The sequence below is a fragment of the Stegostoma tigrinum genome, chromosome 41, assembly GCF_030684315.1.
Source record: "Stegostoma tigrinum isolate sSteTig4 chromosome 41, sSteTig4.hap1, whole genome shotgun sequence".
NCBI lineage: Eukaryota > Metazoa > Chordata > Chondrichthyes > Orectolobiformes > Stegostomatidae > Stegostoma > Stegostoma tigrinum.
Window position 1 is genome coordinate 18716747 of NC_081394.1, and position 288358 is coordinate 19005104.

Here is a 288358-nt window from a genome sequence, read left to right on the forward strand (position 1 = left end):
AGTGACTGAGGGAAATAGGATGCAGTGACTGAGGGGAATGGGATGCAGTGACTGAGGGGAATGGGATGCAGTGACTGAGGGGAATGGGATGCAGTGACTGAGGGGAATGGGATGCAGTGACTGAGGACAATGGGATGCAGTGACTGAGGGAAATGGGATGCAGTGACTGAGGGAAATGGGATGCAGTGACTGGGAAATGGGATGCAGTGATTGATGGAAATAGGACGCAGTGACTGAGTGAAATGGGACTCAGTGACTGAGTGAAATGGGATGCAGTGACTGCGTGAAATGGGATTGCCATGACTGTGGAAAGGAGATGCAGTGACTGAGGAAATGGGATGCAGTGACGGAGGGAAATGGGATGCAGTGACTGAGGGAAATGTGATGCAGTGACTGAGGGAAGTGGGATGCAGTGACTGAGGGAAATGAGATGCCGAGACTGAGTGAACTGGGATGCAGTGACTGATGGAAATGGTATGCAGTGACTGACGGAAATGGGATGCAGTGTCTGTTGGAAATGGGATCCTGCGACTGAAGTTAATGGGATGCAGTGACTGCGGATAATGGGATGCAGTGACTGAGGATAATGGGATGCAGTGACTGAGGGAAATGGGATGCAGTGACTGAGGGAAATGGGATGCAGTGACTGAGGGGAATGGGATGCAGTGACTGAGGGGAATGTGATGCAGTGACTGAGGGAAATGGGATGCAGTGACTATGGGAAATAGGACGCAGTGACTGAGTGAAATGGGACGCAGTGACTGATGGAAAGGAGATGCAGTGACTGAGTGAAATGGGATGCAGTGACTGTGGAAAGGAGATGCAGTGTCTGAGGAAATGGGATGCAGTGGCTGTGTGAAATGGGATGCAGTGGCTGTGTGAAATGGGATGCAGTGGCTGTGTGAAATGGGATGCAGTGACTGTGTGAATAGGGATGCAGTGACTGAGGGATGTGGGATGCAGTGACTGAGGGATGTGGGATGCAGTGACTGAGGGATGTGGGATGCAGTGAATGAGGGACGTGGGATGCAGTGACTGAGGGAAATGGGATGCAGTGACTGAGGGAAATGAGATGCCAAGACTGAGTGAACTGGGATGCAGTGACTGATGGAAATGTGATTCAGTGACTGCGTGAAATGGGATGCAGTGAATGAGTGAAATGAGATGCAGTGACTGATGGAAAGGTGATGCAGTAACTGAAGGAAATAGGATGCAGTGACTGAGGGAAATGAGATGCAGTATTGGTAGGAAGTAGGATGCAATCACTGAGTGCAATGCGATGCAGAGACTGAGGGAAAGGAGATGCTGTGACTGTGGGAAATGGGATGCAGTGCGTGTGGGAAATTGAATGCAGCGTCTGTGAGATACGGGAAACAGTGACTGATCGAAATGGATTGCAGTGACTATGGTGAAGGAGATGCAGTGACTGAGGGAAATGGGATGCAGTGACTGCATGAAATGGGATGCCGTCACTGAGTGAAATGTGTTTCAGTCACTGAGTGTAACGTGTTGCAGTCACTGAGTGAAATGGGATGCAGTGACTGAGGGAAATGGGATGCAGTGACTGATGGAAATGGGATGCAGTGTCTGACAGAAATTGAATGCAGCATCAGTGAGGAACGGGATGCAGTGACTGAGAAAAATGGGATCCAGCAACTGAGGGAAATGGAATGCCGTGACTGAGGGAAATGGGATGCAGTGACTGACGGAAATGGGATGCAGTGACTGAGTGAGATGGGATGCAGTGTCTGAGTGAGATGGGATGCAGTGTCTGAGTGAGATGGGATGCAGTGTCTGAGTGAAATGGGATGCAGTTAATGAGTGAAATGAGATGCAGTGACTGATGGAAATTGAATGCAGTGACAGAGTGACATGAGCTGCAGTGCCTGATGGAAATGCGATGCAGTTTCTGTGGGACATGGGATGCAGTGTCTGAGGTCCTGGGAAGGAGTGACTGAGTTAATAGGGAGTCAGTGCCCGAGCGGGCTTGGGGTACAGTGACTGAGGGAAATGGGATACAGTGGCTGAGAGAAATGGGACGCACTGTCTTAGTGAAATGGGATGCAGTGAGTGAGGGACATGGGATGCACTAACTGAGGGAAGTTGGATGCAGTGACTGAGGGAAATCGGATGCAGTGACTGAGGGAAATGGGATGCAGTGACTGAGTGAAATGAGATGCAGTGACTGTTGTAAATGGGTTGCAGTGACCGATTGAAATGAGATGCAGTGACTGATGGAAATGGGATGCAGTATTTGTGGGAAGTAGGATACAATCACTGATTGAAATGAGATGCAGAGACTGAGGGAAAGGAGATGCTGTGTCTATGGGAAATGGGATGCAGTGAGTGTGGGAAATTGAAGGCAGCGTCTGTGAGATACGGGCACCAGTGACTGATGGAAATGGGATACAGTGACTGTGGTGAAGGAGATGCCATGATTGAGTGAAATGTGATGCAGTGACTGCGTGAAATGCGATGCAGTGACTGCGTGAAATGCGATGCAGTGACTGCGTGAAATGGGATGCAGTGACTGCGTGAAATCGGACGCAGTGACTGAGTGAAATGTGATTCAGTCACTGAGTGAAATGTGATTCAGACAGTGAGTGAAATGTGATTCAGACAGTGAGTGAAATGTGATGCAGTGACTGAGTGAAATGTGATGCAGTGACTGAGTGAAATGGGATGCAGTGACTGAGTGAAATGGGATGCAGTGACTGAGGGACATGAGATGCAGTGACTGAGTGAAATGGGACGCTTTGACTGAGGGAAATGGGACGCTTTGACTGAGGGAAATGGGACGCTTTGACTGAGGGAAATGGGACGCTTTGACTGAGGGAAATGGGATTCTTTGACTGAGGGAAATGGGACGCTTTGACTGAGGGAAATGGGATGCAGTGCCTGAGTGAAATGGGATGCAGTGCCTGAGTGAAATGGGATGCAGTGACTGAGTGAAATGGGATGCAGTGACTGAGTGAAATGGGATGCAGTGACTGAGTGAAATGTGTTGCAGTCACTGAGTGAAATGGGATGCAGTCACTGAGTGAAATGGGATGCATTACTGAGTTGAATGGGATGCAGTGACTGAGTGAAAAGGGATTCAGTATTTTTGGGAAGTAGGATGCAGTCACTGAGTGAAATGCGATGCAGAGACTGAGGGAAAGGAGATGCTGTGACTATGGGAAATGGGATGCAGTGAGTGTGGGAAATTGAATGCAGCGTGTGTGAGATACGGGGAACAGTAAGTGATGAAAATGGGATGCAGTGACTATGGTGAACGAGATGCAGTGATTGAGTGAAATGGGATGCAGTGACAGAGTGAAATGGGTTGCAGTGTCTGCGTGAAATGCGGTGCAGTGTCTGCGTGAAATGCGGTGCAGTGACTGCGTGAAATGCGGTGCAGTGACTGCGTGAAATGCGGTGCAGTGACTGCGTGAAATGGGATGCAGTGACTGCTTCAAATGGGATGCAGTGACTGAGTGCAATGGGATGCAGTGACTGAGTGAAATGGGATGCATCACTGAGTGAAATGGGATGCAGTGACTGCGTGAAATGGGATGCAGTGACTGCGTGAAATGGGATGCTGTGACTGAGTGAAATGAGATGTACTGACTGATGGAAATTGGATGCAGTGACAGAGTGACATGAGCTGCAGTGACTGAGTGAAATGAGATGCATTGTTTGATGGAAGCATGATGCAGTAACTGACGGAAATGAGATGCAGTGACTGAGGGAAATGGGATGCAGTGACCGAATGAAATGAGATGCAGTGACTGAGGGAAAGGAGATGCTGTGTCTTTGGGAAATGGGATACAGTGAGTGTCGGAAATTGAATGCAGCGTCTGTGAGATACGGGAACCCGTGACTGATGGAAATGGGATGCTGTGACTGTGGAGAAGGAGATGCAGTGATGGAGTGAATTGGGATGCAGTGACTGAGTGAAATGTGATGCAGTGACTGAGTGAAGTGTGATGCAGTGACTGAGTGAAGTGTGATGCAGTGACTGAGTGAAATGGGATGCAGTGACTGCGTGAAATGGGATGCAGTGACTGCGTGAAATGGGATGCAGTGACTGAGGGAAAGGAGATGCTGTGACTATGGGAAATGGGATGCAGTGCGTGTGGGAAATTGAATGCAGCGTCTGTGAGATACGGGAAACAGTGACTGATCGAAATGCATTGCAGTGACTATGGTGAAGGAGATGCAGTGACTGAGGGAAATGGGATGCAGTGACTGAGGGAAATGGGATGCAGTGACTGAGGGAAATGGGATGCAGTGACTGCATGAAATGGGATGCCGTCACTGAGTGAAATGTGTTTCAGTCACTGAGTGTAACGTGTTGCAGTCACTGAGTGAAATGGGATGCAGTGACTGAGGGAAATGGGATGCAGTGACTGATGGAAATGGGATGCAGTGTCTGACGGAAATTGAATGCAGCATCAGTGAGAAACGGGTTGCAGTGACTGAGGAAAATGGGATCCAGCGACTGAGGGAAATGGAATGCCGTGACTGAGGGAAATGGGATGCAGTGACTTACGGAAATGGGATGCAGTAACTGACGGAAATGGGATGAACTGACTGATGGAAATGGGATGCAGTGACTGAGTGAGATGGGATGCAGTTAATGAGTGAAATGAGATGCAGTGACTGATGGAAATTGAATGCAGTGACAGAGTGACATGAGCTGCAGTGCCTGATGGAAATGCGATGCAGTTACTGTGGGACATGGGATGCAGTGGCTGAGGTCCTGGGAAGGAGTGACTGAGTTAAAAGGGATTCAATGCCCGAGCGGGCTTGGGGTACAGTGACTGAGGGAAATGGGATACAGTGGCTGAGAGAAATGGGACGCACTGTCTTAGTGAAATGGGATGCAGTGAGTGAGGGACATGGGATGCAGTGAGTGAGGGACATGGGATGCACTGACAGCCTCTGACCCGCTCACAGGGACCCTGGCCCCGCCGCCCTGACCCGCTCACAGCGGCCTGGGCCCCGCAGCCCTGTCCCGCTCACAGGGACCCTGGCCCCGCCGCCCTGACCCGCTCGCAGTGGCCTGGGCCCCGAAGCCCTGACCCGCTCACGGCGTATTGCCCCCTCAGTCCTGACCCGCTGGCAGGGACTGGGCCCCGGCGCCCTGACCCGCTTGCTGCGGCCTGGGCCCCGGCGCCCTGACCCGCTCGTAGCCGCCTGCCCCCGCCGCCCTGACAGGCTCGCAGCGGCCTGCCCCCGCCGCCCTGACCCGCTGGCAGGGACTGGGCCCCGCTGCCCTGACCCGCTGGCAGGGACTGGGCCCCGCCGCCCTGACCCGCTCACAGTGGCCTGGGCCCCGCAGCCCTCACCCGCTCACAGCAACTTGCCTCCTGCAGCCCTGACCCGCTCACAGCGACTTGCCCCCTGCAGCCCTGAACCGCTCACAGGGACTGCGCTCCGCAGCCCTGTCCCGCTCACAGCGGCCTGCCCCCGCCGCCCTGACCCGCTCACAGTGACCTGCCCCTGCCGCCCTGACCCGCTCACAGCGGCCTGCCCCCGCCGCCCTGACCCGCTCACAGTGGCCTGCCCCCGCCGCCCTGACCCGCTCACAGCGGCTTGCCCCTGCAGCCCTGTCCCTCTGACAGGGACTGGGTCGCCCAGCCCTATCCCGCTCACAGGGACTGGGCCCCGCTGCCCTGTCCTGCTCACAGCGTATTGCCCCCTGCAGTCCTGTCCTGCTCAAAGCGACTTGCCCCCGCCGCCCTGTCCCGCTCACAGCGTACTGACCCTGCAGCCTTGTCCCGCTCACAGGGACTGGGCCCCGGAGCACTGTCCCGCTCACAGCGACTGGCCCCCGCAGCCCTGACCCACTAACAGGGACTGGCCCCCGCAGCCCTGACCCGCTCACAGCGTACTGCCCCCGACAGCCGAGTCCCGCTCACAGCGGACTGGGCCCTGCAGCGCTGTCCCGCTGACAGTGTTCTGCCCCCGGCAGTCCTGTCCCGCTCACATGGACTAGCCACCGCAGACATTTCCCGCTCACAGGGTCTGGCCCCCGCAGCCCTGACCCGCTCACAGGGACTGGGCCCAACAGCCCTGACCCGCTCACAGGGACTGGGCCCTGCAGCCCTGTCCCACTCACAGCGTACTGCCCCCCGCAGTGTCCCGCTTACAGGTCTGGCTCCCGGAGCCCTGACCCACTCACAGGGCTTTTGCCCCGCAGTCCTGACCCGCTCACAGCGTACTGCCCCCTGCAGTCCTGACCCGCCCACAGGGACTGGCGCGCGCAGCCCTGTCCCGCTCACAGCGGACTGGGCCCCGCAGCCCTGTCCCACTCACAAGGTATTTACCCCTGCAGCCGTATCCCGCTCACAGGGCCTGGCCCCCAGCAGTCCTGACCCGCTCACAGCGACTTGCCACCCGCAGTCCTGTCCCGCTCACAGCGTACTGCCCCCCGCAGCCGTGTCCCGCTTACAGGGTCTGGCCCCCGCAGCCCTGACCCACTCACAGGGACTTGGCCCCGCAGCCCTGTCCCACTGACAGGGATGGGCCCCGCAGCCCTGTCCCGCACACTGGGACTGGCCCCCGCAGCCCTGTCGCGCTGACAGGGACTGGGCCCCGCCTCCTTGTCCCGCTCAAAGTTACTTGCCCCCGCAGCCCTGACCCGCTCACAGCGACTTGCCCCCTCAGTCCTGACCCCCTCACAGGGACTGTCCCCCGCAGCCCTGACCCGCTCACAGGGACTGTGTCCCGCAGCCCTGACCCGCTCACAGCGACTTGCCCCCTGCAGCCCTGAACCGCTCACAGGGACTGCGCTCCGCCGCCCTCACCCGCTCACAGTGGCCTGCCCCCGCCGCCCTGACCTGCTTACAGCGGCCTGCCCCCGCCGCCCTGACCTGCTTACAGCGGCCTGCCCCCGCCGCCCTGACCCGCTCACAGTGGCCTGCCCCTGCCGCCTTGTCCCGCTCACAGCGTATTGCCCGCCGCAGCCCTGTTCCGCTCCCAGCGTATTGCCCCCTGCAGTCCTGTCGTGCTGACAGGGAGCGGGGCCCCGCTGCCCTGACCCGCTCACAGCGGCTTGCCCCTGCAGCCCTGTCCCTCTGACAGGGACTGGGTCCCCCAGCCCTATCCCGCTCACGGGGACTGGGCCCCGCTGCCCTGTCCTGCTCACAGCGTATTGCCCCCTGCAGTCCTGTCCTGCTCAAAGCGACTTGCCCCTGCTGCCCTGTCCCGCTCACAGCGTACTGACCCTGCAGCCTTGTCCCGCTCACAGGGACTGGGCCCCGGAGCACTGTCCCGCTCACAGCGACTGGCCCCCGCAGCCCTGACCCACTAACAGGGACTGGCCCCCGCAGCCCTGACCCACTAACAGGGACTGGCCCCCGCAGCCCTGACCCGCTCACAGCGTACTGCCCCCGACAGCCGTGTCCCGCTCACAGCGGACTGGGCCCTGCAGCGCTGTCCCGCTGACAGTGTACTGCCCCCGGCAGTCCTGTCCCGCTCACATGGACTAGCCCCCGCAGACATTTCCCGCTCACAGGGTCTGGCCCCCGCAGCCCTGACCCGCTCACAGGGACTGGGCCCAACAGCCCTGACCTGCTCACAGGGACTGGGCCCTGCAGCCCTGTCCCGCTCACAGCGTACTGCCCCCGGCAGCCGTGTCCCGCTCAGAGCAGATTGGGCCCCCGCAGCCCGGACCCGCTCACAGCTTACTGCCCCCCGCAGCCGTGTCCCGCCCACAGGGACTGGCCCGCGCAGCCCTGTCCCGCTCACAGGTACTGGGCCCCGCAGCCCTGTCCCACTCACAAGGTATTGCCCCCTGCAGCCGTGTCCCGCTCACAGGGACGGGCCCCTGCAGTCCTGACCCGCTCACAGGGCCTGGCCCCCAGCAGTCCTGATCCGCTCACAGCGTACTGCCCCCCGCAGCCGTGTCCCGCTTACAGGGTCTGGCCCCCGGAGCCCTGACCCACTCACAGGGCCTTTGCCCCGCAGTCCTGACCGGCTCACAGCGACTTGCCCCCTGCAGTCCTGACCCGCTCACAGTGACTGGCCCCCGCAGCCCTGTCCCACTCACAAGGTATTTACCCCTGCAGCCGTGTCCCGCTCACAGGGCCTGGCCCCCAGCAGTCCTGACCCACTCACAGCGACTTGCACCCCGCAGTCCTGTCCCGCTCACAGCGTACTTCCCCCCGCAGCCGTGTCCCGCTTACAGGGTCTGGCCCCCGGAGCCCTGACCCACTCACTGGGACTTGGCCCTGCAGCCCTGTCCCACTGACAGGGATGGGCCCCGCAGCCTTGTCCCGCACACAGGGACGGGCCCCGCAGCCCTGTCCCGCTCCCGGACTGGCCCCCGCAGGCCTGTCGCGCTGACAGGGACTGGGCCCCGCCTCCTTGTCCCGCTCAAAGTTACTTGCCCCCGCAGCCCTGACCCGCTCACAGCGACTTGCCCCCTCAGTCCTGACCCCCTCACAGGGACTGTCCCCCGCAGCCCTGACCCGCTCCCGGACAGGCCCCCGCAGCCCTGTCGCGCTGACAGGGACTGGGCCCCGCCGCCCTGTCCCGCTCACAGGGACCCTGGCCCCGCCGCCCTGACCCGCTCACAGCGGCCTGCCCCCTCAGTCCTGACCCGCTCGCAGTGGCCTGGGCCCCGAAGCCCTGACCCGCTCACAGCGGCCTTCCCCCGCCGCCCTGACCCGCTCCCCGCGGCCTGGGCCCCGCAGACCTGTCCCGCTCACAGCAGCCTGACCCCTGCGCCTTGACCCGCTCACAGCGGCCTGCCCCCGCCGCCCTGACCCGCTGACAGGGACTGGGCCCCGCAGCCGTGAGCCGCTCACAGCGGCCTGGGCCCCGCAGACCTGTCCCGCTCACAGCGGCCTGACCCCTGCGCCTTGAGCCGCTCACAGCGGCCTGCCCCCGCCGCCCTGGCCCGCTGACAGGGACTGGGCCCCGCAGCCGTGAGCCGCTCACAGCGGCCTGGGCCCCGAAGCCCTGACCCGCTCACAGCGGCTTGCCCCTGCAGCCCTGCCCCTCTGACAGGGACTGGGCCCCCCAGCCCTGTCCCGCTCACAGGGACTGCTTCCCGCAACCCTGTCCCGCTCACAGGGACTGGGCCCCGCAGCCCTGACCCGCGCACAGCAACTTTGTCCCTGCAGCCCTGACCCGCTCACAGCGACTTGCCCCCTGCAGCCCTGTACCGGTCACAGATTATTGCCCCCTGCAGTCCAGACCCACTGACAGCGACTTGCCCCCGCAGCCCTGTCCCGCTCACAGGGATTGGCCCCCGCAGCCCTGTCCCGCTCACAGGGACCCTGGCCCCGCCGCCCTGACCCGCTCACAGCGGCCTGGGCCCCGAAGCCGTGACCCGCTCACAGCGTATTGCCCCCTCAGTCCTGACCCGCTCACAGGGACTGGCCCCCGCAGCCCTGTCCCGCTTACAGGGACATGGCCCCGCAGCACTGACCCGCTCACAGGGACTGGCCCCCGCAGCCCTGACCCGCTCACAGCGATTTGCCCCCGCAGTCCTGTCCCGCTGACAGGGCCTCGCCCCTGCAGTCCTGTCCCGCTGACAGGGACTGGCCCCCGCAGCCCTGTCCCGCTGACAGGGACTGGCCCCCGCAGCCCTGTCCCGCTGACAGGGACTGGCCCCCGCAGCCCTGTCCCGCTGACAGGGACTGGCCCCCGCAGCCCTGACCCGCTGACAGGGACTGGCCCCCGCAGCCCTGTCCCGCTGACAGGGACTGGCCCCCGCAGCCCTGTCCCGCTGACAGGGACTGGCCCCCGCAGCCCTGTCCCGCTGACAGGGACTGGCCCCCGCAGCCCTGTCCCGCTGACAGGGACTGGCCCCCGCAGCCCTGTCCCGCTGACAGGGACTGGCCCCCGCAGCCCTGTCCCGCTGACAGGGACTGGCCCCCGCAGCCCTGTCCCGCTGACAGGGACTGGCCCCCGCAGCCCTGTCCCGCTGACAGGGACTGGCCCCCGCAGCCCTGTCCCGCTGACAGGGACTGGCCCCCGCAGCCCTGTCCCGCTGACAGGGACTGGCCCCCGCAGCCCTGTCCCGCTGACAGGGACTGGCCCCCGCAGCCCTGTCCCGCTGACAGGGACTGGCCCCCGCAGCCCTGTCCCGCTGACAGGGACTGGCCCCCGCAGCCCTGTCCCGCTGACAGGGACTGGCCCCCGCAGCCCTGTCCCACTCACAGGGACTGGCACCCGCAGCCCTGACCCGCTCACAGCGATTTGTCCCCTGCAGTCCTGTCCTGCAGACAGGGACTGGCCCCCGCAGTCCTGTCCCGCTGACAGGGACTTGCCCCCGCAGCCCTGTCCTGCTGACAGCGATTTGCCCGCGCAGCCCTGTCCTGCTGACAGCGATTTGCCCCCGCACTCCTGTCCCGCTCACAGTGGTTTGCCCCCGCACTCCTGTCCCGCTCACAGCGGTTTGCCCCATGCAGTCCAGTCACGCTCACAGCGACTTGCTCCCTCAGTCCTGACGCGCTCATCGGGACTGACCCCCGCAGCCCTGACCCGCTCACAGCGACTTGCCCCCCGCAGCCCTGTCCCGCTGACAGCGACTTTCCCCCGCAGCCCTGTCCCACTGACAGCGGCTCGCACCCGCAGCCCTGACCCGCTCACAGGGACTGGCCCCAGCAGCCCTGACCCGCTCGCAGCGACTTGCCCCCTCCAGTCCTGTCGTGCTCGCAGCGACTTGCCCCGCAGCCCTGACCTGCTCACAGGAACTGGCCCCCACAGCCCTGTCGCGCTCACAGCGACTTGCCCCCTGCAGTCCTGTCGCGCTCACAGTGACTTGCCCCGTCATTCCTGTCCCACTGACGGGGGCCGGCCCCCGCAGCCCTGTCGCGCTGACGGCGTCCGGCCCCCGAAGCCCTGTCGCGCGGACAGGGACTGGCCCCCATAGCCCTGTCCCACTCATCGGGACTGGCCCCCGCAGCCCAGTCCCGCTCACAGGGATGGCCCCCGCAGCCCAGACCTGCTCACAGGGACTGGCCCCCGGAGTCTTGACCCGCTCACAGCGGCCTGCCCCCGCCGCCCTGGCCCGCTGACAGGGACTGGGCCCCGCAGCCGTGAGCCGCTCACAGCGGCCTGGGCCCCGAAGCCCTGACCCGCTCACAGCGGCCTGGGCCCTGAAGCCCTGACCCGCTCACAGCGGCTTGCCCCTGCAGCCCTGCCCTGCTGACAGGGACTGGGCCCCCCAGCCCTGTCCCGCTCACAGGGACTGCTTCCCGCAGCCCTGTCCCGCTCACAGGGACTGCTTCCCGCAGCCCTGTCCCGCTCACAGGGACTGGGCCCCGCAGCCCTGACCCGCGCACAGCGACTTGCCCCCTGCAGCCCTGGCCTGCTCACAGCGACTTGCCCTCGCAGCCCTGTACCGCTCACAGATTATTGCCCCCTGCAGTCCAGACCCGCTGACAGCGACTTGCCCCCGCAGCCCTGTCCCGCTCACAGGGATTGGCCCCCGCAGCCCTGTCCCGCTCACAGGGACCCTGTCCCCGCCGCCCTGACCCGCTCACAGCGGCCTGGGCCCCGAAGCCGTGACCCGCTCACAGCGTATTGCCCCCTCAGTCCTGACCCGCTCACAGGGACTGGCCCCCGCAGCCCTGTCCCGCTTACAGGGACATGGCCCCGCAGCACTGACCCGCTCACAGGGACTGGCCCCCGCAGCCCTGACCCGCTCACAGCGATTTGCCCCCGCAGTCCTGTCCCGCTGACAGGGCCTCGCCCCCGCAGCTCTGTCCCGCTGACAGGGACTGGACCCCGCAGCCCTGTCCCACTGACAGGGACTGGCCCCCGCAGCCCTGTCCCGCTGACAGGGACTGGACGCCGCAGCCCTGTCCCGCTGACAGGGACTGGACCCCGCAGCCCTGTCCCGATGACAGGGACAGGCCCCCGCAGCCCTGTCCCACTGACAGGGACTGGCCCCCGCAGCCCTGTCCCGCTGACAGGGACTGGCCCCCGCAGCCCTGTCCCGCTGACTGGGACTGGCCCCCGCAGCCCTGTCCCGCTGACAGGGACTGGCCCCCGCAGCCCTGTCCCGCTGACAGGGACTGGCCCCCGCATCCCTGACCCGCTCACAGGGACTGGCACCCGCAGCCCTGACCCGCTCACAGCGGTTTGTCCCCTGCAGTCCTGTCCTGCAGACAGGGACTGGCCCCCGCTGCCCTGTCCCACTGACAGTGACTGGCCCCCGCAGCCCTGTCCCGCTGACAGGGAATCGCCCCCGCAGCGCTGTCCCGCTGACAGGGACTGGACCCCGCAGCCCTGTCCCGATGACAGGGACTGGCCCCCGCAGCCCTGTCCCGCTGACAGGGACTGGCCCCCGCAGCCCTGTCCCGCTGACAGGGACTGGCCCCCGCAGCCCTGTCCCGCTGACAGGGACTGGCCCCCGCAGCCCTGTCCCGCTGACAGGGAATGGCCCCCGCAGCCCTGTCCCGCTCACAGGGACTGGCACCCGCAGCCCTGACCCGCTCACAGCGATTTGTCCCCTGCAGTCCTGTCCTGCAGACAGGGACAGGCCCCCGCAGTCCTGTCCCGCTGACAGGGACTTGCCCCCGCAGCCCTGTCCCGCTGACAGGGACTTGCCCCCGCAGCCCTGTCCTGCTGACAGAGATTTGCCCGCGCAGCCCTGTCCCGCTGACAGCGATTTGCCCCCGCACTCCTGTCCCGCTCACAGGGGTTTGCCCCCGCACTCCTGTCCCGCTCACAGCGGTTTTCCCCATGCAGTCCAGTCATGCTCACAGCGACTTGCTCCCTCAGTCCTGACCCGCTCATCGGGACTGACCCCCGCAGCCCTGACCCGCTCACAGTGATTTGTCACCCGCAGCCCTGACCCGCTCACAGGGACTGGCAGCCGGAGCTGTGACCCGCGAACAGGTACTGGCCCCCACAGCCCTGACCCGCTCACAGCGGCTGGCCCCCACAGTCCTGACCCGCTCACAGCGACTTGCCCCCAGCAGCCCTGTCCCGCTGACAGCGACTGGCCCCCGCATTGCTGTCGCTGTCACAGCAGCTGGCCCCCGCAGGCCTGACTGGCTCACAGCGATTTGCCCCCTGCAGTCCTGTCGCGCTCTCAGGAACTGCCCCCTGCAGCCCTGTCCAGCTGACAGCAACGGGCCCCCGCAGCCCTGACCCGCTCCCGGCATGTCCCCCGCACCCTGTCGCGCTGACAGGGAGTGGGCCCCGCCTCCCTGACCCGCTCACAGCGGCCTGTGCCCCGCAAATCTGTCCCGCTTGCAGTGGCCTGGGCCCCGCAGCCCTGACCCGCTCACAGCGGCCTGGGCCCCGAAGCCCTGACCCGCTCACAGCGGCTTGCCCCTGCAGCCCTGTCCCACTGACAGGGACTGGGTCCCCCAGCCCTGTCCCGCTCACAGGGACTGGGTCCCGAGGCCCTTTCCGCTCACAGGGACTGGGCCCCGCAGCCCTGACCCGCTCACAGCAACTTGCCCACTGCAGCCCTGACCCGCTCACAGTGACTTGCCCCCTGCAGCCCTGACCCGCTGACAGGGACTGGCCCCCGCAGCCCTGTCCCGCTGACAGGGACTGGCCCCCGCAGCCCTGTCCCGCTGACAGGGACTGGCCCCCGCAGCCCTGTCCCGCTGACAGGGACTGGCCCCCGCAGCCCTGTCCCGCTGACAGGGACTGGCCCCCGCAGCCCTGTCCCGCTGACAGGGACTGGCCCCCGCAGCCCTGTCCCGCTGACAGGGACTGGCCCCCGCAGCCCTGTCCCGCTGACAGGGACTGGCCCCCGCAGCCCTGTCCCGCTGACAGGGACTGGCCCCCGCAGCCCTGTCCCGCTGACAGGGACTGGCCCCCGCAGCCCTGTCCCGCTGACAGGGACTGGCCCCCGCAGCCCTGTCCCGCTGACAGGGACTGGCCCCCGCAGCCCTGTCCCGCTGACAGGGACTGGCCCCCGCACTCCTGTCCCGCTGACAGGGACTGGCCCCCGCAGCCCTGTCCCACTCACAGGGACTGGCACCCGCAGCCCTGACCCGCTCACAGCGATTTGTCCCCTGCAGTCCTGTCCTGCAGACAGGGACTGGCCCCCGCAGTCCTGTCCCGCTGACAGGGACTTGCCCCCGCAGCCCTGTCCTGCTGACAGCGATTTGCCCGCGCAGCCCTGTCCTGCTGACAGCGATTTGCCCCCGCACTCCTGTCCCGCTCACAGTGGTTTGCCCCCGCACTCCTGTCCCGCTCACAGCGTTTGCCCCATGCAGTCCAGTCACGCTCACAGCGACTTGCTCCCTCAGTCCTGACGCGCTCATCGGGACTGACCCCCGCAGCCCTGACCCGCTCACAGCGACTTGCCCCCCGCAGCCCTGTCCCGCTGACAGCGACTTTCCCCCGCAGCCCTGTCCCACTGACAGCGGCTCGCACCCGCAGCCCTGACCCGCTCACAGGGACTGGCCCCAGCAGCCCTGACCCGCTCGCAGCGACTTGCCCCCTCCAGTCCTGTCGTGCTCGCAGCGACTTGCCCCGCAGCCCTGACCTGCTCACAGGAACTGGCCCCCACAGCCCTGTCGCGCTCACAGCGACTTGCCCCCTGCAGTCCTGTCGCGCTCACAGTGACTTGCCCCGTCATTCCTGTCCCACTGACGGGGGCCGGCCCCCGCAGCCCTGTCGCGCTGACGGCGTCCGGCCCCCGAAGCCCTGTCGCGCGGACAGGGACTGGCCCCCATAGCCCTGTCCCACTCATCGGGACTGGCCCCCGCAGCCCAGTCCCGCTCACAGGGACTGGCCCCCGCAGCCCAGACCTGCTCACAGGGACTGGCCCCCGGAGTCTTGACCCGCTCACAGCGGCCTGCCCCCGCCGCCCTGGCCCGCTGACAGGGACTGGGCCCCGCAGCCGTGAGCCGCTCACAGCGGCCTGGGCCCCGAAGCCCTGACCCGCTCACAGCGGCCTGGGCCCTGAAGCCCTGACCCGCTCACAGCGGCTTGCCCCTGCAGCCCTGCCCTGCTGACAGGGACTGGGCCCCCCAGCCCTGTCCCGCTCACAGGGACTGCTTCCCGCAGCCCTGTCCCGCTCACAGGGACTGCTTCCCGCAGCCCTGTCCCGCTCACAGGGACTGGGCCCCGCAGCCCTGACCCGCGCACAGCGACTTGCCCCCTGCAGCCCTGGCCTGCTCACAGCGACTTGCCCTCGCAGCCCTGTACCGCTCACAGATTATTGCCCCCTGCAGTCCAGACCCGCTGACAGCGACTTGCCCCCGCAGCCCTGTCCCGCTCACAGGGATTGGCCCCCGCAGCCCTGTCCCGCTCACAGGGACCCTGTCCCCGCCGCCCTGACCCGCTCACAGCGGCCTGGGCCCCGAAGCCGTGACCCGCTCACAGCGTATTGCCCCCTCAGTCCTGACCCGCTCACAGGGACTGGCCCCCGCAGCCCTGTCCCGCTTACAGGGACATGGCCCCGCAGCACTGACCCGCTCACAGGGACTGGCCCCCGCAGCCCTGACCCGCTCACAGCGATTTGCCCCCGCAGTCCTGTCCCGCTGACAGGGCCTCGCCCCCGCAGCTCTGTCCCGCTGACAGGGACTGGACCCCGCAGCCCTGTCCCACTGACAGGGACTGGCCCCCGCAGCCCTGTCCCGCTGACAGTGACTGGCCCCCGCAGCCCTGTCCCGCTGACAGGGACTGGACCCCGCAGCCCTGTCCCGATGACAGGGACAGGCCCCCGCAGCCCTGTCCCACTGACAGGGACTGGCCCCCGCAGCCCTGTCCCGCTGACAGGGACTGGCCCCCGCAGCCCTGTCCCGCTGACTGGGACTGGCCCCCGCAGCCCTGTCCCGCTGACAGGGACTGGCCCCCGCAGCCCTGTCCCGCTGACAGGGACTGGCCCCCGCATCCCTGACCCGCTCACAGGGACTGGCACCCGCAGCCCTGACCCGCTCACAGCGGTTTGTCCCCTGCAGTCCTGTCCTGCAGACAGGGACTGGCCCCCGCTGCCCTGTCCCACTGACAGTGACTGGCCCCCGCAGCCCTGTCCCGCTGACAGGGAATCGCCCCCGCAGCGCTGTCCCGCTGACAGGGACTGGACCCCGCAGCCCTGTCCCGATGACAGGGACTGGCCCCCGCAGCCCTGTCCCGCTGACAGTGACTGGCCCCCGCAGCCCTGTCCCGCTGACAGGGACTGGCCCCCGCAGCCCTGTCCCGCTGACAGGGACTGGCCCCCGCAGCCCTGTCCCGCTGACAGGGACTGGCCCCCGCAGCCCTGTCCCGCTGACAGGGACTGGCCCCCGCAGCCCTGTCCCGCTGACAGGGACTGGCCCCCGCAGCCCTGTCCCGCTGACAGGGAATGGCCCCCGCAGCCCTGTCCCGCTCACAGGGACTGGCACCCGCAGCCCTGACCCGCTCACAGCGATTTGTCCCCTGCAGTCCTGTCCTGCAGACAGGGACAGGCCCCCGCAGTCCTGTCCCGCTGACAGGGACTGGCCCCCGCAGCCCTGTCCCGCTGACAGGGAATGGCCCCCGCAGCCCTGTCCCGCTCACAGGGACTGGCACCCGCAGCCCTGACCCGCTCACAGCGATTTGTCCCCTGCAGTCCTGTCCTGCAGACAGGGACAGGCCCCCGCAGTCCTGTCCCGCTGACAGGGACTTGCCCCCGCAGCCCTGTCCCGCTGACAGGGACTTGCCCCCGCAGCCCTGTCCTGCTGACAGAGATTTGCCCGCGCAGCCCTGTCCCGCTGACAGCGATTTGCCCCCGCACTCCTGTCCCGCTCACAGGGGTTTGCCCCCGCACTCCTGTCCCGCTCACAGCGGTTTTCCCCATGCAGTCCAGTCATGCTCACAGCGACTTGCTCCCTCAGTCCTGACCCGCTCATCGGGACTGACCCCCGCAGCCCTGACCCGCTCACAGTGATTTGTCACCCGCAGCCCTGACCCGCTCACAGGGACTGGCAGCCGGAGCTGTGACCCGCGAACAGGTACTGGCCCCCACAGCCCTGACCCGCTCACAGCGGCTGGCCCCCACAGTCCTGACCCGCTCACAGCGACTTGCCCCCAGCAGCCCTGTCCCGCTGACAGCGACTGGCCCCCGCATTGCTGTCGCTGTCACAGCAGCTGGCCCCCGCAGGCCTGACTGGCTCACAGCGATTTGCCCCCTGCAGTCCTGTCGCGCTCTCAGGAACTGCCCCCTGCAGCCCTGTCCAGCTGACAGCAACGGGCCCCCGCAGCCCTGACCCGCTCCCGGCATGTCCCCCGCACCCTGTCGCGCTGACAGGGAGTGGGCCCCGCCTCCCTGACCCGCTCACAGCGGCCTGTGCCCCGCAAACCTGTCCCGCTTGCAGTGGCCTGGGCCCCGCAGCCCTGACCCGCTCACAGCGGCCTGGGCCCCGAAGCCCTGACCCGCTCACAGCGGCTTGCCCCTGCAGCCCTGTCCCACTGACAGGGACTGGGTCCCCCAGCCCTGTCCCGCTCACAGGGACTGGGTCCCGAGGCCCTTTCCGCTCACAGGGACTGGGCCCCGCAGCCCTGACCCGCTCACAGCAACTTGCCCACTGCAGCCCTGACCCGCTCACAGTGACTTGCCCCCTGCAGCCCTGACCCGCTGACAGGGACTGGCCCCCGCAGCCCTGTCCCGCTGACAGGGACTGGCCCCCGCAGCCCTGTCCCGCTGACAGGGACTGGCCCCCGCAGCCCTGTCCCGCTGACAGGGACTGGCCCCCGCAGCCCTGTCCCGCTGACAGGGACTGGCCCCCGCAGCCCTGTCCCGCTGACAGGGACTGGCCCCCGCAGCCCTGTCCCGCTGACAGGGACTGGCCCCCGCAGCCCTGTCCCGCTGACAGGGACTGGCCCCCGCAGCCCTGTCCCGCTGACAGGGACTGGCCCCCGCAGCCCTGTCCCGCTGACAGGGACTGGCCCCCGCAGCCCTGTCCCGCTGACAGGGACTGGCCCCCGCACTCCTGTCCCGCTGACAGGGACTGGCCCCCGCAGCCCTGTCCCACTCACAGGGACTGGCACCCGCAGCCCTGACCCGCTCACAGCGATTTGTCCCCTGCAGTCCTGTCCTGCAGACAGGGACTGGCCCCCGCAGTCCTGTCCCGCTGACAGGGACTTGCCCCCGCAGCCCTGTCCTGCTGACAGCGATTTGCCCGCGCAGCCCTGTCCTGCTGACAGCGATTTGCCCCCGCACTCCTGTCCCGCTCACAGTGGTTTGCCCCCGCACTCCTGTCCCGCTCACAGCGGTTTGCCCCATGCAGTCCAGTCACGCTCACAGCGACTTGCTCCCTCAGTCCTGACGCGCTCATCGGGACTGACCCCCGCAGCCCTGACCCGCTCACAGCGACTTGCCCCCCGCAGCCCTGTCCCGCTGACAGCGACTTTCCCCCGCAGCCCTGTCCCACTGACAGCGGCTCGCACCCGCAGCCCTGACCCGCTCACAGGGACTGGCCCCAGCAGCCCTGACCCGCTCGCAGCGACTTGCCCCCTCCAGTCCTGTCGTGCTCGCAGCGACTTGCCCCGCAGCCCTGACCTGCTCACAGGAACTGGCCCCCACAGCCCTGTCGCGCTCACAGCGACTTGCCCCCTGCAGTCCTGTCGCGCTCACAGTGACTTGCCCCGTCATTCCTGTCCCACTGACGGGGGCCGGCCCCCGCAGCCCTGTCGCGCTGACGGCGTCCGGCCCCCGAAGCCCTGTCGCGCGGACAGGGACTGGCCCCCATAGCCCTGTCCCACTCATCGGGACTGGCCCCCGCAGCCCAGTCCCGCTCACAGGGACTGGCCCCCGCAGCCCAGACCTGCTCACAGGGACTGGCCCCCGGAGTCTTGACCCGCTCACAGCGGCCTGCCCCCGCCGCCCTGGCCCGCTGACAGGGACTGGGCCCCGCAGCCGTGAGCCGCTCACAGCGGCCTGGGCCCCGAAGCCCTGACCCGCTCACAGCGGCCTGGGCCCTGAAGCCCTGACCCGCTCACAGCGGCTTGCCCCTGCAGCCCTGCCCTGCTGACAGGGACTGGGCCCCCCAGCCCTGTCCCGCTCACAGGGACTGCTTCCCGCAGCCCTGTCCCGCTCACAGGGACTGCTTCCCGCAGCCCTGTCCCGCTCACAGGGACTGGGCCCCGCAGCCCTGACCCGCGCACAGCGACTTGCCCCCTGCAGCCCTGGCCTGCTCACAGCGACTTGCCCTCGCAGCCCTGTACCGCTCACAGATTATTGCCCCCTGCAGTCCAGACCCGCTGACAGCGACTTGCCCCCGCAGCCCTGTCCCGCTCACAGGGATTGGCCCCCGCAGCCCTGTCCCGCTCACAGGGACCCTGTCCCCGCCGCCCTGACCCGCTCACAGCGGCCTGGGCCCCGAAGCCGTGACCCGCTCACAGCGTATTGCCCCCTCAGTCCTGACCCGCTCACAGGGACTGGCCCCCGCAGCCCTGTCCCGCTTACAGGGACATGGCCCCGCAGCACTGACCCGCTCACAGGGACTGGCCCCCGCAGCCCTGACCCGCTCACAGCGATTTGCCCCCGCAGTCCTGTCCCGCTGACAGGGCCTCGCCCCCGCAGCTCTGTCCCGCTGACAGGGACTGGACCCCGCAGCCCTGTCCCACTGACAGGGACTGGCCCCCGCAGCCCTGTCCCGCTGACAGTGACTGGCCCCCGCAGCCCTGTCCCGCTGACAGGGACTGGACCCCGCAGCCCTGTCCCGATGACAGGGACAGGCCCCCGCAGCCCTGTCCCACTGACAGGGACTGGCCCCCGCAGCCCTGTCCCGCTGACAGGGACTGGCCCCCGCAGCCCTGTCCCGCTGACTGGGACTGGCCCCCGCAGCCCTGTCCCGCTGACAGGGACTGGCCCCCGCAGCCCTGTCCCGCTGACAGGGACTGGCCCCCGCATCCCTGACCCGCTCACAGGGACTGGCACCCGCAGCCCTGACCCGCTCACAGCGGTTTGTCCCCTGCAGTCCTGTCCTGCAGACAGGGACTGGCCCCCGCTGCCCTGTCCCACTGACAGTGACTGGCCCCCGCAGCCCTGTCCCGCTGACAGGGAATCGCCCCCGCAGCGCTGTCCCGCTGACAGGGACTGGACCCCGCAGCCCTGTCCCGATGACAGGGACTGGCCCCCGCAGCCCTGTCCCGCTGACAGTGACTGGCCCCCGCAGCCCTGTCCCGCTGACAGGGACTGGCCCCCGCAGCCCTGTCCCGCTGACAGGGACTGGCCCCCGCAGCCCTGTCCCGCTGACAGGGACTGGCCCCCGCAGCCCTGTCCCGCTGACAGGGACTGGCCCCCGCAGCCCTGTCCCGCTGACAGGGACTGGCCCCCGCAGCCCTGTCCCGCTGACAGGGACTGGCCCCCGCAGCCCTGTCCCGCTGACAGGGAATGGCCCCCGCAGCCCTGTCCCGCTCACAGGGACTGGCACCCGCAGCCCTGACCCGCTCACAGCGATTTGTCCCCTGCAGTCCTGTCCTGCAGACAGGGACAGGCCCCCGCAGTCCTGTCCCGCTGACAGGGACTTGCCCCCGCAGCCCTGTCCCGCTGACAGGGACTTGCCCCCGCAGCCCTGTCCTGCTGACAGAGATTTGCCCGCGCAGCCCTGTCCCGCTGACAGCGATTTGCCCCCGCACTCCTGTCCCGCTCACAGGGGTTTGCCCCCGCACTCCTGTCCCGCTCACAGCGGTTTTCCCCATGCAGTCCAGTCATGCTCACAGCGACTTGCTCCCTCAGTCCTGACCCGCTCATCGGGACTGACCCCCGCAGCCCTGACCCGCTCACAGTGATTTGTCACCCGCAGCCCTGACCCGCTCACAGGGACTGGCAGCCGGAGCTGTGACCCGCGAACAGGTACTGGCCCCCACAGCCCTGACCCGCTCACAGCGGCTGGCCCCCACAGTCCTGACCCGCTCACAGCGACTTGCCCCCAGCAGCCCTGTCCCGCTGACAGCGACTGGCCCCCGCATTGCTGTCGCTGTCACAGCAGCTGGCCCCCGCAGGCCTGACTGGCTCACAGCGATTTGCCCCCTGCAGTCCTGTCGCGCTCTCAGGAACTGCCCCCTGCAGCCCTGTCCAGCTGACAGCAACGGGCCCCCGCAGCCCTGACCCGCTCCCGGCATGTCCCCCGCACCCTGTCGCGCTGACAGGGAGTGGGCCCCGCCTCCCTGACCCGCTCACAGCGGCCTGTGCCCCGCAAACCTGTCCCGCTTGCAGTGGCCTGGGCCCCGCAGCCCTGACCCGCTCACAGCGGCCTGGGCCCCGAAGCCCTGACCCGCTCACAGCGGCTTGCCCCTGCAGCCCTGTCCCACTGACAGGGACTGGGTCCCCCAGCCCTGTCCCGCTCACAGGGACTGGGTCCCGCAGCCCTGACCCGCTCACAGCAACTTGCCCACTGCAGCCCTGACCCGCTCACAGTGACTTGCCCCCTGCAGCCCTGTCCCGCTCACAGGGACTGCGCCCCGCAGCCCTGTCCCACTCACAGCGGCCGGCCCCCACCGCCCTGACCCGCTCACAGCAGCCTGCCCCCACCGCCCTGACCTGCTCACAGTGTATTGCCCCCCGCAGCCCTGTCCTGCTCTCAGCGTGTTGCCCCCGCCGCCCTGACCCGCTCACAGCGGCCGGCCCCCGCCGCCCTGACCCGCTCACAGCGTATTGCCCCCTGCAGTCCTGTCCTGCTCAAAGCGACTTGCCCCTGCTGCCCTGTCCCGCTGACAGGGACTGGACCCCGCAGCCCTGTCCCGCTGACAGGGACTGGCCCCCGCATCCCTGACCCGCTCACAGGGACAGGCACCCGCAGCCCTGACCCGCTCACAGCGATTTTCCCCCGCAGTCCTGTCCCGCTGACAGGGACTTGCCCCCGCAGCCCTGTCCTGCTGACAGCGATTTGCCCGCGCAGCCCTGTCCCGCTGACAGCGATTTGCCCCCGCACTCCTGTCCCGCTCACAGCGGTTTGCCCCCGCACTCCTGTCCCGCTCACAGCGGTTTGCCCCATGCAGTCCAGTCACGCTCACAGCGACTTGCTCCCTCAGTCCTGACCCGCTCATCGGGACTGACCCCCGCAGCCCTGACCCGCTCACAGCGATTTGTCACCCGCAGCCCTGACCCGCTCACAGGGACTGGCAGCCGCAGCTGTGACCCGCTAACAGGTACTGGCCCCCACAGCCCTGACACGCTCACAGCGGCTGGCCCCCACAGCCCTGACCCGCTGACAGCGACTTTCCCCCGCAGCCCTGTCCCGCTGACAGTGGCTCGCTCCCGCAGCCCTGACCCGCTCACAGGGACTGGCCCCGTCAGCCCTGACACGGTCACAGCGGCTTGCCCCCCCGCAGCCCTGTCCCGCTGACAGCGACTTTCCCCCGCAGCCCTGTCCCGCTGACAGCGACTTTCCCCCGCAGCCCTGTCCCGCTGACAGCGGCTCGCTCCCGCAGCCCTGACCCGCTCACAGGGACTGGCCCCAGCAGCCCTGACCCGCTCACAGCGACTTGCCCCCTCCAGTCCTGTCGTGCTCGCAGCGACTTGCCCCGCAGCCCTAACCTGCTCACAGGGACTGGCCCCCACAGCCCTGTCGCGCTCACAGTGACTTGCCCCGTCATTCCTGTCCCACTGACGGGGTCCGGCCCCCGCAGCCCTGTCCCACTCACAGGGACTGGCCCCCGCAGCCCTGACCGGCTCACAGGGACTGGCCCCCGCAGCCCTGTCCCGCAGACAGGGACTGGCCCCCTCAGCCCTGTCCCGCTGACAGGGACTGGACCCCGCAGCCCTGTCCCGCTGACAGGGACTGGACCCCGCAGCCCTGTCCCGCTGACAGGGACTGGACCCCGCAGCCCTGTCCCGCTGACAGGGACTGGACCCCGCAGCCCTGTCCCGCTGACAGGGACTGGACCCCGCAGCCCTGTCCCGCTGACACGGACTGGACCCCGCAGCCCTGTCCCGCTGACACGGACTGGACCCCGCAGCCCTGTCCCGCTGACAGGGACTGGCCCCCGCAGCCCTGTCCCGCTGACAGGGACTGGCCCCCGCAGCCCTGTCCCGCTGACAGGGACTGTCCCCCGCAGCCCTGTCCCGCTGACAGGGACTGTCCCCCGCAGCCCTGTCCCGCTGACAGGGACTGGCACCCGCAACGCTGTCCCGCTGACAGGGACTGGCCCCCGCATCCCTGACCCGCTCACAGGGACTGGCACCAACAGCCCTGACCCGCTCACAGCGATTTGTCCCCTGCAGTCCTGTCCTGCAGACAGGGACTGGCCCCCGCTGCCCTGCCCCACTGACAGTGACTGGCCCCCGCAGCCCTGACCCGCTCACAGCGATTTTCCCCCGCAGTCCTGTCCCGCTGACAGGGACTTGCCCCCGCAGCCCTGTCCCGCTGACAGCGATTTGCCCGCCCAGCCCTGTCCCGCTGACAGCGATTTGCCCCCGCACTCCTGTCCCGCTCACAGCGGTTTGCCCCTGCACTCCTGTCCCGCTCACAGCGGTTTTCCCCATGCAGTCCAGTCATGCTCACAGCGACTTGCTCCCTCAGTCCTGACCCGCTCATCGGGACTGACCCCCGCAGCCCTGACCCGCTCACAGGGACTGGCAGCCGCAGCTGTGACCCGCTAACAGGTACTGGCCCCCACAGCCCTGACCCGCTCACAGCGGCTGGCCCCCACAGCCCTGACCCGCTCACAGCGACTGGCCCCCGCAGCCCAGTCCCGCTCACAGGGACTGGCCCCCGCAGCCCAGACCTGCTCACAGGGACTGGCCCCCGGAGTCTTGACCCGCTCACAGCGGCCTGCCCCCGCCGCCCTGGCCCGCTGACAGGGACTGGGCCCCGCAGCCGTGAGCCGCTCACAGCGGCCTGGGCCCCGAAGCCCTGACCCGCTCACAGCGGCCTGGGCCCTGAAGCCCTGACCCGCTCACAGCGGCTTGCCCCTGCAGCCCTGCCCCTCTGACAGGGACTGGGCCCCCCAGCCCTGTCCCGCTCACAGGGACTGCTTCCCGCAGCCCTGTCCCGCTCACAGGGACTGCTTCCCGCAGCCCTGTCCCGCTCACAGGGACTGGGCCCCGCAGCCCTGACCCGCGCATAGCGACTTGCCCCCTGCAGCCCTGGCCTGCTCACAGCGACTTGCCCTCGCAGCCCTGTACCGCTCACAGATTATTGCCCCCTGCAGTCCAGACCCGCTGACAGCGACTTGCCCCCGCCGCCCTGACCCGCTGACAGGGACTGGGCCCCGCAGCCGTGAGCCGCTCACAGCGGCCTGGGCCCCGAAGCCCTGACCCGCTCACAGCGGCCTGGGCCCCGAAGCCCTGACCCGCTCACAGCGGCCTGGGCCCCGAAGCCCTGACCCGCTCACAGCGGCCTGGGCCCTGAAGCCCTGACCCGCTCACAGCGGCTTGCCCCTGCAGCCCTGCCCCTCTGACAGGGACTGGGCCCCCCAGCCCTGTCCCGCTCACAGGGACTGCTTCCCGCAGCCCTGTCCCGCTCACAGGGACTGCTTCCCGCAGCCCTGTCCCGCTCACAGGGACTGGGCCCCGCAGCCCTGACCCGCGCACAGCGACTTGCCCCCTGCAGCCCTGGCCTGCTCACAGCGACTTGCCCTCGCAGCCCTGTACCGCTCACAGATTATTGCCCCCTGCAGTACAGACCCGCTGACAGCGACTTGCCCCCGCAGCCCTGTCCCGCTCACAGGGATTGGCCCCCGCAGCCCTGTCCCGCTCACAGGGACCCTGGCCCCGCCGCCCTGACCCGCTCACAGCGGCCTGGGCCCCGAAGCCGTGACCCGCTCACAGCGTATTGCCCCCTCAGTCCTGACCCGCTCACAGGGACTGGCCCCCGCAGCCCTGTCCCGCTTACAGGGACATGGCCCCGCAGCACTGACCCGCTCACAGGGACTGGCCCCCACAGCCCTGACCCGCTCACAGCGATTTGCCCCCGCAGTCCTGTCCCGCTGACAGGGCCTCGCCCCCGCAGCTCTGTCCCGCTGACAGGGACTGGACCCCGCAGCCCTGTCCCACTGACAGGGACTGGCCCCCGCAGCCCTGTCCCGCTGACAGTGACTGGCCCCCGCAGCCCTGTCCCGCTGACAGGGACTGGACCCCGCAGCCCTGTCCCGATGACAGGGACAGGCCCCCGCAGCCCTGTCCCACTGACAGGGACTGGCCCCCGCAGCCCTGTCCCGCTGACAGGGACTGGCCCCCACAGCCCTGTCCCGCTGACTGGGACTGGCCCCCGCAGCCCTGTCCCGCTGACAGGGACTGGCCCCCGCAGCCCTGTCCCGCTGACAGGGACTGGCCCCCGCATCCCTGACCCGCTCACAGGGACTGGCACCCGCAGCCCTGACCCGCTCACAGCGGTTTGTCCCCTGCAGTCCTGTCCTGCAGACAGTGACTGGCCCCCGCTGCCCTGTCCCACTGACAGTGACTGGCCCCCGCAGCCCTGTCCCGCTGACAGGGACTCGCCCCCGCAGCGCTGTCCCGCTGACAGGGACTGGACCCCGCAGCCCTGTCCCGATGACAGGGACTGGCCCCCGCAGCCCTGTCCCGCTGACAGTGACTGGGCCCCGCAGCCCTGTCCCGCTGACAGTGACTGGCCCCCGCAGCCCTGTCCCGCTGACAGGGACTGGCCCCCGCAGCCCTGTCCCGCTGACAGGGACTGGCCCCCGCAGCCCAGTCCCGCTGACAGGGACTGGCCCCCGCAGCCCTGTCCCGCTGACAGGGACTGGCCCCCGCAGCCCTGTCCCGCTGACAGGGACTGGCCCCCGCAGCCCTGTCCCGCTGACAGGGACTGGCCCCCGCAGCCCTGTCCCGCTGACAGGGACTGGCCCCCGCAGCCCTGTCCCGCTGACAGGGACTGGCCCCCGCAGCCCTGTCCCGCTGACAGGGACTGGCCCCCGCAGCCCTGTCCCGCTGACAGGGAATGGCCCCCGCAGCCCTGTCCCGCTCACAGGGACTGGCACCCGCAGCCCTGACCCGCTCACAGCGATTTGTCCCCTGCAGTCCTGTCCTGCAGACAGGGACAGGCCCCTGCAGTCCTGTCCCGCTGACAGGGACTTGCCCCCGCAGCCCTGTCCCGCTGACAGGGACTTGCCCCCGCAGCCCTGTCCTGCTGACAGAGATTTGCCCGCGCAGCCCTGTCCCGCTGACAGCGATTTGCCCCCGCACTCCTGTCCCGCTCACAGGGGTTTGCCCCCGCACTCCTGTCCCGCTCACAGCGGTTTTCCCCATGCAGTCCAGTCATGCTCACAGCGACTTGCTCCCTCAGTCCTGACCCGCTCATCGGGACTGACCCCCGCAGCCCTGACCCGCTCACAGTGATTTGTCACCCGCAGCCCTGACCCGCTCACAGGGACTGGCAGCCGGAGCTGTGACCCGCGAACAGGTACTGGCCCCCACAGCCCTGACCCGCTCACAGCGGCTGGCCCCCACAGTCCTGACCCGCTCACAGCGACTTGCCCCCAGCAGCCCTGTCCCGCTGACAGCGACTGGCCCCCGCATTGCTGTCGCTGTCACGGCAGCTGGCCCCCGCAGGCCTGACTGGCTCACAGCGATTTTCCCCCTGCAGTCCTGTCGCGCTCTCAGGAACTGGCCCCTGCAGCCCTGTCCAGCTGACAGCAACGGGCCCCCGCAGCCCTGACCCGCTCCCGGCATGTCCCCCGCACCCTGTCGCGCTGACAGGGAGTGGGCCCCGCCTCCCTGACCCGCTCACAGCGGCCTGTGCCCCGCACCCCTGTCCCGCTTTCAGTGGCCTGGGCCCCGCAGCCCTGACCCGCTCACAGCGGCCTGGGCCCCGAAGCCCTGACCCGCTCACAGCGGCTTGCCCCTGCAGCCCTGCCCCACTGACAGGGACTGGGTCCCCCAGCCCTGTCCCGCTCACAGGGACTGGGTCCCGAGGCCCTTTCCGCTCACAGGGACTGGGCCCCGCAGCCCTGACCCGCTCACAGCAACTTGCCCACTGCAGCCCTGACCCGCTCACAGTGACTTGCCCCCTGCAGCCCTGTCCCGCTCACAGGGACTGCGCCCCGCAGCCCTGTCCCACTCACAGCGGCCGGCCCCCACCGCCCTGACCCGCTCACAGCAGCCTGCCCCCACCGCCCTGACCTGCTCACAGTGTATTGCCCCCCGCAGCCCTGTCCTGCTCTCAGCGTGTTGCCCCCGCCGCCCTGACCCGCTCACAGCGGCCGGCCCCCGCCGCCCTGACCCGCTCACAGCGTATTGCCCCCTGCAGTCCTGTCCTGCTCAAAGCGACTTGCCCCTGCTGCCCTGTCCCGCTGACAGGGACTGGACCCCGCAGCCCTGTCCCGCTGACAGGGACTGGCCCCCGCATCCCTGACCCGCTCACAGGGACTGGCACCCGCAGCCCTGACCCGCTCACAGCGATTTTCCCCCGCAGTCCTGTCCCGCTGACAGGGACTTGCCCCCGCAGCCCTGTCCTGCTGACAGCGATTTGCCCGCGCAGCCCTGTCCCGCTGACAGCGATTTGCCCCCGCACTCCTGTCCCGCTCACAGCGGTTTGCCCCCGCACTCCTGTCCCGCTCACAGCGGTTTGCCCCATGCAGTCCAGTCACGCTCACAGCGACTTGCTCCCTCAGTCCTGACCCGCTCATCGGGACTGACCCCCGCAGCCCTGACCCGCTCACAGCGATTTGTCACCCGCAGCCCTGACCCGCTCACAGGGACTGGCAGCCGCAGCTGTGACCCGCTAACAGGTACTGGCCCCCACAGCCCTGACACGCTCACAGCGGCTGGCCCCCACAGCCCTGACCCGCTGACAGCAACTTTCCCCCGCAGCCCTGTCCCGCTGACAGTGGCTCGCTCCCGCAGCCCTGACCCGCTCACAGGGACTGGCCCCGACAGCCCTGACACGGTCACAGCGACTTGCCCCCCCGCAGCCCTGTCCCGCTGACAGCGACTTTCCCCCGCAGCCCTGTCCCGCTGACAGCGGCTCGCTCCCGCAGCCCTGACCCGCTCACAGGGACTGGCCCCAGCAGCCCTGACCCGCTCACAGCGACTTGCCCCCTCCAGTCCTGTCGTGCTCGCAGCGACTTGCCCCGCAGCCCTAACCTGCTCACAGGGACTGGCCCCCACAGCCCTGTCGCGCTCACAGTGACTTGCCCCGTCATTCCTGTCCCACTGACGGGGGCCGGCCCCCGCAGCCCTGTCCCACTCACAGGGACTGGCCCCCGCAGCCCTGACCGGCTCACAGGGACTGGCCCCCGCAGCCCTGTCCCGCAGACAGGGACTGGCCCCCTCAGCCCTGTCCCGCTGACAGGGACTGGACCCCGCAGCCCTGTCCCGCTGACAGGGACTGGACCCCGCAGCCCTGTCCCGCTGACAGGGACTGGACCCCGCAGCCCTGTCCCGCTGACAGGGACTGGACCCCGCAGCCCTGTCCCGCTGACACGGACTGGACCCCGCAGCCCTGTCCCGCTGACACGGACTGGACCCCGCAGCCCTGTCCCGCTGACAGGGACTGGCCCCCGCAGCCCTGTCCCGCTGACACGGACTGGACCCCGCAGCCCTGTCCCGCTGACACGGACTGGACCCCGCAGCCCTGTCCCGCTGACAGGGACTGGCCCCCGCAGCCCTGTCCCGCTGACAGGGACTGTCCCCCGCAGCCCTGTCCCGCTGACAGGGACTGGCACCCGCAACGCTGTCCCGCTGACAGGGACTGGCCCCCGCATCCCTGACCCGCTCACAGGGACTGGCACCAACAGCCCTGACCCGCTCACAGCGATTTGTCCCCTGCAGTCCTGTCCTGCAGACAGGGACTGGCCCCCGCTGCCCTGCCCCACTGACAGTGACTGGCCCCCGCAGCCCTGACCCGCTCACAGCGATTTTCCCCCGCAGTCCTGTCCCGCTGACAGGGACTTGCCCCCGCAGCCCTGTCCCGCTGACAGCGATTTGCCCGCCCAGCCCTGTCCCGCTGACAGCGATTTGCCCCCGCACTCCTGTCCCGCTCACAGCGGTTTGCCCCTGCACTCCTGTCCCGCTCACAGCGGTTTTCCCCATGCAGTCCAGTCATGCTCACAGCGACTTGCTCCCTCAGTCCTGACCCGCTCATCGGGACTGACCCCCGCAGCCCTGACCCGCTCACAGCGATTTGTCACACGCAGCCCTGACCTGCTCACAGGGACTGGCAGCCGCAGCTGTGACCCGCTAACAGGTACTGGCCCCCACAGCCCTGACCCGCTCACAGCGGCTGGCCCCCACAGCCCTGACCCGCTCACAGCGACTTGCCCCCAGCAGCCCTGTCCCGCTGACAGCGACTTTCCCCCGCAGCCCTGTCCTGCTGACAGCGACTTACCCCTGCAGCCCTGACCCGCTGACAGGGACTGGCCCCCGCATTGCTGTCGCTGTCACAGCAGCTGGCCCCCGCAGGCCTGACCGGCTCACAGCGATTTGCCCCCTGCAGTCCTGTCGCGCTCTCAGGAACTGGCCCCTGCAGCCCTGTCCAGCTGACAGCAACGGGCCCCCGCAGCCCTGACCCGCTCCCGGACTGTCCCCCGCACCCCTGTCCCGCTCGCAGTGGCCTGGGCCCCGAAGCCCTGACCCGCTCACCGCGGCCTGGGCCCCGCCGCCCTGACCCGCTGACAGGGACTGGGCCCCGAAGCCCTGACCCGCTCACAGCGGCTTGCCCCTGCAGCCCTGTCCCTCTGACAGGGACTGGGTCCCCCAGCCCTGTCCCGCTCACAGGGACTGGGTCCCGAGGCCCTTTCCGCTCACAGGGACTGGGCCCCGCAGCCCTGACCCGCTCACAGGGACTGGGTCCCGCAGCCCTGACCCGCTCACAGCAACTTGCCCACTGCAGCCCTGACCCGCTCACAGTGACTTGCCCCCTGCAGCCCTGTCCCGCTCACAGGGACTGCGCCCCGCAGCCCTGTCCCACTCACAGCGGCCGGCTCCCAACGCCCTGACCCGCTGACAGCGGCCAGCCCCCGCCGCCCTGACCCGCTCACAGCGGCCGGCCCCCGCAACCCGGTCCCGCTCACAGCGTATTGCCCCCTGCAGTCCTGTCCCGCTCACAGGGACTGGGCCCCGCTGCCCTGTCCCGCTCACAGCGTATTGCTCCCTGCAGTCCTGTCCTGCTCAAAGCGACTTGCCCCCTGCAGCCCTGTCCCGCTCACAGCGACTTGCCCCCGCAGCTCTGTCCCGCTCACAGCGGCTTGCCCCCGCAGCCCTGTCCTGCTCACAGCGGCAGGCCCCCGCAGCCCTGTCCCGCTCACAGCGGATTGCCCCCGCAAATCTGCCCCGCTGACAGCGCTTTGCCCCCGCAGCCCTGTCCCGCTCACAGCGTATTGCCCCCCACAGCCCTGACCCGCTCACAGCGACTTGCCCCCTGCAGCCCTGTCCCGTTCACAGCGACTTGCCCCCTCAGTCCTGATCCGCTCACGGGGTCTGGACCCGCAGCCCTGACCCGCTCCCGGACTGGCCCCCGCAGCCCTGTCGCGCTGACAGGGACTGGGCCCCGCCTCCCTGACCCGCTCACAGCGGCCTGGGCCCCGCAGCCCTGTCCTGCTCACAGGGACCCTGGCCGCACTGCCCTGACCCGCGCACAGTGGCCTGGGCCCCGAAGCCCTGACCCGCTCACAGCGTATTGCCCCCTGCAGTCCTGACCCGCTCACAGCGGCCTGCCCCCGCTGCCCTGACCCGCTGGCAGGGACTGGGCCCTGCCTCCCTGACCCGCTCACAGCGGCCTGCCCCCGCCGCCCTGACAGGCTCGCAGCGGCCTGCCCCCGCTGCCCTGACCCGCTGGCAGGGACTGGGCCCCGCCTCCCTGACCCGCTCACAGCGGCCTGGGCCCTGCAGCCCTGACCCGGTCACAGCGTATTGCCCCCTGCAGTCCTGACCCACTCAGAGCGGCCTGCCCGCTCAGTCCTGACCCGCTGGCAGGGACAGGGCCCCGGCACCCTGACCCGCTCACAGCAGCCTGCCCCCGCCGCCCTGACCCGCTTGCAGCGGCCTGGGCCCAGCTGCCCTGACCCGCTCACAGCGGCGTGGGCCCCGCAGCCCTGTCCCGCGCACAGCGACTTGCCCCCTCCAGTCCTGTCGTGCTCGCAGCGACTTGCCCCGCAGCCCTGACCTGCTCACAGGGACTGGCCCCCACAGCCCTGTCGCGCTCACCGCGACTTGCCCCCTGCAGTCCTGTCGCGCTCACAGTGACTTGCCCCGTCATTCCTGTCCCACTGACGGGGGCCGGCCCCCGCAGCCCTGTCCCACTCACAGGGACTGGCCCCCGCAGCCCTGACCGGCTCACAGGGACTGGCCCCCGCAGCCCTGTCCCGCAGACAGGGACTGGCCCCCTCAGCCCTGTCCCGTTGACAGGGACTGGCCCCCTCAGCCCTGTCCCGTTGACAGGGACTGACCCCGCAGCCCTGTCCCGCTGACAGGGACTGGACCCCGCAGCCCTGTCCCGCTGACAGGGACTGGACCCCGCAGCCCTGTCCCGCTGACAGGGACTGGACCCCGCAGCCCTGTCCCGCTGACAGGGACTGGACCCCGCAGCCCTGTCCCGCTGACAGGGACTGGACCCCGCAGCCCTGTCCCGCTGACAGGGACTGGACCCCGCAGCCCTGTCCCGCTGACAGGGACTGGACCCCGCAGCCCTGTCCCGCTGACAGGGACTGGACCCCGCAGCCCTGTCCCGCTGACAGGGACTGGACCCCGCAGCCCTGTCCCGCTGACAGGGACTGGACCCCGCAGCCCTGTCCCGCTGACAGGGACTGGACCCCGCAGCCCTGTCCCGCTGACAGGGACTGGCCCCCGCAGCCCTGTCCCGCTGACAGGGACTGGCCCCCGCAGCCCTGTCCCGCTGACAGGGACTGGCCCCCGCAGCCCTGTCCCGCTGACAGGGACTGTCCCCCGCAGCCCTGTCCCGCTGACAGGGACTGGCACCCGCAACGCTGTCCCGCTGACAGGGACTGGCCCCCGCATCCCTGACCCGCTCACAGGGACTGGCACCAACAGCCCTGACCCGCTCACAGCGGTTTGTCCCCTGCAGTCCTGTCCTGCAGACAGGGACTGGCCCCCGCTGCCCTGACCCGCTCACAGCGATTTTCCCCCGCAGTCCTGTCCCGCTGACAGGGACTTGCCCCCGCAGCCCTGTCCCGCTGACAGCGATTTGCGCCCCCAGCCCTGTCCCGCTGACAGCGATTTGCCCCCGCACTCCTGTCCCGCTCACAGCGGTTTGCCCCCGCACTCCTGTCCCGCTCACAGCGGTTTGCCCCATGCAGTCCAGTCACGCTCACAGCGACTTGCTCCCTCAGTCCTGACCTGCTCATCGGGACTGATCCCCGCAGCCCTGACCCGCTCACAGCGATTTGTCACACGCAGCCCTGACCCGCTCACAGGGACTGGCAGCCGCAGCTGTGACCCGCTAACAGGTACTGGCCCCCACAGCCCTGACCCGCTCACAGCGGCTGGCCCCCACAGCCCTGACCCGCTCACAGCGACTTGCCCCCAGCAGCCCTGTCCCGCTGATAGCGACTTTCCCCCGCAGCCCTGTCCCGCTGACAGCGACTTTCCCCCGCAGCCCTGTCCTGCTGACAGCGACTTACCCCTGCAGCCCTGACCCGCTGACAGGGACTGGCCCCCGCATTGCTGTCGCTGTCACAGCAGCTGGCTCCCGCAGGCCTGACCGGCTCACAGCGATTTGCCCCCTGCAGTCCTGTCGCGCTCTCAGGAACTGGCCCCTGCAGCCCTGTCCAGCTGACAGCAACGGGCCCCCGCAGCCCTGACCCGCTCCCGGACTGTCCCCCGCACCCCTGTCCCGCTCGCAGTGGCCTGGGCCCCGAAGCCCTGACCCGCTCACAGCGGCCTGCCCCCTGCGCCCTGACCCGCTCACCGCGGCCTGGGCCCCGCAGCCCTGTCCCGCACACAGCTGCCTGACCCCTGCGCCTTGACCCGCTCACAGCGGCCTGCCCCCGCCGCCCTGACCCGCTGACAGGGACTGGGTCCCGAAGCCCTGACCCGCTCACAGCGGCTTGCCCCTGCAGCCCTGTCCCTCTGACAGGGACTGGGTCCCCCAGCCCTGTCCCGCTCACAGGGACTGGGTCCCGAGGCCCTTTCCGCTCAAAGGGACTGGGCCCCGGAGCCCTGACCCGCTCACAGGGACTGGGTCCCGCAGCCCTGACCCGCTCACAGCAACTTGCCCACTGCAGCCCTTACCCGCTCACAGTGACTTGCCCCCTGCAGCCCTGTCCCGCTCTCAGGGACTGCGCCCCGCAGCCCTGTCCCACTCACAGCGGCCGGCCCCCACCGCCCTGACCCGCTGACAGCGGCCGGCCCCCGCCGCCCTGACCCGCTCACAGCGGCCGGCCCCCGCAACCCGGTCCTGCTCAAAGCGACTTGCCCCCTGCAGCTCTGTTCCGCTCACAGCGACTTGCCCCCGCAGCTCTGTCCTGCTCAAAGCGACTTGCCCCCCGCAGCTCTGTCCCGCTCACAGCGGCAGGCCCCCGCAGCCCTGTCCCGCTCACAGCGGATTGCCCCCCACAGCCCTGTCCCGCTCACAGCGGCAGGCCCCCGCAGCCCTGTCCCGCTCACAGCGTATTGCCCCCCACAGCCCTGACCCGCTCACAGCGACTTGCCCCCTGCAGCCCTGTCCCGTTCACAGCGACTTGCCCCCTCAGTCCTGACCCGCTCACGGGGTCTGGCCCCCGCAGCCCTGACCCGCTCCCGGACTGGCCCCCGCAGCCCTGTCGTGCTGACAGGGACCCTGGCCCCACTGCCCTGACCCGCGCACAGTGGCCTGGGCCCCGAAGCCCTGACCCGCTCACAGCGTATTGCCCCCTGCAGTCCTGACCCGCTCACAGCGGCCTGCCCCCGCCGCCCTGACAGGCTCGCAGCGGCCTGCCCCCGCTGCCCTGACCCGCTGGCAGGGACTGGGCCCCGCCTCCCAGACCCGCTCACAGCGGCCTGCCCCCGCCGCCCTGACAGGCTCGCAGCGGCCTGCCCCCGCTGCCCTGACCCGCTGGCAGGGACTGGGCCCCACCTCCCTGACCCGCTCACAGCGGCCTGCGCCCTGCAGCCCTGACCCGGTCACAGCGTATTGCCCCCTGCAGTCCTGACCCACTCACAGCGGCCTGCCCGCTCAGTCCTGACCCGCTGGCAGGGACAGGGCCCCGGCACCCTGACCCGCTCACAGCAGCCTGCCCCCGCCGCCCTGACACGCTTGCAGCGGCCTGGGCCCAGCCGCCCTGACCCGCTCACAGCGGCCTGGGCCCCGCCGCCCTGTCCCGCGCACAGGGACTGGGCCCCGGCGCCCTGACAGGCTCGCAGCGGCCTGCCCCCGCCGCCCTGACCCGCTGGCAGGGACTGGGCCCCGCCGGCCTGACGCGCTCACAGCGGCCTGGGCCCCGCAGCCCGGACCCGCTCACAGGCACTGGGTCCCGCAGCCCTGACGCGCTCACAGGAACTGCCCCCGCCGCCCTGACCCGCTCACAGCGTTCTGGGCCCCGCAGCCCTGTCCTGCTCACAGGGACCCTGGCCCCGCCGCCCTGACCCGCTCGCAGTGGCCTCAGCCCCGAAGCCCTGACCCGCTCACAGCGTATTGCCCCCTGCAGTCCTGACCCGCTCACAGCGGCCTGCCCCCGCCGCCCTGACAGGCTCGCAGCGGCCTGCCCCCGCCGTCCTGTACCGCTTGCAGCGGTCTGGGCCCCGCCGCCCTGACCCGCTTGCAGCGACTTGCCCCCGCAGCCCTCTCCGCTGACAGCGACTTGCCCCGCAGCCCTGTCCCGCTGAGCAACTTGCCCCTGCAGCCCTGACCCGCTAACAGGGACTGGCCCCCGCAGTCCTGACCCTCTCTCAGGGACTTGACCCGCAGCCCTGTCCCACTCACAGCGTACTGCCCCCCACAGCCGTGTCCCACTTACAGGGTCTGGCCCCCGGAGCGCTGACCCGCTCACAGCGTACTGGCCCCCACAGCCGTGTCCCGCTTACAGGGTCTGGCCCCCGGAGTGCTAACCCGCTCACAGGGACTTGGCCCCGCAGCCCTGTCCCGCTCACAGGGACTGGCCCTCAGCAGTCCTGACCCGCTCACATTGACTTGCCCCCCGCAGTCCTGTCCCGCTCACAGCGGACTCTGCCTCGCAGCCATGTCCTGCTCACAGGGACTGGGCTCCAGAGCTCTGTCCCGCTCACAGCAACTGGCCCCCGCAGCCCTGACCCGCTCACAGTGGACTGGGCCCCGCAGCCCTGTCCCGCTCACAGGGACTGGCCACCGCAGCCCTGTCCCGCTCACAGGGACTGGGCCCCGCAGCCCTGTCCCACTGACAGGGATGGGCCCCGCAGCCCTGTCCTGCTCACAGGGACTTTCCCCCGCAACCCTGTCCCGCTCACAGGGCCTGGCCCCCAGCAGTCCTGACCCGCTCACAGCGACTTGCCCCCCGCAGTCCTCTCCCGCTCACAGCGTACTGCCCCCTGCAGCCGTGTCCCGCTCACAGCGTCTGGCCCCCGGAGCCCTGACCCGCTCACAGGGACACTGGCCCCGCAGCCCTGTCCCGCTCACAGGGACTGGCTCCCGCAGGCCTGACCTGCTCACAGCGGCCTGGGCCCCGCCGCCCTGACCCGCTCACAAGGTATTGCCACCCGCAGCCGTGTCCCGCTCACAGGGACTTGACCCCGCAGTCCAGACCCGCTCACAGCGACTTGCCCCCCGCAGTCCTCTCCCGCTCACAGCGTACTGCCCCCTGCAGCCGTGTCCCGCTCACAGTGTCTGGCCCCCGGAGCCCTGACCCGCTCACAGCGGCCTGGGCCCCGCAGCCCTGTCCTGCTCACAGGGACCCTGGCCCCACCGCCCTGACCTGCTCACAGTGGCCTGGGCCCCGAAGCCCTGACCCGCTCACAGCGGCTTGCCCCCGCCGCCCTGACAGGCTCGCAGCGGCCTGCCCCCGCCGCCCTGAACCGCTTGCAGCGGCCTGGGCCCCGCCGTCCTGACCCGCTTGCAGCGGCCTGGGCCCCGCTGCCCTGACCCGCTCGCAGCGGCCTGCCCCCGCAGTCCTGTCCCTCTGACAGGGAATGGGCCCCGCCGCCCTGACCTGCTCACAGCAGCCTGCCCCCGCTGCACTGACCCGCTCGCAGCGGCCTGGGCCCCGCAGCACTGACCCGCTCGCAACGGCCTGCCCCCGCTGCCCTGACCCGCTGGCAGGGACAGGGCCCCGGCACCCTGACAGGCTCCCAGCGGCCTGGGCCCCGCAGCCCTGACCCGCTCACAGGGACTGGGTCCCGCAGCCCTGACGCGCTCACAGGAACTGCCCCCGAGGCCCTGTCCCGCTCACAGCGACCTGCCTCCGCCGCCCTGACCCGCTGGCAGGGACCGGGCCCGCTGCCCTGACCCGCTCACAGCGTTCTGGGCCCTGCAGCCCTGTCCTGCTCGCAGTAGCCTCGGCCCCGAAGCCCTGACCCGCTCACAGCGTATTGCCCCCTGCAGTCCTGACCCGCTCACAGCGGCCTGCCCCCGCCGCCCTGTACCGCTTGCAGCGACTTGACCCCGCAGCCCTCTCCGTTGACAGCGACTTGCCCCGCAGCCCTGTCCCGCTGACAGCGACTTGCCCCTGCAGCCCTGACCCGCTAACAGGGACTGGCCCCCGCAGTCCTGACCCTCTCTCAGGGACTGGCCCCCGCAGCCCTGACCCGCTCACAGCGTACTGCCCCCCACAGCCGTGTCCCGCTTACAGGGTCTGGCCCCCGGAGCGCTGACCCGCTCACAGGGACTTGGCCCCGCAGCCCTGTCCCGCTCACAGGGACTTGCCCCACTGCAGCCATGTCCCGCTCACAGGGACTGGGCCCCGGAGCTCTGTCCCGCTCACAGCGAGTGGCCCCCGCAGCCCTGACCCACTAACAGGGACTGCCCCCCGCAGCCGTGTCCCGCTCACAGTGGACTGTGCCCCGCAGCCCTGTCCCGCTCACAGGGACTGGGCCCCGCAGCCCTGTCCCGCTCACAAGGTATTGCCCTCCGCAGCCGTGTCCCGCTCACAGGGACTTTCCCCCGCAGCCCTGACCCGCTCACAGGGCCTGGCCCCCAGCAGTCCTCTCCGGCTCACAGCGTACTGCCCCCTGCAGCCGTGTCCCGCTCACAGGGACTTGGCCCCGCAGCCCTGTCCCGCTCACAGGGACCAGGCCACGCAGGCCTGACCCGCTCATCGGGGCCTGGCCCCGCCGCCCTGACCCGCTGACAGGGACCAGGCCCCCCAGCCTTGACCCGCTCACAGCGGCCTGGGCCCCGAAGCCCTGACCCGCTCACAGCGGCTTGCCCCTGCAGCCCTGTCCCTCTGACAGGGACTGGGGCTCCCAGCACTGTCCTGCTCACAGGGACTGGCCCCCGCAGCCGTGACCCACGCACAGCGTACTGCCCCCCGCAGCCCTGTCCCACTGACAGGGACTGGGCCCCGCAGCCGTGTCCCGCTGACAGGGACTTGCCCCCGCTGACAGCGACTTGCCCCCCGCAGTCCTCTCCCGCTCACAGCGTACTGCCCCCTGCAGCCGTGTCCCGCTCACAGCGTCTGGCCCCCGGAGCCCTGTCCCGCTCACAGGGACTGGCTCCCGCAGGCCTGACCTGCTCACAGCGGCCTGGGCCCCGCCGCCCTGACCCGCTCACAGCGTGTTGCCCCCTGCAGCCCTGTCCCGTTCACAGCGAGTTGACCCCTCAGTCCTGACCCGCTCACAGCGGCCTGCCCCCGCTGCCCTGACCCGCTCACAGCGGCCTGCCCCCGCAGCCCTGACCCGCTCACAGGGACTGGCCCCTGCAGCCCTGTCCCGGTGACAGGGACTGGCCCCCGCAGCCCTGTCCCGCTGACAGGGACTGGCCCCCGCAGCCCTGTCCCGCTGACAGGGACTGGCCCCCGCAGCCCTGTCCCGCTGACAGGGACTGGCCCCCGCAGCCCTGTCCCGCTGACAGGGACTGGCCCCCGCAGCCCTGTCCTGCTCACAGGGACTGGCCCCCGCAGCCCTGTCCCGCTGACAGGGACTGGCCCCCGCAGCCCTGTCCCGCTGACAGGGACTGGCCCCCGCAGCCCTGTCCCGCTCACAGGTACTGGCCCCCGCAGCCGTGCCCTGCTCACAGGGACTGGCCCCCGCAGCCCTGTCCCGCTGACAGGGACTGGCCCCCGCAGCCCTGTCCCGCTCACAGGTACTGGCCCCCGCAGCCGTGCCCTGCTCACAGGGACTGGCCCCCGCAGCCCTGACCCGCTCACAGCTTACTGCAGCCCCCAGCCCTGTCCCGCTCACAGCGTACTGCCCCCGCAGCCCTTTCCCGCTCACAGGGACTAGCCACCGCAGCCCTGACCCGCGCACAGTGACTGGCCCCTGCAGCCCTGACCCGCTCACAGGAACTGGGCCCTGCAGCCCTCTCCCACTCACAGGGACTGGCCCCCGCAGCCCTGACCCGCTCACATCGTACTGCCCCCCGCAGCCGTGTCCCGCTCACAGGGACTGGGCCCCGCTGCCCTGTCCCGCTCACAGGGGCTGGGCCCCGCTGCCCTGTCCCGCTCACAGGGACTGGGTCCCCCAGCCCTGTCCCGCTCACAGGGACTGGGCCCCGCAGCCCTGACCCGCTCACAGGGACCCTGGCCCCGCCGCCCTGACCCGCTCACAGCATATTGCCCCCCGCAGCCCTGACCCGCTCACAGCGACTTGCCCCCCGCAGCCCTGTCCCGTTCACAGCGGTCTGTGGCCGCAGCCCTGACCCCCTCACAGGGACGGGCCCCGCAGCCCTGACCCACTCACAGGGACTGGCCCCCTGCAGTCAGACCCGCTCGCAGGGACTGGCCCCCGCAGCCCTGTCCCGCTCGCAGTGATTTGCCCCCTGCAGTCCTTTCGCGCTCACAGGGACTGGCCCCCGCTGCCCTGACCCTCTCACAGGGATTTGCCCTCGCAGCCCTGACCCGCTCCCAGGGACTTGCCCCGCAGCCCTGACCCGCTCACATGGACTGGCCCCCGCAGTCCTGTCCCGCTGACAAGGACTTGCCCCCACAGCCCTGACCCGCTCACAGGTACTGGCCCCCTGCTGTCCTGACCTGCTCACAGGGACTGGCCCCCTGCAGCCCTGACCCGCTCACAGGTACTGGCCACCACAGCCCTGACCCACTCACAGGGACTGGCCCCCTGCAGCCCTGACCCGCTCACACCGATTTGCCCCATGCAGTCCTGTCCCGCTGACAGGGACTTGCCCCGCAGCCCTGAGCCGCTCACAGGAACTGGCCCCCGCAGCCCTGACCCGCGCACGGGGACTGGCGCCCGCAGCCCTGTTCCGCTCACAGCGATTTGCCCCCTACAGTCCTTTTGCGCTCACAGGGACCGGGCCCCGCAGCCCTGTCCCGCTCACAGGGACTGGCCCCACAGCCCTGACCCGCTCACTGGGACTGGGCCCCGCAGCCATGTCCTGCTCACAGCGTACTGCCCCCCGCAGCCCTGTCCTGCTCACAGGGACGAGCCATCGCAGCTCTGACCCGCTCACAGCGTACTGCCCCCCACAGCCCTGTCCCGCTCACAGTGACTGGCCCCCGCAGCCCTGACCCGCTCACAGGAACTGGGCCATGCAGCCCTCTCCCGCTCACAGGGTCTGGGCCCCGCAGCCCTGTCCCGCTCACAGGTACTGGCCCCCGCAGCCGTGTCCCGCTCACAGGGACTGGCCACTGCAGCCCTCACCCGCTGACAGCGACTTGTCCCCCGCGGCCCTGACCCGCTCACACCGTACTGTCCCCCGCAGATGTTTCCCGCTCACAGTGTCTGGCCACCGCAGCCCTGTCCCGCTCACAGCAGACTGGGCCCCGCAGCCCTGTCCCACTGACAGGTATGGGCCCCGCAGCACTGTCCCGCTCACAGGGACTGGCCCCAGCAGCCCTGTCCCGCTCACAGGGACTGGCCCTCAGCAGTCCTGACCCGCTCACAGCGACTTGCCCCCCGCAGTCCTGTCCCGCTCACAGCGGACTGGCCCTCGCAGCCATGTCCCGCTCACAGGGACTGGGCCCCGGGGCACTGTCCCGCTCACACCGACTGGCCCCCGCAGCCCTGACACACGAACAGGGACTGGCCCCTGAAGCCCTCACCCGCTCACAGCATACTGCCCCCCGCAGCCGTGTCCCGCTCACAGGGACTGGGCCCCGCAGCCCTGTCCCGCTCACAGGGACTGGGCCCCGCTGCCCTGTCCCGCTCACAGGGACTGGGTCCCCCAGCCCTGTCCCGCTCACAGGGACTGGGCCCCGCAGCCCTGACCCGCTCACAGGGACCCTGGCCCCGCCGCCCTGACCCGCTCACAGCATATTGCCCCCCGCAGCCCTGACCCGCTCACAGCGACTTGCCCCCCGCAGCCCTGTCCCGTTCACAGCGGCCTGTGGCCGCAGCCCTGACCCCCTCACAGGGACTGGCCCCCGCAGCCCTGACCCACTCACAGGGACTGGCCCCCTGCAGTCAGACCCGCTCGCAGGGACTGGCCCCCGCAGCCCTGTCCCGCTCACAGGGATTTGCCCTCGCAGCCCTGACCCGCTCCCAGGGACTTGCCCCGCAGCCCTGTCCCGCTCACAGGGACTGGCCCCCGCAGCCCTGACCCGCTCACAGGGACTGGCCCCCGCAGCCCTGACCCGCTCACACCGATCTACCCCGCAGTCCTGTCCCGCTGACAGGGATTTGCCCTCGCAGCCCTGACCCGCTCAGAGGGACTGGCCCCCGCAGCCCTGACCCGCTCAGAGGGACTGGCCCCCGCAGCCCTGACCCGCTCGCAGGGACTGGCCCCCGCAGCCCTGTCCCGCTCACAGGGATTTGCCCTCGCAGCCCTGACCCGCTCCCGGGGACTTGCCCCGCAGCCCTGACCCGCTCACAGGTACTGGCCCCCACAACCCTGTCCCGCTCACAGGGACTGGCCCCCTGCAGCCCTGACCCGCTCACACCGATTTGCCCCATGCAGTCCTGTCCCGCTGACAGGGACTTGCCCCGCAGTCCTTTCGCGCTCACAGGGACTGTCCCCCGCAGCCCTGTCCCGCTGACAGCGACTTGACCCCGCAGCCCTCTCCGCTGACAGCGACTTGCCCCGCAGCCCTGTCCCGCTGACAGCGACTTGCCCCTGCAGCCCTGACCCGCTAACAGGGACTGGCCCCCGCATTCCTGACCCTCTCTCAGGGACTGGCCCCCGCAGCCCTGTCCCACTCACAGCGGCTGGCCCCCGCAGCCCTGACCCGCTCACAGCGACTGGCCCCCGCAGTCCTGTCCCGCTCACAGCGTACTGCCCCCCACAGCCGCGTCCCGCTTACAGGGTCTGGCCCCCAGAGCGCTGACCCGCTCACAGGGACTTGGCCCCGCAGCCCTGTCCCGCTCACAGGGACTGGCCCTCAGCAGTCCTGACCCGCTCACATCGACTTGCCCCACTGCAGCCATGTCCCGCTCACAGGGACTGGGCCCCGGAGCTCTGTCCCGCTCACAGCGAGTGGCCCCCGCAGCCCTGACCCACTAACAGGGACTGCCCCCCGCAGCCGTGTCCCGCTCACAGTGGACTGGGCCCCGCAGCCCTGTCCCGCTCACAGGGACTGGGCCCCGCAGCCCTGTCCCGCTCACAGTGGACTGGGCCCCGCAGCCCTGTCCCGCTCACAAGGTATTGCCCTCCGCAGCCGTGTCCCGCTCACAGGGACTTTCCCCCGCAGCCCTGACCCGCTCACAGGGCCTGGCCCCCAGCAGTCCTCTCCGGCTCACAGCGGACTGCCCCCTGCAGCCGTGTCCCGCTCACAGGGACTTGGCCCCGCAGCCCTGTCCCGCTCACAGGGACCAGGCCACGCAGGCCTGACCCGCTCATAGTGGCCTGGCCCCGCCGCCCTGACCCGCTGACAGGGACCAGGCCCCCCAGCCTTGACCCGCTCACAGCGGCCTGGGCCCCGAAGCCCTGACCCGCTCACAGCGGCTTGCCCCTGCAGCCCTGTCCCTCTGACAGGGACTGGGGCTCCCAGCACTGTCCCGCTCACAGGGACTGGCCCCCGCAGCCGTGACCCACGCACAGCGTACTGCCCCCCGCAGCCCTGTCCCACTGACAGGGACTGGGCCCCGCAGCCGTGTCCCGCTGACAGGGACTTGCCCCCGCAGTCCAGACCCGCTCACAGCGACTTGCCCCCCGCAGTCCTCTCCCGCTCACAGCGTACTGCCCCCCGCAGCCGTGTCCCGCTCACAGCGTCTGGCCCCCGGAGCCCTGTCCCGCTCACAGGGACTGGCTCCCGCAGGCCTGACCTGCTCACAGCGGCCTGGGCCCCGCCGCCCTGACCCGCTCACAGCGTATTGCCCTCTGCAGCCCTGTCCCTCTGACAGGGACTGGGGCTCCCAGCACTGTCCCGCTCACAGGGACTGGCCCCCGCAGCCGTGACCCACGCACAGCGTACTGCCCCCCGCAGCCCTGTCCCACTGACAGGGACTGGGCCCCGCAGCCGTGTCCCGCTGACAGGGACTTGCCCCCTCAGTCCTGACCCGCTCACAGCGGCCTGCCCCCGCCGCCCTGTCCCGCTCACAGCGGCCTGCCCCCGCAGCCCTGTCCCGCTGACAGGGACTGGCCCCCGCAGCCCTGTCCCGCTGACAGGGACTGGCCCCCGCAGCCCTGTCCTGCTGACAGGGACTGGCCCCCGCAGCCCTGTCCCGCTCACAGGTACTGGCGCCCGCAGCCGTGCCCTGCGCACAGGGACTGGCCCCCGCAGCCCTGTCCCGCTGACAGGGACTGGCCCCCGCAGCCCTGTCCCGCTGACAGGGACTGGCCCCCGCAGCCCTGTCCCGCTCACAGGTACTGGCCCCCGCAGCCGTGCCCTGCTCACAGGGACTGGCCCCCGCAGCCCTGTCCCGCTCACAGCGTACTGCCCCCGCAGCCCTGTCCCGCTCACAGGGACTAGCCACCGAGCCCTGACCCGCGCACAGTGACTGGCCCCCGCAGCCCTGACCCGCTCACAGGAACTGGGCCCTGCAGCCGTGACCCGCTCACATCGTACTGCCCCCCGCAGCCGTGTCCCGCTCACAGGGACTGGGCCCCGCAGCCCTCTCCCACTCACAGGGACTGGCCCGCGCAGCCCTGACCCGCTCACATCGTACTGCCCCCCGCAGCCGTGTCCCGCTCACAGGGACTGGGTCCCCCAGCCCTGACCCGCTCACAGGGACCCTGGCCCCACCGCCCTGACCCGCTCACAGCATATTGCACCCCGCAGCCCTGACCCGCTTACAGCGACTTGCCCCCCGCAGCCCTGTCCCGTTCACAGCGGCCTGTGGCCGCAGCCCTGACCCCCTCACAGGGACTGGCCCCCGCAGCCCTGACCCACTCACAGGGACTGGCCCCCGCAGCCCTGACCCACTCACAGGGACTGGCCCCCTGCAGTCAGACTCGCTCGCAGGGACTGGCCCCCGCAGCCCTGTCCCGCTCGCAGTGATTTGCCCCCTGCAGTCCTTTCGCCCTCACAGGGACTGGCCCCCGCTGCCCTGACCCTCTCACAGGGATTTGCCCTCGCAGCCCTGACCCGCTCCCAGGGACTTGCCCCGCAGCCCTGACCCGCTCCCAGGGACTGGCTCCCGCAGTCCTGTCCCGCTCACAGGTACTGGCCCCCTGCTGTCCTGACCTGCTCACAGGGACTGGCCCCCTGCAGCCCTGACCCACTCACAGGTACTGGCCCCCACAGCCCTGACCCACTCACTGGGACTGGCCCCCTGCAGCCCTGACCCGCTCACACCGATTTGCCCCATGCAGTCCTGTCCCGCTGACAGGGACTTGCCCCGCAGCCCTGAGCCGCTCACAGGAACTGGCCCCCGCAGTCCTGACCCGCGCACGGGGACTGGCGCCCGCAGCCCTGTTCCGCTCACAGCGATTTGCCCCCTACAGTCCTTTTGCGCTCACAGGGACTGGGCCCCGCAGCCCTGTCCCGATCACAGGGACTGGGCCCCGCAGCCCTGTCCCGCTCACAGGGACTGGCCCCACAGCCCTGACCCGCTCACTGGGACTGGGCCCCGCAGCCAAGTCCTGCTCACAGCGTACTGCCCCCCGCAGCCCTGTCCCGCTCACAGGGACGAGCCACCGCAGCTCTGACCCGCTCACAGCGTACTGCCCCCCACAGCCCTGTCCCGCTCACAGTGACTGGCCCCCGCAGCCCTGACCCGCTCACAGGAACTGGGCCATGCAGCCCTCTCCCGCTCACAGGGACTGGGCCCCGCAGCCCTGTCCCGCTCACAGGTACTGGCCCCCGCAGCCGTGTCCCGCTCACAGGGACTGGCCACTGCAGCCCTCACCCGCTGACAGCGACTTTTCCCCCCGGCCCTGACCCGCTCACACCGTACTGTCCCCCGCAGATGTTTCCCGCTCACAGTGTCTGGCCACCGCAGCCCTGTCCCGCTCACAGCAGACTGGGCCCCGCAGCCCTGTCCCACTGACAGGTATGGGCCCCGCAGCACTGTCCCGCTCACAGGGACTGGCCCCAGCAGCCCTGTCCCGCTCACAGGGACTGGCCCTCAGCAGTCCTGACCCGCTCACAGCGACTTGCCCCCCGCAGTCCTGTCCCGCTCACAGTGGACTGGCCCTCGCAGCCATGTCCCGCTCACAGGGACTGGGCCCCGGGGCACTGTCCCGCTCACACCGACTGGCCCCCGTAGCCCTGACACACTAACAGGGACTGGCCCCCGCAGCCCTGACCCGCTCACAGCATACTGCGCCCCGCAGCCGTGTCCCGCTCACAGGGACTGGGCCCCGCAGCCCTGTCCCCCTCACAGGGACTGGGCCCCGCTGCCCTGTCCCGCTCACAGGGACTGGGTCCCCCAGCCCTGTCCCGCTCACAGGGACTGGGCCCCGCAGCCCTGACCCGCTCACAGGGACCCTGGCCCCGCCGCCCTGACCCGCTCACAGCATATTGCCCCCCGCAGCCCTGACCCGCTCACAGCGACTTGCCCCCCGCAGCCCTGTCCCGTTCACAGCGGCCTGTGGCCGCAGCCCTGACCCCCTCACAGGGACTGGCCCCCGCAGCCCTGACCCACTCACAGGGACTGGCCCCCTGCAGTCAGACCTGCTCGCAGGGACTGGCCCCGGCAGCCCTGTCCCGCTGACAGGGATTTGCCCTCGCAGCCCTGACCCGCTCCCAGGGACTTGCCCCGCAGCCCTGACCCGCTCGCAGGGACTGGCCCCCGCAGCCCTGACCCGCTCGCAGGGACTGGCCCCCGCAGCCCTGTCCCGCTCACAGGGATTTGCCCTCGCAGCCCTGACCCGCTCCCAGGGACTTGCCCCGCAGCCCTGACCCGCTCACAGGTACTGGCCCCCACAACCCTGTCCCGCTCACAGGGACTGGCCCCCTGCAGCCCTGACCCGCTCACACCGATTTGCCCCATGCAGTCCTGTCCCGCTGACAGGGACTTGCCCCGCAGTCCTTTCGCGCTCACAGGGACTGTCCCCCGCAGCCCTGTCCCGCTGACAGCGACTTGACCCCGCAGGCCTGTCCTGCTGACAGGGACTTGCCCCCGCAGCCCTGACCCACTCACAGGGACTGGCCCCCTGCAGTCCTGACCCGCTCACAGTGATTTGCCCCCGCAGCCCTGACCCGCTCACACCGATTTGCCCCCTGCAGACCGGTCCCGCTGACAGTGACTTGCCCCCGCAGCCCTGAACCGCGCACAGGGACTGGCCCCCTGCAGTCCGACCTGCTCACATGAACTGGCCCTTGCAGCCCTGTCCCGCTCACAGCGATTTGCCCCCTGCAGTCCTTTCGCGCTCACAGGGACTGGCCCCCGCAGCCCTGACCCCCTCACAGGGACTTGCCCCCGCAGCCCTGTCCCGCTCACAGGGACTGGCCCCCAGCAGTCCGACCTGCTCACATGAACTGGCCCCCGCAGCCCTGTCCCGCTCGCAGTGATTTGCCCCCTGCAGTCCTTTCGCGCTCGCTGCCCTGACCCTCTCACAGGGACTGGCCCCCGCAGCCCTGACCCGCTCACAGGCTCTGGCCCCCACAGCCCTGACCCGCACACATGGACTGGGCCCTGCAGCCCTGACCCGCTCACAGCGATTTGCCCCCTGCAGTCCTGTCCCGCTGACAAGGACTGACCCCCTGCAGTCCTGACCCGCTCACAGGGACTGGCCCCACAGCCCTGATCCGCTCACAGCAATTTACCCCGCAGTCCTGTCCCGCTGACAGGGACGTGCCCTCGCAGCCCTGACCTGCTCACAGCGACTTGCCCCTCCTTCCTGACCTGCTCACAGGCACTTGTTCCCTCTGTCGTGAGCCGCTCACAACGACTTGTCCCCTCTGTCCTGACCCGCTCACAGCATCTTGCCTCCCATCCCTCTTAGACAGGTCACCCCTTGCTCAGAAACGGTCCCAATTATCCATGAACCGGAAACCCTGCCCCCTGTGCCAGCTCCTTAACCATGCATTCATCTCACCTATCTTTCTATGACTTAGCTCACTAACATGTGGCACTCATGGCAACCCATAAATTATTACCCTCTCGGTCCTGCCTTTCAGCCTCTTTGCTAACTCCTTGTACATAGTCTGCAGGATGTCATCCCTCTTTCTGCCAATGTCATTGGTACCAACGTGCACCGTGGCCTCTGGCTGCTCACCCTCCCCTTTAAGAATTTGTTGCAACCACTCAGAGATGTCCTTGACCTTGCACCAGGGAAGCAACACGTGGCCCTGGTGTCTCAAATGTGGCGACAGAATCTATGCCCCCAACGAATGAGTCTCTAACCACACTCGCTCACTTGGATTTGCCTTACTCTGTCCCACAGCAGGGTGGTTTGCACTATGGACCTGGCTACTGCTGATTATATAACTGACCCAGTTTAGTTTTAGATCAGTGTTAACCTTGGTTTAGTGGATAGCTAAGCACCTCAGTAGTCTACAATACAGGAGAAATACATTGTTAAGCTGACAGATTCTGTGACAGTCAAGAACAAGCACTGAATTGTTCTGACCTCATTTCCAACACCTGGCCCGTAGCCTTGCATGGCTTGGACAGCACTTGCACATTTAAAAAAAAATAAATGTAACGATGATGTGAGGGTAAGGACATGGAAATTTTTTGATATGGTCATATTCTCTCTTGTTGGAGCTGATTGCTGCTTAGCACTTGTCTGGTGCAAATGTAACTTATCCTTTATCAGGCCAAGCCTGATCGTTGTCCAAGTCTCACTGTATTTTCTCATCGTTGACTTAATGTTGGTTCGGCCCAACAGTGTTGTACATACCCTGCCTATTCTGAAACTCTACCACTTAATATTAAGTCTAATAAAGACAAGTATCCAATCTGCCTTCCAAACCACTTCAACGACCTGGTCCATTACATTGTGGGATCAACAGGCATGCACATCAAGATCCTGAGATCCCTCTGATCATTGGTGCTTGTGAGGTCCCTATGATTCATCATGGACTCCAAGATCTGATTGTGCTGTGTCACCTAATCCTTATCCCATTTGTCCTTACATGAAATGATGTTCACAAACGCTTCTCAAAAATTCTTCCCAATCCTACTTTTTGCAATCATGACACAGGTGAGCATAAAACTTGGAACACGACAGCAACAGGAATGTGCCCTTTGGCCCACCATGTTGGGCCAAACATGACAACAAATGAAATAATCCCTTCTGCCTGTCCTTGATCCACAGCCCTCCATTCCTTGCAGATTCGTGCACTGAACTAAAAGTCCCTTTTAAATGCTTTCATCGTATCTGCATCCACTACCACCCCGGGCAATGTATTCCACACTTCTAACATGCTCAGTGTGAAATATTTGCCCCTCACATCTCTTTTGAACTTCCCCCCTCTCAGCTTAAATGCATGCCCCCTAATAGTGGTCACTTCAACTCCGGGGGAGAAATTTTCTGACCGTTAGCTGTATTTATGTATCTCCTAATTTTATAGACTTCTATCAAGCCTGCCCTCAGCTTCTACTGCTCCAGAGAAAACGAAGAGTTTTTCCAGCTTCTCCCTCTCGTTCATACCCTCTATTCCAGTCAGCATGCTGGTAAATCTCTTCTGCACCCTGTCCAAAGCCTGCACGTCCTTAGTGTAATGTGGCGGCCAGAATTGAATGCAATACTCTTGTGTGGTCTCACCAAAGTCTTGTAAAGCTGCAATGTGACATCCTGACTCTTGCACTGAGTTCCCCTATGAATAAAGGCAAGCATGCGATATGCCTTCTTGACCACCCTATCTACTTGTGTGGCTACTGACAGGGAGTTATGGTCTCGGACCCCAAGATCCCTCTGGACATCACTGCTGTTTGGGGTCCTGCCATTAACTGTGTATCCCTTTCCTTAACACTTGGTCTCCTAAAATGCAACACCTCATGCCTGCCCAGATTAAATTCCATCGGCCATTTCTCTGCTCGTGTTTGCAATTGGTCTGTATCTTGCTGTGTCCTTTGACAACCTTCCATGCTGTCCACAAGTCCACTGGTCCTGATATCATCTGCAAACTTACTAATCCCGCGTCTACATTTGCAACCAAGTCATTTACATATATCACAAACAGCAGAAGTCACATCGATGCGGAACACCACTCGTCACTGAGCTGCAGCCAGAAAAACAGCTTTCCACCACTGAGACGGCAAGAACTGTAGATGCTGGAATCAGAGATAACCAAGTGTGGAGCTGGAGGAACGCAGCAGGTCAGGCAGCATCAGAGGAACAGGAAAGCTGACATTGTTGATGCTGCCTGGCCTGCTGTGTTCCTCCAGCCCTATACTGTGTTCTCTTTGTTAGCCTTCCACCGCTACTGTCTGCCTTATATGGGCAGGCCAAGTCACCACGGATCTCATGGATCTTAATCTTCTGGATGAGCATACCATGAGGGACCTTGTTGAAAACCTTCGTAAAATCCATGTATATGTTATCAACTGTTCTACCCAAATTGATCACCCTTGTCACCTCCGTGAAAACTTCAACTGACTTGGTAAGACATAACCTGCCCCGCATAATGCCATGCTGGCTGTCCCTTATTAGCCCATACCTTTGAGACATGAGACACTCATCAGTCTGTAGTTTCCTGGAAAGTCCCCGTTTTCCTGCTTGAACAGAGGAACAACTTTATCCACTCACCAGTCTCCACAACCCCTCCAGTGCCTGGCAAGGATATCAGATCCTGTTGAAAGTTGGGTGTTGATGCATTTGTGTCATGATTGTGTTTTGTTTCAGCCCTAACATTCAAAGCAGTGTAAGAATGTCTTTGTGCAGCAGGCGAGGTGTGATGAGACTGAGCCTTCATACAATTGCAAGATGTTGAAAATTTGCCATTATTTATGAAAACAGTGATAAATTTCCATGATCAACATTTCTGTTACACTGCAACGATTATCCCGTGGCATGTAAAATCAGAAAGATACGATAAAATGAGACTGGGTCAGATGCAGGGAGAATGTTTGCCTTTCATGTCTATAGAAGTAGTGAAATATTTCCGTGAATCTAAAAGTCACTTTTCCGTTCATTGAAGGACACAATCATCGCCTTGGAAGCTTCATCACGATACTACTTTGCATTTCTGAAGAGGGAAGAAGAAATCAATATGCAAATTCAATTCCATGGTTTTGGAAGTCCCATTGAGAACACGATTCATTTGCGCCAGCACAATGCTCTGACCGAGAAAGAATTGAAGGTGAGTTTGTAGTTTAGAAGATCGCAGCAATTTATGCATCAACTTCTTCATCGATAATGTTCCATTGCTTTCAAACTGCATTTTCCACTCTGCAAGATAATAACTGTTAGAACAAGCAACAGTATCGGCAGATGGTCTATGGGGAATGCAATGTTACAAAACCCAATCCATTCAACCACATATTTCAGATATGTCAACAAATTAAATATTCCAGCACAGGATAAAACAAGGAAGATGAGAGTGAGGAGGCAATAGCTCTGATGACAAATGAACAGAAATTTACCTTTCTCCATTCGAGCAAAAAAGCAGGCACACAAATAAATAATCATCTAACAATGCACGTGTGCAACGGAGGCTACAGGGGGACTAAGAATGCCGAATTGTTGTCATGCGTATTGCTGAAAGGATGATTGAAACAGAATCTGTGGTAAATTTGAAGAAATACAGATGATGCATCTCAGGATGTTGGAGGAAGAAGATTTATGGACTGAGGCAAATTGTATTGCCCTTTTCAGGAGTTATTCGGTTCATCATGAATTGAAAGACTTCCTTCCGTGCTGAAAGCTTTAGTTTCGTTGCAGCTGGATCACAATTTCTGTTCCTGGTAGCATTTAGCAAACTGTTAAAAGTGAATGTCACTGCACAGAATTCCAAACATGACTCCAGTCAGTAGAGAAAATATCCAAGGGGTATGATGAGTTGTATCCTCTCATGTTGAACAATGCAGCTACAGATACAATGGAGGCACTGATGATAATGTTCCAAGAATCCTTAGATTGTGGAAAATTCTCAGAGGATTGAAAGATTGTGAACATAACACCATTATTACAAAGATACTTCGACAAAATAGCAAGCCAGTATTGCCAATTTAGGTCAACCTGGGTAGATGTTCATGCCGGCAATGAAAGATGAAATAACAGGGTACTGAGTGTGCCATAACATCCTACAGAGTTAACATCCTTTTATAAAGGGGAAATAATACGTGACAAACTTGCTACAGTGCTTTGAGAAGGAAACAAACATTACTGATGAAGGACCACCAGTTGATGTAGTACATTGAGATTTCAACAAAGCATTTGATAAGGTACAGCTCATAAGGTGTCTCAAATGAAATGAGCCCATGTGTTCAAGGGTAGTATGTTCGGATGGACAGAGGACTGCATTGTAAATAGAAGTAGAGTTGTAGCAGCAGGATGGTAACTGACAAGTCATGTACGGCCACAGAGCGAATGCTGCGGAGGCCATACACCTCATGTTGACTGGGTTGATTTCGGAAATGGCGTAGGGGATTGCTATGCTTATGAATGTTGGGCAGGGTGGGACTACGTTCATTGGCGTTTATAAGATTGAAAAAATCTCATTTTTTCAACATGTAAGATTCTAAAGAGGCTTGATAGTGTATATCCGTAGAGATTACTCCCATTTGTGAAAGATTTTACGACCAGAGGCCATATTTTCAAATTGGTTGCCTATTAATTCAGTGAAGAATTACTTCTTTCAGGTTGTAGCACTCTATTGAACACTTTAGCCAAGAAGATTTTCAAGGTAATGCCATTAATCCTATGCTAGGCTGTAACGGCCAGGTTAATTTTTAAATCAAGAAACAATGATAATGAGAAAAGGGTCTAGGCCTGAAACGTCAGCTTTTGTGCTCCTGAGATGCTGCTTGGTCTGCTGTGTTCATCCAGCTTCACACTTTGTTATCTTGGATTGTCCAGCATCTGAGCTTCCCATTACCAGTGATAATGAGAAAAGGGTAGTCTTTACAGTGGAAGATACTTCAAGGATCCCCTTATTACTAAAGAATACAGGGAGGAATTAAACACATCACTACCACACCATCACTACCATTAGAGAAGTAGCAGTAGACAATCTAATGGAGTGAAAGCAGATTGGACTCTTTGCCGTGATGGTTTACTTTCTAAGATTCTCAACAATGAGCTTCAGAGTCGGTGTATGCGTTGATTGTAATTTCCCAAAAAGGCTTAGATTCTAGAGAAGCATCTGAGGGCTGGATAACTGCCGATGAGAGATACCTATTTAAAAAGGAGAGAGGCAAAAAGAAGGTAACTACAACCGAAACAACGTAACATCTATTGTTGGAAATATGTGGCAATCAACTATGAAGAAAATAATAGCAGGACATTTGGAAAATCAGAATCTAATCAAACAGAATCACCATAGATAATGGGAACTGCAGATGCTGGAGAATCCAAGATGACAAAATGTGAGGCTGGATGAACACAGCAGGCCAAGCAGCATCTCAGGAGCACAAAAGCTGACGTTTTGGGCCTAGACCCTTCATCAGAGAGGGGGATGGGGTGAGGGTTCTGGAATAAATAGGGAGAGAGGGGGAGGCGGACTGAAGATGGAGAGAAAAGAAGATAGGTGGAGAGAGTATCGGTGGGGAGGTAGGGAGGGGATAGGTCAGTCCAGGGAAGACGGACAGGTCAAGGAGGTGGGATGAGGTTAGTAGGTAGATGGGGGTGCGGTTAGGGCTGGGAGGAAGGGATGGGTGAGACGAAGAACAGGTTAGGGAGGCAGAGACAGGTTGGACTGGTTTTGGGATGCAGTGGGTGCAGGGGAAGAGCTGGGCTGGTTGTGTGGTGCAGTGAGGGGAGGGGACGAATTGGGCTGGTTTAGGGATGCGGTGGGAGAGATTTTGAAACTGGTGAAGTCCACGTTGATACCATTATGCTGCAGGGTTCCCAGGCGGAAGATGAGTTGCTGTTCCTGCAACCTTCGGGTGGCATCATTGTGGCACTGCAGGAGGCCCATGATGGACATGTCATCTAAAGAATGGGAGGGGGAGTGGAAATGGTTTGCGACTGGGAGGTGCAGTTGTTTGTTGCGAACTGAGCGGAGGTGTTCTGCAAAGCGGTCCCCAAGCCTCCGCTTGGTTTCCCCAATGTAGAGGAAACCACACCGGGTACAGTGGAAGCAGTATACCACATTGGCAGATGTGCAGATGAACCTCTGCTTAATGTGGAATGTCATCTTGGGGCCTGGAAGAGGGGTGAGGGAGGTGGTGTGGGGGCAAGTGTAGCATTTCCTGCGGTTGCAGGGGAAAGTGTCGGGTGTGGTGGGGTTGGAGGGCAGTGTGGAGCGAACAAGGGAGTCACGGAGAGAGTGGTCTCTCCGGAAAGCAGACAGGGGTGGGGATGGAAAAATGTCTTGGGTGGTGGGGTCGGATTGTAGATGGCGGAAGTGTCAGAGGATGATGCGTTGTGTCTGGAGGTTGGTCGGGTGGTGTGTGAGAACGAGGGGGATCCTCTTGGGGCGGTTGTGGCGGGGGCGGGGTGTGAGGGATGTGTTGCGGGAAATACGGGAGATGCGGTCAAGGGTGTTCTCGATCACTGTGGGGGGCAAGTTGCGGTCCTTGAAGAACTTGGACATCTGGGATGTGCGGGAGTGGAATGTCTTATCGTGGGAGCAGAAGCGGCGGAGGCGGAGGAATTGGGAATAGGGGATGGAATTTTTGCAGGATGGTGGATGGGAGGAGGTGTATTCTAGGTAGCTGTGGGAGTCGGTGGGCTTGAAATGGACATCAGTTACAAGCTGGTTGCCTGAGATGGAGACTGAGAGGTCCAGGAAGGGGAGGGATGTGAACTGAAGGTTGGGGTGGAAGGTGTTGGTGAAGTGGATGAACTGTTTGAACTCCTCTGGGGAGCTAGAGGCGGCGCCGATACAGTCATCAATGTACCGGAGGAAGAGGTGGGGTTTGGGGCCTCCAGTGACAGTGCAGCACTCCCTTAATATTGTGAAAGATTTTATGACCAGAGGCCACATTTTCAAATTGGTTGCCTATTAATTTAGGGGAAGAATTACTTCTTTCAGGTTGTAGCAATCTATTGAACACTTTAGCAGAGAAGGTTTTAGAGGTAATGCCATTAATTATATGCTCGGCTGAGATGGCCAGGTTAATTTTTAAATCAAGGAACAACGACAATGAGAAAAGGGTAGCCTTTACAGTGGAAGATACTTCAAGGATCCTCTTATTACTGAAGAATACAGGGAGGAATTAAACACATCACTACCACACCATCACTACCATGAGAGAAGTAGCTGTAGACAATCTAATGGAGTGAAAGCAGATTAGACTCTTTGCCGTGATGGTTTACTTTTTAAGATTCTAAACAATGAGCTTCAGAGTCGGTATATGCATTGACTGTAATTTCCCAAAAAGGTTCAGATTCTCGAGAAGCATCTGAGGGCTGGAAAACTGCTGATGTGACGTCCCTATTTAAAAAGGAGAGAGGCAAAAAGAAGATAACTACAACCGAACCAGTCTAACATCTATTGTTGGAAATGTGTGGCAATCAACTATGAAGAAAATAATAGCAGGACATTTGGAAAATCATAATTTAATCAAACAGAATCACCATAGCCTGATGAAAGAGAAATTCTGTCTGGCTAATTTGTTTGGGTTTTTGGAGCAACTTTTGGGAGGAGAATTAATGGAGGAAAACCAGTAAATGTGTTGTGTTTGGACTTGGAGAAATCATTGAGAATGTACTCAAAAGTAATAAGCTAAGAGCTGCGGTTTTGAAGGCAGTATATTGCTATGGATCAGTATGCTTTGCACGTTCTGGAAGAAGAGATCACATCTCGAGTGAAATGCACCAAGTGAATGTATATTTTGGGGAACTTGGTGGCAATGCGATAAGTCAGTGCAGAGTGTAAGAGGTGCCATTTGCTTGCTTTTTTTGCCTGATAGTTCATAAGCATTTTTTTTTTGAGACAGGGTGAATTGAAGCCAGAATCAGGGACCGAGAGGGTGAACCAGGTTCATTGGTTGGTGATCGCTACTGGTTTCAGAATCTATTATCGGTAGCTTTCAGATTGAAAGTAAATCGGAGAAATATTTACAGGCTACAAACTAAAAGACCAGAATGTTTTCAAATCAAATTAAGATCCAAGTAATTGAAATGGAGATGCCAGGCCAGATGATGATTTGTACCTACATGACGGTGGAGTGGTCAGGCCCCAGACTCCAGCTTACGGTTGATGAACTGGAATCTCAGTTTTGACCAATCAACAAATCATGTGGGGCAGAGTTACCAGGGAATGCTGTGCTTCAGGAGGCAGTCACACACCTTAGATTAACTAGCTGAAACTCGGTCAGTGGCCAATGACAAAGAACAGGGCAGGTGGAAGGATCCAGGATGTAGTGCAGAAGGAACCTTGGCCTTTGATCTTATCTAACAGGTTTGAGATTCTTTCTTCCTGTGTGGATGAGAGTGCAGGGTATATGGAAGATGAGTAAACTGACTATAGCACGGTGGTACAGGGGGACATTCAAGAGGGGATAAAACGTGAAATGTAGTTATAATCAGAGGTAGTATAGTTAGGGGAATGAACACTGTTCGTTGTGACCAGGATAGAGAGTCTCGAAAGTAATGTTGCCTGCCTGGTGCCCAGGTTCAGGATATTCCATCTCGGCTACAAAGGAACTTGAAGTGGGAGGAGTAGAAATCCAGCTATCGTGGTCCACACAGGTACCATTGATATGGAAGATAGAGGAAAGAGGTTCTGCTGAGGGATGATGAGCACCGAGGTGCTGAGGTGAGAAAGCAGAACCAGAATGGTAATAATCTCTGGATTATTATCTGAGCAATTTGGCACGGTGTGAACATAATTATAGATGTACATTGTTCAAATGGTGGCACGGCAGAAATGTGTTTGAATTCATGGGACATTGGCATCGGTATGGGGAAGGAGGGAGTCGTTCTGGTGTTATAGGCTCGACGAGAATCATATTGGGACAAGTATCCTCGCAAAATACAGAGCTGGGTCTGGGGCTAGGGCGTTAAAATAAAAAGTGTGGAGTGGGTGAGCTCAGTTGCATGGAAAATTGTGGAAAAAGTTAGAAGCTGGTAAGTGCTCAGCAAAGTTTCCAGAGCAAGTAATAGGACAAAAAGTATGGAAATGGTCAGGAGTCTCACTTCAGCTGCAGCAGATAAGAAGGGTGGCTGTAAATGCCAGACTGAAGATCTTGTATTGAATTGCAGGGAGTGTATGAAACAAAGTGAATGAGTTTGTGGAGCAGATTGAAATTGACAGATACATCACTCTGGGTATCACAGAGAGGTGGTTGTTAGGGGATAAGTGTTGGGAACGAAATAGCCAATGATTCATGTCCGATAGAAAGAACAGGCAAATGGACAGAGATAACAAAGTGTGGAGCTGGATGAGCACAGCAGGCCAAGCAGCATCTCAGGAGCGTAAAAGCTGACGTTTTGTGCCGAGACCCTTCTACTTCTGTGTGTTCATCCTGCTGTGTTCATCCAGATCCACACTTTGTTATCTTGGATTCTGAAGCATCTGCAGTTCCCATTATCTCCGATACAAATGGACAGAGATGCCAGGGTTGGCTTGTCAGTAAGAAATGAGGTCGCGCTGAAGGAACCACAGCTCTTGTGCTTGTTTATTAATGACTTGGAGGAAAGAGGTGCATGTGCTGTGGCTAAATTTGTAGATGACTGAAAAAATATTTCGAAAGACAAGGCATGGCCCAGAAACAGAGATTTACCAGGATGTTACTTGGATCGGAATGTATCAGCTATAAGGAGGGTTTGGTGGAAATGCTGTGTCATGATAAATGTAATGAGATCAACCATGAAATCACCGAATGATGGAGGAATATTCAATGGGCCAAATGACTTTTTTTGTGAGTCTTCTTGTTTGACAATGCATTCATGAAGGTGTTTTATTTTCTCTCTTGGATAAGATGTGAAAATGAAATGTATACGAGATAATGGGAACTGCGGATGCTGGAGAATCCAAGACAACAAAATGTGAGGCTGGATGAACACAGCAGGCCAAGCAGCATCTCAGGAGGACAAAAGTGCTCCTGAGATGCTGCTTGGCCTGCTGTGTTCATCCAGCCTCACATTTTGTTGTCATGAAATGTATACACTTCCTTTTCATCTGGGAATAAATAATTGTTCTGAACGATTTCCATTGACTAATAGCAATCTGACAAGCTTCGCAATGTAAAGAGATTTTTAGCTTCTTTTTAATTGTAAAGGTATTCTTTGGAATTAATTTGGCATATATTATTTGCATCTCAGGAAGTATGTTCATCACTGCATCTCAAAAAGTGCTCTGTTGTATGACAGCAGCTTTTTAAAGATCACTTCAATGGTTGTGATTTTGAGTTGCCATAACACACATTAAATTACACTGTTGGCCAATCTGTCCATGATTATTTCATTATGTTATGCTTCAAACAGACAAGGAAATATTGGTGATGCAATGAAGAGTTTGACTCTCAAATATAATTGCTGTTATAGTTTCCACTTGGAAGAAAGATTCACATCAAATTGACTGGTCAAGTAAATGGGACACTGACTGTGAGTACTTTGAATGTTCGAGTTATTCCTAAAATGAAAGTTATGACCTTGATGATTTCTCTTTCATGCAGATATGAAGAGACTCTTTTAAAATACCCTCTAGGTTAGTGGTTCAGGCATAAAAGTGCAAGATGTATATTTATGTATCTACATGTACATGCGTCATCTGAAAAGATAATGAGTATAAATCACTTGTTGCAAGGTGAGAATGAGTTATCCAGATTGTAAGAACTGCCAATGTTGGTGTCTGAGATAACACATTGTGGAGCTGGAGGAACACAGCAGGGCAGGCAGCATCAGAGGCTCAAGAAAGTTGAGGTTTTGGGTCAGGACCCTTCCTGAGAAATGGAGGGTGGAAGGGAGCTCAGAAACAAATAGTGTGGAGGGGGAGGAGGTGGTAGGGAAGGTAGGTGGGATGGTGATAAGTGAGTACTATCCAGATTGGAACAGATTTTCCCCAGGGTGTATTGAGTACGAATTCCAAATCACTCTCAAAATCTTAGTGACTGTTAACATTCATGTTTTTTGTCTGTGTGTTTGAGTAATTGCATGACAGTTGAATGGTTCGTTGAGAGTGAGGAACCTATGGACTCTCACACACCAAGATGGAATTTAGTTCGAAGAGTGACTTCAAAATAGTTGCTTGCTTTTAAAATCTTGACCGTTTTTGCTGTCCAGTTGAATGAATTTGGCTTCATACTGCTTCAATAGGAATTAGTGTTTAATAGGAACATATTTGTGAAACTTACAGTTCCGTAAGTTTTAGCATAAACTGGTCCAGCCTTTAGGTGCTTGCAAAAAGGCTCACCTCTCCATTAATACCGAAGGAAAATTGGAGTTTAAAAGTAAGTTCACCCGTTGTCAGGGAATGAAATGTTAATGTTGACTCGAACATAATTTTTGAAAAAGTCATATATTTGTGTAACACTGAACTCAAATTAAAATTTGGATATGCTAGTTTTACAGATGGTTGGATATTGAATTCATTTTAAATGAGGGTGAAGATCACTTTAAATCCAGCATATTTGTGAAGAAAAGAAATAACATGTCAAATAAAATTAACTGCATGACTCTTCATAGCCCTATATGTAGAATTTCATTCTGAACTATGAGACAGTTGTGACCCCATACTACCTCAGTGCTCATGGCAAGAGTAAGACTCCAGTTTGACGTGCTGTGCACTGCATGGAATGGCGGCAACATCAGATTCATTGATGCTTGAGAATCAAAAGAATATGACGATAAGATTTAAAATCAAAATCTCATTGAACACTTCAAGGAATGTATTACAGGAAGAGGGGGAAAGCATGTATGACTAATAGAAGGTGGTGGCGCAGATCACATAGACCTGTGTGCTCTAACTTATCACAAATTTCACATTGAATGGAACAGTTTAAACAGGCTGGAGGAAGCAGACATGCCAGCCCAAACTTTTTGAATTTGAGCATTCTGTTCGTAAACATCAGCAAATTTGTTGGAAACATGTTTATTCTTTCTCTTTTATTGCACAGAACCATACGATTAGACTGTTTTGATGAGAAATTTAAAGATTACGTGTCCCATCCGTTTGACTCACAGTTTGGTACCATAGGTTGGTACGATCTTCGTTGGAGAAGGAAAAGGGATGTTCCAGACACAGAAAATCGTCAAACCATTTACAACAAAGTCCGTTTCTGGTTAGTATTAATTAATGCAGTTAACATTTTTAGCTCGACATGATTGCACAATGGAGTCAATAAGAAAATTCCATCTGATATTCCACATAAATTTTAAGTGGATATTAAAGCAGCTCATTTCTTTTTCACGCTGTATGCTGCTTTTAAGAATGGTTGTCTTATTGTTGAAATGTTTAGCTTTGACTCCATGGCTTCTTCCATTAGCTCACATTGAAACACATGTTTCTTCAGCCAAAAATGCACGTTTACCCGGTGTAGCTTGACGAACCTTCCCCTGTGGTCGTTCCCCTGAAATCCCCTGCGGTCGCTCCCCTGAAAAACAACTATCCCATTTTGGATACTGTTCCGGGGGATGACTTAGCAGGGGTATGCAGTAGGGTGCAGGTCTCTGGCACAGAGTCTGTCTCTCTTGCACAGAAGGGAAGCGGGGATAGGAAGAGAGTGATAGTCATTGGGGACTCAATAGTTAGAGGGACTGATAGAAGATTTGCCGGGAACGAAAGAGACTCACGATTGGTGTGTTGCCTACCAGGTGCCAGGGTCTGTGATGTCTCGGATCGTGTGTTTAGGGTCCTGAGGGGAGAGGGTGACCAGCCCCAAGCCGTGATCCACATAGGCACCAACGGCAGAGGTAGAAAGAGGGATAGGGATGTCAGGCAGGATTTGAGGGAGCTAGGGTGGAAGCCGAGAGCTAGAACAAGCAGAGTGGTCATCTCTGGTTTGTCACCCGTACCACGTGATAGCGAGGCAAAGAACAGGGAGAGATTTCAGCTGAAGACGTGGCTGCAGGGATGGTGCCCGTGGGAGGGTTTCAGGTACATGGACAATTGGGGCTCATTCTGGGGAAGGTGGGACCTGTACAAACAGGACGGTCTCCACTTGAATGAGAGGGGCACGAATATCCTGGGTGGGAAATTGGCTCGTGCCATTCGGTTGGATTTAAACTAGCTCAGAAGGGGGATGGGAAACTGAGTTGTAGTCCCAGTACACAGGAGGATGAGCGTAGGGAGGACATGGTCAGGACCTCACTGTCACAGGAGTGTGCTGGTAGACAGCAAGCTGGAGTGAAGTGTGACGACTTTAATGCCGGGAGTATCCGGAATAATGTAGGTGAGCTTGCAGCTTGGATAGGTACCTGGGACTTCGATGTTGTGGCCATTTCGGAGGCATGGATAGAGGAGGGTCAGGAATGGATGTTGCAGGTTCTCGTGTTTAGATCTTTCATTAAGTTCTGGGAAGGTGGTAAAAGAGGGGGAGGTGTGGCTTTGTTGGTCAAGGACAGTATAACGGCGGCTGAAAGAACCTTTGAGGACATGTCTACTGTGGTGGTATGGGCTGAGGTTGCCAAGGAAGGTTTGTCGACTGAGCCAGTGTGGGTGGAAGTTCGGAACAGCAAGGCAGCAGTCACTTCACTTGGGGTTTGCTACAGACCCCAAATAGCGGTTGGGAGATGGAAGAACTCATTGGCCGGCAGATTGTTGAAAAGTGCAAACGTATCAGGGTTGTTGTTATGGGTGACTTCAACTTTCCCAATATAGATTGAAACCTCCTTAGTGCAGATGGTTTGGATGGAGCCGTTTTTGTCAGGTGTGTTCAGGAGGGTTTCCTGACTCAGTATGTGGACAGGCCGACGAGGGGGGAGGCCATTTTGGATTTGGTGCTCGGCGATGAGCCAGGACAGGTGTCAGATCTTGTGGTGGGAGAACACTTTGGCGACAGTGACCGCAAGAGCCTCCCATTTACCATAGCCATGGAAAGTGAAAGGAGCAGTTACCAGGGGAAGATATTTCACTGGGGTCAAGGGAACTATGATGCTATCAGACAGGAGTTGGGAAGTACAGATTGGGAGCAATTGTTCCACAGAAAGGGCGCAGCAGACATGTGGAGGCTGTTCAAGGAGCAGTTGTTGCGAGTGATGTATAAATTTGTTCCTCTGAGACAGATAAGAAGGGGTAAGATTAAGGAGCCTTGGATGACGGGTACAGAGGTGCTTCTTGTCAAAAAGAAAAGGCAGCGTACGTAAGGTGGAGGAAGTGAGGGTCTGGCACAGCTTTCGAGTATTACAGGCCCGCTCGGAAGGAGCTCAAAAGATATTGCCTGTACAATTGTTACCTGTTACAACCTTTGCGTCCACGCTTGCTCATTCAATGGTGTCAAGATGCCAGCAGTGCATGTACCTTCTCCATCCCCTAATGCCGTCAGCTCACACAAGACATAGTCCTTACTTGAAATCTTCTGATCAACCAAAGTTCATTGTAATGGACATTTTAGTTATCTGTCATGAAACGAAAACTGATTCTGACTGGCATGACCTGCAGTGCAAATGAATATAATCTGCGAAACGAGATTCCTTATGGGCTTGCAGCCGCAACAAATAATTGCTTTTCAAAGACGTTGCATACATACATACATTTTTTTCTCCTGTCACCTTAGATTATTTTTTTGTTTATGCATGTTGTGTGGGTTTCCAGTCAGGCCCATAAACTCAGGTTGATGCAGTCACTGTTACAACACGGTATTGAAGGAGAATTTGTGATCTTTGGAGTTTCATTCCAGTGTCTGAAGGAGTGCACCATCAAGCCACTTCAGAGCACTACTGGCGACGAATTGTTGCAAGTTTTCAAGTGTTACCGATGGTCACATAAAATATGGCCTTTTTGTTGTTGCGCTATTCATCTTAACTGCACCATATCTAGTATTTAGGCTTGGAAACTATTTCAATTTTTTGGATTTACTTATTCAAAATCATTTATGATTGTTGTCATGATATCTACAATATGTTATTTTGATTGGACATAGAGGATTGGATCTGTCTTAATGGAAATAATGTATGCGCTTATAAAACCCCTTCTGGGCAAGGTAGTTGCTCAGTGGTTAGAGCTGCGCATGCACTGGGGAGCCAATTGAGATTCCAGTCTTGGGTAACTATCTGTGTGGAATTGACACGTCCTCCCCGCGTCTGCGAGGGGCTTCTGCCAGGTGCTGCAGTTTCCTCCCATTGTTCAAAGATGTGCAGGTCCTTATTTGTGTTTTGTGAAGCATTTCTTAAATGTTTCAATCCTGCCAGCATCCAGTGCCTTGGACAAAATAACTGGAGATGAATAAAAGATACTGTGCCTTTTGACACCATTTCCTGCTGGATTTTCATCAATCCTGCTTTATATCGGTGACAACTTCCATGACCTTTTTTGATGCTATGTCTGAATTGACAGTCTAGTTCCAAATATTTGTTGTGCAGTATTTCAAGGTCTCTGTTACAGCATACCCATGAATGTCCACTTCAAAAGATGCTTCCATATCATAGAATCCCTACGGTGTGGAAACAAGCCCCCTTTGACCCAAGAAGTCCACGGCCACCCTCCAAAGAGCATCTCACCCTGACTCATCCCCCGACCCTTTCCTCAGTAACCCTGCATTTCCCATGACTAACACACCTAATCTACACATCCCTAAACACAATGGGCAAGTTTGGCATGGCCCATACACCGAGCCTGCACATCTTTGGACTGTGGGAGGAAACCAGAGCACCCAGCAGGAACCCATGCAGGCATGGGCAGAATGTACAAACTCCGCACAGAAAATCGTCCAACGGTGGGATCGAACCTGGGTCCCTGGCGCTGTGAGTCAGCAGTGCTAACCACTGAGCCACCGTGCTGCCCTTGGAGTTAGACAGAGCTTGCTTGTTCCTGGGTGGCCTCAAACTGCCAACCTCCACTTAGTGGCAAAAGTGCTGACCAACTGCACTCATCTTCAATGGTTTTTGCTTTGTATCATTGAATTCAATCCTTCAAACTCTATGATAAATATTTAAATTTCCATTGATATGTGAGGGTTGTTTTTAGTACGCAGTATTGGTTTATTATGTTTCATTGGTACATCATGAATATTGTCTGTATATGCAAATGGGCAAGTTGGTAACGATGCAGTCCGCAGACCTGGAGGATAATAACACTGTCCTTTAATCGCCCACGATGCCCTCTGCAAATTGGTAGAAAACAAAAATTTCTAAAAAATTCATCTCTCCTCCCGTCAGTCGATCAAAATTAATTCTGGATTTTGTACAGGCCAATAAGCGTAAGATTACACGAGCCTAAACAAAACTACTGGCTCATATTAGTTCAGTGAAGTGAAAGGGCAACAATAGAGGGAGTAGGAACTGCAGATGCTGGAGAATCTGAGATAAGAAGGTGTAAAGCTGGATGAACACAGCAGGCCAAGCAGTATCATCCGGCTCTACACCTTGTTATCTCAGATTCTCCAGCGCCAATTTTCTGAAGTAGGGTCTTGTTCCGAAACATCAGCTTTCTTGCTTCTCTGATGCTGCTTGACCTGCTGTGTTCATCCAGCTCTCCACCTTGGGCAACAATAGAGTATGTTTTAAGTCACTAGATATGTTACGTGGGTTTGTCTTCCTTAGGGTGGAGTTAGTGGAACCGAAAAAGATGTCTCCCTCACAGCGTTTTTGACACAAGAATTGCATCGTTCCTTGGCGGCCTTTCAACAGAAGAATATTCAGAGATTTCCCGAGTGGTAAGAATGTAACTTCTTTTACTTCTCTTTATCTCACTTTTTCCAACAATTGGAAAATAGATTTTCAAAATAACATCGAGCTGATGAAGTGTGAAAAGAAGAATAATTCCAAGCAGTGGTGGGTTTTGGTCAGTGAGGTGGGAGGAGTGGATAGGTGGGAGAGAAGGCGGACAGGTCATTGAGGCGGGGATGAGGGGAGGAACTCGTCTAGGAACTAGGATGAGGCTGGCGGGTGGGGAGATTTTGAGGGTGGCCAAGTCCACATTGAGGCTATTGAGTTGGAAGCTCCCAAGGCGGAATATGAGGTGCTGCTCCTCCAGTTTCTGGGTGGTTTGGTTGTGACACTGGAAGAGGCCCAGGATGGACATGTCATTCAGGGAGTGGGAGGGGGAGTTGAAGTGATGCAATGATTTGGATATGAAAATAGAAGGTGTGGTTAGTAAGTTTCCCAATGATTGAAGGTGTAGGAGCCAGCCAAGAAGGTCACCTCAGAATACAATGGGACATTGACAAGGGCCAATAAACTGAGGAATGGCAGATGGTGTTGAGGTTTGACAAATGTGAGGTGCTACATTTTGCAAAGGCAAATCAGGGCAGCACGTTTACACTGAAGGTTGTGGGGAGTGTTGCTTAATAAAGAGACGCTGGAGTGCAGTTTCGTATTTCCATCAAAGTACAGCCACCGGTAGAAAGGATATGAAGGAGACATTTGGTGTGCTCGCCTTTATCGGTCAGTGCATTGAGGATAGGAGTTGGGAGATCACTTAGCAGCCACGTAGGACGTTGGTTCGGCTGCTTTTGGAATACTGCAATCGATTTTGGTCTCCTTGCGAGAGGAAGGATGTCGGCGCAACATTGAGGGCCGAAGGGCCTGTTCTGCGCTGTATTGTTCTATGTTGTAAACATGAAAGGGTTCAGGAAAGCTCTACAAGGATGTTACCAGCATCGGAGGTTGGAGGTATACCGTGGGCTTGAACAGGCAGCTATTTCTTGGAACTTTGGAGTTCAGGGCTGACCATATAGAAGTTTATACAATTACGAGGGACGTGGATAGAGCGACCAGCCAAGATCTTTTCCCCGGATTGCTGGAAGCCGAAACTGGAGGGAATAGGTTAAAAATGAGAGAGGGAAGATTTAAAATGGACCGGATTTTTTTCATAGTGGTGCATGTATGGAGTGAGCTGCCAGAGGAAGTGGTGGAGGCTTGTACGTTTAAAAGGCATGTGGATGGGTATATGAATAGGATGGGTTGAGAGGAATATGGGCCAAATGCTGGCAAATGGGACTAAATTAATTTAGGATATCTGGTCAACATAGACAAATTGTGCCAAAGGATCTGTTTCCCGACTGTACATCTCTCTGATTCTAAGTGTCTTTTTTCTTAACCACGTGGCCCATAGTTAGAAAAACTTGAATCAGGATTTGGGAATGTGACAATTCTAATTGGATCTGTTTGATGAAATTAACTCTGTAGGTAATGGTGGTTGAATTATGATTCGTCAAATTTGAGTTTATTGCAGCATCTTATAGAATAGAGGAGACACATGTAATCAAAATTGAAAATCAAAACTTGGTAAAATTTTGCATTGGAAATACATGACCAGCCATTGGAGGAGATTCATGACCATTGCATTCAAGTGAGAACAACAAATGTGATTCAGTGACTGCGTGAAGTGGGCTGCAGTGACTGTGCGAAATGGGTTGCGGTGACTGAGTGAAATGGGATGCAGTGACTGAGGAAAGGAGATGAACTGACTGTGGAAAAAGGGGTGCTGTGACTGAGGGAAATGGGATGCAGTGTCTGATGGAAATGGGATCCAGTGACTGAGTGCACTGGGATGCAGTGAATGAGTGAAATGCGCTGCCCTTACTGAGTGAAATGGGATGCAGTAACAGAGGAAAGGAGATGCGGTGACTGTGGGAAATAGCATGCTGTGTCTGAGGGGAATGGGATGCAGTGACTGTGGAAATGGGATGCAGTGACTGTTAAATGGGCCACAGTGACTGAGTGAAATGGGCAGCAGTGACTTCGTGAAATGGGATGCAGTGACTGAGGAAAGGATATGCAGTGACTGTCTGAAATGGGACGCAGTGACTGAGTGACCTGGGATGCAGTGACTGAGTGACATTGGATGCAGTGACTGAGTGAAATGGGATGCAGTGACTGAGCTAAATGGGATGCATGACTGATGGAAATGCGATGCACTGACTGAGGGGAATGCGATGCAGTGACTGAGGGGAATGCGATGCAGTGACTGAGGGGAATGCGATGCAGTGACTGAGGGGAATGCGATACAGTGACTCATGGAAATGGGATGCTGTGACTGATGGAACGGAGATGCAGTGACTGTGGAAATGGGTTGCAGTGACTGAGTGAAATGGGCTGCAGTGACTGAGGGAAATGGATGCACTGTCTCAATTGAATGGGATTTACTGTCTCTGTTTAATGGGATGCAGTGACTGAGTGAAATGGGATGCAGTGACTGAGTGAAATGGGATGCCGTGACTGAGGGAAAGGAGATGCCGTGACTGAGGGAAAGCAGATGCAGTGACTGAGGGAAAGGAGATGCAGTGTCTGTGGGAAATGGGATACTGTGACTCCGGGTAATGGGATGCAGTGACTGAGGGGAATGAGATGCAGTGACTGAGTGAAATGGGATGCAGTGACTCGGTGAAATGGGATGCAGTGACTGTGTGAAATGGGCTGCAGTGTCTGTGTGAACTGTAATGCAGTGACTGTGTGATCTAGGATGCGGTGGCCGAGTGAAATGGGATGCAGTGGCTGAGTGAAATGTGATGCAGTGGCTGAGTGAAATGGGATGCAGTAATTGGTGGAAATGGGATGCAGTGACTGAGGGAAATGGGATACAGTGACTGTGTCAAATGGATGCAGTGACTGAGTGTAATGGGATGCAGTGACTGATCAAAATGGGAGGCAGTGACTGACAGTAATTGGATGGAGTGACGGACGGTAATGGGATGCAGTGACTGAGGGAAACGGGACGCAGCGTCAGAGTGAAATAGGATGCAGTCAATGAGTGAAATGGCCTGCAGTGATTGAGTGAAGTGGGATGCAGTGACTGAGGGAAATGGGTTGCAGTGACTGAGTTAAATGTGATGCAGAGGCTGAATGAAATGGGATGCAGTGACTGCTTGAAATGGGATGCAGTGACTGCTTGAAATGGGATGCAGTGACTGAGGGAAATGGGATGCAGTGACTGAGGGAAATGGGATGCAGTGACTGAGGGAAATGGGATGCAGTGACTGAGGGAAATGAGATGCAGTGTCTGTTTGAAATGGGATCCTGCGACTGAAGTTAATGGGATGCAGTGACTGAGTGAAATGGGATGCAGCGACTGAGTGAAGTGGGATGCAGTGACTGAGGGTAATGGGATGCAGTGACTGAGGGTAATGGGATGCAGTGACTGAGGGTAATGGGATGCAGTGACTGAGGACAATGGGATGCAGTGACTGAGGGAAATGGGATGCAGTGACTGAGTTAAATGTGATGCAGTGACTGAGTGAAATGGGATGCAGTGACTGAGGGAAATGGGATGCAGTGACTGAGGGAAATGGGATGCAGTGACTGAGGAACATGGGATGCAGTGACTGAGGGAGATGGGATGCAGTGATTGAGGGAAATGGGAAACAGTGACTGAGGGACAGAAGATGCAGTGACTGTGGGAAACGGCATACTGTGACTCAGGGTAATGGGATGCAGTGACTGAGGGGAATGCATGCAGTGAGTGTGGGAAATTGAATACAGCGTCTGAGAGATAGGGGAAACAGTGACTGATGGAAATAGGATGCAGTGAATGTGGGACATGGGATGCAGTGATTGAGTGAAATGTGATGCAGTGACTGAGTGAAATGTGATGCAGTGACTGAGTGAAATGCGATGCAGTGACTGAGGGAAATGGGCTGCAGTGACTGAGGGAAATGAGATGCCAAGACTGATGGAAATGGGATGCAGTGACTGATGAAAATGGGATGCAGTGACTGAGGGAAATAGGATGCAGTGACTGACGGAAATGGGATGCAGTGTCTGTTTGAAATGGGATCCTGCGACTGAAGTTAATGGGATGCAGTGACTGAGTGAAATGGGATGCAGTGACTGAGGGTAATGGGTTGCAGTCACTGAGTGAAATGGGATGCTGCGACACTGTGGAATGAGATGCAGTGACTCAGCGGAATGTGAAGCATTGACTGAGGGAAAGGAGATGCAGTGAATGTGGGAAATGGGATGCTCTGGCTGAGGGTAATGTGATGCAGTGACTGAGGGTAACGCAATGCAGTGTCTGAGGGAAATGGGATGCAGTTTCTGAGGGAAATGGGATGCTGTGACTGAGCGTACTGGGATGCAGTGACTGAGCGTACTGGGATGCAGTGACTGAGGGTAATGGGATGTAGTGACTGATGGTAATGGGATGCAGTGACTGAGGTGAAATGGGCTGCAGAGACTGAGTGAAATGACATGCAGTGATTGAGGAACGGAGATGCAGTGACTGTGGGAAATGGGATGCACTGACTGATGGAAATGGGATGCAGTGACTGAGTGAACTGTGATTCAGTCACTGAGTGAACTGTGATGCAGTGGCTGAGTGGAATGGGATGCAGTGACTGAGTGAAATGAGATGCAGTGACTGAGTGAAATGAGATGCAGTGACTGAGGGACATGGGATGCACTGACTGAGGGACATGGGATGCACTGACTGAGGGACATGGGATGCAGTGACAGAGGTACTGGGAAGGAGTGACTGAGTTAATAGGGCATCAGTGCCCGAGCGGGCTTGGGGTGCAGTGACTGAGGGAAATGGGAGACAGTGCCTGACCGAAAAGGGACGCACTGACTGAGTGAAATGGGATGCAGTGATTGAGTGAAATGACATGCAGTGACTGTGGGACATGGGATGCAGTGACTGAGGGACATGGGATGCACTGACTGAGGGACGTGGGATGCAGTGAATGAGGGACATGGGATGCAGAGACTGAGGGACATGGGATGCAGTGACTGAGGGAAATGGGATGCAGTGACTGAGGGAAATGGGATGCAGTGACTGAGGGAAATGAGATGCCGAGACTGAGTGAACTGGGATGCAGTGACTGAAGGAAATGGTATGCAGTGTCTGTTGGAAATGGGATCCTGCGACTGAAGGTAATGGGATGCAGTGACTGAGGGTAATGGGATGCAGTGACTGAGGGTAATGGGATGCAGTGACTGAGTGAAATGCGATGCAGTGACTGAGTGAAATGCGATGCAGTGACTGAGTGAAATGCGATGCAGTGACTGTTGAAAAGGGATGCAGTGACTGAGGGAAATGGGATGCAGTGACTGAGGGAAATGGGATGCAGTCAGTGAGTGAAATGTGTTGAAGTGACTGAGTGAAATGGGATGCAGTGACTAAGTGAAATGGGATGCAGCGACTGAATGAAGTGGGATGCAGTGACTGAGGACCATGGGATGCAGTGACTGAGTGACATGGGATGCAGTGACTGAGGGACATGGGATGCAGTGACTGATTGAAATGGGATGCAGTGAATGAGGGAAATGGGATTCAGTGACTGTGGGAAATGGCATACTGTGACTCGGTAATGGGATGCAGTGACTGAGGGGAATGGGATGCAGTGAGTGTGGGAAATTGCATACAGCGTCTGAGAGATACGGGAAACAGTGACTGATGGAAATGGGGTGCAGTGAATGTGGGACATGGGATGCAGTGATTGAGTGAAATGTGATGCAGTGACTGAGGGAAATGGGATGCAGTGACTGAGGGAAATGGGATGCAGTGACTGAGGGAAATGAGATGCAGTGACTGAGGTACTGGGAAGGAGTGACTGAGTTGATAGGGATGCAGTGCCCGTGCGGGCTTGGGGTGCAGTGACTTAGGGAAATGGGATACAGTGCCTGAGTGAAATGTGACGCACTGACTGAGTGAAATCGGATGCAGTGACTGAGTGGAATGGGATGCAGTGACTGCGTGAAATGGGATGCAGTGAATGAGTGAAATGAGATGCAGTGTCTGATGGAAATGTGATGCAGTGACAGAGTGACATGAGCTGCAGTGACTGATGGAAATGGGATGCAGTGACAGAGTGACATGAGCTGCAATGTCTGATGGAAATGTGACGCAGTAACTGAGGGAAATGCGATGCAGTGACTGAGGTACTGGGTAGGAGTGACTGAGGGACATGGGATGCAGTGACTGAGGGACATGGGATGCAGTGACAGAGGGAAAGGAGGTGCAGTGACTGTGGGAAATGGCATACTGTGACTCAGGGTAATGGGATGCAGTGACTGAGGGGAATGGGACGCAGTGAGTGTGGGACATGGGATGCAGTGATTGAGTGAAATGTGATGCAGTGACTGAGTGAAATGTGATGCAGTGACTGAGTGAAATGAGATGCAGTGACTGAGGGAAATGGGATGCAGTGACTGTTGGAAATGGGATGCAGTGACTGAGGGAAATGGGATGCAGTGACTGACGGAAATGGGATGCAGTCAGTGAGTGAAATGTGTTGCAGTGACTGAGTGAAATGTGTTGCAGTGACTGAGTGAAATGGGATGCAGTGACTGAGTGAAATGGGATGCAGTGACTGAGGACAATGGGATGCAGTGACTGAGGGAGATGGGATGCAGTGATTGAGGGAAATGGGATACAGTGACTGAGGGAAAGAAGATGCAGTGACTGTGGGAAATGGCATACTGTGACTCAGGGTAATGGGATGCAGTGACTGAGGGGAATGCATGCAGTGAGTGTGGGAAATTGAATACAGCGTCTGAGAGATAGGGGAAACAGTGACTGATGGAATTGGGATGCAGTGAATGTGGGACATGGGATGCAGTGATTGAGTGAAATGTGATGCAGTGACTGAGTGAAATGTGATGCAGTGACTGAGTGAAATGCGATGCAGTGACTGAGGGAAATGGGCTGCAGTGACTGAGGGAAATGAGATGCCAAGACTGATGGAAATGGGATGCAGTGACTGATGAAAATGGGATGCAGTGACTGAGGGAAATAGGATGCAGTGACTGACGGAAATGGGATGCAGTGTCTATTTGAAATGGGATCCTGCGACTGAAGTTAATGGGATGCAGTGACTGAGTGAAATGGGATGCAGTGACTGAGGGTAATGGGTTGCAGTCACTGAGTGAAATGGGATGCTGTGACACTGTGGAATGAGATGCAGTGACTCAGCGGAATGTGAAGCATTGACTGAGGGAAAGGAGATGCAGTGAATGTGGGAAATGGGATGCTCTGGCTGAGGGTAATGTGATGCAGTGACTGAGGGTAACGCAATGCAGTGTCTGAGGGAAATGGGATGCAGTTTCTGAGGGAAATGGGATGCAGTTTCTGAGGGAAATGGGATGCAGTGACTGAGTGAAATGGGATGCAGTGACTGAGGACAATGGGATGCAGTGACTGAGGGAGATGGGATGCAGTGATTGAGGGAAATGGGATACAGTGACTGAGGGAAAGAAGATGCAGTGACTGTGGGAAATGGCATACTGTCACTCAGGGTAATGGGATGCAGTGACTGAAGGGAATGCATGCAGTGAGTGTGGGAAATTGAATACAGCGTCTGAGAGATAGGGGAAACAGTGACTGATGGAAATGGGATGCAGTGAATGTGGGACATGGGATGCAGTGATTGAGTGAAATGTGATGCAGTGACTGAGTGAAATGTGATGAGTGACTGAGTGAAATGCGATGCAGTGACTGAGGGAAATGGGCTGCAGTGACTGAGGGAAATGAGATGCCAAGACTGATGGAAATGGGATGCAGTGACTGATGAAAATGGGATGCAGTGACTGAGGGAAATAGGATGCAGTGACTGACGGAAATGGGATGCAGTGTCTGTTTGAAATGGGATCCTGCGACTGAAGTTAATGGGATGCAGTGACTGAGTGAAATGAGATGCAGTGACTGAGAGAAATGGGATGCAGTGACTGAGGGTAATGGGTTGCACTCACTGAGTGAAATGGGATGCTGTGACACTGTGGAATGGGATGCAGTGACTCAGTGGAATGTGAAGCATTGACTGAGGGAAAGGAGATGCAGTGAATGTGGGAAATGGGATGCTCTGGCTGAGGGTAATGTGATGCAGTGACTGAGGGTAACGCGATGCAGTGACTGAGGGTAACGCGATGCAGTGACTGAGGGATATGGGATGCAGTATCTGAGCGTACTGGGATGCAGTGACTGAGCGTACTGGGATGCAGTGACTGAGCGTACTGGGATGCAGTGACTGAGGGTAATGGGATGTAGTGACTGATGGTAATGGGATGCAGTGACTGAGGTGAAATGGGCTGCAGAGACTGAGTGAAATGACATGCAGTGATTGAGGAACGGAGATGCAGTGACTGTGGGAAATGGGATGCACTGACTGATGGAAATGGGATGCAGTGACTGAGGACAATGGGATGCAGTGACTGAGTGAACTATGATTCAGTCACTGAGTGAACTGTGATGCAGTGGCTGAGTGGAATCGGATGCAGTGACTGAGTGAAATGAGATGCAGTGACTGAGGGACATGGGATGCAGTGACTGAGGGACATGGGATGCAGTGACAGAGGTACTGGGAAGGAGTAACTGAGTTAATAGGGAATCAGTGCCCGAGCGGGCTTGGGGTGCAGTGACTGAGGGAAATGGGAGACAGTGCCTGACCGAAAAGGGACGCACTGACTGAGTGAAATGGGATGCAGTGACTGAGTGAAATGACATGCAGTGACTGTGGGACATGGGATGCAGTGACTGAGGGACATGGGATGCAGTGACTGAGGGAAATGGGATGCAGTGACTGAGGGACGTGGGATGCAGTGAATGAGGGACGTGGGATGCAGTGACTGAGGGACACGGGATGCAGTGACTGAGGGAAATGGGATGCAGTGACTGAGGGAAATGAGATGCCGAGACTGAGTGAACTGGGATGCAGTGACTGAAGGAAATGGTATGCAGTGTCTGTTGGAAATGGGATCCTGCGACTGAAGGTAATGGGATACAGTGACTGAGGGTAATGGGATGCAGTGACTGAGGGTAATGGGATGCAGTGACTGAGTGAAATGCAATGCAGTGACTGAGTGAAATGCGATGCAGTGACTGTTGAAAAGGGATGCAGTGACTGAGGGAAATGGGATGCAGTGACTGACGGAAATGGGATGCAGTCAGTGAGTGAAATGTGTTGAAGTGACTGAGTGAAATGGGATGCAGTGACTGAATGAAGTGGGATGCAGTGACTGAGGACAATGGGATGCAGTGACTGAGGGACATGGGATGCAGTGACTGAGGGACTTGGAGTGCAGTGACTGAGGGAGATGGGATGCAGTGACTGATTGAAATGGGATGCAGTGAATGAGGGAAATGGGATTCAGTGACTGTGGGAAATGGCATACTGTGACTCAGGGTAATGGGATGCAGTGACTGAGTGAAATGCGATGCAGTGACTGAGGGAAATGGGATGCAGTGACTGAGGGAAATGGGATGCAGTGACTGAGGGAAATGGGATGCAGTGACTGTGGGAAATGAGATGCCAAGACTGAGTGAACTGGGATGCAGTGACTGATGGAAATGGGATGCGGTGACTGACGGAAATGGGATGCGGTGACTGACGGAAATGGGATGCAGTGACTGAGGGACATGGGATGCACTGACTGAGGGACATGGGATGCACTGACTGAGGGACATGGGATGCTGTGACAGAGGTACTGGGAAGGAGTGACTGAGTTAATAGGGAATCAGTGCCCGAGCGGGCTTGGGGTGCAGTGACTGAGGGAAATGGGAGACAGTGCCTGACCGAAAAGGGACGCACTGACTGAGTGAAATGGGATGCAGTGACTGAGTGAAATGACATGCAGTGACTGTGGGACATGGGATGCAGTGACTGAGGGACATGGGATGCAGTGACTGAGGCACATGGGATGCACTGACTGAGGGAAATGGGATGCAGTGACTGAGTGAAATGGGATGCAGTGACTGAGGGACGTGGGATTCAGTGACTGAGGGAAATGGGATGCAGTGACTGAGGGAAATGAGATGCCGAGACTGAGTGAACTGGGATGCAGTGACTGAAGGAAATGGTATGCAGTGACTGAGGGAAATGGGATGCAGTGACTGAGTGAAATGGGAAGCAGTGAATGAGGACAATGGGATGCAGTGAATGAGGACAATGGGATGCAGTGAAATAGGACAATGGGATGCAGTGACTGAGGACAATGGGATGCAGTGACTGAGGGCAATGGGATGCAGTGACTGAGGACAATGGGATGCAGTGACTGAGGGCAATGGGATGCAGTGACTGAGGGCAATGGGATGCAGTGACTGAGGACAATGGGATGCAGTGACTGAGGACAATGGGATGCAGTGACTGAGGGAAATGGGATGCAGTGACTGAGGGAAATGAGATGCTGAGACTGAGTGAACTGGGATGCAGTGACTGAAGGAAATGGTATGCAGTGACTGAGGGAAATGGGATGCAGTGACTGACGGAAATGGGATGCAGTGACTGACGGAAATGGGATCCTGCGACTGAACGTAATGGGATGCAGTGACTGAGGGTAATGGGATGCAGTGACTGAGGGTAATGGGATGCAGTGACTGAGTGAAATGGGATGCAGTGAATGAGGACAATGGGATGCAGTGACTGAGGGCAATGGGATGCAGTGACTGAGGACAATGGGATGCAGTGACTGAGTGAAATGGGATGCAGTGACTGAGGACAATGGGATGCAGTGACTGAGGGCAATGGGATGCAGTGACTGAGGGCAATGGGATGCAGTGACTGAGGGCAATGGGATGCAGTGACTGAGGACAATGGGATGCAGTGACTGAGGGGAATGGGATGCAGTGACTGAGGGGAATGGGATGCAGTGACTGAGGGAAATGTGATGCAGTGACTGAGGGAAATGGGACGCAGTGACTGAGGGAAATGGGACGCAGTGACTGGGAATTGGGATGCAGTGACTGATGCAAAGGAGATGCAGTGACTGATTGAAATGGGATTGCCGTGACTGTGGAAAGGAGATGCAGTGACTGAGGAAATGGGACGCGGTGATGGATGGAAATGGGATGCTCTGACTGAGTGTAAAGTGAAGCATTGAGCGAAATGGGATGCAGTGGCTGTGTGAAATGGGATGCAGTGGCTATGTGAAATGGGATGCAGTGGCTGTGAGAAATGGGATGCAGTGACTGGTGGAAATGAGATGCACTGACTTAGGGAAAGGAAATGCAGTGTCTGTGGGAAATGGGATGCTGCGACTGAGGGTAATGGGATGCAGTGACTGACGGAAATGGATGCAGTGACTGAGTGAAATGGGATGCAGTGACTGAGTGAAATGTGATGCAGTGACTGAGGTACTGGGAAGGAGTGACGGAGTTAATAGGAATGCAGTGCCCGTGCGGGCTTGGGGTGCAGTGACTTAGGGAAATGGGATACAGTGCCTGAGTGAAATGTGACGCACTGACTGAGTGAAATCGGATGCAGTGACTGAGTGGAATGGGATGCAGTGACTGCGTGAAATGGGATGCAATGTATGAGTGAATTGAGATGCAGTGTCTGATGGAAATGTGATGCAGTGACAGAGTGACATGAGCTGCAGTGACTGATGGAAATGGGATGCAGTGACTGAGTGACATGAGCTGCAGTGTCTGATGGAAATGTGACGCAGTAACTGAGGGAAACGGGATGCAGTGACTGAGGGACATGGGATGCAGTGACTGAGGGACATGGGATGCAGTGACTGAGGGACATGGGATGCAGTGACTGAGGGACATGGGATGCAGTGACTGAGTGACATTGGATGCAGTGACTGAGTGAAATGGGATGCAGTGACTGAGCTAAATGGGATGCATGACTGATGGAAATGCGATGCACTGACTGAGGGGAATGCGATGCAGTGACTGAGGGGAATGCGATGCAGTGACTGAGGGGAATGCGATACAGTGACTCATGGAAATGGGATGCTGTGACTGATGGAACGGAGATGCAGTGACTGTGGAAATGGGTTGCAGTGACTGAGTGAAATGGGCTGCAGTGACTGAGGGAAATGGATGCACTGTCTCAATTGAATGGGATTTACTGTCTCTGTTTAATGGGATGCAGTGACTGAGTGAAATGGGATGCAGTGACTGAGTGAAATGGGATGCCGTGACTGAGGGAAAGGAGATGCCGTGACTGAGGGAAAGCAGATGCAGTGACTGAGGGAAAGGAGATGCAGTGTCTGTGGGAAATGGGATACTGTGACTCCGGGTAATGGGATGCAGTGACTGAGGGGAATGAGATGCAGTGACTGAGTGAAATGGGATGCAGTGACTCGGTGAAATGGGATGCAGTGACAGTGTGAAATGGGCTGCAGTGTCTGTGTGAACTGTAATGCAGTGACTGTGTGATCTAGGATGCGGTGGCCGAGTGAAATGGGATGCAGTGGCTGAGTGAAATGTGATGCAGTGGCTGAGTGAAATGGGATGCAGTAATTGGTGGAAATGGGATGCAGTGACTGAGGGAAATGGGATACAGTGACTGTGTCAAATGGATGCAGTGACTGAGTGTAATAGGATGCAGTGCCTGATCAAAATGGGATGCAGTGACTGACAGTAATTGGATGGAGTGACGGACGGTAATGGGATGCAGTGACTGAGGGAAACGGGACGCGGCGTCAGAGTGAAATAGGATGCAGTCAATGAGTGAAATGGCCTGCAGTGATTGAGTGAAGTGGGATGCAGTGACTGAGGGAAATGGGTTGCAGTGACTGAGTTAAATGTGATGCAGAGGCTGAATGAAATGGGATGCAGTGACTGCTTGAAATGGGATGCAGTGACTGCTTGAAATGGGATGCAGTGACTGAGGGAAATGGGATGCAGTGACTGAGGGAAATGGGATGCAGTGACTGAGGGAAATGGGATGCAGTGACTGAGGGAAATGAGATGCAGTGACTGAGGGTAATGGGATGCAGTGACTGAGGGTAATGGGATGCAGTGACTGAGGACAATGGGATGCAGTGACTGAGGGAAATGGGATGCAGTGACTGAGGGAAATGGGATGCAGTGACTGAGGGAAATGGGATGCAGTGACTGAGGGACATGGGATGCAGTGACTGAGGGAGATGGGATGCAGTGATTGAGGGAAATGGGAAACAGTGACTGAGGGAAAGAAGATGCAGTGACTGTGGGAAATGGCATACTGTGACTCAGGGTAATGGGATGCAGTGACTGAGGGGAATGCATGCAGTGAGTGTGGGAAATTGAATACAGCGTCTGAGAGATAGGGGAAACAGTGACTGATGGAAATGGGATGCAGTGAATGTGGGACATGGGATGCAGTGATTGAGTGAAATGTGATGCAGTGACTGAGTGAAATGTGATGCAGTGACTGAGTGAAATGCGATGCAGTGACTGAGGGAAATGGGCTGCAGTGACTGAGGGAAATGAGATGCCAAGACTGATGGAAATGGGATGCAGTGACTGAGCGTACTGGGATGCAGTGACTGAGGGAAATAGGATGTAGTGACTGATGGTAATGGGATGCAGTGACTGAGGTGAAATGGGCTGCAGAGACTGAGTGAAATGACATGCAGTGATTGAGGAACGGAGATGCAGTGACTGTGGGAAATGGGATGCACTGACTGATGGAAATGGGATGCAGTGACTGAGGACAATGGGATGCAGTGACTGAGTGAACTATGATTCAGTCACTGAGTGAACTGTGATGCAGTGGCTCAGTGGAATGGGATGCAGTGACTGAGTGAAATGAGATGCAGTGACTGAGGGACATGGGATGCAGTGACTGAGGGACATGGGATGCAGTGACTGAGGGACATGGGATGCAGTGACAGAGGTACTGGGAAGGAGTAACTGAGTTAATAGGGAATCAGTGCCCGAGCGGGCTTGGGGTGCAGTGACTGAGGGAAATGGGAGACAGTGCCTGACCGAAAAGGGACGCACTGACTGAGTGAAATGGGATGCAGTGACTGAGTGAAATGACATGCAGTGACTGTGGGACATGGGATGCAGTTACTGAGGGACATGGGATGCAATGACTGAGGGAAATGGGATGCAGTGACTGAGGGACGTGGGATGCAGTGAATGAGGGACGTCGGATGCAGTGACTGAGGGACATGGGATGCAGTGACTGAGGGAAATGGGATGCAGTGACTGAGGGAAATGAGATGCCGAGACTGAGTGAACTGGGATGCAGTGACTGAAGGAAATGGTATGCAGTGTCTGTTGGAAATGGGATCCTGCGACTGAAGGTAATGGGATACAGTGACTGAGGGTAATGGGATGCAGTGACTGAGGGTAATGGGATGCAGTGACTGAGTGAAATGCGATGCAGTGACTGAGTGAAATGCGTTGCAGTGACTGTTGAAAAGGGATGCAGTGACTGAGGGAAATGGGATGCAGTGACTGACGGAAATGGGATGCAGTCAGTGAGTGAAATGTGTTGAAGTGACTGAGTGAAATGGGATGCAGTGACTGAATGACGTGGGATGCAGTGACTGAGGACAATGGGATGCAGTGACTGAGGGACATGGGATGCAGTGACTGAGGGAGATGGGATGCAGTGACTGATTGAAATGGGATGCAGTGAATGAGGGAAATGGGATTCAGTGACTGTGGGAAATGGCATACTGTGACTCAGGGTAATGGGATGCAGTGACTGAGTGAAATGCGATGCAGTGACTGAGGGAAATGGGATGCAGTGACTGAGGGAAATGGGATGCAGTGACTGAGGGAAATGAGATGCCAAGACTGAGTGAATTGGGATGCAGTGACTGATGGAAATGGGATGCGGTGACAGACGGAAATGGGATGCGGTGACTGACGGAAATGGGATGCAGAGACTGAGGGACATGGGATGCACTGACTGAGGGAAATGGGATGCAGTGACTGAGGGAAATGGGATGCAGTGACTGAGGGAAATGGGATGCAGTGACTGAGGGAAATGGGATGCAGTGACTGAGGTGAAATGGGCTGCAGAGACTGAGTGAAATGACATGCAGTGATTGAGGAACGGAGATGCAGTGACTGTGGGAAATGGGATGCACTGACTGATGGAAATGGGATGCTGTGACTGAGTGAACTGTGATTCAGTCACTGAGTGAACTGTGATGCAGTGGCTGAGTGGAATGGGATGCAGTGACTGAGTGAAATGGGATGCAGTGACTGAGGACAATGGGATGCGGTGACTGAAGGAAATGGTATGCAGTGACTGAGGGAAATGGGATGCAGTGACTGAGTGAAATGGGAAGCAGTGAATGAGGACAATGGGATGCAGTGACTGAGGACAATGGGATGCAGTGACTGAGGACAACGGGATGCAGTGACTGAGGACAATGGGATGCAGCGATTGACGGGAATGGGATGCAGTGACTGAGGGAAATGGGATGCAGTGACTGAGGACAATGGGATGCAGTGACTGAGGACAATGGAATGCAGTGATTGAGGGGAATGGGATGCCGAGACTGAGTGAACTGGGATGCAGTGACTGAAGGAAATGGTACGCAGTGACTGAGGGAAATGGGATGCAGTGACTGACGGAAATGGGATGCAGTGTCTTTTGGAAATGGGATCCTGCGACTGAAGGTAATGGGATGCAGTGACTGAGGGTAATGGGATGCAGTGACTGAGTGAAATGGGATGCAGTAACTGAGGGTAATATGATGCAGTGACTGAGTGAAATGGGATGCAGTGACTGAGGACAATGGGATGCAGTGACTGACGGAAATGGGATGCAGTGTCTTTTGGAAATGGGATCCTGCGACTGAAGGTAATGGGATGCAGTGACTGAGGGTAATGGGATGCAGTGACTGAGTGAAATGGGATGCAGTAACTGAGGGTAATGGGATGCAGTGACTGAGTGAAAAGGGATGCAGTGACTGAGGGAAATGGGATGCAGTGACTGACGGAAATGGGATGCAGTCAGTGAGTGAAATGTGTTGAAGTGTCTGAGTGAAATGGGATGCAGTGACTGAGTGAAATGGGATGCAGTGACTGAGTGAAATGGGATGCAGTGACTGAATGAAGTGGGATGCAGTGACTGAGGACAATTGGATGCAGTGACTGAGGGACATGGGATGCAGTGACTGAGGGACATGGGATGCAGTGACTGAGGGACTTGGAGTGCAGTGACTGAGGGAGATGGGATGCAGTGACTGATTGAAATGGGATGCAGTGAATGAGGGAAATGGGATGCAGTGACTGTGGGAAATGGCATACTGTGACTCAGGGTAATGGCATGCAGTGACTGAGGGGAATGGGATGCAGTGAGTGTGGGAAATTGAATACAGCGTCTGAGAGATACGGGAAACAGTGACTGATGGAAATGGGGTGCAGTGAATGTGGGACATGGGATGCAGTGATTGAGTGAAATGTGATGCAGTGACTGAGTGAAATGTGATGCAGTGACTGAGTGAAATGCGTTGCAGTGACTGAGGGAAATGGGATGCAGTGACTGAGGGAAATGGGATGCAGTGACTGAGGGAAATGGGATGCAGTGACTGAGGGAAATGGGCTGCAGTGACTGAGGGAAATGAGATGCCAAGACTGAGTGAACTGGGATGCAGTGACTGATGGAAATGGTATGCAGTGACTGACGGAAATGGGATGCGGTGACTGACGGAAATGGGATGCAGTGACTGAGGGACATGGGATGCAGTGATTGAGGGACATGGGATGCACCGACTGAGGGACATGGGATGCACCGACTGAGGGACATGGGATGCACTGACTGAGGGACATGGGATGCTGTGACAGAGGTACTGGGAAGGAGTGACTGAGTTAATGGGGAATCGGTGCCCGAGCGGGCTTGGGGTGCAGTGACTGAGGGAAATGGGAGACAGTGCCTGACCGAAAAGGGACGCACTGACTGAGTGAAGTGGGATGCAGTGACTGAGTGAAATGACATGCAGTGACTGTGGGACATGGGATGCAGTGACTGAGGGACATGGAATGCACTGACTGAGGGAAATGGGATGCAGTGACTGAGTGAAATGGGATGCAGTGACTGAGGGAAATGGGATGCAGTGACTGAAGGAAATGGTATGCAGTGACTGAGGGAAATGGGATGCAGTGACTGACTGAAATGGGATGCAGTGTCTGTTGGAAATGGGATCCTGCGACTGAAGGTAATGGGATGCAGTGACTGATGGTAATGGGATGCAGTGACTGAGGGTAATGGGATGCAGTGACTGAGTGAAATTGGATGCAGTGACTGAGTGAAATGGGATGCAGGAACTGAGGGTAATGGGATGCAGTGACTGAGTGAAATGGGATGCAGTGAATGAGGACAATGGGATGCAGTGAATGAGGACAATGGGATGCAGTGACTGAGGACAATGGGATGCAGTGACTGAGGGCAATGGGATGCAGTGACTGAGGGCAATGGGATGCCGAGACTGAGTGAACTGGGATGCAGTGACTGAAGGAAATGGTATGCAGTGACTGAGGGAAATGGGATGCAGTGACTGACGGAAATGGGATCCTGCGACTGAAGGTAATGGGATGCAGTGACTGAGGGTAATGGGATGCAGTGACTGAGGGTAATGGGATGCAGTGACTGAGTGAAATGGGATGCAGTGAATGAGGACAATGGGATGCCGAGACTGAGTGAACTGGGATGCAGTGACTGAAGGAAATGGTATGCAGTGACTGAGGGAAATGGGATGCAGTGACTGACGGAAATGGGATCCTGCGACTGAAGGTAATGGGATGCAGTGACTGAGGGCAATGGGATGCAGTGACTGAGGACAATGGGATGCAGTGACTGAGGACAATGGGATGCAGTGACTGAGGACAATGGGATGCAGTGATTGAGGGGAATGGGATGCAGTGACTGAGGGAAATGGGATGCAGTGACTGAGGGAAATGGGATGCAGTGACTGAGGACAATTGGATGCAGTGACTGAGGACAATGGGATGCAGTGATTGAGGGACATGGGATGCACCGACTTAGGGACATGGGATGCACTGACTGAGGGACATGGGATGCAGTGACTGAGTGAAATGGGATGCAGTGACTGAGTGAAATGGGATGCAGTGACTGAGGGCAATGGGATGCAGTGACTGAGGGCAATGGGATGCGGTGACTGAGGACAATGGGATGCAGTGACTGAGGGAAATGAGATGCCGAGACTGAGGGAAATGAGATGCCGAGACTGAGGGAAATGAGATGCCGAGACTGAGTGAACTGCGATGCAGTGACTGAACGAAATGGTATGCAGTGACTGAGGGCAATGGGATGCAGTGACTGACGGAAATGGGATGCAGTGTCTGTTGGAAATGGGATCCTGCGACTGAAGGTAATGGGATACAGTGACTGAGGGTAATGGGATGCAGTGACTGAGTGAAATGGGATGCAGTGACTGAGTGAAATGGGATGTAGTAACTGAGCGTAATGGGATGCAGTGACTGAGCGAAATGGGATGCAGTGAATGAGGACAATGGGATGCAGTGAATGAGGACAACGGGATGCAGTGACTGAGGACAATGGGATGCAGTGACTGAGGACAATGGGATGCAGTGACTGAGGGCAATGGGATGCAGTGACTGAGGGCAATGGGATGCAGTGACTGAGGGCAATGGGATGCAGTGACTGAGGACAATGGGATGCAGTGACTGAGGACAATGGGATGCAGTGACTGAGGGGAATGGGATGCAGTGACTGAGGGGAATGGGATGCATTGACTGAGGGAAATGGGATGCCGAGACTGAGTGAACTGGGATGCAGTGACTGAAGGAAATTGGATGCAGTGTCTGTTGGAAATGGGATCCTGCGACTGAAGGTAATGGGATGCAGTGACTGAGGGTAATGAGATGCAGTGACTGAGTGAAATGGGATGCAGTGACTGAGTGAAATGGGATGCAGTAACTGAGGGTAATATGATGCAGTGACTGAGTGAAATGGGATGCAGTGACTGAGGACAATGGGATGCAGTGACTGAGGGCAATGGGATGCAGTGACTGAGGGCAATGGGATGCAGTGACTGAGGACAATGGGATGCAGTGACTGAGGGCAATGGGATGCAGTGACTGAGGACAATGGGATGCAGTGACTGAGGGCAATGGGATGCAGTGACTGAGGGCAATGGGATGCAGTGACTGAGGACAATGGGATGCAGTGACTGAGGGCAATGGGATGCAGTGACTGAGGACAATGGGATGCAGTGACTGAGGACAATGGGATGCAGTGACTGAGGACAATGGGATGCAGTGACTGAGGGGAATGGGATGCAGTGACTGAGGGAAATGGGATGCAGTGACTGAGGGAAATGAGATGCCGAGACTGAGTGAACTGGGATGCAGTGACTGAAGGAAATGGTATGCAGTGACTGACGGAAATGGGATGCAGTGTCTGTTGGAAATGGGATCCTGCGACTGAAGGTAATGGGATGCAGTGACTGAGGGTAATGGGATGCAGTGACTGACGGACATGGGATGCACTGACTGAGGGACATGGGATGCCGTGACAGAGGTACTGGGAAGGAGTGACTGAGTTAATGGGGAATCAGTGCCCGAGCGGCCTTGAGGTGCAGTGACTGAGGGAAATGGGAGACAGTGCCTGACCGAAAAGGGACGCACTGACTGAGTGAAATGGGATGCAGTGACTGTGGGACATGGGATGCAGTGACTGAGGGACATGGAATGCACTGACTGAGGGAAATGGGATGCAGTGACTGAGTGAAATGGGATGCAGTGACTGAGGGAAATGGGATGCAGTGACTGAAGGAAATGGTATGCAGTGACTGAGGGAAATGGGATGCAGTGACTGACGGAAATGGGATGCAGTGTCTGTTGGAAATGGGATCCTGCGACTGAAGGTAATGGGATGCAGTGACTGATGGTAATGGGATGCAGTGACTGAGTGAAATTGGATGCAGTGACTGAGTGAAATGGGATGCAGGAACTTAGGGTAATGGGATGCAGTGACTGAGTGAAATGGGATGCAGTGAATGAGGACAATGGGATGCAGTGACTGAGGACAATGGGATGCAGTGACTGAGGACAATGGGATGCAGTGACTGAGGGCAATGGGATGCAGTGACTGAGGGCAATGGGATGCAGTGACTGAGAGAAATGGGATGCAGTGACTGAGGGAAATGAGATGCCGAGACTGAGTGAACTGGGATGCAGTGACTGAAGGAAATGGTATGCAGTGACTGAGGGAAATGGGATGCAGTGACTGACGGAAATGGGATCCTGCGACTGAAGGTAATGGGATGTAGTGACTGAGGGTAATGGGATGCAGTGACTGAGTGAAATGGGATGCAGTGACTGAGGGTAATGGGATGCAGTGACTGAGGGTAATGGGATGCAGTGACTGAGTGAAATGGGATGCAGTGACTGAGTGAAATGGGATGCAGTGACTGAGGACAATGGGATGCAGTGACTGAGGACAATGGGATGCAGTGACTGAGGGCAATGCGATGCAGTGAATGAGATGCAGTGAATGAGGACAATGGGATGCAGTGACTGAGGACAATGGGATGCAGTGACTGAGGACAATGGGATGCAGTGACTGAGGGACGTGGGATGCAATGAATGAGGGACGTGGGATGCAGTGACTGAGGGAAATGGGATGCAGTGACTGAGGGAAATGTTATGCAGTGACTGAGGGAAATGGGACGCATTGACTGGGAATTGGGATGCAGTGACTGATGGAAAGGAGATGCAGTGACTGATTGAAATGGGATGCAGTGACTGAGTGAAATGAGATTACCGTGACTGTGGAAAGGAGATGCAGTGACTGAGGAAATGGGACGCGGTGACGGATGGAAATGGGATGCTCTGACTGAGTGTAAAGTGAAGCATTGAGTGAAATGGGATGCAGTGGCTGTGTGAAATGGGATGCAGTGGCTGTGTGAAATGGGATGCAGTGGCTGTGAGAAATGGTATGCAGTGACTGGTGGAAATGAGATGCACTGACTTAGGGAAAGGAAATGCAGTGTCTGTGGGAAATGGGATGCTGCGACTGAGGGTCATGGGATGCAGTGACTGACGGAAATGGATGCAGTGACTGAGTGAAATGGGATGCAGTGACTGAGTGAAATGTGATGCAGTGACTGAGGAACTGGGAAGGAGTGACTGAGTTAATAGGGATGCAGTGCCCGTGCGGGCTTCGGGTGCTGTGACTTAGGGAAATGGGATACAGTGCCTGAGTGAAATGTGACGCACTGACTGAGTGAAATCGGATGCAGTGACTGAGTGGAATGGGATGCAGTGACTGCGTGAAATGGGATGCAGTGAATGAGTGAAATGAGATGCAGTGACTGTGGGACGTTGGATGCAGTGACTGTGGGATGTGGGATGCAGTGACTGATGGAAATGGGATGCAGTGACTGAGGGAAATGGGATGCAGTGACTGAGGGAAATGGGATGCAGTGACTGAGGGAAATGGCATGCAGTGACCGAGTGAAATGAGATGCAGTGACTGAGCGAAATGGGATGCAGTATTTTTGGGAAGTAGGATGCAATCACTGATTGAAATGAGATGCAGAGACTGTGGGAAAGGAGATGCTGAGTCTATGGGAAATGGGATACAGTGAGTGTGGGAAATGGAATGCAGCGTCTGTGTGATACGGGAACCAGTGACTGATGGAAATGGGATGCTGTGACTGTGGTGAAGGAGATGCAGTGATGGAGTGAACTGGGATGCAGTGACTGAGTGAAATGTGATGCAGTGACTGAGTGAAATGTGAGGCAGTGACTGAGTGAAATGTGATGCAGTGACTGAGTGAAATGGGATGCAGTGACTGCGTTAAATGCGATGCAGTGACTGCGTTAAATGTGATGCAGTGACTGCGTGAAATGCGATGCAGTGACTGCGTGAAATGCGATGCAGTGACTACGTGAAATGGGACGCAGTGACCGCGTGAAATGCGATGCAGTGACTACGTGAAATGGGACGCAGTGACTGAGTGTAATGTGATTTAGTCACTGAGTGAAATGTGATTCCGTCACTGAGGGAAATATGATGCACTCACTGAGTGTACTGTGATTCAGTCACTGAGTGAACTGTGATGCAGTTACTGAGTGAAATGGGATGCAGTGACTGAGTGTAATGAGATGCAGTGACTGAGTGAAATGGGACGCAGTGACTGAGTGTAATGTGATTTAGTCAGTGAGTGAAATGTGATTCCGTCACTGAGTGAAATATGATGCATTCACTGAGTGTACTGTGATTCAGTCACTGAGTGAACTGTGATGCAGTTACTGAGTGAAATGGGATGCAGTGACTGAGTGAAATGAGATGGAGTGACTGAGTGAAATGGGCTGCAGTGACTGCGTGAAATGGGCTGCAGTGACTGAGAGAAATGGGCTGCAGTCACTGTGTGAAATCTGTTGCTGTCTCTGAGTGAAATGTGATGCATCACTGAGTTGAATGGGATTCAGGGACTGAGTGAAATGAGATGCAGTGACTGAGGGAAAGGAGATGCTGAGACCATGGGAAATGGTATGCAGTGAGTGTGGGAAATTGAAAGCAGCGTCTGTGAGACACGGGGAACAGTGAGTGATGAAAATGGGATGCAGTGACTGTGGCGAAGGAGATGCAGTGATTGAGTGAAATGGGATGCAGTGACTGAGTGAAATGGGATGCAGTGACTGAGGGACATGGGAAGCACTGACTGAGTGAAATGCGATGCAGAGACTGAGTGAAATGGGATGCAGTGACTGAGTGAAATGGGATGCAGTCTGAGTGAAATGGGATGCAGTCTCTGAGCGAAATGTGTTGCAGTCACTGACTGAAATTGGACGCATCACTGAGTGAAATGAGATGCAGTGACTGAGGGACATGGGATGCAGTGACTGAGGGACATGGGATGCAGTGACTGAGGGACATGGGATGCAGTGACTGAGGGAAATGGGATGCAGTGTCTGAGGGACATGGGATGCAGTGACTGAGGGACATGGGATGCAGTGACTGTGTGAAATGTGATGCAGTGACTGAGAGAAATGTGATGCAGTGACTGAGAGAAATGTGATGCAGTGACTGAGAGAAATGTGATGCAGTGACTGAGTGAAATGGGATGCTGTGACTGAGTGAAATGGGATGCAGTGAATGAGTGAAATGAGTTGCAGCCACTGAGTGAAATTGGACGCATCACTGAGTGAAATGCGACGCAGTGACTGAGGGAAATGGGTTGCAGTGATTGTGTATAATGACATGCAGTGACTAAGTGAAATGGGAAGCACTGACAGAGTGAAATGCGATGCAGTGACTGAGAGAAATGAGATGCCTTGTTTGATGGAAATATGATGCAGTAACTGACGGAAATGAGATGCAGTGACAGAGTGAAAAGCGATGCAGTGACTGAGTGAAATGGGATGCAGTGACTGAGTGAATTGGGACGCAGTGACTGCGTGAATTGGGACGCAGTGACTGCGTGAAATGGGACCCAGTGACTGCGTGAAATGGGACGCAGTGACTGCGTGAAATGGGACGCAGTGACTGCGTGAAATGGGACGCAGTCACTGCGTGAAATGGGACGCAGTCACTGCGTGAAATGGGACGCAGTCACTGCGTGAAATGGGACGCAGTCACTGAGAGAAATGGGCTGCAGTCACTGTGTGAAATCTGTTGCTGTCTCTGAGTGAAATGTGATGCATCACTGAGTTGAATGGGATTCAGGGACTGAGTGAAATGAGATGCAGTGACTGAGGGAAAAGAGATGCTGAGACCATGGGAAATGGTATGCAGTGAGTGTGGGAAATTGAGAGCAGCGTCTGTGAGATACGGGGAACAGTGAGTGATGAAAATGGGATGCAGTGACTGTGGCGAAGGAGATGCAGTGATTGAGTGAAATGGGATGCAGTGACTGAGTGAAATGGGATGCAGTGACTGAGGGACATGGGAAGCACTGACTGAGTGAAATGCGATGCAGAGACTGAGTGAAATGGGATGCAGTGACTGAGTGAAATGGGATGCAGTGACTGAGTGAAATGGGATGCAGTCTGAGTGAAATGGGATGCAGTCTCTGAGCGAAATGTGTTGCAGTCACTGACTGAAATTGGACGCATCACTGAGTGAAATGCGATGCAGTGACTGAGTGAAATGGGATGCAGTGACTGAGTGAAATGGGATGCAGAGACTGAGTGAAATGGGATGCTGTCTCTGAGTGAAATGTGTTGCAGCCACTGAGTGAAATTGGACGCATCACTGAGTGAAATGGGATGCAGTGACTGAGGGAAATGGGTTGCATTGACTGTGTATAATGACATGCAGTGACTCAGTGAAATGGGAAGCATTGTCAGAGTGAAATGCGATGCAGTGACTGAGTGAAATGAGATGCCTTGTTTGATGGAAATATGATGCAGTAACTGACGGAAATGAGATGCAGTGACAGAGTGAAAAGCGATGCAGTGACTGAGTGAAATGGGATGCAGTGACTGAGTGAATTGGGATGCAGTGACTGTGTGAAATGGGACGCAGTGACTGCGTGAAATGGGACGCAGTGACTGCGTGAAATGGGACGCAGTGACTGCGTGAAATGGGACGCAGTGACTGCGTGAAATGGGACGCATTGACTGCGTGAAATGGGACGCAGTGACTGCGTGAAATGGGACGCAGGGACTGCGTTAAATGGGACGCAGTGGCTGAGTGAAATGTGATGCACTGGCTGAGTGAAATGGGATGCAGTGAATGAGTGAAATGGGACGCAGTGACTGCGTGAAATGGGACGCAGTGACTGCGTGAAATGGGACGCAGTGACTGCGTGAAATGGGACGCAGTGACTGCGTGAAATGGGACGCAGTGACTACGTGAAATGGGACGCAGTGACTGCGTTAAATGGGACGCAGTGGCTGAGTGAAATGTGATGCACTGGCTGAGTGAAATGGGATGCAGTGAATGAGTGAAATGGGATGCAGTGACTGAGGGACATGGGATGCAGTGACAGAGGTACTGGGAAGGAGTGACTGAGTTAATAGGCAATCAGTGCCCGAGCGGGCTTGGGGTGCAGTGACTGAGGGAAATGGGATACAGTGCCTGAGTGCAGTGTGATGCAGTAATTGAGGGAAATAGGATGCAGTGACTGAGGTACTGGGAAGGAGTGACTGACGGAAATGGGATGCAGTGACTGAGAGAAATGGGATGCAGAGACTGAGGAAAAGGAGATGCTGTCACGATGGGAAATGTGGATGCAGTGAGTGTGGGAAATTGAATGCAGCGTCTGTGAGATAAGGGAAACAGTGACTGATGGAAATTGGACGCAGTGACTGTGGGGAATGAGATGCAGTCATTGTGTGAAATGGGATGCAGTGACTGAGTAAAATACGATGCAGTGACTGAGTGAAATGTGATGCAGTGACTGCTTGAAATGGGATGCTGTGACTGTGGCGAAGGAGATGCAGTGACTGAGTGAAATGGGATGCAGTGACTGAGTTAAATGGGATGCAGTGACTGAGGGAAATGGGATGCAGTGACGGAGTGACATGCGCTGCAGTATCTGATGGAAATGTGATGCAGAACCTGAGGGAAATGGGATTCAGTGACTGAGGGAACGGGAAGGAGTGACTGAGTTCATCGGGGTGCAAGGCCCGAGCGGACTTGGGGTGCAGTGAGTGAGGGAAATGGGATACAGTGCCTGAGCGAAATGGGACGCACTGACTGAGTGAAATGGGATGCAGTGACTGAGGGACATGGGATGCAGTGACTGAGGGACATGGGATGCAGTGACTGAGGGACATGGGATGCAGTGACTGAGGGAAATGGGATGCAGTGACTGCGGGAAATGGGATGCAGTGACTGAGGGAAAGGAGATGCTGTCACGATGGGAAATGTGGATGCAGTGAGTGTCGGAAATTGAATGCAGCGCCTGTGAGATACGGGAAACAGTGACTGATGGAAATGGAATGCAGTGACTGAGTGAAATGGGATGCAGTGTCTGAGTGAAATGGGATGCAGTGACTGAGTGAAATGGGATGCAGTGACCGAGTGAAATGAGATGCAGTGACTGAGGGAAATGGGATGCAGTGACTTAAGGAAAGGAAATGCAGTGTCTGTGGGAAATGGGATGCTGCGACTGAGGGAAATGGGATGGAGTGACTGACGGAAATGGGATGCAGTGACTGAGCGAAATGGGTTGCAGTGACTGAGTGAAATGGGTTGCAGTGACTGAGTGAAATGGGATGCAGTGACTGAGTGAAATGGGATGCAGTGACTGAGTGAAATGGGATGCACTGACTGAGGGAAATGGGATGCAGTGACTGAGTGAAATGAGATGCATTGTTTGATGGAAATATGATGCAGTAACTGACGGAAATGAGATGCAGTGACTGAGGGAAACGGGATGCAGTGACTGAGGGAAATGGGATGCAGTGACCAAGTGAAATGAGATGCAGTGACTGAGCGAAATCGGATGCAGTATTTGTGGGAAGTAGGATGCAATCACTGATTGAAGTGAGATGCAGAGTCTGAGGGAAGGGAGATGCTGTGTCTATGGGAAATGGGATACAGTGAGTGTCGGAAATTGAATGCAGCGCCTGTGAGATACGGGAACCAGTGACGAATGGAAATGGGATGCAGTGACTGAGCGAAATGGGATGCAGTGTCTGAGTGAGATGGGATGCAGTGTCTGAGTGAGATGGGATGCAGTGTCTGATTGAAATGGCATGCAATTAATGAGTGAAATGAGATGCAGTGACTGATGGAAATTGGATGCAGTTACTGTGGGACATGGGATTCAGTGACTGAGGTCCTGGGAAGGAGTGACTGAGTTAATAGGGATGCAGTGCCCGAGCCGGCTTGGAGTACAGTGACTGAGGGAAATGGGATACAGTGGCTGAGAGAAATGGGATGCACTGTCTTAGTGAAATGGGATGCAGTGGCTGAGTGAAATGGGATGCAGTAACTGGTGGAAATGGGATGCAGTGACTGAGGTGTGGGAGATGCAGTGATGGAGTGAATTGGGATGGAGTGACTGAGTGAAATGTGATGCAGTGACTGAGTGAAATGTGATGCAGTGACTGAGTGAAATGTGATGCAGTGACTGAGCGAAATGGGTGGCAGTGACGAGTGAAATGGGTTGCAGTGACTGAGTGAAATGGGATGCAGTGACTGAGGAAAATGGGATGCAGTGACTGAGGAAAATGGGATGCAGTGACTGAGGGAAATGGGATGCAGTGACTGAGTGAAATGAGATGCAGTGACTGAGGGAAAGGAGATGCTGTGACGATGGGAAATGGGATGCAGTGAGTGTGGGAAATTGAATGCAGCGTCTGTGAGATCAGGGAAACAGTGACTGATGGAAATGGGATGCAGTGACTATGGTGAAGGAGATGCAGTGATTGAGTGAAATGGGATGCAGTGACTGAGTAAAATACAATGCAGTGACTGAGTGAAATGGGATGCAGTGATTGAGTGAAATGGGATGCAGTGACTGAGTGAAATAGGAAGCCGTGACTGAGGGACATGGGAAGCAGTGACTGAGGGACATGAGAAGCAGTGACTGAGGGACATGGGATGCAGTGACTGAGGGAAATGGGATGCCGTGACTGAGGGAAATGGGATGCAGTGACCGAGTGAAAGGAGATGCACTGTCTGATGGAAATGTGATGCAGTGACAGAGTGACATGAGCTGCAGTGACAGAGGTACTGGGAAGGAGTGACTGTGTTAATAGGGAATCAGTGCCCGAGCTGGCTTGGGGTGCAGTGACTGAAGGACATGGGATGCAGTGACTGAGGGACATGAGATGCAGTGACTGAGAGCCATGGGATGCAGTGACACACGGACATGGGTTGCAGTGACTGAGGGACATGGGATGCAGTGACTGAGGGAAATGGGATGCAGTATTTGTAGGAAGGAGGATGCAATCACTGAGTGAAATGCGATGCAGAGACTGAGGGAAAGGAGATGCTGTGAATATGGGAAATGGGATGCAGTGAGTGTGGGAAATTGAATGCATCGTCTGTGAGATACGGGAAATAGTGACTGATGGAAATGTGATGCAGTGACTGTGGTGAAGGAGATGCAGTGATTGAGTGAAATGGGATGCAGTGACTGAGTGAAATGGGATGCAGTGACTGAGGGAAATGGGATGCAGTGACTGAGGGAAATGGGATGCAGTGACTGAGGGAAATGGGATGCAGTGACTGAGTGAAATGGGATGCACTGACCGAGTGAAATGAGCTGCAGTGACTGACGGAAATGGGATGCAGTGACTGAGGGAAATGGGGTGCAGTGACTGATGGAAATTGGATGCAGTGACTGAGGTACGGGGAGGGAGTGACTGAGTGAAATGCGATGCAGTGCCTGATTGAAATGTGATGCAGTGACTGAGGGAAATGGGATGCAGTGACTGAGTGAAATGAGATGCACTGACTGATGGAAATTGGATGCAGTGACAGAGCGACATGAGCTGCAGTGACTGAGTGAAATGAGAAGATTAGAATGCACTGTCTCTGAGATACGAAAACAGTGACTGATGGAAATGGGATGCAGTGACTGTGGTGAAGGGGATTTAGTGACTGAGTGAAATGTGATGCAGCGACTGAGTGAAATGCGATGCAGTGACTGCGTGAAATGCGATGCAGTGACTGCGTGAAATGCGATGCAGTGACTGCGTGAAATTGGAAGCAGTGACTACGTGAAATGGGAGGCAGTGACTGAGTGTAATGTGATTTAGTCACTGAGTGAAATGTGATTCCGTCACTGAGTGAAATATGATGCACTCACTGAGTGGACTGTGATTCAGTCACTGAGTGAACTGTGATGCAGTTACTGAGTGAAATGAGATGCAGTGACTGAGTGAAATGAGATGCAGTGACTGAGTGAAATGGGCTGCAGTGACTGAGAGAAATGGGCTGCAGTCACTGAGTGAAATCTGTTGCTGTCTCTGAGTGAAATGTGATGCATCACTGAGTTGAATGGGATGCAGGGACTGAGTGAAATGAGATGCAGTGACTGAGGGAAAAGGGATTCAGTATTTTTGAGAAGTAGGATGCAATCACTGAGTGAAATGCGATGCAGAGACTGAGGGAAAGGAGATGCTGTGACTATGGGATGCAGTGACTGTGGTGAAGGGGATGCAGCGACTGAGTGAAATGGGATGCAGTGACTGTGTGAAATGGGATGCAGTGACTGATGGAAATGGGATGCAGTGACTGCGTGAAATGTCATGTAGTGGCAGAGTGAAATGGGATGCAGTGACTGAGTGAAAAGGGATGCAGTGACTGCGTGAAATGGGACGCAGTGACTCAGTGAAATGTGATTCCGTCACTGAGTGAAATGTGATTACGTCACTGAGTGAACTGTGATGCAGTGGCTGAGTGAAATGGGACGCAGTGACTGCGTTAAATGGGACGCAGTGGCTGAGTGAAATGTGATGCACTGGCTGAGTGAAATGGGATGCAGTGAATGAGTGAAATGGGATGCAGTGACTGAGGGACATGGGATGCAGTGACAGAGGTACTGGGAAGGAGTGACTGAGTTAATAGGCAATCAGTGCCCGAGCGGGCTTGGGGTGCAGTGACTGAGGGAAATGGGATACAGTGCCTGAGTGCAGTGTGATGCAGTAATTGAGGGAAATAGGATGCAGTGACTGAGGTACTGGGAAGGAGTGACTGACGGAAATGGGATGCAGTGACTGAGGGAAATGGGATGCAGTGACTGAGGGAAATGGGATGCAATCACTGAGTGAAATGCGATGCAGAGACTGAGGGAAAGGAGATGCTGTCACGATGGGAAATGTGGATGCAGTGAGTGTGGGAAATTGAATGCAGCGTCTGTGAGATAAGGGAAACAGTGACTGATGGAAATTGGACGCAGTGACTGTGGGGAATGAGATGCAGTCATTGTGTGAAATGGGATGCAGTGACTGAGTAAAATACGATGCAGTGACTGAGTGAAATGTGATGCAGTGACTGCTTGAAATGGGATGCTGTGACTGTGGCGAAGGAGATGCAGTGACTGAGTGAAATGGGATGCAGTGACTGAGTTAAATGGGATGCAGTGACTGAGGGAAATGGGATGCAGTGACGGAGTGACATGCGCTGCAGTATCTGATGGAAATGTGATGCAGAACCTGAGGGAAGTGGGATTCAGTGACTGAGGGAACGGGAAGGAGTGACTGAGTTCATCGGGGTGCAAGGCCCGAGCGGACTTGGGGTGCAGTGAGTGAGGGAAATGGGATACAGTGCCTGAGCGAAATGGGACGCACTGACTGAGTGAAATGGGATGCAGTGACTGAGGGACATGGGATGCAGTGACTGAGGGAAATGGGATGCAGTGACTGCGGGAAATGGGATGCAGTGACTGAGGGAAAGGAGATGCTGTCACGATGGGAAATGTGGATGCAGTGAGTGTCGGAAATTGAATGCAGCGCCTGTGAGATACGGGAAACAGTGACTGATGGAAATGGAATGCAGTGACTGAGTGAAATGGGATGCAGTGTCTGAGTGAAATGGGATGCAGTGACTGAGTGAAATGGGATGCAGTGACCGAGTGAAATGAGATGCAGTGACTGAGGGAAATGGGATGCAGTGACTTAAGGAAAGGAAATGCAGTGTCTGTGGGAAATGGGATGCTGCGACTGAGGGAAATGGGATGGAGTGACTGACGGAAATGGGATGCAGTGACTGAGCGAAATGGGTTGCAGTGACTGAGTGAAATGGGTTGCAGTGACTGAGTGAAATGGGATGCAGTGACTGAGTGAAATGGGATGCACTGACTGAGGGAAATGGGATGCAGTGACTGAGTGAAATGAGATGCATTGTTTGATGGAAATATGATGCAGTAACTGACGGAAATGAGATGCAGTGACTGAGGGAAATGGGATGCAGTGACTGAGGGAAATGGGATGCAGTGACCAAGTGAAATGAGATGCAGTGACTGAGCGAAATCGGATGCAGTATTTGTGGGAAGTAGGATGCAATCACTGATTGAAGTGAGATGCAGAGTCTGAGGGAAGGGAGATGCTGTGTCTATGGGAAATGGGATACAGTGAGTGTCGGAAATTGAATGCAGCGCCTGTGAGATACGGGAACCAGTGACGAATGGAAATGGGATGCAGTGACTGAGGGAAATGGGATGCAGTGACTGAGTGAGATGGGATGCAGTGTCTGAGTGAGATGGGATGCAGTGTCTGATTGAAATGGCATGCAATTAATGAGTGAAATGAGATGCAGTGACTGATGGAAATTGGATGCAGTTACTGTGGGACATGGGATTCAGTGACTGAGGTCCTGGGAAGGAGTGACTGAGTTAATAGGGATGCAGTGCCCGAGCCGGCTTGGAGTACAGTGACTGAGGGAAATGGGATGCAGTGACTGAGGGAAATGGGATGCAGTGACTGAGGGAAATGAGATGCCAAGACTGAGTGAATTGGGATGCAGTGACTGATGGAAATGGGATGCGGTGACAGACGGAAATGGGATGCGGTGACTGACGGAAATGGGATGCAGAGACTGAGGGACATGGGATGCACTGACTGAGGGAAATGGGATGCAGTGACTGAGGGAAATGGGATGCAGTGACTGAGTGAAATGGGATGCAGTGACTGAGTGAAATGGGATGCAGTGACTGAATGAAGTGGGATGCAGTGACTGAGGACAATTGGATGCAGTGACTGAGGGACATGGGATGCAGTGACTGAGGGACATGGGATGCAGTGACTGAGGGACTTGGAGTGCAGTGACTGAGGGAGATGGGATGCAGTGACTGATTGAAATGGGATGCAGTGAATGAGGGAAATGGGATGCAGTGACTGTGGGAAATGGCATACTGTGACTCAGGGTAATGGCATGCAGTGACTGAGGGGAATGGGATGCAGTGAGTGTGGGAAATTGAATACAGCGTCTGAGAGATACGGGAAACAGTGACTGATGGAAATGGGGTGCAGTGAATGTGGGACATGGGATGCAGTGATTGAGTGAAATGTGATGCAGTGACTGAGTGAAATGTGATGCAGTGACTGAGTGAAATGCGTTGCAGTGACTGAGGGAAATGGGATGCAGTGACTGAGGGAAATGGGATGCAGTGACTGAGGGAAATGGGCTGCAGTGACTGAGGGAAATGAGATGCCAAGACTGAGTGAACTGGGATGCAGTGACTGATGGAAATGGTATGCAGTGACTGACGGAAATGGGATGCGGTGACTGACGGAAATGGGATGCAGTGACTGAGGGACATGGGATGCAGTGATTGAGGGACATGGGATGCACCGACTGAGGGACATGGGATGCACCGACTGAGGGACATGGGATGCACTGACTGAGGGACATGGGATGCTGTGACAGAGGTACTGGGAAGGAGTGACTGAGTTAATGGGGAATCGGTGCCCGAGCGGGCTTGGGGTGCAGTGACTGAGGGAAATGGGAGACAGTGCCTGACCGAAAAGGGACGCACTGACTGGGTGAAGTGGGATGCAGTGACTGAGTGAAATGACATGCAGTGACTGTGGGACATGGGATGCAGTGACTGAGGGACATGGAATGCACTGACTGAGGGAAATGGGATGCAGTGACTGAGTGAAATGGGATGCAGTGACTGAGGGAAATGGGATGCAGTGACTGAAGGAAATGGTATGCAGTGACTGAGGGAAATGGGATGCAGTAACTGACTGAAATGGGATGCAGTGTCTGTTGGAAATGGGATCCTGCGACTGAAGGTAATGGGATGCAGTGACTGATGGTAATGGGATGCAGTGACTGAGGGTAATGGGATGCAGTGACTGAGTGAAATTGGATGCAGTGACTGAGTGAAATGGGATGCAGGAACTGAGGGTAATGGGATGCAGTGACTGAGTGAAATGGGATGCAGTGAATGAGGACAATGGGATGCAGTGAATGAGGACAATGGGATGCAGTGACTGAGGACAATGGGATGCAGTGACTGAGGGCAATGGGATGCAGTGACTGAGGGCAATGGGATGCCGAGACTGAGTGAACTGGGATGCAGTGACTGAAGGAAATGGTATGCAGTGACTGAGGGAAATGGGATGCAGTGACTGACGGAAATGGGATCCTGCGACTGAAGGTAATGGGATGCAGTGACTGAGGGTAATGGGATGCAGTGACTGAGGGTAATGGGATGCAGTGACTGAGTGAAATGGGATGCAGTGAATGAGGACAATGGGATGCCGAGACTGAGTGAACTGGGATGCAGTGACTGAAGGAAATGGTATGCAGTGACTGAGGGAAATGGGATGCAGTGACTGACGGAAATGGGATCCTGCGACTGAAGGTAATGGGATGCAGTGACTGAGGGCAATGGGATGCAGTGACTGAGGACAATGGGATGCAGTGACTGAGGACAATGGGATGCAGTGACTGAGGACAATGGGATGCAGTGATTGAGGGGAATGGGATGCAGTGACTGAGGGAAATGGGATGCAGTGACTGAGGGAAATGGGATGCAGTGACTGAGGACAATTGGATGCAGTGACTGAGGACAATGGGATGCAGTGATTGAGGGACATGGGATGCACCGACTTAGGGACATGGGATGCACTGACTGAGGGACATGGGATGCAGTGACTGAGTGAAATGGGATGCAGTGACTGAGTGAAATGGGATGCAGTGACTGAGGGCAATGGGATGCAGTGACTGAGGGCAATGGGATGCGGTGACTGAGGACAATGGGATGCAGTGACTGAGGGAAATGAGATGCCGAGACTGAGGGAAATGAGATGCCGAGACTGAGGGAAATGAGATGCCGAGACTGAGTGAACTGCGATGCAGTGACTGAACGAAATGGTATGCAGTGACTGAGGGCAATGGGATGCAGTGACTGACGGAAATGGGATGCAGTGTCTGTTGGAAATGGGATCCTGCGACTGAAGGTAATGGGATACAGTGACTGAGGGTAATGGGATGCAGTGACTGAGTGAAATGGGATGCAGTGACTGAGTGAAATGGGATGTAGTAACTGAGCGTAATGGGATGCAGTGACTGAGCGAAATGGGATGCAGTGAATGAGGACAATGGGATGCAGTGAATGAGGACAACGGGATGCAGTGACTGAGGACAATGGGATGCAGTGACTGAGGACAATGGGATGCAGTGACTGAGGGCAATGGGATGCAGTGACTGAGGGCAATGGGATGCAGTGACTGAGGACAATGGGATGCAGTGACTGAGGACAATGGGATGCAGTGACTGAGGGGAATGGGATGCAGTGACTGAGGGGAATGGGATGCATTGACTGAGGGAAATGGGATGCCGAGACTGAGTGAACTGGGATGCAGTGACTGAAGGAAATTGGATGCAGTGTCTGTTGGAAATGGGATCCTGCGACTGAAGGTAATGGGATGCAGTGACTGAGGGTAATGAGATGCAGTGACTGAGTGAAATGGGATGCAGTGACTGAGTGAAATGGGATGCAGTAACTGAGGGTAATATGATGCAGTGACTGAGTGAAATGGGATGCAGTGACTGAGGACAATGGGATGCAGTGACTGAGGGCAATGGGATGCAGTGACTGAGGGCAATGGGATGCAGTGACTGAGGACAATGGGATGCAGTGACTGAGGGCAATGGGATGCAGTGACTGAGGACAATGGGATGCAGTGACTGAGGGCAATGGGATGCAGTGACTGAGGGCAATGGGATGCAGTGACTGAGGACAATGGGATGCAGTGACTGAGGACAATGGGATGCAGTGACTGAGGGCAATGGGATGCAGTGACTGAGGACAATGGGATGCAGTGACTGAGGACAATGGGATGCAGTGACTGAGGACAATGGGATGCAGTGACTGAGGGGAATGGGATGCAGTGACTGAGGGAAATGGGATGCAGTGACTGAGGGAAATGAGATGCCGAGACTGAGTGAACTGGGATGCAGTGACTGAAGGAAATGGTATGCAGTGACTGACGGAAATGGGATGCAGTGTCTGTTGGAAATGGGATCCTGCGACTGAAGGTAATGGGATGCAGTGACTGAGGGTAATGGGATGCAGTGACTGACGGACATGGGATGCACTGACTGAGGGACATGGGATGCCGTGACAGAGGTACTGGGAAGGAGTGACTGAGTTAATGGGGAATCAGTGCCCGAGCGGCCTTGAGGTGCAGTGACTGAGGGAAATGGGAGACAGTGCCTGACCGAAAAGGGACGCACTGACTGAGTGAAATGGGATGCAGTGACTGTGGGACATGGGATGCAGTGACTGAGGGACATGGAATGCACTGACTGAGGGAAATGGGATGCAGTGACTGAGTGAAATGGGATGCAGTGACTGAGGGAAATGGGATGCAGTGACTGAAGGAAATGGTATGCAGTGACTGAGGGAAATGGGATGCAGTGACTGACGGAAATGGGATGCAGTGTCTGTTGGAAATGGGATCCTGCGACTGAAGGTAATGGGATGCAGTGACTGATGGTAATGGGATGCAGTGACTGAGTGAAATTGGATGCAGTGACTGAGTGAAATGGGATGCAGGAACTTAGGGTAATGGGATGCAGTGACTGAGTGAAATGGGATGCAGTGAATGAGGACAATGGGATGCAGTGACTGAGGACAATGGGATGCAGTGACTGAGGACAATGGGATGCAGTGACTGAGGGCAATGGGATGCAGTGACTGAGGGCAATGGGATGCAGTGACTGAGAGAAATGGGATGCAGTGACTGAGGGAAATGAGATGCCGAGACTGAGTGAACTGGGATGCAGTGACTGAAGGAAATGGTATGCAGTGACTGAGGGAAATGGGATGCAGTGACTGACGGAAATGGGATCCTGCGACTGAAGGTAATGGGATGCAGTGACTGAGGGTAATGGGATGCAGTGACTGAGTGAAATGGGATGCAGTGACTGAGGGTAATGGGATGCAGTGACTGAGGGTAATGGGATGCAGTGACTGAGTGAAATGGGATGCAGTGACTGAGTGAAATGGGATGCAGTGACTGAGGACAATGGGATGCAGTGACTGAGGACAATGGGATGCAGTGACTGAGGGCAATGCGATGCAGTGAATGAGATGCAGTGAATGAGGACAATGGGATGCAGTGACTGAGGACAATGGGATGCAGTGACTGAGGACAATGGGATGCAGTGACTGAGGGACGTGGGATGCAATGAATGAGGGACGTGGGATGCAGTGACTGAGGGAAATGGGATGCAGTGACTGAGGGAAATGTTATGCAGTGACTGAGGGAAATGGGACGCATTGACTGGGAATTGGGATGCAGTGACTGATGGAAAGGAGATGCAGTGACTGATTGAAATGGGATGCAGTGACTGAGTGAAATGAGATTACCGTGACTGTGGAAAGGAGATGCAGTGACTGAGGAAATGGGACGCGGTGACGGATGGAAATGGGATGCTCTGACTGAGTGTAAAGTGAAGCATTGAGTGAAATGGGATGCAGTGGCTGTGTGAAATGGGATGCAGTGGCTGTGTGAAATGGGATGCAGTGGCTGTGAGAAATGGTATGCAGTGACTGGTGGAAATGAGATGCACTGACTTAGGGAAAGGAAATGCAGTGTCTGTGGGAAATGGGATGCTGCGACTGAGGGTCATGGGATGCAGTGACTGACGGAAATGGATGCAGTGACTGAGTGAAATGGGATGCAGTGACTGAGTGAAATGTGATGCAGTGACTGAGGAACTGGGAAGGAGTGACTGAGTTAATAGGGATGCAGTGCCCGTGCGGGCTTCGGGTGCTGTGACTTAGGGAAATGGGATACAGTGCCTGAGTGAAATGTGACGCACTGACTGAGTGAAATCGGATGCAGTGACTGAGTGGAATGGGATGCAGTGACTGCGTGAAATGGGATGCAGTGAATGAGTGAAATGAGATGCAGTGACTGTGGGACGTTGGATGCAGTGACTGTGGGATGTGGGATGCAGTGACTGATGGAAATGGGATGCAGTGACTGAGGGAAATGGGATGCAGTGACTGAGGGAAATGGGATGCAGTGACTGAGGGAAATGGCATGCAGTGACCGAGTGAAATGAGATGCAGTGACTGAGCGAAATGGGATGCAGTATTTTTGGGAAGTAGGATGCAATCACTGATTGAAATGAGATGCAGAGACTGTGGGAAAGGAGATGCTGAGTCTATGGGAAATGGGATACAGTGAGTGTCGGAAATTGAATGCAGCGCCTGTGAGATACGGGAACCAGTGACGAATGGAAATGGGATGCAGTGACTGAGGGAAATGGGATGCAGTGACTGAGTGAGATGGGATGCAGTGTCTGAGTGAGATGGGATGCAGTGTCTGATTGAAATGGCATGCAATTAATGAGTGAAATGAGATGCAGTGACTGATGGAAATTGGATGCAGTTACTGTGGGACATGGGATTCAGTGACTGAGGTCCTGGGAAGGAGTGACTGAGTTAATAGGGATGCAGTGCCCGAGCCGGCTTGGAGTACAGTGACTGAGGGAAATGGGATGCAGTGACTGAGGGAAATGGGATGCAGTGACTGAGGGAAATGAGATGCCAAGACTGAGTGAATTGGGATGCAGTGACTGATGGAAATGGGATGCGGTGACAGACGGAAATGGGATGCGGTGACTGACGGAAATGGGATGCAGAGACTGAGGGACATGGGATGCACTGACTGAGGGAAATGGGATGCAGTGACTGAGGGAAATGGGATGCAGTGACTGAGTGAAATGGGATGCAGTGACTGAGTGAAATGGGATGCAGTGACTGAATGAAGTGGGATGCAGTGACTGAGGACAATTGGATGCAGTGACTGAGGGACATGGGATGCAGTGACTGAGGGACATGGGATGCAGTGACTGAGGGACTTGGAGTGCAGTGACTGAGGGAGATGGGATGCAGTGACTGATTGAAATGGGATGCAGTGAATGAGGGAAATGGGATGCAGTGACTGTGGGAAATGGCATACTGTGACTCAGGGTAATGGCATGCAGTGACTGAGGGGAATGGGATGCAGTGAGTGTGGGAAATTGAATACAGCGTCTGAGAGATACGGGAAACAGTGACTGATGGAAATGGGGTGCAGTGAATGTGGGACATGGGATGCAGTGATTGAGTGAAATGTGATGCAGTGACTGAGTGAAATGTGATGCAGTGACTGAGTGAAATGCGTTGCAGTGACTGAGGGAAATGGGATGCAGTGACTGAGGGAAATGGGATGCAGTGACTGAGGGAAATGGGCTGCAGTGACTGAGGGAAATGAGATGCCAAGACTGAGTGAACTGGGATGCAGTGACTGATGGAAATGGTATGCAGTGACTGACGGAAATGGGATGCGGTGACTGACGGAAATGGGATGCAGTGACTGAGGGACATGGGATGCAGTGATTGAGGGACATGGGATGCACCGACTGAGGGACATGGGATGCACCGACTGAGGGACATGGGATGCACTGACTGAGGGACATGGGATGCTGTGACAGAGGTACTGGGAAGGAGTGACTGAGTTAATGGGGAATCGGTGCCCGAGCGGGCTTGGGGTGCAGTGACTGAGGGAAATGGGAGACAGTGCCTGACCGAAAAGGGACGCACTGACTGGGTGAAGTGGGATGCAGTGACTGAGTGAAATGACATGCAGTGACTGTGGGACATGGGATGCAGTGACTGAGGGACATGGAATGCACTGACTGAGGGAAATGGGATGCAGTGACTGAGTGAAATGGGATGCAGTGACTGAGGGAAATGGGATGCAGTGACTGAAGGAAATGGTATGCAGTGACTGAGGGAAATGGGATGCAGTAACTGACTGAAATGGGATGCAGTGTCTGTTGGAAATGGGATCCTGCGACTGAAGGTAATGGGATGCAGTGACTGATGGTAATGGGATGCAGTGACTGAGGGTAATGGGATGCAGTGACTGAGTGAAATTGGATGCAGTGACTGAGTGAAATGGGATGCAGGAACTGAGGGTAATGGGATGCAGTGACTGAGTGAAATGGGATGCAGTGAATGAGGACAATGGGATGCAGTGAATGAGGACAATGGGATGCAGTGACTGAGGACAATGGGATGCAGTGACTGAGGGCAATGGGATGCAGTGACTGAGGGCAATGGGATGCCGAGACTGAGTGAACTGGGATGCAGTGACTGAAGGAAATGGTATGCAGTGACTGAGGGAAATGGGATGCAGTGACTGACGGAAATGGGATCCTGCGACTGAAGGTAATGGGATGCAGTGACTGAGGGTAATGGGATGCAGTGACTGAGGGTAATGGGATGCAGTGACTGAGTGAAATGGGATGCAGTGAATGAGGACAATGGGATGCCGAGACTGAGTGAACTGGGATGCAGTGACTGAAGGAAATGGTATGCAGTGACTGAGGGAAATGGGATGCAGTGACTGACGGAAATGGGATCCTGCGACTGAAGGTAATGGGATGCAGTGACTGAGGGCAATGGGATGCAGTGACTGAGGACAATGGGATGCAGTGACTGAGGACAATGGGATGCAGTGACTGAGGACAATGGGATGCAGTGATTGAGGGGAATGGGATGCAGTGACTGAGGGAAATGGGATGCAGTGACTGAGGGAAATGGGATGCAGTGACTGAGGACAATTGGATGCAGTGACTGAGGACAATGGGATGCAGTGATTGAGGGACATGGGATGCACCGACTTAGGGACATGGGATGCACTGACTGAGGGACATGGGATGCAGTGACTGAGTGAAATGGGATGCAGTGACTGAGTGAAATGGGATGCAGTGACTGAGGGCAATGGGATGCAGTGACTGAGGGCAATGGGATGCGGTGACTGAGGACAATGGGATGCAGTGACTGAGGGAAATGAGATGCCGAGACTGAGGGAAATGAGATGCCGAGACTGAGGGAAATGAGATGCCGAGACTGAGTGAACTGCGATGCAGTGACTGAACGAAATGGTATGCAGTGACTGAGGGCAATGGGATGCAGTGACTGACGGAAATGGGATGCAGTGTCTGTTGGAAATGGGATCCTGCGACTGAAGGTAATGGGATACAGTGACTGAGGGTAATGGGATGCAGTGACTGAGTGAAATGGGATGCAGTGACTGAGTGAAATGGGATGTAGTAACTGAGCGTAATGGGATGCAGTGACTGAGCGAAATGGGATGCAGTGAATGAGGACAATGGGATGCAGTGAATGAGGACAACGGGATGCAGTGACTGAGGACAATGGGATGCAGTGACTGAGGACAATGGGATGCAGTGACTGAGGGCAATGGGATGCAGTGACTGAGGGCAATGGGATGCAGTGACTGAGGACAATGGGATGCAGTGACTGAGGACAATGGGATGCAGTGACTGAGGGGAATGGGATGCAGTGACTGAGGGGAATGGGATGCATTGACTGAGGGAAATGGGATGCCGAGACTGAGTGAACTGGGATGCAGTGACTGAAGGAAATTGGATGCAGTGTCTGTTGGAAATGGGATCCTGCGACTGAAGGTAATGGGATGCAGTGACTGAGGGTAATGAGATGCAGTGACTGAGTGAAATGGGATGCAGTGACTGAGTGAAATGGGATGCAGTAACTGAGGGTAATATGATGCAGTGACTGAGTGAAATGGGATGCAGTGACTGAGGACAATGGGATGCAGTGACTGAGGGCAATGGGATGCAGTGACTGAGGGCAATGGGATGCAGTGACTGAGGACAATGGGATGCAGTGACTGAGGGCAATGGGATGCAGTGACTGAGGACAATGGGATGCAGTGACTGAGGGCAATGGGATGCAGTGACTGAGGGCAATGGGATGCAGTGACTGAGGACAATGGGATGCAGTGACTGAGGACAATGGGATGCAGTGACTGAGGGCAATGGGATGCAGTGACTGAGGACAATGGGATGCAGTGACTGAGGACAATGGGATGCAGTGACTGAGGACAATGGGATGCAGTGACTGAGGGGAATGGGATGCAGTGACTGAGGGAAATGGGATGCAGTGACTGAGGGAAATGAGATGCCGAGACTGAGTGAACTGGGATGCAGTGACTGAAGGAAATGGTATGCAGTGACTGACGGAAATGGGATGCAGTGTCTGTTGGAAATGGGATCCTGCGACTGAAGGTAATGGGATGCAGTGACTGAGGGTAATGGGATGCAGTGACTGACGGACATGGGATGCACTGACTGAGGGACATGGGATGCCGTGACAGAGGTACTGGGAAGGAGTGACTGAGTTAATGGGGAATCAGTGCCCGAGCGGCCTTGAGGTGCAGTGACTGAGGGAAATGGGAGACAGTGCCTGACCGAAAAGGGACGCACTGACTGAGTGAAATGGGATGCAGTGACTGTGGGACATGGGATGCAGTGACTGAGGGACATGGAATGCACTGACTGAGGGAAATGGGATGCAGTGACTGAGTGAAATGGGATGCAGTGACTGAGGGAAATGGGATGCAGTGACTGAAGGAAATGGTATGCAGTGACTGAGGGAAATGGGATGCAGTGACTGACGGAAATGGGATGCAGTGTCTGTTGGAAATGGGATCCTGCGACTGAAGGTAATGGGATGCAGTGACTGATGGTAATGGGATGCAGTGACTGAGTGAAATTGGATGCAGTGACTGAGTGAAATGGGATGCAGGAACTTAGGGTAATGGGATGCAGTGACTGAGTGAAATGGGATGCAGTGAATGAGGACAATGGGATGCAGTGACTGAGGACAATGGGATGCAGTGACTGAGGACAATGGGATGCAGTGACTGAGGGCAATGGGATGCAGTGACTGAGGGCAATGGGATGCAGTGACTGAGAGAAATGGGATGCAGTGACTGAGGGAAATGAGATGCCGAGACTGAGTGAACTGGGATGCAGTGACTGAAGGAAATGGTATGCAGTGACTGAGGGAAATGGGATGCAGTGACTGACGGAAATGGGATCCTGCGACTGAAGGTAATGGGATGCAGTGACTGAGGGTAATGGGATGCAGTGACTGAGTGAAATGGGATGCAGTGACTGAGGGTAATGGGATGCAGTGACTGAGGGTAATGGGATGCAGTGACTGAGTGAAATGGGATGCAGTGACTGAGTGAAATGGGATGCAGTGACTGAGGACAATGGGATGCAGTGACTGAGGACAATGGGATGCAGTGACTGAGGGCAATGCGATGCAGTGAATGAGATGCAGTGAATGAGGACAATGGGATGCAGTGACTGAGGACAATGGGATGCAGTGACTGAGGACAATGGGATGCAGTGACTGAGGGACGTGGGATGCAATGAATGAGGGACGTGGGATGCAGTGACTGAGGGAAATGGGATGCAGTGACTGAGGGAAATGTTATGCAGTGACTGAGGGAAATGGGACGCATTGACTGGGAATTGGGATGCAGTGACTGATGGAAAGGAGATGCAGTGACTGATTGAAATGGGATGCAGTGACTGAGTGAAATGAGATTACCGTGACTGTGGAAAGGAGATGCAGTGACTGAGGAAATGGGACGCGGTGACGGATGGAAATGGGATGCTCTGACTGAGTGTAAAGTGAAGCATTGAGTGAAATGGGATGCAGTGGCTGTGTGAAATGGGATGCAGTGGCTGTGTGAAATGGGATGCAGTGGCTGTGAGAAATGGTATGCAGTGACTGGTGGAAATGAGATGCACTGACTTAGGGAAAGGAAATGCAGTGTCTGTGGGAAATGGGATGCTGCGACTGAGGGTCATGGGATGCAGTGACTGACGGAAATGGATGCAGTGACTGAGTGAAATGGGATGCAGTGACTGAGTGAAATGTGATGCAGTGACTGAGGAACTGGGAAGGAGTGACTGAGTTAATAGGGATGCAGTGCCCGTGCGGGCTTCGGGTGCTGTGACTTAGGGAAATGGGATACAGTGCCTGAGTGAAATGTGACGCACTGACTGAGTGAAATCGGATGCAGTGACTGAGTGGAATGGGATGCAGTGACTGCGTGAAATGGGATGCAGTGAATGAGTGAAATGAGATGCAGTGACTGTGGGACGTTGGATGCAGTGACTGTGGGATGTGGGATGCAGTGACTGATGGAAATGGGATGCAGTGACTGAGGGAAATGGGATGCAGTGACTGAGGGAAATGGGATGCAGTGACTGAGGGAAATGGCATGCAGTGACCGAGTGAAATGAGATGCAGTGACTGAGCGAAATGGGATGCAGTATTTTTGGGAAGTAGGATGCAATCACTGATTGAAATGAGATGCAGAGACTGTGGGAAAGGAGATGCTGAGTCTATGGGAAATGGGATACAGTGAGTGTGGGAAATGGAATGCAGCGTCTGTGTGATACGGGAACCAGTGACTGATGGAAATGGGATGCTGTGACTGTGGTGAAGGAGATGCAGTGATGGAGTGAACTGGGATGCAGTGACTGAGTGAAATGTGATGCAGTGACTGAGTGAAATGTGAGGCAGTGACTGAGTGAAATGTGATGCAGTGACTGAGTGAAATGGGATGCAGTGACTGCGTTAAATGCGATGCAGTGACTGCGTTAAATGTGATGCAGTGACTGCGTGAAATGCGATGCAGTGACCGCGTGAAATGCGATGCAGTGACTACGTGAAATGGGACGCAGTGACCGCGTGAAATGCGATGCAGTGACTACGTGAAATGGGACGCAGTGACTGAGTGTAATGTGATTTAGTCACTGAGTGAAATGTGATTCCGTCACTGAGGGAAATATGATGCACTCACTGAGTGTACTGTGATTCAGTCACTGAGTGAACTGTGATGCAGTTACTGAGTGAAATGGGATGCAGTGACTGAGTGTAATGAGATGCAGTGACTGAGTGAAATGGGACGCAGTGACTGAGTGTAATGTGATTTAGTCAGTGAGTGAAATGTGATTCCGTCACTGAGTGAAATATGATGCATTCACTGAGTGTACTGTGATTCAGTCACTGAGTGAACTGTGATGCAGTTACTGAGTGAAATGGGATGCAGTGACTGAGTGAAATGAGATGGAGTGACTGAGTGAAATGGGCTGCAGTGACTGCGTGAAATGGGCTGCAGTGACTGAGAGAAATGGGCTGCAGTCACTGTGTGAAATCTGTTGCTGTCTCTGAGTGAAATGTGATGCATCACTGAGTTGAATGGGATTCAGGGACTGAGTGAAATGAGATGCAGTGACTGAGGGAAAGGAGATGCTGAGACCATGGGAAATGGTATGCAGTGAGTGTGGGAAATTGAAAGCAGCGTCTGTGAGACACGGGGAACAGTGAGTGATGAAAATGGGATGCAGTGACTGTGGCGAAGGAGATGCAGTGATTGAGTGAAATGGGATGCAGTGACTGAGTGAAATGGGATGCAGTGACTGAGGGACATGGGAAGCACTGACTGAGTGAAATGCGATGCAGAGACTGAGTGAAATGGGATGCAGTGACTGAGTGAAATGGGATGCAGTCTGAGTGAAATGGGATGCAGTCTCTGAGCGAAATGTGTTGCAGTCACTGACTGAAATTGGACGCATCACTGAGTGAAATGAGATGCAGTGACTGAGGGACATGGGATGCAGTGACTGAGGGACATGGGATGCAGTGACTGAGGGACATGGGATGCAGTGACTGAGGGAAATGGGATGCAGTGTCTGAGGGACATGGGATGCAGTGACTGAGGGACATGGGATGCAGTGACTGTGTGAAATGTGATGCAGTGACTGAGAGAAATGTGATGCAGTGACTGAGAGAAATGTGATGCAGTGACTGAGAGAAATGTGATGCAGTGACTGAGTGAAATGGGATGCTGTGACTGAGTGAAATGGGATGCAGTGAATGAGTGAAATGAGTTGCAGCCACTGAGTGAAATTGGACGCATCACTGAGTGAAATGCGACGCAGTGACTGAGGGAAATGGGTTGCAGTGATTGTGTATAATGACATGCAGTGACTAAGTGAAATGGGAAGCACTGACAGAGTGAAATGCGATGCAGTGACTGAGAGAAATGAGATGCCTTGTTTGATGGAAATATGATGCAGTAACTGACGGAAATGAGATGCAGTGACAGAGTGAAAAGCGATGCAGTGACTGAGTGAAATGGGATGCAGTGACTGAGTGAATTGGGACGCAGTGACTGCGTGAATTGGGACGCAGTGACTGCGTGAAATGGGACCCAGTGACTGCGTGAAATGGGACGCAGTGACTGCGTGAAATGGGACGCAGTGACTGCGTGAAATGGGACGCAGTCACTGCGTGAAATGGGACGCAGTCACTGCGTGAAATGGGACGCAGTCACTGCGTGAAATGGGACGCAGTCACTGAGAGAAATGGGCTGCAGTCACTGTGTGAAATCTGTTGCTGTCTCTGAGTGAAATGTGATGCATCACTGAGTTGAATGGGATTCAGGGACTGAGTGAAATGAGATGCAGTGACTGAGGGAAAAGAGATGCTGAGACCATGGGAAATGGTATGCAGTGAGTGTGGGAAATTGAGAGCAGCGTCTGTGAGATACGGGGAACAGTGAGTGATGAAAATGGGATGCAGTGACTGTGGCGAAGGAGATGCAGTGATTGAGTGAAATGGGATGCAGTGACTGAGTGAAATGGGATGCAGTGACTGAGGGACATGGGAAGCACTGACTGAGTGAAATGCGATGCAGAGACTGAGTGAAATGGGATGCAGTGACTGAGTGAAATGGGATGCAGTGACTGAGTGAAATGGGATGCAGTCTGAGTGAAATGGGATGCAGTCTCTGAGCGAAATGTGTTGCAGTCACTGACTGAAATTGGACGCATCACTGAGTGAAATGCGATGCAGTGACTGAGTGAAATGGGATGCAGTGACTGAGTGAAATGGGATGCAGAGACTGAGTGAAATGGGATGCTGTCTCTGAGTGAAATGTGTTGCAGCCACTGAGTGAAATTGGACGCATCACTGAGTGAAATGGGATGCAGTGACTGAGGGAAATGGGTTGCATTGACTGTGTATAATGACATGCAGTGACTCAGTGAAATGGGAAGCATTGTCAGTGAAATGCGATGCAGTGACTGAGTGAAATGAGATGCCTTGTTTGATGGAAATATGATGCAGTAACTGACGGAAATGAGATGCAGTGACAGAGTGAAAAGCGATGCAGTGACTGAGTGAAATGGGATGCAGTGACTGAGTGAATTGGGATGCAGTGACTGTGTGAAATGGGACGCAGTGACTGCGTGAAATGGGACGCAGTGACTGCGTGAAATGGGACGCAGTGACTGCGTGAAATGGGACGCAGTGACTGCGTGAAATGGGACGCATTGACTGCGTGAAATGGGACGCAGTGACTGCGTGAAATGGGACGCAGGGACTGCGTTAAATGGGACGCAGTGGCTGAGTGAAATGTGATGCACTGGCTGAGTGAAATGGGATGCAGTGAATGAGTGAAATGGGACGCAGTGACTGCGTGAAATGGGACGCAGTGACTGCGTGAAATGGGACGCAGTGACTGCGTGAAATGGGACGCAGTGACTGCGTGAAATGGGACGCAGTGACTACGTGAAATGGGACGCAGTGACTGCGTTAAATGGGACGCAGTGGCTGAGTGAAATGTGATGCACTGGCTGAGTGAAATGGGATGCAGTGAATGAGTGAAATGGGATGCAGTGACTGAGGGACATGGGATGCAGTGACAGAGGTACTGGGAAGGAGTGACTGAGTTAATAGGCAATCAGTGCCCGAGCGGGCTTGGGGTGCAGTGACTGAGGGAAATGGGATACAGTGCCTGAGTGCAGTGTGATGCAGTAATTGAGGGAAATAGGATGCAGTGACTGAGGTACTGGGAAGGAGTGACTGACGGAAATGGGATGCAGTGACTGAGAGAAATGGGATGCAGAGACTGAGGAAAAGGAGATGCTGTCACGATGGGAAATGTGGATGCAGTGAGTGTGGGAAATTGAATGCAGCGTCTGTGAGATAAGGGAAACAGTGACTGATGGAAATTGGACGCAGTGACTGTGGGGAATGAGATGCAGTCATTGTGTGAAATGGGATGCAGTGACTGAGTAAAATACGATGCAGTGACTGAGTGAAATGTGATGCAGTGACTGCTTGAAATGGGATGCTGTGACTGTGGCGAAGGAGATGCAGTGACTGAGTGAAATGGGATGCAGTGACTGAGTTAAATGGGATGCAGTGACTGAGGGAAATGGGATGCAGTGACGGAGTGACATGCGCTGCAGTATCTGATGGAAATGTGATGCAGAACCTGAGGGAAATGGGATTCAGTGACTGAGGGAACGGGAAGGAGTGACTGAGTTCATCGGGGTGCAAGGCCCGAGCGGACTTGGGGTGCAGTGAGTGAGGGAAATGGGATACAGTGCCTGAGCGAAATGGGACGCACTGACTGAGTGAAATGGGATGCAGTGACTGAGGGACATGGGATGCAGTGACTGAGGGACATGGGATGCAGTGACTGAGGGACATGGGATGCAGTGACTGAGGGAAATGGGATGCAGTGACTGCGGGAAATGGGATGCAGTGACTGAGGGAAAGGAGATGCTGTCACGATGGGAAATGTGGATGCAGTGAGTGTCGGAAATTGAATGCAGCGCCTGTGAGATACGGGAAACAGTGACTGATGGAAATGGAATGCAGTGACTGAGTGAAATGGGATGCAGTGTCTGAGTGAAATGGGATGCAGTGACTGAGTGAAATGGGATGCAGTGACCGAGTGAAATGAGATGCAGTGACTGAGGGAAATGGGATGCAGTGACTTAAGGAAAGGAAATGCAGTGTCTGTGGGAAATGGGATGCTGCGACTGAGGGAAATGGGATGGAGTGACTGACGGAAATGGGATGCAGTGACTGAGCGAAATGGGTTGCAGTGACTGAGTGAAATGGGTTGCAGTGACTGAGTGAAATGGGATGCAGTGACTGAGTGAAATGGGATGCACTGACTGAGGGAAATGGGATGCACTGACTGAGGGAAATGGGATGCAGTGACTGAGTGAAATGAGATGCATTGTTTGATGGAAATATGATGCAGTAACTGACGGAAATGAGATGCAGTGACTGAGGGAAACGGGATGCAGTGACTGAGGGAAATGGGATGCAGTGACCAAGTGAAATGAGATGCAGTGACTGAGCGAAATCGGATGCAGTATTTGTGGGAAGTAGGATGCAATCACTGATTGAAGTGAGATGCAGAGTCTGAGGGAAGGGAGATGCTGTGTCTATGGGAAATGGGATACAGTGAGTGTCGGAAATTGAATGCAGCGCCTGTGAGATACGGGAACCAGTGACGAATGGAAATGGGATGCAGTGACTGAGCGAAATGGGATGCAGTGTCTGAGTGAGATGGGATGCAGTGTCTGAGTGAGATGGGATGCAGTGTCTGATTGAAATGGCATGCAATTAATGAGTGAAATGAGATGCAGTGACTGATGGAAATTGGATGCAGTTACTGTGGGACATGGGATTCAGTGACTGAGGTCCTGGGAAGGAGTGACTGAGTTAATAGGGATGCAGTGCCCGAGCCGGCTTGGAGTACAGTGACTGAGGGAAATGGGATACAGTGGCTGAGAGAAATGGGATGCACTGTCTTAGTGAAATGGGATGCAGTGGCTGAGTGAAATGGGATGCAGTAACTGGTGGAAATGGGATGCAGTGACTGAGGTGTGGGAGATGCAGTGATGGAGTGAATTGGGATGGAGTGACTGAGTGAAATGTGATGCAGTGACTGAGTGAAATGTGATGCAGTGACTGAGTGAAATGTGATGCAGTGACTGAGCGAAATGGGTGGCAGTGACGAGTGAAATGGGTTGCAGTGACTGAGTGAAATGGGATGCAGTGACTGAGGAAAATGGGATGCAGTGACTGAGGAAAATGGGATGCAGTGACTGAGGGAAATGGGATGCAGTGACTGAGTGAAATGAGATGCAGTGACTGAGGGAAAGGAGATGCTGTGACGATGGGAAATGGGATGCAGTGAGTGTGGGAAATTGAATGCAGCGTCTGTGAGATCAGGGAAACAGTGACTGATGGAAATGGGATGCAGTGACTATGGTGAAGGAGATGCAGTGATTGAGTGAAATGGGATGCAGTGACTGAGTAAAATACAATGCAGTGACTGAGTGAAATGGGATGCAGTGATTGAGTGAAATGGGATGCAGTGACTGAGTGAAATAGGAAGCCGTGACTGAGGGACATGGGAAGCAGTGACTGAGGGACATGAGAAGCAGTGACTGAGGGACATGGGATGCAGTGACTGAGGGAAATGGGATGCCGTGACTGAGGGAAATGGGATGCAGTGACCGAGTGAAAGGAGATGCACTGTCTGATGGAAATGTGATGCAGTGACAGAGTGACATGAGCTGCAGTGACAGAGGTACTGGGAAGGAGTGACTGTGTTAATAGGGAATCAGTGCCCGAGCTGGCTTGGGGTGCAGTGACTGAAGGACATGGGATGCAGTGACTGAGGGACATGAGATGCAGTGACTGAGAGCCATGGGATGCAGTGACACACGGACATGGGTTGCAGTGACTGAGGGACATGGGATGCAGTGACTGAGGGAAATGGGATGCAGTATTTGTAGGAAGGAGGATGCAATCACTGAGTGAAATGCGATGCAGAGACTGAGGGAAAGGAGATGCTGTGAATATGGGAAATGGGATGCAGTGAGTGTGGGAAATTGAATGCATCGTCTGTGAGATACGGGAAATAGTGACTGATGGAAATGTGATGCAGTGACTGTGGTGAAGGAGATGCAGTGATTGAGTGAAATGGGATGCAGTGACTGAGTGAAATGGGATGCAGTGACTGAGGGAAATGGGATGCAGTGACTGAGGGAAATGGGATGCAGTGACTGAGGGAAATGGGATGCAGTGACTGAGTGAAATGGGATGCACTGACCGAGTGAAATGAGCTGCAGTGACTGACGGAAATGGGATGCAGTGACTGAGGGAAATGGGGTGCAGTGACTGATGGAAATTGGATGCAGTGACTGAGGTACGGGGAGGGAGTGACTGAGTGAAATGCGATGCAGTGCCTGATTGAAATGTGATGCAGTGACTGAGGGAAATGGGATGCAGTGACTGAGTGAAATGAGATGCACTGACTGATGGAAATTGGATGCAGTGACAGAGCGACATGAGCTGCAGTGACTGAGTGAAATGAGAAGATTAGAATGCACTGTCTCTGAGATACGAAAACAGTGACTGATGGAAATGGGATGCAGTGACTGTGGTGAAGGGGATTTAGTGACTGAGTGAAATGTGATGCAGCGACTGAGTGAAATGCGATGCAGTGACTGCGTGAAATGCGATGCAGTGACTGCGTGAAATGCGATGCAGTGACTGCGTGAAATTGGAAGCAGTGACTACGTGAAATGGGAGGCAGTGACTGAGTGTAATGTGATTTAGTCACTGAGTGAAATGTGATTCCGTCACTGAGTGAAATATGATGCACTCACTGAGTGGACTGTGATTCAGTCACTGAGTGAACTGTGATGCAGTTACTGAGTGAAATGAGATGCAGTGACTGAGTGAAATGAGATGCAGTGACTGAGTGAAATGGGCTGCAGTGACTGAGAGAAATGGGCTGCAGTCACTGAGTGAAATCTGTTGCTGTCTCTGAGTGAAATGTGATGCATCACTGAGTTGAATGGGATGCAGGGACTGAGTGAAATGAGATGCAGTGACTGAGGGAAAAGGGATTCAGTATTTTTGAGAAGTAGGATGCAATCACTGAGTGAAATGCGATGCAGAGACTGAGGGAAAGGAGATGCTGTGACTATGGGATGCAGTGACTGTGGTGAAGGGGATGCAGCGACTGAGTGAAATGGGATGCAGTGACTGTGTGAAATGGGATGCAGTGACTGATGGAAATGGGATGCAGTGACTGCGTGAAATGTCATGTAGTGGCAGAGTGAAATGGGATGCAGTGACTGAGTGAAAAGGGATGCAGTGACTGCGTGAAATGGGACGCAGTGACTCAGTGAAATGTGATTCCGTCACTGAGTGAAATGTGATTACGTCACTGAGTGAACTGTGATGCAGTGGCTGAGTGAAATGGGACGCAGTGACTGCGTTAAATGGGACGCAGTGGCTGAGTGAAATGTGATGCACTGGCTGAGTGAAATGGGATGCAGTGAATGAGTGAAATGGGATGCAGTGACTGAGGGACATGGGATGCAGTGACAGAGGTACTGGGAAGGAGTGACTGAGTTAATAGGCAATCAGTGCCCGAGCGGGCTTGGGGTGCAGTGACTGAGGGAAATGGGATACAGTGCCTGAGTGCAGTGTGATGCAGTAATTGAGGGAAATAGGATGCAGTGACTGAGGTACTGGGAAGGAGTGACTGACGGAAATGGGATGCAGTGACTGAGGGAAATGGGATGCAGTGACTGAGGGAAATGGGATGCAATCACTGAGTGAAATGCGATGCAGAGACTGAGGGAAAGGAGATGCTGTCACGATGGGAAATGTGGATGCAGTGAGTGTGGGAAATTGAATGCAGCGTCTGTGAGATAAGGGAAACAGTGACTGATGGAAATTGGACGCAGTGACTGTGGGGAATGAGATGCAGTCATTGTGTGAAATGGGATGCAGTGACTGAGTAAAATACGATGCAGTGACTGAGTGAAATGTGATGCAGTGACTGCTTGAAATGGGATGCTGTGACTGTGGCGAAGGAGATGCAGTGACTGAGTGAAATGGGATGCAGTGACTGAGTTAAATGGGATGCAGTGACTGAGGGAAATGGGATGCAGTGACGGAGTGACATGCGCTGCAGTATCTGATGGAAATGTGATGCAGAACCTGAGGGAAGTGGGATTCAGTGACTGAGGGAACGGGAAGGAGTGACTGAGTTCATCGGGGTGCAAGGCCCGAGCGGACTTGGGGTGCAGTGAGTGAGGGAAATGGGATACAGTGCCTGAGCGAAATGGGACGCACTGACTGAGTGAAATGGGATGCAGTGACTGAGGGACATGGGATGCAGTGACTGAGGGAAATGGGATGCAGTGACTGCGGGAAATGGGATGCAGTGACTGAGGGAAAGGAGATGCTGTCACGATGGGAAATGTGGATGCAGTGAGTGTCGGAAATTGAATGCAGCGCCTGTGAGATACGGGAAACAGTGACTGATGGAAATGGAATGCAGTGACTGAGTGAAATGGGATGCAGTGTCTGAGTGAAATGGGATGCAGTGACTGAGTGAAATGGGATGCAGTGACCGAGTGAAATGAGATGCAGTGACTGAGGGAAATGGGATGCAGTGACTTAAGGAAAGGAAATGCAGTGTCTGTGGGAAATGGGATGCTGCGACTGAGGGAAATGGGATGGAGTGACTGACGGAAATGGGATGCAGTGACTGAGCGAAATGGGTTGCAGTGACTGAGTGAAATGGGTTGCAGTGACTGAGTGAAATGGGATGCAGTGACTGAGTGAAATGGGATGCACTGACTGAGGGAAATGGGATGCAGTGACTGAGTGAAATGAGATGCATTGTTTGATGGAAATATGATGCAGTAACTGACGGAAATGAGATGCAGTGACTGAGGGAAATGGGATGCAGTGACTGAGGGAAATGGGATGCAGTGACCAAGTGAAATGAGATGCAGTGACTGAGCGAAATCGGATGCAGTATTTGTGGGAAGTAGGATGCAATCACTGATTGAAGTGAGATGCAGAGTCTGAGGGAAGGGAGATGCTGTGTCTATGGGAAATGGGATACAGTGAGTGTCGGAAATTGAATGCAGCGCCTGTGAGATACGGGAACCAGTGACGAATGGAAATGGGATGCAGTGACTGAGGGAAATGGGATGCAGTGACTGAGTGAGATGGGATGCAGTGTCTGAGTGAGATGGGATGCAGTGTCTGATTGAAATGGCATGCAATTAATGAGTGAAATGAGATGCAGTGACTGATGGAAATTGGATGCAGTTACTGTGGGACATGGGATTCAGTGACTGAGGTCCTGGGAAGGAGTGACTGAGTTAATAGGGATGCAGTGCCCGAGCCGGCTTGGAGTACAGTGACTGAGGGAAATGGGATGCAGTGACTGAGGGAAATGGGATGCAGTGACTGAGGGAAATGAGATGCCAAGACTGAGTGAATTGGGATGCAGTGACTGATGGAAATGGGATGCGGTGACAGACGGAAATGGGATGCGGTGACTGACGGAAATGGGATGCAGAGACTGAGGGACATGGGATGCACTGACTGAGGGAAATGGGATGCAGTGACTGAGGGAAATGGGATGCAGTGACTGAGGGAAATGGGATGCAGTGACTGAGGTGAAATGGGCTGCAGAGACTGAGTGAAATGACATGCAGTGATTGAGGAACGGAGATGCAGTGACTGTGGGAAATGGGATGCACTGACTGATGGAAATGGGATGCTGTGACTGAGTGAACTGTGATTCAGTCACTGAGTGAACTGTGATGCAGTGGCTGAGTGGAATGGGATGCAGTGACTGAGTGAAATGGGATGCAGTGACTGAGGACAATGGGATGCAGTGACTGAAGGAAATGGTATGCAGTGACTGATGGAAATGGGATGCAGTGACTGAGTGAAATGGGAAGCAGTGAATGAGGACAATGGGATGCAGTGACTGAGGACAATGGGATGCAGTGACTGAGGACAACGGGATGCAGTGACTGAGGACAATGGGATGCAGCGATTGACGGGAATGGGATGCAGTGACTGAGGGAAATGGGATGCAGTGACTGAGGACAATGGGATGCAGTGACTGAGGACAATGGAATGCAGTGATTGAGGGGAATGGGATGCCGAGACTGAGTGAACTGGGATGCAGTGACTGAAGGAAATGGTACGCAGTGACTGAGGGAAATGGGATGCAGTGACTGACGGAAATGGGATGCAGTGTCTTTTGGAAATGGGATCCTGCGACTGAAGGTAATGGGATGCAGTGACTGAGGGTAATGGGATGCAGTGACTGAGTGAAATGGGATGCAGTAACTGAGGGTAATATGATGCAGTGACTGAGTGAAATGGGATGCAGTGACTGAGGACAATGGGATGCAGTGACTGACGGAAATGGGATGCAGTGTCTTTTGGAAATGGGATCCTGCGACTGAAGGTAATGGGATGCAGTGACTGAGGGTAATGGGATGCAGTGACTGAGTGAAATGGGATGCAGTAACTGAGGGTAATGGGATGCAGTGACTGAGTGAAAAGGGATGCAGTGACTGAGGGAAATGGGATGCAGTGACTGACGGAAATGGGATGCAGTCAGTGAGTGAAATGTGTTGAAGTGTCTGAGTGAAATGGGATGCAGTGACTGAGTGAAATGGGATGCAGTGACTGAGTGAAATGGGATGCAGTGACTGAATGAAGTGGGATGCAGTGACTGAGGACAATTGGATGCAGTGACTGAGGGACATGGGATGCAGTGACTGAGGGACATGGGATGCAGTGACTGAGGGACTTGGAGTGCAGTGACTGAGGGAGATGGGATGCAGTGACTGATTGAAATGGGATGCAGTGAATGAGGGAAATGGGATGCAGTGACTGTGGGAAATGGCATACTGTGACTCAGGGTAATGGCATGCAGTGACTGAGGGGAATGGGATGCAGTGAGTGTGGGAAATTGAATACAGCGTCTGAGAGATACGGGAAACAGTGACTGATGGAAATGGGGTGCAGTGAATGTGGGACATGGGATGCAGTGATTGAGTGAAATGTGATGCAGTGACTGAGTGAAATGTGATGCAGTGACTGAGTGAAATGCGTTGCAGTGACTGAGGGAAATGGGATGCAGTGACTGAGGGAAATGGGATGCAGTGACTGAGGGAAATGGGCTGCAGTGACTGAGGGAAATGAGATGCCAAGACTGAGTGAACTGGGATGCAGTGACTGATGGAAATGGTATGCAGTGACTGACGGAAATGGGATGCGGTGACTGACGGAAATGGGATGCAGTGACTGAGGGACATGGGATGCAGTGATTGAGGGACATGGGATGCACCGACTGAGGGACATGGGATGCACCGACTGAGGGACATGGGATGCACTGACTGAGGGACATGGGATGCTGTGACAGAGGTACTGGGAAGGAGTGACTGAGTTAATGGGGAATCGGTGCCCGAGCGGGCTTGGGGTGCAGTGACTGAGGGAAATGGGAGACAGTGCCTGACCGAAAAGGGACGCACTGACTGAGTGAAGTGGGATGCAGTGACTGAGTGAAATGACATGCAGTGACTGTGGGACATGGGATGCAGTGACTGAGGGACATGGAATGCACTGACTGAGGGAAATGGGATGCAGTGACTGAGTGAAATGGGATGCAGTGACTGAGGGAAATGGGATGCAGTGACTGAAGGAAATGGTATGCAGTGACTGAGGGAAATGGGATGCAGTAACTGACTGAAATGGGATGCAGTGTCTGTTGGAAATGGGATCCTGCGACTGAAGGTAATGGGATGCAGTGACTGATGGTAATGGGATGCAGTGACTGAGGGTAATGGGATGCAGTGACTGAGTGAAATTGGATGCAGTGACTGAGTGAAATGGGATGCAGGAACTGAGGGTAATGGGATGCAGTGACTGAGTGAAATGGGATGCAGTGAATGAGGACAATGGGATGCAGTGAATGAGGACAATGGGATGCAGTGACTGAGGACAATGGGATGCAGTGACTGAGGGCAATGGGATGCAGTGACTGAGGGCAATGGGATGCCGAGACTGAGTGAACTGGGATGCAGTGACTGAAGGAAATGGTATGCAGTGACTGAGGGAAATGGGATGCAGTGACTGACGGAAATGGGATCCTGCGACTGAAGGTAATGGGATGCAGTGACTGAGGGTAATGGGATGCAGTGACTGAGGGTAATGGGATGCAGTGACTGAGTGAAATGGGATGCAGTGAATGAGGACAATGGGATGCCGAGACTGAGTGAACTGGGATGCAGTGACTGAAGGAAATGGTATGCAGTGACTGAGGGAAATGGGATGCAGTGACTGACGGAAATGGGATCCTGCGACTGAAGGTAATGGGATGCAGTGACTGAGGGCAATGGGATGCAGTGACTGAGGACAATGGGATGCAGTGACTGAGGACAATGGGATGCAGTGACTGAGGACAATGGGATGCAGTGATTGAGGGGAATGGGATGCAGTGACTGAGGGAAATGGGATGCAGTGACTGAGGGAAATGGGATGCAGTGACTGAGGACAATTGGATGCAGTGACTGAGGACAATGGGATGCAGTGATTGAGGGACATGGGATGCACCGACTTAGGGACATGGGATGCACTGACTGAGGGACATGGGATGCAGTGACTGAGTGAAATGGGATGCAGTGACTGAGTGAAATGGGATGCAGTGACTGAGGGCAATGGGATGCAGTGACTGAGGGCAATGGGATGCGGTGACTGAGGACAATGGGATGCAGTGACTGAGGGAAATGAGATGCCGAGACTGAGGGAAATGAGATGCCGAGACTGAGGGAAATGAGATGCCGAGACTGAGTGAACTGCGATGCAGTGACTGAACGAAATGGTATGCAGTGACTGAGGGCAATGGGATGCAGTGACTGACGGAAATGGGATGCAGTGTCTGTTGGAAATGGGATCCTGCGACTGAAGGTAATGGGATACAGTGACTGAGGGTAATGGGATGCAGTGACTGAGTGAAATGGGATGCAGTGACTGAGTGAAATGGGATGTAGTAACTGAGCGTAATGGGATGCAGTGACTGAGCGAAATGGGATGCAGTGAATGAGGACAATGGGATGCAGTGAATGAGGACAACGGGATGCAGTGACTGAGGACAATGGGATGCAGTGACTGAGGACAATGGGATGCAGTGACTGAGGGCAATGGGATGCAGTGACTGAGGGCAATGGGATGCAGTGACTGAGGACAATGGGATGCAGTGACTGAGGACAATGGGATGCAGTGACTGAGGGGAATGGGATGCAGTGACTGAGGGGAATGGGATGCATTGACTGAGGGAAATGGGATGCCGAGACTGAGTGAACTGGGATGCAGTGACTGAAGGAAATTGGATGCAGTGTCTGTTGGAAATGGGATCCTGCGACTGAAGGTAATGGGATGCAGTGACTGAGGGTAATGAGATGCAGTGACTGAGTGAAATGGGATGCAGTGACTGAGTGAAATGGGATGCAGTAACTGAGGGTAATATGATGCAGTGACTGAGTGAAATGGGATGCAGTGACTGAGGACAATGGGATGCAGTGACTGAGGGCAATGGGATGCAGTGACTGAGGGCAATGGGATGCAGTGACTGAGGACAATGGGATGCAGTGACTGAGGGCAATGGGATGCAGTGACTGAGGACAATGGGATGCAGTGACTGAGGGCAATGGGATGCAGTGACTGAGGGCAATGGGATGCAGTGACTGAGGACAATGGGATGCAGTGACTGAGGACAATGGGATGCAGTGACTGAGGGCAATGGGATGCAGTGACTGAGGACAATGGGATGCAGTGACTGAGGACAATGGGATGCAGTGACTGAGGACAATGGGATGCAGTGACTGAGGGGAATGGGATGCAGTGACTGAGGGAAATGGGATGCAGTGACTGAGGGAAATGAGATGCCGAGACTGAGTGAACTGGGATGCAGTGACTGAAGGAAATGGTATGCAGTGACTGACGGAAATGGGATGCAGTGTCTGTTGGAAATGGGATCCTGCGACTGAAGGTAATGGGATGCAGTGACTGAGGGTAATGGGATGCAGTGACTGACGGACATGGGATGCACTGACTGAGGGACATGGGATGCCGTGACAGAGGTACTGGGAAGGAGTGACTGAGTTAATGGGGAATCAGTGCCCGAGCGGCCTTGAGGTGCAGTGACTGAGGGAAATGGGAGACAGTGCCTGACCGAAAAGGGACGCACTGACTGAGTGAAATGGGATGCAGTGACTGTGGGACATGGGATGCAGTGACTGAGGGACATGGAATGCACTGACTGAGGGAAATGGGATGCAGTGACTGAGTGAAATGGGATGCAGTGACTGAGGGAAATGGGATGCAGTGACTGAAGGAAATGGTATGCAGTGACTGAGGGAAATGGGATGCAGTGACTGACGGAAATGGGATGCAGTGTCTGTTGGAAATGGGATCCTGCGACTGAAGGTAATGGGATGCAGTGACTGATGGTAATGGGATGCAGTGACTGAGTGAAATTGGATGCAGTGACTGAGTGAAATGGGATGCAGGAACTTAGGGTAATGGGATGCAGTGACTGAGTGAAATGGGATGCAGTGAATGAGGACAATGGGATGCAGTGACTGAGGACAATGGGATGCAGTGACTGAGGACAATGGGATGCAGTGACTGAGGGCAATGGGATGCAGTGACTGAGGGCAATGGGATGCAGTGACTGAGAGAAATGGGATGCAGTGACTGAGGGAAATGAGATGCCGAGACTGAGTGAACTGGGATGCAGTGACTGAAGGAAATGGTATGCAGTGACTGAGGGAAATGGGATGCAGTGACTGACGGAAATGGGATCCTGCGACTGAAGGTAATGGGATGCAGTGACTGAGGGTAATGGGATGCAGTGACTGAGTGAAATGGGATGCAGTGACTGAGGGTAATGGGATGCAGTGACTGAGGGTAATGGGATGCAGTGACTGAGTGAAATGGGATGCAGTGACTGAGTGAAATGGGATGCAGTGACTGAGGACAATGGGATGCAGTGACTGAGGACAATGGGATGCAGTGACTGAGGGCAATGCGATGCAGTGAATGAGATGCAGTGAATGAGGACAATGGGATGCAGTGACTGAGGACAATGGGATGCAGTGACTGAGGACAATGGGATGCAGTGACTGAGGGACGTGGGATGCAATGAATGAGGGACGTGGGATGCAGTGACTGAGGGAAATGGGATGCAGTGACTGAGGGAAATGTTATGCAGTGACTGAGGGAAATGGGACGCATTGACTGGGAATTGGGATGCAGTGACTGATGGAAAGGAGATGCAGTGACTGATTGAAATGGGATGCAGTGACTGAGTGAAATGAGATTACCGTGACTGTGGAAAGGAGATGCAGTGACTGAGGAAATGGGACGCGGTGACGGATGGAAATGGGATGCTCTGACTGAGTGTAAAGTGAAGCATTGAGTGAAATGGGATGCAGTGGCTGTGTGAAATGGGATGCAGTGGCTGTGTGAAATGGGATGCAGTGGCTGTGAGAAATGGTATGCAGTGACTGGTGGAAATGAGATGCACTGACTTAGGGAAAGGAAATGCAGTGTCTGTGGGAAATGGGATGCTGCGACTGAGGGTCATGGGATGCAGTGACTGACGGAAATGGATGCAGTGACTGAGTGAAATGGGATGCAGTGACTGAGTGAAATGTGATGCAGTGACTGAGGAACTGGGAAGGAGTGACTGAGTTAATAGGGATGCAGTGCCCGTGCGGGCTTCGGGTGCTGTGACTTAGGGAAATGGGATACAGTGCCTGAGTGAAATGTGACGCACTGACTGAGTGAAATCGGATGCAGTGACTGAGTGGAATGGGATGCAGTGACTGCGTGAAATGGGATGCAGTGAATGAGTGAAATGAGATGCAGTGACTGTGGGACGTTGGATGCAGTGACTGTGGGATGTGGGATGCAGTGACTGATGGAAATGGGATGCAGTGACTGAGGGAAATGGGATGCAGTGACTGAGGGAAATGGGATGCAGTGACTGAGGGAAATGGCATGCAGTGACCGAGTGAAATGAGATGCAGTGACTGAGCGAAATGGGATGCAGTATTTTTGGGAAGTAGGATGCAATCACTGATTGAAATGAGATGCAGAGACTGTGGGAAAGGAGATGCTGAGTCTATGGGAAATGGGATACAGTGAGTGTGGGAAATGGAATGCAGCGTCTGTGTGATACGGGAACCAGTGACTGATGGAAATGGGATGCTGTGACTGTGGTGAAGGAGATGCAGTGATGGAGTGAACTGGGATGCAGTGACTGAGTGAAATGTGATGCAGTGACTGAGTGAAATGTGAGGCAGTGACTGAGTGAAATGTGATGCAGTGACTGAGTGAAATGGGATGCAGTGACTGCGTTAAATGCGATGCAGTGACTGCGTTAAATGTGATGCAGTGACTGCGTGAAATGCGATGCAGTGACCGCGTGAAATGCGATGCAGTGACTACGTGAAATGGGACGCAGTGACCGCGTGAAATGCGATGCAGTGACTACGTGAAATGGGACGCAGTGACTGAGTGTAATGTGATTTAGTCACTGAGTGAAATGTGATTCCGTCACTGAGGGAAATATGATGCACTCACTGAGTGTACTGTGATTCAGTCACTGAGTGAACTGTGATGCAGTTACTGAGTGAAATGGGATGCAGTGACTGAGTGTAATGAGATGCAGTGACTGAGTGAAATGGGACGCAGTGACTGAGTGTAATGTGATTTAGTCAGTGAGTGAAATGTGATTCCGTCACTGAGTGAAATATGATGCATTCACTGAGTGTACTGTGATTCAGTCACTGAGTGAACTGTGATGCAGTTACTGAGTGAAATGGGATGCAGTGACTGAGTGAAATGAGATGGAGTGACTGAGTGAAATGGGCTGCAGTGACTGCGTGAAATGGGCTGCAGTGACTGAGAGAAATGGGCTGCAGTCACTGTGTGAAATCTGTTGCTGTCTCTGAGTGAAATGTGATGCATCACTGAGTTGAATGGGATTCAGGGACTGAGTGAAATGAGATGCAGTGACTGAGGGAAAGGAGATGCTGAGACCATGGGAAATGGTATGCAGTGAGTGTGGGAAATTGAAAGCAGCGTCTGTGAGACACGGGGAACAGTGAGTGATGAAAATGGGATGCAGTGACTGTGGCGAAGGAGATGCAGTGATTGAGTGAAATGGGATGCAGTGACTGAGTGAAATGGGATGCAGTGACTGAGGGACATGGGAAGCACTGACTGAGTGAAATGCGATGCAGAGACTGAGTGAAATGGGATGCAGTGACTGAGTGAAATGGGATGCAGTCTGAGTGAAATGGGATGCAGTCTCTGAGCGAAATGTGTTGCAGTCACTGACTGAAATTGGACGCATCACTGAGTGAAATGAGATGCAGTGACTGAGGGACATGGGATGCAGTGACTGAGGGACATGGGATGCAGTGACTGAGGGACATGGGATGCAGTGACTGAGGGAAATGGGATGCAGTGTCTGAGGGACATGGGATGCAGTGACTGAGGGACATGGGATGCAGTGACTGTGTGAAATGTGATGCAGTGACTGAGAGAAATGTGATGCAGTGACTGAGAGAAATGTGATGCAGTGACTGAGAGAAATGTGATGCAGTGACTGAGTGAAATGGGATGCTGTGACTGAGTGAAATGGGATGCAGTGAATGAGTGAAATGAGTTGCAGCCACTGAGTGAAATTGGACGCATCACTGAGTGAAATGCGACGCAGTGACTGAGGGAAATGGGTTGCAGTGATTGTGTATAATGACATGCAGTGACTAAGTGAAATGGGAAGCACTGACAGAGTGAAATGCGATGCAGTGACTGAGAGAAATGAGATGCCTTGTTTGATGGAAATATGATGCAGTAACTGACGGAAATGAGATGCAGTGACAGAGTGAAAAGCGATGCAGTGACTGAGTGAAATGGGATGCAGTGACTGAGTGAATTGGGACGCAGTGACTGCGTGAATTGGGACGCAGTGACTGCGTGAAATGGGACCCAGTGACTGCGTGAAATGGGACGCAGTGACTGCGTGAAATGGGACGCAGTGACTGCGTGAAATGGGACGCAGTCACTGCGTGAAATGGGACGCAGTCACTGCGTGAAATGGGACGCAGTCACTGCGTGAAATGGGACGCAGTCACTGAGAGAAATGGGCTGCAGTCACTGTGTGAAATCTGTTGCTGTCTCTGAGTGAAATGTGATGCATCACTGAGTTGAATGGGATTCAGGGACTGAGTGAAATGAGATGCAGTGACTGAGGGAAAAGAGATGCTGAGACCATGGGAAATGGTATGCAGTGAGTGTGGGAAATTGAGAGCAGCGTCTGTGAGATACGGGGAACAGTGAGTGATGAAAATGGGATGCAGTGACTGTGGCGAAGGAGATGCAGTGATTGAGTGAAATGGGATGCAGTGACTGAGTGAAATGGGATGCAGTGACTGAGGGACATGGGAAGCACTGACTGAGTGAAATGCGATGCAGAGACTGAGTGAAATGGGATGCAGTGACTGAGTGAAATGGGATGCAGTGACTGAGTGAAATGGGATGCAGTCTGAGTGAAATGGGATGCAGTCTCTGAGCGAAATGTGTTGCAGTCACTGACTGAAATTGGACGCATCACTGAGTGAAATGCGATGCAGTGACTGAGTGAAATGGGATGCAGTGACTGAGTGAAATGGGATGCAGAGACTGAGTGAAATGGGATGCTGTCTCTGAGTGAAATGTGTTGCAGCCACTGAGTGAAATTGGACGCATCACTGAGTGAAATGGGATGCAGTGACTGAGGGAAATGGGTTGCATTGACTGTGTATAATGACATGCAGTGACTCAGTGAAATGGGAAGCATTGTCAGAGTGAAATGCGATGCAGTGACTGAGTGAAATGAGATGCCTTGTTTGATGGAAATATGATGCAGTAACTGACGGAAATGAGATGCAGTGACAGAGTGAAAAGCGATGCAGTGACTGAGTGAAATGGGATGCAGTGACTGAGTGAATTGGGATGCAGTGACTGAGTGAATTGGGATGCAGTGACTGTGTGAAATGGGACGCAGTGACTGCGTGAAATGGGACGCAGTGACTGCGTGAAATGGGACGCAGTGACTGCGTGAAATGGGACGCAGTGACTGCGTGAAATGGGACGCAGTGACTGCGTGAAATGGGACGCATTGACTGCGTGAAATGGGACGCAGTGACTGCGTGAAATGGGACGCAGTGACTGCGTGAAATGGGACGCAGGGACTGCGTTAAATGGGACGCAGTGGCTGAGTGAAATGTGATGCACTGGCTGAGTGAAATGGGATGCAGTGAATGAGTGAAATGGGACGCAGTGACTGCGTGAAATGGGACGCAGTGACTGCGTGAAATGGGACGCAGTGACTGCGTGAAATGGGACGCAGTGACTACGTGAAATGGGACGCAGTGACTGCGTTAAATGGGACGCAGTGGCTGAGTGAAATGTGATGCACTGGCTGAGTGAAATGGGATGCAGTGAATGAGTGAAATGGGATGCAGTGACTGAGGGACATGGGATGCAGTGACAGAGGTACTGGGAAGGAGTGACTGAGTTAATAGGCAATCAGTGCCCGAGCGGGCTTGGGGTGCAGTGACTGAGGGAAATGGGATACAGTGCCTGAGTGCAGTGTGATGCAGTAATTGAGGGAAATAGGATGCAGTGACTGAGGTACTGGGAAGGAGTGACTGACGGAAATGGGATGCAGTGACTGAGAGAAATGGGATGCAGAGACTGAGGAAAAGGAGATGCTGTCACGATGGGAAATGTGGATGCAGTGAGTGTGGGAAATTGAATGCAGCGTCTGTGAGATAAGGGAAACAGTGACTGATGGAAATTGGACGCAGTGACTCTGGGGAATGAGATGCAGTCATTGTGTGAAATGGGATGCAGTGACTGAGTAAAATACGATGCAGTGACTGAGTGAAATGTGATGCAGTGACTGCTTGAAATGGGATGCTGTGACTGTGGCGAAGGAGATGCAGTGACTGAGTGAAATGGGATGCAGTGACTGAGTTAAATGGGATGCAGTGACTGAGGGAAATGGGATGCAGTGACGGAGTGACATGCGCTGCAGTATCTGATGGAAATGTGATGCAGAACCTGAGGGAAATGGGATTCAGTGACTGAGGTAACGGGAAGGAGTGACTGAGTTCATCGGGGTGCAAGGCCCGAGCGGACTTGGGGTGCAGTGAGTGAGGGAAATGGGATACAGTGCCTGAGCGAAATGGGACGCACTGACTGAGTGAAATGGGATGCAGTGACTGAGGGACATGGGATGCAGTGACTGAGGGAAATGGGATGCAGTGACTGCGGGAAATGGGATGCAGTGACTGAGGGAAAGGAGATGCTGTCACGATGGGAAATGTGGATGCAGTGAGTGTCGGAAATTGAATGCAGCGCCTGTGAGATACGGGAAACAGTGACTGATGGAAATGGAATGCAGTGACTGAGTGAAATGGGATGCAGTGTCTGAGTGAAATGGGATGCAGTGACTGAGTGAAATGGGATGCAGTGACCGAGTGAAATGAGATGCAGTGACTGAGGGAAATGGGATGCAGTGACTTAAGGAAAGGAAATGCAGTGTCTGTGGGAAATGGGATGCTGCGACTGAGGGAAATGGGATGGAGTGACTGACGGAAATGGGATGCAGTGACTGAGCGAAATGGGTTGCAGTGACTGAGTGAAATGGGTTGCAGTGACTGAGTGAAATGGGATGCAGTGACTGAGTGAAATGGGATGCAGTGACTGAGTGAAATGGGATGCACTGACTGAGGGAAATGGGATGCAGTGACTGAGTGAAATGAGATGCATTGTTTGATGGAAATATGATGCAGTAACTGACGGAAATGAGATGCAGTGACTGAGGGAAACGGGATGCAGTGACTGAGGGAAATGGGATGCAGTGACCAAGTGAAATGAGATGCAGTGACTGAGCGAAATCGGATGCAGTATTTGTGGGAAGTAGGATGCAATCACTGATTGAAGTGAGATGCAGAGTCTGAGGGAAGGGAGATGCTGTGTCTATGGGAAATGGGATACAGTGAGTGTCGGAAATTGAATGCAGCGCCTGTGAGATACGGGAACCAGTGACGAATGGAAATGGGATGCAGTGACTGAGCGAAATGGGATGCAGTGTCTGAGTGAGATGGGATGCAGTGTCTGAGTGAGATGGGATGCAGTGTCTGATTGAAATGGCATGCAATTAATGAGTGAAATGAGATGCAGTGACTGATGGAAATTGGATGCAGTTACTGTGGGACATGGGATTCAGTGACTGAGGTCCTGGGAAGGAGTGACTGAGTTAATAGGGATGCAGTGCCCGAGCCGGCTTGGAGTACAGTGACTGAGGGAAATGGGATACAGTGGCTGAGAGAAATGGGATGCACTGTCTTAGTGAAATGGGATGCAGTGGCTGAGTGAAATGGGATGCAGTAACTGGTGGAAATGGGATGCAGTGACTGAGGTGTGGGAGATGCAGTGATGGAGTGAATTGGGATGGAGTGACTGAGTGAAATGTGATGCAGTGACTGAGTGAAATGTGATGCAGTGACTGAGTGAAATGTGATGCAGTGACTGAGCGAAATGGGTGGCAGTGACGAGTGAAATGGGTTGCAGTGACTGAGTGAAATGGGATGCAGTGACTGAGGAAAATGGGATGCAGTGACTGAGGAAAATGGGATGCAGTGACTGAGGGAAATGGGATGCAGTGACTGAGTGAAATGAGATGCAGTGACTGAGGGAAAGGAGATGCTGTGACGATGGGAAATGGGATGCAGTGAGTGTGGGAAATTGAATGCAGCGTCTGTGAGATCAGGGAAACAGTGACTGATGGAAATGGGATGCAGTGACTATGGTGAAGGAGATGCAGTGATTGAGTGAAATGGGATGCAGTGACTGAGTAAAATACAATGCAGTGACTGAGTGAAATGGGATGCAGTGATTGAGTGAAATGGGATGCAGTGACTGAGTGAAATAGGAAGCCGTGACTGAGGGACATGGGAAGCAGTGACTGAGGGACATGAGAAGCAGTGACTGAGGGACATGGGATGCAGTGACTGAGGGAAATGGGATGCCGTGACTGAGGGAAATGGGATGCAGTGACCGAGTGAAAGGAGATGCACTGTCTGATGGAAATGTGATGCAGTGACAGAGTGACATGAGCTGCAGTGACAGAGGTACTGGGAAGGAGTGACTGTGTTAATAGGGAATCAGTGCCCGAGCTGGCTTGGGGTGCAGTGACTGAAGGACATGGGATGCAGTGACTGAGGGACATGAGATGCAGTGACTGAGAGCCATGGGATGCAGTGACACACGGACATGGGTTGCAGTGACTGAGGGACATGGGATGCAGTGACTGAGGGAAATGGGATGCAGTATTTGTAGGAAGGAGGATGCAATCACTGAGTGAAATGCGATGCAGAGACTGAGGGAAAGGAGATGCTGTGAATATGGGAAATGGGATGCAGTGAGTGTGGGAAATTGAATGCATCGTCTGTGAGATACGGGAAATAGTGACTGATGGAAATGTGATGCAGTGACTGTGGTGAAGGAGATGCAGTGATTGAGTGAAATGGGATGCAGTGACTGAGTGAAATGGGATGCAGTGACTGAGGGAAATGGGATGCAGTGACTGAGGGAAATGGGATGCAGTGACTGAGGGAAATGGGATGCAGTGACTGAGTGAAATGGGATGCAGTGACTGAGTGAAATGGGATGCACTGACCGAGTGAAATGAGCTGCAGTGACTGACGGAAATGGGATGCAGTGACTGAGGGAAATGGGGTGCAGTGACTGATGGAAATTGGATGCAGTGACTGAGGTACGGGGAGGGAGTGACTGAGTGAAATGCGATGCAGTGCCTGATTGAAATGTGATGCAGTGACTGAGGGAAATGGGATGCAGTGACTGAGTGAAATGAGATGCACTGACTGATGGAAATTGGATGCAGTGACAGAGCGACATGAGCTGCAGTGACTGAGTGAAATGAGAAGATTAGAATGCACTGTCTCTGAGATACGAAAACAGTGACTGATGGAAATGGGATGCAGTGACTGTGGTGAAGGGGATTTAGTGACTGAGTGAAATGTGATGCAGCGACTGAGTGAAATGCGATGCAGTGACTGCGTGAAATGCGATGCAGTGACTGCGTGAAATGCGATGCAGTGACTGCGTGAAATTGGAAGCAGTGACTACGTGAAATGGGAGGCAGTGACTGAGTGTAATGTGATTTAGTCACTGAGTGAAATGTGATTCCGTCACTGAGTGAAATATGATGCACTCACTGAGTGGACTGTGATTCAGTCACTGAGTGAACTGTGATGCAGTTACTGAGTGAAATGAGATGCAGTGACTGAGTGAAATGAGATGCAGTGACTGAGTGAAATGGGCTGCAGTGACTGAGAGAAATGGGCTGCAGTCACTGAGTGAAATCTGTTGCTGTCTCTGAGTGAAATGTGATGCATCACTGAGTTGAATGGGATGCAGGGACTGAGTGAAATGAGATGCAGTGACTGAGGGAAAAGGGATTCAGTATTTTTGAGAAGTAGGATGCAATCACTGAGTGAAATGCGATGCAGAGACTGAGGGAAAGGAGATGCTGTGACTATGGGATGCAGTGACTGTGGTGAAGGGGATGCAGCGACTGAGTGAAATGGGATGCAGTGACTGTGTGAAATGGGATGCAGTGACTGATGGAAATGGGATGCAGTGACTGCGTGAAATGTCATGTAGTGGCAGAGTGAAATGGGATGCAGTGACTGAGTGAAAAGGGATGCAGTGACTGCGTGAAATGGGACGCAGTGACTCAGTGAAATGTGATTCCGTCACTGAGTGAAATGTGATTACGTCACTGAGTGAACTGTGATGCAGTGGCTGAGTGAAATGGGACGCAGTGACTGCGTTAAATGGGACGCAGTGGCTGAGTGAAATGTGATGCACTGGCTGAGTGAAATGGGATGCAGTGAATGAGTGAAATGGGATGCAGTGACTGAGGGACATGGGATGCAGTGACAGAGGTACTGGGAAGGAGTGACTGAGTTAATAGGCAATCAGTGCCCGAGCGGGCTTGGGGTGCAGTGACTGAGGGAAATGGGATACAGTGCCTGAGTGCAGTGTGATGCAGTAATTGAGGGAAATAGGATGCAGTGACTGAGGTACTGGGAAGGAGTGACTGACGGAAATGGGATGCAGTGACTGAGGGAAATGGGATGCAGTGACTGAGGGAAATGGGATGCAATCACTGAGTGAAATGCGATGCAGAGACTGAGGGAAAGGAGATGCTGTCACGATGGGAAATGTGGATGCAGTGAGTGTGGGAAATTGAATGCAGCGTCTGTGAGATAAGGGAAACAGTGACTGATGGAAATTGGACGCAGTGACTGTGGGGAATGAGATGCAGTCATTGTGTGAAATGGGATGCAGTGACTGAGTAAAATACGATGCAGTGACTGAGTGAAATGTGATGCAGTGACTGCTTGAAATGGGATGCTGTGACTGTGGCGAAGGAGATGCAGTGACTGAGTGAAATGGGATGCAGTGACTGAGTTAAATGGGATGCAGTGACTGAGGGAAATGGGATGCAGTGACGGAGTGACATGCGCTGCAGTATCTGATGGAAATGTGATGCAGAACCTGAGTGAAATGGGATGCAGTGACTGAGTGAAATGGGATGCAGTGACTGAGTGAAATGGGATGCAGTGACTGAGTGAAATGAGATTCCTTGTTTGATGGAAATATGATGCAGTAACTGAGGGACATGAGATGCAGTGAATGAGTGAAATGAGATGCACTGACTGATGGAAATTGGATGCAGTAACTGACGGAAATGAGATTCAGTTACTGAGGGAAATGGGATGCAGTGACTGAGGGAAATGGGATGCAGTGACCGAGTGAAATGAGATGCAGTGACAGAGCGAAATGGGATGCAGTATTTTTGGGAAGTAGGATGCAATCACTGATTGAAATGAGGTACAGAGACTGTGGGAAAGGAGATGCTGTGTCTTTGGGAAATGGGATACAGTGAGTGTCGGAAATTGAATGCAGTGTCTGTGAGATACGGGAACCAGTGACTGATGGAAATGGGATGCTGTGACTGTGGAGAAGGAGATGCAGTGATGGAGTGAATTGGGATGCAGTGACTGCGTGAAATGTGATGCAGTAACTGAGTGAAATGTGATGCAGTGACTGAGTGAAATGGGATGCAGTGACTGAGCGAAATGGGTGGCAGTGACGAGTGAAATGAGATGCATTGTTTGATGGAAATATGATGCAGTAACTGACGGAAATGAGATGCAGTGACTGAGGGAAATGGGATGCAGTGACTGAGGGAAATGGGATGCAGTGACCAAGTGAAATGAGATGCAGTGACTGAGCGAAATCGGATGCAGTATTTGTGGGAAGTAGGATGCAATCACTGATTGAAGTGAGATGCAGAGTCTGAGGGAAGGGAGATGCTGTGTCTATGGGAAATGGGATACAGTGAGTGTCGGAAATTGAATGCAGCGCCTGTGAGATACGGGAACCAGTGACGAATGGAAATGGGATGCAGTGACTGAGGGAAATGGGATGCAGTGACTGAGTGAGATGGGATGCAGTGTCTGAGTGAGATGGGATGCAGTGTCTGATTGAAATGGCATGCAATTAATGAGTGAAATGAGATGCAGTGACTGATGGAAATTGGATGCAGTTACTGTGGGACATGGGATTCAGTGACTGAGGTCCTGGGAAGGAGTGACTGAGTTAATAGGGATGCAGTGCCCGAGCCGGCTTGGAGTACAGTGACTGAGGGAAATGGGATACAGTGGCTGAGAGAAATGGGATGCACTGTCTTAGTGAAATGGGATGCAGTGGCTGAGTGAAATGGGATGCAGTAACTGGTGGAAATGGGATGCAGTGACTGAGGTGTGGGAGATGCAGTGATGGAGTGAATTGGCATGGAGTGACTGAGTGAAATGTGATGCAGTGACTGAGTGAAATGTGATGCAGTGACTGAGTGAAATGTGATGCAGTGACTGAGCGAAATGGGTGGCAGTGACGAGTGAAATGGGTTGCAGTGACTGAGTGAAATGGGATGCAGTGACTGAGGAAAATGGGATGCAGTGACTGAGGAAAATGGGATGCAGTGACTGAGGGAAATGGGATGCAGTGACTGAGTGAAATGAGATGCAGTGACTGAGGGAAAGGAGATGCTGTGACGATGGGAAATGGGATGCAGTGAGTGTGGGAAATTGAATGCAGCGTCTGTGAGATCAGGGAAACAGTGACTGATGGAAATGGGATGCAGTGACTATGGTGAAGGAGATGCAGTGATTGAGTGAAATGGGATGCAGTGACTGAGTAAAATACAATGCAGTGACTGAGTGAAATGGGATGCAGTGATTGAGTGAAATGGGATGCAGTGACTGAGTGAAATAGGAAGCCGTGACTGAGGGACATGGGAAGCAGTGACTGAGGGACATGAGAAGCAGTGACTGAGGGACATGGGATGCAGTGACTGAGGGAAATGGGATGCCGTGACTGAGGGAAATGGGATGCAGTGACCGAGTGAAAGGAGATGCACTGTCTGATGGAAATGTGATGCAGTGACAGAGTGACATGAGCTGCAGTGACAGAGGTACTGGGAAGGAGTGACTGTGTTAATAGGGAATCAGTGCCCGAGCTGGCTTGGGGTGCAGTGACTGAAGGACATGGGATGCAGTGACTGAGGGACATGAGATGCAGTGACTGAGAGCCATGGGATGCAGTGACACACGGACATGGGTTGCAGTGACTGAGGGACATGGGATGCAGTGACTGAGGGAAATGGGATGCAGTATTTGTAGGAAGGAGGATGCAATCACTGAGTGAAATGCGATGCAGAGACTGAGGGAAAGGAGATGCTGTGAATATGGGAAATGGGATGCAGTGAGTGTGGGAAATTGAATGCATCGTCTGTGAGATACGGGAAATAGTGACTGATGGAAATGTGATGCAGTGACTGTGGTGAAGGAGATGCAGTGATTGAGTGAAATGGGATGCAGTGACTGAGTGAAATGGGATGCAGTGACTGAGGGAAATGGGATGCAGTGACTGAGGGAAATGGGATGCAGTGACTGAGTGAAATGGGATGCAGTGACTGAGTGAAATGGGATGCACTGACCGAGTGAAATGAGCTGCAGTGACTGACGGAAATGGGATGCAGTGACTGAGGGAAATGGGGTGCAGTGACTGATGGAAATTGGATGCAGTGACTGAGGTACGGGGAGGGAGTGACTGAGTGAAATGCGATGCAGTGCCTGATTGAAATGTGATGCAGTGACTGAGGGAAATGGGATGCAGTGACTGAGTGAAATGAGATGCACTGACTGATGGAAATTGGATGCAGTGACAGAGCGACATGAGCTGCAGTGACTGAGTGAAATGAGAAGATTAGAATGCACTGTCTCTGAGATACGAAAACAGTGACTGATGGAAATGGGATGCAGTGACTGTGGTGAAGGGGATTTAGTGACTGAGTGAAATGTGATGCAGCGACTGAGTGAAATGCGATGCAGTGACTGCGTGAAATGCGATGCAGTGACTGCGTGAAATGCGATGCAGTGACTGCGTGAAATTGGAAGCAGTGACTACGTGAAATGGGAGGCAGTGACTGAGTGTAATGTGATTTAGTCACTGAGTGAAATGTGATTCCGTCACTGAGTGAAATATGATGCACTCACTGAGTGGACTGTGATTCAGTCACTGAGTGAACTGTGATGCAGTTACTGAGTGAAATGAGATGCAGTGACTGAGTGAAATGAGATGCAGTGACTGAGTGAAATGGGCTGCAGTGACTGAGAGAAATGGGCTGCAGTCACTGAGTGAAATCTGTTGCTGTCTCTGAGTGAAATGTGATGCATCACTGAGTTGAATGGGATGCAGGGACTGAGTGAAATGAGATGCAGTGACTGAGGGAAAAGGGATTCAGTATTTTTGAGAAGTAGGATGCAATCACTGAGTGAAATGCGATGCAGAGACTGAGGGAAAGGAGATGCTGTGACTATGGGATGCAGTGACTGTGGTGAAGGGGATGCAGCGAATGAGTGAAATGGGATGCAGTGACTGTGTGAAATGGGATGCAGTGACTGATGGAAATGGGATGCAGTGACTGCGTGAAATGTCATGTAGTGGCAGAGTGAAATGGGATGCAGTGACTGAGTGAAAAGGGATGCAGTGACTGCGTGAAATGGGACGCAGTGACTCAGTGAAATGTGATTCCGTCACTGAGTGAAATGTGATTACGTCACTGAGTGAACTGTGATGCAGTGGCTGAGTGAAATGGGACGCAGTGACTGCGTTAAATGGGACGCAGTGGCTGAGTGAAATGTGATGCACTGGCTGAGTGAAATGGGATGCAGTGAATGAGTGAAATGGGATGCAGTGACTGAGGGACATGGGATGCAGTGACAGAGGTACTGGGAAGGAGTGACTGAGTTAATAGGCAATCAGTGCCCGAGCGGGCTTGGGGTGCAGTGACTGAGGGAAATGGGATACAGTGCCTGAGTGCAGTGTGATGCAGTAATTGAGGGAAATAGGATGCAGTGACTGAGGTACTGGGAAGGAGTGACTGACGGAAATGGGATGCAGTGACTGAGGGAAATGGGATGCAGTGACTGAGGGAAATGGGATGCAATCACTGAGTGAAATGCGATGCAGAGACTGAGGGAAAGGAGATGCTGTCACGATGGGAAATGTGGATGCAGTGAGTGTGGGAAATTGAATGCAGCGTCTGTGAGATAAGGGAAACAGTGACTGATGGAAATTGGACGCAGTGACTGTGGGGAATGAGATGCAGTCATTGTGTGAAATGGGATGCAGTGACTGAGTAAAATACGATGCAGTGACTGAGTGAAATGTGATGCAGTGACTGCTTGAAATGGGATGCTGTGACTGTGGCGAAGGAGATGCAGTGACTGAGTGAAATGGGATGCAGTGACTGAGTTAAATGGGATGCAGTGACTGAGGGAAATGGGATGCAGTGACGGAGTGACATGCGCTGCAGTATCTGATGGAAATGTGATGCAGAACCTGAGTGAAATGGGATGCAGTGACTGAGTGAAATGGGATGCAGTGACTGAGTGAAATGGGATGCAGTGACTGAGTGAAATGAGATTCCTTGTTTGATGGAAATATGATGCAGTAACTGAGGGACATGAGATGCAGTGAATGAGTGAAATGAGATGCACTGACTGATGGAAATTGGATGCAGTAACTGACGGAAATGAGATTCAGTTACTGAGGGAAATGGGATGCAGTGACTGAGGGAAATGGGATGCAGTGACCGAGTGAAATGAGATGCAGTGACAGAGCGAAATGGGATGCAGTATTTTTGGGAAGTAGGATGCAATCACTGATTGAAATGAGGTACAGAGACTGTGGGAAAGGAGATGCTGTGTCTTTGGGAAATGGGATACAGTGAGTGTCGGAAATTGAATGCAGTGTCTGTGAGATACGGGAACCAGTGACTGATGGAAATGGGATGCTGTGACTGTGGAGAAGGAGATGCAGTGATGGAGTGAATTGGGATGCAGTGACTGCGTGAAATGTGATGCAGTAACTGAGTGAAATGTGATGCAGTGACTGAGTGAAATGGGATGCAGTGACTGAGCGAAATGGGTGGCAGTGACGAGTGAAATGAGATGCATTGTTTGATGGAAATATGATGCAGTAACTGACGGAAATGAGATGCAGTGACTGAGGGAAATGGGATGCAGTGACTGAGGGAAATGGGATGCAGTGACCAAGTGAAATGAGATGCAGTGACTGAGCGAAATCGGATGCAGTATTTGTGGGAAGTAGGATGCAATCACTGATTGAAGTGAGATGCAGAGTCTGAGGGAAGGGAGATGCTGTGTCTATGGGAAATGGGATACAGTGAGTGTCGGAAATTGAATGCAGCGCCTGTGAGATACGGGAACCAGTGACGAATGGAAATGGGATGCAGTGACTGAGGGAAATGGGATGCAGTGACTGAGTGAGATGGGATGCAGTGTCTGAGTGAGATGGGATGCAGTGTCTGATTGAAATGGCATGCAATTAATGAGTGAAATGAGATGCAGTGACTGATGGAAATTGGATGCAGTTACTGTGGGACATGGGATTCAGTGACTGAGGTCCTGGGAAGGAGTGACTGAGTTAATAGGGATGCAGTGCCCGAGCCGGCTTGGAGTACAGTGACTGAGGGAAATGGGATACAGTGGCTGAGAGAAATGGGATGCACTGTCTTAGTGAAATGGGATGCAGTGGCTGAGTGAAATGGGATGCAGTAACTGGTGGAAATGGGATGCAGTGACTGAGGTGTGGGAGATGCAGTGATGGAGTGAATTGGCATGGAGTGACTGAGTGAAATGTGATGCAGTGACTGAGTGAAATGTGATGCAGTGACTGAGTGAAATGTGATGCAGTGACTGAGCGAAATGGGTGGCAGTGACGAGTGAAATGGGTTGCAGTGACTGAGTGAAATGGGATGCAGTGACTGAGGAAAATGGGATGCAGTGACTGAGGAAAATGGGATGCAGTGACTGAGGGAAATGGGATGCAGTGACTGAGTGAAATGAGATGCAGTGACTGAGGGAAAGGAGATGCTGTGACGATGGGAAATGGGATGCAGTGAGTGTGGGAAATTGAATGCAGCGTCTGTGAGATCAGGGAAACAGTGACTGATGGAAATGGGATGCAGTGACTATGGTGAAGGAGATGCAGTGATTGAGTGAAATGGGATGCAGTGACTGAGTAAAATACAATGCAGTGACTGAGTGAAATGGGATGCAGTGATTGAGTGAAATGGGATGCAGTGACTGAGTGAAATAGGAAGCCGTGACTGAGGGACATGGGAAGCAGTGACTGAGGGACATGAGAAGCAGTGACTGAGGGACATGGGATGCAGTGACTGAGGGAAATGGGATGCCGTGACTGAGGGAAATGGGATGCAGTGACCGAGTGAAAGGAGATGCACTGTCTGATGGAAATGTGATGCAGTGACAGAGTGACATGAGCTGCAGTGACAGAGGTACTGGGAAGGAGTGACTGTGTTAATAGGGAATCAGTGCCCGAGCTGGCTTGGGGTGCAGTGACTGAAGGACATGGGATGCAGTGACTGAGGGACATGAGATGCAGTGACTGAGAGCCATGGGATGCAGTGACACACGGACATGGGTTGCAGTGACTGAGGGACATGGGATGCAGTGACTGAGGGAAATGGGATGCAGTATTTGTAGGAAGGAGGATGCAATCACTGAGTGAAATGCGATGCAGAGACTGAGGGAAAGGAGATGCTGTGAATATGGGAAATGGGATGCAGTGAGTGTGGGAAATTGAATGCATCGTCTGTGAGATACGGGAAATAGTGACTGATGGAAATGTGATGCAGTGACTGTGGTGAAGGAGATGCAGTGATTGAGTGAAATGGGATGCAGTGACTGAGTGAAATGGGATGCAGTGACTGAGGGAAATGGGATGCAGTGACTGAGGGAAATGGGATGCAGTGACTGAGTGAAATGGGATGCAGTGACTGAGTGAAATGGGATGCACTGACCGAGTGAAATGAGCTGCAGTGACTGACGGAAATGGGATGCAGTGACTGAGGGAAATGGGGTGCAGTGACTGATGGAAATTGGATGCAGTGACTGAGGTACGGGGAGGGAGTGACTGAGTGAAATGCGATGCAGTGCCTGATTGAAATGTGATGCAGTGACTGAGGGAAATGGGATGCAGTGACTGAGTGAAATGAGATGCACTGACTGATGGAAATTGGATGCAGTGACAGAGCGACATGAGCTGCAGTGACTGAGTGAAATGAGAAGATTAGAATGCACTGTCTCTGAGATACGAAAACAGTGACTGATGGAAATGGGATGCAGTGACTGTGGTGAAGGGGATTTAGTGACTGAGTGAAATGTGATGCAGCGACTGAGTGAAATGCGATGCAGTGACTGCGTGAAATGCGATGCAGTGACTGCGTGAAATGCGATGCAGTGACTGCGTGAAATTGGAAGCAGTGACTACGTGAAATGGGAGGCAGTGACTGAGTGTAATGTGATTTAGTCACTGAGTGAAATGTGATTCCGTCACTGAGTGAAATATGATGCACTCACTGAGTGGACTGTGATTCAGTCACTGAGTGAACTGTGATGCAGTTACTGAGTGAAATGAGATGCAGTGACTGAGTGAAATGAGATGCAGTGACTGAGTGAAATGGGCTGCAGTGACTGAGAGAAATGGGCTGCAGTCACTGAGTGAAATCTGTTGCTGTCTCTGAGTGAAATGTGATGCATCACTGAGTTGAATGGGATGCAGGGACTGAGTGAAATGAGATGCAGTGACTGAGGGAAAAGGGATTCAGTATTTTTGAGAAGTAGGATGCAATCACTGAGTGAAATGCGATGCAGAGACTGAGGGAAAGGAGATGCTGTGACTATGGGATGCAGTGACTGTGGTGAAGGGGATGCAGCGACTGAGTGAAATGGGATGCAGTGACTGTGTGAAATGGGATGCAGTGACTGATGGAAATGGGATGCAGTGACTGCGTGAAATGTCATGTAGTGGCAGAGTGAAATGGGATGCAGTGACTGAGTGAAAAGGGATGCAGTGACTGCGTGAAATGGGACGCAGTGACTCAGTGAAATGTGATTCCGTCACTGAGTGAAATGTGATTACGTCACTGAGTGAACTGTGATGCAGTGGCTGAGTGAAATGGGACGCAGTGACTGCGTTAAATGGGACGCAGTGGCTCAGTGAAATGTGATTCCGTCACTGAGTGAAATGTGATTACGTCACTGAGTGAACTGTGATGCAGTGGCTGAGTGAAATGGGACGCAGTGACTGCGTTAAATGGGACGCAGTGGCTGAGTGAAATGTGATGCACTGGCTGAGTGAAATGGGATGCAGTGAATGAGTGAAATGGGATGCAGTGACTGAGGGACATGGGATGCAGTGACAGAGGTACTGGGAAGGAGTGACTGAGTTAATAGGCAATCAGTGCCCGAGCGGGCTTGGGGTGCAGTGACTGAGGGAAATGGGATACAGTGCCTGAGTGCAGTGTGATGCAGTAATTGAGGGAAATAGGATGCAGTGACTGAGGTACTGGGAAGGAGTGACTGAGGGAAATGGGATGCAGTGACTGAGGGAAATGGGATGCAATCACTGAGTGAAATGCGATGCAGAGACTGAGGGAAAGGAGATGCTGTCACGATGGGAAATGTGGATGCAGTGAGTGTGGGAAATTGAATGCAGCGTCTGTGAGATAAGGGAAACAGTGACTGATGGAAATTGGACGCAGTGACTGTGGGGAATGAGATGCAGTCATTGTGTGAAATGGGATGCAGTGACTGAGTAAAATACGATGCAGTGACTGAGTGAAATGTGATGCAGTGACTGCTTGAAATGGGATGCTGTGACTGTGGCGAAGGAGATGCAGTGACTGAGTGAAATGGGATGCAGTGACTGAGTTAAATGAGATGCAGTGACTGAGGGAAATGGGATGCAGTGACGGAGTGACATGCGCTGCAGTATCTGATGGAAATGTGATGCAGAACCTGAGTGAAATGGGATGCAGTGACTGAGTGAAATGGGATGCAGTGACTGAGTGAAATGGGATGCAGTGACTGAGTGAAATGAGATTCCTTGTTTGATGGAAATATGATGCAGTAACTGAGGGACATGAGATGCAGTGAATGAGTGAAATGAGATGCACTGACTGATGGAAATTGGATGCAGTAACTGACGGAAATGAGATTCAGTGACTGAGGGAAATGGGATGCAGTGACTGAGGGAAATGGGATGCAGTGACCGAGTGAAATGAGATGCAGTGACAGAGCGAAATGGGATGCAGTATTTTTGGGAAGTAGGATGCAATCACTGATTGAAATGAGGTACAGAGACTGTGGGAAAGGAGATGCTGTGTCTTTGGGAAATGGGATACAGTGAGTGTCGGAAATTGAATGCAGTGTCTGTGAGATACGGGAACCAGTGACTGATGGAAATGGGATGCTGTGACTGTGGAGAAGGAGATGCAGTGATGGAGTGAATTGGGATGCAGTGACTGCGTGAAATGTGATGCAGTAACTGAGTGAAATGTGATGCAGTGACTGAGTGAAATGGGATGCAGTGACTGCGTGAAATGGGATGCAGTGACTGCGTGAAATGGGATGCACTGACTGAGGGAAATGGGATGCAGTGACTGAGTGAAATGAGATGCATTGTTTGATGGAAATATGATGCAGTAACTGACAGAAATGAGATGCAGTGACTGAGGGAAACGGGATGCAGTGACTGAGGGAAATGGGATGCAGTGACCAAGTGAAATGAGATGCAGTGACTGAGCGAAATCGGATGCAGTATTTGTGGGAAGTAGGATGCAATCACTGATTGAAGTGAGATGCAGAGTCTGAGGGAAGGGAGATGCTGTGTCTATGGGAAATGGGATACAGTGAGTGTCGGAAATTGAATGCAGCGCCTGTGAGATACGGGAACCAGTGACGAATGGAAATGGGATGCAGTGACTGAGCGAAATGGGATGCAGTGTCTGAGTGAGATGGGATGCAGTGTCTGAGTGAGATGGGATGCAGTGTCTGATTGAAATGGCATGCAATTAATGAGTGAAATGAGATGCAGTGACTGATGGAAATTGGATGCAGTTACTGTGGGACATGGGATTCAGTGACTGAGGTCCTGGGAAGGAGTGACTGAGTTAATAGGGATGCAGTGCCCGAGCCGGCTTGGAGTACAGTGACTGAGGGAAATGGGATACAGTGGCTGAGAGAAATGGGATGCACTGTCTTAGTGAAATGGGATGCAGTGGCTGAGTGAAATGGGATGCAGTAACTGGTGGAAATGGGATGCAGTGACTGAGGTGTGGGAGATGCAGTGATGGAGTGAATTGGGATGGAGTGACTGAGTGAAATGTGATGCAGTGACTGAGTGAAATGTGATGCAGTGACTGAGTGAAATGTGATGCAGTGACTGAGCGAAATGGGTGGCAGTGACGAGTGAAATGGGTTGCAGTGACTGAGTGAAATGGGATGCAGTGACTGAGGAAAATGGGATGCAGTGACTGAGGAAAATGGGATGCAGTGACTGAGGGAAATGGGATGCAGTGACTGAGTGAAATGAGATGCAGTGACTGAGGGAAAGGAGATGCTGTGACGATGGGAAATGGGATGCAGTGAGTGTGGGAAATTGAATGCAGCGTCTGTGAGATCAGGGAAACAGTGACTGATGGAAATGGGATGCAGTGACTATGGTGAAGGAGATGCAGTGATTGAGTGAAATGGGATGCAGTGACTGAGTAAAATACAATGCAGTGACTGAGTGAAATGGGATGCAGTGATTGAGTGAAATGGGATGCAGTGACTGAGTGAAATAGGAAGCCGTGACTGAGGGACATGGGAAGCAGTGACTGAGGGACATGAGAAGCAGTGACTGAGGGACATGGGATGCAGTGACTGAGGGAAATGGGATGCCGTGACTGAGGGAAATGGGATGCAGTGACCGAGTGAAAGGAGATGCACTGTCTGATGGAAATGTGATGCAGTGACAGAGTGACATGAGCTGCAGTGACAGAGGTACTGGGAAGGAGTGACTGTGTTAATAGGGAATCAGTGCCCGAGCTGGCTTGGGGTGCAGTGACTGAAGGACATGGGATGCAGTGACTGAGGGACATGAGATGCAGTGACTGAGAGGCATTCTGCCTGGAAGTCAGTGGTGAGTGGGGTTCCACAGGGCTCTGTCCTTGGGCCTCTACTGTTTGTAATTTTTATTAATGACTTGGACGAGGGAATTGAAGGATGGGTCAGCAAGTTTGCAGACGACACAAAGGTCGGAGGTGTCGTTGACAGTGTAGAGGGCTGTTGTAGGCTGCAGCGGGACATTGACAGGATGCAGAGATGGGCTGAGAGGTGGCAGATGGAGTTCAACCTGGATAAATGCGAGGTGATGCATTTTGGAAGGTCGAATTTGAAAGCTGAGTACAGGATTAAGGATAGGATTCTTGGCAGCGTGGAGGAACAGAGGGATCTTGGTGTGCAGATACATAGATCCCTTAAAATGGCCACCCAAGTGGACAGGGTTGTTAAGAAAGCATATGGTGTTTTGGCTTTCATTAACAGGGGGATTGAGTTTAAGAGTCGTGAGATCTTGTTGCAGCTCTATAAAACTTTGGTTAGACCGCACTTGGAATACTGCGTCCAGTTCTGGGCGCCCTATTATAGGAAAGATGTGGATGCTTTGGAGAGGGTTCAGAGGAGGTTTACCAGGATGCTGCCTGGACTGGAGGGCTTATCTTATGAAGAGAGGTTGACTGAGCTCGGTCTCTTTTCATTGGAGAAAAGGAGGAGGAGAGGGGACCTAATTGAGGTATACAAGATAATGAGAGGCATAGATAGAGTCGATAGCCAGAGACTATTTCCCAGGGCAGAAATGGCTAGCACGAGGGGTCATAGTTTTAAGCTGGTTGGTGGAAAGTATAGAGGGGATGTCAGAGGCAGGTTCTTTACGCAGAGAGTTGTGAGAGCATGGAATGCGTTGCCGGCAGCAGTTGTGGAAGCAAGGTCATTGGGGTCATTTAAGAGACTGCTGGACATGCATATGGTCACAGAAATTTGAGGGTGCATCCATGAGGATCAATGGTCGGCACAACATTGTGGGCTGAAGGGCCTGTTCTGTGCTGTACTGTTCTATGTTCTATGTTCTATGTTCTATGAGAGCCATGGGATGCAGTGACACACGGACATGGGTTGCAGTGACTGAGGGACATGGGATGCAGTGACTGAGGGAAATGGGATGCAGTATTTGTAGGAAGGAGGATGCAATCACTGAGTGAAATGCGATGCAGAGACTGAGGGAAAGGAGATGCTGTGAATATGGGAAATGGGATGCAGTGAGTGTGGGAAATTGAATGCATCGTCTGTGAGATACGGGAAATAGTGACTGATGGAAATGTGATGCAGTGACTGTGGTGAAGGAGATGCAGTGATTGAGTGAAATGGGATGCAGAGACTGAGTGAAATGGGATGCAGTGACTGAGGGAAATGGGATGCAGTGACTGAGGGAAATGGGATGCAGTGACTGAGTGAAATGGGATGCAGTGACTGAGTGAAATGGGATGCACTGACCGAGTGAAATGAGCTGCAGTGACTGACGGAAATGGGATGCAGTGACTGAGGGAAATGGGGTGCAGTGACTGATGGAAATTGGATGCAGTGACTGAGGTACGGGGAGGGAGTGACTGAGTGAAATGCGATGCAGTGCCTGATTGAAATGTGATGCAGTGACTGAGGGAAATGGGATGCAGTGACTGAGTGAAATGAGATGCACTGACTGATGGAAATTGGATGCAGTGACAGAGCGACATGAGCTGCAGTGACTGAGTGAAATGAGAAGATTAGAATGCACTGTCTCTGAGATACGAAAACAGTGACTGATGGAAATGGGATGCAGTGACTGTGGTGAAGGGGATTTAGTGACTGAGTGAAATGTGATGCAGCGACTGAGTGAAATGCGATGCAGTGACTGCGTGAAATGCGATGCAGTGACTGCGTGAAATGCGATGCAGTGACTGCGTGAAATTGGAAGCAGTGACTACGTGAAATGGGAGGCAGTGACTGAGTGTAATGTGATTTAGTCACTGAGTGAAATGTGATTCCGTCACTGAGTGAAATATGATGCACTCACTGAGTGGACTGTGATTCAGTCACTGAGTGAACTGTGATGCAGTTACTGAGTGAAATGAGATGCAGTGACTGAGTGAAATGAGATGCAGTGACTGAGTGAAATGGGCTGCAGTGACTGAGAGAAATGGGCTGCAGTCACTGAGTGAAATCTGTTGCTGTCTCTGAGTGAAATGTGATGCATCACTGAGTTGAATGGGATGCAGGGACTGAGTGAAATGAGATGCAGTGACTGAGGGAAAAGGGATTCAGTATTTTTGAGAAGTAGGATGCAATCACTGAGTGAAATGCGATGCAGAGACTGAGGGAAAGGAGATGCTGTGACTATGGGATGCAGTGACTGTGGTGAAGGGGATGCAGCGACTGAGTGAAATGGGATGCAGTGACTGTGTGAAATGGGATGCAGTGACTGATGGAAATGGGATGCAGTGACTGCGTGAAATGTCATGTAGTGGCAGAGTGAAATGGGATGCAGTGACTGAGTGAAAAGGGATGCAGTGACTGCGTGAAATGGGACGCAGTGACTCAGTGAAATGTGATTCCGTCACTGAGTGAAATGTGATTACGTCACTGAGTGAACTGTGATGCAGTGGCTGAGTGAAATGGGACGCAGTGACTGCGTTAAATGGGACGCAGTGGCTGAGTGAAATGTGATGCACTGGCTGAGTGAAATGGGATGCAGTGAATGAGTGAAATGGGATGCAGTGACTGAGGGACATGGGATGCAGTGACAGAGGTACTGGGAAGGAGTGACTGAGTTAATAGGCAATCAGTGCCCGAGCGGGCTTGGGGTGCAGTGACTGAGGGAAATGGGATACAGTGCCTGAGTGCAGTGTGATGCAGTAATTGAGGGAAATAGGATGCAGTGACTGAGGTACTGGGAAGGAGTGACTGAGGGAAATGGGATGCAGTGACTGAGGGAAATGGGATGCAATCACTGAGTGAAATGCGATGCAGAGACTGAGGGAAAGGAGATGCTGTCACGATGGGAAATGTGGATGCAGTGAGTGTGGGAAATTGAATGCAGCGTCTGTGAGATAAGGGAAACAGTGACTGATGGAAATTGGACGCAGTGACTCTGGGGAATGAGATGCAGTCATTGTGTGAAATGGGATGCAGTGACTGAGTAAAATACGATGCAGTGACTGAGTGAAATGTGATGCAGTGACTGCTTGAAATGGGATGCTGTGACTGTGGCGAAGGAGATGCAGTGACTGAGTGAAATGGGATGCAGTGACTGAGTTAAATGGGATGCAGTGACTGAGGGAAATGGGATGCAGTGACGGAGTGACATGCGCTGCAGTATCTGATGGAAATGTGATGCAGAACCTGAGTGAAATGGGATGCAGTGACTGAGTGAAATGGGATGCAGTGACTGAGTGAAATGGGATGCAGTGACTGAGTGAAATGAGATTCCTTGTTTGATGGAAATATGATGCAGTAACTGAGGGACATGAGATGCAGTGAATGAGTGAAATGAGATGCACTGACTGATGGAAATTGGATGCAGTAACTGACGGAAATGAGATTCAGTGACTGAGGGAAATGGGATGCAGTGACTGAGGGAAATGGGATGCAGTGACCGAGTGAAATGAGATGCAGTGACAGAGCGAAATGGGATGCAGTATTTTTGGGAAGTAGGATGCAATCACTGATTGAAATGAGGTACAGAGACTGTGGGAAAGGAGATGCTGTGTCTTTGGGAAATGGGATACAGTGAGTGTCGGAAATTGAATGCAGTGTCTGTGAGATACGGGAACCAGTGACTGATGGAAATGGGATGCTGTGACTGTGGAGAAGGAGATGCAGTGATGGAGTGAATTGGGATGCAGTGACTGCGTGAAATGTGATGCAGTAACTGAGTGAAATGTGATGCAGTGACTGAGTGAAATGTGATTCAGTGACTGCGTGAAATGGGATGCAGTGACTGCGTGAAATGGGATGCAGTGACTGCGTGAAATGGGATGCACTGACTGAGGGAAATGGGATGCAGTGACTGAGTGAAATGAGATGCATTGTTTGATGGAAATATGATGCAGTTACTGACAGAAATGAGATGCAGTGACTGAGGGAAACGGGATGCAGTGACTGAGGGAAATGGGATGCAGTGACCAAGTGAAATGAGATGCAGTGACTGAGCGAAATCGGATGCAGTATTTGTGGGAAGTAGGATGCAATCACTGATTGAAGTGAGATGCAGAGTCTGAGGGAAGGGAGATGCTGTGTCTATGGGAAATGGGATACAGTGAGTGTCGGAAATTGAATGCAGCGCCTGTGAGATACGGGAACCAGTGACGAATGGAAATGGGATGCAGTGACTGAGCGAAATGGGATGCAGTGTCTGAGTGAGATGGGATGCAGTGTCTGAGTGAGATGGGATGCAGTGTCTGATTGAAATGGCATGCAATTAATGAGTGAAATGAGATGCAGTGACTGATGGAAATTGGATGCAGTTACTGTGGGACATGGGATTCAGTGACTGAGGTCCTGGGAAGGAGTGACTGAGTTAATAGGGATGCAGTGCCCGAGCCGGCTTGGAGTACAGTGACTGAGGGAAATGGGATACAGTGGCTGAGAGAAATGGGATGCACTGTCTTAGTGAAATGGGATGCAGTGGCTGAGTGAAATGGGATGCAGTAACTGGTGGAAATGGGATGCAGTGACTGAGGTGTGGGAGATGCAGTGATGGAGTGAATTGGGATGGAGTGACTGAGTGAAATGTGATGCAGTGACTGAGTGAAATGTGATGCAGTGACTGAGTGAAATGTGATGCAGTGACTGAGCGAAATGGGTGGCAGTGACGAGTGAAATGGGTTGCAGTGACTGAGTGAAATGGGATGCAGTGACTGAGGAAAATGGGATGCAGTGACTGAGGAAAATGGGATGCAGTGACTGAGGGAAATGGGATGCAGTGACTGAGTGAAATGAGATGCAGTGACTGAGGGAAAGGAGATGCTGTGACGATGGGAAATGGGATGCAGTGAGTGTGGGAAATTGAATGCAGCGTCTGTGAGATCAGGGAAACAGTGACTGATGGAAATGGGATGCAGTGACTATGGTGAAGGAGATGCAGTGATTGAGTGAAATGGGATGCAGTGACTGAGTAAAATACAATGCAGTGACTGAGTGAAATGGGATGCAGTGATTGAGTGAAATGGGATGCAGTGACTGAGTGAAATAGGAAGCCGTGACTGAGGGACATGGGAAGCAGTGACTGAGGGACATGAGAAGCAGTGACTGAGGGACATGGGATGCAGTGACTGAGGGAAATGGGATGCCGTGACTGAGGGAAATGGGATGCAGTGACCGAGTGAAAGGAGATGCACTGTCTGATGGAAATGTGATGCAGTGACAGAGTGACATGAGCTGCAGTGACAGAGGTACTGGGAAGGAGTGACTGTGTTAATAGGGAATCAGTGCCCGAGCTGGCTTGGGGTGCAGTGACTGAAGGACATGGGATGCAGTGACTGAGGGACATGAGATGCAGTGACTGAGAGCCATGGGATGCAGTGACACACGGACATGGGTTGCAGTGACTGAGGGACATGGGATGCAGTGACTGAGGGAAATGGGATGCAGTATTTGTAGGAAGGAGGATGCAATCACTGAGTGAAATGCGATGCAGAGACTGAGGGAAAGGAGATGCTGTGAATATGGGAAATGGGATGCAGTGAGTGTGGGAAATTGAATGCATCGTCTGTGAGATACGGGAAATAGTGACTGATGGAAATGTGATGCAGTGACTGTGGTGAAGGAGATGCAGTGATTGAGTGAAATGGGATGCAGTGACTGAGTGAAATGGGATGCAGTGACTGAGGGAAATGGGATGCAGTGACTGAGGGAAATGGGATGCAGTGACTGAGTGAAATGGGATGCAGTGACTGAGTGAAATGGGATGCACTGACCGAGTGAAATGAGCTGCAGTGACTGACGGAAATGGGATGCAGTGACTGAGGGAAATGGGGTGCAGTGACTGATGGAAATTGGATGCAGTGACTGAGGTACGGGGAGGGAGTGACTGAGTGAAATGCGATGCAGTGCCTGATTGAAATGTGATGCAGTGACTGAGGGAAATGGGATGCAGTGACTGAGTGAAATGAGATGCACTGACTGATGGAAATTGGATGCAGTGACAGAGCGACATGAGCTGCAGTGACTGAGTGAAATGAGAAGATTAGAATGCACTGTCTCTGAGATACGAAAACAGTGACTGATGGAAATGGGATGCAGTGACTGTGGTGAAGGGGATTTAGTGACTGAGTGAAATGTGATGCAGCGACTGAGTGAAATGCGATGCAGTGACTGCGTGAAATGCGATGCAGTGACTGCGTGAAATGCGATGCAGTGACTGCGTGAAATTGGAAGCAGTGACTACGTGAAATGGGAGGCAGTGACTGAGTGTAATGTGATTTAGTCACTGAGTGAAATGTGATTCCGTCACTGAGTGAAATATGATGCACTCACTGAGTGGACTGTGATTCAGTCACTGAGTGAACTGTGATGCAGTTACTGAGTGAAATGAGATGCAGTGACTGAGTGAAATGAGATGCAGTGACTGAGTGAAATGGGCTGCAGTGACTGAGAGAAATGGGCTGCAGTGACTGAGTGAAATCTGTTGCTGTCTCTGAGTGAAATGTGATGCATCACTGAGTTGAATGGGATGCAGGGACTGAGTGAAATGAGATGCAGTGACTGAGGGAAAAGGGATTCAGTATTTTTGAGAAGTAGGATGCAATCACTGAGTGAAATGCGATGCAGAGACTGAGGGAAAGGAGATGCTGTGACTATGGGATGCAGTGACTGTGGTGAAGGGGATGCAGCGACTGAGTGAAATGGGATGCAGTGACTGTGTGAAATGGGATGCAGTGACTGATGGAAATGGGATGCAGTGACTGCGTGAAATGTCATGTAGTGGCAGAGTGAAATGGGATGCAGTGACTGAGTGAAAAGGGATGCAGTGACTGCGTGAAATGGGACGCAGTGACTCAGTGAAATGTGATTCCGTCACTGAGTGAAATGTGATTACGTCACTGAGTGAACTGTGATGCAGTGGCTGAGTGAAATGGGACGCAGTGACTGCGTTAAATGGGACGCAGTGGCTGAGTGAAATGTGATGCACTGGCTGAGTGAAATGGGATGCAGTGAATGAGTGAAATGGGATGCAGTGAATGAGTGAAATGGGATGCAGTGACTGAGGGACATGGGATGCAGTGACAGAGGTACTGGGAAGGAGTGACTGAGTTAATAGGCAATCAGTGCCCGAGCGGGCTTGGGGTGCAGTGACTGAGGGAAATGGGATACAGTGCCTGAGTGCAGTGTGATGCAGTAATTGAGGGAAATAGGATGCAGTGACTGAGGTACTGGGAAGGAGTGACTGACGGAAATGGGATGCAGTGACTGAGGGAAATGGGATGCAGTGACTGAGGGAAATGGGATGCAATCACTGAGTGAAATGCGATGCAGAGACTGAGGGAAAGGAGATGCTGTCACGATGGGAAATGTGGATGCAGTGAGTGTGGGAAATTGAATGCAGCGTCTGTGAGATAAGGGAAACAGTGACTGATGGAAATTGGACGCAGTGACTGTGGGGAATGAGATGCAGTCATTGTGTGAAATGGGATGCAGTGACTGAGTAAAATACGATGCAGTGACTGAGTGAAATGTGATGCAGTGACTGCTTGAAATGGGATGCTGTGACTGTGGCGAAGGAGATGCAGTGACTGAGTGAAATGGGATGCAGTGACTGAGTTAAATGGGATGCAGTGACTGAGGGAAATGGGATGCAGTGACGGAGTGACATGCGCTGCAGTATCTGATGGAAATGTGATGCAGAACCTGAGTGAAATGGGATGCAGTGACTGAGTGAAATGGGATGCAGTGACTGAGTGAAATGGGATGCAGTGACTGAGTGAAATGAGATTCCTTGTTTGATGGAAATATGATGCAGTAACTGAGGGACATGAGATGCAGTGAATGAGTGAAATGAGATGCACTGACTGATGGAAATTGGATGCAGTAACTGACGGAAATGAGATTCAGTGACTGAGGGAAATGGGATGCAGTGACTGAGGGAAATGGGATGCAGTGACCGAGTGAAATGAGATGCAGTGACAGAGCGAAATGGGATGCAGTATTTTTGGGAAGTAGGATGCAATCACTGATTGAAATGAGGTACAGAGACTGTGGGAAAGGAGATGCTGTGTCTTTGGGAAATGGGATACAGTGAGTGTCGGAAATTGAATGCAGTGTCTGTGAGATACGGGAACCAGTGACTGATGGAAATGGGATGCTGTGACTGTGGAGAAGGAGATGCAGTGATGGAGTGAATTGGGATGCAGTGACTGCGTGAAATGTGATGCAGTAACTGAGTGAAATGTGATGCAGTGACTGAGTGAAATGGGATGCAGTGACTGCGTGAAATGGGATGCAGTGACTGCGTGAAATGGGATGCAGTGACTGCGTGAAATGTGATTCAGTCACTGAGTGAAATGTGATTCAGTCACTGAGTGAAATGTGATTCCGTCACTGAGTGAAATATGATGCACTCACTGAGTGTACTGTGATTCAGTCACTGAGTGAACTGTGATTCAGTCACTGAGTGAACTGTGATTCAGTCACTGAGTGAACTGTGATGCAGTCACTGAGTGAAATAGGATGCAATGACTGAGTGAAATGAGATGCAGTGACTGAGTGAAATGGGATGCAGTGAATGAGGGACATGGGATGCAGTGACACATGGACATGGGATGCAGTGACCTGAGGGAATTGGGATGCAGTGACTGAGTGAAATGAGATGCATTGTTTGATGGAAATATGATGCAGTAACTGACGGAAATGAGATGCAGTGACTGAGGGAAATGGGATGCAGCGATGAAGGGAAATGGGATGCAGTGACCGAGTGAAATGAGATGCAGTGACGGAGCAAAATGGGATGCACTATTTTTGGGAAGTAGGATGCAATCACTGATTGAAATGAGATGCAGAGACTGTGGGAAAGAAGATGCTGTGACGGTGGGAAATGGGATGCAGTGACTGTGTGAAATGGGATGCAGTGACTCAGTGAAATGTGATTCAGTCACTGAGTGAAATGTGATTCCGTCACTGAGTGAAATATGATGCACTCACTGAGTGAACTGTGATGCAGTCACTGAGTGAACTGTGATGCAGTCACTGAGTGAACTGTGATGCAGTCACTGAGTGAAATGGGATGCAGTCACTGAGTGAAATGGGATGCAGTGGCTGAGGGAAATGTGATGCATTGACTGAGTGAAATGGGATGCAGTGACTGAGGGAAATGGGATGCAGTGACTGAGGTAGTGGGAATGAGTGACTGAGTTCATGGGGATGCAGTGCCCGAGCGGACTTGCGGTGCAGTGAGTGAGGGAGATGGGATACAGTGCCTTAGTGAAATGAGATGCAGTGACTGAGGGAAATGGGATGCAGTGACTGAGTGATATGGGATGCAGTGACTGAGTGAAATGGGATGCAGTCTCTGAGTGAAATGGGATGCAGTCTCTGAGCGAAATGTGTTGCAGTCACTGAGTGAAATTGGACGCATCACTGAGTGAATTGGGACGCAGTGACTGAGGGAAATGGGAGGCAGTGACTGAGTGAAATGAGATGCCTTGTTTGATGGAAATATGATGCAGTAATTGAGGGAAATGAGATGCAGTGACAGAGTGAAATGGGATGCAGTGACTGAGGGACATGGGATGCAGTGACTGAGGGACATGGGATGCAGTGACTGAGTGAAATGGGATGCAGTGACTGCGGGAAATGGGATGCAGTGACTGAGTGAAATGAGATGCAGTGTCTGAGGGACATGTGATGCAGTGACTGAGGGACATGGGATGCAGTGACACACGGACATGGGATGCACTGTCACACGGACATGGGATGCAGTGACTGAGAGAATTGGGATGCAATGACTGAGGGAAATGGGATGCAGTGACCGAGTGAAATCAGATGCTGTGACTGATGGAAATGGGATGCAGTGACTGAGTGAAATGGGATGCAGTGAATGAGTGAAATGGGATGCAGTGAATGAGTGAAATGAGATGTAGTGACTGATGGAAATGGGATGCAGTGACTGCGTGAAATGGGATGCAGTGAATTAGTGAAATGAGATGTCGTGACTGATGGAAATGTGATGCAGTTACTGTGGGACATTAGATGCAGTGACTGAGTTAATAGTGATGCAGTGCCCGAGCGGGCTTGGGGAGCAGTGACTGAGGGAAATGGGATACAGTGCGTGAGTGCAATGTGATGCAGTAATTGAGGGAAATAGGTTGCAGTGACTGAGGTACTGGGAAGGAGTGACTGAGGGAAATAGGATGCAGTGACTGACGGAAATGGGATGCAGTGATTGAGGGAAATGGGATGCAATCACGGTGTGAAATGCGATGCAGAGACTGAGGGAAAGGAGATGCTGTCATGATGGGAAATGGGATGCAGTGAGTGTGGGAAATTGAATGCAGCGTCTGTGAGATACGGGGAACAGTGAGAGATGAAAATGGGATGCAGTGACTATGGTGAAGGAGATGCAGTGACTGAGTGAAATGGGATGCAGTGACTGTGTGAAATGTGATGCAGTGACAGAGAGAAATGTGATGCAGTGACTGAGTGAAATAGGATGCAGTGACTGAGTGAAATGGGATGCAGTGACTAAGTGAAATGGGAAGCACTGACAGAGTGAAATGCGATGCAGTGACTGAGTGAAATGAGATGCCTTGTTTGATGGAAATATGATGTAGTAACTGATGGAAATGAGATGCAGTGACAGAGTGAAAAGCGATGCAGTGACTGAGTGAAATGGGATGCAGTGACTGAGTTAATAGGGATACAGTGCCCGAGCCGGCTTGGAGTACAGTGACTGAGGGAAATGGGATACAGTGGCTGAGAGAAATGGGATGCACTGTCTTAGTGAAATGGGATGCAGTGGCTGAGTGAAATGGGATGCAGTAACTGGTGGAAATGGGATGCAGTGACTGATCGAAATGGGATGCGGTGACTGAGGTGAGGGAGATGCAGTGATGGAGTGAATTGGGATGCTGTGACTGAGTGAAATGTGATGCAGTGACTGAGTGAAATGGGATGCAGTGACTGAGTGAAATGGGATGCAGTGACTGAGTGAAATGGGATGCAGTGACTGAGTGAAATGAGAAGCTTAGAATGCACTGTCTGTGAGATACGAAAACAGTGACTGATGGAAATGGGATGCAGTGACTGTGGTGAAGGGGATGCAGTGACTGTGGTGAAGGGGATGCAGCGACTGAGTGAAATGGGATGCAGTGACTGAGTGAAATGGGATGCAGTGACTGTGTGAAATGGGATGCAGTGACTGAGTGAAATGGGATGCAGTGACTGAGTGAAATGCGATGCAGTGACTGAGTGAAATGGGATGCAGTGACTGAGTGAAAAGGGATGCAGTGACTGCGTGAAATGGGACGCAGTGACTCAGTGAAATGTGATTCCGTCACTGAGTGAAATGTGATTACGTCACTGAGTGAACTGTGATGCAGTGGCTGAGTGAAATGGGACGCAGTGACTGCGTTAAATGGGACGCAGTGGCTGAGTGAAATGTGATGCACTGGCTGAGTGAAATGGGATGCAGTGAATGAGTGAAATGGGATGCAGTGACTGAGGGACATGGGATGCAGTGACAGAGGTACTGGGAAGGAGTGACTGAGTTAATAGGCAATCAGTGCCCGAGCGGGCTTGGGGTGCAGTGACTGAGGGAAATGGGATACAGTGCCTGAGTGCAGTGTGATGCAGTAATTGAGGGAAATAGGATGCAGTGACTGAGGTACTGGGAAGGAGTGACTGACGGAAATGGGATGCAGTGACTGAGGGAAATGGGATGCAGTGACTGAGGGAAATGGGATGCAATCACTGAGTGAAATGCGATGCAGAGACTGAGGGAAAGGAGATGCTGTCACGATGGGAAATGTGGATGCAGTGAGTGTGGGAAATTGAATGCAGCGTCTGTGAGATAAGGGAAACAGTGACTGATGGAAATTGGACGCAGTGACTGTGGGGAATGAGATGCAGTCATTGTGTGAAATGGGATGCAGTGACTGAGTAAAATACGATGCAGTGACTGAGTGAAATGTGATGCAGTGACTGCTTGAAATGGGATGCTGTGACTGTGGCGAAGGAGATGCAGTGACTGAGTGAAATGGGATGCAGTGACTGAGTTAAATGGGATGCAGTGACTGAGGGAAATGGGATGCAGTGACGGAGTGACATGCGCTGCAGTATCTGATGGAAATGTGATGCAGAACCTGAGGGAAGTGGGATTCAGTGACTGAGGGAACGGGAAGGAGTGACTGAGTTCATCGGGGTGCAAGGCCCGAGCGGACTTGGGGTGCAGTGAGTGAGGGAAATGGGATACAGTGCCTGAGCGAAATGGGACGCACTGACTGAGTGAAATGGGATGCAGTGACTGAGGGACATGGGATGCAGTGACTGAGGGAAATGGGATGCAGTGACTGCGGGAAATGGGATGCAGTGACTGAGGGAAAGGAGATGCTGTCACGATGGGAAATGTGGATGCAGTGAGTGTCGGAAATTGAATGCAGCGCCTGTGAGATACGGGAAACAGTGACTGATGGAAATGGAATGCAGTGACTGAGTGAAATGGGATGCAGTGTCTGAGTGAAATGGGATGCAGTGACTGAGTGAAATGGGATGCAGTGACCGAGTGAAATGAGATGCAGTGACTGAGGGAAATGGGATGCAGTGACTTAAGGAAAGGAAATGCAGTGTCTGTGGGAAATGGGATGCTGCGACTGAGGGAAATGGGATGGAGTGACTGACGGAAATGGGATGCAGTGACTGAGCGAAATGGGTTGCAGTGACTGAGTGAAATGGGTTGCAGTGACTGAGTGAAATGGGATGCAGTGACTGAGTGAAATGGGATGCACTGACTGAGGGAAATGGGATGCAGTGACTGAGTGAAATGAGATGCATTGTTTGATGGAAATATGATGCAGTAACTGACGGAAATGAGATGCAGTGACTGAGGGAAATGGGATGCAGTGACTGAGGGAAATGGGATGCAGTGACCAAGTGAAATGAGATGCAGTGACTGAGCGAAATCGGATGCAGTATTTGTGGGAAGTAGGATGCAATCACTGATTGAAGTGAGATGCAGAGTCTGAGGGAAGGGAGATGCTGTGTCTATGGGAAATGGGATACAGTGAGTGTCGGAAATTGAATGCAGCGCCTGTGAGATACGGGAACCAGTGACGAATGGAAATGGGATGCAGTGACTGAGGGAAATGGGATGCAGTGACTGAGTGAGATGGGATGCAGTGTCTGAGTGAGATGGGATGCAGTGTCTGATTGAAATGGCATGCAATTAATGAGTGAAATGAGATGCAGTGACTGATGGAAATTGGATGCAGTTACTGTGGGACATGGGATTCAGTGACTGAGGTCCTGGGAAGGAGTGACTGAGTTAATAGGGATGCAGTGCCCGAGCCGGCTTGGAGTACAGTGACTGAGGGAAATGGGATACAGTGGCTGAGAGAAATGGGATGCACTGTCTTAGTGAAATGGGATGCAGTGGCTGAGTGAAATGGGATGCAGTAACTGGTGGAAATGGGATGCAGTGACTGAGGTGTGGGAGATGCAGTGATGGAGTGAATTGGCATGGAGTGACTGAGTGAAATGTGATGCAGTGACTGAGTGAAATGTGATGCAGTGACTGAGTGAAATGTGATGCAGTGACTGAGCGAAATGGGTGGCAGTGACGAGTGAAATGGGTTGCAGTGACTGAGTGAAATGGGATGCAGTGACTGAGGAAAATGGGATGCAGTGACTGAGGAAAATGGGATGCAGTGACTGAGGGAAATGGGATGCAGTGACTGAGTGAAATGAGATGCAGTGACTGAGGGAAAGGAGATGCTGTGACGATGGGAAATGGGATGCAGTGAGTGTGGGAAATTGAATGCAGCGTCTGTGAGATCAGGGAAACAGTGACTGATGGAAATGGGATGCAGTGACTATGGTGAAGGAGATGCAGTGATTGAGTGAAATGGGATGCAGTGACTGAGTAAAATACAATGCAGTGACTGAGTGAAATGGGATGCAGTGATTGAGTGAAATGGGATGCAGTGACTGAGTGAAATAGGAAGCCGTGACTGAGGGACATGGGAAGCAGTGACTGAGGGACATGAGAAGCAGTGACTGAGGGACATGGGATGCAGTGACTGAGGGAAATGGGATGCCGTGACTGAGGGAAATGGGATGCAGTGACCGAGTGAAAGGAGATGCACTGTCTGATGGAAATGTGATGCAGTGACAGAGTGACATGAGCTGCAATGACAGAGGTACTGGGAAGGAGTGACTGTGTTAATAGGGAATCAGTGCCCGTGCTGGCTTGGGGTGCAGTGACTGAAGGACATGGGATGCAGTGACTGAGGGACATGAGATGCAGTGACTGAGAGCCATGGGATGCAGTGACACACGGACATGGGTTGCAGTGACTGAGGGACATGGGATGCAGTGACTGAGGGAAATGGGATGCAGTATTTGTAGGAAGGAGGATGCAATCACTGAGTGAAATGCGATGCAGAGACTGAGGGAAAGGAGATGCTGTGAATATGGGAAATGGGATGCAGTGAGTGTGGGAAATTGAATGCATCGTCTGTGAGATACGGGAAATAGTGACTGATGGAAATGTGATGCAGTGACTGTGGTGAAGGAGATGCAGTGATTGAGTGAAATGGGATGCAGTGACTGAGTGAAATGGGATGCAGTGACTGAGGGAAATGGGATGCAGTGACTGAGGGAAATGGGATGCAGTGACTGAGTGAAATGGGATGCAGTGACTGAGTGAAATGGGATGCACTGACCGAGTGAAATGAGCTGCAGTGACTGACGGAAATGGGATGCAGTGACTGAGGGAAATGGGGTGCAGTGACTGATGGAAATTGGATGCAGTGACTGAGGTACGGGGAGGGAGTGACTGAGTGAAATGCGATGCAGTGCCTGATTGAAATGTGATGCAGTGACTGACGGAAATGGGATGCAGTGACTGCGTGAAATGCGATGCAGTGACTGCGTGAAATGCGATGCAGTGACTGCGTGAAATGCGATGCAGTGACTGCGTGAAATTGGATGCAGTGACTACGTGAAATGGGAGGCAGTGACTGAGTGTAATGTGATTTAGTCACTCAGTGAAATGTGATTCCGTCACTGAGTGAAATATGATGCACTCACTGAGTGGACTGTGATTCAGTCACTGAGTGAAATGAGATGCAGTGACTGAGTGAAATGAGATGCAGTGACTGAGTGAAATGAGATGCAGTGACTGAGTGAAATGGGCTGCAGTGACTGAGAGAAATGGGCTGCAGTCACTGAGTGAAATCTGTTGCTGTCTCTGAGTGAAATGTGATGCATCACTGAGTTGAATGGGATGCAGGGACTGAGTGAAATGAGATGCATTGTTTGATGGAAATATGATGCAGTAACTGACGGAAATGAGATGCAGTGACTGAGGGAAATGGGATGCAGTGACTGAGGGAAATGGGATGCAGTGACCGAGTGAAATGAGATGCAGTGACTGAGCGAAATGGGATTCAGTATTTTTGGGAAGTAGGATGCAATCACTGATTGAAATGAGATACAGAGACTGTGGGAAAGGAGATGCTGTGTCTTTGGGAAATGGGATACAGTGAGTGTCGGAAATTGAATGCAGTGTCTGTGAGATACGGGAACCAGTGACTGATGGAAATGGGTTGCTGTGACTGTGGAGAAGGAGATGCAGTGATGGAGTGAATTGGGATGCAGTGACTGAGTGAAATGTGATGCAGTAACTGAGTGAAATGTGATGCAGTGACTGAGTGAAATGTGATTCAGTGACTGCGTGAAATGGGATGCAGTGACTGCGTGAAATGGGATGCAGTGACTGCGTGAAATGGGATGCAGTGACTGCGTGAAATGGGACGCAGTGACTAAGTGAAATGTGACTCAGTCACTGAGTGAAATGTGACTCAGTCACTGAGTGAAATGTGATTCCGTCACTGAGTGAAATGTGATTCCGTCACTGAGTGAAATGTGATTCCGTCACTGAGTGAAATATGATGCACTCACTGAGTGTACTGTGATTCAGTCACTGAGTGAACTTTAATGCAGTCACTGAGTGAAATAGGATGCAATGGCTGAGTGAAATGAGATGCAGTGACTGAGTGAAATGGGATGCAGTGACTGAGTGAAATGGGATGCAGTGACTGAGGGACATGGGATGCAGTGACTGAGGGACATGGGATGCCGTGACTGAGGGACATGGGATGCCGTGACTGAGGGACATGGGATGCCGTGACTGAGGGAAATGGGATGCAGTGAATGAGGGACATGGGATGCAGTGACACATGGACATGGGATGCAGTGACCTGAGGGAATTGGGATGCAGTGACTGAGTGAAATGAGATGCATTGTTTGATGGAAATATGATGCAGTAACTGACGGAAATGAGATGCAGTGACTGAGGGAAATGGGATGCAGTGATGAAGGGAAATGGGATGCAGTGACCGAGTGAAATGAGATGCAGTGACGGAGCAAAATGGGATGCACTATTTTTGGGAAGTAGGATGCAATCACTGATTGAAATGAGATGCAGAGACTGTGGGAAAGAAGATGCTGTGACGGTGGGAAATGGGATGCAGTGACTGTGTGAAATGGGATGCAGTGACTCAGTGAAATGTGATTCAGTCACTGAGTGAAATGTGATTCCGTCACTGAGTGAAATATGATGCACTCACTGAGTGTACTGTGATTCCGTCACTGAGTGAACTGTGATGCAGTCACTGAGTGAACTGTGATGCAGTGGCTGAGGGAAATGTGATGCATTGACTGAGTAAAATGGGATGCAGTGACTGAGGTAGTGGGAATGAGTGACTGAGTTCATGGGGATGCAGTGCCCGAGCGGACTTGCGGTGCAGTGAGTGAGGGAGATGGGATACAGTGCCTTAGTGAAATGAGATGCAGTGACTGAGGGAAATGGGATGCAGTGACTGAGTGAAATGAGATGCAGTGACGAAGGGAAATGGGATGCAGTGACTGAGTGATTTGGGATGCAGTCTCTGAGCGAAATGTGTTGCAGTCACTGAGTGAAATTGGACGCATCACTGAGTGAACTGGGACGCAGTGACTGAGGGAAATGGGATGCAGTGACTGAGTGAAATGGGAAGCACTGACTGAGTGAAATGCGATGCAGTGACTGAGTGAAATGAGATTCCTTGTTTGATGGAAATATGATGCAGTAACTGAGGGACATGAGATGCAGTGACAGAGTGAAATGGGATGCAGTGACTGAGGGACATGGGATGCAGTGACTGAGGGACATGGGATGCAGTGACTGAGGGACATGGGATGCAGTGACTGAGTGAAATGGGATGCAGTGACTGAGTGAAATGCGATACAGTGACTGAGTGAAATGCGATGCAGTCAATGAGTGAAATGAGATGCACTGACTGATGGAAATTGGATGCAGTGACAGAGTGACATGAGCTGCAGTGACTGAGTGAAATGAGATGCATTGTTTGATGGAAATATGATGCAGTAACTGACGGAAATGAGATTCAGTGACTGAGGGAAATGGGATGCAGTGACTGAGGGAAATGGGATGCAGTGACCGAGTGAAATGAGATGCAGTGACTGAGCGAAATGGGATGCAGTATTTTTGGGAAGTAGGATGCAATCACTGATTGAAATGAGATACAGAGACTGTGGGGAAGGAGATGCTGTGTCTTTGGGAAATGGGATACAGTGAGTGTCGGAAATTGAATGCAGTGTCTGTGAGATACGGGAACCAGTGACTGATGGAAATGGGATGCTGTGACTGTGGAGAAGGAGATGCAGTGATGGAGTGAATTGGGATGCAGTGACTGCGTGAAATGTGATGCAGTAACTGAGTGAAATGTGATGCAGTGACTGAGTGAAATGGGATGCAGTGACTGCGTGAAATGTGATTCAGTCACTGAGTGAAATGTGATTCAGTCACTGAGTGAAATGTGATTCCGTCACTGAGTGAAATATGATGCACTCACTGAGTGTACTGTGATTCAGTCACTGAGTGAACTGTGATTCAGTCACTGAGTGAACTGTGATGCAGTCACTGAGTGAAATAGGATGCAATGGCTGAGTGAAATGAGATGCAGTGACTGAGTGAAATGGGATGCAGTGAATGAGGGACATGGGATGCAGTGACACATGGACATGGGATGCAGTGACCTGAGGGAATTGGGATGCAGTGACTGAGTGAAATGGGAAGCACTGACTGAGTGAAATGCGATGCAGTGACTGAGTGAAATGAGATTCCTTGTTTGATGGAAATATGATGCAGTAACTGAGGGACATGAGATGCAGTGACAGAGTGAAATGGGATGCAGTGACTGAGGGACATGGGATGCAGTGACTGAGGGACATGGGATGCAGTGACTGAGGGACATGGGATGCAGTGACTGAGTGAAATGGGATGCAGTGACTGAGTGAAATGCGATGCAGTGACTGAGTGAAATGCGATGCAGTGAATGAGTGAAATGAGATGCACTGACTGATGGAAATTGGATGCAGTGACAGAGTGACATGAGCTGCAGTGACTGAGTGAAATGAGATGCATTGTTTGATGGAAATATGATGCAGTAACTGACGGAAATGAGATTCAGTGACTGAGGGAAATGGGATGCAGTGACTGAGGGAAATGGGATGCAGTGACCGAGTGAAATGAGATGCAGTGACTGAGCGAAATGGGATGCAGTATTTTTGGGAAGTAGTATGCAATCACTGATTGAAATGAGATACAGAGACTGTGGGGAAGGAGATGCTGTGTCTTTGGGAAATGGGATACAGTGAGTGTCGGAAATTGAATGCAGTGTCTGTGAGATACGGGAACCAGTGACTGATGGAAATGGGATGCTGTGACTGTGGAGAAGGAGATGCAGTGATGGAGTGAATTGGGATGCAGTGACTGCGTGAAATGTGATGCAGTAACTGAGTGAAATGTGATGCAGTGACTGAGTGAAATGGGATGCAGTGACTGCGTGAAATGTGATTCAGTCACTGAGTGAAATGTGATTCAGTCACTGAGTGAAATGTGATTCCGTCACTGAGTGAAATATGATGCACTCACTGAGTGTACTGTGATTCAGTCACTGAGTGAACTGTGATTCAGTCACTGAGTGAACTGTGATGCAGTCACTGAGTGAAATAGGATGCAATGGCTGAGTGAAATGAGATGCAGTGACTGAGTGAAATGGGATGCAGTGAATGAGGGACATGGGATGCAGTGACACATGGACATGGGATGCAGTGACCTGAGGGAATTGGGATGCAGTGACTGAGTGAAATGAGATGCATTGTTTGATGGAAATATGATGCAGTAACTGACGGAAATGAGATGCAGTGACTGAGGGAAATGGGATGCAGTGATGAAGGGAAATGGGATGCAGTGACCGAGTGAAATGAGATGCAGTGACGGAGCAAAACGGGATGCACTATTTTTGGGAAGTAGGATGCAATCACTGAATGAAATGAGATGCAGAGACTGTGGGAAAGAAGATGCTGTGACGGTGGGAAATGGGATGCAGTGACTGTGTGAAATGGGATGCAGTGACTCAGTGAAATGTGATTCAGTCACTGAGTGAAATGTGATTCCGTCACTGAGTGAAATATGATGCACTCACTGAGTGAACTGTGATGCAGTCACTGAGTGAACTGTGATGCAGTCACTGAGTGAAATGGGATGCAGTCACTGAGTGAAATGGGATGCAGTGGCTGAGGGAAATGTGATGCATTGACTGAGTGAAATGGGATGCAGTGACTGAGGGAAATGGGATGCAGTGACTGAGGTAGTGGGAATGAGTGACTGAGTTCATGGGGATGCAGTGCCCGAGCGGACTTGCGGTGCAGTGAGTGAGGGAGATGGGATACAGTGCCTTAGTGAAATGAGATGCAGTGACTGAGGGAAATGGGATGCAGTGACTGAGTGAAATGAGATGCAGTGACTAAGGGAAATGGGATGCAGTGACTGAGTGAAATGGGATGCAGTGACTGAGTGAAATGTGATGCAGTGACTGAGTGAAATGGGATGCAGTCTCTGAGTGAAATGGGATGCAGTCTCTGAGTGAAATGGGATGCAGTCTCTGAGTGAAATGGGATGCAGTCTCTGAGCGAAATGTGTTGCAGTCACTGAGTGAAATTGGACGCATCACTGAGTGAATTGGGACGCAGTGACTGAGGGAAATGGGAGGCAGTGACTGAGTGAAATGAGATGCCTTGTTTGATGGAAATATGATGCAGTAACTGAGGGAAATGAGATGCAGTGACAGAGTGAAATGGGATGCAGTGACTGAGGGACATGGGATGCAGTGACTGAGGGACATGGGATGCAGTGACTGAGTGAAATGGGATGCAGTGACTGAGGGAAATGGGATGCAGTGACTGAGTGAAATGAGATGCAGTGTCTGAGGGACATGTGATGCAGTGACTGAGGGACATGGGATGCAGTGACACACGGACATGGGATGCACTGTCACACGGACATGGGATGCAGTGACTGAGAGAATTGGGATGCAATGACTGAGGGAAATGGGATGCAGTGACCGAGTGAAATCAGATGCTGTGACTGATGGAAATGGGATGCAGTGACTGCGTGAAATGGGATGCAGTGAATGAGTGAAATGAGATGTAGTGACTGATGGAAATGGGATGCAGTGACTGCGTGAAATGGGATGCAGTGAATTAGTGAAATGAGATTTAGTGACTGATGGAAATGTGATGCAGTTACTGTGGGACATGGGATGCAGTGACTGAGTTAATAGTGATGCAGTGCCCGAGCGGGCTTGGGGAGCAGTGACTGAGGGAAATGGGATACAGTGCGTGAGTGCAATGTGATGCAGTAATTGAGGGAAATAGGTTGCAGTGACTGAGGTACTGGGAAGGAGTGACTGAGGGAAATAGGATGCAGTGACTGACGGAAATGGGATGCAGTGATTGAGGGAAATGGGATGCAATCACGGTGTGAAATGCGATGCAGAGACTGAGGGAAAGGAGATGCTGTCATGATGGGAAATGGGATGCAGTGAGTGTGGGAAATTGAATGCAGCGTCTGTGAGATACGGGGAACAGTGAGAGATGAAAATGGGATGCAGTGACTATGGTGAAGGAGATGCAGTGACTGAGTGAAATGGGATGCAGTGACTGTGTGAAATGTGATGCAGTGACAGAGAGAAATGTGATGCAGTGACTGAGTGAAATAGGATGCAGTGACTGAGTGAAATGGGATGCAGTGACTAAGTGAAATGGGAAGCACTGACAGAGTGAAATGCGATGCAGTGACTGAGTGAAATGAGATGCCTTGTTTGATGGAAATATGATGTAGTAACTGATGGAAATGAGATGCAGTGACAGAGTGAAAAGCGATGCAGTGACTGAGTGAAATGGGATGCAGTGACTGAGTTAATAGGGATACAGTGCCCGAGCCGGCTTGGAGTACAGTGACTGAGGGAAATGGGATACAGTGGCTGAGAGAAATGGGATGCACTGTCTTAGTGAAATGGGATGCAGTGGCTGAGTGAAATGGGATGCAGTAACTGGTGGAAATGGGATGCAGTGACTGATCGAAATGGGATGCGGTGACTGAGGTGAGGGAGATGCAGTGATGGAGTGAATTGGGATGCTGTGACTGAGTGAAATGTGATGCAGTGACTGAGTGCAATGTGATGCAGTGACTGAGTGAAATGGGATGCAGTGACTGAGTGAAATGGGATGCAGTGACTGAGTGAAATGAGAAGCTTAGAATGCACTGTCTGTGAGATACGAAAACAGTGACTGATGGAAATGGGATGCAGTGACTGTGGTGAAGGGGATGCAGCGACTGAGTGAAATGGGATGCAGTGACTGTGTGAAATGGGATGCAGTGACTGATGGAAATGGGATGCAGTGACTGCGTGAAATGTCATGTAGTGGCAGAGTGAAATGGGATGCAGTGACTGAGTGAAAAGGGATGCAGTGACTGCGTGAAATGGGACGCAGTGACTCAGTGAAATGTGATTCCGTCACTGAGTGAAATGTGATTACGTCACTGAGTGAACTGTGATGCAGTGGCTGAGTGAAATGGGACGCAGTGACTGCGTTAAATGGGACGCAGTGGCTGAGTGAAATGTGATGCACTGGCTGAGTGAAATGGGATGCAGTGAATGAGTGAAATGGGATGCAGTGACTGAGGGACATGGGATGCAGTGACAGAGGTACTGGGAAGGAATGACTGAGTTAATAGGCAATCAGTGCCCGAGCGGGCTTGGGGTGCAGTGACTGAGGGAAATGGGATACAGTGCCTGAGTGCAGTGTGATGCAGTAATTGAGGGAAATAGGATGCAGTGACTGAGGTACTGGGAAGGAGTGACTGACGGAAATGGGATGCAGTGACTGAGGGAAATGGGATGCAGTGACTGAGGGAAATGGGATGCAATCACTGAGTGAAATGCGATGCAGAGACTGAGGGAAAGGAGATGCTGTCACGATGGGAAATGTGGATGCAGTGAGTGTGGGAAATTGAATGCAGCGTCTGTGAGATAAGGGAAACAGTGACTGATGGAAATTGGACGCAGTGACTGTGGGGAATGAGATGCAGTCATTGTGTGAAATGGGATGCAGTGACTGAGTAAAATACGATGCAGTGACTGAGTGAAATGTGATGCAGTGACTGCTTGAAATGGGATGCTGTGACTGTGGCGAAGGAGATGCAGTGACTGAGTGAAATGGGATGCAGTGACTGAGTTAAATGGGATGCAGTGACTGAGTGAAATGCGATGCAGTGACTGAGTGAAATGAGATTCCTTGTTTGATGGAAATATGATGCAGTAACTGAGGGACATGAGATGCAGTGACAGAGTGAAATGGGATGCAGTGACTGAGGGAAATGGGATGCAGTGACTGAGGGAAATGGGATGCAGTGACTGAGGGACATGGGATGCAGTGACTGAGTGAAATGGGATGCAGTGACTGAGTGAAATGCGATGCAGTGACTGAGTGAAATGCGATACAGTGACTGAGTGAAATGCGATGCAGTCAATGAGTGAAATGAGATGCACTGACTGATGGAAATTGGATGCAGTGACAGAGTGACATGAGCTGCAGTGACTGAGTGAAATGAGATGCATTGTTTGATGGAAATATGATGCAGTAACTGACGGAAATGAGATTCAGTGACTGAGGGAAATGGGATGCAGTGACTGAGGGAAATGGGATGCAGTGACCGAGTGAAATGAGATGCAGTGACTGAGCGAAATGGGATGCAGTATTTTTGGGAAGTAGGATGCAATCACTGATTGAAATGAGATACAGAGACTGTGGGAAAGGAGATGCTGTGTCTTTGGGAAATGGGATACAGTGAGTGTCGGAAATTGAATGCAGTGTCTGTGAGATACGGGAACCAGTGACTGATGGAAATGGGATGCTGTGACTGTGGAGAAGGAGATGCAGTGATGGAGTGAATTGGGATGCAGTGACTGCGTGAAATGTGATGCAGTAACTGAGTGAAATGTGATGCAGTGACTGAGTGAAATGTGATGCAGTGACTGCGTGAAATGGGATGCAGTGACTGCGTGAAATGGGATGCAGTGACTGCGTGAAATGTGATTCAGTCACTGAGTGAAATGTGATTCAGTCACTGAGTGAAATGTGATTCAGTCACTGAGTGAAATGTGATTCCGTCACTGAGTGAAATATGATGCACTCACTGAGTGTACTGTGATTCAGTCACTGAGTGAACTGTGATTCAGTCACTGAGTGAACTGTGATGCAGTCACTGAGTGAAATAGGATGCAATGGCTGAGTGAAATGAGATGCAGTGACTGAGTGAAATGGGATGCAGTGAATGAGGGACATGGGATGCAGTGACACATGGACATGGGATGCAGTGACCTGAGGGAATTGGGATGCAGTGACTGAGTGAAATGAGATGCATTGTTTGATGGAAATATGATGCAGTAACTGACGGAAATGAGATGCAGTGACTGAGGGAAATGGGATGCAGTGATGAAGGGAAATGGGATGCAGTGACCGAGTGAAATGAGATGCAGTGACGGAGCAAAACGGGATGCACTATTTTTGGGAAGTAGGATGCAATCACTGATTGAAATGAGATGCAGAGACTGTGGGAAAGAAGATGCTGTGACGGTGGGAAATGGGATGCAGTGACTGTGTGAAATGGGATGCAGTGACTCAGTGAAATGTGATTCAGTCACTGAGTGAAATGTGATTCCGTCACTGAGTGAAATATGATGCACTCACTGAGTGAACTGTGATGCAGTCACTGAGTGAACTGTGATGCAGTCACTGAGTGAAATGGGATGCAGTCACTGAGTGAAATGGGATGCAGTCACTGAGTGAAATGGGATGCAGTGGCTGAGGGAAATGTGATGCATTGACTGAGTGAAATGGGATGCAGTGACTGAGGGAAATGGGATGCAGTGACTGAGGTAGTGGGAATGAGTGACTGAGTTCATGGGGATGCAGTGCCCGAGCGGACTTGCGGTGCAGTGAGTGAGGGAGATGGGATACAGTGCCTTAGTGAAATGAGATGCAGTGACTGAGGGAAATGGGATGCAGTGACTGAGTGAAATGAGATGCAGTGACTAAGGGAAATGGGATGCAGTGACTGAGTGAAATGGGATGCAGTGACTGAGTGAAATGGGATGCAGTCTCTGAGTGAAATGGGATGCAGTCTCTGAGCGAAATGTGTTGCAGTCACTGAGTGAAATTGGACGCATCACTGAGTGAATTGGGACGCAGTGACTGAGGGAAATGGGATGCAGTGACTGAGGGAAATGGGATGCAGTGACTGAGTGAAATGAGATGCAGTGACTAAGGGAAATGGGATGCAGTGACTGAGTGAAATGGGATGCAGTGACTGAGTGAAATGTGATGCAGTGACTGAGTGAAATGGGATGCAGTCTCTGAGTGAAATGGGATGCAGTCTCTGAGTGAAATGGGATGCAGTCTCTGAGCGAAATGTGTTGCAGTCACTGAGTGAAATTGGACGCATCACTGAGTGAATTGGGACGCAGTGACTGAGGGAAATGGGAGGCAGTGACTGAGTGAAATGAGATGCCTTGTTTGATGGAAATATGATGCAGTAACTGAGGGAAATGAGATGCAGTGACAGAGTGAAATGGGATGCAGTGACTGAGGGACATGGGATGCAGTGACTGAGGGACATGGGATGCAGTGACTGAGTGAAATGGGATGCAGTGACTGAGGGAAATGGGATGCAGTGACTGAGTGAAATGAGATGCAGTGTCTGAGGGACATGTGATGCAGTGACTGAGGGACATGGGATGCAGTGACACACGGACATGGGATGCACTGTCACACGGACATGGGATGCAGTGACTGAGAGAATTGGGATGCAATGACTGAGGGAAATGGGATGCAGTGACCGAGTGAAATCAGATGCTGTGACTGATGGAAATGGGATGCAGTGACTGCGTGAAATGGGATGCAGTGAATGAGTGAAATGAGATGTAGTGACTGATGGAAATGGGATGCAGTGACTGCGTGAAATGGGATGCAGTGAATTAGTGAAATGAGATTTAGTGACTGATGGAAATGTGATGCAGTTACTGTGGGACATGGGATGCAGTGACTGAGTTAATAGTGATGCAGTGCCCGAGCGGGCTTGGGGAGCAGTGACTGAGGGAAATGGGATACAGTGCGTGAGTGCAATGTGATGCAGTAATTGAGGGAAATAGGTTGCAGTGACTGAGGTACTGGGAAGGAGTGACTGAGGGAAATAGGATGCAGTGACTGACGGAAATGGGATGCAGTGATTGAGGGAAATGGGATGCAATCACGGTGTGAAATGCGATGCAGAGACTGAGGGAAAGGAGATGCTGTCATGATGGGAAATGGGATGCAGTGAGTGTGGGAAATTGAATGCAGCGTCTGTGAGATACGGGGAACAGTGAGAGATGAAAATGGGATGCAGTGACTATGGTGAAGGAGATGCAGTGACTGAGTGAAATGGGATGCAGTGACTGTGTGAAATGTGATGCAGTGACAGAGAGAAATGTGATGCAGTGACTGAGTGAAATAGGATGCAGTGACTGAGTGAAATGGGATGCAGTGACTAAGTGAAATGGGAAGCACTGACAGAGTGAAATGCGATGCAGTGACTGAGTGAAATGAGATGCCTTGTTTGATGGAAATATGATGTAGTAACTGATGGAAATGAGATGCAGTGACAGAGTGAAAAGCGATGCAGTGACTGAGTGAAATGGGATGCAGTGACTGAGTTAATAGGGATACAGTGCCCGAGCCGGCTTGGAGTACAGTGACTGAGGGAAATGGGATACAGTGGCTGAGAGAAATGGGATGCACTGTCTTAGTGAAATGGGATGCAGTGGCTGAGTGAAATGGGATGCAGTAACTGGTGGAAATGGGATGCAGTGACTGATCGAAATGGGATGCGGTGACTGAGGTGAGGGAGATGCAGTGATGGAGTGAATTGGGATGCTGTGACTGAGTGAAATGTGATGCAGTGACTGAGTGCAATGTGATGCAGTGACTGAGTGAAATGGGATGCAGTGACTGAGTGAAATGGGATGCAGTGACTGAGTGAAATGAGAAGCTTAGAATGCACTGTCTGTGAGATACGAAAACAGTGACTGATGGAAATGGGATGCAGTGACTGTGGTGAAGGGGATGCAGCGACTGAGTGAAATGGGATGCAGTGACTGTGTGAAATGGGATGCAGTGACTGATGGAAATGGGATGCAGTGACTGCGTGAAATGTCATGTAGTGGCAGAGTGAAATGGGATGCAGTGACTGAGTGAAAAGGGATGCAGTGACTGCGTGAAATGGGACGCAGTGACTCAGTGAAATGTGATTCCGTCACTGAGTGAAATGTGATTACGTCACTGAGTGAACTGTGATGCAGTGGCTGAGTGAAATGGGACGCAGTGACTGCGTTAAATGGGACGCAGTGGCTGAGTGAAATGTGATGCACTGGCTGAGTGAAATGGGATGCAGTGAATGAGTGAAATGGGATGCAGTGACTGAGGGACATGGGATGCAGTGACAGAGGTACTGGGAAGGAATGACTGAGTTAATAGGCAATCAGTGCCCGAGCGGGCTTGGGGTGCAGTGACTGAGGGAAATGGGATACAGTGCCTGAGTGCAGTGTGATGCAGTAATTGAGGGAAATAGGATGCAGTGACTGAGGTACTGGGAAGGAGTGACTGACGGAAATGGGATGCAGTGACTGAGGGAAATGGGATGCAGTGACTGAGGGAAATGGGATGCAATCACTGAGTGAAATGCGATGCAGAGACTGAGGGAAAGGAGATGCTGTCACGATGGGAAATGTGGATGCAGTGAGTGTGGGAAATTGAATGCAGCGTCTGTGAGATAAGGGAAACAGTGACTGATGGAAATTGGACGCAGTGACTGTGGGGAATGAGATGCAGTCATTGTGTGAAATGGGATGCAGTGACTGAGTAAAATACGATGCAGTGACTGAGTGAAATGTGATGCAGTGACTGCTTGAAATGGGATGCTGTGACTGTGGCGAAGGAGATGCAGTGACTGAGTGAAATGGGATGCAGTGACTGAGTTAAATGGGATGCAGTGACTGAGTGAAATGCGATGCAGTGACTGAGTGAAATGAGATTCCTTGTTTGATGGAAATATGATGCAGTAACTGAGGGACATGAGATGCAGTGACAGAGTGAAATGGGATGCAGTGACTGAGGGAAATGGGATGCAGTGACTGAGGGACATGGGATGCAGTGACTGAGTGAAATGGGATGCAGTGACTGAGTGAAATGCGATGCAGTGACTGAGTGAAATGCGATGCAGTGACTGAGTGAAATGCGATACAGTGACTGAGTGAAATGCGATGCAGTCAATGAGTGAAATGAGATGCACTGACTGATGGAAATTGGATGCAGTGACAGAGTGACATGAGCTGCAGTGACTGAGTGAAATGAGATGCATTGTTTGATGGAAATATGATGCAGTAACTGACGGAAATGAGATTCAGTGACTGAGGGAAATGGGATGCAGTGACTGAGGGAAATGGGATGCAGTGACCGAGTGAAATGAGATGCAGTGACTGAGCGAAATGGGATGCAGTATTTTTGGGAAGTAGGATGCAATCACTGATTGAAATGAGATACAGAGACTGTGGGAAAGGAGATGCTGTGTCTTTGGGAAATGGGATACAGTGAGTGTCGGAAATTGAATGCAGTGTCTGTGAGATACGGGAACCAGTGACTGATGGAAATGGGATGCTGTGACTGTGGAGAAGGAGATGCAGTGATGGAGTGAATTGGGATGCAGTGACTGCGTGAAATGTGATGCAGTAACTGAGTGAAATGTGATGCAGTGACTGAGTGAAATGTGATGCAGTGACTGCGTGAAATGGGATGCAGTGACTGCGTGAAATGGGATGCAGTGACTGCGTGAAATGTGATTCAGTCACTGAGTGAAATGTGATTCAGTCACTGAGTGAAATGTGATTCCGTCACTGAGTGAAATATGATGCACTCACTGAGTGTACTGTGATTCAGTCACTGAGTGAACTGTGATTCAGTCACTGAGTGAACTGTGATGCAGTCACTGAGTGAAATAGGATGCAATGGCTGAGTGAAATGAGATGCAGTGACTGAGTGAAATGGGATGCAGTGAATGAGGGACATGGGATGCAGTGACACATGGACATGGGATGCAGTGACCTGAGGGAATTGGGATGCAGTGACTGAGTGAAATGAGATGCATTGTTTGATGGAAATATGATGCAGTAACTGACGGAAATGAGATGCAGTGACTGAGGGAAATGGGATGCAGTGATGAAGGGAAATGGGATGCAGTGACCGAGTGAAATGAGATGCAGTGACGGAGCAAAACGGGATGCACTATTTTTGGGAAGTAGGATGCAATCACTGATTGAAATGAGATGCAGAGACTGTGGGAAAGAAGATGCTGTGACGGTGGGAAATGGGATGCAGTGACTGTGTGAAATGGGATGCAGTGACTCAGTGAAATGTGATTCAGTCACTGAGTGAAATGTGATTCCGTCACTGAGTGAAATATGATGCACTCACTGAGTGAACTGTGATGCAGTCACTGAGTGAACTGTGATGCAGTCACTGAGTGAAATGGGATGCAGTCACTGAGTGAAATGGGATGCAGTCACTGAGTGAAATGGGATGCAGTGGCTGAGGGAAATGTGATGCATTGACTGAGTGAAATGGGATGCAGTGACTGAGGGAAATGGGATGCAGTGACTGAGGTAGTGGGAATGAGTGACTGAGTTCATGGGGAAGCAGTGCCCGAGCGGACTTGCGGTGCAGTGAGTGAGGGAGATGGGATACAGTGCCTTAGTGAAATGAGATGCAGTGACTGAGGGAAATGGGATGCAGTGACTGAGTGAAATGAGATGCAGTGACTAAGGGAAATGGGATGCAGTGACTGAGTGAAATGGGATGCAGTGACTGAGTGAAATGGGATGCAGTCTCTGAGTGAAATGGGATGCAGTCTCTGAGCGAAATGTGTTGCAGTCACTGAGTGAAATTGGACGCATCACTGAGTGAATTGGGACGCAGTGACTGAGGGAAATGGGATGCAGTGACTGAGTGAAATGAGATGCCTTGTTTGATGGAAATATGATGCAGTAACTGAGGGAAATGAGATGCAGTGACAGAGTGAAATGGGATGCAGTGACTGAGGGACATGGGATGCAGTGACTGAGGGACATGGGATGCAGTGACTGAGTGAAATGGGATGCAGTGACTGAGGGAAATGGGATGCAGTGACTGAGTGAAATGAGATGCAGTGTCTGAGGGACATGTGATGCAGTGACTGAGGGACATGGGATGCAGTGACACACGGACATGGGATGCACTGTCACACGGACATGGGATGCAGTGACTGAGAGAATTGGGATGCAATGACTGAGGGAAATGGGATGCAGTGACCGAGTGAAATCAGATGCTGTGACTGATGGAAATGGGATGCAGTGACTGAGTGAAATGAGATGCAGTGACTGAGTGAAATGAGATGCAGTGACTGACTGAAATGAGATGCAGTGACTGACTGAAATGCGATGCAGTGACTGAGGTACTGGGAAGGAGTGACTGAGTGAATAGGGATGCAGTGCCCGAGCGGGCTTGGGGTGCAGTGACTGAGTGAAATGGGATGCAGTGACTTAAGGAAAGGAAATGCAGTGTCTGTGGGAAATGGAATGCTGCGACTGAGGGAAATGGGATGGAGTGACTGACGGAAATGGGATGCAGTGACTGAGCGAAATGGGTGGCAGTGACGAGTGAAATGGGTTGCAGTGACTGAGCGAAATGGGATGCACTATTTTTGGGAAGCAGGATGCAATCACTGATTGAAATGAGATGCAGAGACTGAGGGAAAGGAGATGCTGTGACGATGGGAAATGGGATGCAGTGAGTGTGGGAAATTGAATGTAGCGTCTGTGAGATAAGGGAAACAGTGACTGATGGAAATGGGATGCAGTGACTATGGTGAAGGAGATGCAGTGATTGAGTGAAATGGGATGCAGTGACTGCTTGAAATGGGATGCACTGAGTGTGGGAAATTGAATGCATCGTGTGTGAGATACGGGAAACAGTGACTGAGTGAAATGGGATGCAGTGACTGAGTGAAATGCGATGCAGTGACTGAGTGAAATGGGATGCAGTGACTGCGTGAAATGCGATGCAGTGACTGAGTGAAATGTGATTCAGTCACTGAGTGAATTGGGATGCAGTGCCTGATTGAAATGTGATGCAGTGACTGAGGGAAATGTGATGCAGTGACTGAGGGAAATGGGATGCAGTGACTGAGTGAAATGCGATGCAGTGACTGAGTGAAATGCGATGCACTGACTGAGTGAAATGCGATGCACTGACTGAGTGAAATGGGATGCACTGACTGATGGAAATTGGATGCAGTGACAGAGCGACATGAGCTGCAGTGACTGAGTGAAATGAGAAGCTTAGAATGCACTGTCTGTGAGATACGGGAAACAGTGACTGATGGAAATGGGATGCAGTGACTGTGGTGAAGGGGATGCAGCGACTGAGTGAAATGGGATGCAGTGACTGAGTGAAATGGGATGCAGTGACTGTGTGAAATGGGATGCAGTGACTGAGGGACATGGGATGCAGTGACTGTGGGACATGGGATGCAGTGACACACGGACATGGGATGCAGTGACACACGGACATGGGATGCAGTGACTGAGGGAATTATTATGCAGTGACTGCGTGAAATGGGATGCAGTCACTGAGTGCAATGCGATGCAGTGACTGAGTGAAATGTGATGCAGTGAATGATGGAAATTGGATGCAGTGACAGAGTGACATGAGCTGCAGTGTCTGAGGGAAATGGGATGCAGTGACTGAGGGAAATGGGATGCAGTGACTGAGGGAAATGGGATGCAGTGAGTGTGGGAAATTGAATTCATCGTCTGTGAGATACGGGAAACAGTGACTGAAAGAAATGTGATGCAGTGACTGTGGTGAAGGAGATGCAGTGATTAAGTAAATGGGATGCAGTGACTCAGGGAAATGGGATGCAGTGACCGAGTGAAATGAGATGCAGTGACTGAGCGAAATGGGATGCACTATTTTTGGGAAGTAGGATGCAATCACTGATTGAAATGAGATGCAGAGACTGTGGGAAAGGAGATGCTGTGTCTATGGGATATGGGATACAGTGAGTGTCGGAAATTCAATGCAGCGTCTGTGAGATACGGGAACCAGTGACTGATGGAAATGGGATGCTGTGACTGTGGTGAAGGAGATGCAGTGATGGAGTGAATTGGGATACAGTGACTGAGTGAAATGTGATGCAGTGACTGAGTGAAATGTGATGCAGTGACTGAGTGAAATGTGATGCTGTGACTGAGTGAAATGGGATGCAGTGACTGCGTGAAATGGGATGCAGTGACTGTGTGAAATGGGACGCAGTGACTCAGTGAAATGTGATTCAGTCACTGAGTGACAGGTGATTCCGTCACTGAGTGAAATATGATGCACTCACTGAGTGAACTGTGATTCAGTCACTGAGTGAACTGTGATTCAGTCACTGAGTGAACTGTGATGCAGTCACTGAGTGAAATAGGATGCAGTGGCTGAGTGAAATGGGATGCAGTGACTGAGTGAAATGGGATGCAGTGACTGAGTGAAATGAGATGCAGTGACTGAGTGAAATGAGATGCAGTAACTGAGTGAAATGCGATGCAGTGACTGAGGTACTGGGAAGGAGTGACTGAGTTAATAGGGAAGCAGTGCCCGAGCGGGCTTGGGGTGCAGTGACTGAGTGAAATGGGATGCAGTGGTTTAAGGAAAGGAAATGCAGTGTCTGTGGGAAATGGGATGCTGCGACTGAGGGAAATGGGATGGAGTGACTGACGGAAATTGGATGCAGTGACTGAGCGAAATGGGATGCAGTGACTGAGTGAAATGGGTTGCAGTGACTGAGTGAAATGGGTTGCAGTGACTGAGTGAAATGGGATGCAGTGACTGAGGAAAGTGGGATGCAGTGACTGAGTGAAATGGGATGCAGTGACTGAGTGAAATGGGATGCAGTGACTGAGTGAATTGGGATGCAGTGCCTGATTGAAATGTGATGCAGTGACTGAGGGAAATGTGATGCAGTGACTGAGGGAAATGGGATGCACTGACTGAGGGAAATGGGATGCACTGACTGAGTGAAATGAGATGCACTGACTGATGGAAATTGGATGCAGTGACAGAGCGACATGAGCTGCAGTGACTGAGTGAAATGAGAAGCTTAGAATGCACTGTCTGTGAGATACGGGAAACAGTGACTGATGGAAATGGGATGCAGTGACTGTGGTGAAGGGGATGCAGCGACTGAGTGAAATGGGATGCAGTGACTGACTGAAATGCGATGCAGTGACTGTGTGAAATGGGATGCAGTGACTGATGGAAATGGGATGCAGTGACTGCGTGAAATGTGATGTAGTGGCAGAGTGAAATGGGATGCAGTGACTGAGTGTAAAGGGATGCAGTGACTGCGTGAAATGGGACGCAGTGACTCAGTGAAATGTGATTCCGTCACTGAGTGAAATGTGATTACGTCACTGAGTGAACTGTGATGCAGTCACTGAGTCAAATAGGATGCAGTGGCTGAGTGAAATGGGATGCAGTGACTGAGGGACATGGGATGCTGTGACTGAGGGACATGGAATGCAGTGACTGAAGGAAATGGGATGCAGTGACTGAGTGACATGAGCTGCAGTGACAGAGGTACTGGGAAGGAGTTTCTGAGTTAATAGGGAATCAGTGCCTGAGCGGGCATGGGGTGCAGTGACTGAGGGAAATGGGATACAGTGCCTGACCGAAAAGGGACGCACTGACTGAGTGAAATGGGATGCAGTGACTGAGGGACATGGGATGCAGTGACTGAGGGACATGGGATGCAGTGACACACGGACATGGGATGCAGTGACTGAGGGAATTATTATGCAGTGACTGCGTGAAATGGGATGCAGTCACTGAGTGCAATGCGATGCAGTGACTGAGTGAAATGTGATGCAGTGAATGATGGAAATTGGATGCAGTGACAGAGTGACATGAGCTGCAGTGTCTGAGGGAAATGGGATGCAGTGACTGAGGAAAATGGGATGCAGTGACTGAGGGAAATGGGATGCAGTGAGTGTGGGAAATTGAATTCATTGTCTGTGAGATACGGGAAACAGTGACTGAAAGAAATGTGATGCAGTGACTGTGGTGAAGGAGATGCAGTGATTAAGTAAATGGGATGCAGTGACTGAGTGAAATGTGATGCAGTGACTGAGTGAAATGTGATGCAGTGATTGAGCGAAATGGGATGCACTGACCGAGTGACATGGGATGCAGTGACTGAGGGAAATGGGATGCAGTGACTGAGGGAAATGGGATGCAGTGACTGAGGGAAATGGGATGCAGTGACTGAGGGAAATGGGATGCAGTGACCGAGTGAAATGAGATGCAGTGACTGAGCGAAATGGGATGCACTATTTTTGGGAAGTAGGATGCAATCACTGATTGAAATGAGATGCAGAGACTGTGGGAAAGGAGATGCTGTGTCTATGGGATATGGGATACAGTGAGTGTCGGAAATTCAATGCAGCGTCTGTGAGATACGGGAACCAGTGACTGATGGAAATGGGATGCTGTGACTGTGGTGAAGGAGATGCAGTGATGGAGTGAATTGGGATACAGTGACTGAGTGAAATGTGATGCACTGTCTTAGTGAAATGGGATGCAGTGGCTGAGTGAAATGGGATGCAGTAACTGGTAGAAATGGGATGCAGTGACTGATCGAAATGGGATGCGGTGACTGAGGTGAGGGAGATGCAGTGATGGAGTGAATTGGGATGCTGTGACTGAGTGAAATGTGATGCAGTGACTGAGTGCAATGTGATGCAGTGACTGAGTGAAATGGGATGCAGTGACTGAGTGAAATGGGATGCAGTGACTGAGTGAAATGGGATGCAGTGACTGAGTGAAATGAGAAGCTTAGAATGCACTGTCTGTGAGATACGAAAACAGTGACTGATGGAAATGGGATGCAGTGACTGTGGTGAAGGGGATGCAGCGACTGAGTGAAATGGGATGCAGTGACTGTGTGAAATGGGATGCAGTGACTGATGGAAATGGGATGCAGTGACTGCGTGAAATGTCATGTAGTGGCAGAGTGAAATGGGATGCAGTGACTGAGTGAAAAGGGATGCAGTGACTGCGTGAAATGGGACGCAGTGACTCAGTGAAATGTGATTCCGTCACTGAGTGAAATGTGATTACGTCACTGAGTGAACTGTGATGCAGTGGCTGAGTGAAATGGGACGCAGTGACTGCGTTAAATGGGACGCAGTGGCTGAGTGAAATGTGATGCACTGGCTGAGTGAAATGGGATGCAGTGAATGAGTGAAATGGGATGCAGTGACTGAGGGACATGGGATGCAGTGACAGAGGTACTGGGAAGGAATGACTGAGTTAATAGGCAATCAGTGCCCGAGCGGGCTTGGGGTGCAGTGACTGAGGGAAATGGGATACAGTGCCTGAGTGCAGTGTGATGCAGTAATTGAGGGAAATAGGATGCAGTGACTGAGGTACTGGGAAGGAGTGACTGACGGAAATGGGATGCAGTGACTGAGGGAAATGGGATGCAGTGACTGAGGGAAATGGGATGCAATCACTGAGTGAAATGCGATGCAGAGACTGAGGGAAAGGAGATGCTGTCACGATGGGAAATGTGGATGCAGTGAGTGTGGGAAATTGAATGCAGCGTCTGTGAGATAAGGGAAACAGTGACTGATGGAAATTGGACGCAGTGACTGTGGGGAATGAGATGCAGTCATTGTGTGAAATGGGATGCAGTGACTGAGTAAAATACGATGCAGTGACTGAGTGAAATGTGATGCAGTGACTGCTTGAAATGGGATGCTGTGACTGTGGCGAAGGAGATGCAGTGACTGAGTGAAATGGGATGCAGTGACTGAGTTAAATGGGATGCAGTGACTGAGTGAAATGCGATGCAGTGACTGAGTGAAATGAGATTCCTTGTTTGATGGAAATATGATGCAGTAACTGAGGGACATGAGATGCAGTGACAGAGTGAAATGGGATGCAGTGACTGAGGGACATGGGATGCAGTGACTGAGGGACATGGGATGCAGTGACTGAGTGAAATGGGATGCAGTGACTGAGTGAAATGCGATGCAGTGACTGAGTGAAATGCGATGCAGTGACTGAGTGAAATGCGATGCAGTCAATGAGTGAAATGAGATGCACTGACTGATGGAAATTGGATGCAGTGACAGAGTGACATGAGCTGCAGTGACTGAGTGAAATGAGATGCATTGTTTGATGGAAATATGATGCATTAACTGACGGAAATGAGATTCAGTGACTGAGGGAAATGGGATGCAGTGACCGAGTGAAATGAGATGCAGTGACTGAGCGAAATGGGATGCAGTATTTTTGGGAAGTAGGATGCAATCACTGATTGAAATGAGATACAGAGACTGTGGGAAAGGAGATGCTGTGTCTTTGGGAAATGGGATACAGTGAGTGTCGGAAATTGAATGCAGTGTCTGTGAGATACGGGAACCAGTGACTGATGGAAATGGGATGCTGTGACTGTGGAGAAGGAGATGCAGTGATGGAGTGAATTGGGATGCAGTGACTGCGTGAAATGTGATGCAGTAACTGAGTGAAATGTGATGCAGTGACTGAGTGAAATGTGATGCAGTGACTGCGTGAAATGGGATGCAGTGACTGCGTGAAATGGGATGCAGTGACTGCGTGAAATGTGATTCAGTCACTGAGTGAAATGTGATTCAGTCACTGAGTGAAATGTGATTCCGTCACTGAGTGAAATATGATGCACTCACTGAGTGTACTGTGATTCAGTCACTGAGTGAACTGTGATTCAGTCACTGAGTGAACTGTGATGCAGTCACTGAGTGAAATAGGATGCAATGGCTGAGTGAAATGAGATGCAGTGACTGAGTGAAATGGGATGCAGTGAATGAGGGACATGGGATGCAGTGACACATGGACATGGGTTGCAGTGACCTGAGGGAATTGGGATGCAGTGACTGAGTGAAATGAGATGCATTGTTTGATGGAAATATGATGCAGTGACTGAGGGAAATGGGATGCAGTGATGAAGGGAAATGGGATGAAGTGACCGAGTGAAATGAGATGCAGTGACGGAGCAAAATGGGATGCATTATTTTTGGGAAGTAGGATGCAATCACTGATTGAAATGAGATGCAGAGACTGTGGGAAAGAAGATGCTGTGACGGTGGGAAATGGGATGCAGTGACTGTGTGAAATGGGATGCAGTGACTCAGTGAAATGTGATTCAGTCACTGAGTGAAATGTGATTCCGTCACTGAGTGAAATATGATGCACTCACTGAGTGAACTGTGATGCAGTCACTGAGTGAACTGTGATGCAGTCACTGAGTGAACTGTGATGCAGTCACTGAGTGAAATGGGATGCAGTCACTGAGTGAAATGGGATGCAGTGGCTGAGGGAAATGTGATGCATTGACTGAGTGAAATGGGATGCAGTGACTGAGGGAAATGGGATGCAGTGACTGAGGTAGTGGGAATGAGTGACTGAGTTCATGGGGATGCAGTGCCCGAGCGGACTTGCGGTGCAGTGAGTGAGGGAGATGGGATACAGTGCCTTAGTGAAATGAGATGCAGTGACTGAGGGAAATGGGATGCAGTGACTGAGTGAAATGAGATGCAGTGACTAAGGGAAATGGGATGCAGTGACTGAGTGAAATGGGATGCAGTGACTGAGTGAAATGGGATGCAGTCTCTGAGTGAAATGGGATGCAGTCTCTGAGTGAAATGGGATGCAGTCTCTGAGCGAAATGTGTTGCAGTCACTGAGTGAAATTGGACGCATCACTGAGTGAATTGGGACGCAGTGACTGAGGGAAATGGGATGCAGTGACTGAGTGAAATGAGATGCCTTGTTTGATGGAAATATGATGCAGTAACTGAGGGAAATGAGATGCAGTGACAGAGTGAAATGGGATGCAGTGACTGAGGGACATGGGATGCAGTGACTGAGGGACATGGGATGCAGTGACTGAGTGAAATGGGATGCAGTGACTGAGGGAAATGGGATGCAGTGACTGAGTGAAATGGGATGCAGTGTCTGAGGGACATGTGATGCAGTGACTGAGGGACATGGGATGCAGTGACTGAGTGAAATGGGATGCAGTGACTGAGGGAAATGGGATGCAGTGACTGAGTGAAATGAGATGCAGTGTCTGAGGGACATGTGATGCAGTGACTGAGGGACATGGGATGCAGTGACACACGGACATGGGATGCACTGTCACACGGACATGGGATGCAGTGACTGAGAGAATTGTGATGCAATGACTGAGGGAAATGGGATGCAGTGACCGAGTGAAATCAGATGCTGTGACTGATGGAAATGGGATGCAGTGACTGAGTGAAATGAGATGCAGTGACTGAGTGAAATGAGATGCAGTGACTGAGTGAAATGAGATGCAGTGACTGACTGAAATGAGATGCAGTGACTGAGGTACTGGGAAGGAGTGACTGAGTGAATAGGGATGCAGTGCCCGAGCGGGCTTGGGGTGCAGTGACTGAGTGAAATGGGATGCAGTGACTTAAGGAAAGGAAATGCAGTGTCTGTGGGAAATGGAATGCTGCGACTGAGGGAAATGGGATGGAGTGACTGACGGAAATGGGATGCAGTGACTGAGCGAAATGGGTGGCAGTGACGAGTGAAATGGGTTGCAGTGACTGAGCGAAATGGGATGCACTATTTTTGGGAAGCAGGATGCAATCACTGATTGAAATGAGATGCAGAGACTGAGGGAAAGGAGATGCTGTGACGATGGGAAATGGGATGCAGTGAGTGTGGGAAATTGAATGTAGCGTCTGTGAGATAAGGGAAACAGTGACTGATGGAAATGGGATGCAGTGACTATGGTGAAGGAGATGCAGTGATTGAGTGAAATGGGATGCAGTGACTGCTTGAAATGGGATGCACTGAGTGTGGGAAATTGAATGCATCGTGTGTGAGATACGGGAAACAGTGACTGAGTGAAATGGGATGCAGTGACTGAGTGAAATGCGATGCAGTGACTGCGTGAAATGGGATGCAGTGACTGCGTGAAATGCGATGCAGTGACTGAGTGAAATGCGATGCACTGACTGAGTGAAATGCGATGCACTGACTGAGTGAAATGCGATGCACTGACTGATGGAAATTGGATGCAGTGACAGAGCGACATGAGCTGCAGTGACTGAGTGAAATGAGAAGCTTAGAATGCACTGTCTGTGAGATACGGGAAACAGTGACTGATGGAAATGGGATGCAGTGACTGTGGTGAAGGGGATGCAGCGACTGAGTGAAATGGGATGCAGTGACTGTGTGAAATGCGATGCAGTGACTGTGTGAAATGGGATGCAGTGACTGATGGAAATGGGATGCAGTGACTGTGTGAAATGTGATGTAGTGGCAGAGTGAAATGGGATGCAGTGACTGAGTGAAAAGGGATGCAGTGACTGCGTGAAATGGGACGCAGTGACTCAGTGAAATGTGATTCCGTCACTGAGTGAAATGTGATTACGTCACTGAGTGAACTGTGATGCAGTCACTGAGTCAAATAGGATGCAGTGGCTGAGTGAAATGGGATGCAGTGACTGAGGGACATGGGATGCTGTGACTGAGGGACATGGAATGCAGTGACTGAAGGAAATGGGATGCAGTGACTGAGTGACATGAGCTGCAGTGACAGAGGTACTGGGAAGGAGTTTCTGAGTTAATGGGGAATCAGTGCCCGAGCGGGCATGGGGTGCAGTGACTGAGGGAAATGGGATACAGTGCCTGACCAAAAAGGGACGCACTGACTGAGTGAAATGGGATGCAGTGACTGAGGGACATGGGATGCAGTGACTGTGGGACATGGGATGCAGTGACACACGGACATGGGATGCAGTGACACACGGACATGGGATGCAGTGACTGAGGGAATTATTATGCAGTGACTGCGTGAAATGGGATGCAGTCACTGAGTGCAATGCGATGCAGTGACTGAGTGAAATGTGATGCAGTGAATGATGGAAATTGGATGCAGTGACAGAGTGACATGAGCTGCAGTGTCTGAGGGAAATGGGATGCAGTGACTGAGGGAAATGGGATGCAGTGACTGAGGGAAATGGGATGCAGTGAGTGTGGGAAATTGAATTCATCGTCTGTGAGATACGGGAAACAGTGACTGAAAGAAATGTGATGCAGTGACTGTGGTGAAGGAGATGCAGTGATTAAGTAAATGGGATGCAGTGACTCAGGGAAATGGGATGCAGTGACCGAGTGAAATGAGATGCAGTGACTGAGCGAAATGGGATGCACTATTTTTGGGAAGTAGGATGCAATCACTGATTGAAATGAGATGCAGAGACTGTGGGAAAGGAGATGCTGTGTCTATGGGATATGGGATACAGTGAGTGTCGGAAATTCAATGCAGCGTCTGTGAGATACGGGAACCAGTGACTGATGGAAATGGGATGCTGTGACTGTGGTGAAGGAGATGCAGTGATGGAGTGAATTGGGATACAGTGACTGAGTGAAATGTGATGCAGTGACTGAGTGAAATGTGATGCAGTGACTGAGTGAAATGTGATGCAGTGACTGAGTGAAATGGGATGCAGTGACTGAGTAAAATGGGATGCAGTGACTGCGTGAAATGGGATGCAGTGACTGTGTGAAATGGGACGCAGTGACTCAGTGAAATGTGATTCAGTCACTGAGTGACAGGTGATTCCGTCACTGAGTGAAATATGATGCACTCACTGAGTGAACTGTGATTCAGTCACTGAGAGAACTGTGATTCAGTCACTGAGTGAACTGTGATGCAGTCACTGAGTGAAATAGGATGCAGTGGCTGAGTGAAATGGGATGCAGTGACTGAGTGAAATGGGATGCAGTGACTGAGTGAAATGAGATGCAGTGACTGAGTGAAATGAGATGCAGTAACTGAGTGAAATGCGATGCAGTGACTGAGGTACTGGGAAGGAGTGACTGAGTTAATAGGGATGCAGTGCCCGAGCGGGCTTGGGGTGCAGTGACTGAGTGAAATGGGATGCAGTGGTTTAAGGAAAGGAAATGCAGTGTCTGTGGGAAATTGGATGCTGCGACTGAGGGAAATGGGATGGAGTGACTGACGGAAATTGGATGCAGTGACTGAGCGAAATGGGATGCAGTGACTGAGTGAAATGGGTTGCAGTGACTGAGTGAAATGGGTTGCAGTGACTGAGTGAAATGGGATGCAGTGACTGAGGAAAGTGGGATGCAGTGACTGAGTGAAATGGGATGCAGTGACTGAGTGAAATGGGATGCAGTGACTGAGTGAATTGGGATGCAGTGCCTGATTGAAATGTGATGCAGTGACTGAGGGAAATGTGATGCAGTGACTGAGGGAAATGGGATGCACTGACTGAGGGAAATGGGATGCACTGACTGAGTGAAATGAGATGCACTGACTGATGGAAATTGGATGCAGTGACAGAGCGACATGAGCTGCAGTGACTGAGTGAAATGAGAAGCTTAGAATGCACTGTCTGTGAGATACGGGAAACAGTGACTGATGGAAATGGGATGCAGTGACTGTGGTGAAGGGGATGCAGCGACTGAGTGAAATGGGATGCAGTGACTGACTGAAATGCGATGCAGTGACTGTGTGAAATGGGATGCAGTGACTGATGGAAATGGGATGCAGTGACTGCGTGAAATGTGATGTAGTGGCAGAGTGAAATGGGATGCAGTGACTGAGTGTAAAGGGATGCAGTGACTGCGTGAAATGGGACGCAGTGACTCAGTGAAATGTGATTCCGTCACTGAGTGAAATGTGATTACGTCACTGAGTGAACTGTGATGCAGTCACTGAGTCAAATAGGATGCAGTGGCTGAGTGAAATGGGATGCAGTGACTGAGGGACATGGGATGCTGTGACTGAGGGACATGGAATGCAGTGACTGAAGGAAATGGGATGCAGTGACTGAGTGACATGAGCTGCAGTGACAGAGGTACTGGGAAGGAGTTTCTGAGTTAATAGGGAATCAGTGCCTGAGCGGGCATGGGGTGCAGTGACTGAGGGAAATGGGATACAGTGCCTGACCGAAAAGGGACGCACTGACTGAGTGAAATGGGATGCAGTGACTGAGGGACATGGGATGCAGTGACTGAGGGACATGGGATGCAGTGACACACGGACATGGGATGCAGTGACTGAGGGAATTATTATGCAGTGACTGCGTGAAATGGGATGCAGTCACTGAGTGCAATGCGATGCAGTGACTGAGTGAAATGTGATGCAGTGAATGATGGAAATTGGATGCAGTGACAGAGTGACATGAGCTGCAGTGTCTGAGGGAAATGGGATGCAGTGACTGAGGAAAATGGGATGCAGTGACTGAGGGAAATGGGATGCAGTGAGTGTGGGAAATTGAATTCATTGTCTGTGAGATACGGGAAACAGTGACTGAAAGAAATGTGATGCAGTGACTGTGGTGAAGGAGATGCAGTGATTAAGTAAATGGGATGCAGTGACTGAGGGAATTATTATGCAGTGACTGCGTGAAATGGGATGCAGTCACTGAGTGCAATGCGATGCAGTGACTGAGTGAAATGTGATGCAGTGAATGATGGAAATTGGATGCAGTGACAGAGTGACATGAGCTGCAGTGTCTGAGGGAAATGGGATGCAGTGACTGAGGGAAATGGGATGCAGTGACTGAGGGAAATGGGATGCAGTGAGTGTGGGAAATTGAATTCATCGTCTGTGAGATACGGGAAACAGTGACTGAAAGAAATGTGATGCAGTGACTGTGGTGAAGGAGATGCAGTGATTAAGTAAATGGGATGCAGTGACTCAGGGAAATGGGATGCAGTGACCGAGTGAAATGAGATGCAGTGACTGAGCGAAATGGGATGCACTATTTTTGGGAAGTAGGATGCAATCACTGATTGAAATGAGATGCAGAGACTGTGGGAAAGGAGATGCTGTGTCTATGGGATATGGGATACAGTGAGTGTCGGAAATTCAATGCAGCGTCTGTGAGATACGGGAACCAGTGACTGATGGAAATGGGATGCTGTGACTGTGGTGAAGGAGATGCAGTGATGGAGTGAATTGGGATACAGTGACTGAGTGAAATGTGATGCAGTGACTGAGTGAAATGTGATGCAGTGACTGAGTGAAATGTGATGTAGTGGCTGAGTGAAATGGGATGCAGTGACTGAGTAAAATGGGATGCAGTGACTGCGTGAAATGGGATGCAGTGACTGTGTGAAATGGGACGCAGTGACTCAGTGAAATGTGATTCAGTCACTGAGTGACAGGTGATTCCGTCACTGAGTGAAATATGATGCACTCACTGAGTGAACTGTGATTCAGTCACTGAGTGAACTGTGATTCAGTCACTGAGTGAACTGTGATGCAGTCACTGAGTGAAATAGGATGCAGTGGCTGAGTGAAATGGGATGCAGTGACTGAGTGAAATGGGATGCAGTGACTGAGTGAAATGAGATGCAGCGACTGAGTGAAATGGGATGCAGTGACTGACTGAAATGCGATGCAGTGACTGTGTGAAATGGGATGCAGTGACTGATGGAAATGGGATGCAGTGACTGCGTGAAATGTGATGTAGTGGCAGAGTGAAATGGGATGCAGTGACTGAGTGAAAAGGGATGCAGTGACTGCGTGAAATGGGACGCAGTGACTCAGTGAAATGTGATTCCGTCACTGAGTGAAATGTGATTACGTCACTGAGTGAACTGTGTTGCAGTCACTGAGTCAAATAGGATGCAGTGGCTGAGTGAAATGGGATGCAGTGACTGAGGGACATGGGATGCTGTGACTGAGGGACATGGAATGCAGTGACTGAAGCAAATGGGATGCAGTGACTGAGTGACATGAGCTGCAGTGACAGAGATACTGGGAAGGAGTTTCTGAGTTAATAGGGAATCAGTGCCTGAGCGGGCATGGGGTGCAGTGACTGAGGGAAATGAGATACAGTGCCTGACCGAAAAGGGACGCACTGACTGAGTGAAATGGGATGCAGTGACTGAGTGAAATGGGATGCAGTGACTGAGTAAAATGGGATGCAGTGACTGCGTGAAATGGGATGCAGTGACTGAGGGACATGGGATGCAGTGACTGAGGGACATGGGATGCAGTGACACACGGACATGGGATGCAGTGACTGAGGGAATTATTATGCAGTGACTGCGTGAAATGGGATGCAGTCACTGAGTGCAATGCGATGCAGTGACTGAGTGAAATGTGATGCAGTGAATGATGGAAATTGGATGCAGTGACAGAGTGACATGAGCTGCAGTGTCTGAGGGAAATGGGATGCAGTGACTGAGGAAAATGGGATGCAGTGACTGAGGGAAATGGGATGCAGTGAGTGTGGGAAATTGAATTCATTGTCTGTGAGATACGGGAAACAGTGACTGAAAGAAATGTGATGCAGTGACTGTGGTGAAGGAGATGCAGTGATTAAGTAAATGGGATGCAGTGACTGAGTGAAATGTGATGCAGTGACTGAGTGAAATGTGATGCAGTGATTGAGTGAAATGGGATGCACTGACCGAGTGACATGGGATGCAGTGACTGAGGGAAATGGGATGCAGTGACTGAGGGAAATGGGATGCAGTGACTGAGGGAAATGGGATGCAGTGACTCAGGGAAATGGGATGCAGTGACCGAGTGAAATGAGATGCAGTGACTGAGCGAAATGGGATGCACTATTTTTGGGAAGTAGGATGCAATCACTGGTTGAAATGAGATGCAGAGACTGTGGGAAAGGAGATGCTGTGTCTATGGGATATGGGATACAGTGAGTGTCGGAAATTCAATGCAGCGTCTGTGAGATACGGGAACCAGTGACTGATGGAAATGGGATGCTGTGACTGTGGTGAAGGAGATGCAGTGATGGAGTGAATTGGGATACAGTGACTGAGTGAAATGTGATGCAGTGACTGAGTGAAATGTGATGCAGTGACTGAGTGAAATGGGTTGCAGTGACTGAGTAAAATGGGATGCAGTGACTGCGTGAAATGGGATGCAGTGACTGTGTGAAATGGGACGCAGTGACTCAGTGAAATGTGATTCAGTCACTGAGTGACAGGTGATTCCGTCACTGAGTGAAATATGATGCACTCACTGAGTGTACTGTGATTCAGTCACTGAGTGAACTGTGATGCAGTCACTGAATGAAATCGGATGCAGTGGCTGAGTGAAATGTTATGCAGTGACTGAGTGAAATGGGATGCAGTGACTGAGTGAAATGAGATGCAGTGACTGAGTGAAATGAGATGCAGTGACTGAGTGAAATGAGATGCAGTAACTGAGTGAAATGCGATGCAGTGACTGAGGTACTGGGAAGGAGTGACTGAGTTAATAGGGATGCAGTGCCCGAGCGGGCTTGGGGTGCAGTGACTGAGTGAAATGGGATGCAGTGGTTTAAGGAAAGGAAATGCAGTGTCTGTGGGAAATGGGATGCTGCGACTGAGGGAAATGGGATGGAGTGACTGACGGAAATTGGATGCAGTGACTGAGCGAAATGGGATGCAGTGACTGAGTGAAATGGGTTGCAGTGACTGAGTGAAATGGGTTGCAGTGACTGAGTGAAATGGGATGCAGTGACTGAGGAAAGTGGGATGCAGTGACTGAGTGAAATGGGATGCAGTGACTGAGTGAAATGGGATGCAGTGACTGATGGAAATGGGATGCAGTGAGTGTGGGAAATTGAATTCATCGTCTGTTAGATACGGGAAACAGTGACTGATGGAAATGTGATGCAGTGACTGTGGTGAAGCAGATGCAGTGATTGAGTAAATGGGATGCAGTGACTGAGTGAAATGTGATGCAGTGACTGAGTGTAATGTGATGCAGTGACTGAGTGAAATGTGATGCAGTGACTGAGTGAAATGTGATGCAGTGACTGAGTGAAATGGGATGCACTGACCGAGTGAAATGGGATGCAATCACTGAGTGAATTGCGATGCAGAGACTGAGGGAAAGGAGCTGCTGTGACGATGGGAAATGGGATGCAGTGACTGAGTGACATGAGCTGCAGTGACAGAGGTACTGGGAAGGAGTGACTGAGTTAATAGGGAATCAGTGCCCGAGCGGGCTTGGGGTGCAGTGACTGAGGGAAATGGGATACAGTGCCTGACCGAAAAGGGACGCACTAAAAGAGTGAAATGGGATGCAGTGACTGAGGGACATGGGATGCAGTGACTGAGGGACATGGGATGCAGTGACTGAGAGCCATGGGATGCAGTGACACACGGACATGGGATGCAGTGACTGAGGGACATGGGATGCAGTGACTGAGGGAAATGGGATGCAGTATTTGTAGGAAGGAGGATGCAATCACTGAGTGAAATGCGATGCAGAGACTGAGGGAAAGGAGATGCTGTGAATATGGGAAATGGGATGCAGTGAGTGTGGGAAATTGAATGCATCGTCTGTGAGATACGGGAAATAGTGACTGATGGAAATGTGATGCAGTGACTGCGGTGAAGGAGATGCAGTGATTGAGTGAAATGGGATGCAGTGACTGAGTGAAATGTGATGCAGTGACTGCTTGAAATGGGATGCAGTGACTGAGGGAAATGGGTGCAGTGACTGAGGGAAATGGGATGCAGTGACTGAGGGAAATGGGATGCAGTGACTGAGGGAAATGGGGTGCAGTATTTGTGGGAAGAAGGATGCAATCACTGAGTGAAATGAGATGATGAGACTGAGGGCAAGGAGATGCTGTGACTATGGGAAATGGAATGCACTCAGTGTGGGAAATTGAATGCAGCGTGTGTGAGATACGGGAAACAGTGACTGATGGAAATGGGATGCAGTAACTATGTTGAAGGAGATGCAGTGACTGAGTGAAATGGGATGCAGTGACTGCGTGAAATGCGATGCAGTGACTGAATGAAATGTGATTCAGTCACTGAGTGAATTGGGATGCATCACTGAGTGAAATGGGATGCAGTGACTGATGGAAATTGGATGCAGTGACAGAGTGACATGAGGTGCAGTGACTGAGTGAAATGAGATGCAGTGCCTGATTGAAATGTGATGCAGTGACTGAGGGAAATGGGATACAGTGACTGAGGTACTGGGAAGGAGTGACTGAGTGAAATGCGATGCAGTGACTGAGTGAAATGAGATGCACTGACTGATGGAAATTGGATGCAGTGACAGAGCGACATGAGCTGCAGTGACTGAGTGAAGTGAGAAGCTTAGAATGCACTGTCTGTGAGATACGAAAACAGTGACTGATGGAAATGGGATGCAGTGACAGAGTGACATGAGGTGCAGTGACTGAGTGAAATGAGATGCAGTGCCTGATTGAAATGTGATGCAGTGACTGAGGGAAATGGGATACAGTGACTGAGGTACTGGGAAGGAGTGACAGAGCGACATGAGCTGCAGTGACTGAGTGAAATGAGAAGCTCAGAATGCACTGTCTGTGAGATACGAAAACAGTGACTGATGGAAATGGGATGCAGTGACTGTGGTGAAGGGGATGCAGTGACTGAGTGAAATGTGATGCAGCGACTGAGTGAAATGCGATGAAGTGACTGCGTGAAATGCGATGAAGTGACTGCGTGAAATGCGATGAAGTGACTGCGTGAAATGCGATGAAGTGACTGCGTGAAATGGGATGCATTGACTACGTGAAATGGGACGCAGTGACTGAATGTAATATGATTTAGTCACTGAGTGAAATGTGATTCCGTCACTCAGTGAAATATGATGCACTCACTGAATGTACTGTGATTCAGTCACTGAGTGAACTGTGATGCAGTTACTGAGTGAAATCGGATGCAGTGGCTGAGTGAAATGAGATGCAGTGACTGAGTGAAATGGGCTGCAGTGACTTTGAGAAATGGGCTGCAGTCACTGAGTGAAATCTCTTGCTGTCTCTGAGTGAAATGTGATGCATCACTGAGTTGAATGGGATGCAGGGACTGAGTGAAATGAGATGCACTGACTGAGGGAAAAGGGATTCAGTATTTTTGGGAAGTAGGATGCAATCACTGAGTGAAATGCGATGCAGAGACTGAGGGAAAGGAGATGCTGTGACTATGGGAAATGGTATGCAGTGAGTGTGGGAAATTGAAAGCACCGTCTGTGAGATACGAGGAACAGTGAGTGATGAAAATGGGATGCAGTGACTGTGGTGACGGAGATGCAGTGATTGAGTGAAATGGCATGCAGTGACTGAGTGAAATGGGATGCAGTGTCTGCGTGAAATGCGGTGCAGTGACTGCGTGAAATGGGATGCATCACTGAGTGAAATGGGATGCAGTGACTGAGTGAAATGGGATGCAGTGACTGAGTGAAATGGGATGCAGTGACTGAGTGAAATGGGATGCAGTGACTGAGTGAAATGGGATGAAGTGACTGAGTGAAATGCGATGCAGTGAATGAGTGAAATGAGATGCACTGACTGATGGAAATTGGATGCAGTGACAGAGTGACATGAGCTGCAGTGACTGAGTGAAATGAGATGCATTGTTTGATGGAAGTACAGTGACTGAGGGAAATGGGATACAGTGGCTGAGAGAAATGGGATGCACTGTCTTAGTGAAATGGGATGCAGTGGCTGAGTGAAATGGGATGCAGTGGCTGAGTGAAATGGGATGCAGTAACTGGTGGAAATGGGATGCAGTGACTGATCGAAATGGGATGCGGTGACTGAGGTGAGGGAGATGCAGTGATGGAGTGAAATGTGATGCAGTGACTGAGTGAAATGTGATGCAGTGACTGAGTGTAATGGGATGCAGTGACTGAGTGCAATGGGATGCAGTGACTGCGTGAAATGGGATGCAGTGACTGCGTGAAATGGGATGCAGTGACTGCGTGAAATGGGACGCAGTGTCTCAGTGAAATGTGATTTACTCACTGAGTGAAAGGTGATTCCGTCACTGAGTGAAATATGATGCACTCACTGAGTGAAATATGATGCACTCACTGAGTGTACTGTCATTCAGTCACTGAGTGAACTGTGATTCAGTCACTGTGTGAACTGTGATGCAGTCACTGAGTGAAATGGGATGCAGTGGCTGAGCGAAATGGGATGCAGTGACTGAGTGAAATGAGATGCAGTGACTGACTGAAATGCGATGCAGTGACTGAGGTACTGGGAAGGAGTGACTGAGTTAATAGGGATGCAGTGCCCGAGCGGGCTTGGGGTGCAGTGACTGAGTGAAATGGGATGCAGTGACTTAAGGAAAGGAAATGCAGTGTCTGTGGGAAATGGAATGCTGCGACTGAGGGAAATGGGATGGAGTGACTGACAGAAATGGGATGCAGTGACTGAGCGAAATGGGTGGCAGTGACGAGTGAAATGGGTTGCAGTGACTGAGTGAAATGGGTTGCAGTGACTGAGGGAAGTGCGATGCAATGACTGAAGAAAATGGGATGCAGTGACTGAGGGAAATGGGATGCAGAGACTGAGTGAAAGGAGATGCTGTGACGATGGGAAATGGGATGCAGTGAGTGTGGGAAATTGAATGCAGCATCTGTGAGATAAGGGAAATAGTGACTGATGGAAATGGGATGCAGTGACTATGGTGAAGGAGATGCAGTGATTGAGTGAAATGGGATGCAGTGACTGAGTGAAATGTGATGCAGTGGCTGCTTGAAATGGGATGCAGTGACTGAGGGAAATGGGATGCAGTGACTGAGGGAAATGGGATGCAGTGACTGAGTGAAATGTGATGCAGTGGCTGCTTGAAATGGGATGCAGTGCCTGAGGGAAATGGGACGCAGTGACTGAGGGAAATGGGACGCAGTGACTGACGGAAATGGGATGCAGTGACTGAGGGAAATGGGGTGCAGTATTTGTGGGAAGAAGGATGCAATCACTGAGTGAAATGAGATGATGAGACTGAGGGCAAGGAGATGCTGTGACTAAGGGAAATGGGATGCACTGAGTGTGGGAAATTGAATGCAGCGTGTGTGAGATACGGGAAACAGTGACTGATGGAAATGGGATGCAGTAACTGTGTTGAAGGAGATGCAGTGACTGAGTGAAATGGGATGCAGTGACTGAGTGAAATGGGATGCAGTGACTGAGTGAAATGGCATGCAGTGACTGCGTGAAATGGGATGCAGTGACTGAGTGAAATGTGATTCAGTCACTGAGTGAATTGGGATGCAGTCACTGAGTGAATTGGGATGCATCACTGAGTGAAATGGGATGCAGTGACTGATGGAAATTGGATGCAGTGACAGAGTGACATGAGGTGCACTGACTGAGTGAAATGAGATGCAGTGCCTGATTGAAATGTGATGCAGTGACGGAGGGAAATGGGATGCAGTGACTGAGTGAAATGAGATGCACTGACTGATGGAAATTGGATGCAGTGACAGAGCGACATGAGCTGCAGTGACTGAGTGAAATGAGAAGCTTAGAATGCACTGTCTGTGAGATACGAAAACAGTGACTGATGGAAATGGGATGCAGTGACTGTGGTGAAGGGGATGCAGCGACTGAGTGAAATGGGATGCAGTGACTGACTGAAATGCGATGCAGTGACTGTGTGAAATGGGATGCAGTGACTGATGGAAATGGGATGCAGTGACTGCGTGAAATGTGATGTAGTGGCAGAGTGAAATGGGATGCAGTGACTGAGTGAAAAGGGATGCAGTGACTGCGTGAAATGGGACGCAGTGACTCAGTGAAATGTGATTCCGTCACTGAGTGTAATGCGATTACGTCACTGAGTGAACTGTGATGCAGTCACTGAGTCAAATAGGATGCAGTGGCTGAGTGAAATGGGATGCAGTGACTGAGGGACATGGGACGCAGTGACTGAGGGAAATGGGATGCAGTGAGTGTGGGAAATTGAATTCATCGTCTGTGAGATACGGGAAACAGTGACTGATGGAAATGTGATGCAGTGACTGAGGGACATGGGATGCAGTGACTGAGGGACATGGGATGCAGTGACTGAGGGACATGGGATGCAGTGACTGAGGGACATGGAATGCAGTGACTGAGGGAAATGGGATGCAGTGACTGAGTGACATGAGCTGCAGTGACAGAGGTACTGGGAAGGAGTTTCTGAGTTAATAGGGAATCAGTGCCCGAGCGGGCATGGGGTGCAGTGACTGAGGGAAATGGGATACAGTGCCTGACCGAAAAGGGACGCACTGACTGAGTGAAATGGGATGCAGTGACTGAGTGAAATGGGATGCAGTGACTGAGGGACATGGGATGCAGTGACACACGGACATGGGATGCAGTGACTGAGGGAATTATTATGCAGTGACTGCGTGAAATGGGATGCAGTGACTGAGTGAAATGCGATGCAGTCACTGAGTGCAATGTGATGCAGTGAATGATGGAAATTGGATGCAGTGACAGAGTGACATGAGCTGCAGTGTCTGATGGAAATGTGATGCAGTGACTGAGGGAAATGGGATGCAGTGACTGAGGGAAATGGGATGCAGTGAGTGTGGAAAATTGAATTCATCGTCTGTGAGATACGGGAAACAGTGACTGAAAGAATTTTGATGCAGTGACTGTGGTGAAGGAGATGCAGTGATTGAGTAAATGGGATGCAGTGACTGTGTGAAATGTGATGCAGTGACTGAGTGAAATGTGATGCAGTGATTGAGTGAAATGGGATGCAGTGACTGAGGGAAATGGGATGCAGTGACTGAGGGAAATGGGATGCAGTGACTGAGGGAAATGGGATGCAGTGACTGAGGGAAATGGGATGCAGTGACCGAGTGAAATGAGATGCAGTGACTGAGCGAAATGGGATGCAGTATTTTTGGGAAGTAGGATGCAATCACTGATTGAAATGAGATGCAGATACTGTGGGAAAGGAGATGCTGTGTCTATGGGATATGGGATACAGTGAGTGTCGGAAATTCAATGCAGCGTCTGTGAGATACGGGAACCAGTGACTGATGGAAATGGGATGCTGTGACTGTGGTGAAGGAGATGCAGTGATGGAGTGAATTGGGATACAGTGACTGAGTGAAATGTGATGCAGTGACTGAGTGAAATGTGATGCAGTGACTGAGTGAAATGGGATGCAGTGACTGAGTGAAATGGGATGCAGTGACTGCGTGAAATGGGATGCAGTGACTGCGTGAAATGGGATCCAGTGACTGCGTGAAATGGGACGCAGTGACTCAGTGAAATGTGATTCAGTCACTGAGTGACAGGTGATTCCGTCACTGAGTGAAATATGATGCACTCACTGAGTGTACTGTGATTCAGTCACTGAGTGTACTGTGATTCAGTCACTGAGTGTACTGTGATTCAGTCACTGAGTGTACTGTGATTCAGTCACTGAGTGTACTGTGATGCAGTCACTGAGTGAAATAGGATGCAGTGGCAGAGTGAAATGGGATGCAGTGACTGAGTGAAATGAGATGCAGGGACTGAGGGACATGGGATGCAGTGACTGAGGGACATGGGATGCAGTGACTGAGAAAAGTAGGATGCAGTGGCTGAGTGAAATGGGATGCAGTGACTGAGTGATTTGGGATGCAGTGACTGAGTGAAATGAGATGCAGTGACTGAGTGAAATGAGATGCAGTGACTGAGTGAAATGCAATGCAGTGACTGAGGTACTGGGAAGGAGTGACTGAGTTAATAGGGATGCAGTGCCCGAGCGGGCTTGGGGTGCAGTGACTGAGTGAAATGGGATGCAGTGATTTAAGGAAAGGAAATGCAGTGTCTGTGGGAAATGGGATGCTGCGACTGAGGGAAATGGGATGGAGTGACTGACGGAAATTGGATGCAGCGACTGAGCGAAATGGGATGCAGTGACTGAGTGAAATGGGTTGCAGTGACTGAGTGAAATGGGTTGCAGTGACTGAGTGAAATGGGTTGCAGTGACTGAGGGAAGTGGGATACTGTGACTGAGGGAAATGGGATGCAGTGCCCGAGTGAAATGAGATGCAGTGACTGAGCGAAATGGGATGCACTATTTTTGGGAAGTAGGATGCAATCACTGATTGAAATGAGATGCAGAGACTGTGGGAAAGGAGATGCTGTGTCTATGGGAAATGGGATACAGTGAGTGTCGGATATTGAATGCAGCGTCTGTGAGATACGGGAACCAGTGACTGATGGAAATGGGATGCTGTGACTGTGGTGAAGGAGATGCAGTGATGGAGTGAATTGGGATGCAGTGACTGACTGAAATGTGATGCAGTGACTGCGTGAAATGCGATGCAGTGACTGCGTGAAATGGGATGCAGTGACTGCGTGAAATGGGACGCAGTGACTCAGTGAATTGTGATTCCGTCACTGAGTGAATTGTTATTCCGTCACTGTGTGAAATATGATGCACTCACTGAGTGTACTGTGATTCAGTCACTGAGTGAACTGTGATTCAGTCACTGAGTGAACTGTGATTCAGTCACTGAGTGAAATAGGATGAAGCGGCAGAGTGAAATGGGATGCAGTGACTGAGTGAAATGAGATGCAGTGACTGAGTGAAATGGGATGCAGTGACTGAGGGACATGGGATGCAGTGACTGAGGGACATGGGATGCAGTGACACACGGACATGGCATGCAATGACTGATCGAATTGGGATGCAGTGACTGCGTGAAATGGGATGCAGTCACTGAGTGCAATGTGATGCAGTGACTGCTTGAAATGGGATGCATCACTGAGTGCAATGGAATGCAGTGACTGGGTGAAACGGGATGCAGTGACTGATGGAAATTGGATGCAGTGAGAGAGTGACATGAGCTGCAGTGTCTGAAGGAAATGTGATGCAGTTACTGAGGGAAATGGGATGCAGTAACTGAGGGAAATGGGATGCAGTGAGTCTGGGAAATTGAATTCATCGTCTGTGAGATACGGGAAACAGTGACTGATGGAAATGTGATGCAGTGACTGTGGTGAAGGAGATGCAGTGATTGAGTAAAGGAGATGCAGTGACTGAGTGAAATGTGATGCAGTGACTGAGTGAAATGTGATGCAGTGACTGAGTGAAATGTGATGCAGTGACTGAGTGAAATGGGATGCAGTGACTGCGTGAAATGGGATGCAGTGACTGCGTGAAATGGGACGCAGTGACTCAGTGAAATGTGATTCACTCACTGAGTGAAAGGTGATTCCGTCACTGAGTGAAATATGATGCACTCACTGAGTGTACTGTGTTTCAGTCACTGTGTGAACTGTGATGCAGTCACTGAGTGAAATGGGATGCAGTCGCTGAGGGAAATGTGATGCAGTGAATGAGTGAAATGAGATGCACTGACTGATGGAAATTGGATGCAGTGACAGAGTGACATGAGCTGCAGTGACTGAGTGAAATGAGATGCATTGTTTGATGGAAGTACAGTGACTGAGGGAAATGGGATACAGTGGCTGAGAGAAATGGGATGCACTGTCTTAGTGAAATGGGATGCAGTGGCTGAGTGAAATGGGATGCAGTGGCTGAGTGAAATGGGATGCAGTAACTGGTGGAAATGGGATGCAGTGACTGATCGAAATGGGATGCGGTGACTGAGGTGAGGGAGATGCAGTGATGGAGTGAAATGTGATGCAGTGACTGAGTGAAATGTGATGCAGTGACTGAGTGAAATGGGATGCAGTGACTGAGTGTAATGGGATGCAGTGACTGAGTGTAATGGGATGCAGTGACTGAGTGCAATGGGATGCAGTGACTGCGTGAAATGGGATGCAGTGACTGCGTGAAATGGGATGCAGTGACTGCGTGAAATGGGACGCAGTGTCTCAGTGAAATGTGATTTACTCACTGAGTGAAAGGTGATTCCGTCACTGAGTGAAATATGATGCACTCACTGAGTGAAATATGATGCACTCACTGAGTGTACTGTCATTCAGTCACTGAGTGAACTGTGATTCAGTCACTGTGTGAACTGTGATGCAGTCACTGAGTGAAATGGGATGCAGTGGCTGAGCGAAATGGGATGCAGTGACTGAGTGAAATGAGATGCAGTGACTGACTGAAATGCGATGCAGTGACTGAGGTACTGGGAAGGAGTGACTGAGTTAATAGGGATGCAGTGCCCGAGCGGGCTTGGGGTGCAGTGACTGAGTGAAATGGGATGCAGTGACTTAAGGAAAGGAAATGCAGTGTCTGTGGGAAATGGAATGCTGCGACTGAGGGAAATGGGATGGAGTGACTGACAGAAATGGGATGCAGTGACTGAGCGAAATGGGTGGCAGTGACGAGTGAAATGGGTTGCAGTGACTGAGTGAAATGGGTTGCAGTGACTGAGGGAAGTGCGATGCAATGACTGAAGAAAATGGGATGCAGTGACTGAGGGAAATGGGATGCAGAGACTGAGTGAAAGGAGATGCTGTGACGATGGGAAATGGGATGCAGTGAGTGTGGGAAATTGAATGCAGCGTCTGTGAGATAAGGGAAACAGTGACTGATGGAAATGGGATGCAGTGACTATGGTGAAGGAGATGCAGTGATTGAGTGAAATGGGATGCAGTGACTGAGTGAAATGTGATGCAGTGGCTGCTTGAAATGGGATGCAGTGACTGAGGGAAATGGGATGCAGTGACTGAGGGAAATGGGATGCAGTGACTGAGTGAAATGTGATGCAGTGGCTGCTTGAAATGGGATGCAGTGCCTGAGGGAAATGGGACGCAGTGACTGAGGGAAATGGGACGCAGTGACTGACGGAAATGGGATGCAGTGACTGAGGGAAATGGGGTGCAGTATTTGTGGGAAGAAGGATGCAATCACTGAGTGAAATGAGATGATGAGACTGAGGGCAAGGAGATGCTGTGACTAAGGGAAATGGGATGCACTGAGTGTGGGAAATTGAATGCAGCGTGTGTGAGATACGGGAAACAGTGACTGATGGAAATGGGATGCAGTAACTGTGTTGAAGGAGATGCAGTGACTGAGTGAAATGGGATGCAGTGACTGAGTGAAATGGGATGCAGTGACTGAGTGAAATGGGATGCAGTGACTGCGTGAAATGCGATGCAGTGACTGAGTGAAATGTGATTCAGTCACTGAGTGAATTGGGATGCAGTCACTGAGTGAATTGGGATGCATCACTGAGTGAAATGGGATGCAGTGACTGATGGAAATTGGATGCAGTGACAGAGTGACATGAGGTGCACTGACTGAGTGAAATGAGATGCAGTGCCTGATTGAAATGTGATGCAGTGACGGAGGGAAATGGGATGCAGTGACTGAGTGAAATGAGATGCACTGACTGATGGAAATTGGATGCAGTGACAGAGCGACATGAGCTGCAGTGACTGAGTGAAATGAGAAGCTTACAATGCACTGTCTGTGAGATACGAAAACAGTGACTGATGGAAATGGGATGCAGTGACTGTGGTGAAGGGGATGCAGCGACTGAGTGAAATGGGATGCAGTGACTGACTGAAATGCGATGCAGTGACTGTGTGAAATGGGATGCAGTGACTGATGGAAATGGGATGCAGTGACTGCGTGAAATGTGATGTAGTGGCAGAGTGAAATGGGATGCAGTGACTGAGTGAAAAGGGATGCAGTGACTGCGTGAAATGGGACGCAGTGACTCAGTGAAATGTGATTCCGTCACTGAGTGAAATGCGATTACGTCACTGAGTGAACTGTGATGCAGTCACTGAGTGAAATGGGATGCAGTGACTGAGGGACATGGGACGCAGTGACTGAGGGAAATGGGATGCAGTGAGTGTGGGAAATTGAATTCATCGTCTGTGAGATACGGGAAACAGTGACTGATGGAAATGTGATGCAGTGACTGAGGGACATGGGATGCAGTGACTGAGGGACATGGGATGCAGTGACTGAGGGACATTGAATGCAGTGACTGAGGGAAATGGGATGCAGTGACTGAGTGACATGAGCTGCAGTGACAGAGGTACTGGGAAGGAGTTTCTGAGTTAATAGGGAATCAGTGCCCGAGCGGGCATGGGGTGCAGTGACTGAGGGAAATGGGATACAGTGCCTGACCGAAAAGGGACGCACTGACTGAGTGAAATGGGATGCAGTGACTGAGGGACATGGGATGCAGTGACACACGGACATGGGATGCAGTGACTGAGGGAATTATTATGCAGTGACTGCGTGAAATGGGATGCAGTGACTGAGTGAAATGCGATGCAGTCACTGAGTGCAATGTGATGCAGTGAATGATGGAAATTGGATGCAGTGACAGAGTGACATGAGCTGCAGTGTCTGATGGAAATGTGATGCAGTGACTGAGGGAAATGGGATGCAGTGACTGAGGGAAATGGGATGCAGTGAGTGTGGAAAATTGAATTCATCGTCTGTGAGATACGGGAAACAGTGACTGAAAGAATTTTGATGCAGTGACTGTGGTGAAGGAGATGCAGTGATTGAGTAAATGGGATGCAGTGACTGTGTGAAATGTGATGCAGTGACTGAGTGAAATGAGATGCAGTGATTGAGTGAAATGGGATGCACTGACCGAGTGAAATGGGATGCAGTGACTGAGGGAAATGGGATGCAGTGACTGAGGGAAATGGGATGCAGTGACTGAGGGAAATGGGATGCAGTGACCGAGTGAAATGACATGCAGTGACTGAGCGAAATGGGATGCACTATTTTTGGGAAGTAGGATGCAATCACTGATTGAAATGAGATGCAGATACTGTGGGAAAGGAGATGCTGTGTCTATGGGATATGGGATACAGTGAGTGTCGGAAATTCAATGCAGCGTCTGTGAGATACGGGAACCAGTGACTGATGGAAATGGGATGCTGTGACTGTGGTGAAGGAGATGCAGTGATGGAGTGAATTGGGATACAGTGACTGAGTGAAATGGGATGCAGTGACTGAGTGAAATGGGATGCAGTGACTGAGTGAAATGGGATGCAGTGACTGCGTGAAATGGGATGCAGTGACTGCGTGAAATGGGATCCAGTGACTGCGTGAAATGGGACGCAGTGACTCAGTGAAATGTGATTCAGTCACTGAGTGACAGGTGATTCCGTCACTGAGTGAAATATGATGCACTCACTGAGTGTACTGTGATTCAGTCACTGAGTGTACTGTGATTCAGTCACTGAGTGTACTGTGATGCAGTCACTGAGTGAAATAGGATGCAGTGACTGAGGGAAATGGGATGCAGTGACTCTGGTGAAGGAGATGCAGTGATTGAGTGAAATGGGATGCAGTGACTGCGTGAAATGGGATGCAGTGACTGCGTGAAATGTGATTCAGTCACTGAGTGAAATGTGATTCAGTCACTGAGTGAAATGTGATTCCGTCACTGAGTGAAATATGATGCACTCACTGAGTGTACTGTGATTCAGTCACTGAGTGAACTGTGATTCAGTCACTGAGTGTACTGTGATGCAGTCACTGAGTGAAATAGGATGCAGTGACTGAGGGAAATGGGATGCAGTGACTGAGGGACATGGGATGCAGTGACTGAGGGACATGGGATGCAGTGACTGCGTGTAATGGAATGCAGTGACTGAGCGAAATGCGATGCAGTCACTGAGTGCAATGTGATGCAGTGACTGAGTGAAATGTGATGCAGTGACTGCTTGACATGGGATGCAGTGACTGATGGAAATGTGATGCAGTGACTGATGGAAATGTGATGCAGTGACTGAGGGAAATGGGATGCAGTGACTGAGGGAAATGGGATGCACTGACCGAGTGAAATGAGATGCAGTGACTGAGGGAAATGGGATGCAATCACTGAGTGAATTGCGATGCAGAGACTGAGGGAAAGGAGATGCTGTGATGATGGGAAATGGGATGCAGTGAGTGTGGGAAATTGAATGCAGTGTCTGTGAGATAAGGGAAACAGTGACTGATGAAAATTGGATGCAGTGACTATGGTGAAGGAGATGCAGTGATTGAGTTTAATGGGATGCAGTGACTGAGTAAAATACGATGCAGTGACTGAGTGAAATGTGATGCAGTGACTGCGTGAACTGGGATGCAGTGACTGTGGTGAAGGAGATGCAGTGATTGAGTGAAATGGGATGCAGTGACTGAGTGAAATGGGATGCAGTGATTGAGTGAAATGGGATGCAGTGACTGAGGGACATGGGAAGCAGTGACTGACTGAAATGAGATGCACTGTCTGATGGAAATGTGATGCAGAGACAGAGTGACATGAGCTGCAGTGACAGAGGTACTGGGAAGGAGTGACTGAGTTAACAGGGAATCAGTGCCCGAGCGGGCTTGGGGTGCAGTGACTGAGGGAAATGGGATACAGTGCCTGACCGAAAAGGGACGCACTGACTGAGTGACATGGGATGCAGTGACTGAGTGACATGGGATGCAGTGACTGAAGACATGAGATGCAGTGACTGAGAGACATGGGATGCAGTGACACACGGACATGGGATGCGTTGACTGAGGGAATTGGGATGCAGTGACTGAGGGAAATGTGATGCACTGACTGAGTGAAATGTGATTCAGTCACTGAGTGAAATGGGATGCAGAGACTGAGGGAAATGGGATGCAGTATTTGTCGGAAGGAGGATGCAATCACTGAGTGAAATGCGATGCAGAGACTGAGGGAAAGGAGATGCTGTGACTATGGGAAATGGGATGCAGTGAGTGTGGGAAATTGAATGCATCGTCTGTGAGATACGGGAAACAGTGACTGATGGAAATGTGATGCAGTGACTGTGGTGAAAGAGATGCAGTGATTGAGTGAAATGGGATGCAGTGACTGAGTGAAATGGGATGCAGTGACTGCTTGAAATGGGATGCAGTGACTGAGGGAAATGGGATGCAGTGACTGAGTGAAATGGGATGCAGTGACTGAGTGAATTGTGATTTAGTCACTGAGTGAAATGGAATGCAGTCGCTGAGTGAAATGGAATGCAGTCGCTGAGTGAAATGGGATGCAGTGACTGAGTGAAATCGGATGCAGTGACTGAGGGAAATGGGATGCACTGACCGAGTGAAATGAGATGCAGTGACTGACGGAAATGGGATGCAGTGTCTGAGGGAAATGGGGTGCAGTATTTGTGGGAAGAAGGATGCAATCACTGAGTGAAATGAAATGATGAGACTGAGGGCAAGGAGTTGGTGTGACTGTGGGAAATGGGATGCAGTGACTGAGTGAAATGGGATGCAGTGACTGCGTGAAATGCGATGCAGTGACTGAGTGAAATGTGATTCAGTCACTGAGTGAATTGGGATGCAGTCACTGAGTGAGACGGGATGCATCACTGAGTGAAATGGGATGCAGGGCTGATGGAAATTGGATGCAGTGACAGAGTGACATGAGGTGCAGTGACTGAGTGAAATGAGATGCACTGTCTGATTAAAATGTGATGCAGTGACTGAGGGAAATGGGATGCAGTGACTGAGGTACTGGGAAGGAGTGACTGAGTGAAATGCGATGCAGTGACTGAGTGAAATGCGATGCCATGACTGAGTGAAATGAGATGCACTGACTGATTGAAATTGGATGCAGTGACACAGCGACATGAGCTGCAGTGACTGAGTGAAATGAGAAGCATTGAATGCACTGTCTGTGAGATACGGGAAACAGTGACTGATGGAAATGGGATGCAGTGACTGTGGTGAAGGGGATGCAGCGACTGCGTGAAATGGGATGCAGTGACTGAGTGAAATGGGATGCAGTGACTGACGGAAATGGCATGCAGTGACTGATGGAAATGGGATGCAGTGACTGAGGGAAAATGGGATGCAATGACTGATGGAAATGGGATATAGTGACAGATGGAAATGGGATGCAGTGACTGTGGGAAATGCGATGCGGTGACACACGGAAATGGGATGCCTTGACTGACGTAAATGGGATGCAGTGATGGTTGGAAATGGGATGCAGTGACTGATGGAAATGGGATGCAGTGACTGAGGGAAATGGGATGCAGTGACTGAGGGAAATGAGATGCAGTGATTGAGGGAAATGAGATGCAGTGATTGAGGGAAATGAGTTGCAGTGACTGACGGAAATGAGATGCAGTGACTGTGGGGAAATGGGATGCTGTGACTGTGGGAAATGGGATGCTGTGACAGTGGGAAATGGGAAGCTGTGACTGAGTGAAATAGGAAGCTGTGACTGAGTGAAATGGGATACCATGCCTGAGGGCAATGGGATGCAGTGACTGAGTGAAATGGGATGCAGTGCCTGAGTGAAATGTGATGCTGTGACTGTGGGGAATAGGGTGTGGTGACTGATGGAAATTGATTCACGTCTCACTTGAATAGGATTCACTGTCTCCGTTAAATGGGATGCAGTGACTGAGGGACAGGAGGTGCCGTGATTGAGGGAAAGGAGGTGCAGTGACTGAGGGAAAGGAGATGCAGTGACTGAGGGAAAGGAGACGCAGTGACTGACTGAAATGGGAGGGAGTGACTGACTGAAATGGGATGCAGTGACTTAACGAAATGAGATGCAGTGACTGAGTGAAATGTGATGCAGTCACTGAGTGAAATGTGATGCAGTCACTGAGTGAAATAGGATGCAGTCACTGAGTGAAATGGGATGCAGTGACTGACTGAAAAGCGATGCAGTGTCTGAGTGAAACGGGATGCAGTGACCGAAGGTAATGTGATGCAGTGACTGAGTGAAATGGGGTGCACTCACTGAGTGAAATGGGGTGCACTCACTGAGTGAAATGGGATGCAGTCACTGAGTGAAATGGGATGCAGTTACTGAGGGAAATGACATGCAGTGACTGAGGGTAATGAGACGCAGTGACTGAGGGTAATGAGACGCAGTGACTGAGTGAAATGGGATGCAGTGACTGAGTGAAATGGGATGCAGTGACTGAGTGAAATGGGATGCAGTGACTGACAGCAGTGGGATGCAGTGACTGATGGAAATCGGATGAAGTGACTGAGTGAAATGGGATGCAGTGACTGACTGAAATGGGAGGGAGTGAGTGACTGAAGTGGGAGGCGGTGACTGAGTGAAGTGGGAGGCAGTGACTGAGTGAAGTGGGAGGCTGTGACTGAGTGAAATGTGGTGCCGTGACTATGGGGAATAGGGTGTGGTGACTGATGGAAGTTGATTCACCGTCACATTTGAATAGGATTCACTGTCTCCGTTAAATGTGATGCAGTGACTGAGTGATAATGGGATGCAGTGACTAATGGAAATGGGATGCAGTGACTGAGGGAAATGAGATGCAGTGATTGAGGGAAATGAGTTGCAGTGACTGACGGAAATGAGATGCAGTGACTGTGGGGAAATGGGATGCTGTGACTGTGGGAAATGGGATGCTGTGACAGTGGGAAATGGGAAGCTGTGACTGAGTGAAATAGGAAGCTGTGACTGAGTGAAATGGGATACCATGCCTGAGGGCAATGGGATGCAGTGACTGAGTGAAATGGGATGCAGTGCCTGAGTGAAATGTGATGCTGTGACTGTGGGGAATAGGGTGTGGTGACTGATGGAAATTGATTCACGTCTCACTTGAATAGGATTCACTGTCTCCGTTAAATGGGATGCAGTGACTGAGGGACAGGAGGTGCCGTGACTGAGGGAAAGGAGATGCAGTGACTGAGGGAAAGGAGATGCAGTGACTGAGGGAAAGGAGATGCAGTGACTGAGTGAAATGTGATGCTGTGGCTGAGTGAAATGGGATGCACTGGCTGCGTGAAATAGGATGCACTGGCTGCGTGAAATAGGATGCAGTGACTGAGTGAAGTGGGATGCAGTGACTGAGGGAAATCGGATGCAGTGACTGAGGGAAATGGAATGCAGTGACTGACTGAAATGGAATGCAGTGACTGACTGAAATGGGAGGCAGTGACTGAGTGAAGTGGGATGCAGTGACTGAGTGAAGTGGGAGGCAGTGACTGAGTGAAATGTGATGCAGTGACTGAGTGAAATGTGGTGCAGTGACTGAGTGAAATGGGATGCAGTCACTGAATGAAATGGGATGCAGTCACTGAGGGAAATGACATGCAGTGACTGAGGGTAATGAGACGCAGTGACTGAGTGAAATGCAATGCAGTGACTGTGGGAAATGGGATGCAGTGACTGAGTGACATGGGTTGCAGTGACTGAATGACATGGGATGCAGTGACTGAGTGAAATGGGATGCAGTGACTGAGTGAAATGGGATGCAGTCACTGAGGGAAATGCGATGCAGTGACTGAGTGAAATGCGATGCAGTGACTGAGGGAAAGGAGATGCAGTGATTGTGGGAAATGGGTTGCAGTGAATGTGGGAAATGGGTTGCAGTGAGTGTGCGAAATGGGTTGCAGTGATTGAGGGAAATGGGATGCAGTGAGTGTGGGAAATTGAATGCAGTGTCTGTGAGATAAGGGAAACAGTGACTGATGAAAATTGGATGCAGTGACTATGGTGAAGGAGATGCAGTGATTGAGTTTAATGGGATGCAGTGACTGAGTGAAATGTGATGCAGTGACTGCGTGAAATGGGATGCAGTGACTGTGGTGAAGGAGATGCAGTGACTGAGGGAAATGGGATACAGTGACTGAGTGAAATGGGATGCAGTGATTGAGTGAAATGGGATGCAGTGACTGAGGGACATGGGAAGCAGTGACTGACTGAAATGAGATGCACTGTCTGATGGAAATGTGATGCAGAGACAGAGTGACATGAGCTGCAGTGACAGAGGTACTGGGAAGGAGTGACTGAGTTAACAGGGAATCAGTGCCCGAGCGGGCTTGGGGTGCAGTGACTGAGGGAAATGGGATACAGTGCCTGACCGAAAAGGGACGCACTGACTGAGTGACATGGGATGCAGTGACTGAGTGACATGGGATGCAGTGACTGAGGGACATGAGATGCAGTGACTGAGAGACATGGGATGCAGTGACACACGGACATGGGATGCAGTGACTGAGGGAATTGGGATGCAGAGACTGAGGGAAATGGGATGCAGTATTTGTCGGAAGGAGGATGCAATCACTGAGTGAAATGCAATGCAGAGACTGAGGGAAAGGAGATGCTGTGACTATGGGAAATGGGATGCAGTGAGTGTGGGAAATTGAATGCATCGTCTGTGAGATACGGGAAACAGTGACTGATGGAAATGTGATGCAGTGACTGTGGTGAAAGAGATGCAGTGATTGAGTGAAATGGGATGCAGTGACTGCTTGAAATGGGATGCAGTGACTGAGGGAAATGGGATGCAGTGACTGAGTGAAATGGGATGCAGTGACTGAGTGAAATGTGATTTAGTCACTGAGTGAAATGGAATGCAGTCGCTGAGTGAAATGGGATGCAGTCACTGAGTGAAATCGGATGCAGTGACTGAGGGAAATGGGATGCAGTGACTGAGGGAAATGGGGTGCAGTATTTGTGGGAAGAAGGATGCAATCACTGAGTGAAATGAGATGCTGAGACTGAGGGCAAGGAGATGCTGTGACTATGGGAAATGGGATGCACTGAGTGTGGGAAATTGAATGCAGCGTCTGTGAGATACGGGAAACAGTGACTGATGGAAATGGGATGCAATAAATGTGTTGAAGGAGTTGCAGTGACTGAGTGAAATGGGATGCAGTGACTGAGTGAAATGGGATGCAGTGACTGCGTGAAATGCGATGCAGTGACTGCGTGAAATGCGATGCAGTGACTGCGTGAAATGTGATTCAGTCACTGAGTGAGACGGGATGCATCACTGAGTGAAATGGGATGCAGGGCTGATGGAAATTGGATGCAGTGACAGAGTGACATGAGGTGCAGTGACTGAGTGAAATGAGATGCAGTGCCTGATTAAAATGTGATGCAGTGACTGAGGGAAATGGGATGCAGTGACTGAGGTACTGGGAAGGAGTGACTGAGTGAAATGCGATGCAGTGACTGAGTGAAATGCGATGCCATGACTGAGTGAAATGAGATGCACTGACTGATTGAAATTGGATGCAGTGACACAGCGACATGAGCTGCAGTGACTGAGTGAAATGAGAAGCATTGAATGCACTGTCTGTGAGATACGGGAAACAGTGACTGATGGAAATGGGATGCAGTGACTGTGGTGAAGGGGATGCAGCGACTGAGTGAAATGGGATGCAGTGGCTGAGTGAAATGCGATGCAGTGACTGTGTGAAATGTGATGCAGTGACTGCGTGAAATGGGATGCAGTGACTGCGTGAAATGGGATGCAGTGACTGACGGAAATGGCATGCAGTGACTGAGGGAAATGGGAACCAGTGACTGAGGGAAATGGGAAGCAGTGACTGATGGAAATGAGATGCAGTGACTGAGGGAAATGAGATGCAGTGACTGAGGGAAATGGGATGCAGTGACTGAGTGAAATGTGATGCAGTCACTGAATGAAATGGGATGCACTGATTGTGTGAAATGGGATGCAGTGACTGAGTGAAATGGGATGCAGTGACTGAGGGAAATGGGATGCAGTGCCTGAGGGAAAATGGGTTGCAATGACTGATGGAAATGGGGTATAGTGACAGATGGAAATGGGATGCAGTGACTGTGGGAAATGCGATGCGGTGACACACGGAAATGGGATGCCTTGACTGACGTAAATGGGATGCAGTGATTGATGGAAATGTGATGCAGTGATTGATGGAAATGTGATGCAGTGACTGATGGAAATGGGATGCAGTGACTGAGGGAAATGGGATGCAGTGACTGAGGGAAACGAGATGCAGTGTCTGAGTGAAATGGGATGCAGTGATTGTGTGAAATGGGATGCAGTGACTGATGGAAATGGGATGCAGAGACTCAGGGAAATGGGATGCAGTGACTCAGCGAAATGGGATGCAGTGACACAGGGAAATGGGATGCAGTGATTGAGTGAAATGGGGTGCAGTGACTGAGTGAAATGTGATTTAGTCACTGAGTGAAATGGGATGCAGTGACTGAGGGAAAAGGGATGCAGTGACTGAGTGAAATGGGATGCAGTGACTGAGTGAAATGAGATGCAGTGACTGAGGGAAATCGGATGCAGTGACTGAGGGAAATGGGATGCAGTGACTGAGGGAAATCGGATGCAGTGACTGACTGAAATGGGATGCAGTGACTGAGTGAAATGAGATGCAGTGACTGAGTGAAATGGGATGCAGTGACTGAGGGAAAATGGGTTGCAATGACTGATGGAAATGGGATATAGTGACTGATGGAAATGGGATGCAGTGACTGAGGGAAATGGGATGCAGTGACTGAGGGAAATGAGATGCAGTGTCTGAGTGAAATGGGATGCAGTGATTGTGTGAAATGGGATACAGTGACTGAGGGAAATGGGATACAGTGACTGAGGGAAATGGGATGCACTGATTGAGAGAAATGGCATGCAGTGACTGATGCAAATGGGATACATTGACTGAGGGAAATGGGTTGCAGTGACTCAGTGAAATGTGATTCAGTCACTGAGTGAAATGAGATTCCGTCACTGAGTGAAATATGATGCACTCACTGAGTGTACTGTCATTCAGTCACTGAGTCAACTGTGATTCAGTCACTGAGTGTTTTGTGATTCAGTCACTGAGTGAAATAGGATGCAGTGGCTGAGTGAAATGGGATGCAGTGGCTGAGTGAAATGGGATGCAGTGACTGAGTGTAATGAGATGCAGTGACTGAGTGAAATGAGAGGCAGTGACTGAGGGACATGGGATGCAGTGACCGAGGGACATGAGCTGCAGTGACAGAGGTACTGGGAAGGAGTTTCTGAGATAATAGGGAACCACTGCCCGAGCGGGCATGGGGTGCAGTGACTGAGGGAAATGGGATACAGTGCCTGACCGAAAAGGGACGCACTGACTGAGTGAACTGGGATGCAGTGACTGAGGGAAATGGGATGCAGTGACTGAGGGAAATGGGATGCAGTGAGTGTGGGAAATTGAATTCATCGTCTGTGAGATATGGGATGCAGTGACTGAGGGACATGGGATGCAGTGACTGAGGGACATGGGATGCAGTGACTGAGAGACATGGGATGCAGTGACTGAGAGACATGGGATGCAGTGACACACGGACATGGGATGCAGTGACGCACGGACATGGGATGCAGTGACTGAGGGAATTGGGATGCAGTGACTGAGAGAAATGGGATGCAGTATTTGTAGGAAGGAGGATGCAATCACTGAGTGAAATGCGATGCAGAGACTGAGGGAAAGGAGATGCTGTGAATATGCGAAATGGGATGCAGTGAGTGTGGGAAATTGAATGCATCGTCTGTGAGATACGGGAAATAGTGACTGATGGAAATGTGGTGCAGTGACTGTGGTGAAGGAGATGCAGTGATTGAGTGCAACGGGATGCAGTGACTGAGGGAAATGGGATGCACTGACCGAGTGAAATGAGATGCAGTGACTGACGGAAATGGGATGCAGTGACTGAGGGAAATGCGATTCAGTCACTGAGTGAATTGGGATGCAGTGACTGATGGAAATTGGATGCAGTGACAGAGTGACATGAGGTGCAGTGATCGAGTGAAATGAGATGCAGTGACTGAGTGAAATGGGATGCAGTGACTGAGTGAAATACGATGCAGTGACTGAGTGAAATGTGATGCAGTGACTGTGGTGAAGGAGATGCAGTGACTGAGGGAAATGGGATGCAGTGACTGAGTGAAATACGATGCAGTGACTGAGTGAAATGTGATGCAGTGACTGTGGTGAAGGAGATGCAGTGACTGAGGGAAATGGGATGCAGTGACTGAGGGAAATGGGATGCAGTGACTGAGGGAAATGGGATGCAGTGACTGAGTGAAATGGGATGCAGTACCTGATGGAAATGGGATGCAGTGACTGAGGTACTGGGAAGGAGTGACTGAGTTCATGGGGATGCAGTGCCCGAGCGGACCTGGGGTGCAGTGAGTGAGGGAAATGGGATACAGTGCCTGAGTGAAATGAGATGCAGTGCCTGAGTGAAATGAGATGCAGTGCCTGAGTGAAATGAGATGCAGTGACTGAGGGAAATGGGATGCAGTGACCGAGTGAAATGAGATGCAGTGACTGAGGAAAATGGGAATCATTGAGTGAGTGAAATGCGATTCAGTCACTGAGTGAAAGGAAATGCTGTGACTATGGGAAATGGGATGCCGTGATTGAGTGAAATGGGAAGCAGTGACTGATTGACATGGGAAGCAGTGACTGAGGGACATGGGATGCAGTGACTGAGTGAAATGAGATGCACTGTCTGAGTGAAATGGGCCGCAGTGCCCGAGTGAAATGGGCCGCAGTGACCGAGTGAAATGTGATGCCGTGACTATGGGGAATAGGGTGTGGTGACTGATGGAAATTGATTCACCGTCTCATTTGAATAGGATTCACTGTCTCCGTTAAATGTGATGCAGTGACTGAGTGATAATGGGATGCAGTGACTAATGGAAATGGGATGCAGTGACTGAGGGAAATGAGATGCAGTGACTGTGGGGAAATGGGATGCTGTGACTGTGGGAAATGGGATGCTGTGACAGTGGGAAATGGGAAGCTGTGACTGAGTGAAATGGGAAGCTGTGACTGAGTGAAATGGGATACCATGCCTGAGGGCAATGGGATGCAGTGACTGAGTGAAATGGGATGCAGTGCCTGAGTGAAATGTGATGCTGTGACTGTGGGGAATAGGGTGTGGTGACTGATGGAAATTGATTCACGTCTCACTTGAATAGGATTCACTGTCTCCGTTAAATGGGATGCAGTGACTGAGGGACAGGAGGTGCCGTGATTGAGGGAAAGGAGGTGCAGTGACTGAGGGAAAGGAGATGCAGTGACTGAGGGAAAGGAGACGCAGTGACTGACTGAAATGGGAGGGAGTGACTGACTGAAATGGGATGCAGTGACTTAACGAAATGAGATGCAGTGACTGAGTGAAATGTGATGCAGTCACTGAGTGAAATGTGATGCAGTCACTGAGTGAAATAGGATGCAGTCACTGAGTGAAATGGGATGCAGTGACTGACTGAAAAGCGATGCAGTGTCTGAGTGAAACGGGATGCAGTGACCGAAGGTAATGTGATGCAGTGACTGAGTGAAATGGGGTGCACTCACTGAGTGAAATGGGGTGCAGTCACTGAGTGAAATGGGATGCAGTCACTGAGTGAAATGGGATGCAGTTACTGAGGGAAATGACATGCAGTGACTGAGGGTAATGAGACGCAGTGACTGAGGGTAATGAGACGCAGTGACTGAGTGAAATGGGATGCAGTGACTGAGTGAAATGGGATGCAGTGACTGACAGCAGTGGGATGCAGTGACTGATGGTAATCGGATGAAGTGACTGAGTGAAATGGGATGCAGTGACTGACTGAAATGGGAGGTAGTGAGTGACTGAAGTGGGAGGCGGTGACTGAGTGAAGTGGGAGGCAGTGACTGAGTGAAGTGGGAGGCTGTGACTGAGTGAAATGTGGTGCCGTGACTATGGGGAATAGGGTGTGGTGACTGATGGAAGTTGATTCACCGTCACATTTGAATAGGATTCACTGTCTCCGTTAAATGTGATGCAGAGACTGAGTGATAATGGGATGCAGTGACTAATGGAAATGGGATGCAGTGACTGAGGGAAATGAGATGCAGTGACTGAGGGAAATGAGTTGCAGTGACTGAGGGAAATGAGATGCAGTGACTCTGGGGAAATGGGATGCTGTGACTGTGGGAAATGGGATGCTGTGACTGAGGGTAATGGGATGCTGTGACTGAGTGAAATGGGATGCTGTGACTGAGTGAAATGGGAAGCTGTGACTGAGTGAAATGGGATGCAGTGACTGAGTTAAATGGGATGTAGTGACTGAGTGAAATGGGATGCAGTGCCTGATTGAAATGTGATGCTGTGACTGTGGGGAATAGGGTGTGGTGACTGATGGAAATTGATTCACGTCTCACTTGAATAGGATTCACTGTCTCCGTTAAATGGGATGCAGTGACTGAGGGAAAGGAGATGCAGTGACTGAGGGAAAGGAGATGCAGTGACTGAGGGAAAGGAGATGCAGTGACTGAGTGAAATGTGATGCTGTGGCTGAGTGAAATGTGATGCAGTGACTGAGTGAAATGTGATGCGGTGGCTGAGTGAAATGGGATGCAGTGACTGAGTGAAGTGGGATGCAGTGACTGAGGGAAATCGGATGCAGTGACTGAGGGAAATGGAATGCAGTGACTGACTGAAATGGAATGCAGTGACTGACTGAAGTGGGATGCAGTGACTGAGTGAAGTGGGATGCAGTGACTGAGTGAAGTGGGAGGCAGTGACTGAGTGAAATGTGATGCAGTGACTGAGTGAAATGTGGTGCAGTGACTGAGTGAAATGGGATGCAGTCACTGAATGAAATGGGATGCAGTCACTGAGGGAAATGACATGCAGTGACTGAGGGTAATGAGACGCAGTGACTGAGTGAAATGCAATGCAGTGACTGTGGGAAATGGGATGCAGTGACTGAGTGACATGGGTTGCAGTGACTGAATGACATGGGATGCAGTGACTGAGTGAGATGGGATGCAGTCACTGAGGGAAATGCGATGCAGTGACTGAGTGAAATGCGATGCAGTGACTGAGGGAAAGGAGATGCAGTGATTGTGGGAAATAGGTTGCAGTGAATGTGCGAAATGGGTTGCAGTGAGTGTGCGAAATGGGTTGCAGTGACTGTGGGGAAATGGGATGCTGTGACTGTGGGAAATGGGATGCTGTGACAGTGGGAAATGGGAAGCTGTGACTGAGTGAAATGGGAAGCTGTGACTGAGTGAAATGGGATACCATGCCTGAGGGCAATGGGATGCAGTGACTGAGTGAAATGGGATGCAGTGCCTGAGTGAAATGTGATGCTGTGACTGTGGGGAATAGGGTGTGGTGACTGATGGAAATTGATTCACGTCTCACTTGAATAGGATTCACTGTCTCCGTTAAATGGGATGCAGTGACTGAGGGACAGGAGGTGCCGTGATTGAGGGAAAGGAGGTGCAGTGACTGAGGGAAAGGAGATGCAGTGACTGAGGGAAAGGAGACGCAGTGACTGACTGAAATGGGAGGGAGTGACTGACTGAAATGGGATGCAGTGACTTAACGAAATGAGATGCAGTGACTGAGTGAAATGTGATGCACTCACTGAGTGAAATGGGGTGCAGTCACTGAGTGAAATGGGATGCAGTCACTGAGTGAAATGGGAGGCACTTACTGAGGGAAATGACATGCAGTGACTGAGGGTAATGAGACGCAGTGACTGAGGGTAATGAGACGCAGTGACTGAGTGAAATGGGATGCAGTGACTGAGTGAAATGGGATGCAGTGACTGAGTGAAATGGGATGCAGTGACTGACAGCAGTGGGATGCAGTGACTGAGGGAAATCGGATGAAGTGACTGAGTGAAATGGGATGCAGTGACTGACTGAAATGGGAGGTAGTGAGTGACTGAAGTGGGAGGCGGTGACTGAGTGAAGTGGGAGGCAGTGACTGAGTGAAGTGGGAGGCTGTGACTGAGTGAAATGTGGTGCCGTGACTATGGGGAATAGGGTGTGGTGACTGATGGAAGTTGATTCACCGTCACATTTGAATAGGATTCACTGTCTCCGTTAAATGTGATGCAGTGACTGAGTGATAATGGGATGCAGTGACTAATGGAAATGGGATGCAGTGACTGAGGGAAATGAGATGCAGTGACTGAGGGAAATGAGTTGCAGTGACTGAGGGAAATGAGATGCAGTGACTGTGGGGAAATGGGATGCTGTGACTGTGGGAAATGGGATGCTGTGACTGAGGGTAATGGGATGCTGTGACTGAGTGAAATGGGATGCTGTGACTGAGTGAAATGGGAAGCTGTGACTGAGTGAAATGGGATGCCATGCCTGAGGGCAATGGGATGCAGTGACTGAGTGAAATGGGATGCAGTGACTGAGTTAAATGGGATGTAGTGACTGAGTGAAATGGGATGCAGTGCCTGAGTGAAATGTGATGCTGTGACTGTGGGGAATAGGGTGTGGTGACTGATGGAAATTGATTCACGTCTCACTTGAATAGGATTCACTGTCTCCGTTAAATGGGATGCAGTGACTGAGGGACAGGAGGTGCCGTGACTGAGGGAAAGGAGATGCAGTGACTGAGGGAAAGGAGATGCAGTGACTGAGGGAAAGGAGATGCAGTGACTGAGTGAAATGTGATGCTGTGGCTGAGTGAAATGGGATGCACTGGCTGCGTGAAATAGGATGCACTGGCTGCGTGAAATGGGATGCAGTGACTGAGTGAAGTGGGATGCAGTGACTGAGGGAAATCGGATGCAGTGACTGAGGGAAATGGAATGCAGTGACTGACTGAAATGGAATGCAGTGACTGACTGAAATGGGAGGCAGTGACTGAGTGAAGTGGGATGCAGTGACTGAGTGAAGTGGGAGGCAGTGACTGAGTGAAATGTGATGCAGTGACTGAGTGAAATGTGGTGCAGTGACTGAGTGAAATGGGATGCAGTCACTGAATGAAATGGGATGCAGTCACTGAGGGAAATGACATGCAGTGACTGAGGGTAATGAGACGCAGTGACTGAGTGAAATGCAATGCAGTGACTGTGGGAAATGGGATGCAGTGACTGAGTGACATGGGATGCAGTGACTGAATGACATGGGATGCAGTGACTGAGTGAAATGGGATGCAGTGACTGAGTGAAATGGGATGCAGTCACTGAGGGAAATGCGATGCAGTGACTGAGTGAAATGCGATGCAGTGACTGAGGGAAAGGAGATGCAGTGATTGTGGGAAATGGGTTGCAGTGAATGTGGGAAATGGGTTGCAGTGAGTGTGCGAAATGGGTTGCAGTGATTGAGGGAAATGGGATGCAGTGAGTGTGGGAAATTGAATGCAGTGTCTGTGAGATAAGGGAAACAGTGACTGATGAAAATTGGATGCAGTGACTATGGTGAAGGAGATGCAGTGATTGAGTTTAATGGGATGCAGTGACTGAGTGAAATGTGATGCAGTGACTGCGTGAAATGGGATGCAGTGACTGTGGTGAAGGAGATGCAGTGACTGAGGGAAATGGGATACAGTGACTGAGTGAAATGGGATGCAGTGATTGAGTGAAATGGGATGCAGTGACTGAGGGACATGGGAAGCAGTGACTGACTGAAATGAGATGCACTGTCTGATGGAAATGTGATGCAGAGACAGAGTGACATGAGCTGCAGTGACAGAGGTACTGGGAAGGAGTGACTGAGTTAACAGGGAATCAGTGCCCGAGCGGGCTTGGGGTGCAGTGACTGAGGGAAATGGGATACAGTGCCTGACCGAAAAGGGACGCACTGACTGAGTGACATGGGATGCAGTGACTGAGTGACATGGGATGCAGTGACTGAGGGACATGAGATGCAGTGACTGAGAGACATGGGATGCAGTGACACACGGACATGGGATGCAGTGACTGAGGGAATTGGGATGCAGAGACTGAGGGAAATGGGATGCAGTATTTGTCGGAAGGAGGATGCAATCACTGAGTGAAATGCAATGCAGAGACTGAGGGAAAGGAGATGCTGTGACTATGGGAAATGGGATGCAGTGAGTGTGGGAAATTGAATGCATCGTCTGTGAGATACGGGAAACAGTGACTGATGGAAATGTGATGCAGTGACTGTGGTGAAAGAGATGCAGTGATTGAGTGAAATGGGATGCAGTGACTGCTTGAAATGGGATGCAGTGACTGAGGGAAATGGGATGCAGTGACTGAGTGAAATGGGATGCAGTGACTGAGTGAAATGTGATTTAGTCACTGAGTGAAATGGAATGCAGTCGCTGAGTGAAATGGGATGCAGTCACTGAGTGAAATCGGATGCAGTGACTGAGGGAAATGGGATGCAGTGACTGAGGGAAATGGGGTGCAGTATTTGTGGGAAGAAGGATGCAATCACTGAGTGAAATGAGATGCTGAGACTGAGGGCAAGGAGATGCTGTGACTATGGGAAATGGGATGCACTGAGTGTGGGAAATTGAATGCAGCGTCTGTGAGATACGGGAAACAGTGACTGATGGAAATGGGATGCAATAAATGTGTTGAAGGAGTTGCAGTGACTGAGTGAAATGGGATGCAGTGACTGAGTGAAATGGGATGCAGTGACTGCGTGAAATGCGATGCAGTGACTGCGTGAAATGCGATGCAGTGACTGCGTGAAATGCGATGCAGTGACTGCGTGAAATGTGATTCAGTCACTGAGTGAGACGGGATGCATCACTGAGTGAAATGGGATGCAGGGCTGATGGAAATTGGATGCAGTGACAGAGTGACATGAGGTGCAGTGACTGAGTGAAATGAGATGCAGTGCCTGATTAAAATGTGATGCAGTGACTGAGGGAAATGGGATGCAGTGACTGAGGTACTGGGAAGGAGTGACTGAGTGAAATGCGATGCAGTGACTGAGTGAAATGCGATGCCATGACTGAGTGAAATGAGATGCACTGACTGATTGAAATTGGATGCAGTGACACAGCGACATGAGCTGCAGTGACTGAGTGAAATGAGAAGCATTGAATGCACTGTCTGTGAGATACGGGAAACAGTGACTGATGGAAATGGGATGCAGTGACTGTGGTGAAGGGGATGCAGCGACTGAGTGAAATGGGATGCAGTGGCTGAGTGAAATGCGATGCAGTGACTGTGTGAAATGTGATGCAGTGACTGCGTGAAATGGGATGCAGTGACTGCGTGAAATGGGATGCAGTGACTGACGGAAATGGCATGCAGTGACTGAGGGAAATGGGAACCAGTGACTGAGGGAAATGGGAAGCAGTGACTGATGGAAATGAGATGCAGTGACTGAGGGAAATGAGATGCAGTGACTGAGGGAAATGGGATGCAGTGACTGAGTGAAATGTGATGCAGTCACTGAATGAAATGGGATGCACTGATTGTGTGAAATGGGATGCAGTGACTGAGTGAAATGGGATGCAGTGACTGAGGGAAATGGGATGCAGTGCCTGAGGGAAAATGGGTTGCAATGACTGATGGAAATGGGGTATAGTGACAGATGGAAATGGGATGCAGTGACTGTGGGAAATGCGATGCGGTGACACACGGAAATGGGATGCCTTGACTGACGTAAATGGGATGCAGTGATTGATGGAAATGTGATGCAGTGATTGATGGAAATGTGATGCAGTGACTGATGGAAATGGGATGCAGTGACTGAGGGAAATGGGATGCAGTGACTGAGGGAAACGAGATGCAGTGTCTGAGTGAAATGGGATGCAGTGATTGTGTGAAATGGGATGCAGTGACTGATGGAAATGGGATGCAGAGACTCAGGGAAATGGGATGCAGTGACTCAGCGAAATGGGATGCAGTGACACAGGGAAATGGGATGCAGTGATTGAGTGAAATGGGGTGCAGTGACTGAGTGAAATGTGATTTAGTCACTGAGTGAAATGGGATGCAGTGACTGAGGGAAAAGGGATGCAGTGACTGAGTGAAATGGGATGCAGTGACTGAGTGAAATGAGATGCAGTGACTGAGGGAAATCGGATGCAGTGACTGAGGGAAATGGGATGCAGTGACTGAGGGAAATCGGATGCAGTGACTGACTGAAATGGGATGCAGTGACTGAGTGAAATGAGATGCAGTGACTGAGTGAAATGGGATGCAGTGACTGAGGGAAAATGGGTTGCAATGACTGATGGAAATGGGATATAGTGACTGATGGAAATGGGATGCAGTGACTGAGGGAAATGGGATGCAGTGACTGAGGGAAATGAGATGCAGTGTCTGAGTGAAATGGGATGCAGTGATTGTGTGAAATGGGATACAGTGACTGAGGGAAATGGGATACAGTGACTGAGGGAAATGGGATGCACTGATTGAGAGAAATGGCATGCAGTGACTGATGCAAATGGGATACATTGACTGAGGGAAATGGGTTGCAGTGACTCAGTGAAATGTGATTCAGTCACTGAGTGAAATGAGATTCCGTCACTGAGTGAAATATGATGCACTCACTGAGTGTACTGTCATTCAGTCACTGAGTCAACTGTGATTCAGTCACTGAGTGTTTTGTGATTCAGTCACTGAGTGAAATAGGATGCAGTGGCTGAGTGAAATGGGATGCAGTGGCTGAGTGAAATGGGATGCAGTGACTGAGTGTAATGAGATGCAGTGACTGAGTGAAATGAGAGGCAGTGACTGAGGGACATGGGATGCAGTGACCGAGGGACATGAGCTGCAGTGACAGAGGTACTGGGAAGGAGTTTCTGAGATAATAGGGAACCACTGCCCGAGCGGGCATGGGGTGCAGTGACTGAGGGAAATGGGATACAGTGCCTGACCGAAAAGGGACGCACTGACTGAGTGAACTGGGATGCAGTGACTGAGGGAAATGGGATGCAGTGACTGAGGGAAATGGGATGCAGTGAGTGTGGGAAATTGAATTCATCGTCTGTGAGATATGGGATGCAGTGACTGAGGGACATGGGATGCAGTGACTGAGGGACATGGGATGCAGTGACTGAGAGACATGGGATGCAGTGACTGAGAGACATGGGATGCAGTGACACACGGACATGGGATGCAGTGACGCACGGACATGGGATGCAGTGACTGAGGGAATTGGGATGCAGTGACTGAGAGAAATGGGATGCAGTATTTGTAGGAAGGAGGATGCAATCACTGAGTGAAATGCGATGCAGAGACTGAGGGAAAGGAGATGCTGTGAATATGCGAAATGGGATGCAGTGAGTGTGGGAAATTGAATGCATCGTCTGTGAGATACGGGAAATAGTGACTGATGGAAATGTGGTGCAGTGACTGTGGTGAAGGAGATGCAGTGATTGAGTGCAACGGGATGCAGTGACTGAGGGAAATGGGATGCACTGACCGAGTGAAATGAGATGCAGTGACTGACGGAAATGGGATGCAGTGACTGAGGGAAATGCGATTCAGTCACTGAGTGAATTGGGATGCAGTGACTGATGGAAATTGGATGCAGTGACAGAGTGACATGAGGTGCAGTGATCGAGTGAAATGAGATGCAGTGACTGAGTGAAATGGGATGCAGTGACTGAGTGAAATACGATGCAGTGACTGAGTGAAATGTGATGCAGTGACTGTGGTGAAGGAGATGCAGTGACTGAGGGAAATGGGATGCAGTGACTGAGTGAAATACGATGCAGTGACTGAGTGAAATGTGATGCAGTGACTGTGGTGAAGGAGATGCAGTGACTGAGGGAAATGGGATGCAGTGACTGAGGGAAATGGGATGCAGTGACTGAGGGAAATGGGATGCAGTGACTGAGTGAAATGGGATGCAGTACCTGATGGAAATGGGATGCAGTGACTGAGGTACTGGGAAGGAGTGACTGAGTTCATGGGGATGCAGTGCCCGAGCGGACCTGGGGTGCAGTGAGTGAGGGAAATGGGATACAGTGCCTGAGTGAAATGAGATGCAGTGCCTGAGTGAAATGAGATGCAGTGCCTGAGTGAAATGAGATGCAGTGACTGAGGGAAATGGGATGCAGTGACCGAGTGAAATGAGATGCAGTGACTGAGGAAAATGGGAATCATTGAGTGAGTGAAATGCGATTCAGTCACTGAGTGAAAGGAAATGCTGTGACTATGGGAAATGGGATGCCGTGATTGAGTGAAATGGGAAGCAGTGACTGATTGACATGGGAAGCAGTGACTGAGGGACATGGGATGCAGTGACTGAGTGAAATGAGATGCACTGTCTGAGTGAAATGGGCCGCAGTGCCCGAGTGAAATGGGCCGCAGTGACCGAGTGAAATGTGATGCCGTGACTATGGGGAATAGGGTGTGGTGACTGATGGAAATTGATTCACCGTCTCATTTGAATAGGATTCACTGTCTCCGTTAAATGTGATGCAGTGACTGAGTGATAATGGGATGCAGTGACTAATGGAAATGGGATGCAGTGACTGAGGGAAATGAGATGCAGTGACTGTGGGGAAATGGGATGCTGTGACTGTGGGAAATGGGATGCTGTGACAGTGGGAAATGGGAAGCTGTGACTGAGTGAAATGGGAAGCTGTGACTGAGTGAAATGGGATACCATGCCTGAGGGCAATGGGATGCAGTGACTGAGTGAAATGGGATGCAGTGCCTGAGTGAAATGTGATGCTGTGACTGTGGGGAATAGGGTGTGGTGACTGATGGAAATTGATTCACGTCTCACTTGAATAGGATTCACTGTCTCCGTTAAATGGGATGCAGTGACTGAGGGACAGGAGGTGCCGTGATTGAGGGAAAGGAGGTGCAGTGACTGAGGGAAAGGAGATGCAGTGACTGAGGGAAAGGAGACGCAGTGACTGACTGAAATGGGAGGGAGTGACTGACTGAAATGGGATGCAGTGACTTAACGAAATGAGATGCAGTGACTGAGTGAAATGTGATGCAGTCACTGAGTGAAATGTGATGCAGTCACTGAGTGAAATAGGATGCAGTCACTGAGTGAAATGGGATGCAGTGACTGACTGAAAAGCGATGCAGTGTCTGAGTGAAACGGGATGCAGTGACCGAAGGTAATGTGATGCAGTGACTGAGTGAAATGGGGTGCACTCACTGAGTGAAATGGGGTGCAGTCACTGAGTGAAATGGGATGCAGTCACTGAGTGAAATGGGATGCAGTTACTGAGGGAAATGACATGCAGTGACTGAGGGTAATGAGACGCAGTGACTGAGGGTAATGAGACGCAGTGACTGAGTGAAATGGGATGCAGTGACTGAGTGAAATGGGATGCAGTGACTGACAGCAGTGGGATGCAGTGACTGATGGTAATCGGATGAAGTGACTGAGTGAAATGGGATGCAGTGACTGACTGAAATGGGAGGTAGTGAGTGACTGAAGTGGGAGGCGGTGACTGAGTGAAGTGGGAGGCAGTGACTGAGTGAAGTGGGAGGCTGTGACTGAGTGAAATGTGGTGCCGTGACTATGGGGAATAGGGTGTGGTGACTGATGGAAGTTGATTCACCGTCACATTTGAATAGGATTCACTGTCTCCGTTAAATTTTGATGCAGAGACTGAGTGATAATGGGATGCAGTGACTAATGGAAATGGGATGCAGTGACTGAGGGAAATGAGATGCAGTGACTGAGGGAAATGAGTTGCAGTGACTGAGGGAAATGAGATGCAGTGACTCTGGGGAAATGGGATGCTGTGACTGTGGGAAATGGGATGCTGTGACTGAGGGTAATGGGATGCTGTGACTGAGTGAAATGGGATGCTGTGACTGAGTGAAATGGGAAGCTGTGACTGAGTGAAATGGGATGCAGTGACTGAGTTAAATGGGATGTAGTGACTGAGTGAAATGGGATGCAGTGCCTGATTGAAATGTGATGCTGTGACTGTGGGGAATAGGGTGTGGTGACTGATGGAAATTGATTCACGTCTCACTTGAATAGGATTCACTGTCTCCGTTAAATGGGATGCAGTGACTGAGGGAAAGGAGATGCAGTGACTGAGGGAAAGGAGATGCAGTGACTGAGGGAAAGGAGATGCAGTGACTGAGTGAAATGTGATGCTGTGGCTGAGTGAAATGTGATGCAGTGACTGAGTGAAATGTGATGCGGTGGCTGAGTGAAATGGGATGCAGTGACTGAGTGAAGTGGGATGCAGTGACTGAGGGAAATCGGATGCAGTGACTGAGGGAAATGGAATGCAGTGACTGACTGAAATGGAATGCAGTGACTGACTGAAGTGGGATGCAGTGACTGAGTGAAGTGGGATGCAGTGACTGAGTGAAGTGGGAGGCAGTGACTGAGTGAAATGTGATGCAGTGACTGAGTGAAATGTGGTGCAGTGACTGAGTGAAATGGGATGCAGTCACTGAATGAAATGGGATGCAGTCACTGAGGGAAATGACATGCAGTGACTGAGGGTAATGAGACGCAGTGACTGAGTGAAATGCAATGCAGTGACTGTGGGAAATGGGATGCAGTGACTGAGTGACATGGGTTGCAGTGACTGAATGACATGGGATGCAGTGACTGAGTGAGATGGGATGCAGTCACTGAGGGAAATGCGATGCAGTGACTGAGTGAAATGCGATGCAGTGACTGAGGGAAAGGAGATGCAGTGATTGTGGGAAATAGGTTGCAGTGAATGTGCGAAATGGGTTGCAGTGAGTGTGCGAAATGGGTTGCAGTGACTGTGGGGAAATGGGATGCTGTGACTGTGGGAAATGGGATGCTGTGACAGTGGGAAATGGGAAGCTGTGACTGAGTGAAATGGGAAGCTGTGACTGAGTGAAATGGGATACCATGCCTGAGGGCAATGGGATGCAGTGACTGAGTGAAATGGGATGCAGTGCCTGAGTGAAATGTGATGCTGTGACTGTGGGGAATAGGGTGTGGTGACTGATGGAAATTGATTCACGTCTCACTTGAATAGGATTCACTGTCTCCGTTAAATGGGATGCAGTGACTGAGGGACAGGAGGTGCCGTGATTGAGGGAAAGGAGGTGCAGTGACTGAGGGAAAGGAGATGCAGTGACTGAGGGAAAGGAGACGCAGTGACTGACTGAAATGGGAGGGAGTGACTGACTGAAATGGGATGCAGTGACTTAACGAAATGAGATGCAGTGACTGAGTGAAATGTGATGCACTCACTGAGTGAAATGGGGTGCAGTCACTGAGTGAAATGGGATGCAGTCACTGAGTGAAATGGGAGGCACTTACTGAGGGAAATGACATGCAGTGACTGAGGGTAATGAGACGCAGTGACTGAGGGTAATGAGACGCAGTGACTGAGTGAAATGGGATGCAGTGACTGAGTGAAATGGGATGCAGTGACTGAGTGAAATGGGATGCAGTGACTGACAGCAGTGGGATGCAGTGACTGAGGGAAATCGGATGAAGTGACTGAGTGAAATGGGATGCAGTGACTGACTGAAATGGGAGGTAGTGAGTGACTGAAGTGGGAGGCGGTGACTGAGTGAAGTGGGAGGCAGTGACTGAGTGAAGTGGGAGGCTGTGACTGAGTGAAATGTGGTGCCGTGACTATGGGGAATAGGGTGTGGTGACTGATGGAAGTTGATTCACCGTCACATTTGAATAGGATTCACTGTCTCCGTTAAATGTGATGCAGTGACTGAGTGATAATGGGATGCAGTGACTAATGGAAATGGGATGCAGTGACTGAGGGAAATGAGATGCAGTGACTGAGGGAAATGAGTTGCAGTGACTGAGGGAAATGAGATGCAGTGACTGTGGGGAAATGGGATGCTGTGACTGTGGGAAATGGGATGCTGTGACTGAGGGTAATGGGATGCTGTGACTGAGTGAAATGGGATGCTGTGACTGAGTGAAATGGGAAGCTGTGACTGAGTGAAATGGGATGCCATGCCTGAGGGCAATGGGATGCAGTGACTGAGTGAAATGGGATGCAGTGACTGAGTTAAATGGGATGTAGTGACTGAGTGAAATGGGATGCAGTGCCTGAGTGAAATGTGATGCTGTGACTGTGGGGAATAGGGTGTGGTGACTGATGGAAATTGATTCACGTCTCACTTGAATAGGATTCACTGTCTCCGTTAAATGGGATGCAGTGACTGAGGGACAGGAGGTGCCGTGACTGAGGGAAAGGAGATGCAGTGACTGAGGGAAAGGAGATGCAGTGACTGAGGGAAAGGAGATGCAGTGACTGAGTGAAATGTGATGCTGTGGCTGAGTGAAATGGGATGCACTGGCTGCGTGAAATAGGATGCACTGGCTGCGTGAAATGGGATGCAGTGACTGAGTGAAGTGGGATGCAGTGACTGAGGGAAATCGGATGCAGTGACTGAGGGAAATGGAATGCAGTGACTGACTGAAATGGAATGCAGTGACTGACTGAAATGGGAGGCAGTGACTGAGTGAAGTGGGATGCAGTGACTGAGTGAAGTGGGAGGCAGTGACTGAGTGAAATGTGATGCAGTGACTGAGTGAAATGTGGTGCAGTGACTGAGTGAAATGGGATGCAGTCACTGAATGAAATGGGATGCAGTCACTGAGGGAAATGACATGCAGTGACTGAGGGTAATGAGACGCAGTGACTGAGTGAAATGCAATGCAGTGACTGTGGGAAATGGGATGCAGTGACTGAGTGACATGGGATGCAGTGACTGAATGACATGGGATGCAGTGACTGAGTGAAATGGGATGCAGTGACTGAGTGAAATGGGATGCAGTCACTGAGGGAAATGCGATGCAGTGACTGAGTGAAATGCGATGCAGTGACTGAGGGAAAGGAGATGCAGTGATTGTGGGAAATGGGTTGCAGTGAATGTGCGAAATGGGTTGCAGTGAGTGTGCGAAATGGGTTGCAGTGATTGAGGGAAATGGGATGCAGTGAGTGTGGGAAATTGAATGCAGTGTCTGTGAGATAAGGGAAACAGTGACTGATGAAAATTGGATGCAGTGACTATGGTGAAGGAGATGCAGTGATTGAGTTTAATGGGATGCAGTGACTGAGTGAAATGTGATGCAGTGACTGCGTGAAATGGGATGCAGTGACTGTGGTGAAGGAGATGCAGTGACTGAGGGAAATGGGATACAGTGACTGAGTGAAATGGGATGCAGTGATTGAGTGAAATGGGATGCAATGACTGAGGGACATGGGAAGCAGTGACTGACTGAAATGAGATGCACTGTCTGATGGAAATGTGATGCAGAGACAGAGTGACATGAGCTGCAGTGACAGAGGTACTGGGAAGGAGTGACTGAGTTAACAGGGAATCAGTGCCCGAGCGGGCTTGGGGTGCAGTGACTGAGGGAAATGGGATACAGTGCCTGACCGAAAAGGGACGCACTGACTGAGTGACATGGGATGCAGTGACTGAGTGACATGGGATGCAGTGACTGAGGGACATGAGATGCAGTGACTGAGAGACATGGGATGCAGTGACACACGGACATGGGATGCAGTGACTGAGGGAATTGGGATGCAGAGACTGAGGGAAATGGGATGCAGTATTTGTCGGAAGGAGGATGCAATCACTGAGTGAAATGCAATGCAGAGACTGAGGGAAAGGAGATGCTGTGACTATGGGAAATGGGATGCAGTGAGTGTGGGAAATTGAATGCATCGTCTGTGAGATACGGGAAACAGTGACTGATGGAAATGTGATGCAGTGACTGTGGTGAAAGAGATGCAGTGATTGAGTGAAATGGGATGCAGTGATTGAGTGAAATGGGATGCAGTGACTGCTTGAAATGGGATGCAGTGACTGAGGGAAATGGGATGCAGTGACTGAGTGAAATGGGATGCAGTGACTGAGTGAAATGTGATTTAGTCACTGAGTGAAATGGAATGCAGTCGCTGAGTGAAATGGGATGCAGTCACTGAGTGAAATCGGATGCAGTGACTGAGGGAAATGGGATGCAGTGACTGAGGGAAATGGGGTGCAGTATTTGTGGGAAGAAGGATGCAATCACTGAGTGAAATGAGATGCTGAGACTGAGGGCAAGGAGATGCTGTGACTATGGGAAATGGGATGCACTGAGTGTGGGAAATTGAATGCAGCGTCTGTGAGATACGGGAAACAGTGACTGATGGAAATGGGATGCAATAAATGTGTTGAAGGAGTTGCAGTGACTGAGTGAAATGGGATGCAGTGACTGAGTGAAATGGGATGCAGTGACTGCGTGAAATGCGATGCAGTGACTGCGTGAAATGCGATGCAGTGACTGCGTGAAATGTGATTCAGTCACTGAGTGAGACGGGATGCATCACTGAGTGAAATGGGATGCAGGGCTGATGGAAATTGGATGCAGTGACAGAGTGACATGAGGTGCAGTGATTGAGTGAAATGAGATGCAGTGCCTGATTAAAATGTGATGCAGTGACTGAGGGAAATGGGATGCAGTGACTGAGGTACTGGGAACGAGTGACTGAGTGAAATGCGATGCAGTGACTGAGTGAAATGCGATGCCATGACTGAGTGAAATGAGATGCACTGACTGATTGAAATTGGATGCAGTGACACAGCGACATGAGCTGCAGTGACTGAGTGAAATGAGAAGCATTGAATGCACTGTCTGTGAGATACGGGAAACAGTGACTGATGGAAATGGGATGCAGTGACTGTGGTGAAGGGGATGCAGCGACTGAGTGAAATGGGATGCAGTGACTGAGTGAAATGCGATGCAGTGACTGTGTGAAATGTGATGCAGTGACTGCGTGAAATGGGATGCAGTGACTGCGTGAAATGGGATGCAGTGACTGACGGAAATGGGATGCAGTGACTGAGGGAAATGGGAAGCAGTGACTGATGGAAATGAGATGCAGTGGCTGAGTGAAATGCGATGCAGTGACTGTGTGAAATGTGATGCAGTGACTGCGTGAAATGGGATGCAGTGACTGCGTGAAATGGGATGCAGTGACTGACGGAAATGGCATGCAGTGACTGAGGGAAATGGGAAGCAGTGACTGAGGGAAATGGGAAGCAGTGACTGTTGGAAATGAGATGCAGTGCCTGAGGGAAATGAGATGCAGTGACTGAGGGAAATGGGATGCAGTGACTGAGTGAAATGTGATGCAGTCACTGAATGAAATGGGATGCACTGATTGTGTGAAATGGGATGCAGTGACTGAGTGAAATGGGATGCAGTGACTGAGGGAAATGGGATGCAGTGCCTGAGGGAAAATGGGTTGCAATGACTGATGGAAATGTGGTATAGTGACAGATGGAAATGGGATGCAGTGACTGTGGGAAATGCGATGCGGTGACACACGGAAATGGGATGCCTTGACTGACGTAAATGGGATGCAGTGATTGATGGAAATGTGATGCAGTGACTGATGGAAATGGGATGCAGTGACTGAGGGAAATGGGATGCAGTGACTGAGGGAAACGAGATGCAGTGTCTGAGTGAAATGGGATGCAGTGATTGTGTGAAATGGGATGCAGTGACTGATGGAAATGGGATGCAGAGACTCAGGGAAATGGGATGCAGTGACTCAGCGAAATGGGATGCAGTGACACAGGGAAATGGGATGCAGTGATTGAGTGAAATGGGGTGCAGTGACTGAGTGAAATGTGATTTAGTCACTGAGTGAAATGGCATGCAGTGACTGAGGGAAAAGGGATGCAGTGACTGAGTGAAATGGGATGCAGTGACTGAGTGAAATGAGATGCAGTGACTGAGGGAAATCGGATGCAGTGACTGACTGAAATGGGATGCAGTGACTGAGTGAAATGAGATGCAGTGACTGAGTGAAATGGGATGCAGTGACTGAGGGAAAATGGGTTGCAATGACTGATGGAAATGGGATATAGTGACTGATGGAAATGGGATGCAGTGACTGAGGGAAATGGGATGCAGTGACTGTGGGAAATGAGATACAGTGTCTGAGTGAAATGGGATGCAGTGATTGTGTGAAATGGGATACAGTGACTGAGGGAAATGGGATTCAGTGACTGAGGGAAATGGGATGCAGTGACTGAGTGAAATGGGATACAGTGACTGAGTGAAATGGGATGCAGTGACTCAGGGAAATGGGATGCACTGATTGAGAGAAATGGGATGCAGTGACTGATGCAAATGGGATACATTGTCTGAGGGAAATGGGTTGCAGTGACTCAGTGAAATGTGATTGAGTCACTGAATGAAATGAGATTCCGTCACTGAGTGAAATATGATGCACTCACTGAGTGTACTGTCATTCAGTCACTGAGTCAACTGTGATTCAGTCACTGAGTGTTTTGTGATTCAGTCACTGAGTGAAATAGGATGCAGTGGCTGAGTGAAATGGGATGCAGTGGCTGAGTGAAATGGGATGCAGTGACTGAGTGTAATGAGATGCAGTGACTGAGTGAAATGAGATGCAGTGACTGAGGGACATGGGATGCAGTGACTGAGGGACATGAGCTGTAGTGACAGAGGTACTGGGAAGGAGTTTCTGAGATAATAGGGAACCACTGCCCGAGCGGGCATGGGGTGCAGTGACTGAGGGAAATGGGATACAGTGCCTGACCGAAAAGGGACACACTGACTGAGTGGAATGGGATGCAGTGACTGAGGGAAATGGGATGCAGTGACTGAGGGAAATGGGATGCAGTGAGTGTGGGAAATTGAATTCATCGTCTGTGAGATATGGGATGCAGTGACTGAGGGACATGGGATGCAGTGACTGAGGGACATGGGATGCAGTGACTGCGAGACATGGGATGCAGTGACGCACGGACATGGGATGCAGTGACTGAGGGAATTGGGATGCAGTGACTGAGAGAAATGGGATGCAGTATTTGTAGGAAGGAGGATGCAATCACTGAGTGAAATGCGATGCAGAGACTGAGGGAAAGGAGATGCTGTGAATATGCGAAATGGGATGCAGTGAGTGTGGGAAATTGAATGCAGCGTCTGTGAGATAGGGGAAATTGGACGCAGTGACTGTGGTGAAGGAGATGCAGTGATTGTGTGAAATGGGATGCAGTCACTGAGTGAAATGGGAGGCAGTTACTGAGGGAAATGACATGCAGTGACTGAGGGTAATGAGACGCAGTGACTGAGGGTAATGAGACGCAGTGACTGAGTGAAATGGGATGCAGTGACTGAGTGAAATGGGATGCAGTGACTGAGTGAAATGGGATGCAGTGACTGACAGCAGTGGGATGCAGTGACTGAGGGAAATCGGATGAAGTGACTGAGTGAAATGGGATGCAGTGACTGACTGAAATGGGAGGTAGTGAGTGACTGAAGTGGGAGGCGGTGACTGAGTGAAGTGGGAGGCAGTGACTGAGTGAAGTGGGAGGCTGTGACTGAGTGAAATGTGGTGCCGTGACTATGGGGAATAGGGTGTGGTGACTGATGGAAGTTGATTCACCGTCACATTTGAATAGGATTCACTGTCTCCGTTAAATGTGATGCAGTGACTGAGTGATAATGGGATGCAGTGACTAATGGAAATGGGATGCAGTGACTGAGGGAAATGAGATGCAGTGACTGAGGGAAATGAGTTGCAGTGACTGAGGGAAATGAGATGCAGTGACTGTGGGGAAATGGGATGCTGTGACTGTGGGAAATGGGATGCTGTGACTGAGGGTAATGGGATGCTGTGACTGAGTGAAATGGGATGCTGTGACTGAGTGAAATGGGAAGCTGTGACTGAGTGAAATGGGATGCCATGCCTGAGGGCAATGGGATGCAGTGACTGAGTGAAATGGGATGCAGTGACTGAGTTAAATGGGATGTAGTGACTGAGTGAAATGGGATGCAGTGCCTGAGTGAAATGTGATGCTGTGACTGTGGGGAATAGGGTGTGGTGACTGATGGAAATTGATTCACGTCTCACTTGAATAGGATTCACTGTCTCCGTTAAATGGGATGCAGTGACTGAGGGACAGGAGGTGCCGTGATTGAGGGACAGGAGGTGCCGTGACTGAGGGAAAGGAGATGCAGTGACTGAGGGAAAGGAGATGCAGTGACTGAGGGAAAGGAGATGCAGTGACTGAGTGAAATGTGATGCTGTGGCTGAGTGAAATGGGATGCACTGGCTGCGTGAAATAGGATGCACTGGCTGCGTGAAATGGGATGCAGTGACTGAGTGAAGTGGGATGCAGTGACTGAGGGAAATCGGATGCAGTGACTGAGGGAAATGGAATGCAGTGACTGACTGAAATGGAATGCAGTGACTGACTGAAATGGGAGGCAGTGACTGAGTGAAGTGGGATGCAGTGACTGAGTGAAGTGGGAGGCAGTGACTGAGTGAAATGTGATGCAGTGACTGAGTGAAATGTGGTGCAGTGACTGAGTGAAATGGGATGCAGTCACTGAATGAAATGGGATGCAGTCACTGAGGGAAATGACATGCAGTGACTGAGGGTAATGAGACGCAGTGACTGAGTGAAATGCAATGCAGTGACTGTGGGAAATGGGATGCAGTGACTGAGTGACATGGGATGCAGTGACTGAATGACATGGGATGCAGTGACTGAGTGAAATGGGATGCAGTGACTGAGTGAAATGGGATGCAGTCACTGAGGGAAATGCGATGCAGTGACTGAGTGAAATGCGATGCAGTGACTGAGGGAAAGGAGATGCAGTGATTGTGGGAAATGGGTTGCAGTGAATGTGCGAAATGGGTTGCAGTGAGTTGACCCGCTCACAGGGACTGGCCCCCGCATCCCTGACCCGCTCACAGGGACTGGCCCCCGTAGCCCTGACCCGCTCACACCGATTTGCCCCCTGCAGACTGGTCCCGCTGACAAGGACTTGCCCCTGCAGCCCTGACCCGCTCACAGGGACTGGCCCCCTGCAGTCCAACCTGCTCACATGAACTGGCCCCTGCAGCCCTGTCCCGCTCACAGCGATTTGCCCCCTGCAGTCCTATCCCGCTGACAAGGACTGACCCCCTGCAGTCCTGACCCGCTCACAGGGACTGGCCCCCGCAGCCCTGACCCCCTCACAGGGACTGGCCCCTGCAGCCCTGACCTGCTCACAGCGATTTGCCCCCTACAGTCCTGTCCCGCTGACAAGGACTGACCCCCTGCAGTCCTGACCCGCTCACAGGGACTGGCCCCCACAGCCCTGATCCGCTCACAGCGATTTACCCCGCAGTGCTGTCCCGCTGACAGGGACTTGCCCTCGCAGCCCTGACCTGCTCACAGCGACTTGCCCCTCCTTCCTGACCTGCTCACAGGCACTTGTTCCCTCCGTCGTGAGCCGCTCACAACGACTTGTCCCCTCTGTCCTGACCCGCTCACAGCGTCTTGCCTCCCATCCCTCTTAGACAGGTCACCCCTTGCTCAGAAACGGTCCCAATTATCCATGAACCGGAAACCCTGCCCCCTGTGCCAGCTCCTTAACCATGCATTCATCTCACCTATCTTTCTATGACTTAGCTCACTAACATGTGGCACTCATGGCAACCCATAAATTATTACCCTCTCGGTCCTGCCTTTCAGCCTCTTTGCTCACTCCTTGCACATAGTCCGCAGGATGTCATCCCTCTTTCTGCCTATGTGATTGGTACCAACGTGCCCCGTGGCCTCTGGCTGCTCACCCTCCCCTTTAAGAATTTGTTGCAACCAATCAGAGATGTCCTTGACCTTGCACCAGGGAAGCAACAGGCAGCCCTGGTGTCTCAAATGTGGCGACAGAATCGATGCCCCCAACGAATGAGTCTCTAACCACACTCGCTCACTTGGATTTGCCTTACTCTGTCCCACAGCAGGGTGGTTTGTACTATGGACCTGGCTACTGCTGATTATAGAACTGACCCAGTTTAGTTTTAGATCAGTGTTAACCTTGGTTTAGTGGATAGCTAAGCACCTCAGTAGTCTACAATACAGGAGAAATACATTCTTAAGCTGACAGATTCTGTGACAGTCAAGAACAAGCACTGAATTGTTCTGACGTCATTTCCAACACCTGGCCTGTAGCCTTGCATGGCTTGGATTGCACTTGCACATTAAAAAAAAAATGTAACGATGATATGAGGGTAAGGACATGGAATTTTTTTGATGTGGTCATATTCTCTCTTGTTAGAGCTGATTGCTGCTTAGCACTTGTATGGTGCAAATGTAACTTATCCTTTATCAGGCCAAGCCTGATCGTTGTCCAAGTCTCACTGTATTTTCTCATCGTTGACTGAATGTTGGTTCGGCCCAACAGTGTTGTACATACCCTGCCGATTCTGAAACTCTACCACTTAATATTAAGTCTAATAAAGACAAGTATCCAATGTGCCTTCCAAACCACTTCAACGACCTGGTCCATTACATTGGGGGATCAACAGGCATGCACATCAAGATCCTGAGATCCCTCTGATCATTGGTGCTTGTGAGGTCCCTATGATTCATCATGGCCTCCAAGATCTGATTGTGCTGTGTCACCTAATCCTTATCCCATTTGTCCTTACATGAAATGATGTTCACAAACGCTTCTCAAAAATTCTTCCCAATCCTACTTTTTGCAATCATGACACAAGTGAGCATAAAACTTGGAACACGACAGCAACAGGAATGTGCCCTTTGGCCCACCATGTTGGGCCAAACATTACAACAAATGAAATAATCCCTTCTGCCTGTCCTTGATCCATAGTCCTCCATTCCTTGCATATTTGTGCACTTAACTAAAAGTCCCTTTTAAATGCTTTCATCGTATCTGCATCCACTACCACCCCGGGCAATGTATTCCACACTTCTAACATGCTCAGTGTGAAATATTTGCCCCTCACATCTCTTTTGAACTTTCCCCCTCTCAGCTTAAATGCATGCCCCCTAATAGTGGACACTTCAACTCCGGGGGAGAAATTTTCTGACCGTGAGCTGTATTTATGTAACTCCTAATTTTGTAGACTTCTATCAAGCCTGCCCTCAGCTTCTACTGCTCCAGAGAAAACCAAGAGTTTTTCCAGCTCCTCCCTCTCGTTCATACCCTCTATTCCAGTCAGCATGCTGGTAAATCTCTTCTGCACCCTGTCCAAAGCCTGCACGTCCTTAGTGTAATGTGGGGGCCAGAATTGAATGCAATACTCTGTGTGGTCTCACCAAAGTCTTGTAAAGCTGCAATGTGACATCCTGACTCTTGCACTGAGTTCCCCTATGAATAAAGGCAAGCATGCGATATGCCTTCTTGACCACCCTATCTACTTGTGTGGCTACTATCAGGGAGTTATGGTCTAGGACCCCAAGATCCCTCTGGACATCACTGCTGTTTGGGGTCCTGCCATTAACTGTATCCCTTTCCTTAACACTTGGTCTCCTAAAATGCAACACCTCATGCCTGCCCAGATTAAATTCCATCGGCCATTTCTCCGCTCGTGTTTGCAATTGGTCTGTATCTTGCTGTGTCCTTTGACAACCTTCCATGCTGTCCACAAGTCCACTGGTCCTTATATCATCTGCAAACTTACTAATCCCCCGTCTACATTTGCAACCAAGTCATTTACATATATCACAAACAGCAGAAGTCACATCGATGCGGAACACCACTCGTCACTGAGCTGCAGCCAGAAAAACAGCTTTCCACCACTGAGACGGCAAGAACTGTAGATGCTGGAATCAGAGATAACCAAGTGTGGAGCTGGAGGAACGCAGCAGGTCAGGCAGCATCAGAGGAACAGGAAAGCTGACATTGTTGATGCTGCCTGGCCTGCTGTGTTCCTCCAGCCCTATGCTGTGTTCTCTTTGTTAGCCTTCCACCGCTACTGTCTGCCTTATATGGGCAGGCCAAGTCACCACGGATCTCATGGATCTTAATCTTCTGGATGAGCATACCATGAGGGACCTTGTTGAAAACCTTCGTAAAATCCATGTATATGTTATCAACTGTTCTACCCGAATTGATCACCCTTGTCACCTCCTTGAAAACTTCAACTGACTTGGTAAGACATAACCTGCCCCGCATAATGCCATGCTGGCTGTCCCTTATTAGCCCATACCTTTGAGACATGTGACACTCACCAGTCTGTAGTTTCCTGGAAAGTCCCCGTTTTCCTGCTTGAACAGAGGAACAACTTTATCCACTCACCAGTCTCCGCAACCCCTCCAGTGCCTGGCAAGGATATCAGATCCTGTTGAAAGTGGGGTGTTGATGCATTTGTGTCATGATTGTGTTTTGTTTCAGCCCTAACATTCAAAGCAGTGTAAGAATGTCTTTGTGCAGCAGGCGAGGTGTGATGAGACTGAGCCTTCATACAATTGCAAGATGTTGAAAATTTGCCATTATTTATGAAAACAGTGATAAATTTCCATGATCAACATTTCTGTCACACTGCAATGATTATCCCGTGGCATGTAAAATGAGAAAGATACGATAAAATGAGACTGGGTCATATGTAGGGAGAATGTTTGCCTTTCATGTCGATAAAAGTAGTGAAACATTTCCGTGAATCTAAAAGTCACTTTTCCGTTCATTGAAGGACACAATCATCGCCTTGGAAGCTTCATCATGATACTACTTTGCATTTCTGAAGAGGGAAGAAGAAATCAATATGCAAATTCAATTCCATGGTTTTGGAAGTCCCATTGAGAACACGATTCATTTGCGCCAGCACAATGCTCTGACCGAGAAAGAATTGAAGGTGAGTTTGTAGTTTAGAAGATCGCAGCAATTTATGCATCAACTTCTTCATCGATAATGCTCCATTGCTTTCAAACTGCATTTTCCACTCAGCGAGATAATAACTGTTAGAACAAGCAACAGCATCGGTAGATGGTCTATGGGGAATGCAATGTTACAAAACCCAATCCATTCAACCACATATTTCAGATATGTCAACAAATTAAATATTCCAGCACAGGATAAAACAAGGAAGATGAGAGTGAGGAGGCAATAGCTCTGATGACAAAAGAACAGAAATTTACCTTTCTCCATTCGAGCAAAAAAGCAGGCACACAAATAAATAATCATCTAACAATGCACGTGTGCAACGGAGGCTACAGGGGGACTAAGAATGCCGAATTGTTGTCATGCATATTGCTGAAAGGATGATTGAAACAGAATATGTGGTAAATTTGAAGAAATACAGATGATGCATCTCAGGATGTTGGAGGAAGAAGGTTTATGGACTGAGGCAAATTGTATTGCCCTTTTCAGGAGTTATTAGGTTAATAATGAATTGAAAGACTTCCTTCCGTGCTGAAAGCTTCAATTTAGTTGCAGCTGGATCACAATTTCTGTTCCTGGTAGTATTTAGCAAACTGTTAAAAGTGAATGTCACTGCACAGAATTCCAAACATGACTCCAATCAGTAGAGAAAATATCCAAGGGGTATGATGAGTTGTATCCTCTCATGTTGAACAATGCAGCTACAGATACAATGGAAGCACTGATGATAATCTTCCAAGAATCCTTAGATTGTGGAAAATTCTCAGAGGATTGAAAGATTGTGAACATAACACCATTAATACAAAGATACTTCGACAAAATAGCAAGCCAGTATTGCCAATTTAGGTCAACCTGGGTAGCTGTTCATGCCGGCAATGAAAGGTGAAATAACAGGGTACTGAGTGTGCTATAACATCCTGCAGAGTTAACATCCTTTTATAAAGGGGAAATAATACTTGACAAACTTGCTACAGTGCTTTGAGAAGGAAACAAACATTACTGATGAAGGACCACCAGTTGATGTAGTACATTGAGATTTCAACAAAGCATTTGATAAGGTACAGCTCATTAGGTGTCTCAAATGAAATGAGCCCATGTGTTCAAGGGGAGTATGTTCAGATGGACAGAGGACTGCATCGTAAATAGAAGTAGAGTTGTAGCAGCAGCATGGTAACTGACAAGTCATGTACGGCCACAGAGCGAATGCTGCGGAGGCCACACACCTCATGTTGACTGGGTTGATTTCGGAAATGGCGTAGGGGATTGCGAAGCTTAGGAAAGTTGGGCAGGCTGGGACTACGTTCATTGGCGTTTATAAGATTGAAAAAATCTTATTTTTTCAACATGTAAGATTCTAAAGAGGCTCGATAGTGTATATCCGAAGAGATTACTCCCATTTGTGAAAGATTTTACGACCAGAGGCCACATTTTCAAATTGGTTGCCGATTAATTCAGGGAAGAATTACTTTTTTCAGGTTGTAGCACTCTATTGAACACTTTAGCCAAGAAGATTTTCGAGGTAATGCCATTAATCATATGCTCGGCTGTAACGGCCAGGTTAATTTTTAAATCAAGAAACAATGATAATGAGAAAAGGGCCTAGGCCTGAAACGTCAGCTTTTGTGCTCCTGAGATGCTGCTTGGTCTGCTGTGTTCATCCAGCTTCACACTTTGTTATCTTGGATTGTCCAGCATCTGAGCTTCCCATTATGAGTGATAATGAGAAAAGGGTAGTCTTTACAGTGGAAGATACTTCAAGGATCCCCTTATTACTAAAGAATACAGGGAGGAATTAAACACATCACTACCACACCATCACTACCATTAGAGAAGTAGCAGTAGACAATCTAATGGAGTGAAAGCAGATTGGACTCTTTGCCGTGATGGTTTACTTTCTAAGATTCTCAACAATGAGCTTCAGAGTCGGTGTATGCGTTGATTGTAATTTCCCAAAAAGGTTGAGATTCTAGAGAAGCATCTGAGGGCTGGATAACTGCCGATGAGAGATACCTATTTAAAAAGGAGAGAGGCAAAAAGAAGATAACGACAACCGAACCAGTCTAACATCTATTGTTGGAAACATGTGGCAATCAACTATGAAGAAAATAACAGCAGGACATTTGGAAAATCATAATCTAATCAAACAGAATCACCATAGCCTGATGAAAGAGAAATTATGTCTGGCTAATTTGTTTGGGTTTTTGGAGGAAGTTTTGGGAGGAGAATTAATAGAGGAAAACCAGTAAATGTGTTGTGTTTGGACTTGGAGAAAGCATTGAGAATGTCCTCAAAAGTAATAAGCTGAAAGCTGAGGTTTTGAAGGTAGTATATTGCTTTGGATCAGTACGCTTTGCACGTTCTGGAAGGAGAGATCACATCTCGAGTGAAATGCACCAAGTGAATATATATTTTGGGGAACTTGGTGGCACTGCGGTAAGTCAGTGCAGAGGGTAAGAGGTGCCATTTGCTTGCTTTTTTTGCCTGATAGTTCATAAGCATTTTTTTTTTGAGACAGTTTGAATTGAAGCCAGAATCAGGGACCGAGAGGGTGAACCAGGTTCATTGGTTGGTGATCGCTACTGGTTTAAGAATCTATTATCGGGAGCTTTCCGATTGAAAGTAAATCGGAGAAATATTTACAGGCTACAAACTAAAAGACCAGAATGTTTTCAAATCAAATTAAGATCGAAGTAATTGAAATGGAGATGCCAGGCCAGATGATGATTTGTACCTACATGACGGGGGAGTGGTCAGACCCCATACTCCAGCTCAGGGTTGATGAACTGGAATCTCAGTTTCGACCAATCAACAAATCATGTGGGGCAGAGTTACCAGGGAATGCTGTGCTTCAGGAGGCAGTCACACACCTTAGATTAACTAGCTGAAACTCGGTCAGTGGCCAGAGACGTGAGAGTGTGACAAAGAACAGGGCAGGTGGAAGGATCCAGAATGTAGTGCAGAAGGAACCTTGGCCTTTGATCTTATCTAACAGGTTTGAGATTCTTTCTTCCTGTGTGGATGAGAGTGCAGGGTATAGGGAAGATTAGTAAACTGACTGTAGCACTGTGGTACAGGGGGGACATTCAGGAGGGGATAAAAAGTGAAATGTGGTTATAATCAGAGGTAGTGTAGTTTGGGGAATGAACACTGTTTGTTGTGACGAGGATCGAGAGTCTCGAAAGTAGTGTTGCCTGCCTGGTGCCCAGGTTCAGGATATTCCATCTCGGCTACAAAGGAACTTGAAGTGGGAAGAGTAGAAATCCAGCTATTGTGGTCCACACAGGTACCATTGATATGGAAGAAAGAGGAAAGAGGTTCTGCTGAGGGATGATGAGCACTGAGGTGCTGAATGAGAAAGCAGAACCAGAATGGTAATAATCTCTGGATTATTATCTGAGCAATTTGGCACGGTGTGAGCATAATTATAGATGCAAATGCATTGTTCAAATGGTGGCATGGCAGAAATGTGTTTGAATTCATGGGACATTGGCATCGGTATGGGGAAGGAGGGAGTCGTTCTGGTGTTATAGGCTCGACGAGAATCATTTTGGGACAAGTATCCTTGCAAAATACAGAGCTCGGTCTTGGGGTAGGGCGTTAAAATAAAAAGTGTGCAGCGGGTGAGCTCAGTTGCATGGAAAATTGTGGAAAGAGTTAGAAGCTGGTAAGTGCTCAGCAAAGTTTCCAGAGCAAGTAATAGGACAAAAAGTGTCGAAATGGTCAAGAATCTCACTTCAGCTGCAGCAGATAAGAAGGGTGGCTGTAAATGCCAGACTGAAGATCTTGTATTGAATTGCAGGGAGTGTATGAAACAAAGTGAATGAGTTTGTGGTGCAGATTGAAATTGACAGATACATCACTCTGGGTATCACAGAGAGGTGGTTGTTAGGGGATAAGTGTTGGGAACGAAATATCCAATGATTCATGTCCGATAGAAAGAACAGGCAAGTGGACAGAGATAACAAAGCGTGGAGCTGGATGAGCACAAGAGGCCAAGAAGCATCTCAGGAGCGTAAAAGCTGACGTTTCGTGCCGAGACCCTTCTACTTATGTGTGTTCGTCCTGCTGTGTTCATCCAGCTCCACACTTTGTTATCTTGGATTCTGAAGCATCTGCAGTTCCCATTATCTCCGATACAAATGGACAGAGATGCCAGGGTTGGCTTGTCAGTCAGAAATGAGGTCGCGCTGAAGGAACCACAGCTCTTGTGCTTGTTTATTAATGACTTGGAGGAAAGAGGTGCATGTGCTGTGGCTAAATTTGTAGATGACTGAAAAAATATTTAGAAAGACAAGGCATGGCACAGAAACAGAGATTTACCAGGATGTGACTTGGATCGGAATGTATTAGCTGTAAGGTGGGTTTGGTGGAAATGTTGTGTCGTGATAAATGTAATGAGATCAACCATGATCTCAGCGAATGATGGAGGAAATTCAATGGGCCAAATGGCTTTTTTTGTGAGCCTTCTTGTTTGACAATGCATTCATGAAGGCGTTTTTTTTTCTCTCTTGGATAAGATTTGAAAATGAAATGTATACACTTCCTTTTCATCTGGGAATAAATAACTGTTCTGAACGATTTCCATTGACGAATAGCAATCTGACAAGCATCACAATGTAAAGAGATTTTTAGCTTCTTTTTAATTGTAAAGGTATTCTTTGGAATTAATTCGGCATATATTATTTACGTCTCAGGAAGTATGTTCATCACTGCATCTCAAAAAGTGGTGTGTTGTATGACAACAACTTTTTAAAGATCACTTCAATGGTTGTAACACGCAATAAATTACACTGTTGGCCAATCTGTCCATGATTATTTCATTATCTTATGTTTCAAACAGACAAGGAAATATTGGTGATGCAATGAAGAGTTTGATTCTCAAATATAATTGTTGTTATAGCTTCCGCTTGGAAGAAAGATTCACATCAAGTTGACTGGTCAAGTAAATGGGACACTGACTGTGAGTACTTTGAATGTTCGAGTTATTCCTAAAATGAAAGTTATGACCTTGATGATTTCTCTTTCATGCAGATATGAAGAGACTCTTTTAAAATATCCTCTAGGTTAGTGGTTCAGGCATAAAAGTGCAATATGTATATTTAAGTATATACATGTACATGCGTAATCTGAAAAGATAATGAGTATAAATCACTTGTTACAAGGTGAGAATGAGTTATCCAGATAGTAAGAACTGCCAATGTTGGTGTCTGAGATAACACATTGTGGAGCTGGAGGAACACAGCAGGGCAGGCAGCATCAGAGGCTCAAGAAAGGTGAGGTTTTGGGTCAGGACCCTTCCTCAGAAATGGAGGGTGGAAGGGAGCTCAGAAACAAACAGTGTGGAGTGGGAGGAGGTGCTGGGGAAGGTAGGTGGGATGGTGATAAGTGAGTACTATCCAGATTGGAACAGATTTCCCCCAGCAGGTATTGAATACAAATTCCAAATCACTCTCAACATCTTAGTGACTGTTAACATTCATGTTTTTTGTCTGTGTGTTTCACTAATTGCATGACAGTTTGAATGGTTCTTTGAGAGTGAGGAACCTATGGACTCTCACACACCAAGATGGAATTTAGTTCAAAGAGTGACTTCAAAATAGTTGCTTGCTTTTAAAATCTTGACCATTTTTGCTGTCCAGTTGAATGAATTTAGCTTCATACTGCTTCAATAGGAATTAGTGTTTAATAGGAACATATTTGTGAAACTTACAGTTCCGTAAGTTTTAGCATAAACTGGTGCAGCCTTTCGGTGCTTGCAAAAAGGCTCACCTCTCCATTAATACCGAAGGAAAATTGGAGTTTAAAAGTAAGTTCACCCGCTGTCAGGGAATGAAATGATAATGTTGACTCAAATAGAATTTTTAAGAAAGTAATATATTTGTGAAACACTGAACTCCAATTAAAATTTGGATCTGCTTGTTTTACACATGGTTGGATATTGGATTCATTTTAAATGAGGGTGAAGATCACTTTAAATCCAGCATATTTGTGAAGAAAAGAAATAGCATGTCAAATAAAATTAACTGCATGACTCTACATAGCCCTATATGTAGAATTTCGTTCTGAACTATGAGACAGTTATGATCCCGTACTCCCTCAGTGCTCATGGCAAGAGTAAGACTCCTGTTTGACGTGCTATGCACTGCATGGAATGGTGGCGACATCAGATTCATTGATGCTTGAGAATCAAAAGAATATGACGATAAGATTTAAAATCAAAATCTCATTGAACACTTCAAGGAATGTATTACAGGAAGGTGGGGAAAGCATGTATGACTAATAGAAGGTGGTGGCACAGATCAAGTAGACCTGTGTGCTAAAACTTATGACAAATTTCACATTGAATGGAACAGTTTAAACAGGCTGGAGGAAGCAGACATGCCAGCTCAAACTTGTTGAATTTGTGCATTCTGTTCGCAAACATCAGCAAAATTGTGGGAAACATGTTTATTCTTTCTCTTTTATTGCACAGAACCATACAATTAGACTGTTTTGATGAGGAACTTAAAGATTACGAGTCGTGTCCGTTTGACTCACAGTTTGGTACCATAGGTTGGTACGATCTTCGTTGGAGAAGGAAAAGGGATGTTCCAGATACAGAAAATAGTCAAACCATTTCCGACAAAGTCCGTTTCCGGTTAGTATTAGTTAATGCAGTTAACATTTTTAGATCGATATGATTGCACAATGGAGTCAATAAGAAAATTCCATCTGATATTCCACAAATTTTAACCGGATATTAAAGCCGCTGATTTCTTTTTCATGCTGTCTGCTGCTTTTAAGAATGGTTGTCTTACTGTTGAAATGTTTAGCTTTGACTCCATGGCTTCTTCCATTAGCTCACATTGAAACACATGTTTCTTCAGCCAAAAATGTACGTTTACCCGGTGTAGCTCGACCAACCTTCCCCTGTGGTCGTTCCCCTGAAATCCCCTGCGGTCGCTCCCCTGAAAAACAAGTATACCGTTTTGGATACTGTTCCGGGGGACGACTTACCAGGGGCATGCAGGAGGGTGCAGGTCTCTGGCACAGAGTCTGTCCCTCTTGCACAGAAGGGAAGCGGGGATAGGAAGAGAGTGATAGGCATTGGAGACTCAATCGTTGGAGGGACTGATAGAAGATTTGCCGGGAACGAAAGAGACTGACGATTGGTGTGTTGCCGACCAGGAGCCAGGGTCCGTGATGTCTCGGATAGTGTGTTTAGGGTCCTGAGGGGAGAGGGTGACCAGCCCCAAGTCGTGGTCCATGTAGGCACCAGCGTCGTAGGTAGAAAGAGGGATAGGGATGCCAGGCAGGATTTGAGGGAGCTAGGGTGGAAGCTGAGAGCTGGAACAAAGAGCATGGTCATCTCTGTTTGTCCCCCGTACCACGTGATAGCGAGGCAAAGAACAGGGAGAGATTTCAGCTGAAGACGTGGCTGCAGGGATGGTGCAGGTGGGAGGGCTTCAGGTACATGGACAATTGGGGCTCATTCTGGGGAAGGTGGTACCTGTACAAACAGGACGGTCTCCACTTGAACCAGAGGGGCACGAATATCCTGGGTGGGAAATTGGCTAGTGCCATTCGGGTGGATTTAAACTCGCTCAGAAGGGGGATGGGAAACTGAGGTGTAGTCCTAGTACACAGGAGGATGAGCGTAGGGAGGACATGGTCAGGACCTCACTGTCACAGGAGTGTGCTGGCAGACAGCCAGCTGGATTGAAGTGTGACGACTTTAATGCCGGGAGTATCCGGAATAATGTAGGTGAGCTTGCAGCTTGGATAGGTACCTGGGACTTCGATGTTGTGGCCATTTCGGAGACATGGATAGAGCAGGGTCAGGAATGGATGTTGCAGGTTCCAGGGTTTAGATCTTTGATTAAGGTCAGGGAAGGTGGTAAAAGAGGGGGAGGTGTGGCTTTGTTGGTCAAGGACAGTATAACGGCGGCTGAAAGAACCTTTGAGGACTCGTCTACTGCGGTGGTATAGGCTGAGGTTGCCAAGGAAGGTTTGTCGACTGAGTCAGTGTGGGTGGAAGTTCGGAACAGCAAGGCAGCAGTCACCTCACTGGGGGTTTTCTACGGCCCCCAAATAGCAGTTGAGAGATCAAAGAACTCATTGGCCGGCAGATAGTTGAAAAGTGCAAACGTAGCAGGGTTGTTGTTCAGGGTGACTTCAACTTTTCCAATATAGATTGAAACCTCCTGAGTGCAGATGGTTTGGATGGTGCCGTTTTTGTCAGGTGTGTTCAGGAGGGTTTCCTTACTCAGTATGTGGACAGGCCGAGGAGGGAGGCCATTTTGGATTTGGTGCTCGGCAATGAGCCAGGACAGGTGTCAGATATCGTGGTGGGAGAGCACTTTGGCGACAGTGACTACAACAGCCTCACATTTACCATAGCCATGGAAAGGGAAAGGAGCAGTTACCAGGGGAAGATATTTAACTGGGGTCAAGGAAACTATGATGCTATCAGACAGGAGTTGGGAACTACAGATTGGGAGCAATTGTTCCACAGAAAGGGCACAGCAGACATGTGGAGCTGTTCAAGGAGCAGTTGTTGCGAGTGATGTATGAATTTGTTCCTCTGAGACAGGTAAGAAGGGGTAAGATTAAGGAGCCTTGGATGACGGGTGCAGAGGTGCTTCTTGTCAAAAAGAAAAAGGCAGCGTACGTAAGGTGGCGTAAGTGAGGGTCTAGCACAGCTTGAGAGTATTACAGGCCTGCTCGGAAGGAGCTCAAAAGATATTGCCTGTACAATTGTTACCTGTTACAACCTTTGTGCCCACGCTTGCTCATTCAATGGTGTCAAGATGCAAGTAGTGAGTGTACCTTCTCCATCCCCGAATGCCGTCAGCTCACACAAGACATAGTCCTTACTTAAAATCTTCTGATCAAACAAAGTTCATTGTTTTGGACATTTTAGTTATCTGTCATGAAACGAAAACTGATTCTGACTGGCGTGAACTGCAGTGCAAATGAATATCATCTGCGAAACGAGATTCCTTATGGGCTAGCATCTGCTAGAAATGATTGCTTTTCAAAGACGTTGCATACATACATTTATTTCACCTATCACCTTAGATTATATTTTTGTTTGTGCGTGTTGTGTGGGCTTCCAGTCAGGCCCATAAACACAGGTTGATGCAGTCACTGTTATAACACGGTATTGAAGGAGACTTTGTGATCTTTGGAGTTTCATTCCAGTGTATGAAGGAGTGCATCATCAAACCACTCCAGATCTCTACTGGTGACTATATTGTTGCAAGTTTTCAAGTGTTACCGATGGTCACATAAAATATGGCCTTTTTGTTGTTGCGCTATTCATCTTAACTGCACCATATCTAGTATTTAGGCTTGGAAACAATTTCTATTTTTTTGATTTACTTATTCAAAATCATTTATAGAACATAGAACATAGAACAGTACAGCACAGAACAGGCCCTTCAGCCCACAATGTTGTGCCGACCATTGATCCTCATGGATGCACCCTCAAATTTCTGTGACCATATACATGTCCAGCAGTCTCTTAAATGACCCCAATGACCTTGCTTCCACAACTGCTGCTGGCAACGCATTCCATGCTCTCACAACTCTCTGCGTAAAGAACCTGCCTCTGACATCCCCTCTATACTTTCCACCAACCAGCTTAAAACTATGACCCCTCGTGCTAGCCATTTCTGCCCTGGGAAATAGTCTCTGGCTATCAACTCTATCTATGCCTCTCATTATCTTGTATACCTCAATTAGGTCCCCTCTCCTCCTCCTTTTCTCCAATGAAAAGAGACCGAGCTCAGTCAACCTCTCTTCATAAGATAAGCCCTCCAGTCCAGGCAGCATCCTGGTAAACCTCCTCTGAACCCTCTCCAAAGCATCCACATCTTTCCTATAATAGGGCGCCCAGAACTGGACGCAGTATTCCAAGTGCGGTCTAACCAAAGTTTTATAGAGCTGCAACAAGATCTCACGACTCTTAAACTCAATCCCCCTGTTAATGAAAGCCAAAACACCATATGCTTTCTTAACAACCCTGTCCACTTGGGTGGCCATTTTAAGGGATCTATGTATCTGCACACCAAGATCCCTCTGTTCCTCCACGCTGCCAAGAATCCTATCCTTAATCCTGTACTCAGCTTTCAAATTCGACCTTCCAAAATGCATCACCTCGCATTTATCCAGGTTGAACTCCATCTGCCACCTCTCAGCCCATCTCTGCATCCTGTCAATGTCCCGCTGCAGCCTACAACAGCCCTCTACACTGTCAACGACACCTCCGACCTTTGTGTCGTCTGCAAACTTGCTGACCCATCCTTCAATCCCCTCGTCCAAGTCATTAATAAAAATTACAAACAGTAGAGGCCCAAGGACAGAGCCCTGTGGAACTCCACTCACCACTGACTTCCAGGCAGAATATTTTCCTTCTACAACCACTCGCTGTCTTCTGTTGGCCAGCCAATTCTGTATCCAAGCAGCTAAGTTCCCCTGTATCCCATTCCTCCTGACCTTCTGAATGAGCCTACCATGGGGAACCTTATCAAATGCCTTACTGAAGTCCATATACACCACATCCACAGCTCGACCCTCATCAACTTTTCTAGTCACATCCTCAAAAAAACTCGATAAGGTTTGTAAGGCATGACCTACCCCTCACAAAGCCGTGTTGACTGTATTTGATCAAGCCATGCTCTTCCATATGGTCATAAATCTTATCCCTCAGAATCCTTTCTAACACCTTGCAGACGACAGACGTGAGACTTACCGGTCTATAATTGCCGGGGATTTCCCTATTTCCTTTCTTGAAGAGAGGAATTACATTTGCCTCTCTCCAGTCCTCAGGTACGACTCCAGTGGAGAGCGAGGATGCAAAGATCTTCGCAAGTGGCGAAGCAATTGCATTTCTCGCTTCCAAAAGCAGCCGAGGACAAATCTGATCCGGGCCTGGCGACTTGTCAATCTTAATGTTTGACAAAATTTTCAGCACATCAGCTTCGTCTATCTCTATCCATTCCAGCATGCACACCTGCTCTTCAAAGGTTTCATTCACTACAAAGTTGGTTTCTTTCGTAAAGACAGAAGCAAAAAACTCATTTAGGGCTTCCCCTACCTCCTCAGGCTCCACACACAAGTTCCCTATGCTATCCCTGATCGGCCCTACTCTTTCTTTGACCATTCTCTTATTCCTCACGTAAGTGTAAAATGCCTTTGTGTTTTCCCGGATTCCTTCTGCCAAGCCTTTCTCGTGCCCCCTCCTGGCTCTCCTCAGACCATTTTTGAGCTCCTTTCTTGCCTGCATGAAATCCTCTCTAGCTGAACTTGACCCTAGCTTCCTCCACCTTATGTAAGCTACCTTCTTCCTTTTCACTAGAAGCTCCACCGCTCTCGTCATCCAAGGTTCCCTAATCTTACCCCTTCTTGCCTGTCTCAGAGGGATATATTTACTCATCACTCCCAACAACTGTTCCTTAAACCGTCTCCACATGTCGATAGTTCCCTTACCATGGAACAACTGCTCCCAGTCCATGCTTCCTAACTCATGTCTCAACAACCCTGTCCACTTGGGTAGCCATTTTAAGGGCAGACCTGGAGGATAATAACACTGTCCTTCAATCGCCCACTCATTTATGATTGTTGTCATGATATCTACGATATGTTATTTTGATTGGACGTAGAGGATTGGATCTGTCTTACCCCAACTATTAATGGAAATAATGTATGCGCTTATAAAACCCCTTCTGGGCAAGGTAGTTGCTCAGTGGTTAGAGCTGCTCATGCACTGGGGAGCCAATTGAGATTCCAGTCTTGGGTAACGATCTGTGTGGAATTGACATGTCCTCCCCGCGTCTGCGAGGGGCTTCTGCCAGGTGCTGCAGTTTCCTCCCATTGTTCAAAGATGTGCAGGTCCTTATATGTGATTTGTGAAGCATTTCTTAAATGTTTCAATCCTGCCAGCATCCAGTGCCTTGGACAAAATAACTGGAGGTGAATAAAAGATACTGTGCCTTTTGACACCATTTCCTGCTGGATTTTCATCAATCCTGCTTTATATCGGTGACAACTTCCATGACCTTTTTTGATGCTATGTCTGAATTGACAGTCTAGTTCCAAATATTTGTTGTGAAGTATTACAAGGTCTCTGTTACAGCATACCCATGAATGCCCACTTCAAAAGATACTTCCATATCATAGAATCCCTACAGTGTGGAAACAAGCCCCTTTTGACCCAACAAGTCCACAGCCACCGGTAAAAAGGATATTGAGGAGACATTTGGTGTGCTCGCCTTTATCGGTCAGTGCATTTAGAATAGGAGTTAGGAGATCACTTAGCAGCCATATAGGATGTTGGTTCGGCTGCTTTTGGAATACTGCAATCCCTTTTGGTCTCCTTGCGAGAGGAAGGATGTTGGCGCAACATTGAGGGCCGAAGGGCCTGTTCTGCGCTGTATTGTTGTATGTTGTAAACTTGAAAGGGTTCAGAGAAGATCTACAAGGATGTTACCAGCATCGGAGGTTGAAGGTATACCGTGGGCTTGAACAGGCAGCGATTACTTGGAACTTTGGAGTTCAGGGCTGACCATATAGAAGTTTATACAATTACGAGGGACGTGGATAGAGCGAACAGCCAAGATCTTTTCCCCGGGTTGCTGGAATCCAAAACTGGAGAGAATAGGTTAAAAATGAGAGAGGGAAGATTTAAAATGGACCGGATTTTTTTCATAGTGGTGCATGTATGGAATGAGCTGCCAGAGGAAGTGGTGGAGGCTTGTACGTTTAAAAGGCATGTGGATGGGTATATGAATAGGATGGGTTGAGAGGAATATGGGCCAAATGCTGGCAAATGGGACTAAATTAATTTAGGATATCCGGTCAACAAAGACAAATTGAGCCAAAGGATCTGTTTCCCTACTGTACATCTCTCTGACTCTAAGTGTCTTTTTTCTGAACCACGTGGCCCATAATTAGAAAAAGTAGAATCAGGATTTGGGAATGTGACAATTCTAATTGGATCTGTTTGATGAAATTAACTCTGTAGGTAATGGTGGTTGAATTATGATTTATAAAATTTGAGTTTATTGCAGCATCTTATAGATTAGAGGAGACACATGTAATCAAAATTGAAAATCAAAACTTGGTAAAATTTTGCATTGGAAATACATGACCAGCCATTGGAGGAGATTAATGACCATTGCATTCAAGTGAGAACAACAAATGCGATTCAGTGACTCAGTGAAATGGGATGCAGTGACTGAGATAAATGGGATGCACTGACTGAGATAAATGGGATGCAGTGACTGAGTGAAATGGGATGCAGTGACTTGGGGAAAGGAGATGCAGTGAATGTGGAAACGGGATGCTGTGACTGAGGGTAACGGGTTGAGGCGGCTAAGTGAAATGCAGTGACTGAGTGAAATGGGATTCAGTGACAGATGGAAATTGAATGCAGTGAGAGAGTGAAATTGGATGCAATGACGGTGGGAAATAGGATGTAGTGACTGAGAGAAATGGGATACAGTGACTGAGGGAAATGGGATGCAGTGACTGAGTGAAATGGGACGCAGTGACTGAGGGAAATGGGATGCAGTGACTGAGGAAATGGGATGCAGTCCCTGACGGAACTTGAATGCAGCATCAGATGAGAAACGGGATGCAGTGACTGGGTGAAATGGGATGCAGTGACTGGGTGAAATAGAATGCAGTGAATGAGTGAAATGTGATGCAGTGGCAGAGTGAAATGTGATGCCGTGACTGCGTGAAGTGTGATGCAGTGACTGCGTGAAATGTGATGCAGTGACTGCTGAAATGTCATGCAGTGACTGCGTGAAATGGGATGCAGTGTCTGCGTGAAATGGGATGCAGTGACTGCATGAAATGGGATGCAGTGACTGAGGAAAATGGGATGCAGTGACTGAGTGAAATAGGATGCCCCGACTGAGTGAAATAGGATGCCCCGACTGAGTGAAATAGGATGCCCTGACTGAGTGAAATGCGATGCAGTGACTGACGGAAATTGAATGCACTGACGGATGGAAATTGAATGCAGTGAGAGAGTGAAATTGGCTGCAACGACTGTGGGAAATGGGTTGTAGTGACTGAGTGAATTGGGATGCAGTGACTGGGTGAAATGGGATGCAGTGACTGCGTGAAATGGGATGCAGTGACTGCGTGAAATGGGATGCAGTGACGGACGGAAATGGGATGCAGTGACTGTGGGAAACGAGATGAAGTGACGGTGGGAAACGAGATGAAGTGACTGTGTGAAATGTGATGCTGTGACTGTGTGAAATGTGATGCTGTGACTGTCTGAAATGGGATGCAGTGACTGTGGGAAATGGGAAGCAGTGAATGAGTGAAGTGAGATGCAGTGACTGATGGAAATTGAATGCAGTGTCTGATGCAAATGGGATGCAGTGACTGAGTGAAATGGGATGCAGTGACTGAGTGAAATGGGATACAGTGGCTGAGTGAAATGGAATGCAGTGACTGAGGGAAATGAGATGCATTGACTGAGGGATGCAGTGACTTAGGGAAATGGGATACCGTGACTGAGTGAAATGGGATGCAGTAACAGAGTGGAATGCATTGCAGTGACTGATGGAAATTGAATGCAGTGACTGATGGAAATTGAATGCAGTGACTGCGTGAAACGGGATGCAGTGACTGCGTGAAATGGGATGCAGTGACTGCGTGAAATGGGATGCAGTGACTGAGTGAAATGGGATGCAGTGACTGTGGGAAATGGGATGCAGTGACTGTGGGAAATGGGATGCAGTGACTGTGGGAAACCAGATGAAGTGACTGTGTGACATGTGATGCTGTGACTGTGTGACATGTGATGCTGTGACTGTGTGAAATGGGATGCTGTGACTGTGTGAAATGGGATGCAGTGACTGTGGGATATGGGATGCAGTGACTGTGGGAAATGGGATGCAGTGACTGAGTGAAATGGGATGCAGTGACTGTGGGAAATGGGATGCAGTGAATGAGTGAAGTGAGATGCAGTGACTGAGGGAAATTGAATGCAGTGTGTGATGCAAATGGGATGCAGTGACTGAATGAAATGGGATGCGGTGACTGAGTGAAATGAGCTGCAATGACTGTGTGAAGTGGGATGCAGTGACTGTGGGAAATGGGATGCAGTGAATGAGTGAAGTGAGATGCAGTGACTGATGGAGATTGAATGCAGTGTCTGATGCAAATGGGATGCACTGACTGAGTGAAATGGGATGCACTGACTGAGGGAAATGGGATGCAGTGACTGAGGGAAATGGGATGCAGTGACTTGGGGAAAGGAGATGCAGTGAATGTGGAAACGGGATGCTGTGACTGAGGGTAACGGGTTGAGGCGGCTAAGTGAAATGGGACGCCGTGTCTCTGTGAAATGTGATGCGGAGACTGTGGGGAAATGGATGCAGTGACTGTTGGAAATGGGATGCAGTGACTGAGTGAAATGGGACACCGTGACTGAGTGAAATGGGATGCAGTCACAGAGTGGAATGCATTGCAGTGACTGATGGAAATTGAATGCAGTGACTGATGGAAATTGAATGCAGTGACTGCGTGAAACGGATGCAGTGACTGCGTGAAATGGGATGCAGTGACTGAGTGAAATGGGATGCAGTGACTGTGGGAAATGGGATGCAGTGACTGTGGGAAATGGGATGCAGTGACTGTGGGAAACCAGATGAAGTGACTGTGTGAAATGTGATGCTGTGACTGTGTGAAATGTGATGCTGTGACTGTGTGAAATGGGATGCTGTGACTGTGTGAAATGGGATGCTGTGACTGTGTGAAATGGGATGCAGTGACTGCGTGAAATGGGATGCAGTGACTGCGTGAAATGGGATGCAGTGACTGTGGGAAATGGGATGCAGTGATTGTGGGAAATGGGATGCAGTGACTGTGGGAAATGGGATGCAGTGACTGTGGGAAACCAGATGAAGTGACTGTGTGAAATGTGATGCTGTGACTGTGTGAAATGTGATGCTGTGACTGTGTGAAATGTGATGCTGTGACTGTGTGAAATGGGATGCAGTGACTGTGGGAAATGGGATTCAGGGACCGACGGTCATGGGATGCAGTGACTGATGGAAATGGGATGCAGTGGCTGAGTGAAATGGGATGCAGTGACTGAGGGAAATGGGATGCAGTGACTGAGTGATATGGGATGCAGTGGCTGAGTGAAATGGGATACAGTGGCTGAGTGAAATGGAATGCAGTGACTGAGGGAAATGAGATGCATTGACTGAGGGAAATGAGATGCATTGACTGAGGGAAATGAGATGCATTGACTGAGGGAAATGAAATGCATTGACTGAGGGAAATGACATGCAGTGACTGAGGGAAATGACATGCAGTGACTGAGGGAAAGGAGATGAAGTGACTGTGAGAAATGGAATGCTGTGACTGAGGGTAATGGGATGCACCGTCTCAGTTCAATGAGATTCACTGTCTCAGTTAAATGGGATTCAGTGACTGAGGGAAATGGGATGCGCTGACTGAGTCAAATGGGATGCAGTGACTGAGTGAAATGGGATGCAGTGACTGAGGGAAAGGAGATGCAGTGACTGATGGAAATCGGATGCAGTGACTGATGGAAATGGGATGCCGTGACTGATGGAGATGGGATGCAGTGACTGAGTGAAATGGGATGCAGTGACTGTGTGGCGTTGGGTGTGGTGATTGATGGAAATACATTCACTGTCTCAGTTGAATAGGATTCACTGTCTCCGTTAAATGGGATGCAGTGACTGAGTGAAATGGGATGCCGTGACTGAGTGAAATGGGATGCCGTGACTGAGGGAAATGGGATGCCGTGACTGAGGGAAATGGGATGCAGTGACAGATGGAAATTGAATGCAGTGAGAGAGTGAAATTGGATGCAATGACTGTTTGGAAATGGGATGTAGTGACTGAGAGAAATGTGATGCAGTGACTGAGGGAAATGGGATGCAGTGACTGAGGAAATGGGATGCAGTACCTGACGGAACTTGAATGCAGCATCAGATGAGAAACAGGATGCAGTGACTCTGTGAAATGGGATGCAGTGACTGCGTGAAATGGGATGCAGTGAATGAGTGAAGTGAGATGCAGTGACTGATGGAAAGGAGATGCAGTGACTGATGGAAGGAGATGCAGTGACTGAGTGAAATGTGATGCAGTGTCTGCGTGAAATGTGATGCAGTGACTGCGTGAAATGTGATGCAGTGACTGCGTGAAATGTGATGCAGTGACTGCGTGAAGTGTGATGCAGTGACTGCCTAAAATGTGATGCAGTGACTGCGTGAAATGGGATGCAGTGACTTAGGGAAATGGGATACCGTGACTGAGTGAAATGGGATGCAGTAACAGAGTGGAATGCATTGCAGTGACTGATGGAAATTGAATGCAGTGACTGATGGAAATTGAATGCAGTGACTGCGTGAAACGGGATGCAGTGACTGCGTGAAATGGGATGCAGTGACTGCGTGAAATGGGATGCAGTGACTGAGTGAAATGGGATGCAGTGACTGTGGGAAATGGGATGCAGTGACTGTGGGAAATGGGATGCAGTGACTGTGGGAAACCAGATGAAGTGACTGTGTGACATGTGATGCTGTGACTGTGTGAAATGTGATGCTGTGACTGTGTGAAATGTGATGCTGTGACTGTGGGAAATGGGATGCAGTGACTGTGGGAAATGTGATGCTGTGACTGTGGGAAATGGGATGCAGTGACTGAGTGAAATGGGATGCAGTGACTGTGGGAAATGGGATGCAGTGAATGAGTGAAGTGAGATGCAGTGACTGAGGGAAATTGAATGCAGTGTGTGATGCAAATGGGATGCAGTGACTGAATGAAATGGGATGCGGTGACTGAGTGAAATGAGCTGCAATGACTGTGTGAAGTGGGATGCAGTGACTGTGGGAAATGGGATGCAGTGAATGAGTGAAGTGAGATGCAGTGACTGATGGAGATTGAATGCAGTGTCTGATGCAAATGGGATGCACTGACTGAGTGAAATGGGATGCACTGACTGAGGGAAATGGGATGCAGTGACTGAGGGAAATGGGATGCAGTGACTTGGGGAAAGGAGATGCAGTGAATGTGGAAACGGGATGCTGTGACTGAGGGTAACGGGTTGAGGCGGCTAAGTGAAATGGGACGCCGTGTCTCTGTGAAATGTGATGCGGAGACTGTGGGGAAATGGATGCAGTGACTGTTGGAAATGGGATGCAGTGACTGAGTGAAATGGGACACCGTGACTGAGTGAAATGGGATGCAGTCACAGAGTGGAATGCATTGCAGTGACTGATGGAAATTGAATGCAGTGACTGATGGAAATTGAATGCAGTGACTGCGTGAAACGGATGCAGTGACTGCGTGAAATGGGATGCAGTGACTGAGTGAAATGGGATGCAGTGACTGTGGGAAATGGGATGCAGTGACTGTGGGAAATGGGATGCAGTGACTGTGGGAAACCAGATGAAGTGACTGTGTGAAATGTGATGCTGTGACTGTGTGAAATGTGATGCTGTGACTGTGTGAAATGGGATGCTGTGACTGTGGGAAATGGGATTCAGGGACCGACGGTCATGGGATGCAGTGACTGATGGAAATGGGATGCAGTGGCTGAGTGAAATGGGATGCAGTGACTGAGGGAAATGGGATGCAGTGACTGAGTGATATGGGATGCAGTGGCTGAGTGAAATGGGATACAGTGGCTGAGTGAAATGGAATGCAGTGACTGAGGGAAATGAGATGCATTGACTGAGGGAAATGAGATGCATTGACTGAGGGAAATGAAATGCATTGACTGAGGGAAATGACATGCAGTGACTGAGGGAAATGACATGCAGTGACTGAGTGAAAGGAGATGAAGTGACTGTGAGAAATGGAATGCTGTGACTGAGGGTAATGGGATGCACCGTCTCAGTTCAATGAGATTCACTGTCTCAGTTAAATGGGATTCAGTGACTGAGGGAAATGGGATGCGCTGACTGAGTCAAATGGGATGCAGTGACTGAGTGAAATGGGATGCAGTGACTGAGGGAAAGGAGATGCAGTGACTGATGGAAATCGGATGCAGTGACTGATGGAAATGGGATGCCGTGACTGATGGAGATGGGATGCAGTGACTGAGTGAAATGGGATGCAGTGACTGTGTGGCGTTGGGTGTGGTGATTGATGGAAATACATTCACTGTCTCAGTTGAATAGGATTCACTGTCTCCGTTAAATGGGATGCAGTGACTGAGTGAAATGGGATGCCGTGACTGAGTGAAATGGGATGCCGTGACTGAGGGAAATGGGATGCCATGACTGAGGGAAATGGGATGCAGTGACAGATGGAAATTGAATGCAGTGAGAGAGTGAAATTGGATGCAATGACTGTTTGGAAATGGGATGTAGTGACTGAGAGAAATGGGACGCAGTGACTGAGGGAAATGGGATGCAGTGACTGAGGAAATGGGATGCAGTACCTGACGGAACTTGAATGCAGCATCAGATGAGAAACAGGATGCAGTGACTCTGTGAAATGGGATGCAGTGACTGCGTGAAATGGGATGCAGTGAATGAGTGAAGTGAGATGCAGTGACTGATGGAAAGGAGATGCAGTGACTGATGGAAAGGAGATGCAGTGACTGATGGAAAGGAGATGCAGTGACTGAGTGAAATGTGATGCAGTGACTGCGTGAAATGTGATGCAGTGACTGCGTGAAATGTGATGCAGTGACTGCGTGAATTGTGATGCAGTGTCTGCCTAAAATGTGATGCAGTGACTGCGTGAAATGGGATGCAGTGACTTAGGGAAATGGGATACCGTGACTGAGTGAAATGGGATGCAGTAACAGAGTGGAATGCATTGCAGTGACTGATGGAAATTGAATGCAGTGACTGATGGAAATTGAATGCCGTGACTGCGTGAAACGGGATGCAGTGACTGCGTGAAATGGGATGCAGTGACTGCGTGAAATGGGATGCAGTGACTGAGTGAAATGGGATGCAGTGACTGTGGGAAATGGGATGCAGTGACTGTGGGAAATGGGATGCAGTGACTGTGGGAAACCAGATGAAGTGACTGTGTGACATGTGATGCTGTGACTGTGTGACATGTGATGCTGTGACTGTGTGAAATGGGATGCTGTGACTGTGTGAAATGGGATGCAGTGACTGTGGGATATGGGATGCAGTGACTGTGGGAAATGGGATGCAGTGACTGAGTGAAATGGGATGCAGTGACTGTGGGAAATGGGATGCAGTGAATGAGTGAAGTGAGATGCAGTGACTGAGGGAAATTGAATGCAGTGTGTGATGCAAATGGGATGCAGTGACTGAATGAAATGGGATGCGGTGACTGAGTGAAATGAGCTGCAATGACTGTGTGAAGTGGGATGCAGTGACTGTGGGAAATGGGATGCAGTGAATGAGTGAAGTGAGATGCAGTGACTGATGGAGATTGAATGCAGTGTCTGATGCAAATGGGATGCACTGACTGAGTGAAATGGGATGCACTGACTGAGGGAAATGGGATGCAGTGACTGAGGGAAATGGGATGCAGTGACTTGGGGAAAGGAGATGCAGTGAATGTGGAAACGGGATGCTGTGACTGAGGGTAACGGGTTGAGGCGGCTAAGTGAAATGGGACGCCGTGTCTCTGTGAAATGTGATGCGGAGACTGTGGGGAAATGGATGCAGTGACTGTTGGAAATGGGATGCAGTGACTGAGTGAAATGGGACACCGTGACTGAGTGAAATGGGATGCAGTCACAGAGTGGAATGCATTGCAGTGACTGATGGAAATTGAATGCAGTGACTGATGGAAATTGAATGCAGTGACTGCGTGAAACGGATGCAGTGACTGCGTGAAATGGGATGCAGTGACTGAGTGAAATGGGATGCAGTGACTGCGTGAAATGGGATGCAGTGAATGAGTGAAGTGAGATGCAGTGACTGATGGAAAGGAGATGCAGTGACTGATGGAAAGGAGATGCAGTGACTGAGTGAAATGTGATGCAGTGTCTGCGTGAAATGTGATGCAGTGACTGCGTGAAATGTGATGCAGTGACTGCGTGAAATGTGATACAGTGACTGCGTGAATTGTGATGCAGTGACTGCCTAAAATGTGATGCAGTGACTGCGTGAAATGGGATGCAGTGACTTAGGGAAATGGGATACCGTGACTGAGTGAAATGGGATGCAGTAACAGAGTGGAATGCATTGCAGTGACTGATGGAAATTGAATGCAGTGACTGATGGAAATTGAATGCAGTGACTGCGTGAAACGGGATGCAGTGACTGCGTGAAATGGGATGCAGTGACTGCGTGAAATGGGATGCAGTGACTGAGTGAAATGGGATGCAGTGACTGTGGGAAATGGGATGCAGTGACTGTGGGAAATGGGATGCAGTGACTGTGGGAAACCAGATGAAGTGACTGTGTGACATGTGATGCTGTGACTGTGTGAAATGTGATGCTGTGACTGTGTGAAATGTGATGCAGTGACTGTGGGAAATGGGATGCAGTGACTGTGGGAAATGGGATGCAGTGACTGTGGGAAATGGGATGCAGTGACTGAGTGAAATGGGATGCAGTGACTGTGGGAAATGGGATGCAGTGAATGAGTGAAGTGAGATGCAGTGACTGAGGGAAATTGAATGCAGTGTGTGATGCAAATGGGATGCAGTGACTGAATGAAATGGGATGCGGTGACTGAGTGAAATGAGCTGCAATGACTGTGTGAAGTGGGATGCAGTGACTGTGGGAAATGGGATGCAGTGAATGAGTGAAGTGAGATGCAGTGACTGATGGAGATTGAATGCAGTGTCTGATGCAAATGGGATGCACTGACTGAGTGAAATGGGATGCACTGACTGAGGGAAATGGGATACCGTGACTGAGTGAAATGGGATGCAGTAACAGAGTGGAATGCATTGCAGTGACTGTTGGAAATTGAATGCAGTGACTGATGGAAATTGAATGCAGTGACTGCGTGAAACGGGATGCAGTGACTGCGTGAAACGGGATGCAGTGACTGCGTGAAATGGGATGCAGTGACTGCGTGAAATGGGATGCAGTGACTGTGGGAAATGGGATGCAGTGACTGTGGGAAATGGGATGCAGTGACTGTGGGAAACCAGATGAAGTGACTGTGTGAAATGTGATGCTGTGACTGTGTGAAATGTGATGCTGTGACTGTGTGAAATGTGATGCTGTGACTGTGTGAAATGGGATGCCGTGACTGAGGGAAATGGGATGCCGTGACTGAGGGAAATGGGATGCAGTGACAGATGGAAATTGAATGCAGTGAGAGAGTGAAATTGGATGCAATGACTGTTTGGAAATGGGATGTAGTGACTGAGAGAAATGGGACGCAGTGACTGAGGGAAATGGGATGCAGTGACTGAGGAAATGGAATGCAGTACCTGACGGAACTTGAATGCAGCATCAGATGAGAAACAGGATGCAGTGACTGTGTGAAATGGGATGCAGTGACTGCGTGAAATGGGATGCAGTGAATGAGTGAAGTGAGATGCAGTGACTGATGGAAAGGAGATGCAGTGACTGATGGAAGGAGATGCAGTGACTGAGTGAAATGTGATGCAGTGTCTGCGTGAAATGTGATGCAGTGACTGCGTGAAATGTGATGCAGTGACTGCGTGAATTGTGATGCAGTGACTGCCTAAAATGTGATGCAGTGACTGCGTGAAATGGGATGCAGTGACTTAGGGAAATGGGATACCGTGACTGAGTGAAATGGGATGCAGTAACAGAGTGGAATGCATTGCAGTGACTGATGGAAATTGAATGCAGTGACTGATGGAAATTGAATGCAGTGACTGCGTGAAACGGGATGCAGTGACTGCGTGAAATGGGATGCAGTGACTGCGTGAAATGGGATGCAGTGACTGTGGGAAATGGGATGCAGTGACTGTGGGAAATGGGATGCAGTGACTGTGGGAAACCAGATGAAGTGACTGTGTGACATGTGATGCTGTGACTGTGTGAAATGTGATGCTGTGACTGTGTGAAATGTGATGCAGTGACTGTGGGAAATGGGATGCAGTGACTGTGGGAAATGGGATGCAGTGACTGAGTGAAATGGGATGCAGTGACTGTGGGAAATGGGATGCAGTGAATGAGTGAAGTGAGATGCAGTGACTGAGGGAAATTGAATGCAGTGTGTGATGCAAATGGGATGCAGTGACTGAATGAAATGGGATGCGGTGACTGAGTGAAATGAGCTGCAATGACTGTGTGAAGTGGGATGCAGTGACTGTGGGAAATGGGATGCAGTGAATGAGTGAAGTGAGATGCAGTGACTGATGGAGATTGAATGCAGTGTCTGATGCAAATGGGATGCACTGACTGAGTGAAATGGGATGCACTGACTGAGGGAAATGGGATACCGTGACTGAGTGAAATGGGATGCAGTAACAGAGTGGAATGCATTGCAGTGACTGATGGAAATTGAATGCAGTGACTGATGGAAATTGAATGCAGTGACTGCGTGAAACGGGATGCAGTGACTGCGTGAAATGGGATGCAGTGACTGCGTGAAATGGGATGCAGTGACTGCGTGAAATGGGATGCAGTGACTGTGGGAAATGGGATGCAGTGACTGTGGGAAATGGGATGCAGTGACTGTGGGAAACCAGATGAAGTGACTGTGTGAAATGTGATGCTGTGACTGTGTGAAATGTGATGCTGTGACTGTGTGAAATGGGATGCAGTGACTGTGGGAAATGGGATGCAGTGACTGTGGGAAATTGGATGCAGTGACTGAGTGAAGTGGGATGCAGTGACTGAGGGAAATGGGATGCAGTGACTGAGGGAAATGGGATGCAGTGACTGAGGGAAATGGGATGCAGTTACTGAGGGAAATAGGATGCAGTGACTTTTGGAAATGGGATGCAGTGAGTGATGGAAATGGGAGGCAGTGATTGATTGAAATGGGTGCAAGTGACCGTGGAGATGGGATGCAGTGACTTGGGGAAAGGAGATGCAGTGAATGTGGAAACGGGATGCTGTGACTGAGGGTAACGGGTTGAGGCGGCTAAGTGAAATGGGATGCCGTGTCTCTGTGAAATGTGATGCGGAGACTGTGGGGAAATGGATGCAGTGACTGAATGAAATGGGATGCAGTGACTGAGTGAAATGTGATGCGTTGACTGATGGAAAGGAGATGCCGTCACTGGGTAATGGCATGCTGTGACTGAGTGAAATGGGAAGCTGTGAATGAGTGAAATGGGATGCCGTGACTGAGGGTAATTGGATGCCGTGACTGAGGGTAATGTGATGCAGTGACTGAGGGTAATGTGATGCAGTGACTGAGTGAAATGGGGAGCAGTGACTGATGGAAATGGGATGCTGTGACTGATGGAAATGGGATGCTGTGACTGATGGAAATGGGATGCCGTGACTGATGGAAATGGGATGCCGTGACTGATGGAAATGGGATGCAGTGACTGAGTGAAATGGGATGCAGTGACTGAGTGAAGTGGGATGCAGAGACAGATGGAAATTGAATGCAGTGAGAGAGTGAAATTGGATGCAATGACTGTGGGAAATGGGATGCTGTGACTGAGAGAAATGGGATGCAGTGACCGAGTGAACTGGGATGCCGTGACTGTGTGGCATTGGGTGTGGTGATTGATGGAAATACATTCACTGTCTCAGTTGAACAGGATTCACTGTCTCCGTTAAATGGGATGCAGTGCCTGAGTGAAATGGGATGCCGTGACTGAGTGAAATGGGATGCAGTGACTGAGGGAAATGGGATGCCGTGACTGAGTGAAATGGAATGCCGTGACTGAGTGAAATGGGATGAGGTGACAGATGGAAATTGAATGCAGTGAGAGAGTGAAATTGGATGCAATGACTGTGGGAAATGGGATGTAGTGACTGAGAGAAATGGGATGCAGTGTCTGAGTGAAATGGGTTACAGTGACTGAGGGAAATGGGATGCAGTGACTGAGTGAAATGGGACACAGTGACTGAGTGAAATGGGTCGCAGTGACTGAGTGAAATGGGTCGCAGTGACTGAGTGAAGTGAGATGCAGTGACTGATGGAAAGGAGATGCAGTGACTGAGTGAAATGTGATGCAGTGATGGAGTGAAATGTGATGCCATGACTGCGTGAAATGTGATGCAGTGACTGTTGAAATGTGATGCAGTGACTGCCTGAAATGTGATGCAGAGACTGCGTGAAATGGGATGCAGTGACTGCATGAAATGGGATGCAGTGACTGAGGGAAATGGGATGCAGTGACTCTGTGAAATAGGATGCCCTGACTGAGTGAAATAGGATGCCATGACTGAGTGAAATAGGATGCCCTGACTGAGTGAAATGGGATGCAGTGACTGAGTGAAATGGGATGCAGTGACTGAGGAAAATGGGATGCAGTGACTGTGGTAAATGAGATGAAGTGACTGTGTGAAATGTGATGCTGTGACTGTGTGAAATGGGATGCAGTGACTGTGGGAAATGGGATGCAGTGACTGAGTGAAATGCGATGCAGTGACTGAGTGAAATGCGATGCAGTGACTGTGGGAAATGGGATGCAGTGACTGTGGGAAATGGGATGCAGTGACTGAGGAAATGGGATGCAGTACCTGATGGAACTTGAATGCAGCGTCAGATGATAAACGGGATGCAGTGACTGTGTGAACTGGGATGCTGTGACTGCGTGAAATGGGATGAAGTGAGATGCAGTGACTGATGGAAAGGAGATGCAGTGACTGATGGAAAGGAGATGCAGTGACTGAGTGAAATGTGATGCAGTGACTGAGTGAAATGTGATGCAGTGACTGAGTGAAATCTGATGCAGTGACTGCCTGAAATGTGATGCAGTGACTGCTTGAAATGTGATGCAGTGACTGCTTGAAATGTGATGCAGTGTCTGCGTGAAATGGGATGCAGTGACTGCATGAAATAGGATGCAGTGATTGAGGGAAATGGGATGCAGGAACTGAGTGAAATAGGATGCCCTGACTGAGTGAAATAGGATGCCCTGACTGAGTGAAATAGGATGCCCTGACTGAGTGAAATGCGATGCAGTGACTGACGGAAATTGAATGCACTGACGGATGGAAATTGAATGCAGTGAGAGAGTGAAATTGGCTGCAATTACTGTGGGAAATGGGGTGTAGTGACTGAGTGAATTGGGATGCAGTGACTGAGTGAAATGGGACACCATGACTGAGTGAAATAGGATGCAGTAACAGATTGGAATGCATTGCAGTGACTGATGGAAATTGAATGCAGTGACTGATGGAAAGTGAATGCAGTGACTGCGTGAAACGGGATGCAGTGACTGCGTGAAATGGGATGCAGTGACTGTGTGAAATGTGATGCTGTGACTGTGTGAAATGTGATGCTGTGACTGTGGGAAATGGGATGCAGTGACTGTGGGAAATGTGATGCTGTGACTGTGGGAAATGGGATGCAGTGACTGAGTGAAATGGGATGCAGTGACTGTGGGAAATGGGATGCAGTGAATGAGTGAAGTGAGATGCAGTGACTGTGGGAAATTGAATGCAGTGTGTGATGCAAATGGGATGCAGTGACTGAATGAAATGGGATGCGGTGACTGAGTGAAATGAGCTGCAATGACTGTGTGAAGTGGGATGCAGTGACTGTGGGAAATGGGATGCAGTGAATGAGTGAAGTGAGATGCAGTGACTGATGGAGATTGAATGCAGTGTCTGATGCAAATGGGATGCACTGACTGAGTGAAATGGGATGCACTGACTGAGGGAAATGGGATGCAGTGACTGAGGGAAATGGGATGCAGTGACTTGGGGAAAGGAGATGCAGTGAATGTGGAAACGGGATGCTGTGACTGAGGGTAACGGGTTGAGGCGGCTAAGTGAAATGGGACGCCGTGTCTCTGTGAAATGTGATGCGGAGACTGTGGGGAAATGGATGCAGTGACTGTTGGAAATGGGATGCAGTGACTGAGTGAAATGGGACACCGTGACTGAGTGAAATGGGATGCAGTCACAGAGTGGAATGCATTGCAGTGACTGATGGAAATTGAATGCAGTGACTGATGGAAATTGAATGCAGTGACTGCGTGAAACGGATGCAGTGACTGCGTGAAATGGGATGCAGTGACTGAGTGAAATGGGATGCAGTGACTGTGGGAAATGGGATGCAGTGACTGTGGGAAATGGGATGCAGTGACTGTGGGAAACCAGATGAAGTGACTGTGTGAAATGTGATGCTGTGACTGTGTGAAATGTGATGCTGTGACTGTGTGAAATGGGATGCTGTGACTGTGGGAAATGGGATTCAGGGACCGACGGTCATGGGATGCAGTGACTGATGGAAATGGGATGCAGTGGCTGAGTGAAATGGGATGCAGTGACTGAGGGAAATGGGATGCAGTGACTGAGTGATATGGGATGCAGTGGCTGAGTGAAATGGGATACAGTGGCTGAGTGAAATGGAATGCAGTGACTGAGGGAAATGAGATGCATTGACTGAGGGAAATGAGATGCATTGACTGAGGGAAATGAAATGCATTGACTGAGGGAAATGACATGCAGTGACTGAGGGAAATGACATGCAGTGACTGAGGGAAAGGAGATGAAGTGACTGTGAGAAATGGAATGCTGTGACTGAGGGTAATGGGATGCACCGTCTCAGTTCAATGAGATTCACTGTCTCAGTTAAATGGGATTCAGTGACTGAGGGAAATGGGATGCGCTGACTGAGTCAAATGGGATGCAGTGACTGAGTGAAATGGGATGCAGTGACTGAGGGAAAGGAGATGCAGTGACTGATGGAAATCGGATGCAGTGACTGATGGAAATGGGATGCCGTGACTGATGGAGATGGGATGCAGTGACTGAGTGAAATGGGATGCAGTGACTGTGTGGCGTTGGGTGTGGTGATTGATGGAAATACATTCACTGTCTCAGTTGAATAGGATTCACTGTCTCCGTTAAATGGGATGCAGTGACTGAGTGAAATGGGATGCCGTGACTGAGTGAAATGGGATGCCGTGACTGAGGGAAATGGGATGCCGTGACTGAGGGAAATGGGATGCAGTGACAGATGGAAATTGAATGCAGTGAGAGAGTGAAATTGGATGCAATGACTGTTTGGAAATGGGATGTAGTGACTGAGAGAAATGGGACGCAGTGACTGAGGGAAATGGGATGCAGTGACTGAGGAAATGGGATGCAGTACCTGACGGAACTTGAATGCAGCATCAGATGAGAAACAGGATGCAGTGACTCTGTGAAATGGGATGCAGTGACTGCGTGAAATGGGATGCAGTGAATGAGTGAAGTGAGATGCAGTGACTGATGGAAAGGAGATGCAGTGACTGATGGAAAGGAGATGCAGTGACTGAGTGAAATGTGATGCAGTGTCTGCGTGAAATGTGATGCAGTGACTGCGTGAAATGTGATGCAGTGACTGCGTGAAATGTGATGCAGTGACTGCGTGAATTGTGATGCAGTGACTGCCTAAAATGTGATGCAGTGACTGCGTGAAATGGGATGCAGTGACTTAGGGAAATGGGATACCGTGACTGAGTGAAATGGGATGCAGTAACAGAGTGGAATGCATTGCAGTGACTGATGGAAATTGAATGCAGTGACTGATGGAAATTGAATGCAGTGACTGCGTGAAACGGGATGCAGTGACTGCGTGAAATGGGATGCAGTGACTGCGTGAAATGGGATGCAGTGACTGTGGGAAATGGGATGCAGTGACTGTGGGAAATGGGATGCAGTGACTGTGGGAAACCAGATGAAGTGACTGTGTGACATGTGATGCTGTGACTGTGTGAAATGTGATGCTGTGACTGTGTGAAATGTGATGCTGTGACTGTGGGAAATGGGATGCAGTGACTGTGGGAAATGTGATGCAGTGACTGTGGGAAATGGGATGCAGTGACTGAGTGAAATGGGATGCAGTGACTGTGGGAAATGGGATGCAGTGAATGAGTGAAGTGAGATGCAGTGACTGAGGGAAATTGAATGCAGTGCGTGATGCAAATGGGATGCAGTGACTGAATGAAATGGGATGCGGTGACTGAGTGAAATGAGCTGCAATGACTGTGTGAAGTGGGATGCAGTGACTGTGGGAAATGGGATGCAGTGAATGAGTGAAATGGGATGCAGTGACTGGGGGAAAGGAGATGCAGTGACTGATGGAAATCGGATGCAGTGACTGATGGAAATGGGATGCCGTGACTGATGGAGATGGGATGCAGTGACTGAGTGAAATGGGATGCAGTGACTGTGTGGCGTTGGGTGTGGTGATTGATGGAAATACATTCACTGTCTCAGTTGAATAGGATTCACTGTCTCCGTTAAATGGGATGCAGTGACTGAGTGAAATGGGATGCCGTGACTGAGTGAAATGGGATGCCGTGACTGAGGGAAATGGGATGCCGTGACTGAGGGAAATGGGATGCAGTGACAGATGGAAATTGAATGCAGTGAGAGAGTGAAATTGGATGCAATGACTGTTTGGAAATGGGATGTAGTGACTGAGAGAAATGGGACGCAGTGACTGAGGGAAATGGGATGCAGTGACTGTGGAAATGGGATGCAGTACCTGACGGAACTTGAATGCAGCATCAGATGAGAAACAGGATGCAGTGACTCTGTGAAATGGGATGCAGTGACTGCGTGAAATGGGATGCAGTGAATGAGTGAAGTGAGATGCAGTGACTGATGGAAAGGAGATGCAGTGACTGATGGAAAGGAGATGCAGTGACTGAGTGAAATGTGATGCAGTGTCTGCGTGAAATGTGATGCAGTGACTGCGTGAAATGTGATGCAGTGACTGCGTGAAATGTGATGCAGTGACTGCGTGAATTGTGATGCAGTGACTGCCTAAAATGTGATGCAGTGACTGCGTGAAATGGGATGCAGTGACTTAGGGAAATGGGATACCGTGACTGAGTGAAATGGGATGCAGTAACAGAGTGGAATGCATTGCAGTGACTGATGGAAATTGAATGCAGTGACTGATGGAAATTGAATGCAGTGACTGCGTGAAACGGGATGCAGTGACTGCGTGAAATGGGATGCAGTGACTGCGTGAAATGGGATGCAGTGACTGAGTGAAATGGGATGCAGTGACTGTGGGAAATGGGATGCAGTGACTGTGGGAAATGGGATGCAGTGACTGTGGGAAACCAGATGAAGTGACTGTGTGACATGTGATGCTGTGACTGTGTGAAATGTGATGCTGTGACTGTGTGAAATGTGATGCAGTGACTGTGGGAAATGGGATGCAGTGACTGTGGGAAATGGGATGCAGTGACTGAGTGAAATGGGATGCAGTGACTGTGGGAAATGGGATGCAGTGAATGAGTGAAGTGAGATGCAGTGACTGAGGGAAATTGAATGCAGTGTGTGATGCAAATGGGATGCAGTGACTGAATGAAATGGGATGCGGTGACTGAGTGAAATGAGCTGCAATGACTGTGTGAAGTGGGATGCAGTGACTGTGGGAAATGGGATGCAGTGAATGAGTGAAGTGAGATGCAGTGACTGATGGAGATTGAATGCAAAGTCTGATGCAAATGGGATGCACTGACTGAGTGAAATGGGATGCACTGACTGAGGGAAATGGGATGCAGTGACTGAGGGAAATGGGATGCAGTGACTGAGGGAAATGGGATGCAGTTACTGAGGGAAATAGGATGCAGTGACTTTTGGAAATGGGATGCAGTGAGTGATGGAAATGGGAGGCAGTGATTGAATGAAATGGGTGCAAGTGACCGTGGAGATGGGATGCAGTGACTTGGGGAAAGGAGATGCAGTGAATGTGGAAACGGGATGCTGTGACTGAGGGTAACGGGTTGAGGCGGCTAAGTGAAATGGGACGCCGTGTCTCTGTGAAATGTGATGCGGAGACTGTGGGGAAATGGATGCAGTGACTGAATGAAATGGGATGCAGTGACTGAGTGAAATGTGATGCGTTGACTGATGGAAAGGAGATGCCGTCACTGGGTAATGGCATGCTGTGACTGAGTGAAATGGGAAGCTGTGAATGAGTGAAATGGGATGCCGTGACTGAGGGTAATTGGATGCCGTGACTGAGGGTAATGTGATGCAGTGACTGAGGGTAATGTGATGCAGTGACTGAGTGAAATGGGGAGCAGTGACTGATGGAAATGGGATGCTGTGACTGATGGAAATGGGATGCTGTGACTGATGGAAATGGGATGCCGTGACTGATGGAAATGGGATGCAGTGACTGTGGGAAATGGGATGCAGTGACTGTGGGAAATGGGATGCAGTGACTGTGGGAAACCAGATGAAGTGACTGTGTGACATGTGATGCTGTGACTGTGTGAAATGTGATGCTGTGACTGTGTGAAATGGGATGCAGTGACTGTGGGAAATGGGATGCAGTGAATGAGTGAAGTGAGATGCAGTGACTGATGGAAATTGAATGCAGTGTCTGATGCAAATGGGATGCAGTGACTGAGTGAAATGGGATGCAGTCACTGAGTGAAATGGGATGCAGCCACTGAGTGAAATGGGATGCACTGGCTGAGAGAAATGGGATGCAGTGACTGAGTGAATTGGGATGCAGTGACTGAGGGAAATAGGATGCAGTGACTGAGTGTAATGGGATGCCATGACTGAGGACAATGCGATGCAGTGACTGAGGGAAATGAGATGCAGTGACTGAGGGGAAGGAGATGCAGTGACTGTGTGAAATGGGTTGCAGTGACTGTCAGAAATGGTTTGCAGTGACTGAAGGAAATGGGACGCAGTGACTGAGTGTAATGGGAAACACTGACTGAGTGAACTGGGATGCAGTGACTGAGGGAAATAGGATGCAGTGCCTGAGTGTAATGGGACGCAGTGACTCTGGGGACATGGAATGCAGTGACTGTCTGAAATGGGAGGGTGTGACTCACTGAAATGGGAGGGTGTGACTCACTGAAATGGGAGGGTGTGACTCACTGAAATGGGAGGCAGTGACTCACTGAAATGGGAGGCAGTGACTCACTGAAATGGGAGGCAGTGACTGAGTGAAATGGGATGCAGTCACTGAGTGAAATGGGATGATGTGACCGTGGGAAATGGGATGCAGTGACTGAGGGTAATGGGAGGCAGTGACTGAGTGAAGTGGGATGTAGTGACTGAGTGAAATGGGATGCAGTGACTGACGTAATGGGAAGGAGTGAATGAGGTAATAGGGATGCAGTGCCTGACGGGCCTTGGGGTGCAGTGACTGAGTGAAGTGGGATGCAGTGACTGAGGGAAGTGGGATGTAGTGACGAATGGAATTGGAGTGCAGTGACCGCATCAGATTTGGAACTGGGTCATGAGCCTGGCCAGGTGTTAGATTTGGAAGTAGGTGATCACCTTGGTGATAGCGATCACAATTCTAAGATAATAAACTGCCAACCTCAGCGATCACAATTCTGTTATGTTTACTTTAGTGATGGAAAGGTAGAGGTGTACACCACTGGGCAAGAGTTATCTGGGGGAAAGGCAATTCCGATGAGATTTGGCAAGATTTTGGGAGCATAGGATGGGGAAGGAAACTGCAAGGGATGGGCACAATAGAAATGTAGAGCTTATTCAAGGAAAAGTTCCTGTGTATCCTAGATAAGTATGTACCTGTCAGGCCGGGAGGAAGCTGTAGAGCGCGGGAGCCGTGGTTTACGAAGGAAGTGGAATCTCTGGTCAAGAGGAAGCAGAAGGCTTCTGTTACTATAAGATGTGAATGCTCAGTCAGGGTGCTTGATGGTTACAAGGTAGCCAGGAAAGACCGAAAGAGAGAGCTCAGAAGAGCCAGGAGGAGATTTGAGAAGTTGTTGGCGGATAGGATCAGGGTAAACCGTAAGGTTTTCTATTGGTATTTAAGAAATAAAAGAATGAGAAAAGTAAGATTAGGCCCAATCAAGGATAGTAGTGGTCAGTTGTGTGTGGAGTCAGATGAGATAGGGGAAGCGTGAAATGAATATTTTTCAACAGTATTCACTCTAGAAAACGACAATGTTGTCGAGGAGAATACAGAGATACAGGCTACTGGACTAGGTGGGATTGAGGTTCACAAGGAAGAGGTATTTGAAATCCTACAGAGGGTGAAGACAGCTATGACCCCTGGGCCGGATGGGATTTATCCTCGGATCCTCGGGGAATCCAGGGAGGAGATTGCCGAGCCTTTGGCATTGATCTTTAACTCATCATTGTCGACAGGAATAGTGCCAGATGACTGGAGGATAGCAATTGTGGTTCTCCTGTTCAAGAAGGGGAGTAGAGACAACCCTGGTAATTATCGGCCAGTGAGCCTTACCTCAGTTGTTGGTAAAGTGTTGGAAAAGGTTCTAAGCGACAGGATTTATAATCATCTAGAAAAGAATAAATTGATTAGGGATAGTCAGCACAGTTTTGTGAAGGGTAGGTCGTGCCTCACAAACCTTATTGAGTTCTTTGAGAAGGTGACCAAACAGGTGGATGAGAGTAAACCGGTTGATGTGGTGTATATGGATTTCAGCAAGGCGTTCAATAAGGTTCCCCATAACAGGCTATTGTACAAAATGCAAAGGAATGGAATTGTGGGAGATATAGCAGTTTGGATCGGAAATTGGCCTGCTGAAAGAAGACAGAGGGTGGTAGTTGATGGGAAACGTTCATCCTGGAGACCAGTTTCTGGTGGTACCGCAAGGGTCGGTGTTGGGTCCACTGCTGTTTGTCATTTTTATAAATGACCTGGATGAGGGCAGTGAAGGATGAGTTAGTAAATTTGCAGACAACACTAAGACAGGTGGAGTTGTGGATCGTGACAAAGGATTGGTTGCAGAGAGACACAGATAAGCTGCAGAGCTGGGCTGAGAGGTGGCAAATGGAGTTTAATGCAGACAAGCGTGAGGTGATGCACTTCGGCAGGAGTAACCAGAAGGCAAAGTACAGGGCTAATGGTAAGATTCTTAGTAGTATAGATGAGCGGAGAGATCTCGGGGTCCATGAACACGGATCCTTGAAAGTTGCCACCCAGGTTGACAGGGCTGTTAAGAAGGCATACAGTGTTTTAGCTTTGATTAATAGAGGGATCGAGTTCCGGAACCAAGAGGTTATGGTGAAGCTGTACAAAACTCTGAAGCGGCCGCATTGGAGTATTGTATACAGTTCTGGTCACCGCATTATAAGAAGGATGTGGAAGCTTTGGAAAGGGTGCAGAGGAGATTTACTAGGATGTTGCCTGGTATGGAGGGAAGGTCTTACGAGGAATGGCTGAGGGACTTGAGGCTGTCTTCATTAGAGAGAAGAAGGTTGAGGGGTGATTTAATTGAAACATATAAAATAATCAGAGGGTGAGATAGGGTGGATAGGGAGAGCCTTTTTCCTAGGATGGTGATGGCGAGCACGAGGGGGCAGAGCTTTAAATTGAGGGGTGAAAGATACAGGACAGATGTCAGAGGTAGTTTCTTTACTCAGACAGTAGTAAGGGAATGGAACGCTTTGCCTGCAACGGTAGTAGATTCGCCAACTTCAGGTACATTTAAGTGGTCATTGGACAAGCATATGGACGTACATGGAATAGTGCAGGTCAGATGGGCTTGAGATCGGCATGACAGGTCAGCACAAGATCGAGGGCCGAAGGGCCTGTACTGTGCTGTAATGTTCTATGTTCTATCTTCTATGGCTAGCTCTCCCTGTGCTCCGTGTGATTTAACTTCCCTACTGGACTACTGTGAGGAACCTTCTTGAACGCCTTACTGAAACCCATTTACGTCCATGTTTCTGCCTTAATCAATGCTCTTCATTACTACTTTAAAAAACTCATTCAAATTACATGAGTTATGATTTCCTGTGCACATGTGTCCTCGGATCCCATGGACTGTTTCCTGTTCGAACAGTCTTCAAATGGGGAATCTTGTCAAAAGCTCTGCTGAAGCCCAAGTAGACTGTGTCAAATGCATTGCCCTCATCCACACACCTAGTTAGCTCTTCAGTCATAGATTCATAGAGTCATACAGCACAGAATCAGGACCCTCACTCCTAATCATCTGTACTGATCAGGTGTCCCAAACTTAACCGGTCCCATTTGCCTGCGTTTGGTATCCGTCGAAACCTTTCCTCATTGTGTACCTGTCCAAATGTCTTTTAAATACAGTAATATTATCTGCCTCTACCACGTCTGTTGGCAGCTCATTGCATTCACGCACCACCCTCTGTGTGGGAAAAGTTGCCGGTCGGGTCACTTTTAAATCTTTCCCCTTTCACATTTGAACCTACTCCCTTCTAGCTTTGGACTCCCTTACCTTGGTTATTCCCCTTATCAATGCCCATCATGATTTTTTACACCTCTGGAAGTCACCCCTTCATCTCCGATACTCCAGGGAAAAAGTCCGAGCCTATCCACCACTCCTCGTAAACCCTCCAGTCCCGCAATGACCTTTTGTAATTATTTTTGCACTCTGTATAGTTTAACAGCATTCTTCCTACGGCAGGGTAACCAGAATTCACTGAAGTATTATGACATAGAACATAGAACATTACAGCGCAGTACAGGCCCTTCGGCCCTCGATGTTGCGCTGACCTGTGAATCCAACCTGAAGCCCATCTAACCGACACTATTCCATTACCATCCATATATTAAGCAATGTTCATTTAAATGCCCTTAAACTTGGCAATCTACTCCTGTTGCAGGCAGGGCATTCCGCACCCATACTACTCTCTGAATAAAGAACCTCCCTCTGACATGTGTCCCATATCTATCTATCTCCCCTCAATTTAAACCTATCTCCACTCGTGCTCACCATCACCATCGAGGAAAAAGACTATCGCTGTCCACCTATCTAATCCTCTGATTATCTTGTATGTCTCCATTAAGTTGCCTCTTCACCTTCTTCTGACAAAAACAGCCTCAAGTCTCGAAGCTTTTCCTCATAAGACCTTCCTTCCACACCAGACAAGATCCTAATAAACCCCCTCCAAATCCTTCCGATAATGTGGCGATCAGAACTGTACGCAATAGTCCAAGCGCGGCCGCACCAGTGTTTTGTACAGCTGCAACATGACCTCATGGCTCCGAAACTCAATCTCTGTACCAATAAAACCTAACACGCCGTAGGCCTTCTGAACAAGCCTATCAATCTGCGTGGCAACTTTCAGGGATCTACGCACATGGACACCGAGATCTCTCTGCTCATCCACACCACCAAGATTCTGGGCAGCACGGTGGCTCAGTGGTTCGCACTGCAGCCTCGGGCAATTGTCTGTGCGAAGTTTGCACGTTCTCCCCGTGTCTGCTTGCATTTCCTCCTGGTGATCCGGTTAAGGCGGATAAGGGAGGGGAGGGGAATATGTGTCTGGTGGCGGCATCCTGCTGGTGGTGGTGGAAATGGTGCCTGAGGTTGGTATGGATGTGGGCATGTGGGTTGATAGGTAAGGTCAAGTGGAACCTTATTGCTATCTTGGGAGGGAAGAGAAAAGGTGAGGGCAGAAGTGCTGGGTTGGACACAGTTGAGGGCCCTGTCGACCACGGAGCCGGAGAATCCTCAGTTGAGGAAGAAGATGGACATTTTGGAGGCTCCCTTGTTGATGTTGGCCTCATGAGAACATGTTCGATGGAGATGGAGGAAGTGAGAGAAGAGGTTGGAGTCTTTACAGAAAGTGGGGTGTGAGGATACATAGACCAGGTAGCTGTGAGAGTCAGAGAGTTTGTAATGGGTATTAGTGCGAAGCCTACCCCCAGGAATGGAAGCAGAAATGTTGAGGAAGGGAAGGGTGGAGTCAGAGATAGAGCAGGTGAAAGTGAGGGCAGGATGGAAATTGGAGGCGAAGTTGATGAAGTTTTCCAATTTCAGACAAGAGAGAGAAGCAGCCGGATGATATCATTGATGTATCGGAGAAAGTGTTGTGGGTGGGAAGGTTCCACGTACCCCGTGAAGAGACAGGTTTAACTCGGGCCCACGCAGGTGCCCGGAGCTGCTCCTCTTACCCGAAGAAAATGAGAGGAGTTAAACAAGAAGTTGTTGAGGGTGAGGATGAGGTCGACCAAGTGGAGGAGGGTGGTGGTGGGAGGGGCATGTTCAGGTCTTTGCTCCAAGAAGAAGGGGACAGCCCTAAGAACCTCCTGGTGGGGAATGGATGTGTAAAGAAATTACACGTTCATGGTAAAGAGGACGCAGCTGGAACCGGCAAACTGATGTTTTTAAAACTGCGTAAAATATCAGAGTATTTCTGGATGTACGTGGGCAGTGCTTGGACCAGGGGACAGAAGATTGAGTCAAGGTCGGAAGAGATGAGTTCTGTGGGGCAGGAACAGGCTGAAACAATGGGTCTGCCAGGACAGTCTCATTTGTGGATTTTTAGGGGGACGTAGGAGCAACCTGTGGGGAGCTGTGGCCTTTCAGCTTGGAAACAGAGGGGGAAGATCACCAGATAGACCAAGATCAGTTACTGTAGTAGATACAATGGCCCGGTGCGGTCATGGTCCAGGAGAAGTCGGAGGAGGTATCTGAGAGCTGGCGCTCAGCCTCTGCAAGGTAGACTTCAGCTCACCAGACCACAACAGCACCACCTTATCGGCAGGCTTAATAACAAAGTCAGAGTGAGATGTGAGTGCGTGGAGGGCAGTCAGTTGGGCAGGACGTAGGTTGGGTTTGGTGCAGGGAACAGAGAAATTGAGGTGATAGCACGTCGACAGTTCTCAATGAACAGATTGAGTGCACCTGCATCCCCACCTTAACAATTCTGCACTGAGGGGTGCCATTAACTGTATATTTTTCTGTAATAGTTGATTTCCCAAAGTGGAGCATCTCACATTTAATGGATTAAAATCCACTTGCCGTTTCTGCAACTGATCTGTATCCTTTTATGACGTCTACACTCATCCTGATTCTCCCAATCATTCTATTGTCTGCAAACTTGCTAACCCATACATCTATATTTTCACCTCAGTCATTTTGTATAGACCACAAACAGCAGAGGTCCCAGCACAGATCCCTGCGGAACACCAATCGTCCTGGATCTACAGCCTGAAAAGCACCATTCCACCTCTTGCCTCTGTCTTCTCTGGACAAGCCAGTTGTGAATCCAAGCATCCAAGCCACCATTGACTCGGTGCATCTTAATTTTCTGGATGATCCTATCATGAGGCACCTTGTTGAAAGTATTGCTAAAATCCATGTCAACAATATCCACTGCTCTACCTTCATTGATCACATTCGTCACCTCCTCAAAAAATTCAGTCAAGTTAGGAAGACATGACCTGCCCTGCACAAAGCCATGCTGACTGTCCCGAATGAGGCCATGCTGTTCCAAATACAGATAAATACAATCCCTAAGAATTCTCTCCAATAGCTTCCAATGAACGATGAGAAACTCGCTAGTCGAGAGTTTCCTGGATTGACCCTATTTCCCTTCTTGAACAGAAGAAGAACATTTAGCAACTTGCTGATCCTCCAGTACCCCTCCAGTGGCTACCAAGGATACAAAGATATTGCTGAATGCCCCGACAATCTCTTCTCTCACCTCGCTCAAAAACCTTGAGGAGATACCATTGGGCCCTGAGGACTTATCCACCTTAATGCTCTTTCTTGATTTCAAAATGCTGTTATCACATGAGCATGCTCCACACAAATCCCACTCTCCTCCACACCCTTCGCCTGAGTGAATAGTGATGCACGGACTTAATTTAGGATCTTGCCCACATCCTCTGCTTCCAAACACAAGTTCCCTCCTTTATCCTGAATGGTCGTACCTTCTTGCTATTTATCCCCTTGTTTTAGATGTATGCACAGAATGCCTTGGGATTTCCTTCAACCCTCCTTGCCAAGGTCATTTGATCGCCTTTCTTTTTCTGCTTTCTTTATGTCAGCCCTGTTCGATTTTAGCTTCGTAAACCTGACATATTTTTGTTTTTCCCTTTTGACTAACTTCACAACCTCCCCATTTATCCAAGGGTCTTTTACCTTGCCATCGTTGTCCTTCCTCCTTCCTGATCCTAAACTCATAAGCAGGCCTTTAAACAATTCCCATATGGCAAATGTGACAGCTCCTCCCAATTAACACTCCCCAGCTCCTACCTAAAATTGATATAATTTACTCTCCCCCAAGGTCCTGACTTATACTTCTTCATAGCAATCTTAAAATTTAAGGAGTTGTGACCACTATTTCCAAAATGCTTTCCCACCCTTCTCACCAGTTACCTGACCAGGACAAAGTCCAGTATGGCCCATCTTCTATCCACATACTGTGTCAAGAAACTCTATTGGATAGACTTAACAAATTCAGCCTCATTTAAACTCTTGTTGGAAGGGAGTCCCAGTCAATACCGGGGAGGTTAAATTCACTGACTGTGACAACTCTGACTTATCGCATTGTTTCAAAAGCTGCCTACGTATTTGTTCATCAGTGTGTCAGTGGCAAAAGGGGAGCAGGCTATCAGTTTAATCTGATCAGAGTGATTGTGTCTATCTTATTTTTGAACGCTACCTCTGTTGCCTCAGTGGGCAAGCCCTCCAGAATGTCCTTTCTAGGTACAGATGTAACATTTCCCACAGGTTAGGAGTGCACCTCCTTCTTTTATCTTCCCCTTTATCTTGTCTAAAGCAATGAAACCCTGGAACATTGAGCACCCAGTCCGGTCTCTGTCTCAACCAAGCCTCTGTAATGGCCTCAACATCAGAGTCCCATGTACTGATCCAGGCTCTAAGCTCATCTGCCTTACCTGTAATACTCCTGGCAGTGAAATAAACATATTTCAGCTTGTTCGTGCCATCATGTTCATGTACCTGTCTCTGACTGCCATTCTTTTCTGATTTATTGGTCCTAGCATGTACCTGCCATCAATTCATCTGCTTGCTGACCTGCTGCTCTGGTTCCCAGCTGCCTGCCAGTCTTTAAATCCTCCCAAGTAGCACTAGCAAACCTCCCTGTGAGGGTATTTGTTCCCGTTCAGTTTAGGTGCAACCCATCCCTCTTACACAGGTCACCCCTTGCCCAAGAAGCGGTCGCAATTATCCATGAACCTGAAAGCCTGCCCCCAGTACCAGCTCCTTAACCAATGCATTCATCTCACCTATCTTTCTCTGACTTAACTCACTAGCATGTGGCACTCGTGGCAACCCATAAATTATTACCCTCCAGGTCCTGCCTTTCAGCCTCTTTGCGAACTCCTTGTACACAGTCCACAGGATCTCATCCCTCTTTCTACCTACGTCATTGGTACCAATGTGCACAATGGCCTCTGGCTGCTCACCCTCCCCCTTAAGAATTTCTTGCAACCACTCAGAGATGTCCTTGACCTTTGCACCAGGGAAGCAACACACAGCTCTGGTATCTCAAATGTGGCTACAGAAACTATGCCCCCAACGAATGAGTCTCCAACCACGATCACTCACTTGGATTTGCCTGTCCCTGTCCCACAGCAGGGCGGTTTGTACCACGGACCTGGCAGCTGCTGATTATATAACCGTTCCAGTTTAGTTTTAGATCAGTGTTAACCTTGATTAAGTGGATAGCCAAGCACCTCAGTGGGCCTACAGTACAGGAGAATTAAATTCTTAAGCTCACGGATTCTGTGAGAGTCAAAGACAAGCACTGAATTTTTATAACCTCATTTCCAACACCTGGCCCATTACCCTGCATGGCTTGGATAACACTTGCACATTTAAAAAAATGTAAGGGTGATGTGAGGGTAAGGACATGGAATTTTGTGATATGGTCATATTCGCTCTTGTTGGAGCTGATTGCTGCTTAGCTCTTGTATGGTGCAAATGTTACTTATCGTTTATCAGGCCAAGCCTGATCGTTGTCCAAGTCTCACTGTATTTTGTCATCGTTGACTTCACTGTTGGAAAAGTCATGAATTCTGCTGGACACCTGGACAATATTCAATGAACGTTCATGTCTCCACTTTGGTTCAAGTGAAGACATGACTTCAGCCAGTGCAGGTATCCAGTGAATGCCACTGACTCAATTTTCTATTCCTCTGCTTAACACCACATTCAATCAGAAGTTGCCTTGGTGGAAATGACAGATTGCACTTTCCTTCCTTTTCAAGCTCAGGATCTCTGATCATATTTGTGGTAAATCCTGAACGAGGTTACGAGAAGTGTGGCATGACGAAAAGTAAACTGAGCCTAAGTGTGCAGCTGTTTGATAGCACTGTCATCCAGATGTTGCATTACTTTGCTGATGATTGAGAATACATTGAGGTCATAATTGGTCAGGACAATTTGTCTGCCGATTGCGTGATAGGTCATCTTTCTCTGAAATGTGAGTGTTGCAAGTGTTTAAAAATGCACTGGAAAACATTTACTGTTGATGTGGCGACCTTGGGGCACATTGTTCCAGTACAGTTTGTCAGATGCTGCCAGGTGCCATGGCATTTGCAGTATCCGGAACATTTAGTCTTGTCATTGCATGAAATAATTTGAATTGCGTGTAAGTTAAGTTCTGTGATGCCTCCTCAGGATGAGGGCAAGAAGATCATCCAGACTGGTGAATGGTTTCATCTGCTCCTTCACCTTTTGTTCGTAACATCTTGTAATAACTGCCATGTAGCCTGATGAGAAACTAAAGCTCACCTTGATTCATTTGCATTCGAAGGTGCCTATTTTTCCCAAACAAAAGGACCCATCACTGAGCGGAAAGTATGGAGAATGTTATAGACATCAGTGGTGAGATAATGCTGGATCTTGACCAGCAAAACCATTGTTGTGTTGGTGAAATGCAAACAAAAATCTATATGATGTAAACTTTATTCTCAGCTAATCCCTTTGTCAAATGACAGATTCTGATGTTGGTTCCTGGAAAGCCTCCATTGTTGGAGGACGAGAAGCCGTATCCAATTGAAGCAGCATAGGCTTTTGCGATGACTGTGGAAACCACTGCTTATGCCTTGCTTCAAGCATTGTCAAGGAATGATATTGACTATGCAACACCGATTGCGAGGTGGCTAACGATGCAACAGAACTATGGTGGTGGATTTCACTCGACGCAGGTAAATGCTTGAGATCACAACAACATGCATTCAGATATTTCCATGGATCATGTTACTAACTGGTGGTTGTTGCTGTTTGCAATCAAACTGGACACTGCATTTTCATCTGCAGGTTTGGTGCATTGGCACAAAGTCCAGTTCTTGAATGGTGTTAATCCTTTATTAAATTCTTACATGCACTTTGTCTGTGCATCACTTTTCCTCTTGGCATTGTCCTTGAAAACTATCTGTTTCTGGAAACCTTCACTTACTTGTCGTAGGATCATTGAGGGACAGCATAATAGAGTGCTATGGCAATGGAACAGACCCTTCAGCAAATTGTATGTGCCCTCACAAGATGCAAGTCCCGAACTATTCTCATCACATTTCCCAGCTCTCGACCCAGAGCCTTGTATGCCTTGGCATCACAAATGCCCAATCAAAGACTTGTTAAGTGTTATCATGGTTTCTGACTCTACCACCCACACAGTCGGTGCGTTCCACATTCTCACCACAGTTTGGGTGCAAAAACAAGTCAGTTTCCTCAAGAGATAGTAGGAACATACCAATGCTGGAGAATCTGAGAGAACAAGGTGTAGAACTGGATGAACACAGCGGGCCGACCAGCATCAGAGAAGCAAGAAAGCTGACGTTTCGGGTCGAGACCCTTCTTCAAAAATGGGGGAGGAGAAGGGGATTCTGAAAAAAATAGGGAGAAGTGGGGAGGCAGATAGAAGATTGGTAAAGGAGAAGTTAGGTGAACTGTCCTGTGCTGTCCACTCACTGTCCCCTGCTCCAGAATCATAGAATAAGAGAATTCTCCAGAATTAGACCATAAGGCCATGAGACATAGGAGTGGAGGTAAGGCCATTCGCCCCATCAAGTCCACTCCACCATTTAAATCATGGCTGATGGGCATTTTTACACCACTTCCCTGCACTCTCCGCGTAGCCCTTGATTCCTTTTGAGATCAAGAATTTGTCGATCTCTGCCTTGAAGGCGTCCAACATCCCGGCCTGCACTGCACTCTGCGGCAATGAATTCCACAAGCCCATCACTTTCTGCCTGAAGAAATGTCGTCTGATTTCAGTTTTAAATTGAACCCCTCGAATTTTAAGGGTGTGCCCACGGGTCCTCGTCTCCCCTCCTAACGGAAACAACCTCCTAGCGTCCACCTCTTCTAAACCATACATTATCTTGTAAGTTTTTGTTAGTTCTCCCCTCAACCTTCTAAACTGTAGTGAGTACAATCCCAGGATCCTTAGCCATTCATCGTAGGTGAAGCCTACCATTCCAGGGATCATCTGTGTGAATTGAACAAGCACTTCATTCCATTGTGTCTGTAACCACTGAAGCCACACGAAGTTCACATTCGGCTCATGTTTTAGCAATAGGCCCGTTGCCTTGAATGTTATTTCATTTTAAGTGCTGTACCAACCCTTTTTCTTTAATGTGAAAAGATTATCCACCACCTCAACTAAAGTCCCAGACAATGAATTCCAAACCCCCAGCACCTTCTGGGTGTCTTTTCTTTCCTGAAATTCCTTCTGAGCCTTTTAGCTTAAATGTATGTATCTCTTCCCCCCCGTCCCCCCGCACCCCCCGACCTCCCACCCCATGAATGGTCGTTCTGCTTCCCTCGCCTAGACCCATCAGAATGCAGACCATTTTTTCAGGACCTTCTTCAACCTTCCCTATTCGGAAGAAAACAAGCCAACCTTATCCAGATAAAACAGTGATGCTGCCTGGCCTGCAGTGTTCCTCCAGCTCCACGCTGTGTTATCTCAGACTCCAGCATTGACAGTTCCTGTTATCTCAAACTTATCCAGACTCTCCATCGAGTTAAAATGCTTCACTCCCTCAGAACATCCTGATGAATGTCCTCCACACATGCTCAAATGCAATCACCTCTTTTCTATAATGAAGAGACCATTAGAACATAGAGCATTACAGCGCAGTACAGGCCGTTCGCCCCTCGATGTTGTGCCGACCTGTCATGCCGATCTGAAGCCCATCTAACCTACACTATTCCATGTACGTCCATGTGCTCATCCAATGACGACTTAAATGTACCGAAAGTTGGCGAATCTCCTACCGTTGCAAGCAAAGCATTCCATTCCCTTACTACTCTCTGAGTAAAGAAAGCGCAATGTCCAGTTTAGAATAACAAGCTCACAAGAGAGATGACCTGGTTTTAGATATCACTCGGGGCCACAGACTCAGAGACAAAGCAAGACGACTCTGCGATTTGATGTAGAAACTGCTGACACTCCGAAGCCTGCAGCCCTCCTCCAATTCTCAAGTCAGAAGTGTGTCAATGACGGTGCAGATCCAACAACACTGAAAACAATCTTGAGTCTAGGCCAAAGCAGCCCCTTGATTGGCACCGTATCCATTCTCTCCACAGCCAACTCCAAGAGACAATAATGTGTCCCTGTACAAGATGCACTGCCACATTTTTTACCCACTATTCTGACACACACCTTTCCAGACTTAGAAAACTCATCTTCAAGGGCAAGGACATCAGACATGGTAGCACTAACCCCAGTAAAAATCACCTCCAAGCTACTCACAAACTTTTTTGGAAATTAATGGTTGTTACTGAGTCAATCTTCGTAATCTCTTTTGGAACAGCATTGTGGGTCTCTGTACAGCAACATGAAGCTGTTCAAGAAGTCAGTTCATGCTGGACAATCAGCAACAGCTATGTCTCATTAAAGAATAAATAAATCGGAAAGAAATCCATCTGAGAGTCACAGGCAAATGGGTACTTTCTTTGTTCACTCAGCAGATTGTGGGCTATTACCAATTTTGAAAATGACAAATGAAGCTTTTGTTTGGGTGGGTATTGACAGCAGCTGCCCCCAAAATAAAAAGAAAATGGGAACTGCAGATGCTGGAGAATCCAAGATAACAAAGTGTGGAGCTGGATGAACACAGCAGGCCAAGCAGCATCTCAGGAACACAAAAGCTGACATTTCGGGCAGAGACCCTTCATCAGAAAAGAGGGAGGAGGAGACAGTTCTGAAATAAACAGGGAGAGGGGGAAGGCAGATTGAAGATGGACAGAGGGGAAGATAGGTGCAGAGGAGACAGACGAGCAATAAGGAAGGAGAGGATCAAATATGAAGGTAGGCTAGCTAGTCATATTAGAAATCACAGTGAAAGCTTCTTTCAATACATAAGAAACAAACATGAGGCAAAAGTAGACACTGGGCCGCTCCAAATTGATGCTGGAAGGCTAGTGATGGGAGATAAGGAAGTAGCTGAAGGACTTAATAAGTACTTTGCGTCAGTCTTCACAGTGGAAGACATGAGTAGTATGCCAACACTTAGGGAGAGTCAGGGGGAAAAGTTGAGTACGGTAGGCATTACAAAAGAGAAAGTGCTAGAAAAGCTAAAAGGTCAAAAATTGCTAAATCTCCTGGCCCCGAAGGGCTACATCCTAGAGTTCTGAGGAAGGTGGCTGAGGAAATAGCAGAGGCTTTGGATGTGATCTTTCAAAAGTCCCTGGAGTCAGGGTAAGTCCCAGATGATTGGAAAATTGATGTTGTAACCCCCTTGTTTAAGAAAGAATCAAGGCAAAAGATGGAAAATTACAGGCCGATTAACCTGACTTCGGTAGTTAATAAAATTCTTGAATCATTGTCAAGGATGAGATTTTGAAATTCCTGGAAGTGCAGGGTCAGATTAGAACAAGTCAGCATGGATGTAGTAAGGGGAGGTCGTGCCTGCCAAACCTGTTAGAATTCTTTGAAGAGGTAACAAGTATGTTAGCCCAGGGAAACCCAGTGGATGTTATCTATCTAGACTTCCACAAGGCCTTACGTAAGTGTCTCACGGGAGGCTGCTGAGCAAGGTGAGGGCCCATGGTGTTCGAGATGAGCTACTGGCTTGGATTGAGGATTGGCTGTCTGATAGAAGGCAGAGAGTTGGGATAAAAGGCTGTTTTTCGGCATGGCAAACGGTGACGATTGGTGTCGCAGGTTTCGGTGTTGGGGCCGCAGCTGTACACCTTACGTATTGATGATCTGGATGAAGGGACCGGGGTCATTCTGGCGAAGTTTTCCGATGATACGAAGATAGGTGGACAGGCAGGTAGTACTGAGGAGGTGGAGAAGCGGCAGAAAGAGTTAGACAGTTTAGGAGAGTGGTCCAGGAAATGGCTGATGAAATTCAATGTGGGGTTTTGCACTTTGGTAAAAAGAATACGGGCATGGACTATTTTCTAAATGGTGAGAAAATTCGTAAAGCTAAAGTACAAAGGAATCTAGAAGTGTTGGTCCAGAATTCTCTAAAGGTTAACTTGCAGGTAGAGTCCGTAATTAAGAAAGCGAATGTAATGTTGTCCTTTATCGCAAGAGGGTTGGAATATAAAAGCAGCGATGTGCTTCTGAGGCTTTATAAAGCTCCAGTTAGGCCCCATTTAGAATACCGTGTCCAATTTTGAGCTCCACACCTCAGAATGGACATACTAGCCCTGGAGCGTGTCCAGCGGAGATTCACACGGATGATCCCTGGAGTGGTAGGTTTGACATATGATGAACGGCTAAGGATCTTGGGATTGTACTCATCAGAGTTTAGAAGGTTGAGGGGAGATCTAATAGAAACTTACAACATAATGTCTGCCTCAGAAGGGGTGGACGCTAGGAAGTTGTTTCCGTGAGGCCGGGAGACTAGGACCCGTGGGCACAGCCTTAAAATTAGAGGGGGTAAATTTGAAACGGAAATGAGATGACAATTGTAAAGCCAGAGAGTGGCGGGCTTGTGGAAATCATTGCCACGGAGTGCAGTCGGGGCCAGGACGTTGGATGCCTTCGAGGCAGAGATCGACTAATTCTTGATCTCACGAGGAATCAAGGGCAACGGGGAGAGTTCAGGGAAGTGGAGTTGAAATGCCCCTGAGCCATGATTTAAATGGTTGAGTGGACTTGATGGGCCGAATGGCCCTACTTCCACCCCGATGTCTTCTGGTCTTAAGTAAAAGGGGCGGACATGAAGCCAGTAGAGGTGAGTGTGGGTGTGGAGGTAGGGAGGGGTTAGGTCAGTCTGGGGAGGACGGACAGGTCAAGGGGGCGGGAAGAGGTTTGGAGGTCGGGAATGGGGGTTTGGCTTGAGCTGGGAGGAGGGGATCGGTCAGAGGAAGAACAGATTAGGGGACGAGCTGGGCTGGTTTTGGGATTAAGTGGTGGGAGGGGAGATTTTGGAGCTTGTGAAATCCACGTTGATAGCATTGGTCTGCAGAGCTCCCGAGGCTCAGTTAAGGAAGGACAATAAACACTGGCCAGTCAGTCATATATCCAGCAAAAAAAGTTTATTTTTTTTTAAAAAAAGGATGCACCTGTTAATCAAGTGGCAAAGCATGATCGAGTTTTGAGAAGATTTGTAGCTCAGGGTTGAGGTTCTGGATGTAAGATTGCTCACTGAGCTGGAAGGTTAGTTTGCAGACGTTTCGGCACCATTCTGGGTAAAATCTTCAGGGAGCATCCGGGGAAGCGCTGGAGTTAGGTCCCGCCTTCTCTTTAAGTGTTCCGGTTTCCTTGGGTTGGTGATGTCATTTCCGGTTCCTTTTCTCAGAGGATGGGAGGGGGATTTGGCGCCAACGTGTTCTCCCGAGTGTAGTTTGTGTGTGGCATGAACTGCCAGAGGAGTGACAGAGGCTGTTATACTCACAGTATTGAGAAGTCACCTGCAGGGACACATGAATAGGAAGGGGCTGGAGGGATATGGGCTCCAGGCTGGCAAACAGAACTAGTCAGTTACGGTGACTGGTCGGCCTGGAGGAGTTGGACTGAAGGGTCTGTTTCCCTGCTGTACAACTCGACGACTCTGTCTCTCTCCCTCCCATTTTCTCCAAACCCACCCCCCGCCACACACACAATCTCTGTCTCTCCATCTCTCTGTGTGTGCCTCACTCTATGTCTCTGTCTCTCTCTGTCGTCTTGTCTCTGCCACCTCGCTGTGCACTTCTGTCTCTCTCCTCTCTCCTCTCTCACTCTGTCTCTTTGGTCTCTGTGTGCGCCCCTCTCGATCTCTCGTCTTGTATCTGGCTCCCTCTGTGTGTGCTTCTGCCGTTCTCTCTCCCCTGTCTCCCCTGTCTCTCCGTCTCTCCCTGTGAACCTCTCTCTGTCCCCTCTCCCCCACCCCCCTGTGTCTCTCTTCCTCTCTATCCGAGCCTCTCCACCCGCTCAGCAGGGAGCATTGTGAGTTTTTTTGAACAAAGTTTAAAAATCTCTATTTAAACCCAACCCATCCGCAATCAGACTGCATTTCTAATCCCCTCTCGCTCTCTCTCACACACACACAGACACACACACACACACACACACACACACACAGAGTCTGTCTCTTTCTCCCTCTCAGGAAATCCCCTTCCTCTCCTGTTCCTACTCACGCCTTTCCCCCGCTCTCCCTCGGCGACGAGTCCGCTGTCTGGATCCCTTTTCCCAGGAGGGTTCTGAGGACCCAGCTGTTCGGCAGCGGGGATCATCGCACCACGCTCCCGGACCCCTACAACCTCATGTTCTCCAGCGGCCTCCAGCATGACCACCGGGCTGGGAGCAGGCATCCGGGCTGCTGGAGCGCTCGTTGCTCAGTGGCTCGGCCCTGCGTCGGGAGCGGGGATCCAAGGTGGGAGAAGGCCTCTTCACCCGGCGCCTGGGCACAGCTGCCTGGCACCGAGCCCGCGCTCCCCGAGCATCCGGCCACGGGTCCGCGACGCCTTCCGTAGCTGAGCAGCCTACAACTATGTCCTACTGCAAGGTAAGCTGGGGGTGGTGGTTTGGGGTGAAGGGAGGATTGGGGACATGAGCACGGTCCCTGTTTCACATCGTGCGCCGCTCCTATCCCAAAGCGAGGTGTTGGGAATAGATGTTTTGGGGGTGAGAATTCCCCTCCCCGGGTGAGGGGAAGGCTGGGGACATTGGGAGGGTGTCTATTATCCAGCCTTGCGCGGGTTTCCGTAGCCGACCAGCCTGCAGCTCTCGTACCACATGGTAAAGGGAAGGAGGCGGATGGGATGGGGTCGGGGTTGGAGGATAGCCGTCCTGGAAGTGAGTGGACATGGGGAGAGTCACTAGTGTGCAGCCCAGTGACTGAGTGGCCTACAGCTACTGCAAAAGGGTCGGATTAGGAGAGGGGTGTTGTAGGGAGGTTTGGGGTCACGGGCAGCGCCGCTTTCTGCAGCCGAACAGCCATTGTCACAAGATTGGATGGGAGGGGGTGTTTTAGGAGCGAAGGGATGCCCCCTCCCTCTGCTGCTGTGGGAAGTAGGTTCTTTATCGCACAGCCCTCCGTAGTCAAATAGCACCCCGGCGACAAGGTGAGAAGGCAGGAGGGGCTCCCGGGGATGAGGGAAGGACACAACCACTGTCAGTATAAGGTTAGGGGGTGATCATACCCCTTCCTGGGGCTGAGGGGAGCTCCTGATGCCAAGCGAACAGCCGAGATGGAGCCGCAGCTCTCCGACCTCAAGGGAACCCTGTCTCAGAGGCTGGAGCATTTCCAGCCGGAGCTCTGAGGGAAAGGGTCATCGCACCCAAAACGCTACCTCGGGACTTTTACTTCACAGATGCTGAGCATTTCCAGCAACTTGTGTTTGCATTTCCAACCGGAGGTGGGTTTGTGGAGAGACACCATGGGACGGGAATGGGTGTGGGGTTTGATGGGGCAGTCGCAGAGACTGTCGAGAGAGAGAAAGGCAACCCCTGTGTCAGGGTTTGGAAAATCTCCGGCAGTTCTTCATTTCTCTCTCAGCCGAAGGCGCTGCGTGCTTTGGTTTCCTTTCCTCTTGTACTCTCTGTGAATAAAGCCAGAGTGAGTTTGTGGGCGGAGAGAGAGAGAGAAGGGACAGAAAGATGGAAATAAGGGAACATGACAAGGGAGTGAAATTAGAGCCAGCAGAGGTGAGAGAGGGGGAGAGAATCAGAGGGAAGGAGGAAGAGCAAGAAAACACAAACAAAGGAGAATGGGGGGTATCAAGGTGTTGATGTGGATGAACACAGCAGGACAAGCAGCATCAGAGACGCAGGGAAGCTGATGTCAGAGATGATGGGAACTGCAGATGCTGGAGAATCCAAGATAATAAAATGTGAGGCTGGATGAACACAGCAGGCCCAGCAGCATCTGAGGAGCACAAAAGCTGACGTTTCGGGCCGAGACCCTTCATCAGAGACGGGGATGGGGTGAGGGTTCTGGAATAAATAGGGAGAGAGGGGGAGGCGGACCGAAGATGGAGAGAAAAGAAGATAGGTGGAGAGAGTATAGGTTGGGAGGTAGGGAGGGGAGAGGTCAGTCCAGGGAAGACGGACAAGTCAAGGAGGTGGGATGAGGTTAGTAGGTAGATGGGGGTGCGGCTTGGGGTGGGAGGAAGGGATGGGTGAGAGGAAGAACAGGTTAGTGAGACAGAGACAGGTTGGACTGGTTTTGGGATGCAGTGGGTGGAGGGGAAGAGCTGGGCTGGTTGTGCGGTGCAGTGGGGGGAGGGGACGAACTGGGCTGGTTTTGGGATGCGGTGGGGGAAGGGGAGATTTTGAAATGGTGAAGTCCACATTGATACCATCAGGCTGCAGGGTTCCCAGGAGGAATATGAGTTGCTGTTCCTGCAACCTTTGGGTGGCTGGCATCATTGTGGCACTGCAGGAGGCCCATGATGGACATGTCATCGAAAGAATGGGAGGGGCAGTGGAAATGGTTTGCGACTGGGAGGTGCAGTTGTTTGTTGCGAACTGAGCGGAGGTGTTCTGCGAAGCGGTCCCCAAGCCTCCGCTTGGTTTCCCCAATGTAGAGGGAGCAACACCGGGTACAGTGGATGCAGTATACCACATTGGCAGATGTGCAGGTGAACCTCTGCTTAATGTGGAATGTCATCTTGGGGCCTGGGATAGGGGTGAGGGAGGAGGTGTGGGGGCAAGTGTAGCATTTCCTGCGGTTGCAGGGGAAGGTGCCGGGTGTGGTGGGGTTGGAGGGCAGTGTGGAGCGAACAAGGGAGTCACGGAGAGAGTGGTCTCTCCGGAAGGCAGACAGGGGTGGGGATGGAAAAATGTCTTGGGTGGTGGGGTCGGATTGTAGATGGCAGAAGTGTCGGAGGATGATGCGTTGTATCCGGAGGTTGGTGGGGTGGTGTGTGAGAACGAGGGGGATCCTCTTTGGGCGGTTGTGGCGGGGGTGGGGTGTGAGGGATGTGTTGCGGGAAATACGGGAGACGCGGTCAAGGGCGTTCTCGACCACTGTGGGGGAAAGTTGCGGTCCTTGAAGAACTTGGACATCTGGGATGTGTGTGAGTGGAATGTCTTATCGTGGGAGCAGATGCGGCGAAGGCGAAGGAATTGGGAATATGGGATGGAATTTTTGCAGGAGGGTGGGTGGGAGGAGGTGTATTCTAGGTAGCTGTGGGAGTCGGTGGGCTTGAAATGGACATCAGTTACAAGCTGGTTGCCTGAGATGGAGACTGAGAGGTCCAGGAAGGTGAGGGATGTGCTGGAGATGGCCCAGGTGAACTGAAGGTTGGGGTGGAAGGTGTTGGTGAAGTGGATGAACTGTTCGAGCTCCTCTGGGGAGCAAGAGGTGGCGCCGATACAGTCATCAATGTACCGGAGGAAGAGGTGGGGTTTGGGGCCTGTGTAGGTGCGGAAGAGGGACTGTTCCACATAACCTACAAAGAGGCAGGCATAGCTGGGGCCCATGCGGGTGCCCATGGCCACCCCCTTAGTCTGTAGGAAGTGGGAGGAGTCAAAAGAGAAGTTATTGAGGGTGAGGACGAGTTCGGCTAGGCGGATTAGGGTGTCGGTGGAGGGGGACTGGTCGGGCCTGCGGGACAGGAAGAAGCGGAGGGCCTGGAGGCCATCTGCATGCGGAATGCAGGTGTATAGGGACTGGACGTCCATGGTGAAGATGAGGTGTTGGGGGCCAGGACATTGGAAGTCCTGGAGGAGGGGGAGGGAGTGGGTGGTGTCACGGACGTAGGTAGGGTGTTCCTGGACCACAGGGGAGAAAATGGAGTCCAGATAGGTGGACGTGAGTTCGGTGGGGCAGGAACAGGCTGAGACGATGGGTCGACCAGAGCAGGCAGGTTTGTGGATGTTGGGAAGGAGATAGAAACGGGCCATGCGGGGTTGGGGAACAATGAGGTTGGAGGCGGTGGGTGGGAGGTCCCCTGAGGTGATGAGGTCATGAACGGTGTTGGAGATGATGGTTTGGTGCTCGGGTGTGGGGTCATGATCGAGGGGGCGGTAGGAGGTGGTGTCAGAGAGTTGGCGTCTGCCCTCGGCGATGTAGAGGTCAGTGCGCCATACTACCACTGCGCCACCCTTGTCTGCGGGTTTGATGGTGAGGTTGGGGTTGGAGCGGAGGGAGCGGAGGGCTGCCCATTCTGCGGGGAAGAGGTTGGAGTGGGTGAGAGGGGTGGAGAGGTTGAGGCGGCTCATGTCTCGACGGCAGTTGGAGAAGGAGAGGTTGAGGGAGCGTAGGAGGCCTGGGGGTGGTGTCCAGGAGGAGGACTTGTGTTGGAAGCGGGTGAAGGGGTCAGTGGAGGGAGGGTTAGGTTCCCGGTTGAAGAAGTAGGCGTGGAGGCGAAGACGGTGGAAAAACTGCTCTATGTCCAATCGTGACTGGTATTGGTTGATGTGTGGTTGTAGGGGGACAAAGGTGAGCCCCTTCCTGAGGACTGACCGTTCGTCCTCAGTCAGTGGGAGGTCTGGGGAGACGGTGAACATGTGGCAGGGCTCAGTGTGGCCGTCTCCTCTGGGGTTGCTGGCTGTGGGCGGAGCGATGAGGTCGTCGGCCGTGGGCGGGGTTCCGTCGGCTTCGGCTGTGGGCGGGGTTCCGTCGGCCGTGGGCGGGGTTCCGTCGGCGGTTGGTGGATCGGGGTGGGCGGCAGCAGCTGCGGTGAGGGTGGTGTGTGAGGTGTTGTACCTGGAAGTGGAGGTGGTGACTGCAGCAGCGGTTCCGGAAGTGGTGTGGCCGGCGGAGGTGGATGTGACGTCATCGGTGGGGTCTCCGGCCGTGTTTTCATGGTCAATGGCGGCGGGGCATGTACAGACTCGGGATTTGGGAGGCGCAGGAATCCTCTTGTGGGAGGCAGGGGCCTGTGAGTTGGTTGTACTTCGGATTTTTGGTGTCCAGTAAAGCTGAGTGGAACTGGGTGTTCAGTCTGTAGATTCTGCGGAGGATAAAAAACAGCAGGGGTCATGTGCAGGTCTGGGAGAGGGAGGCTCTGAGCTGGGGCAGGCTGGATTGCAGTGTGTGGAGGTGCCGGCGCATGGCTGCGAGAGTCTGTTTCAGGAGTCGCAGGGAGAAACGCTTCTGAAGGGTCTGAATATTCTGTGTGTAGAGGTGATGTCAGCCTGTCTGCTGTGTTCATCTTCTTTCCTCCTTCCCCCCCCCCCGTCCTGCTCCTTCCCCCCCCCCGTCCTGCTCCTTCCCCCCCCCCGTCCTGCTCCTTCCCCCCCCCCGTCCTGCTCCTTCCCCGCCCCCGTCCTGCTCCTTCCCCCCCCCCCCCGCTCCTCCCCCCCCCCGCTCCTCCCCCCCCCCCGCTCCTCCCCCCCCCCCGCTCCTCCCCCCCCGCTCCTCCCCCCCCGCTCCTCCCCCCCCGTCCTGCTCCTTCCCCCACCCCCGTCCTGCTCCTTCCCCCACCCCCGTCCTGCTCCTTCCCCCACCCCCGTCCTGCTCCTTCCCCCACCCCCGTCCTGCTCCTTCCCCACCCCCGTCCTGCTCCTTCCCCCACCCCCGTCCTGCTCCTTCCCCCCCCCGTCCTGCTCCTTCCCCCCCCCCCGTCCTGCTCCTTCCCCCCCCCCCGTCCTGCTCCTTCCCCCCCCCCGTCCTGCTCCTTCCCCCCCCCCCGTCCTGCTCCTTCCCCCCCCCCCGTCCTGCTCCTTCCCCCCCCCGTCCTGCTCCTTCCCCCCCCGTCCTGCTCCTTCCCCGCCCCCGTCCTGCTCCTTCCCCCCCCCCGCTCGTTCCCCCCCCGTCCTGCTCCTTCCCCCCCCCGTCCTGCTCCTTCCCCCCCCCGTCCTGCTCCTTCCCCCCCCCCGTCCTGCTCCTTCCCCCACCCCCGTCCTGCTCCTTCCCCCACCCCCGTCCTGCTCCTTCCCCCACCCCCGTCCTGCTCCTTCCCCCACCCCCGTCCTGCTCCTTCCCCCACCCCCGTCCTGCTCCTTCCCCCCCCCCCGTCCTGCTCCTTCCCCCCCCCCCGTCCTGCTCCTTCCCCCCCCCGTCCTGCTCCTTCCCCCCCCCGTCCTGCTCCTTCCCCCCCCCGTCCTGCTCCTTCCCCCCCCCGTCCTGCCCCCCCCGTCCTGCTCCTTCCCCCCCCCCGCTCGTTCCCCCCCCCCGCTCGTTCCCCCCCCCGTCCTGCTCCTTCCCCCCCCCCGTCCTGCTCCTTCCCCCCCCCCGTCCTGCTCCTTCCCCCCCCCCGTCCTGCTCCTCCCCCCCCCCGTCCTGCTCCTCCCCCCCCCCGTCCTGCTCCTCCCCCCCCCCGTCCTGCTCCTCCCCCCCCCGTCCTGCTCCTCCCCCCCCGCCGTCCTGCTCTTTCTCCCCCCCCGCCGTCCTGCTCTTTCTCCCCCCCCGCCGTCCTGCTCTTTCTCCCCCCCCCCCGCCGTCCTGCTCTTTCTCCCCCCCCCCGCCGTCCTGCTCTTTCTCCCCCCCCGCCGTCCTGCTCTTTCTCCCCCCCCCGCCGTCCTGCTCTTTCTCCCCCCCCCGCCGTCCTGCTCTTTCTCCCCCCCCCGCCGTCCTGCTCTTTCTCCCCCCCTGCTCTTTCTCCCCCCCCTGCTCTTTCTCCCCCCCCCCCGCCGTCCTGCTCTTTCTCCCCCCCCCCCGCCGTCCTGCTCTTTCTCCCCCCCCCCCGCCGTCCTGCTCTTTCTCCCCCCCCCCCGCCGTCCTGCTCTTTCTCCCCCCCCGCCGTCCTGCT

The 288358-nt window shown here is 51.7% G+C and overlaps 1 long non-coding RNA gene across 1 annotated transcript; it reads left to right on the plus strand.

Annotated features, from left to right (window-relative positions):
- The first annotated feature begins 58385 nt into the window (after nt 1-58385).
- On the plus strand, nt 58386-233533 carry LOC132206701 (uncharacterized). The gene is made up of 3 exons (XR_009443104.1): nt 58386-58459; nt 62877-62989; nt 233390-233533. It is a non-coding gene; the product is annotated as an uncharacterized LOC132206701 (long non-coding RNA).
- The last annotated feature ends 54825 nt before the right edge of the window (nt 233534-288358 follow it).